At 37.4% G+C, this 288,358-nt stretch overlaps 2 protein-coding genes and 1 pseudogene across 2 annotated transcripts; 2 read left to right on the top strand and 1 right to left on the bottom strand.

Moving 5' to 3' along the window:
- The first annotated feature begins 54,975 nt into the window (after positions 1 to 54,975).
- On the top strand, positions 54,976 to 56,430 carry LOC106504154 (sex-determining region Y protein). Its single transcript, XM_013986578.3, has one exon. The coding sequence runs from the start codon at positions 54,989 to 54,991 to the stop codon at positions 55,697 to 55,699; it is 711 nt and encodes a 236-aa protein (XP_013842032.2). The 5' UTR covers positions 54,976 to 54,988; the 3' UTR covers positions 55,700 to 56,430.
- A 19,099-nt stretch (positions 56,431 to 75,529) lies between these two features.
- Positions 75,530 to 102,293, bottom strand: LOC100625900 (large ribosomal subunit protein eL15 pseudogene; annotated as a pseudogene).
- Positions 102,294 to 102,320: 27 nt separating this feature from the next.
- Positions 102,321 to 269,047, top strand: LOC102159347 (cullin-4B-like). Its single transcript, XM_085009118.1, has 21 exons — positions 102,321 to 102,362; positions 104,318 to 104,533; positions 108,071 to 108,186; positions 123,865 to 123,968; positions 124,382 to 124,451; positions 127,308 to 127,381; positions 128,276 to 128,438; positions 128,536 to 128,625; positions 143,129 to 143,211; positions 143,887 to 143,954; positions 152,749 to 152,867; positions 162,229 to 162,421; positions 163,383 to 163,487; positions 164,340 to 164,450; positions 193,714 to 193,799; positions 194,659 to 194,766; positions 202,120 to 202,233; positions 216,928 to 217,033; positions 217,109 to 217,281; positions 267,687 to 267,839; positions 268,814 to 269,047. The coding sequence occupies exons 2-21, from the start codon at positions 104,332 to 104,334 to the stop codon at positions 268,907 to 268,909; spliced, it is 2,334 nt and encodes a 777-aa protein (XP_084865244.1). The 5' UTR covers positions 102,321 to 102,362; positions 104,318 to 104,331; the 3' UTR covers positions 268,910 to 269,047.
- Positions 269,048 to 288,358: the final 19,311 nt, after the last annotated feature.

The raw sequence follows: 288,358 nt of genomic DNA, 5'->3' as shown, positions 1-288,358 counted from the left end.
TCCATTCTTTTCCAGATTGCTTCCCCACATGGGCTATCACAGACTACTGAACAGATTTCCCCAAGCTTTACAGTAGGTCCTTATAACCCATCAATTTTGTATACAGGAGTGTGTACACGCCAATCCATCTTCCCAATCCATTGCCCCCCATCATTTTCCCTTTGATAAATACAGGTTTGGTTTCGAAATCTTAAAATTGTTTCTGTTTTTTGAATAAGTTCTTTGGTATCATTTTAAAATTGGATTCCACATGTAAGTGATATCATATGAGATTTGTCTTTCTCTATTGGATTTACAATTATGATCATCTCCAGGTCCACCCACGTTGCCGCAATGGCAATATTTCATTCTCTTTTTGTGTGACAGAGTAATATTCCATTGTATATATATACCATGTCTTCTTTGTCCAGTCCTCCATTGAGGGACATTTAAGTTGTTTCCATGTCTTGGATATAAAAGATGATAGATAGATAGATAGATAGACAGACAGACAGACAGACAGACAGACAGACAGACTGCCTTCAGAACTTTGGAGAGCAAATATCCTAAAGTTCTTTTTATTTATTTGTTTGTTTTTTAAAGCTTGCCAGAGTCTTAAAATAAATATGGCCTGGACTTAAAGAATTAAAATGAAATTTTCTTTTAATGTGCTATATGGAAATTGATGCTCAATTATTTCATTGTTCCAAGACTTTCATCCAGTAAATCATGTAGCATATGATTCTCTTAAATGGGATCAATTTCATTGTGTTCTCCTTCCCAGGGGTCTCCTAATTAATCTGAGCAGAAGAAAAAGAAACTACGGCAAACAAAATAATTTTGCAAATATGCTCCTGCTATATTCAGTTTCCAACCATAAAATAATGCTTCTTGTTTTCTTTTCTAACCTCAGTTAAATGTATTCTTTTAATTTACCATTTTGATCATTCCAAAATATTGGAAATTGCCTACAACTTGATATAGCCCAAAGCATATTTCCACATCAGTTGTAAATGACGGTATTAAAAATTGCACCACCTCTGCTGTTATTGAACTTAGGATTCAGCTGCTCACAGCTCAAAAGTCAGTAATTCAATAAGCAAGTGTCAGGAGAAAGGAAAAGTGCCTTAGTCAGAAAAGCTATCAGTATGGGGAGATTGTGACTCATGTCCAGAAACCAAATCCAAAGTTTCTGCTCAGCCATCACAATTTTAATGGTGGTGGTGGGATGGTGTCCTAGTGAATCACTGTGGCAGAAGATTGGGGTCTGCATCAATCTCCATGTTGGGCAGACTGGCTGAGTCTCTCTTGCCTGGGTGATCTGCCTGCAAGTTTGCTTATCTTCCCCTAACTAATGTTAGAGAGCTAATCATCCTTTACCTATTTAAGTGTTTGTTCTTTTTTATTATTATTATTATTATTTCAGCAAAGAATCAACAGTTTAGGCAAGGCATGGTGTGCACTCAGAAGTGCATAAATCAGGAGTTAGGCTAAGTTGTCCAGTGATCTTCTTCCTATAATTAGGCTCTTTTAAGTTTAGAGGGGAAGATAAATGGATAAACAGGAAAGGGGCAAAAGAACTGCTTTCAGTGCTAGCCAAATCTAAAATATGTAAGCAGAAAAATGGGTTACAATGCAGTCCTCCTTTCTTTCTTGAAACATACAGGTGGTGTCACTCCTTTCACTTAACTTCTGAGCTACTCTTCTTAATTCCTCTTATCGGCTCAGATGTTATTTGTCTAAGCTGGTGCTTTTGTATAAAGTGAAGGTCACTTTGGATCTCCCCTCTGTTTCTATGCAAGGTCAATTATTATCTCAGTTCTCTAGTAAACTAAGCCACTGTTTGAACAAAAAACTGCCTTTTTAAGAAAAAAAAGTTAAAGATACTCCATGGAGTGCTCCATTGTAGTTTATATACATTTATTGTCACTTTTCTACATTAATATCAGAAACTGTTTTCACTCAGTTTCTAATTTTTTGAAGTAGTTTGTTTAGTATCCCAATACTTGGTCAACTCATAAATATTTTTTGTGGAGGTCTTCTTCTTCTTCTTCTTCTTCTTCTTCTTCTTCTTCTTCTTCTTCTTCTTCTTCTTCTTCTTCTTCTTCTTCTTCTTCTTCTTCTTCTTCTTCTTCTTCTTCTTCTTCTTCTTCTTCTTCTCCTTCTCCTTCTTCTCCTCCTCCTCCCCCTCCTCCTTCTCCTTCTCCTTCTCCTTCTTCTCCTTCTCCTTCTTCTCCTCCTCCTCCCCCTCCTCCTCCTTCTTCTTCTCCTCCTTCTTCTTCTTCTTCTCCTCCTTCTCCTTCTCCTTCTCCTTCTCCTCCTTCTCCTCTTTCTTCTTCTTCATCATTCATATATAAAAAACTCACCATCCTTTAGCTGAAACTCATTTCATGGGTCCTTTTACTATTTTTTGCCATATATTGGCATTTATCCCTTTTATCTTTGAACCTTCAAAACAGTAGCACAGTAATAATGGCTATGCTATTCATCCCTATTTTGGTCTTGTTTGAAAGACATTGGTTTTGATAGGGATGGAGTTGGAGGGATATATAGATAGTTGCAGAAGTCACAGAAGAGAGAGAAACCTAGGGAACTTTGGGAGACCACTCTAAGTCAATAATTTCTCAAGAAAGCCATCAGAAGGAAGCAGGCTTGCTTAACTACAAAACTGTAAATAAGAGCACACAATATGCCTCAGGTCATTGAGTAAAAGAAAAAATGAGGGCCTTCCTTCAAGTCCAGCAAGATAAAGATCCTTAAGACCAAGAGTGGGATTTTGAGGCATCTCCAAGGAGATAAAACCCAAAAAGCCTCCAGCGGAGATAAGCATTACCAGACCCTTATCACCCCACCTGTCTCACTGTAATTGCTACAATATTCCTAAGGACTTCCCCACCCCAGAAACTTGGCCTACTAGGAAATGTACATGGCCCACTCCTCACCTCCTCCCCTTGATCAACCTGGCCTACATCTTCCTGCCCCCCACTAGAAAAAGTATGTAGACCACTCCTTCCCCCACACCTATAGGGGCACCATATATGCCCCAAACAGCCACCAAGTGTATCCGAAGACCCCATCCTTCCCCAACCAATCAGCAAGTCAACAGGTGTACGGCAAGACCTCTCCTCACACTCCTTTGTCTTTTGGGCTATAAAAGCAGACACGACCATGCACCCAGAATCAGCTGTCCCTGATTATAAGGAAGTTGGCCCAGTGGGTTAACAGTGTCTCTTGCCTCAATAAATTTCTCTTTTCTGCACCTGGGTTTAAATATGGAAAATTTTTTTTCACAGAAACCACAACACTAAGGACAGGAATTTAAGGAAAAGATGGCATTCCAAAGGAGGAAACCCTCATTATATAGAAACCTGAGATAGTTCAACATATTTTAGCCTATGTTTCCATCCTTCTGCTGATTCAAATAAGCACCTGGTTTGACCTCGCAGGGTCAGATACTCTCTTACCCAATACAAAGGAGGAGCTAGCAATATTAGCCTCATGTCTACTCAGAGAACAAGGAAGAAAACAGTCCCTGCCCAACACTCCCCTTGGGTTATAAAAATGTAGCCCACTTAATCCTCGGAGCAGAGCCTCCTCACCTGCCCTCTTGCCTGCCTCACAATAATCCTATTTTAATAAGTCTATTTCTTGCCTATCACTTTGTCCTCACTGAATTCCTTCTGCACTGAGATGCAAAGAACCTGAGCCTCAGTAAGTGGGAGCACCAAGGGAGTGATTCTAATTAAAAAACTGTGGGTTCAAATCCCAGTCAGGGTTTAGGCTGGGTTCAAATCCAGACATATGGGTTCAAGTCCAAATCTGGATTTTGGATATATTTGAGTCCCAGCTTTTGGGTTCAAGTCCAAATCGGGTTCTGGCTGGGTTCTTCAGGGGTGTTTTCAGTTTTGGTTTCAGTATCTTACCAGCCGGACAATGTTGCTTGCTTTTGAAATAGTCTTTATGGTGAAGTTATAGCAGGTATCTGATAATGACACAGGGAAAAATATGAAGAATTGTGGCTGTTTGTACTTCTCTGCTATTTAGTAATTGGTTATATCTTGCTTGAAATTTGATTAGAAGTCAGCCCAAACAATTATCTGAGTCTGGTGATAAGCAAAACATGTCACACTTTCTACGTAAATTTGTGAATAATAATAAAAAAATAGGACATTGAATTATCTATGAATATTTTTTATTTGTGAGGTTGTTTTAGTTGTGTCTGGTTTTATTTCAACCAAACAAGTCTCTGCTTTTGAACTTTGGGGGAATAAGTGATATAGATACATAGATAGATGATAGATAGATAGATACATGATAGATAGATAGATAGACAGATAGATAGCTAGATAGATAGATAGATAGATGATAGAGAGATAGATGATAGATAGCTAGATAGATGATAGATAGCTAGATATTTAGTAGATAGATAGAGGATAGATAGATAGATAGATATGATAGATAATACATAGATAGATAGATAGATGATAGATAGGTAGATAGATAGATGATAGATGGACAAATAGATAGATGATAGATAGATAGAGGATAGATAGATAGATAGGTAGATATGATAGATAGATGATACATAGGTAGATATGATAGATAGATGATAGATAGATAGATAGATAGAGAGATGATAGAGAGATAGATAGATAGATATGATAGATAGCTAGATAGATAGCTAGATAGATAGATAGATGATAGATAGATAGATAGACAGATATATAGATAGATAGATAGATATGATAGATAGATGATAAATAGATAGATAGATAGATAGATAGATAGATAGATAGATAGATAGATAGATAGATAGATAGATAGACTGGTATATATGATAGATAGATAGATAGATAGACAGATAGATAGATAGATAGATGATAGAGAGATAGATAGATAGATGATAGATAGATAGATAGATGATAGATAGATAGATATTTAGTAGATAGATGAAAGATAGATAGATAGATAGATGATAGATAGATAGATAGATAGATAGATGATAGATAGATAGATAGATAAATAGATAGATGATAGATAGATGATAAATACATAGATACATAGATAGATAGTAGATAGATAGATAGATAGATAGATAGATAGATGATAGATAGATGCATAGATAGATAGTAGATAGATAGAGAGTAGATAGATAGATAGATAGTAGATAGATAGATAGATGATAGATAGATAGATACATAGATAGATAGATAGATAGATAGATAGATAGATAGATAGATAGATGATAGATAGATGATAGATGATCGATAGATATATGATAGATAGATGAAAGAGATAGGTGGTAGAGATAGATAATATAGATATAGATGATCATCTATATCTAGATGATGATATAGATGATATGGAAAAATACAGATATAGATTTAGATAGATAGATACATAAGTGCATATGTTTATAAGTAGGCAACTTATTTGTTTCCACTACTGACAGCCCATGCAAACCTCATTCTCTCTACTTCTCCCACCCTTCACTTTTCTCTTTTGATACTCTTGAGAAATAAACTCTTGCCTGCCATATCAGTGAATGAAATATGTCACAGTCAATAGCAATGGCAACCACCTCCAAGGGTGAACCAGTGAGCCCTGAGGGAACTCAGGAAGGAAACAAACAAAACTGGCATTCTAGCAGCTACCAGACAGCTTCCACTCCCTATGGTGCACCCTGAGGAAACTGAGGATATGAAAACACGCAATGCTGGTCCCAGATAGCCAAGGTACACATCAAAAGGAATGATTTCAGTGCACTTAGACCTTGCATCTTCCCACACATAGAAAAACACTAAATTCTTTATCTTGAGATATCTAGTTTTGTGTTACTAGCAGTAATATTTTGTTCCAACAACTGCCCTATGTTGCAAAACTCCTGTAGACCCTAGCTCCTCCCTCACCTCCTTGAAGTGGCTTTCTCAGGGTTAGCTGAGATGCTGGATCCCAGGCTTAAGGCCTCACTTTGCCCCAAATAAACCATAACTCTCAACTTTTAGGTCATACGTTTATTTATTTCAGTTAACATTTATGATGACGAGTGATGAAGAAGACCAGAGCAGACTTCTCTCCCTTGCCTGAACTCTGCAAGGAACTGGAGCCCTGGTATGAGCAGAGGCCCATTGTGATTCTCCATCTGCCTCTCAGGGAGTCCAGGCAAATCTGTGTGAGTCTCTCCTTGTGCTAGCAAGACCAAGCAGAGCTCTATGTATCTCCTGGGCACAAAAGACGTTCTGTGTCCTCCATTTCTTGTTTTTAGGAAAATGGGTCTCATTCAGCCTCCATGGCCTTCCCTGAGTGCAATGGGCAGGTTCAGACATTGCTGATCAGAGAAAAAAGGAGGACACAGAGACAAAGGAGGAAGAGTCAAGCAATAGTCTAGTACAGGCTTGGGGTGGTGTCCTGGTTCCTTCTCAAGGGATACATATCATGACATAGGCATCTAAGACACCTAAGAGAAAAGTGATATTCCTTACGGTTCTTTTAGAAATTAGTACTTTAAAATTGAACATCTCATGGCCCTTCCTGGTGTCTCTCCCTCATTTGATTGCACCCTAAACACAATCACCCTGAGCACAATTGCCTGTGAGTTGAAGATTGTTAGCAGATGGTATCTTTCAGGAACCTTCCTAGTTTGCTCTAATCTCTGGTCAATGTGCCCTTGTTGTGAGCAGTGTTATTTTAGGCAATAGAAAAAGGGTTATGTCAAGATCTCCTGATGCTGGCTGTGATGACCAAGATTCCCCCAAAGAAAGAAGCATGCATGTTTGCCCCAATCCTGAAAGAATAAGGATTCTGGTTTTCTCCTTTTGACTATAAAACTCCCTGTGGTTCTCCCTCAAATGGTGAACGTAGTCTTTAAGGCATTATTAGCCTAATGTGGCCTCCTTTGCCCGGCGAAGCAATAACAGTTATTTTTCCTTCTTCACTCCAAACTCTGTCTCTGCGTTCCTATTCAGCACCCGTGGACAGAGGCCAAGTTTTGGCAACAATAGGATCTCCTGTTACTGGTTGATGGTCCTAAACTTTATTCAGTGATGTTAACTTCTCCCTAGAAGAGTGTGTTATCCTTGGAACCTAGTCTGAAGTGGTAGCTGGGTTATCTTCAGTATAACAGCCACTGGGAAGATTTTTGCTCAGGTTGGGTACTTGGGTGGGTTATCCTTCTCAGGCACTGAGAAGATTTTGCTCGAGTAGGTTATCCTCAGGGTAGAAGACACTGAGAAGATTTTTTTTGAGTGGGCTATCCTCAGTGGAGGGACTGGGAGGATCTTACTTAGGATAAGTAAGTTTGGACAAAGTAATTAGGGGGCAGACTGCCCTGCTGTTTTTCATTAAATTGGCTTAATAAACTTTCAACCTATAAAAAAAATAAAAAAATCACAACCTGAACGTTGAGAGTTAGGTTTTATTTGGGGCAAAATCAGGGCTATGGCCCAGGAGGCAGCACTTCAGATATTTCTGAAGTGACACTCCAAAGAGGCAGATGGAAATATCAGTATATATGTAATTTTGGTGAAAGGATGGGAACATGCCATTTTATATAAGTTTGCTCCTGGTCTCATGAAGGTCACTACCTGTCATAAGGAGCCAGTGTCACCATGGAGGATTTTAGTACTTCTTTAGACACAAGGAGATGCAAGAATTGGAACCAGAAAAATCTTCTCCTAAAAAAAATCTAACTATCTGAAGACCTGTTCTGCCAGTCTTCCCAGAGTGCAGAGTGTCTCATCCCTGATCTCCACCCTGAGCTCCTTTCAGGGGGTGTTGAGGGCCAGCAGCTGTAGCAGCTCATGATTCAATCTGTGTAGAGGCAGATGGCAAGTGCCAAACTCCAGCTCACTCTGCTCCCGCATGGTCATAAGCCCAACCAAATCTTTGGGGCACATTTCCCCATGATCATGAATTCAACCATAGTTTTGAGACATATTTTATGATTATTTCATCCCATAGCACATTTTATGTTAGGAATTCTCATTCCAGGTCTGGTGAAAATTTCATCAGTGGGCCACTCAGTGTGCTATCTCTGGGCTAGGCCTGATTACCAGTAGCTAAACATCTCCAGACCACCTGTCTTAAAGTCTGTTATGATTTGGGAAAACATTCCCCCTTGTTGCATCTTCCCCTAACTAGAGTTACACTATTACAATCACTGATCTGGGAGAGAATACCTATTCAACCAATTTCTTCATGTCATTACTATTTTTCTTGGAGGTTCAGTTACACATTCGGTAACACAAGAAACATTAATCTTATAAAACAGGCAAAATGCAAACAATATACCTAATAACATTGTAAGTAAATACTTAAGGCAAGAACTTCCTACACCAAACCAGTTTTTGAAGGTGTCATCAAGACTGCAGAGTGGGTTCCTTAAGGCAGAAATCTAATTGTTCCATATGGTTCATTTAATGTTGTATATCAGAGGATTCATCAGGTTTACCAACACAGCATTTGGTTAGAATTATGGCACAGGTGCCACCCCGAGATGCTGTAAGAATGTCACGGCCAAGGGCCATGCAATTTTGTAACACCACTTTTCTCATCATAGAGACCTCAGAGTTCAGTAGGCTAATAGCCTGCTTACTATCATTTAAGGCTGATTGAGTGAATTTTGTTGTCTTTTTTTTTTTTTTTTTTTTTTTTTTAATTTGGCTGGTTATAGGCTCCAATCCTACTAAAGTTGCAAAAATAACTGTGAAGTGGTCATGTCAATGGAATACAGATCTCTTGACCCATTGGCCTTGATCCAATGGTAAATTTGTGGAGGTCATCTTTAAATTGTTACGTATATAACCTTGAGTCCAAGGGAATCTTAGGGTGCATGTTCCTATCCATCCTGGTGAGAGCCAAGGTCATAAATTAATACCACAAATCCATTGAGTTCCATTAGGTTCAACACAGTGACTCTCTAGTCACCTGACCCATTTGTTTCATACCAGCCGCAATCACTAAAAGTAATGATATGTGGACCCAACCTAATTTCTTAATGTCGCTAGGCAGATCATCCTCGGTATAATTTAATTGTTCTCAATATAGAGTAGGCTTTAACCACGTAAATCCGTCACAGCCTGGGTTAACCACATAAATCCATTCCACAATTGTGGGAGGTCTCCTTCTAAAAAATGAGAAGTTACAGTTTTTGATTGTGACTTATCTCATTGTTCTGTTTGGACTTGAGTTATTCTAAGTGAAAATTCATATTTATGGCCAGGGTCAGAGCAGGTGTTACTGATTAGCCAGGTGAGAGCCTCCCACCTAGTAATATCAACAGTAGCCTACATAGGACGGAACCCCCCTCCCAATCCTGAAAAAATAAATTTCCTAAGGCATATCCAATCAGAGACTTGGAGGTAACTGAGAAGTACTAGACACAGGTAGTTGGCCACAAACCCAATGATTGGATTGATTTTTAAATTTGCTTAGGATTGTGCCATGCCAGAAAAACATTTGATTCACTTGCGAAAATCCAAGGAGTCAAGAGAAGGCAATCATCATATGAGTCACCTATCCATCCTGGTGAGAGCCAAGGCCATAAATTAATACCACAAATCCCCTGAGTTCCATTAGGTGCAACACAGTGAATCTCCAGTCATCTGACCCAGGACTTGCAGCTGCAAGTAACTTGGGTAGCTGTTGCCTACTTCTGATGTCATCTTCTTCTCATCCTGGTGTAGTTTCTCCTTCATTTGTGCATTATTTTAAGATGACTTGAGGTCAGCAGTCCTCTCTCTAGTCCAGTTCTGGGAAGAGCCTTCTTTAAAGTGGGAAATATGAATCCAAGGGCCAGTTTCCTTTAGAATTGCTGAATATGGGCTGTATAAATTTATCTGGTGAGGGGTTTTCCATCTGGCTTGGAAAATAATTCATTAAATTATATCTCTTCCAGTATGCATAAGCTCATGGCTGCAAGTCCTGGGGCATCTGATCTTCATCCAAAGATAAATTACTGAGATCAGCTCTTAGAAACAAACCTGGAGTGCCCTTTAGAAGTTCAAGTAACTTTTGCAACAAAATAACAGAGTAGCAAACAACCATCTGGGAAGTGAGCTTTAGTGAATACAGACCTTGATGGAATTAGATTAACTGGAACATCCCTTTCTCTCCAAAATTACTTTCATTTTTATCAAATGTAGCCAAGCTAAGGCTAATTTATTTGCAAATGAAGTCTGGTTTCAACAAACTTGCCCTGATGATTTATATAAATATACAAGTATATTTATATAAACAAGCATATTTATGTAAACAAGTATATTTATATAAATGCACTTTGAAAAAAAATTAGCTTTGTAGGACTTTTAAAAAGAATCTCGGGCTGAGATTTTAAAGGCCTCTCAGGGATAGGAAAGCCATATTAAGGGCTTATCAGACATTTTGTCTTGCAAATTTAGGTGGACCTCTCCATTTTCCAGGTCCCCAAAATACTTGATATTCCCGCAGGCTACCTGTGAAGTGACTTTTCTAATTTATCTGATAAAGCTGCTGGAAGCCTAGGAGTCCCCAGTCTCTGGAGCTATCAGAGAGAGAGAAATGTTTCAATTCTGACTACAAAGGTATCATTTACCAAATTGTCCTAAGTCACAATGTAACCAAGCATGGCCCTGTGGGGGGTCCTGGGCACGAATGCCTTCTACACCCCTCATTTCTTGTTTTTAGGAAGTGGGCCTCATTCAGCCTCCATGGCCTTCCCTAAGTTTCAGGGGGCAGGTTCAGACAGCTGCTGACCAGGGAAGGGAGGGGATGCAGAGACCAGGGAGGAAGAGTCAAGCAACAATAGTACAGCCTTGGGGCAGCATCCTTGTTCCTTCTCAAGGGAAATCATTGTGTAATAATATAGGCAACTTACACAGCTAAGGGAAAAAGTATATTCCTTATGCTTCCTGTGGAAATGAATACTTTAAAATCAAGTAGCTTGGAGCACTTCCTTTTGGTTCCCTCTCATTCATAAGATAAAGATTAGGCACCTTGGGTGCGATTGCCTGTGGGTTGAAGATTATTAGCCCTTGATGTTTTTCAGGAGCTTTCCTAGTTTGTTCTAATCTCTGATCAACTCGCCCTTTTCACAAGAATGGTAATTCTAGGCAATAACTCAGAAGGTCACCGCCATGATCATGCCATGATATCAGCTTTGCTGACTAAGATTCCCCCAAGGGGTGGCGGGGGATGCATGTCTGCCTCAATCCTTGTTCTTATCTGAAACTCATTTTTCTCATTTTAGACTAAAAACCTCCTGAAATTCTTCCCCAAAGGGGGGCATACTCTTTACAGCATTAATCTGCTGTGGCATCCATTGCCTGGCAAAGCAATAAAAGATATTTTTTTCTCCTTCATTCAAAACTCTGTCTCCATGTTTCGATTTGGCACTGGTGGACAGAGGCCAAGTTTCTGCAACAATAACGCAGGTGAGGGGAAGGGTTTCTTTATACCTGGAAAACACATATTAAAAGCCAGCACCATTTCAGAGTGAAACTGAAAAAAATATACCCATATCCACTGGTTCACTCACTCCAATGCAACTAATCTTTTTTTGTTAAAGGTTAATGAAGCCATCAGATTTCCCTTCAGAAATCTTTAGTTTCTGACCCAGTTCAGCATTATGGTGTGAAAAATCAGAAGCTTGTATTTTTAATTGATTAATTAAATAGCTTTTTAGGGCCGCATCCATGCCTTATGGAAGTTTCCAGGCTAGGGGTAAAATCAGAATTATATCTACTAGCCTATGCCACAGCCACAGCAATATGAGATTTGAGCCAGCTCTGTGACCTACACCACAGCTCATGGCAGTGCCAGGTCCCTGGCCAATTGAGCAAGACCAGGGATTGAACCTACCTTCCTATGCATAATAGTTGGATTTTTTTCCACTCTGCCACAATGGGAACTCCAGGAACTTGTATTAAAAAAAAAAAAAAAAAAAAAAAAAAAAGTCATTTCTACAGATCTTCTTGAAGAAGCTTTTTTTTTTTTTTTTTGCAAAGGCATTAATTAAAACCATTATCTATCTGCAATTAACAAACTTGATTATTGCTGTGATGAAATGTTACAGCATCTGCCCAGCAGCCCTGCACCACAGCATATCGGCTCTGTTGACAGCCCTGTGGCTACAGTGTACCAGCTCCAGCAGCTCTGTGGCCGTAGTGTACCAGCTCTTTTACCCAGCGAGAAACCAAGCAAGCAGTCGGAGAGTTGGAGAACTCAGGTTTATTATGCCCATGGGCTCAGAGGAGATTGCTCTCTGGAGTCTGAGCCCCAAAGAGGGGTTTTGCAAGGCTTTTATGGGCTAGTTCTTCCAGGTCTGTGCTTGGCGGGCCAGAGTGAGAACTGGCAAAGTAATAGGTGCAGAAGCAAGCTTACAGAAGCGTATGTGTTTGGGTGGGGTGGTTAGGGGTAGTTGGCCAGGTTAGGGGGCATTGGCCAGATTTTGCTTAGTCATCATGGCCGGGGTCCCTCCTTTCTACTTTTTGTCAGGATGTTTTCCCCTACATGCCCCCCTCTTGATGCTTTTTCACATTTTTGGAGCAAGCATCAACCTTTCTGGTCTTCTTGGCCCAGGGGCTGATATAAAGGTAGCCCGGACGTCACCACCATTTGTAGCTTTATAGATTCTAGGCATGAGGAGATGAACTGGACAAGACAGTTCAGGATACAGGGGCCAAATGTGAGAGCCATGAAGACCATGAGGAGAGGCCCAGCCAAAGGCATGAGCCATGCCACCCAGCTCCTAGTAACCAGGAGTTATCTAATTCTTCCCTTCTCTTTGCTATGCATTCTTTTAGTTGTTGAGCCATGTTTCTGACTATTCCAGATCTGTTTGTGTAAAAACAACATTCTTCATTGAGGAACAGGCAAAGTCCCCCACTTTCTGCAGTGAGTAAGTCCAGTGCTCTCCTGTTTTGAAGAGCCACTTCTGCCAGAGAGTCTGCCTGATCCTGTAAGGCTACTAGGGAAGTGGCTACTTGTTCCATGTCATCTGTGTATTCTTGATGATAATAAGGAGCGGAGGATGCTATTCCTCCCACTCCTGCTCCTATCCCTGCTGAAATTCCCAAACCAACTAATAAGGGGATAATTTATATTGCTCTCTTGGTTCTGCCATGTGACTCTATGGGCAACATAAGAGACTGATTTCCAGGGACAATATCTTTTTGAGGAGTGACAAAGGCTAGCATGCAGGTCCCCGTCCAGTTAGCAGGGAGGCCCTGGAAAGCATAATTTCCTCATTCAAAGAAGAGGCCCATCTGGGGTCTACACCAAGCCCCATTGATCAAGGAGTAATCCAAGTTCTCAACATTAGTAACATTGTCACATTTTGTCAAGTTACCCACCTAAACCATTTTCCCAAGACTTTGAATACACCACGGGGCCTTGAGAGGCATGTGTACACCTACCAGTCTAGGTTCTTGTGTTGGATCAAACTGACTTTGGTTTCCCCTGGTGGTATTGATGACACTTATTGGTATGGCAATAAGTTGAGGCTTTTGGATGGGTAAACAGAGCCAGCAGTCCCTCATCAGTTTAGCATTTTTCATGTTTAAGATGTGCTGCATGACATTCAGCATTCGGCTCAGGTCAAGACCTTGACTTAGAGGCCTGAGTTTTAGCTTGGGTAGCTTTATTGGCGGGGTGGGGTGGGGGTGGTGGTGGTGCAGCAGAAGCGGTGGAAGCCCCTCATGCGACTCTTCAAACTCAAAATCTATTCCACCTAGCCCTGGATTGTAGCCAGCCAGGTAGTGGTTTCTGGGCAGCCTATCATCTGTTAATCCTGTCCCATACCATAGATCATCATTCCAATCTGTCACCCCTGGAGTGAGCAGCAGGGTGAGTGTTAACAGAACTATGATTCCCTTAATCTTTTTCACTGACCTATTATGAACAGGGATCCTAGTATACTGGCAGTCAGGAGATACATCACACAGATGAGCAGCCGGGCTCCCTGTCCCCATTCGGAAGGGGATGTTGCATGTAGCCCCACTCCAAATATGAGGGCTATGGCAATTTCAATTACCAATATTCCCCACCAGAGCATGAGTTCAGTTCAAGTTTGCATGGAGTTCCTCCGGCTTCCACTTGCAGGAACCAACCAACTTCCAGTATGTGGCTGGGGCAGGGCTGTAGATTCTTCAAGCTTCGGCCATGTGTGGACTGGCCAGCTTCTGGGTGTGACCAGAGCAGGGCCCAACATCCTCCAGTGCCAAATGTCTCTGGAACGTGATCCTGAGGGGGTTCTCAGGGTGCCAGACAACTTCCCGGGTGTCTCTGTCAGTGGCAGGAGCAGCCTTCTTTATTCTGGTGTGATGGATCCACGGGACAATACCTGCAACTTTGACAGGAGTTGGAGTAGCCAATACAACCATGTAGGGGCCCATCCAGACTGGCTGGATTGGCTCCTTCTTCCAGTCCTTAACCCATACCATGTCCCCAGGTTGATGAGGGTGGATCCAGTTGCCTAAGGGAACAGGGGCCCTCTCTAGGGTCTATCTGGAGATGCAGTGGAGGACTTTCCCTATGGTCTGGAGGTGTTGGGATATCTCCATGTCGGCCATCTGTCTGGGATCTCCCTTTACCTTCCCTATTACAGGAGGGGGCATTCCATACAGAGTTTCAAACAGGATGTAGCCCATGGATCTGGGTGTGCATCGGTTTTGGAGTAGGGCTAAGGGGAGGACATCTACCCAGGGTAATTGAGTCTCCTGGTGCAACTTGGCTAGAGTGATTTTAAGGGTCTGGCTCATGCGCTCAATTTTTCCTGAACTTTGTGGCCTATAAGCTGTATGAAGTTTCCATTTGATTTCCAGAGTCCTAGTCAAGGTCTGGGTTACTTCCAACACAAAAGCAGGCCTGTTATCAGATCCAATCATGAGGGGTAGCCCATATCTGGGGATTATTTCCCTCAGCAAAACCTTAGCCACTTCCCAGGCTCATTCCACTCATGTGGGGAAGGCCTCTACCTGCCGAGGTCCAGCCCCAGCAGCCAGGGAGTGCCAAAGGAGAGGATGGGCTACAAACGGCGCGGAAAGAATTGGAGCCAACTCCTCAGCTGCATGCTGCAGATGACCCAATTTATTAAATGAAAAGCATCAGTTTTTATACCCTATCACAATCAGGTTTTGTGTAAGATTTGACATTAGCATTTTATTTAAAGCCCTTTTGTTCCCTCCACCTGAGATACAAAAAAAAAGAAGGTTAGTTAAAACATGTTCCTTTCAACTTTAGATTTTCCTTCAAGATTACAAACTTAAAGTTTCACACCGTATTTTTCTTAAAAGGTCAACAACAGTAGCTATTCTATTGTATATTAAGAACAAAGCTTTAATAAGTAATAAACTATGATACCTAACATTCTTTAACTAAAGGTGTATGTAGTTAACAAAACACATGAAAGCCTTGGGCTCATGACATTTTTAAAACCATGATTTATTTGGCGCCAGCAAGCTAAACATTTAACCTATTGTGCTGATTTACGTAAGTTCCAAGCCATCAATTTCAATAGAAAGGACTATTATACCCAAAAATTAACAAATGCCCCCACAAGGGATGAAAGTTATAAGTGACACTGTTAAAAAATATATCTATTATAGAAAATAGCAATTTATAGGCCAAACAACATTTTCCCAGCCCCAAACTTCTTTTTAAGTAAAGGGACTGAAATCATAAGTTTCCCCTGTATACTCTCACAAAGTAGGTGCCATAAATTGTTACTCCAAAACAAAGGCTTTTTCCATTACATTGTTTAAATAACTTCACTCTGTTTTGGTTCAAGAGTTTTACATACCCAGGGCAAATCTTTAGCAGTAAGAAAGCTGTGAATAGGAGATAGAAAAAGAAGGATAAACACAGAAAAATAGATTAACATATTTTTTAGGGGATATCATTTTTATTTTCCTGGAGCTGATGTCTTTCAAGGGATTGCTCTGCAATCCTTCTTCTTTCTTCAGCTTGTCTGTAGCTCTGCTAACCAGACAAGCCTCACGCATCCGCAATCCTTCTTCTTTCTTCAGCTGGTCTGTAGCTCTGCTAACCAGACAAGCCTCATGCAGGTACCGACTGTGGCTTTGCTTTCTTTACTGGAGCAGCCTTATGGCTCCCGACATCTACCCATCCTGAATATGTGCATACAAGCACTAGCAGATATCGATGGCTCTGGCAGGGTCTGACTTCAGTGAAGTCAACTTCCAGGTCCTCAAAGGGCATTGTCCCTATTGCTTGTACCCCAGGACTGGGCCTAGGTTTTGACTGGCATTGTTCTGGGCACAAGCCACACATCAGAGGCTGATCTGGGTGCATAGGGTGGGGAGCTTGGCTATAAGGTAATAATGATTTAGTAGGCTTTCTAAGGCAGTTTTTCCCAGATGGTACTGTGTTACTAACTGGGCCATTGTTGTACTGGGGATGAAAAGTCTGATCCAGTAGCCTCCACCAGCCTTCCCTCTCCTTTTTCCCTCCTTCTGGTGGGGGCCCATTGATCCTCTTCTTTAGTATAATTGGGAGCAGGGGGCAGTTCTGGTGCCAACAGGATCTTAGGGATGGTTCCCATTCAGGGACCCACTGGCCGGCAGCCTCCTTAGCTGCCTGACCAGCCAGTTGATTTCCTTTGCTGATGGGGTCTTTCCCCTTCTGATGGCCTTTGCAGTGGATGACTGCTGCCTCCAAAAGCTGGAGGATTTCTTCTTTGTTCTTTATCTCTTTCCCTCCTGCTGTGCGCAGTCCTCTTTCCTTATAGATGGCCCCATGAATGTGTAACATGGCAAATGCATACTTGGAGTCTGTGTAGATATTGACTCTTTTCCCTTCAGCATACCTCAATGCCTGGACTAATGCCAACACTTCAGCCTGCTGTGCCAACCAGCCCTGTGGGAGAGCTTCAGCCTTTATTACCTTCTCTGTTGTAGTTAGAGAACACCTTGCTTTACATTGTCCTCCTTGGACAAAGCTGCTTCCATCCATATAAAAATCGAGTTCTGGGTCCAAGAAGGGAATGTCTGTTAGGTCTGGCCAACTCGAATAAACTTTGTCTATGGTCTCTTTGCAGTCATGGTCAAGCGGGCCCACCTCAGTAGGCAGGGAAGTGGCCAGATTCAGTGTCTGCACAGTCTCCAGATGTACTCGAGGGTTTTGGCAGAGCAGCCGCTGAGAGTCATGTCATCCGGGTGTGGGTCAGCCACTTATGACCTTGGCTGCTCATTAGGGGTTATAACTGCATGAGGAATTTTCATGGTTATATTTTGTCCCAGGGTAAGCTTGTCTGCTTCTCTGATTAGGGCTACTGTGGCTGCCAGGCCTCGGAAACATGGGGGCCATCCTGCCATCACCGGATCTAGATGCTTGGGCAAGTAGGCCACTGGCTGCTTCCATGGTCCAACACTCTGTGTGAGGATTCCCAGAGCTGTATGGTTCTTTTCATGAACAAAGAGGTTGAAGTCCCGTGTCACAGCTGGTAATCCTAGCACTGGGGCACCAATTAGCAGTCTCTTTATTTCCCAGAAGGCTCCCTCCTGTTCTGGCCCCCACTTTAAGGACTCCTTTCCAGACCCTGCAGTGGCCTCATACAGGGGACTTTTCTATGCCTGAGAATCCTGGTATCCAGATTCAGCAAAACCCTGCAGCTCCCAGGAACTCCCGAGGCTCTTTCTTTGTGTTGGGCCAAGGTATTGAACAAATTGTTTGTTTCCTCTCAGGCCCAAGAGCCTGTGCCCTTTGAGATGAGGAATATGAGGTACTTTACCTTCTGCTTGCATATTTGGGCCTTCTTCCAGGACACCTTACAGCCCACCTCAGAGAGCAGAGTCAGTAAGGCTTCTGTGCCCGCCCAGCAGCCTTCTCTAGTGGGGCTGGCTAAAGGTAAGTCATCCAGGTACTGGAGAAAGTTACAGTTCAGAATCTCTCTGGGAAAAGTGGCAAGATCAGTGGCCAGTACTTCCCCAAACAAGGTCGGTGAGTTTTTGAACACCTGCGGTAATCTGGTCGGTCCATGTTAATTGTGTCTTTCTCCCCGTGAGCAGGTCCTCCCACTCAAAAGCAAACAATGGCTGGCTGACCGGTGCCAGCTGGAGGCAGAAGAAGGCATACTTAAGGTCAAGGCAGGTGAACCAGCTGGCCTGAGTGGGCAGGAGATGGAGGAGAGTGTAGGGATTTGGCACTACAGGGTGTATTGTGACAACTGCATTGTCGATTGCCTGCAGATCCTGGACTGGCCGGTAATCTTTACCTTTGGACTTCCTGACTGGCAGTAGTGGTGTGTTCCACGATGATTGACAGTCTATCAATATTCCAGCATCTTGAAGTCATCAGATGTGATTCTGAATCCCCAGGGGTGCTTCCTGGGGGACGGGGTACTGTCTTTGTCTGACTGGGGTGCTCCCGAGTTTCAGGTCCACTGTGATAGGTGCCTGGTTCTTAGCCATCCCGGGGAAGGCCCTTTCTCTGCCCATTCCTTAGAGAACTCTTCTAGTAGGCTTTCCAGGTTCGTGTAGCTCTTCTCTGAGCAATAGAGTCACCATTCATCCTCTCTGGGTACTGTAACTGCCATTAGCAATGTTCCCTTATCCTTGAAGCTTAGGCTAGTTGGCCCCCCAGGGGTGAATGTTATTTGGGCTCCTATATTAGTCAGGAGATCTCTTCCAAATAAGGGGATGGGACATTCTGGCAAATACAGGGACTCATGTGTCACCAGATGGCCTCAAAGTTGACAGGTCCAAGGCCAGCAAAATGGATGGTTTGTTTGTGCTCCTGTGCCACAAGCAATAGTCACTTTTCATCTCGGGCGGGGGGGGGCATGGGTGTGGCCACCACTGAATGCTCTGCACACATGTCCACCATAAGTTTTATGGGCTGACCCCCCACCATCACCTTGACTGGGCTCCAGGGGCTCAGGAGCAGGGAGCCCGGTCTTCCCTAATCAGAGTCTGTTCTGGCTAGACTGACAAGGTCATGGGTGACTGGCTCGGGCCTGTACTTCCTCTTGTCAGATGGGGCCCTTTACCCCAGTTGGTCTCTTACCTCCTTTCGCTGTGGGCACTCATTCTTCCAGTGACCGATCTCCTTGCAGGATGCTCATTGATCTTGTTTTAGCGGTAGTCTTCTTCTCATGCCTCCTTTGCGTGGTGGTGCAGGCTGCCTGCTGGGGTCTGGCCCCCCGAGTGCTGCTGCTAGCAGGGATGCCTTCTGCTTCATCTGTTTATCAGCTTCTCAATGGTCCTCCTAGTCTCAATTCACAAAAACCTTGTTAGCCACCTCTAGTAGCTGGGTGGTGTTCATTCCAGCAAGCCCTTCTAGCTGCTGGAGCTTTTGTTGAATATCTGTGTACAATTGGGCCATGAAGGCAGCATTGACCATCTGTATATTTTCAGGGGCTTCTGGGTCAAAGGGAGTGTAGGTTCAGAAAGCCTCACACAGTCTCTCATAGAAGTCCCCTGGTGGCTCATCTGCCTTTTGAATCACCATGGTAGTTTTGGACATATTGATTGGCTTCTTGGCCCCAGCTCTGAGCCCCTGTAGGATGGCATCACAGTAATAGCGCAGCACACCCTGGTCTTCTAGTGTGTTAAAGTCCCACTCTGGCTTAGCTTCAGGGGCTGCAGTTTGTGCTCATCCTTCTATATAAACGGTGCCAGCAGGGGCCTATCCTTGGGGCCACTTCCTGGCCCCAGCCAAAATGTGCCTCCTCTCTCTGGTGTTGAAGAGGGTTAGGAGGAGGTGGTGGATATCATCCCAAGTTGGCTGATGGGTTTGGAAGACCGATTCCAAGAGGTTGATCATGGCCTGCGTCTTCTCAGAATATGCTGTGGTGTGGTGTCTCCAATTTAAGAGATTGGCTGTGCTGAACAGTTGGCAGAAGAGAATGGCCTGACCCAGCTGTACAGAACCATCTTCACTCACTTGTTGGGGGCCCTGAATTTCTCACAAGGGCACTTGGAGAGCTGCAGCTGGCTGGGTAGATTGCTGAGCAGATTGGAGCCATCTGCCTACCAGCTCCGGGCTCAGAGTCCATAGTGGTCGATGTGGTGGGGACACAGATGGAGGTGGGCTTTCTGGAAGGTGATTGGGTGGAGGCTGAGCTGAAGGTGGAGGAGGTGTTGATACATATGGCAGGGGCATCAGGGGTTCATCCCCTGAGTCTCCTTGGAGGATTGGCTTAGTAGTCTCACTTTTCTCCTTTCCAGATGTTCGGACCACAAAAATCCTACCCTGTCCCTTCCCATTAGTGCAGAACTGGACCCAAGGGGGCAAGATCCGAGAAATCTGGAGCCAAGAGTCAATATATGGGAATCGATCAGGATGTCCTGGTGTCCCAGTGACTACTTGGTACACTGCTTGGACCTTTGATAAATCAAGAGTGCCCTCTGAAGGCCAACCCACATTGAATGCTGGCCATTCGAGCTTGAGTTCGCACAAAGTGCAGAGCTTTCCTGGAGTCATTTCAGTCCCATTGTCTCCTGAGAAACTCTTTTTTAAAATTTTTGACCGTACAGTCTAGGATTGAGGGTTTTGATTTGGATGAGCCCATGGTGCTTTTCTGTGGATCTCACCTATGATCTGATTTTATGAGACCTCTTTCATCCTCATGAGTGGTATCCCCTGGAGCACTGCCTCTGCCACTCCTGAAAGCAAAACAGCTCCCACTCAGCTCACTCAATAGCCGGGGAGAACACCGGCTTTGTTGCAAGGGTCTCTGATCCATCTGGCCCTAGGCCTCAGGAAGGCACTCTCAGACAAGTTCTAATTTTTGGGCAAAGGACAGGTGACTTCATACCCCAACCTCCCTATACCATGAACTGATGTAGCAGGAGACGGGGATGACGGGCTTGTGGAAAAATAGATGTTCCAATAGAGGAACTTCCAACTGGGGCTGCACTCAACATTTGGGAAACTCTCCCCGACTCTGATTCTGGGCCTCCATGAGCTGCAAAAAAATGGGTGGTCCTGCAGCCCATTTAGAATCTGGGATGGGAGATCCTGGAGGCCCAGGGGCAGGGGCAAGTTAGATTATCTCCTTGGAGGAGCACAGGGGTCTCTGGCTCATGGGCTTCTAGGTTAGCTCCCACTCCATGTGGCCACCCTGTGCTGGTGTCACAGACAAAACAAGGGAGGGTACCCCTTCTCAGAAGGTGGCCATTCAGATGTCTGCCTGACCGCCCCCCTCTCGGGAGTTTAGGTGCCTCTTAGCGATTGGCTGGTTCATATAAGCCCTGGACTTGGATTGAACTCACAGGGAGGGAAGAGAAGCCTCAGAGTTTGCTCTAGCTGAAAGCCACACGAGGTCACCACGGAACTGCAGATTAGGACCCACTCAGACTCCATAGCCACTGAGGCTGTGGAGCCACAAACTTGAACCTGAAGCACAAATGAATCAGGTCACTCATTCACTCCCACATGCACTCAGAGGTTATCACAATGCCTCCCACTCCCTGGGAGTCCCTAACCAGTAGCTCCATCAAGCACAACTTTCAATCGGCTATTCCTCACAGTTGCTCCACCCAAGCAAGAGGTTCCTCTGCTTCCAATCTGGAGCACTAGGACTACTGCTCCAGTCAGGCACAGCTTCTGACCAGGAGAGTCTCTCTAAGGGGGTGATCAGTCCCCTCTTCCGCCTGCTGGGGCAGGACCTGACTGGGGTTGGCCCTGGGGCCTTTCCTTGTCTGGATGCCTTTCCAGTGAGTTGCTCCCCCTCTCCACGGAGTCTGGTTGGGGTTCAATCACCTGGGAGATAGGAATGCTGCTCTGAATGAGGACCCGGAATACCGTCTGGTGGCATGCTGCCTCATTTGGTTCAAGGCTCCCCGGGTCCCAGGTGGCCTTGCCTCTGCTCTGGTGGCACAAGGGGCCAGAACAGTTGGAATCTCACTGGGGCCTCCAGAAATGTTGTGGCGGCTGTCAGCATCCCAAGGCCAGAGTGTGTCAGCTCTGCTGGCAGCCTTATTGCTGCAGTGTACCAGCTCTGACAGCTCTGTGGCCTCAGTGTACCAGCTCCAACAGCTCTTTTACCCAGCAAGAAACCAAGCGAGCACACAGAGAGTTGGGGAACTCAGGTTTATTACACCAGTGGGTTCAGAGGAGCTCACTCTCTGGAGTCTGAGCCCCGAAGAGGGGTTTCACAAGGCTTTTATTGGCTAGTTCTTCCGGGTCCATGCTTGGCAGACCAGAGTGAGAACTGGCAAAGTAGTAGATGTGGGAACAAGTTTACAGAAGCAGATATGTGGGGGTGGGGTGGTTAGGGGTAGTTGGCCAGGTTAGGGGCTGTTGGCCAGATTTTGCTTAGTCATCATGGCTGGGGCCTCACCTTTCTACCTTTTTGTTGGGACATTTTCCCCTAAAGGGGCAGTTGGCTGGACTTTGCTTAGTCATCATGGCCACGGTCTCTCCTTTCTACCTTTTTATTGGGACATTTTCTCCTCCATTCCCCCCTCTTGATGCTTTTCCACTTTCTTGGAGCAAGCATCAATTTTTAGAGGTCAAGTTGTCTGTGTCTGATGTGTCCAGGGGGGCATACTGTGTCCTGACTAACATTTGCAACCTCAGAGACTCTGTTTGTGTAGATACAAAATGAGTAATTGCATTAAGAATTCAGGGCCCAAACAAGAGGACAATGATGAGTATAGTCAGTGTAGGAGCCATAAAGCCCAGTTCCAGATCTTATTCCAGTAGTTTGATGACTCTTCCAATTCTCGCCTCCTCTTGGTTATTCACTCTTTTAAGTGTTGTGCCATGCCACTGATTACACCTGACTTGCTGGCATAAAGACAGCATTCTTCCTTAAGGAATAAACAGAGTTCCCCTTTTCTGCTGTCAGTAATTCTAGTCCCCTCCTGTTTTGTAATACCACCTCCACCATGAGTCCAGTTGTTTGGGGGCTTTTATGGCTGCTACAGTGGCCTTCCAAGACTCTTGAACCATTATAGTCAGGCTAAGTACTGAGCTCTCTAACAGAGGTACTCCAGCAAACCAAAATGATCCTCTAAAGATAGAATGTCCTACCCCCTGGTTTTGAAAAGAGAGGCTGTTTTTCCACTAACACGCTAATTATCCCCATGGGCCAGCCTTGTTCCAAGTATCCCCATAGCTCTGTGTACTCCAGTTTCAGCTCTTTCAGCAGACTACTGGACTGATGGTGGTGCTGGTGCCAGAGAGCAGGATGATGGCAGTGTTACTTACCTCTGTGTGTAATGTGTAGGTGAACCCACCTAGTGTTCCCTCCAGCTTGATGAGGTCCTCTACAGCTGTGGGGCGAGCCTTGACCTCAATGTCTCATACCCCTGTAGGGTTGTTCTTGTGCAATCATGCCCAACAATCAGTCTTGTATACCACTATTGACATTTGAGACACTATTGAACTCCATGGGTGGGAGAACCTGGATCTGTTTGTTGGTCATAAAGGCTATTATTTCTGTGAAGAGGCCCCTCATTATGTTTGTTAGCTGGCAATGAAGAGGACTCCCAATGTACTTGGAGTCAGAAGATACACCACACAACAAACAACCTAGGGCCCTCTTCCCATTCCCAACTTCAAGTACAAGGGTTAGGGTGATTTCGGTGGCTAACGTCCCCCACCAGAACACTAGTTCAAGTTAAGTCTCATGTGGAACTCCTCAGGCTTCTACCATGCATAGACTGACCAGCTTCCACGGGTGGCCAGAGCAGGGCTTAGCGCTCTCTGATGATGGTGAAGGGAGTCTCTGGAACTTGACCTTGAGGGGATTCTCAAGGTGCTGTACAATCTCCCAGGTGTCCACATCGGTAGTGGATGCAGCCTTCTTGACTGTGGTATGATGGACCCTACAGGGTAATACCTGTAAACTTTATAGCAGTTGGGGTTGCTATGCGACCCTTAATTTACAAATGTTAATCAATAGCCACATCAAAGAATGTATCAAAGCCCATGTTCCTACACTGACTACCTGAAGTTAATATTCTGCCTCAATTCCCCCCCCCCCAAGTTGGAGACTAACTTCAGGGGAAAGGGGCAATGAGTGCTCTGACTTCCTCCTGCTGAAAAGGGGTGTTGTTAGGGAAAGCAGTTAGTTCCCCACTCATGTGACAGTCAAGTGGGCTTTGATACATTGCTTTGGGTACCCCTTCTATCAACATTTGAAGGTTGATAACTTTTAATCAGGATATAATGAAGAAAGAAATACAATTAATTATACAGGGTCTGAATAAAAGGATCAAGATCACAATGAATGTGGTGAAGAAACATGTTCACCAGGAGGAGGAGGAGGTCAGCTGGTTGCAGAGGGCAGCTCCAAAAGCTGGAGCAGGATAGGACATCTCATGAATCTACTGTTGAAAATCTAGCAGGGAATTAGACACATTCTGTAAACAATCAGGTTAAACAAACCTTTAGATTTTATAATAGCACAGGTAACTTGTATGACTTTTCTGATTTCTCTGGCTGGTTATGAAATATTTGTATGCCATTTTCCTTGGTCAGCAGGTAATTGTCCTTGTGAGGAGTATGATTTATGACACCACCTTACTTTTATAGTAAGTTAACTTACTCAAATATATTCTAAGCAGTCCCCACCATGCACAAAATTCTCTTCTCAGTGTCCACTTCCCACACACCTTGTATCACTTTCTGTATCCATATTAGCCTGTCCCTTATTTTCCAACCAGTGCAATCAGCTAAAGACAGACTATCTGTCTTTTGCCTTAATAAATTACAATTACATTCCTCATTCCTTCTATATTGAAAGCACACACATTCTACTTTTCTCAAGCAACCATGGACTGTCCTTTATAGTTTCTAAAAACACATGTTTTTCTTATAGAGACCATCCCAGGGTGGCACCGATCATACTGATTAATCATTCTAAATACGTTTAGTTTCTGTTTAGTGATTGAGTCTCCATGTCTCACTTGACTTACATTAAACCTAGCTATGATAAGATATTATACCTAATGTTGACAGCTGTAATGACATGTATGTATTAATTAGATCAGCAAACTTCAATTCTAATTTAAGATATTAATTTAACACTGAATATTTCCCAGTTTACTTGAACCTAAAGTTAATTCCAGCCAGTTAGTTACCTTCCGTCTTTTGAGGGTTTGTATATGCAAAGCCTTAGTCAAGGAAATGCAGGGGAAAAGGCATCTTTTAAATCTAGTGCAGTAACCCATGTTGCTGTTTCTGGAATTTGTGAAAGAAGAGTGTAGGGATTGGGCACCACTGGATGTAATGGGACCAGTGTCTCATTTAGTAGACCAAGGCCCTGTGCTAGGCACCAATCCCTGTTAAGTTTTTGCACTCCCAATATAGGAGTGATACAAGGGCTGTTACATTCAATTAATAATCTCTGTTCTCTTATGTTTTGTATAATTGGGCTAAGTCCCTGTCATGCCTTGGGTCTCAGAGGATACTGCTTTTGGCAAAGAAATAAATTGTGATCTTTAAGAGCATTCTTTGCTCTTCCTATCTTTCCTCCTATGGCCCAGACTTCTGGGTAAATATATACTTCTGTTGAAGGCAGGCATAAACATCAATTAGGCTCTGTTACCATGTGCCTTATTTTGGGGGGGGGGCACACCCATGGCATATGGAGATTCCCAGGCTAGGGGTTCAACCATAGCTGAAGCCACCATCCTATGCCACAGCCACAGCCACGTGGGATCCAAACCAGGTCTGCAATCTATACCACAGCTCACCTCAGCGCTGGATCCCCAACCCACTGAGCAAAGCCAGAGATCAAACCTGCAACCTCATGGTTCCTAGTCAGATTTGTTGCTGCTGCACCATGATGGGATATCCACCATTGCCCTGTGAATCAAGGCTTAACCTCTTGCAATATATCTCTTTCTAAAAGAGGAGTTGGACTCTCTGGAGAAATCAGAAAGGCATGAGAGAAGAAAAGGGATTCCCAGTCACAACTCAAAAGTTGTGTAAAAATTTTTGTAACCGGCTTTCCCAAAATATGAATGTGGCAGACTCATGGGGGAGGGGTTCAGGATTGGAGAGAGGGACTGAAAAATGTGGCCTGTATCCAGGAGGAAGTCAACAGGCTGTCTTCCTACATTTAGAGTCACTCAGGGCTCCTGAGTGGTGATAAGGACAGGAGCCATTATGGAAATATCCTGGCAGCCTTGATCCTGGGCCTGAGGGGTCAACCCTAGAGACCTTCGTCTTTGGGGGCAGCCCCTCTTCCAGTGATCTCCCCGATATATGGGAGATGGCCTAGGTGCTGTGGTCTGAGCCTTGGGGCATTCCCATTTAAAGGGTCCCTCTTTTCCACAGAGGAAACAGGCTCTGGGTATAGGTCTCTTCCCAAGTCCTCTCACCTTGGAAACTCCCAGGTTGACTCCCTGTAGTGCCATAACTAGAGCCTCAGCATTTTCTCTGTCTCTCCTCTTGTTCTCTTTCATTCTTCCTGGCCCCAATTATAACATACTTGAGTTGCTACTTTGAGGAGGAGCTCCAGGTCCTGATCAGGGCCAAAAGCCAATTTTTAGAGCTTTCTCCATATATCTGGCACCAACTGAGCTATGAATTTATCCTTAAGAATTATTCAGCCCTCCATTGTTTCTGGGTTCCTTGGTGTATGTTTTCTCTATGCCTTTCTGAGTCTTTCTAAGAAAGCTGATGGACGCTCTTGTTCTCCTAGTAAACCTCTGATAGCTGTTAATGGGCTTTACCCATGATGCTTTTAATCCCTCAACTATGCAAGTAATAAAATAATATCTATGCCAATTGTGGTTATCTCCCTCATCAGCAGACCAAATGGGATCACTCATAGGAACTGCCTGACACCCTGTGGGGAATCTTGTTCATTCCTCTTCTAATTTGCCTCTGGCATTTATAGCATCATTCCATTCATCTTCCTCAGCTTTGAGTGGCTTCAAAGATGTCGTGTATTTTTTTTTCACTTATAGTCAATGTCTGCTTTAGTAATAATATAACGTGCTTCCAGGCTAACTCAAAGGACTGCATGAGACCCTGAAAGACCTCAATATATCTGGGTTGTCAGCAAATTTTCCCAAATCTGTTTTTATTTGCCTTAAGTCCTGAAGTGAAATTGGCATATGGACCTATATTGGTCCCCATGCTCTGTTTGCCACTTCTTGTAAAGGGAGTAGAGAGGTATATAACTTTGGCACTGGAGGGGGAAGAGGAGGAGCCTTGGGTGGTATTGGAGAAGACTGATTAGCTTCTGGAGGGTCTGATCCAGTTGGGCTAGGATAGGGTGGGCACCTAGGTCCTAGAGAGTTGGCATAATGTACTGAGAAAGTCCACAAGCCTTCCTCAGTGTAGTGTCTGCCCTCATTATAAAGATGATCTGACATAAGTCACCTCTGACCATTTCCCTTCTCATCTGCCAAAATAGGCCTAATTGGAGAATAGTACTATAAGCTAGAGAATCTTCAGATGGCCATCACTCTCCATCTGACAGATTATATGGTGGCCAAAATTAAATGTTTCTTTTTCAGAGTCTCAGGGTCAAACTTTTTCCAGTTCTTCAAGGCACATGTCAGAGGAGTTGCTATTGAACCATGCACCAGGCTTGAGGATATGGCTCCCATCCAAAAAAGAGAAAAGGCCAGCCTCCAGTGCCTATTGTCCTTTCTTGGATATGTGAGGGCATCCCCTCTCCTACAGAGCGACTAGACAATAGTGGTCAAATGTCCCATCCAACCTCAGGCTGACTGGAATTAACCACTCTTTACCAGCATGGCCTCTCTTCCCATCATCCCTGCCCATTGCCTGTCTCTGGACAGAGGTGAAGAAAACCCAGGCATACAGGCCATGCCCCGGCTTTTTGAATCCTAAGATGCTCACTCTTACATGACCTCTATTAATATTAGGAAAGTTTCCAAGCCACAGTTAACAGTTAAATTGGATGAACCAGCCATCAATTTCTCCAACAAGGGTGAAAGTAAATAGCAAAAAGCAAAGCTGACTTGCCCAGGCTCTGAGGCTAAACACTTGGCTCAAGTTGGATAAATACTAGTTATGAACTCCTTTTCCCCCACAGGCATGGTAACAACTCAGGGTGGTCTTAACATCTAGAGGTCTATTTCCTTTGCCCCCCCCCCCCGCCCCCACAGCTCTATTTGAGGCAATAGCAAAGGAAATGATGAAAGATCAGGTTAGTTTTACATCATAATCTTCAGAAAATCCCTTTTTGAAATCAGTGATCACACAGTCTGGGACCATGGGTTTAGACTTGGGTGAACCCATGGTGTCTTTCTGCGGATCTCATCTATGGCCTGATATTATGAGAACTTCTATGACCTCATGGGTGGTACCTCCAATAGCATTGCTTCTGACAAACCTGAAAAGCAAGACAGCTCCCACTCAGCTCACTCTATGGCCAGAAAAAGCACCTGCTTTGTTGAAAGCATCTCTAATCTATCTGGGCCTCTGGTCTCAGGAAGGCACTCTCAGACAAATTCTAATGTTTTGGGCAAAGGACAGGGGACCTCATACCAAATTCTCCCTATAAGCTGAACTGAGATGGGGATGACATGCGTGTCTCCCTCATTCAGATCCTGGGCCTCCATGAACTGAAAAAGTGGGCAGTCCCATGGCTGGTTTAGAATTTCGGATGGGAGATCCTGGAGGCCCAGGGGCAGGGGCAAGTTAGATTATCTCCTTGGAGGAGCACAGGGGTCTCTGGCTCATGGGCTTCTAGGTTAGCTCCCACTCAATGTGGCCACCCTGTGCCGGTGTCACAGACAAAACAAGGGAGGGTACCCCTTCTCAGAAGGTGGCCATTCAGATGTCTCCCTGACCGCCCACCTCTTCTGCCTGCTGGGGCAGGACCTGACTGGGGTTGGCCCCGGGGCCTTACCTTGTCTGGACGCCGTCCTGGTGAGTTGGTCTGTCTCTCCACTGAGTCCAGTTGGGGTTCAATCACCCGGGAGATAGGAATGCTGCTCATGAAGGAGGACCTGGAATACTGTTGGGTGGCACACTGCACGATTTGGTTAAAGGCTCCCCAGCTCCCGGGGCCAACCCCAGTCAGGTCCTGCCCCAGCAGGCGGAAGAGGGGACTGATCACCCCCTTAGAGAGACTCTCCTGGTCAGAAGCTGTGCCTGACTGGAGCAGTAGTCCTAGTGCTCCAGATTGGAAGCAGAGGAACCTCTTGCTTGGGTGGAGCAACTGTGAGGAATAGCCGATTGAAAGTTGTGCTTGATGGAGCTACTGGTTAGGGACTCCCAGGGAGTGGGAGGCATTGTGATAACCTCTGAGTGCATGTGGGAGTGAATGAGTGACCTGATTCATTTGTGCTTCAGGTTCAAGTTTGTGGCTCCACAGCCTCAGTGGCTATGGAGTCTGAGTGGGTCCTAATCTGCAGTTCCGTGGTGACCTCGTGTGGCTTTCAGCTAGAGCAAACTCTGAGGCTTCTCTTCCCTCCCTGTGAGTTCAATCCAAGTCCGGGGCTTATATGAACCAGCCAATCGCTAAGAGGCACCTAAACTCCCGAGAGGGGGGCGGTCAGGCAGACATCTGAATGGCCACCTTCTGAGAAGGGGTACCCTCCCTTGTTTTGTCTGTGACACCAGCACAGGGTGGCCACATGGAGTGGGAGCTAACCTAGAAGCCCATGAGCCAGAGACCCCTGTGCTCCTCCAAGGAGATAATCTAACTTGCCCCTGCCCCTGGGCCTCCAGGATCTCCCATCCCAGATTCTAAATGGGCTGCAGGACCACCCATTTTTTTGCAGCTCATGGAGGCCCAGAATCAGAGTCGGGGAGAGTTTCCCAAATGTTGAGTGCAGCCCCAGTTGGAAGTTCCTCTATTGGAACATCTATTTTTCCACAAGCCCGTCATCCCCGTCTCCTGCTACATCAGTTCATGGTATAGGGAGGTTGGGGTATGAAGTCACCTGTCCTTTGCCCAAAAATTAGAACTTGTCTGAGAGTGCCTTCCTGAGGCCTAGGGCCAGATGGATCAGAGACCCTTGCAACAAAGCCGGTGTTCTCCCCGGCTATTGAGTGAGCTGAGTGGGAGCTGTTTTGCTTTCAGGAGTGGCAGAGGCAGTGCTCCAGGGGATACCACTCATGAGGATGAAAGAGGTCTCATAAAATCAGATCATAGGTGAGATCCACAGAAAAGCACCATGGGCTCATCCAAATCAAAACCCTCAATCCTAGACTGTACGGTCAAAAATTTTAAAAAAGAGTTTCTCAGGAGACAATGGGACTGAAATGACTCCAGGAAAGCTCTGCACTTTGTGCGAACTCAAGCTCGAATGGCCAGCATTCAATGTGGGTTGGCCTTCAGAGGGCACTCTTGATTTATCAAAGGTCCAAGCAGTGTACCAAGTAGTCACTGGGACACCAGGACATCCTGATCGATTCCCATATATTGACTCTTGGCTCCAGATTTCTCGGATCTTGCCCCCTTGGGTCCAGTTCTGCACTAATGGGAAGGGACAGGGTAGGATTTTTGTGGTCCGAACATCTGGAAAGGAGAAAAGTGAGACTACTAAGCCAATCCTCCAAGGAGACTCAGGGGATGAACCCCTGATGCCCCTGCCATATGTATCAACACCTCCTCCACCTTCAGCTCAGCCTCCACCCAATCACCTTCCAGAAAGCCCACCTCCATCTGTGTCCCCACCACATCGACCACTATGGACTCTGAGCCCGGAGCTGGTAGGCAGATGGCTCCAATCTGCTCAGCAATCTACCCAGCCAGCTGCAGCTCTCCAAGTGCCCTTGTGAGAAATTCAGGGCCCCCAACAAGTGAGTGAAGATGGTTCTGTACAGCTGGGTCAGGCCATTCTCTTCTGCCAACTGTTCAGCACAGCCAATCTCTTAAATTGGAGACACCACACCACAGCATATTCTGAGAAGACGCAGGCCATGATCAACCTCTTGGAATCGGTCTTCCAAACCCATCAGCCAACTTGGGATGATATCCACCACCTCCTCCTAACCCTCTTCAACACCAGAGAGAGGAGGCACATTTTGGCTGGGGCCAGGAAGTGGCCCCAAGGATAGGCCCCTGCTGGCACCGTTTATATAGAAGGATGAGCACAAACTGCAGCCCCTGAAGCTAAGCCAGAGTGGGACTTTAACACACTAGAAGACCAGGGTGTGCTGCGCTATTACTGTGATGCCATCCTACAGGGGCTCAGAGCTGGGGCCAAGAAGCCAATCAATATGTCCAAAACTACCATGGTGATTCAAAAGGCAGATGAGCCACCAGGGGACTTCTATGAGAGACTGTGTGAGGCTTTCTGAACCTACACTCCCTTTGACCCAGAAGCCCCTGAAAATATACAGATGGTCAATGCTGCCTTCATGGCCCAATTGTACACAGATATTCAACAAAAGCTCCAGCAGCTAGAAGGGCTTGCTGGAATGAACACCACCCAGCTACTAGAGGTGGCTAACAAGGTTTTTGTGAATTGAGACTAGGAGGACCATTGAGAAGCTGATAAACAGATGAAGCAGAAGGCATCCCTGCTAGCAGCAGCACTCGGGGGGCCAGACCCCAGCAGGCAGCCTGCACCACCACGCAAAGGAGGCATGAGAAGAAGACTACCGCTAAAACAAGATCAATGAGCATCCTGCAAGGAGATCGGTCACTGGAAGAATGAGTGCCCACAGCGAAAGGAGGTAAGAGACCAACTGGGGTAAAGGGCCCCATCTGACAAGAGGAAGTACAGGCCCGAGCCAGTCACCCATGACCTTGTCAGTCTAGCCAGAACAGACTCTGATTAGGGAAGACCGGGCTCCCTGCTCCTGAGCCCCTGGAGCCCAGTCAAGGTGATGGTGGGGGGTCAGCCCATAAAACTTATGGTGGACATGTGTGCAGAGCATTCAGTGGTGGCCACACCCATGCCCCCCCCCGCCCGAGATGAAAAGTGACTATTGCTTGTGGCACAGGAGCACAAACAAACCATCCATTTTGCTGGCCTTGGACCTGTCAACTTTGAGGCCATCTGGTGACACATGAGTCCCTGTATTTGCCAGAATGTCCCATCCCCTTATTTGGAAGAGATCTCCTGACTAATATAGGAGCCCAAATAACATTCACCCCTGGGGGGCCAACTAGCCTAAGCTTCAAGGATAAGGGAACATTGCTAATGGCAGTTACAGTACCCAGAGAGGATGAATGGTGACTCTATTGCTCAGAGAAGAGCTACACGAACCTGGAAAGCCTACTAGAAGAGTTCTCTAAGGAATGGGCAGAGAAAGGGCCTTCCCCGGGATGGCTAAGAACCAGGCACCTATCACAGTGGACCTGAAACTCGGGAGCACCCCAGTCAGACAAAGACAGTACCCCGTCCCCCAGGAAGCACCCCTGGGGATTCAGAATCACATCTGATGACTTCAAGATGCTGGAATATTGATAGACTGTCAATCATCGTGGAACACACCACTACTGCCAGTCAGGAAGTCCAAAGGTAAAGATTACCGGCCAGTCCAGGATCTGCAGGCAATCGACAATGCAGTTGTCACAATACACCCTGTAGTGCCAAATCCCTACACTCTCCTCCATCTCCTGCCCACTCAGGCCAGCTGGTTCACCTGCCTTGACCTTAAGTATGCCTTCTTCTGCCTCCAGCTGGCACCGGTCAGCCAGCCATTGTTTGCTTTTGAGTGGGAGGACCTGCTCACGGGGAGAAAGACACAATTAACATGGACCGACCAGATTACCGCAGGTGTTCAAAAACTCACCGACCTTGTTTGGGGAAGTACTGGCCACTGATCTTGCCACTTTTCCCAGAGAGATTCTGAACTGTAACTTTCTCCAGTACCTGGATGACTTACCTTTAGCCAGCCCCACTAGAGAAGGCTGCTGGGCGGGCACAGAAGCCTTACTGACTCTGCTCTCTGAGGTGGGCTGTAAGGTGTCCTGGAAGAAGGCCCAAATATGCAAGCAGAAGGTAAAGTACCTCATATTCCTCATCTCAAAGGGCACAGGCTCTTGGGCCTGAGAGGAAACAAACAATTTGTTCAATACCTTGGCCCAACACAAAGAAAGAGCCTCGGGAGTTCCTGGGAGCTGCAGGGTTTTGCTGAATCTGGATACCAGGATTCTCAGGCATAGAAAAGTCCCCTGTATGAGGCCACTGCAGGGTCTGGAAAGGAGTCCTTAAAGTGGGGGCCAGAACAGGAGGGAGCCTTCTGGGAAATAAAGAGACTGCTAATTGGTGCCCCAGTGCTAGGATTACCAGCTGTGACACGGGACTTCAACCTCTTTGTTCATGAAAAGAACCATACAGCTCTGGGAATCCTCACACAGAGTGTTGGACCATGGAAGCAGCCAGTGGCCTACTTGCCCAAGCATCTAGATCCGGTGATGGCAGGATGGCCCCCATGTTTCCGAGGCCTGGCAGCCACAGTAGCCCTAATCAGAGAAGCAGACAAGCTTACCCTGGGACAAAATATAACCATGAAAATTCCTCATGCAGTTATAACCCCTAATGAGCAGCCAAGGTCATAAGTGGCTGACCCACACCCGGATGACATGACTCTCAGCGGCTGCTCTGCCAAAACCCTCGAGTACATCTGGAGACTGTGCAGACACTGAATCTGGCCACTTCCCTGCCTACTGAGGTGGGCCCGCTTGACCATGACTGCAAAGAGACCATAGACAAAGTTTATTCGAGTTGGCCAGACCTAACAGACATTCCCTTCTTGGACCCAGAACTCGATTTTTATATGGATGGAAGCAGCTTTGTCCAAGGAGGACAATGTAAAGCAAGGTGTTCTCTAACTACAACAGAGAAGGTAATAAAGGCTGAAGCTCTCCCACAGGGCTGGTTGGCACAGCAGGCTGAAGTGTTGGCATTAGTCCAGGCATTGAGGTATGCTGAAGGGAAAAGAGTCAATATCTACACAGACTCCAAGTATGCATTTGCCATGTTACACATTCATGGGGCCATCTATAAGGAAAGAGGACTGCGCACAGCAGGAGGGAAAGAGATAAAGAACAAAGAAGAAATCCTCCAGCTTTTGGAGGCAGCAGTCATCCACTGCAAAGGCCATCAGAAGGGGAAAGACCCCATCAGCAAAGGAAATCAACTGGCTGGTCAGGCAGCTAAGGAGGCTGCCGGCCAGTGGGTCCCTGAATGGGAACCATCCCTAAGATCCTGTTGGCACCAGAACTGCCCCCTGCTCCCAATTATACTAAAGAAGAGGATCAATGGGCCCCCACCAGAAGGAGGGAAAAAGGAGAGGGAAGGCTGGTGGAGGCTACTGGATCAGACTTTTCATCCCCAGTACAACAATGGCCCAGTTAGTAACACAGTACCATCTGGGAAAAACTGCCTTAGAAAGCCTACTAAATCATTATTACCTTATAGCCAAGCTCCCCACCCTATGCACCCAGATCAGCCTCTGATGTGTGGCTTGTGCCCAGAACAATGCCAGTCAAAACCTAGGCCCAGTCCTGGGGTACAAGCAATAGGGACAATGCCCTTTGAGGACCTGGAAGTTGACTTCACTGAAGTCAGACCCTGCCAGAGCCATCGATATCTGCTAGTGCTTGTATGCACATATTCAGGATGGGTAGATGTCGGGAGCCATAAGGCTGCTCCAGTAAAGAAAGCAAAGCCACAGTCGGTACCTGCATGAGGCTTGTCTGGTTAGCAGAGCTACAGACCAGCTGAAGAAAGAAGAAGGATTGCGGATGCGTGAGGCTTGTCTGGTTAGCAGAGCTACAGACAAGCTGAAGAAAGAAGAAGGATTGCAGAGCAATCCCTTGAAAGACATCAGCTCCAGGAAAATAAAAATGATATCCCCTAAAAAATATGTTAATCTATTTTTCTGTGTTTATCCTTCTTTTTCTATCTCCTATTCACAGCTTTCTTACTGCTAAAGATTTGCCCTGGGTATGTAAAACTCTTGAACCAAAACAGAGTGAAGTTATTTAAACAATGTAATGGAAAAAGCCTTTGTTTTGGAGTAACAATTTATGGCACCTACTTTGTGAGAGTATACAGGGGAAACTTATGATTTCAGTCCCTTTACTTAAAAAGAAGTTTGGGGCTGGGAAAATGTTGTTTGGCCTATAAATTGCTATTTTCTATAATAGATATATTTTTTAACAGTGTCACTTATAACTTTCATCCCTTGTGGGGGCATTTGTTAATTTTTGGGTATAATAGTCCTTTCTATTGAAATTGATGGCTTGGAACTTATGTAAATCAGCACAATAGGTTAAATGTTTAGCTTGCTGGCGCCAAATAAATCATGGTTTTAAAAATGTCATGAGCCCAAGGCTTTCATGTGTTTTGTTAACTACATACACCTTTAGTTAAAGAATGTTAGGTATCATAGTTTATTACTTATTAAAGCTTTGTTCTTAATATACAATAGAATAGCTACTGTTGTTGACCTTTTAAGAAAAATACGGTGTGAAACTTTAAGTTTGTAATCTTGAAGGAAAATCTAAAGTTGAAAGGAACATGTTTTAACTAACCTTCTTTTTTTTTGTATCTCAGGTGGAGGGAACAAAAGGGCTTTAAATAAAATGCTAATGTCAAATCTTACACAAAACCTGATTGTGATAGGGTATAAAAACTGATGCTTTTCATTTAATAAATTGGGTCATCTGCAGCATGCAGCTGAGGAGTTGGCTCCAATTCTTTCCGCGCCGTTTGTAGCCCATCCTCTCCTTTGGCACTCCCTGGCTGCTGGGGCTGGACCTCGGCAGGTAGAGGCCTTCCCCACATGAGTGGAATGAGCCTGGGAAGTGGCTAAGGTTTTGCTGAGGGAAATAATCCCCAGATATGGGTTACCCCTCATGATTGGATCTGATAACAGGCCTGCTTTTGTGTTGGAAGTAACCCAGACCTTGACTAGGACTCTGGAAATCAAATGGAAACTTCATACAGCTTATAGGCCACAAAGTTCAGGAAAAGTTGAGCGCATGAGCCAGACCCTTAAAATCACTCTAGCCAAGTTGCACCAGGAGACTCAATTACCCTGGGTAGATGTCCTCCCCTTAGCCCTACTCCAAAACCGATGCACACCCAGATCCATGGGCTACATCCTGTTTGAAACTCTGTATGGAATGCCCCCTCCTGTAATAGGGAAGGTAAAGGGAGATCCCAGACAGATGGCCGACATGGAGATATCCCAACACCTCCAGACCATAGGGAAAGTCCTCCACTGCATCTCCAGATAGACCCTAGAGAGGGCCCCTGTTCCCTTAGGCAACTGGATCCACCCTCATCAACCTGGGGACATGGTATGGGTTAAGGACTGGAAGAAGGAGCCAATCCAGCCAGTCTGGATGGGCCCCTACATGGTTGTATTGGCTACTCCAACTCCTGTCAAAGTTGCAGGTATTGTCCCGTGGATCCATCACACCAGAATAAAGAAGGCTGCTCCTGCCACTGACAGAGACACCCGGGAAGTTGTCTGGCACCCTGAGAACCCCCTCAGGATCACGTTCCAGAGACATTTGGCACTGGAGGATGTTGGGCCCTGCTCTGGTCACACCCAGAAGCTGGCCAGTCTACACATGGCCGAAGCTTGAAGAATCTACAGCCCTGCCCCAGCCACATACTGGAAGTTGGCTGGTTCCTGCAAGTGGAAGCCGGAGGAACTCCATGCAAACTTGAACTGAACTCATGCTCTGGTGGGGAATATTGGTAATTGAAATTGCCATAGCCCTCATATTTGGAGTGGGGCTACATGCAACATCCCCTTCCGAATGGGGACAGGGAGCCCGGCTGCTCATCTGTGTGATGTATCTCCTGACTGCCAGTATACTAGGATCCCTGTTCATAATAGGTCAGTGAAAAAGATTAAGGGAATCATAGTTCTGTTAACACTCACCCTGCTGCTCACTCCAGGGGTGACAGATTGGAATGATGATCTATGGTATGGGACAGGATTAACAGATGATAGGCTGCCCAGAAACCACTACCTGGCTGGCTACAATCCAGGGCTAGGTGGAATAGATTTTGAGTTTGAAGAGTCGCATGAGGGGCTTCCACCGCTTCTGCTGCACCACCACCACCCCCACCCCACCCCGCCAATAAAGCTACCCAAGCTAAAACTCAGGCCTCTAAGTCAAGGTCTTGACCTGAGCCGAATGCTGAATGTCATGCAGCACATCTTAAACATGAAAAATGCTAAACTGATGAGGGACTGCTGGCTCTGTTTACCCATCCAAAAGCCTCAACTTATTGCCATACCAATAAGTGTCATCAATACCACCAGGGGAAACCAAAGTCAGTTTGATCCAACACAAGAACCTAGACTGGTAGGTGTACACATGCCTCTCAAGGCCCCGTGGTGTATTCAAAGTCTTGGGAAAATGGTTTAGGTGGGTAACTTGACAAAATGTGACAATGTTACTAATGTTGAGAACTTGGATTACTCCTTGATCAATGGGGCTTGGTGTAGACCCCAGATGGGCCTCTTCTTTGAATGAGGAAATTATGCTTTCCAGGGCCTCCCTGCTAACTGGACGGGGACCTGCATGCTAGCCTTTGTCACTCCTCAAAAAGATATTGTCCCTGGAAATCAGTCTCTTATGTTGCCCATAGAGTCACATGGCAGAACCAAGAGAGCAATATAAATTATCCCCTTATTAGTTGGTTTGGGAATTTCAGCAGGGATAGGAGCAGGAGTGGGAGGAATAGCATCCTCCGCTCCTTATTATCATCAAGAATACACAGATGACATGGAACAAGTAGCCACTTCCCTAGTAGCCTTACAGGATCAGGCAGACTCTCTGGCAGAAGTGGCTCTTCAAAACAGGAGAGCACTGGACTTACTCACTGCAGAAAGTGGGGGACTTTGCCTGTTCCTCAATGAAGAATGTTGTTTTTACACAAACAGATCTGGAATAGTCAGAAACATGGCTCAACAACTAAAAGAATGCATAGCAAAGAGAAGGGAAGAATTAGATAACTCCTGGTTACTAGGAGCTGGGTGGCATGGCTCATGCCTTTGGCTGGGCCTCTCCTCATGGTCTTCATGGCTCTCACATTTGGCCCCTGTATCCTGAACTGTCTTGTCCAGTTCATCTCCTCATGCCTAGAATCTATAAAGCTACAAATGGTGGTGACGTCCGGGCTACCTTTATATCAGCCCCTGGGCCAAGAAGACCAGAAAGGTTGATGCTTGCTCCAAAAATGTGAAAAAGCATCAAGAGGGGGGCATGTAGGGGAAAACATCCTGACAAAAAGTAGAAAGGAGGGACCCCGGCCATGATGACTAAGCAAAATCTGGCCAATGCCCCCTAACCTGGCCAACTACCCCTAACCACCCCACCCAAACACATACGCTTCTGTAAGCTTGCTTCTGCACCTATTACTTTGCCAGTTCTCACTCTGGCCCGCCAAGCACAGACCTGGAAGAACTAGCCCATAAAAGCCTTGCAAAACCCCTCTTTGGGGCTCAGACTCCAGAGAGCAATCTCCTCTGAGCCCATGGGCATAATAAACCTGAGTTCTCCAACTCTCCGACTGCTTGCTTGGTTTCTCGCTGGGTAAAAGAGCTGGTACACTACGGCCACAGAGCTGCTGGAGCTGGTACACTGTAGCCACAGGGCTGTCAACAGAGCCGATATGCTGTGGTGCAGGGCTGCTGGGCAGATGCTGTAACATTTCATCACAGCAATAATCAAGTTTGTTAATTGCAGATAGATAATGGTTTTAATTAATGCCTTTGCAAAAAAAAAAAAAAAAAGCTTCTTCAAGAAGATCTGTAGAAATGACTTTTTTTTTTTTTTTTTTTTTTTTTTTTAATACAAGTTCCTGGAGTTCCCATTGTGGCAGAGTGGAAAAAAATCCAACTATTATGCATAGGAAGGTAGGTTCAATCCCTGGTCTTGCTCAATTGGCCAGGGACCTGGCACTGCCATGAGCTGTGGTGTAGGTCACAGAGCTGGCTCAAATCTCATATTGCTGTGGCTGTGGCATAGGCTAGTAGATATAATTCTGATTTTACCCCTAGCCTGGAAACTTCCATAAGGCATGGATGCGGCCCTAAAAAGCTATTTAATTAATCAATTAAAAATACAAGCTTCTGATTTTTCACACCATAATGCTGAACTGGGTCAGAAACTAAAGATTTCTGAAGGGAAATCTGATGGCTTCATTAACCTTTAACAAAAAAAGATTAGTTGCATTGGAGTGAGTGAACCAGTGGATATGGGTATATTTTTTTCAGTTTCACTCTGAAATGGTGCTGGCTTTTAATATGTGTTTTCCAGGTATAAAGAAACCCTTCCCCTCACCTGCGTTATTGTTGCAGAAACTTGGCCTCTGTCCACCAGTGCCAAATCGAAACATGGAGACAGAGTTTTGAATGAAGGAGAAAAAAATATCTTTTATTGCTTTGCCAGGCAATGGATGCCACAGCAGATTAATGCTGTAAAGAGTATGCCCCCCTTTGGGGAAGAATTTCAGGAGGTTTTTAGTCTAAAATGAGAAAAATGAGTTTCAGATAAGAACAAGGATTGAGGCAGACATGCATCCCCCGCCACCCCTTGGGGGAATCTTAGTCAGCAAAGCTGATATCATGGCATGATCATGGCGGTGACCTTCTGAGTTATTGCCTAGAATTACCATTCTTGTGAAAAGGGCGAGTTGATCAGAGATTAGAACAAACTAGGAAAGCTCCTGAAAAACATCAAGGGCTAATAATCTTCAACCCACAGGCAATCGCACCCAAGGTGCCTAATCTTTATCTTATGAATGAGAGGGAACCAAAAGGAAGTGCTCCAAGCTACTTGATTTTAAAGTATTCATTTCCACAGGAAGCATAAGGAATATACTTTTTCCCTTAGCTGTGTAAGTTGCCTATATTATTACACAATGATTTCCCTTGAGAAGGAACAAGGATGCTGCCCCAAGGCTGTACTATTGTTGCTTGACTCTTCCTCCCTGGTCTCTGCATCCCCTCCCTTCCCTGGTCAGCAGCTGTCTGAACCTGCCCCCTGAAACTTAGGGAAGGCCATGGAGGCTGAATGAGGCCCACTTCCTAAAAACAAGAAATGAGGGGTGTAGAAGGCATTCGTGCCCAGGACCCCCCACAGGGCCATGCTTGGTTACATTGTGACTTAGGACAATTTGGTAAATGATACCTTTGTAGTCAGAATTGAAACATTTCTCTCTCTCTGATAGCTCCAGAGACTGGGGACTCCTAGGCTTCCAGCAGCTTTATCAGATAAATTAGAAAAGTCACTTCACAGGTAGCCTGCGGGAATATCAAGTATTTTGGGGACCTGGAAAATGGAGAGGTCCACCTAAATTTGCAAGACAAAATGTCTGATAAGCCCTTAATATGGCTTTCCTATCCCTGAGAGGCCTTTAAAATCTCAGCCCGAGATTCTTTTTAAAAGTCCTACAAAGCTAATTTTTTTTCAAAGTGCATTTATATAAATATACTTGTTTACATAAATATGCTTGTTTATATAAATATACTTGTATATTTATATAAATCATCAGGGCAAGTTTGTTGAAACCAGACTTCATTTGCAAATAAATTAGCCTTAGCTTGGCTACATTTGATAAAAATGAAAGTAATTTTGGAGAGAAAGGGATGTTCCAGTTAATCTAATTCCATCAAGGTCTGTATTCACTAAAGCTCACTTCCCAGATGGTTGTTTGCTACTCTGTTATTTTGTTGCAAAAGTTACTTGAACTTCTAAAGGGCACTCCAGGTTTGTTTCTAAGAGCTGATCTCAGTAATTTATCTTTGGATGAAGATCAGATGCCCCAGGACTTGCAGCCATGAGCTTATGCATACTGGAAGAGATATAATTTAATGAATTATTTTCCAAGCCAGATGGAAAACCCCTCACCAGATAAATTTATACAGCCCATATTCAGCAATTCTAAAGGAAACTGGCCCTTGGATTCATATTTCCCACTTTAAAGAAGGCTCTTCCCAGAACTGGACTAGAGAGAGGACTGCTGACCTCAAGTCATCTTAAAATAATGCACAAATGAAGGAGAAACTACACCAGGATGAGAAGAAGATGACATCAGAAGTAGGCAACAGCTACCCAAGTTACTTGCAGCTGCAAGTCCTGGGTCAGATGACTGGAGATTCACTGTGTTGCACCTAATGGAACTCAGGGGATTTGTGGTATTAATTTATGGCCTTGGCTCTCACCAGGATGGATAGGTGACTCATATGATGATTGCTTTCTCTTGACTCCTTGGATTTTCGCAAGTGAATCAAATGTTTTTCTGGCATGGCACAATCCTAAGCAAATTTAAAAATCAATCCAATCATTGGGTTTGTGGCCAACTACCTGTGTCTAGTACTTCTCAGTTACCTCCAAGTCTCTGATTGGATATGCCTTAGGAAATTTATTTTTTCAGGATTGGGAGGGGGGTTCCGTCCTATGTAGGCTACTGTTGATATTACTAGGTGGGAGGCTCTCACCTGGCTAATCAGTAACACCTGCTCTGACCCTGGCCATAAATATGAATTTTCACTTAGAATAACTCAAGTCCAAACAGAACAATGAGATAAGTCACAATCAAAAACTGTAACTTCTCATTTTTTAGAAGGAGACCTCCCACAATTGTGGAATGGATTTATGTGGTTAACCCAGGCTGTGACGGATTTACGTGGTTAAAGCCTACTCTATATTGAGAACAATTAAATTATACCGAGGATGATCTGCCTAGCGACATTAAGAAATTAGGTTGGGTCCACATATCATTACTTTTAGTGATTGCGGCTGGTATGAAACAAATGGGTCAGGTGACTAGAGAGTCACTGTGTTGAACCTAATGGAACTCAATGGATTTGTGGTATTAATTTATGACCTTGGCTCTCACCAGGATGGATAGGAACATGCACCCTAAGATTCCCTTGGACTCAAGGTTATATACGTAACAATTTAAAGATGACCTCCACAAATTTACCATTGGATCAAGGCCAATGGGTCAAGAGATCTGTATTCCATTGACATGACCACTTCACAGTTATTTTTGCAACTTTAGTAGGATTGGAGCCTATAACCAGCCAAATTAAAAAAAAAAAAAAAAAAAAAAAAAAAGACAACAAAATTCACTCAATCAGCCTTAAATGATAGTAAGCAGGCTATTAGCCTACTGAACTCTGAGGTCTCTATGATGAGAAAAGTGGTGTTACAAAATTGCATGGCCCTTGGCCGTGACATTCTTACAGCATCTCGGGGTGGCACCTGTGCCATAATTCTAACCAAATGCTGTGTTGGTAAACCTGATGAATCCTCTGATATACAACATTAAATGAACCATATGGAACAATTAGATTTCTGCCTTAAGGAACCCACTCTGCAGTCTTGATGACACCTTCAAAAACTGGTTTGGTGTAGGAAGTTCTTGCCTTAAGTATTTACTTACAATGTTATTAGGTATATTGTTTGCATTTTGCCTGTTTTATAAGATTAATGTTTCTTGTGTTACCGAATGTGTAACTGAACCTCCAAGAAAAATAGTAATGACATGAAGAAATTGGTTGAATAGGTATTCTCTCCCAGATCAGTGATTGTAATAGTGTAACTCTAGTTAGGGGAAGATGCAACAAGGGGGAATGTTTTCCCAAATCATAACAGACTTTAAGACAGGTGGTCTGGAGATGTTTAGCTACTGGTAATCAGGCCTAGCCCAGAGATAGCACACTGAGTGGCCCACTGATGAAATTTTCACCAGACCTGGAATGAGAATTCCTAACATAAAATGTGCTATGGGATGAAATAATCATAAAATATGTCTCAAAACTATGGTTGAATTCATGATCATGGGGAAATGTGCCCCAAAGATTTGGTTGGGCTTATGACCATGCGGGAGCAGAGTGAGCTGGAGTTTGGCACTTGCCATCTGCCTCTACACAGATTGAATCATGAGCTGCTACAGCTGCTGGCCCTCAACACCCCCTGAAAGGAGCTCAGGGTGGAGATCAGGGATGAGACACTCTGCACTCTGGGAAGACTGGCAGAACAGGTCTTCAGATAGTTAGATTTTTTTTAGGAGAAGATTTTTCTGGTTCCAATTCTTGCATCTCCTTGTGTCTAAAGAAGTACTAAAATCCTCCATGGTGACACTGGCTCCTTATGACAGGTAGTGACCTTCATGAGACCAGGAGCAAACTTATATAAAATGGCATGTTCCCATCCTTTCACCAAAATTACATATATACTGATATTTCCATCTGCCTCTTTGGAGTGTCACTTCAGAAATATCTGAAGTGCTGCCTCCTGGGCCATAGCCCTGATTTTGCCCCAAATAAAACCTAACTCTCAACGTTCAGGTTGTGATTTTTTTATTTTTTTTATAGGTTGAAAGTTTATTAAGCCAATTTAATGAAAAACAGCAGGGCAGTCTGCCCCCTAATTACTTTGTCCAAACTTACTTATCCTAAGTAAGATCCTCCCAGTCCCTCCACTGAGGATAGCCCACTCAAAAAAAATCTTCTCAGTGTCTTCTACCCTGAGGATAACCTACTCGAGCAAAATCTTCTCAGTGCCTGAGAAGGATAACCCACCCAAGTACCCAACCTGAGCAAAAATCTTCCCAGTGGCTGTTATACTGAAGATAACCCAGCTACCACTTCAGACTAGGTTCCAAGGATAACACACTCTTCTAGGGAGAAGTTAACATCACTGAATAAAGTTTAGGACCATCAACCAGTAACAGGAGATCCTATTGTTGCCAAAACTTGGCCTCTGTCCACGGGTGCTGAATAGGAACGCAGAGACAGAGTTTGGAGTGAAGAAGGAAAAATAACTGTTATTGCTTCGCCGGGCAAAGGAGGCCACATTAGGCTAATAATGCCTTAAAGACTACGTTCACCATTTGAGGGAGAACCACAGGGAGTTTTATAGTCAAAAGGAGAAAACCAGAATCCTTATTCTTTCAGGATTGGGGCAAACATGCATGCTTCTTTCTTTGGGGGAATCTTGGTCATCACAGCCAGCATCAGGAGATCTTGACATAACCCTTTTTCTATTGCCTAAAATAACACTGCTCACAACAAGGGCACATTGACCAGAGATTAGAGCAAACTAGGAAGGTTCCTGAAAGATACCATCTGCTAACAATCTTCAACTCACAGGCAATTGTGCTCAGGGTGATTGTGTTTAGGGTGCAATCAAATGAGGGAGAGACACCAGGAAGGGCCATGAGATGTTCAATTTTAAAGTACTAATTTCTAAAAGAACCGTAAGGAATATCACTTTTCTCTTAGGTGTCTTAGATGCCTATGTCATGATATGTATCCCTTGAGAAGGAACCAGGACACCACCCCAAGCCTGTACTAGACTATTGCTTGACTCTTCCTCCTTTGTCTCTGTGTCCTCCTTTTTTCTCTGATCAGCAATGTCTGAACCTGCCCATTGCACTCAGGGAAGGCCATGGAGGCTGAATGAGACCCATTTTCCTAAAAACAAGAAATGGAGGACACAGAACGTCTTTTGTGCCCAGGAGATACATAGAGCTCTGCTTGGTCTTGCTAGCACAAGGAGAGACTCACACAGATTTGCCTGGACTCCCTGAGAGGCAGATGGAGAATCACAATGGGCCTCTGCTCATACCAGGGCTCCAGTTCCTTGCAGAGTTCAGGCAAGGGAGAGAAGTCTGCTCTGGTCTTCTTCATCACTCGTCATCATAAATGTTAACTGAAATAAATAAACGTATGACCTAAAAGTTGAGAGTTATGGTTTATTTGGGGCAAAGTGAGGCCTTAAGCCTGGGATCCAGCATCTCAGCTAACCCTGAGAAAGCCACTTCAAGGAGGTGAGGGAGGAGCTAGGGTCTACAGGAGTTTTGCAACATAGGGCAGTTGTTGGAACAAAATATTACTGCTAGTAACACAAAACTAGATATCTCAAGATAAAGAATTTAGTGTTTTTCTATGTGTGGGAAGATGCAAGGTCTAAGTGCACTGAAATCATTCCTTTTGATGTGTACCTTGGCTATCTGGGACCAGCATTGCGTGTTTTCATATCCTCAGTTTCCTCAGGGTGCACCATAGGGAGTGGAAGCTGTCTGGTAGCTGCTAGAATGCCAGTTTTGTTTGTTTCCTTCCTGAGTTCCCTCAGGGCTCACTGGTTCACCCTTGGAGGTGGTTGCCATTGCTATTGACTGTGACATATTTCATTCACTGATATGGCAGGCAAGAGTTTATTTCTCAAGAGTATCAAAAGAGAAAAGTGAAGGGTGGGAGAAGTAGAGAGAATGAGGTTTGCATGGGCTGTCAGTAGTGGAAACAAATAAGTTGCCTACTTATAAACATATGCACTTATGTATCTATCTATCTAAATCTATATCTGTATTTTTCCATATCATCTATATCATCATCTAGATATAGATGATCATCTATATCTATATTATCTATCTCTACCACCTATCTCTTTCATCTATCTATCATATATCTATCGATCATCTATCATCTATCTATCATCTATCTATCTATCTATCTATCTATCTATCTATCTATCTATCTATGTATCTATCTATCTATCTTCTATCTATCTATCATCTATCTATCTATCTACTATCTATCTATCTATCTACTCTCTATCTATCTACTATCTATCTATGCATCTATCTATCATCTATCTATCTATCTATCTATCTATCTATCTACTATCTATCTATGTATCTATGTATCTATCATCTATCTATCATCTATCTATTTATCTATCTATCTATCTATCATCTATCTATCTATCTATCTATCTATCTTTCATCTATCTACTAAATATCTATCTATCTATCATCTATCTATCTATCTATCATCTATCTATCTATCTCTCTATCATCTATCTATCTATCTATCTGTCTATCTATCTATCTATCTATCATATATACCAGTCTATCTATCTATCTATCTATCTATCTATCTATCTATCTATCTATCTATCTATCTATTTATCATCTATCTATCATATCTATCTATCTATCTATATATCTGTCTATCTATCTATCTATCATCTATCTATCTATCTAGCTATCTATCTAGCTATCTATCATATCTATCTATCTATCTCTCTATCATCTCTCTATCTATCTATCTATCTATCATCTATCTATCATATCTACCTATGTATCATCTATCTATCATATCTACCTATCTATCTATCTATCCTCTATCTATCTATCATCTATCTATTTGTCCATCTATCATCTATCTATCTACCTATCTATCATCTATCTATCTATCTATGTATTATCTATCATATCTATCTATCTATCTATCCTCTATCTATCTACTAAATATCTAGCTATCTATCATCTATCTAGCTATCTATCATCTATCTCTCTATCATCTATCTATCTATCTATCTAGCTATCTATCTGTCTATCTATCTATCTATCATGTATCTATCTATCTATCATCTATCTATGTATCTATATCACTTATTCCCCCAAAGTTCAAAAGCAGAGACTTGTTTGGTTGAAATAAAACCAGACACAACTAAAACAACCTCACAAATAAAAAATATTCATAGATAATTCAATGTCCTATTTTTTTATTATTATTCACAAATTTACGTAGAAAGTGTGACATGTTTTGCTTATCACCAGACTCAGATAATTGTTTGGGCTGACTTCTAATCAAATTTCAAGCAAGATATAACCAATTACTAAATAGCAGAGAAGTACAAACAGCCACAATTCTTCATATTTTTCCCTGTGTCATTATCAGATACCTGCTATAACTTCACCATAAAGACTATTTCAAAAGCAAGCAACATTGTCCGGCTGGTAAGATACTGAAACCAAAACTGAAAACACCCCTGAAGAACCCAGCCAGAACCCGATTTGGACTTGAACCCAAAAGCTGGGACTCAAATATATCCAAAATCCAGATTTGGACTTGAACCCATATGTCTGGATTTGAACCCAGCCTAAACCCTGACTGGGATTTGAACCCACAGTTTTTTAATTAGAATCACTCCCTTGGTGCTCCCACTTACTGAGGCTCAGGTTCTTTGCATCTCAGTGCAGAAGGAATTCAGTGAGGACAAAGTGATAGGCAAGAAATAGACTTATTAAAATAGGATTATTGTGAGGCAGGCAAGAGGGCAGGTGAGGAGGCTCTGCTCCGAGGATTAAGTGGGCTACATTTTTATAACCCAAGGGGAGTGTTGGGCAGGGACTGTTTTCTTCCTTGTTCTCTGAGTAGACATGAGGCTAATATTGCTAGCTCCTCCTTTGTATTGGGTAAGAGAGTATCTGACCCTGCGAGGTCAAACCAGGTGCTTATTTGAATCAGCAGAAGGATGGAAACATAGGCTAAAATATGTTGAACTATCTCAGGTTTCTATATAATGAGGGTTTCCTCCTTTGGAATGCCATCTTTTCCTTAAATTCCTGTCCTTAGTGTTGTGGTTTCTGTGAAAAAAAATTTTCCATATTTAAACCCAGGTGCAGAAAAGAGAAATTTATTGAGGCAAGAGACACTGTTAACCCACTGGGCCAACTTCCTTATAATCAGGGACAGCTGATTCTGGGTGCATGGTCGTGTCTGCTTTTATAGCCCAAAAGACAAAGGAGTGTGAGGAGAGGTCTTGCTGTACACCTGTTGACTTGCTGATTGGTTGGGGAAGGATGGGGTCTTCGGATACACTTGGTGGCTGTTTGGGGCATATATGGTGCCCCTATAGGTGTGGGGGAAGGAGTGGTCTACATACTTTTTCTAGTGGGGGGCAGGAAGATGTAGGCCAGGTTGATCAAGGGGAGGAGGTGAGGAGTGGGCCATGTACATTTCCTAGTAGGCCAAGTTTCTGGGGTGGGGAAGTCCTTAGGAATATTGTAGCAATTACAGTGAGACAGGTGGGGTGATAAGGGTCTGGTAATGCTTATCTCCGCTGGAGGCTTTTTGGGTTTTATCTCCTTGGAGATGCCTCAAAATCCCACTCTTGGTCTTAAGGATCTTTATCTTGCTGGACTTGAAGGAAGGCCCTCATTTTTTCTTTTACTCAATGACCTGAGGCATATTGTGTGCTCTTATTTACAGTTTTGTAGTTAAGCAAGCCTGCTTCCTTCTGATGGCTTTCTTGAGAAATTATTGACTTAGAGTGGTCTCCCAAAGTTCCCTAGGTTTCTCTCTCTTCTGTGACTTCTGCAACTATCTATATATCCCTCCAACTCCATCCCTATCAAAACCAATGTCTTTCAAACAAGACCAAAATAGGGATGAATAGCATAGCCATTATTACTGTGCTACTGTTTTGAAGGTTCAAAGATAAAAGGGATAAATGCCAATATATGGCAAAAAATAGTAAAAGGACCCATGAAATGAGTTTCAGCTAAAGGATGGTGAGTTTTTTATATATGAATGATGAAGAAGAAGAAAGAGGAGAAGGAGGAGAAGGAGAAGGAGAAGGAGAAGGAGGAGAAGAAGAAGAAGAAGGAGGAGAAGAAGAAGGAGGAGGAGGGGGAGGAGGAGGAGAAGAAGGAGAAGGAGAAGAAGGAGAAGGAGAAGGAGAAGGAGGAGGGGGAGGAGGAGGAGAAGAAGGAGAAGGAGAAGAAGAAGAAGAAGAAGAAGAAGAAGAAGAAGAAGAAGAAGAAGAAGAAGAAGAAGAAGAAGAAGAAGAAGAAGAAGAAGAAGAAGAAGAAGAAGAAGAAGACCTCCACAAAAAATATTTATGAGTTGACCAAGTATTGGGATACTAAACAAACTACTTCAAAAAATTAGAAACTGAGTGAAAACAGTTTCTGATATTAATGTAGAAAAGTGACAATAAATGTATATAAACTACAATGGAGCACTCCATGGAGTATCTTTAACTTTTTTTTCTTAAAAAGGCAGTTTTTTGTTCAAACAGTGGCTTAGTTTACTAGAGAACTGAGATAATAATTGACCTTGCATAGAAACAGAGGGGAGATCCAAAGTGACCTTCACTTTATACAAAAGCACCAGCTTAGACAAATAACATCTGAGCCGATAAGAGGAATTAAGAAGAGTAGCTCAGAAGTTAAGTGAAAGGAGTGACACCACCTGTATGTTTCAAGAAAGAAAGGAGGACTGCATTGTAACCCATTTTTCTGCTTACATATTTTAGATTTGGCTAGCACTGAAAGCAGTTCTTTTGCCCCTTTCCTGTTTATCCATTTATCTTCCCCTCTAAACTTAAAAGAGCCTAATTATAGGAAGAAGATCACTGGACAACTTAGCCTAACTCCTGATTTATGCACTTCTGAGTGCACACCATGCCTTGCCTAAACTGTTGATTCTTTGCTGAAATAATAATAATAATAATAAAAAAGAACAAACACTTAAATAGGTAAAGGATGATTAGCTCTCTAACATTAGTTAGGGGAAGATAAGCAAACTTGCAGGCAGATCACCCAGGCAAGAGAGACTCAGCCAGTCTGCCCAACATGGAGATTGATGCAGACCCCAATCTTCTGCCACAGTGATTCACTAGGACACCATCCCACCACCACCATTAAAATTGTGATGGCTGAGCAGAAACTTTGGATTTGGTTTCTGGACATGAGTCACAATCTCCCCATACTGATAGCTTTTCTGACTAAGGCACTTTTCCTTTCTCCTGACACTTGCTTATTGAATTACTGACTTTTGAGCTGTGAGCAGCTGAATCCTAAGTTCAATAACAGCAGAGGTGGTGCAATTTTTAATACCGTCATTTACAACTGATGTGGAAATATGCTTTGGGCTATATCAAGTTGTAGGCAATTTCCAATATTTTGGAATGATCAAAATGGTAAATTAAAAGAATACATTTAACTGAGGTTAGAAAAGAAAACAAGAAGCATTATTTTATGGTTGGAAACTGAATATAGCAGGAGCATATTTGCAAAATTATTTTGTTTGCCGTAGTTTCTTTTTCTTCTGCTCAGATTAATTAGGAGACCCCTGGGAAGGAGAACACAATGAAATTGATCCCATTTAAGAGAATCATATGCTACATGATTTACTGGATGAAAGTCTTGGAACAATGAAATAATTGAGCATCAATTTCCATATAGCACATTAAAAGAAAATTTCATTTTAATTCTTTAAGTCCAGGCCATATTTATTTTAAGACTCTGGCAAGCTTTAAAAAACAAACAAATAAATAAAAAGAACTTTAGGATATTTGCTCTCCAAAGTTCTGAAGGCAGTCTGTCTGTCTGTCTGTCTGTCTGTCTGTCTGTCTATCTATCTATCTATCTATCTATCTATCTATCATCTTTTATATCCAAGACATGGAAACAACTTAAATGTCCCTCAATGGAGGACTGGACAAAGAAGACATGGTATATATATACAATGGAATATTACTCTGTCACACAAAAAGAGAATGAAATATTGCCATTGCGGCAACGTGGGTGGACCTGGAGATGATCATAATTGTAAATCCAATAGAGAAAGACAAATCTCATATGATATCACTTACATGTGGAATCCAATTTTAAAATGATACCAAAGAACTTATTCAAAAAACAGAAACAATTTTAAGATTTCGAAACCAAACCTGTATTTATCAAAGGGAAAATGATGGGGGGCAATGGATTGGGAAGATGGATTGGCGTGTACACACTCCTGTATACAAAATTGATGGGTTATAAGGACCTACTGTAAAGCTTGGGGAAATCTGTTCAGTAGTCTGTGATAGCCCATGTGGGGAAGCAATCTGGAAAAGAATGGATATACATGTACATGCATGGCCGATTCACTTTGCTGTACACCCAAAGCTAGCAGAACATCGAGAGTCTCCAATACTCCAGTAAAATTTAATTTGAAGAGAGTGAGAGAGAGAATTGCAGGAGATCTCTAGGTCCCTTCTCTCATGTAAGGCCTCAGCAACAAGGCACCTTCTGTACACCAGAGGGTGGGCCCTCACTAGATGCTGAATCTCCTGGTGCTCTGACCATGGACTTCCAGAATCCAGAACTCTGAGAAATGAATTTCTGCTGTTTGTTTAAAAAATAATAATTATAATTATGGTGATGAAATTTTTTTAATTCGCAAATTAATATTACTCTATTTAACCTTTTCATTTATTTGGTAGTGACCTTTGATGCACAAGCATTTTAGTACTTGCTACTATGCACTTTATCCACTTTTTCCTTTTGTGTGTTTGTCTTTGGTGTCCTTTATTTCATTAGGCATTAAAAGATGGTTCCTGGGAAAACTGTAAAGGAAATGGACATGTGAGTGCACTTAGGTTAGTAAACTACAAGTGGTGTAAGATTTGAGGGGGTTATTTTACAATCACATATATTCATATTTTGATGGGGATGTCCTGATAAAATTAAAGGAAATTAATGTGGTAATAGTCATGTCATTTTCATTGTATGCATTTCTTAATTAAAAAATGTTCTGAATTTTTTGTGTGTGTATGTGTGTGGAGGGGGAGTGATGAGGAGGAAAAAAATTAAAAAAAATTATTAATGTAAAATTGTTCAGACTTGATTAGGAAAACACTGTTGAGCTCTGCTTCCATTCACCATAGAAGTTAAAACAACATCAACATCAACAATGTGAATAGAGTGTGTAGCACAAATACACTTTATTTCATTGGAATAATCTAAATTATCATTTTCAGTTCTCGTTTATTTTTTATTCTAAGTTGAAAAGGAACCAGACCATACATGAAATTACTGGAATCTGATATCTCTTGAGCATTTTTCTACTGCAAAGCTGTAATCTTCCCCAAAGAAAAAAATGAGTTTGTTAGTTGGACAGCATTTATTCTCAGTAAATTCCATTTGGATTTAACATTGGTAGGACTTACTCCCACTTTGCTTTTGGGTCTGATTGAGGAAAAGATATTTAACAACTGTTGGGACATAGCCAAAAATGAAAAAGAAAACTGGTAGTCATTTAACACAATAGTGTCTTAAAATTTTCTTTACTGAACATAGGGGATGGAAATGGCATTCCAGTTACCCAGGAGTTCAGGCAAGCATATTTGCACTCTCCAGAATAAAGACTCAATGTTCTAAGAACGGTTAAATATTGCACCTGGGCACAGCAGCTGAGTATCAGCCATGCCTGTGAAATAAAAATGAGTTGAAACATTAAATATGTACTTATAAATTCCCTGGGTAAGCTCAGTGGGTTAAGGAGCTGGCATTGTCACTGCTGTGGCTTTGGTTACTGCTGTGGTGGGGGTTCAATTCCTGGCCAGGGAACTTAAAAAAAATAAATAAATAAAAGGCACTCAAAGAAACATTAGGTAAACTGTTGATATCATATTAACAAGGTGGACCATGCCTCCCTCTCCCCCTCCCCTTTCCTCCATTTTTGAATAAAAAGGTGTTACTTTTGAGACTCATTGGGGGTTTTGTTTGTTTGTTTTAAGTGGATTACCACTTTCTTTCTTTCTCCAGGCTTGGAGCTATTTTCACTCCTTTTGTGATTTGAAGCATTGAAGAAATATTGCAAGGACCTAATGTATGCCAGGCTCTATTTTAGGAGCTCGACATCTAAAAGTGATGAAATCTCTCTTTTTATTGTACATGTTCTTGCCACCCCCTCCCTCAACGAATTCTCCCCACCTTTTGTGTAATTATATTCATATCTGAGAGGCTCTATTTTTCATTTTCTTTTTCTGATATGATTAAACATACATAATAATAATATTCATTCCATTCATTTTAAAGATCTAAAGTGTACAATTTGGTAGCTCAAGAGCATTCACAATGTTGTGCACCCATCATCTGTGTCTAGTTCCAGAATGTTTCATCACCCCAGGAAGACACCCTGCACCTCTTGGCAATTACCCCCCCTGCCCTCCTCCCTCTTATTCAGTCCTGCGCAACCATCACAGATCTGGTCCCTGACTCTTATGTATTTGCTTCTTCTGTAAATGAAATCATTCAGTATATGGCCTCTGGTGTCTGCCCTTTTTTTTCACATAAGGTGATGTTTTCACATAAGGTGATGTTTTCACAGTGCTTCCATAGTCCAGAATGTGTCACTTCTTTGCCTTTTAATTTCAAATTTGAAATGATATATATTTACTTTTTTTCTCATATATTAATTTCTAGCTTTACAAAATCTGCTTTTATGTATGAGCGCAATTTAAACACTTGAGTCTGTACCAATACAGCTGCTTTAAATTAGATCAAGTAACAGTATTTCATATTTTATTTGAGTCTTGAACACTAAACTTCTTTGGGTGACTAAGATACAATTATGGAATTTATACATGCTTTTTGAATGAATAAAGTTAATTTTTGTTTGGACTTTTTAATATTATTGTACCATAACACTTATTGCTTGAATCACATTTGGTGATGCAGATTATTTGTATGTGATGCATTTAAATTTTATTTTCTCATGCATTGTGGCATCATTCTTATGCAGTCTTGGTGAGACTTATTTTTACTTTTCATAGGTTATGTTCTGTGCAATCTACAGTCATTACTCCCATTTCCCAAACATGGTTTTAAAACTGTACGGGGGACATTTCCTCCTATTTTAGCACATGTAAGTATTTTATGACAACTTCCAAGTCTGCCTTAACAATCTATTTGGAGGAAGTATTCACTTATTTCATTTGGTAAGCCATGACCTTTAAATTTTAAAAATGTTGTCCTAAGATTGAACTAGAATAAAAAAAATGATGAATCAGTGGCTGTAATTTAAAAAATTAGATTTGTAAAGCATTGTTCTTTTCATTTTGTTCTGTTTTGATCATTAGTGATGTAAAAGTGAAGAAGACAGAGGCCAGTGGTGAGCATACTCCTGACAGTCTCGAGAACAAAATGGTCCCTTTGAAGTGTTATGTTCACCTCGGGAAACTTTGAGTTCCAAGGTTATCTGTTTTTCTCTTAATGGAACCATTTTTAAGTCTCTTGCCAGAATTCAGCCTCTGTCTGCCAGTGCCGAATTGAAAGAATTGAAACGCAGAGATGGGGTTTGGGGTAAAGAAAAAAAAAATAGCTTTATTGCTTTGCCAGGCAAAGGAGGATCAGAGCAGGCTAATTAATGCCCTAAAGACTGTGAAGACTGTGCTCCCCCACGCCCCACCCCCCCCCCCCAAAGAATTGTGAGGAGTTTACAGTAAAAAAGGAGAAAAACAGGTTTGCCGATAGAACCGGATTGGGACACACATGCATTCTTCTTTCTTTGGGGGAATCTTTGTCCTCAAAACTGGAGTCAGGAGATGTTCATGATGGTGGTCTTCTGGGTTATTGCCTAGGATAACAGTGCTTGCAAAAAGGGCGTACTGATCAGAGATTAGAACAAACCAGGAAAGTTCCTGACAAACATCAGGTACTAGTCATCTTTAACCCACAGGCCATTATGCTCAGAGGGCCTGACCTTTAGCTTAGAGGTGGTCCTGTTTAGGGTGCAATTAAGTCAGGGAGAAGGACAAGGAAGGACTCTAAGCTGTTTAACTTCAAAGTAGTCATTTCTAAAAGACACATAAGGAATATAACTTTTCTCTCAGGAGTATGAGGCACCTGCATCATATCTAATGTTATTTGACTCTGAGACTGGCCATTAAATAGATGCTAGTATATATTAACATACTGATAATCATCAGCAGAGGTATTCACATTTAGAATTCCCAATTATTTGCCACAGGAAAACTTAACAGAATTTTCAATAGTTCTTTAAGTAGAAGTGAAGAAACAAGAATGACGACTAGCATTCAACTCTATAACATCCGCCGCCTGGCAGGCGCACGTGCCTGCATTCTTGCCTGTGGGCCTGAGTGCTCTAATGGCCGAAAGGAAAGGAATTGGGTTATCTTGAATCTCTGTGTTAAACATAGCATTTACATATGCTCATAACGATAAACCATTGTCAGATGCTGCTGCACCGTCATCCTTTTAATTGAGTGGATAAAATAAAATAACTTAATAATGACAAAGTTTCCGGTTTTTTAAGGTTAGCAGAGCCTTCAGCAACTCGGATTAGACCTAGAACAGAAAGCAAGCCTTATTATCATAATAAGTAAGCAGTTTTGCTTGAGAATGGGTAGGTTGGTTCGGCTTTGGCTGGCTGGCTGCCTGCCGACCCCAGCGGTTTCCAGGGGAGGTACTGGGGGCGGAGAAATTGGTATTTCACTACAAAGATTAGAGTTACTCAAATCTCTGGTGGAAATAACCTTTAAATAGTGAAGACAACTTTCCAAACGCTTACGCTTTTGATTTCGCTTCCTCCCCCTTTTCAAATGGTGCAGTCATATGCTTCTGCTATGTTCAGAGTATTGAAAGCGGACGATTACAGCCCAGCGGCACAGCAGCAAAATATTCTCGCCTTGGGGAAAGGCTCCTCACTATTTCCGACGGACAATCATAGCTCAAACGATGGACGTGAAACTAGAGGAAGTGGTAGAGAGAGTGGCCAGGATCGTGTCAAGCGACCCATGAACGCTTTCATTGTGTGGTCTCGTGATCAAAGGAGAAAAGTGGCTCTAGAGAACCCTCAAATGCAAAACTCAGAGATCAGCAAGTGGCTGGGATGCAAGTGGAAAATGCTTACAGAAGCCGAAAAGCGCCCATTCTTCGAGGAGGCACAGAGGCTACAGGCGGTGCACCGAGATAAATACCCGGGCTATAAATACCGACCTCGTCGCAAGGGAGAGAGGGCACAGAATTTGCTTCCGGCAGAGGCGGCAGTACTATGCAGCCAAGTGCGCGTAGAGGAGAGGATGTATCCCTTCACATACACAGTCGCCAAGGCCAAGTGCTCAGGAACAGAAAGCCAGTTAAGTCACTCACAGCCCATGAACATAACCAGCTCACTTCTGCAACAGGAGGATCGCTGCAACTGGACAGGCCTGTGCCACAGTAGGGTAACATCCACCGGGCAGATCCGCGCCGACTTGCCTTTTCACCGTGGTTTACAGCCGGGACTTTCTCACATTTATTTTCCATATTGATTTCCTTTACTGTCGCGAACAGAGGGCCTATTCATCTCAGTTTTACTGTTATTTCACCTGTGACTTAGTTTCAGATTAAGGCAGATTAACATGTTTGACCTATAAAGAATTAGGGCATGCCAATATGACTCAACCTGTCTTTACGACTGCTTAAAAGAGCACTACCTTAATAAGAAAGTATCTTAACACACAAACTGCTTGATTTCGAAAACCATCTGTTTTTCCTTCTAATAGAACAATTTTTTTATACCTAATTTTAGTTGTTCCCGTGATTAGCCATTAAGTACGTAACAGTATATATTAGTATTCTGATAATCCTTAGCATAGCTGATAGAATTCTCTTTATTCTCACTGTCAAAACTGTAGTGCTGGGGAGCATGCACAAATTTATGATACAGGAACTTCCATGGAAGTATTTGTACCTAATAAAGCAGTCCCTTGTAGAGTCTGTTCTTTTGTCTTTTCAGCTATTTTGCCTGTCTTTGTAAACTGCAGGTAAAGTAGTGAATATATATGTGTAGTCTATCTGTTTTGAGATTCTTTCTGATATATTGCCTCTCCCAGCTTCAGAAGAGAAAGAAGAGTTTTGCTGCCATTTGCAACTCAGTTCCTTCACTCCGCACAAATCTATGCACTTTGACCTTGAGTTTGAACCATCATGACATCCTTCTGCTAAGACGAAATCTTTTTCTTCTTCTTTTTAATGAAATCTTTAATTGGCTCCTGTGAGACTCACGGTTTCGCGTCTTTTCCGAAAGTTTTCTTTTAACCAGGACCAAATGTTTGTTTCCATTGTCCTCAACTTTGACGTTCTGGGGGGTGCGGGTGGGGAATAGGGATATAATGTTGAGAATATGAACTATTCAGATTGGTGGGGAGGGGCGGGGGGAAGGGGGCATGGGAGGTGGACGAGCCTGTCCGGTTAATCTGGTGAGAAGTCAGTGAAAATGTAAGTCAAAGGCATTATAAAATTTGCCTATGGCCTAAAGTAGAAACTCTGGCAGTTTTCAGAGAAAAGCATCAATTTTTGAAATAAAAATAAGCTGATGGTCTCTTGTCTCTGTATTTATATACCATATGCCAAAATTAACTTTCCAGTGCATATATTCCAAAGCTTTAAAAAAAAAAAAAATTGTCTCAGGTAGTAAAACTCAAAACAGGAAAATGTATGTGGTAGAGTAAAATGTCACGTTTTTGAAAGAAAATACAAGGTAAAACAGGAATTAATTTCACGGACTAATTCGCTCCAGAAACAGTGCTGTTTATTCGGAGATTTACTGCCCCATCTCCCTCTACCCCCGCCCCCGCCCCCGCCCCAGGTGGGAATTATATGTTGCAATAACCTTTTAAACAACTGTCTAAACTACTCTTAGGTGGAAACTGTGAACAACAAACCTGCCATAAAAGTATCATCATGAGCTATGGGTCTGCTCCGGCCTATACTTGTCACCGCTTTGGTACACTTACCGGACATATTTCTGTCTGTTTAAACTTTGGTCAGCTAAAAATTAAAACTCCCGCCTGGACCAGACCCTAACCACCATCCCATGACTACTGACTAGGAGACTCAACACAGGACCCCTGCCCTATAAAACTTAACTCTCCCTACACAGCAGGAGGGGTGGGGTGGGGAGGGGCTGAGTTCTTTCTCAGTGCTCCTGGCCATCTCTTTGGTCAATAAAATTTGTTTGGGACCTCAGTGTTCCAGTTGACTGTCTTTTCTTCTCTTCTGTGTGTTAACAACTGCTTCGTATTTTTTAATGTTTTATATACATTTTACACACATATATATGAAACTGACAGTATTAATGGCCTGAACCTAGCCAGAACTCAGATTGGGACTTGAACCCATGATTTTAAATTAGAATCACTCACCCTGTGTCTGGACTCACTGAGGTTCAGGTTCTTCATGTCTCCTCGCAGAAGGAATTCAGCAAGAGACAAAGGGATAGGCAAGAAATAGGTTTATTAGGATAGGACGCTTGTGAGAGATGCAAGCAGGCAGGCAAGTTCTGCCCCAAGGATCTGAGGATCCAGATAGATGGGTGGGCTACAGTTTTATCCTCCAAGGGGAGTGGAGGTGGGAAAAGCCGGCCTTGGTATCCGGTAAGGTGTGTATTCAAATCAGCAGAAGGGTGGTCCTCAAACTCTTGCCCTTGATCTGAATCTGAATGCAGGCCCCATCCCATCTGCACCCAATGACCTGAGGCAATTCTCACACTTCCACTAGTTAAGCAAGCCTGCCTTGTTCTGATGGCTGTTTTTGAGCAATTTATTTACTTACAGTGGTCTCCCAATATCCCCTAAGTTTTCCTCTTTATCTGTGGTCCTTTACTGGGACCCCTAAAACTTCCTGTGCCTACTCCATCCCTATACATATATATATGTATGTATATATGTATATGTATGTATTTGTGTTTTATGTTTAAAACCTCTCTTTCTGAAACTGACAGCATTTATGACTTGAACCCAGCTAGAGCCCAGACTGGAACTTAACCCACTTTTTTTTCTTTTTTCTTTTTTTTAAATTAGAATCACTCACCCGGTGTCCAGCCTTACTGAGGGTCAGGTTCTTTGTGCCTCAGCACAGAAGGAATTCAATGGGAGACAAAGTGATAGTCAAGAAACAGATTTATTAAGACAGGACGCATGAGAGATGTCAAGTGGGCAGGCAAGGAAGCTCTGCCCTGAGGCTTAGGTGGGCTACAGTTTTATCCTCAAGGGGAGTGGAGGTCAGAAAAGCCTGCCTCTTCCTCTTTCTTCCAGTATCTGTTAAGAGAGTGTTTGACCCTGTAAGGTCAAACTAGGACTGTCATGGTGCGTGTTCACATCAGCAGAAGGGTGGTCCTTAAACTCCTGCCCTTAGGTCTGAACCTGAATGCAAGCCTCACCACCCCCCCACCCCCTGGCACCCAGTGACCTGAGGCAATTCTCATGGCTCCACCACAGGAGAGCAAGCCTGCCTTATTCTGATGGCTTTCTTGAGCAGTTATTAACTTACAGTGATCTCCCAAAGTTCCCTAGGTTTCCCTCTCTATGGTCTTTTAGGACTTTTACAACTACCCGTGTAACTATCCTACTCCATCCCTATCATCTCCACATGTACAGAAATAACCTCTACTCAGACCTTCATCAAAAAAGATTGATTTTCCTTTTATCAAACTTCACATAAATCACAGCATAAAGTATTATGTCAAGTTTGTTGTGCTTAGTATAATTTCAGTGACATTTCAGCTTGTTTGTCTTAGAAATTACTATGTAATTCCATTCTATTTTTTTATAGACATGTGAATGGACACCTTCTGGTTTTAGCACAAGTACATTTGTATACATGTCCATGAGAGAACATTTACAGGCATTTCTACTGAGTATATACCTAGGAAAGAAATTTGTGTTTTTGACACATATTTAGCAGGTATTGATAACAAATATTTTTGTATTTTCTAAAGAATATTTGCCATATCTTCAAATGTCAACATCCAAAAAATATTTAAGGGTATGAACTAAGAGGATGGCCTCCAGAGTCAGTCAGTCTGGACCTGACTCCTTCCCTGCCATTTATTAGGCCAGACACTGAATGATTGCTTCATCTCTCTGGGCCTCAATTTTCTCACTTTTAAGTAAGAAGGAGAAGGAGGAGGAGGAAGAGGAGGAGGGGGGAGGAGGAAGGGGGAGAAGGAGAAAGAGAAGAAGAAGAAGAAGGATAATAATGATAATACTAACGAATGAAAATAAAACAATAAGAACAAAACCAACTTCATTGGGATATTGGGAAGACTAAAAAAGTTAAGGTGTATGATGATTCAATGTACATAAAATATAAAAAGTATATTTAAATAGTATTAAAGAATTTCCTGTCATGGTGCAGTGGCTATGAATTGACTAGGAACCATGAGGTTGTAGGTTCAATCCCTGGCCTCGTTCAGTGTGGTATAGGCTGGCAACTGCAGCTCTGATTCAGTGGGTTAAGGATCTGGAGTTGACATGAGCTGTGGTATGGGTCACTGAGGCGGCTTGGATCCGGCACTGCTGTGGCTGTGGCTGTGGCTGGCACCTGTAGCTCCAATTAGACCCCTAGCCTGGCCACCTCCATGTGCTGTGGCTGCAGCCCTAAAAAGCAAAAAAAAAAAAAAAAAAAAAGTATTAAAAACAAAAGTCAAGATTAATTAAAAAAAACTAACTAGTAAGGGTAATAATAATGAAAACAAAAATTAGCAACTACAACAAAATCTGCCCACTGGGATGCTGTGAAGATTAAATAAGTGAAAGTGTATATAGTATGCTCTGAGCACACATACTGTCAGGACAGAAGTAAGCATCAGTAAAGAACTAACAACTTTGATAACTAATGATAGTAATAATAATGCTATAACAACAATGTAAAAACCTACCCCTGTAGGGAAACAGAGAGGACTAAATTACTTAAAGGCGTATAAGAATTCAAGGAGTAACTGTGTTTAAACTACATGGAACTGACGTGGGCATTGGTATATAATTAAAGAGTAAGCATAATAACACAAAATAGAAAAGAAGAGCAACAAAACCCCAAACTCATTGGGTGCTGTGAGCACTTTAGTCTTCTTTGGAAACAAAAGTGCCTAAAGATTCAATGAACAGGCATGCCTGTTGTGTCTCAGTGGGTTAAGAACTTGACATAATGTCTGTGAGGATGCTGATTTGATCCCTGTGTCAGTCATTGGGTTAAGGATTGGGCATTTCCACAAGCTGCAGCACAGGTTGCAGATGCAGCTCAGAACCAGTGTTGCCGTGGCTGTGGTGTAGGCTGGCAGCTGCAGCTCTGACTCAGCTCCTTGCCTGGGGACTTCTAAAGGCCACAGGCACAGCTGTAAAAAGGAAATACAACAACAACAACAACAAGTAAATATATTTTCCATACTGAGAGATCAACATTATTAAAGCACTAGCTAGAAATACCAATGATCAGCATGATAATGATGATAATAATAACAATAACAAAACCACCCCACTGAGATGCTGTGAGACTACATAAGTTAAGAATATGAAATTCAAGGAGCGAATACACAAAGAACTTAGAACAGAGGAGAGGGTGGCATTGGTCAAGAAATAATTAGTAATTATTAATAACAAAACAATAACAACCAAACTGACTCAGGGGGATGCTGTGGAGATGAAATCCCATAAGATGTATAGGATTCAATGAGTAAATTTATATGAAGTTCTAAGAACAGAGGTCAAGATCAGCAAGAAAAACTAAGTAGTAATGATGATGATGGTGATGGTCATGATTATGATGGCAATGTTAAACAAACAAAAAACAGGTACCTCAGGGACGTTGTCAAGAGTAACCATGTAAAGGTGTATAGCATTCAATGAAAAAATGTGTTGTAGTACAAAAACACTAGCTAGCAACAACAAGAACAACAATAATAGCTTGAAAATATTTTTTAATTTTATTATTTTATAATGGTTTTTATTTTTTCCATTATAGCTGGTTCCCAGTGTTCTGTCAATTTTCTACTGTACATCAAGGTGACCCAGTCACACATACATGTATGCATTCCTTTTTCTCACATTATCATGGTCCACCATAAGTAAATAGATATAGTTCCCAGTGCTACACAGCAGGATCTCATTGCTTATCCATTCCAAAGGCCATAGTTTGCGTCTATTAATAGCTCAAAAATAATAAAAACAACAAAGATATATCACTGGGGAACTGTGAAAGACATAATAAATTAAGGTTTATAAGGATTGAGTGAGGACTGTATATAATGTATTTAGAAAAGAAGATAGCCTTAGTAAAAGGCAAATAGGTACAAATAATAGAAAAAAAAGCAAACTACATAAAACCTACCTCACTCATTGAACATGCTAAAAGGTACAGGACCAAATAAGTAAGTATCAAAGTACTTGGAAAGGAGATCAACATTAATAAACAGCAACAGCAATAATAATAGTATAAAATGGCAAAAAAGTAAGAAGCAAAACATACCTCTCCGGGATGCTGTGAATAATAAATTAGTTAAGGCAGATGAGATTCCAGCAGTAAATGTGTGTAAAGGGCTTGGAATAGAGGTAAGCATCAGTAAAGAAGTAAATAACAGCAACAAAAACAACAACAACAGCAACAATAATTACAGCAAAACCTACCTCAATAGTATGCATTAAAGATTACAGGATTCAAGTGGTAAATGTATCAAAGTATGTAGAAGTCAGCATTAATTAAAAACTAACCGCATAAATTAAAGTGTAGAGAAACTGAGTACATATAAAATACAAAATGGATGTCAATTTTGTAAAGAACTCATTAATATATATTAACAATAATAAAAAACAATAACAAAAATAGCAATATATAACAATAAAACCTAACCCCTTTGAGATCTGTGATGACTAAGTAAAGTGTGTAGGACTCAATGAGCAAATGTATACACAGAGGTCAGTGTTAGTAAAAGCCAACTAGTGATAATAATATTAACAAAACAAAAATAGTTAAACAACAAACCCTACTTCAGTGGGATGCTGTGAAGAGTAAATCCCTTAAGGTGTATAATGATTGAATGAGTACATCTATGTAAAATACTTAGAACAGAGGCTGGCGTTAGTAAAGAACTAACCAGCAGTAACAGTCATAGTTATTAACAGGAAAAAAAAAAAAAAAGAAAAAAAAAGAAAACAACAAAACCAACCTAAATGGACTCTGTGAAGATGAAATATGTTAAAATGTATAGGAGTCAATGACTAAGTGCATACCAAGTACTTAGAACAGTGATGAGCATTATTAAAAAATGACTAATAATAATAATAACAACAGTCATAGTGAATAAAAACAAAACAAAACAAAATGACCTCATTGAAGTAGTGTGAAGTCTAAATAAGTTGAGGTGGAAAATTCAATGATTAAATGCTTATAATGTGCCAAGTCAGAGTACAGCTTTACTAAAGGACTAACTGGTAATGAATTTAATGAAAATAATAGTAATGATGATGATGAAGCAAAATTACCCGCACTAGGATGCTCTGAGGACAAATAAGTTATAGCATATTAGGATTTAATGAGGAAGTGTATGTAAAGTACTTAGACGGAGGTTGGCATTACTAAAGAACTAATGATTATGAATAATAATAAATAGTAATAGCAGCAATTAACAATAGTACTAAAATAACAGCAAAACAAAAACAAAACCTACCTATCTGGGATAGTCTAAAGATTAAATAATTTGAGATGTCTAAGGCTTCAAAGCATTAAGTTATATAAAGCACTTAGAAAAAAGTTGGCATTTATAAAGAACCATATGTCGATATTAATAATTAATATACAAAACAGCAACAACAACCTACCACACTGGGTTGTTGGGAAGACTCAATAAGTTAAGGTGAAGAAAACACAGGCAAAACACTCTCCGACATCAACATCATGAATGTTTTCTCAGGTCAGTCTCCCAAAGCAATAGCCATAAGAGCAACAATAAACCCATGGGACCTCATCAAACTGAAAAGCTTTTGCACAGCAAAGGAAACCAAAAAGAAAACAAAAAGACAACTGACAGAATGGGAGAAAATGGTTTCAAATGATGCAACCGACAAGGGCTTAATCTCTAGAATATATATAAGCAACTTATACAACCCAACAGCAAAAAAGCCAATCAATCAATGGAAAAATGGGCAAAAGACCTGAATAGACTGTTCTCCAAGGAAGATATACAGATCACCAGCAAACACACGAGAAAATGCTCAACATCGCTGATCATAAGAGAAATGCAAATCAAAACAACTATGAGATACCACCTCACACCAGTCAGAATGGCCATCATTAATAAATCCACAAATAACAAGTGCTGGAGGGGCTGTGGAGAAAAGGGAACCCTCCTGCACTGCTGGTGGGAATGTAAACTGGTACAGCCACTATGGAGAACAGTTTGGAGCCACCTTAAAAATCTATACATAGAACTTCCATATGACCCTGCAATCCCACTCTTGGGCATCTATCCGGACAAAGCTCTACTTAAAAGAGACACATGCACCCGCATGTTCATCGCAGCACTAGTCACAATAGCCAGGACATGGAAACAACCCAAATGTCCATCGACAGAGGATTGGATTCGGAAGATGTGGTATATATACACAATGGAATACTACTCAGCCATAAAAAAGAACAACATAATGCCATTTGCAGCAACATGGATGGAACTAGGGACTCTCATACTGAGTGAAATGAGCCAGAAAGACAAAGACAAATACCATATGATTTCACTTATAACTGGAATCTAATATCCAGCACAAATGAACCTTTCCACAGAAAATAAAATCATGGACTTGGAGAAGAGACTTGTGGCAGCCTGATGGGAGAGGGAGGGAGTGGGAGGGATCAGGAGCTTGGGCTTATCACACACAACTTAGAATAGATTTACAAGGAGATCCTGCTGAGTAGCATTGAGAACTATGTCTAGATACTCATGTTGCAACAGAACAAAGGGTAGGGGAAAAAAAATGTAATGTATACATGTAAGGATAACTTGATCCCCTTGCTGTACAGTGGGAAAAAAAAAAAATAGCAAATGAACACGATAGAAGTATTTGTGAACTGAATAACTTGGTGTTATAATAATTTTACATACATTACAAAACACACAGAAATAAAAAGAAATAAAAATATTATAAACAAAAATATTAAAAAAATAAGTTAAGGTGTATAATAAGTCAACGATGAAATGACTAAAATGTACTTAGAAGAGATGTTGACATTAGTAAACAATCAGTAGCAGCAATGCATGGTATACTTTGTACATACAGTATGTATAACACATAGTGTACATAGTGCTATAATACATAGGAGTAGTATAACAACAACAATAATAACAATAATAGTTAAAAAAAATAACTCCACTGATAGGCTGTGAAGATGAAATCAGTTCAGGTGTATAAGGATGCAATGTGTAAGTAGGTATAAATTAGAACAGAGGTCAGCATTAGTAAAGAACTAACAAATGGTATAAATAATTATAAGATAACAAGAAAATCTCCCATACTGGGATGCTATTAAGACTAAATATGTTAGGAGTTCCCATCATGGCTCAGTGGTTAGCGAATCCGACTAGGAACCATGAGGTTGCAGGTTCGATCAGTGGGTTGAGGATCTGGTGTTACCGTGAGCTGTGGTGCAGATTGCAGATGTGGCTCGGATCCTGCGTTGCTGTGGCTGGGGCATAGGCCGGTGGCTACAGCTCCAATTCAACCTGGGAACCTCCATATGCCGTGGGAGTGGCCCTAGAAATGGCAAAAAGACAAAAAAATTTAAAAAAAAAAGACTAAATATGTTAAAATGTAGAGGGATTCAGCACCCAAGTATCTATAAAGTACTTGGAATATTGATTGATGTTACTCAAGAACTTACTGGTAGTAATAATAATAACTAGTACTTTACTGACAAGGCCTGCTCGTCAACCCAGGTCCTGAAGTCAGCGGTGCCACAGAAATAAGAAAGAGACACAGAAGTAGAGTGGGGATCAGGGGGGCTTCTGCCTTCAAGAGGCAGTAGCAACCCTCTGAGCCAACTCATGGTTTTTATTCACTATTTTCTACTTCCTTGTACATGTAGGGGATACATCGGTATTTTACTTCAAACTTATTTACGGAAGCAGGATATGCTAGGACACTCATTCCTAAGCACGTAAAGTAATCATAGATGTTTTAGCCCTCCCAGGCCATAATTTGTTGTCTGCATCAAGCCATCTATGGCCTCTCTCAAAAATCCCCCAAGCAAGGCTCCAGTCCTGAGAATGTCGGAGCTGATGGTTTTCCATCAGCAACATCAGTGCTTCAGCAGTCTTGTTTTCAAGATGCCATTCTTTGATGTTGTTCTCATTTGTTTTGCCTCAAGGGTCATGAGAGAGTCACAAGACTATGTAAAGTATAGACGGACCTCTACGGCCACTCTATGGTGCCAGTCTTTTCTTTCCATTCTTTTTCACATTGTGTATTTATACCTCCAACAATTTACAACAACAGAAACCAACCTGGGATGCTAAATGGATTGAATTCAAAGAATAAATATATGTAAAGTACTGAAAAGAGATGGCTGCATTAGTACAGAACTAGCTGTTAGTTGTCATTAACATAAAAATAATTGCTCCATGTACAAGACATTTTAGTGGAGGACTCTTGCAGGGTTGAGTGTTCAATAAGCACTCACAACTGAGTAACTACCACCCCTACTAGGGTTCTGGTGTTTCTTTGTGGTCAGTTTCCCCTATCAATGGCACATGTTCTATCATGAGGGATTAATTTTGCCTGAGCTTGAACTTCATATGAACAGAACCACGTGATTCATATTTCACTTGAATCTACAGCAGTTTAAGAAAACTGTTTTTGATGGATGTTTGTTGTTTGTGGTTGGAGGATTTTTCTTAACATGGCTGCCATAAAAAGTGGAGTTCAGTTCTCTGAGTAAACAGTTCACCCAGGCCAAAACCTAGGAATGAGATTTCTGGGTCATGAAGTAGTGGTATGGTTAACTTTGTGAAAACTTTCCCCAAATTTCCAGAGTGTGTGTACCATTTCATATTTCCATTAGCAATATACATGTGTATGGAAAAAGATTTCCACACACGCTCACCAAAATGTTCAGCAAAATTTGGAATTGTTCTTAAATTGTAACCATAAAAGGGAAGATGCGTAGTGATAATTAAAGTAGTTATTAATAAACCCTTCTAGGGCAAGTGTTCCCCCATTACTTTCCCCTCTTGGAATTTCTAGGTTAAATAGAGTTCTGTCTTTCTTTTGTTTTGTCTTAATCTTACCACTGTTCTTAAAAAGCTCCATACTGACTCAAAGGATCGGTAAATTCTGCTGGTTTTTTGGTTGAGTCCATGCAGAATTGGTAGGTTATCTTATGGAGAGTCACAAAACAGTAACATTAATGTTAGGCAAAAACAAAAGGAGTTCTAGGCTGCTATTTGGTAGCATTTGAAAGTAGTCTTCATGTTTGTTCAGAAACTTTTTGTGAGACTGCAGTAGGGAAGAAGAAACCTGACTCTGTATTAGATCACTTCCATTTCCTTTTAAACTTTGTCCTCTGTGCTTAGCCATGCTGGCTCTCCTCCTTTTGCATGAAGATGTTTCCTATAGCCTGAAGTATACAGGATAGCCTCTTTTTAAGGGTATTACATTTTTAGGTTAAAAATTGTAGAACAGAGAATAACATCTGTCTTGTTGGAGGTTTACAGGAACATCATGACCTGGCCTACATGAAAAAAGGATTCAGACACCAAGAGGTTTGAAAAAAACTATCCATGCCCCCTCCCCTCTCTTGAATAAAAAGAGCCTGGATTCTGACTGAGGGAAGAAGATTCCTTGAGACATCATTCTGCCATCTTCTCGCTCTGATGGGTTTCCAAACACATTCATAATTCCTTGATTAGCCTTCTCTGCAGTGAGCAGAAGGAGCTTGGACTTGGGAACAAGACTGCAGAAAAGTTAAATTGTTGCTTCCTTCCTTTGTTGCCAAAGGAGCAAGTGATTACTGCTCTTCCGGATTTTTCTTAGAGTATTTCCTTGAGGAAATTTGCATTTGTTTTTTTCTTTTCTGTTAACATGTAGGTAAATTTCTTTAAGAGCTAAATAAGCCCCTTGACAGCATGGTGATCCAGAGAAGTCTTTCTTGGAATTCCCTTGTGGGAAAGTGGGTTAAGGGCCCCAGGATTGTCACTGCTGTGGGGTGTGTTGGTTTGATCCCTGGGCCAGGGAACTTCCACATGCCAGGCAGACTGGCCAAAAATTAAAATAACAATAATTCTTTAAAGAACTGTCTTTAAAAAAGGAAAGAAAGAAAGAAAGAAAGAGAGAGAGAGAGAGAGAGAGAGAGAGAAAGAAAGAAAGAAAGAAAGAAAGAAAGAAAGAAAGAAAGAAAGAAAGAAAGAAAGAAAGAAAGAAAGGGAAAGAAAAAAAAATTGAAATGCTGAACCCAGGTTCAGCTAAAAAGCTGAAATTGGCCTTTCACACCCACATCCAGAGTTTATTTCTTTGGTGAAAGACAGACAGTAAGAATGAGAATATTTAGCTTATTATTTCATGTTTTGGGATTGGGCCTAACCTAAATTCTCCTAAGGTCAACTAAAATTCTTTTCAACTGTGTAAGGGTGCTTTACCTGTTGTGGCAAGATAAAACTACTTTTCATTAAAACACATAGACATTTTAAAAATACTTGAAATCTATTAATTTTTGGCATGTACTCATTATGGTAACAAATACATTTCTCCTTGTTTCCACAATGATAATACTCTAAAGAAGATTCAGAAAAGTTTCAAATTTTGCTAAGCACTAGGGTATTAATCAAATTATTTCTCCCCATAGGCCCTTTTATTGCATCACATCTACACACTGAAAAAGGAACCATTCAATTTGGTCTTAGTGGTGCCTGGAGGTGAACACCCACATCAAACTCTGATCGTAAATATGACTCATATATTTTCTTCAAATTTAAGGGACTTTAGAATCTACTTAATGTCTTGTTTGGATTTAGTTTCATCATTCCACACTAACTTGGCAGACAAGAAATGGAGGGGAGGCTGGGGGGGCTCAAATGAAGCAACCCCTGTTAATAATAGAGGGACTTTTCCACACAATTTTACCCCAACCTCTATAGATTCTTTAAAGGGAAAAGACAGTAGGCCTTTTTCTTATTATTTTTATTTCAATTATATTTTCTATAAAGTAACCAAAATGTCTCCAAGCATGAAAATATTTAACTTTAAGGCTATGGCTTTTATGAAATGCAATTCACCAATTCCATTTGTGTAGTGGAGAGTTTTAATCAACAGCAATTCACACACAAATTTTGTTGTGAGGCCTTCTGCTCTTTGTGTAGTTGCAAATGTGTGTGAAACCACTTCCCACTCATGTTTCTTTCTCAACCTAATGTGACGGTGACTTTGTGCAAGATGATAGTGGGTCTTGGTTCCTTCACCAGAGCATATGCTCTGCCCTTTTCAAAGTAAGTAACCCTAAGCCCAATCACTTTTTCTTTTTTCTTTTCTTTTTTTTCTTTCCTTTTTTTTTTTTTTTTGCCTTTGGAATAAATAAAATAATGGAAATAAAGCAGTAGGCTTTCACTAAGGTATTGACACTGGTAAGTACATTGCGAATGGTAGGTTATGTGTGTCATTGTTAATTACTGGGGTAAAAAGGAACATGGGAATTCAAATTAAAAAGCAAGCTGGAGATTTTATTAAAAGGTTAAATCACATTTCTGTCCACTTAGAAATTATGCACCCCCCCAAAAACTGAGGGTTAAGTTTTATTTTGGGCCAAACGAGGGTGTTAGCCCAGGAGGCAGCATTTCAGATAGTTCTGGGAAACCGCTTCAAAGAGGCAGGGCAGAGGGGGGAGGTGGGAAGGCCAGCATATATGCGATCTTGGTGAAGGGTGAGGGGGTACATGCAGCCAAGCACACATTTTTACAGACAGTGGCTGATAGTCTCATGAAGGTCACTGCTAAGTCACAAGGAGAAGACATCATCACCATGAAGGATGTTTACTGCTTTTCTGCATCAGGACATGTAAAAATTTGGCTCATAAAAAACCTTCCTGAAAGTACCTAACTAACTGAAGACATGTTTCATTTTTCCCAGGGCATAGAGTATCTTACCCTGAACACATTTCAGGAGCTATTGCAGGTCAGCAGCTGCAATCCCTGTAGAGGCAGATGGCCAGCACCAGTCTCCGGTTCACAAGGCTTCTCCATGGTGATAAAGTCAACCATAATTTTAGGAGGCATTTCATGACTGTTTTGGCCCACAGTGCTGAGAATGCTCATTCCCAGGTCTGGCAAAGATTTCACGGATAGGCCACTCAGTGTGCTATTACTGAACTAGGCCTTATTAAAAGTAGTCAAGTGTCTCTGTGTTACTATTCTCTTATAGTTTTCATATTCTCCCCGTATGCAGAGTTATACTATCACAATCGATGACCCAGTAAAGAAGTATGTATTTCATCAACTGATTCACATCACCTTAGTCATTATTTTTGTTGGAGGCTCGGCCACACATTTTATAATATGGGAAAGGATACATATATATATATATATTTTTAACTGCAGCATTTTTTATTATGGGGTTATAACTGTATTTTATAGCAATTGATTGCTTTATTTATTGTTTAATTCAATGAATGTTATTATATTTAGAGTTGTACAACCATCACCACAACCTAATTTTAGAACATTTCCATCCCAAACCCCTTGTCCATCCTCCCTCCCCCACCAACCAGTCTCCTTTGATAACCACACGTTTTTCAAAATCTGTGAGTCTGAACAAACAATAATCTTGTAAAACTAGCAAAAAACAAACAATAGAGCTAATAACATTAATAGCATTACAAGCAAATATTGAAGTCAGGAACTTCCTACACTAAACTAGTTCTTGAAGGTGTTGTCAAGACTAGGGAAGGGGTTACTTAAGGCAGAAACCTGATTGTTCATATGATTCATTAACTTTTTTGTATTAGAGGATTTTTCAAGTATGAAAATAGAACATTCAGTTTAAATTATGGCACAGGTGCCTCCCTGAGATGCTGTGAGGGTGTCAATGGCCATGAAGTTTTATGGCACTACTTTCTCATCATAAAAACTTCAGGATTCAGTAGGCTAATAACATTGTTACTATCACTTAAGGCCCACTGAGTGAATTTTTTTAAGGCTTTGGTATGGCTGATTACACTCTCCAGACTATAGAGGGAGGAAAAATAGCTGCTAAATGGCCATACCAGTGGAATACAGATCTTTTGACTCATCAGACTCATCATATCAGTGATAGATTGGCCAAGGCCATCCTTAAATTGTTATGGGCTTTGAGTCCCAGGAAATCATGGAGTACATCTTCCTATCCATCCTGGTGGAAGCCAAGGTCATAAGTTAGCACCACAAATCCACTGAGTTCCACTGACCCAATCTGTTCTATACCAGTCACTGTCCCTAAAGATCATAACATGTAGGCATGGTTCATAAGGCACACCACCTATTTTTCTAGTGTTACTAGGATGATCATCCTTAGGATGATTCAATTGTTCCCAACGTACAGGAGATTTTAAACTTAAATGACCGTAGCCTGCTGTTAACCACATAATTCCATCCTACAATTGCAGGAGGTTCCCTTCAAATAAACAGGAGATAAGAGTTTTTTGATTGAGACATGCTTGTTCTGACTGAGCTTGAGTGACCCTAAAAGAAATTGCATATTTATGGTCAAGGTCAGGGAAGGTGCTATTAATTGGCCAGGTGAGGAAAATCCACCTACCAATAAAATTAATTTCCCAAGGCTATCCAATCTGAGCATTGGAGGGGAGAAATGCGTCGAGGTAACCCAGAAGTACTAGACAGAGGTAACTGGCAACAAAACCAACAACTGGACTTGCTTCTTCTCTTTAAGGCCTCACCTGTAGCACATGGAAGATCCCAGGCTATGGGTCAAATCAGAGCTACAGCCAAGGCCTATGTCACAGCCAAGGCAACACTGGCTCCAAACCACACGTTACCCATGCCACAGGTTGCAGCAACCCAGGATCCTTAACCCACTGAGCAAAACCATGGATCAAACCCACATTCTCATGGAGAATACATCAATTCTTTAACCCACTCAGGCACAGTGGGAACTCCTGGATTGATTTTTAAAATTAGTCTAGGATTGTGCCCATTATTGAAAAGACGTTTGACTCATATGCAGAGGTCCAAGAAGTCAAGAAAACTTTACAAATCATCATATGAGTCAGGCCCAGCATCCTGGGCCACCTGTATATTTCTGATATCATCTTCTTTTCATCCTGGTATAGCTTCTCCTCCATGTAAGTATCGTTTTAAGCTGATATTCAGATAATCAATACTCTCTATACACCACACTGGTGCAGGGGCCCTTTTTAAAGAGGGAAGCATGAAACCAAGAGTCAATTCCCTTTAGTTTTTCTGCACAAGAGCTACTTAAGAATACTTGCCAAGAGGCTTTCCATCTGGCTTGAAATCATCCTTTAAATTATGTCTTTTCCAGTATGCATAACCCCCCCCCCCCCCCCGCTTGCAGGTCCTGGAGCATCTGATCTTCATCCAAAAGTAGATTATTGAGTTTGGCTTTAGGAACAAGCTTAGAATGTCCTTTTAGAAGCCCAGTGATACATTTACAATAATGTAACCTAGCCCACTTTAATAGTATAGGTTCATACAATTCGTATCTAGTATCATTTGCCTCCAAGTGATAATTTTCAAAAGAGACAACTGATGTTTTCCAAGTGGGGTAGATCTTAGGTGAGGAGGACTCTGGAAGGGCCTTTGACCAGGGCAAGGGATAAATATCTATGATTTTAGCCAACCTGGTTTTAAGTGTTCCATTTGATCTTTCTACCAGCACAGGGGACTGTGGGTGGCAACCACAATGGATGTGCTGCATCATTGGCCAGATTTTATAAATTTCATTGACAATTTGTCCATTAAAATGGGTTCTCCTTCACTATGTATTTCTGCAGGGACTCCCCAAATGGGATTCACCCTCCGTAAAGTTATTTTGCCTACTGACTGTGCAGTGGCTCTTCTGCATGGTGATGCCTCAACCCAATGTGAAAACCCGTACAAATAATGACAAGTACATACTGGTAACCTCGAGAGGGAGGCATTTGGATAAAAACAATCTGCCAAATTTCAAAAGAGTCTACAGGTAGCGCAAGATTCCTTGAGAACTCTGCGATGGCCTTTTGTGGGTTGTGTTTTGGACATGTGGTACATCTGGAATAAACCTTTCAGGCTGTAGTGAAGGAAGGTGTTTTCCCCACAAATACCTTTTTATCTGGATTCTGCTGAGTTAAGTCATGGATATACTGTAAAATGGGATATTGAGATTCAAACAGAATGAGAGGCTTTCCTTTTGGGCCTATCCCGCATTCTCTATTAGAGTCAAATTTTCTGCCGTTATGTTTCCAGGTATCCTTTTTCTACCTCTTTTGCCATTTCCTGAAAATTCAGTGGAGTGTTGGTAAGGTTACAGAGAGTAAGGTGAGAGAGAAGCAGTGGTTAGTTTCCTGCTCTCCTTTTGCAGAGCTGTTGTCATGCTGGCATGATCTGCTGAGGAGTTCCCTTTTCCTCCCCTGGTGTCAGCCTTTGAGTGACCTCCCACCTTAATGAGAGCCAATGTATTTGGTAGAAGAATTGTATCCAATAATGCTACAACTTCTCTCTCAGTTTTAATAGGCTCTCCAGAGGATGTTAAAAAAAAAAAAGCTCCCCTTTGTCCTCACATCAGGCCAAAATCTTGTGTTACCCCAAAAGTGGAAATCAGTGTAAATGTTAGCGGACTTCCCTTTTGGCCAATGGCAGGCTCTTGTTAGTGCCATTAATCCAGCCTGCTGGGCAGAAAAGACTTTATGTAAGGGATGATTCTCAAGGGCTCACACACTGGAGAAACAACAGCATTGCCAGCCTGGTATTTTCCACGAGGTTCTCACAGTCCTGAGCTGTCTGAATATCACAAAATCAGGATTCTCCATGGGGCTCTCTTGGAGATCAATCCTGGGGGATAAAAAATTGTCAGTTAAAGCTATACGATCATGTTTTCCATCACCAATGTCTGATTCCTCTGGTAGTAAGGTGGCTGGTTAATCCTGTTATATCTGTGAAGAGTTACATTTAGCAAGAGCGAGACAATTTCATGGGAGGTTAATCAACTTGCTGAATAATGTTGTGTGTGATGAGAGTTTAGTAAAGTCTCCCCAGAGTGAGAGACAAAAATAGTGAGATGGTGACTCATGACTACCCCTTCTCTGGTCTCACGCAGCAGAGCTGTCATTATGGCAACCCTGGGAGCAGGAGGTGTGGGGGCTGGCTACAGAATCTAGCTCTTGGATATAACATCCTATTGATCACCATGCTGTAGTCACCGTGTTGTAGATCACATGTGGTGGTCACCACGTTGCTGGGTTAGTCCTCCTTGTGCAGCCCCCTGTCATGAACAAAGAGGAGGATGCCCCATGGGCAGGCTGGGACCTTTGCCAGAAGGGTTTGTGTTTAAAATGTCTCCATGGCTTCAGAACGTCTTTCCGTGGTCCAGCAAAGAGGGTCAGGTTGGTCTTATTACACACTGGCTGAGATACTAAGAGAACAATTTGGAATCCAGTTCCTGTAGTCACCTGAAAGGTCTAAAAATCCCCTTAATTGCCTCTTTGTCTTTGGATAGGGAAGACTAAATGCCTGCCACACTGCAAGATCAATTAAAAGTCCTTTTTTAGATATCCTATCTCCTAAATATTTCACAGCAGTCTTACAATGTTGTACTTTCCCTTTAGACACTTGATGTCCATTTAAGGCTAACTTCTAAAGTAAATACAGGGTGTCCTACTGGGTGTTCATCAAAGAATTTGCACACAGCAGCAAATCATCTATATATTGTATCAAAACTGACCCGAGAGGAAAATCTTGATCATCCAGATCAGCTTTTTGTTTTGTTTTGATTTTTAGGGCTGCACCCACAGCATACGGAGGTTCCCAGGCTAGGGGGTCTGCAGCTACAGCTGCCAGCCTATGCCATGGTCGTAGCCAGATCCCAGCCATGTCTGAGACCTACACCATACCTCATGGCAATGCCAGATGCTTAACCCACTGAGCAAGGCCAGGGATGGAACCCACAACCTCATGCTTCCTAGTCAGATTCATTTCTGCTGTGCCATGGGAACTCCCTTTCTTTTTTTTCTTCTTTCCTCCTTTCTTCCTTCTTTTCCTCCTTCCTTCCTTCCTTCCTTCTTTCTTTCTTTCTTTTTTCTTTCTTTCTTTTTCTTTCTTTCTTTCTTTCTCCTTCTTTCTTTTTCTTTCTTTCTTTCTTTCTTTCTTTCTTTCTTTCTTTCTTTCTTTCTTTCTCTTTCTCTCTTTCTTTTTCTTTCTTTCTTTCTTTCTTTCTTTCTTTCTTTCTTTCTCTTTCTTTCTTTCTTTCTCTCTCTTTTTTTCTCTCTTTCTTTTTCTCTCTCTTTCTTTCCTTCTTTCTTTCCTTCTTTTTCTCTCTCTTTCTTTCTTTCTTTCTTTCTTTCTTTCTTTCTTTCTTTCTTTCTTTCTTTCTCTCTCTCTCTCTCTCTCTCTTTTTCTTTCTTTCTTTCTTTCGACCAGCTTTTAATATCTAGGAGAAGTGGGTGGAGTTTTCAGTGTAGCCCTGTGGCATTAGAGTCCATGTAAATTGCCATTCATTCCAAATGAAGGCAAAAAGATACTGATCATCAGGATGCACAGCATACTTAAAAATGCACTACAGAGATCTATCATCAAAAAGAAGTCACTAGTTTTAGGGATATAGGATAATAATGTATGGGGGGTTGGCACTATGGACTGACAAGGGATAATAATAGCATTGAGAGATCTCAAGTCCTGTACCATTCTCCAACCCTTGCAATTGGGTTTTTTTAATAGGCAGAATGGGAGTGTTGCAAAAGCTGGTTACAAGGCACCATAAGCCCTTTCTCAGCGTAAGGTGATATTAAAGGTTTCCTTTCTTCTGTGGCCTCCTGATGTAGTAGTTATTGATGGATATTGGGCAGGGGCTTATTCTTATCTACACTGATTTAATGGGTGATGCAGAATGTATCCTTCCAATGTCAGTAGTGCCTATAATTCATCAGGTGCTAAACCTAGTAATTTCTCTTTTTGTCATAATGGGTCACAAATATTATATGATGAAAGAAGTCTGATCCTTTAAGTCTAGGAATATTTATCCTTTAAGAGTGAAGGAAATGTGGGCTTCATAAGCTTCCAATAGGTCTCTACAAATCAGGAGAACAGGAGCACTTTTTTTTAATGTCCTAAATTGCTCATTAGGTGAGAATTTTACCATTACTTATATTAGCAGTAATGGGTGGAGCTGAAGAGTGTTGTGCCTTCTCCAAGTCCCACAGCAAGAACAACCAATAGTGTGAGGGAACCTGTGGCCCTTCCTAAGGCCATGGCTCTTTCTGCCTACAGCAGTAAGCCCTCACATCTCACTGTACTTGTGGACTGCTTTGGTGATCCTCTGAGTGTCAGAATTACTTCTGATAGCTTTATGGAATGGGTCAATGAGGATAACTTCAAATAATTTGTACTTAGCATCTTCACCAACACAGTAACAATTCAGGGCACTCAGAGCCACACAAGGGACATTCAACTCACTCCTCAGCAACAGATTGAAGGTTTTTAACAAACTTTAGATGGTTGACACCCTAGTGGACATGCTTGCCATAGATGTCACACTTAGGAAATGGGCATTTGCAACCCCACCACTCGCAAACAAATCTGATACATGACATAACCCTGCTTGGCCTTTTACCCAAGCCTGCATGCCTTATTGGGCTGGGGACGGGGAGAGGGCTGTGGAGAACAGAGAGCTGATGTTACTGCCAGAAGAACACCAGAGAAGAAAGCAAATGATGACAGACTGCTTCTTTCTCTGTTTTGTGGCCTCCTGTGGCTGCCAAAGCAATAAAGCTATTTTTTTTCTCTTTTGCCATTCCCTCAAAAGGACAAAACAAAATAAAACCCACTTTTCCTTCTTGGTTTCCCCTTCTTCACTTTCAGTTCTGTTTTGTTTTGTTTTGTTGTTTTTTTAATTTTACGGCTATGCATATGTAAGTCCCCAGGCTAGGGGTTGAAACAGAGCTGTGTCTGCAACCTATACCACAGCTCACAGCAATGCAGGATCCTGAAGCAACTGAGTGAGGCCAGTACAGAACCCACATCCTCATGGATACTAGGTGGTTTTGTAACTGGCTGGGCCACAACAGGAACTCCCTGCAGTTCATTTTCAATGCCCTGTTTTCTTACCATAAAAGCCACCTTTGCCTTTCTCTTCTGGTTGGACATAATTCAGGGTCGGTCAAACTTTGACTAGGCTTGGGTACTTAGTTGGCACAGCTGAAGGTTCATAATTTTTGTAGCTATCCTATTCCCTCTTTTTTTAATGGTTTGAACCATTAAAAAAAGAAAACTTGATCAGCCAATGTAAAAAGGGCCTTTGCATGAAAGGGGGACCAATCTGGACTGTGTCTTTTTACTAGAGTAGCCAAATCCTCATCTAAGCCTTTGCAAAAGGCAGATTGAGCAAAGAGTCAAGCTGATAGGTAGAGAATGATTTTGGTGTCAAGCTAGAATGCTGTTTAAAAGTTTTTTCAAACTTTCATATTAGCAGAGGATTGACTCATCCAGTCTTTGCTGGTCCTGTTGAGTCTTTGTCCAGTCCATGTTGTTCGTTTGTTTGTCTGTTTGTGTTTGTGTTTTGTTTTGTTTTGAAAAAGCTCTGGGATAAATGTGAGTAATTTCTGAGCTAACACCTTACATTCATTGCAAGCCTGTGGACTGTGTGAGTCAGAGCTCTTCAAGGGGCATTTCCACTCTTCCTTCTCTATCTATTTCCTTGCTTTGCCCTCAGAAACTAATAGCTGTGTGGATTGATATAGACCTGAAAACGCTGGTTCTTAGGTCCAGATGCTTAACTCAAATTCCTAAGCAGATCCGAAGTGGTCCTGTCCTGGATTGGGAAATTCCTTAGCCAAGACTCTAAGTTTTGCCTTAACTTAATTTAACATTAGCACAACTCTAAATTTTCCCATTACCAAGTACCTGGAGAGATTATTTTAAAGCAGATGTTCCTAAACCAGTTATTCCTGAAGAGTTCACCCAAAATTTCTTACCTCATTTACATTTAATTTACTTAGAAAAACTTTAGCATACCAAGTAGTTTTTCTTGTTGAAAAATTTACAGCATATATAACAAGAGCTTATTTAACTTCTACTAAGCTTAGGTACAATAGAAGTATTTTGCTTAATGTCAATGACCCTAAAGATATGTCTACATTAGTCACATTAATAAAATTTATTTCCAGATACTCATTTACTACTGAATATTTCCTGGTTCACAAGAACTTAAAATTATTTCTGGCCAGTTATCTTCTGTATTTTTGAGAAGTTATATAAACACTTATTTTCCATTAAGCCAATTAAGTAAAGCTCATTTACAAAACAATTTTGACAATACTGTCTAAAAGTTAAGACATATATAATGCACACACTAACATCTAGACAGACACAACCTGAGATCTCATAGACTCATTTTCTAAGTTTAGTCATGAGTCAGATATCACAATATAAAATTCACTACTTTGTAAATAGCAGTTGGTATATGTTTTGAAAATATTTCACTGCCCCCCCCCCCCCCGCCTTTTTTTCCTTTAGTCTCAGGAGTTAGAGATGATCTAAGGGTTCCTGAGAGCCCAGGGAGAGAAAGCAAATTCTCCTGGTAGGACTAGTTCCCCCAGGGTTAGAATTCTGAAAATGATTTTTTTTTTTCCTTCTAGCTAGCTTTCTCTAATAACTGCATGTGCAATAAAAGAGCCAATTTTGACTATTTGGGGGGATAATGTTGGGCAATTTTCTTTTCCTTTCATACTCAATTAGGTAGATACTTGCAAGTATAAATCCTGTGCATACGTAAATCTGGATGAGGTGCTAGTTGGAGGCCGACTTTCTGACACATCTTATTTCTCTGTTTGAGAGACTCTGTTTCCCATTTTAAAGCTGAAATAGATAGGAATAAAGTTTACTAATGACATTGTGTATTGGACCAAGGTGCGGCTTGAGAGCTTAACTCCTCTAGGTTTTACCCAGTGTTCCTTCAGCCCTCTATTATGTGTCATGGAATGGCCAGTCCTTTATTCACATCCCTGGTTGAGCAGGTTCTAATTAACAAGTGGGTTTCACTGTGGAAACTCACTGCAGGGCATGAGGACTCAGATTCCACCACTTTTGTAAATTTCTCAGTCACTTGAGGAAGCCATAACAGATTGGGAGTTTCTTTCTTTCTTTTTTTTGAGAAAAGTCTCTCTTGCAATACCTTCACCTTTATCCCAGCAAATCGTATTAAGGCAGCCAAATTGAGGAAAAGCTTCAGGTCAGCCTCTTAAAAGACCAATCAGCCCAGACCACTCAGTCCCTTTCAACTGAACAAAACTTGGCACATTTCATCCAAGCCCCCCTCAGTACCTGTCACTGAAGAATTATTCCCTGATATCATTCAACCAGTGCTCCTACCCACCCCCAGTACCTCTCAAGTGAGGGCTGGGTACCTATTACACACCACCAAATAAAACACAGGCTCATCACCAATCCTAGAGATCTGAAAACTGGGAGAGTTTCACCCAAACTCATCTGGACACCCCGAGGGGGCAGAAGGGCACAAGAGCCTTTGCTGGTATCAAGGCTCCAGATCTTGTAGAGTTCAGGTGAAGGAGAAAAGTCTGCCCTATGGTCCCTTTTACATGGTCACCATAATTGTTGACTTAAAAAACTATATATACATATATATATATATAACCTAAAAGCTGAGACTTAAGTTTTACTTGGGGCAAAATGAGGATTATAGACCAGGAGGCAGCATTTCAGATAGCTGTGAAATACCACCCCAAAGAGACAGGGGAAAATGTCAGCATGTTTGTGCAACTTTGATGAAAGGGAGAATCACAAGCACACATTCTTACAGAAGGTTGCTGCTAGACTCATGAAGGTTACTGCTAGTCACAAGGACAGACATTGCTGTGAAAGATTTCAGTGCTTTTCTAGATAAGAGGGGATGTAAGAATTGGGCTCATAAAATCTTCTTCTGAAAGTATCTGACTATCGGGAAGACCTGTTCTACAAGTCTTTCCAGAGCACAGAGTGCTTCACTCCTTATCTCCACCCAGAGCTCCTTTCAGGGATGTTGAGGGTCATCAGCTGCAGCAGACTCATGATTCAGTCCCTGTAGGGGCAGATGGCAAGTGCTAACCTCCAGTTCACAGTTTCTGCATAAGAGAATGAGGAAAAGAATGCTTACTGACATTTAGACTTTCATTCAAAATGCAACTAAACTTTGCTGTCTTTTTCTGGTCATTCTTTTCTTTAATAATTCAGGACATAATTTTTTTTTACAATTTAAAAGTTCAAGGCTTTGACGTTAGTTAAAAACTTTTACAAGTAAGTCAATCCAATTTTAATTTAAATTTTTTTGGTAAATGAATAATGGCGATTCAGAGAAAAAGTATCTTTGCCTCTTAGCCATTATGTGCATCAAAAGGAGATAATGCTTTTCTTAAATAAGTTTGTGTGGTGAGAGAAATATTCTCCACCTCTTTCTCTTTTGTTATTTTGGGTGTCATTTAAAATCACATAAGGAGGTTCAACAGGAGAAGATCAAAGTTATTTTGTACACATGGGGGATTCACAAAGGCATGAAGAATACCAAAGACAGTGAAGGCAAAGTGAAGTATCATGTCATTCTGGAGTAAGAAGGAGATAGGTGTGTGGGGCTCCATAGAAAAATAAGTTCAGTTCTCAAGAAGATGAAAAGAATTAATGTTTGGTTAACAAGTGTTTATCGCTATCCCAAGACAACAGGACATAGAGAAGACTTTGCTGAAAGGGGTCTTACTGCCCCCTCCTCCCCTCACCCCCCCATCTGCTATACCTAATTCACACTCCAGTGTTAGTTATCTATGAAGATAGCTCCTTCCTAGAATGGCCCTCCTTTCTTAATCCTTTCAGGCAGCAATGGAGTTCAAAGGTTCTTCCTGAGTCTTCTGGGCCTTGCTTGTTTGGGGCTTGGCATAAGCCACATACCAAGGTAGTGTATTTTTAGGCAGCATGTCCTGCACCCCATCTCTTGTATTATATGAAAAAGAGTACATCAACTTCTTTTATTTAGAAGCAATTTACTGGGCTATAAAATTGCCTTTCTTAATATAGAATTAAAACCACACAATTTATTTTGGGGCTTGAACCTAGACAAGACTCTGACTGGGATTTGCACCAATTCTTTCCTAATGAGCATCACACACCGGCTCTCAGGACTTACTGAAGTTCCAATTATTTATGTCTCAGTGCAGAAGGAACTTGAACAGAAGAAAAATGATAGGTATGAAGCGGTTTAACTGAGAGAGATAGACAAAGTGTGGGCCATCAGAGAAGCTGAGAGCCTGGGACATAAACTTTCCAAAGAAAGAATGTTGTCTATCTCAAAAAGTGAGATTGTGGCCCTGGGAGATACATGCTCCACAGACAGCGTGTGGTCCATCTCAGAAGGAGAGAGGCCCTGAAACACGGGGTGGTGGGTTTTTATGGGCTGGCTAACTTTGTAGGCTAATGAGTGGGAGGATTATTCCAACTATGTCATGGAAGGGCTTGGGATTTCCAGGAACTGGGCCATCATCCAGTTTTTACCCTCTCGTAGTTGGTCTTAGAACTGTCATGGTGCCTGTGGCATGTCATTTAGCATGCTGTTATGTTTACAATGAAGAAGGCTTACAGGAAGCAAGCCTCAAGGTTTACTGGAAGTCAAGTCAACAGCCATCACTGACCTAACTTGTTCTAACCAGTTTTTGTCCTATATGCCAAAGATGTGTCATGCTTTTAAAAGTCGTGCCCTGCCCTCCTTCCTCCTGTTTCAGAATTTATTAATTTTTTTTTCTTTTTATGGCCACACTTGTAGCATTTTGAAGCTCCCTCGCCAGTGCCCAAATCAGAACCACATCTGCAACCTAAGCCATAGCTTGTGGAAATGCCAGATCCTTAACCCACTGATTGAGGCCAGGGATCAAGCTCACACTCTCACTGAGACTATATTGGTTTTCTTAATGCACTGAGCCACAATGGGATCTCCAAAACTGATTACTTTTTATACCTGTGGTGCTTACAATACTTTTCCACTTAGAACAGATCTTCAGAAGCCTCATGACAGATGACTAGAGTACTTGGGGAGTGTGACATTAACCGAAATCAAACAATAAAGAATATTTTAAAGTATGGATTGTGTTTGTTTTAGATAGTGTAAACTTCTAGTTAAGTAAACCCCTGAATCATAAAGACATTTTTCACATTCCAAATATTACATCACATATATGTTTTTTAATTTTTAATTTTATTTTTTCATTCTTAAAGGGTTTTTTTTTGTTTGTTTTCTTTTTCACTTTTTACTTTTTATTTATTTATTTATTTATTTTGTCTTTTTGCATTTTCTAGAGCTGCTCCTGTGGCATATGGAGGTTCCCAGGCTAGGGGTCTAATCGGAGCTGTAGCTGCCAGCCTATGCCAGAGCCACAGCAATGTGGGATCTGAGCCGCATCTGCAACCTACACCACAGCTCACAGCAATGCCAGATCCTTAACCCACTGAGCAAGGCCAAGGATCGAACCCCCAACCTCATGGTTCCTAGTCAGATTCATTAACCACTGAGCCACAACAGGAACTCTGATTCTTAAAGATTTTTAAATGTGATTTTGATGTAACAAAATAAAAACAGGACCCCACTAAAAAAGAAAAAAAAAAGCGTCCCCTAGAGGTACCATTATGAAGAGTTTCTATGGACATTATCCAGTATGTGTGGCCATACTCTGCATATGGTCCTGTAAATTGCTTCTATCCAATTTTGATTTTTTACACACAAATACATACATATATACATACAAACATACACATTCATACTTATATATACATTCATACATGTCATCTTTGGTCAACTTTCCATGGACTTATCTTCATTAATTTATACTTTATTGCATTAGTTTTAAATTTTACCATATGAAACCACTTCAAACTTCCAGAAAAATTGTACCACTAGTGACAAAAAGTGATGAAACCCTTATCTGAAACTGAGCAAGACCCTACTGCAGGCCCTTCCCAGAGCAAGCCCTTTCCCCATATACACTGGCTTTAGCTCTTCTCTGAGGTAGCCAGATAATAGTATCTCATAAGTAATTTGGGAGCTTTTCAGATGCTAAAAGCACCACAAAAATGGAAGAAATTAACTACTTGAGGATAATGAGCTCCTAGACCTACTGGCAGCTAAGGATTAATGATGTTAACCCCCTCGATACTGTCCTCTATCGACATCAACAAGTCAGAGAACTGTGCATAGGCTGATTACATACCTTGTGATTTTCCCCATCCTCACCAGGGTTTTTTAAGTGTTTTGCTGAAATCTTTTGAGGGGTTTGGCACTTTAGAGGTATGAGCCACCTGTCTTATCTCCTTACTTGCCCTCACAATAAAACTTATTCTTCTCCAAACTCCAACATGTAGATATTGTTTGGCCTCATTGTGCATCTGGCACATGAACTTGTGGTCACCAACATAACTACTCTCAAAAACTGTAAACACCTTTTTGCCTTGTCACTAATGTTTTCTTTATATGAATACACATACTATGAATTTTTCCATGGAAAAATTTCCTAATAACCCACATATATCATGATTCCTTATTCCTCAATATTTTAGGATGCATTTTTAAAGACAAAGACCACAGTTCAGTAGTTAAATTCAGGAAACTTAGTCATGCTCTGCTACCAACTAATCTATACTAGAGTAGCTCTAACTGCTATCCGGATGGGATCAGTTAGGTAAAATTTACCTCTGTTAACAACTCTCTCCTGGGTAAAGTCCACAATTTAAACTCTCCCAGGTAGTTGTGTTAGCACAAGTCCATGTGCCCAATGCATAGTGAGGCCAAACATACTGGAACACTGGAGTTTGGAGTAGAAAAAGTTTTATTTCAGGGTCATGCAAGAAGATGAGTGGCTCATGCCTCCAAACATCCCAAACCCTCTGAATCAAAACTGCAAAGCATTTTTAAAGGCAAAGCAATGGAAGGGCATGATTGGTTGTTGCAAACTTATTGGTCCAGAGATCCTTTGTTCTTGAGGCAGTCCACAGTGGTCAGGTCATGATGTTTCTCTAAACCTCCAACAAGTTACATATTATACTTCAGGGAGGAGCTAAATCAGAGGATATGGGCCTGCCCCAAGATAGGGTCCTTCTGGGTTGCAATTCCCCCCGCCTCCCACCGTTGGTATGCTTCAATCTTGAGGAGAACAAATGTTGGGCAAGAAAGGGAATAGACATTCAGATAAAGAGGTTAATCATGAATTTGATAGAGCTACTTACAGAGTCCTGCTCAGTTTCATCAGCAGACACTGCTTTGAGAATGTGTGACCTCTGTGTCTGACATGGCCACTCCATTTTTAATTTCAAACTCATTTCTTTCCTCAGTGGCCAAGGCAGAAGTCACCACTAACAATTTTAATGCTTTCCTAGATATGAAAAAATGCAAAATTTGGGCTCATAAAATCTTCTGAAAATATCTATCTGAAGGCTTGTTATGTTGTTTTTTCCCAGAGCACAGAGGGCCTCATTCCTTATGTCCATACTGAGTTCCCTTTGGAGTGTGTTAAAGTCAGTGGCCACAGTGTCTATTGACCTACTCCTCATAGAAGTAGATGGAAATTGCCAATTTTTAGTTGGCAGCACCCCTTTGGTGTCATAAACTTGACCATGGTTTTGGGGGCATTTCATCCCATGGTGCTAAGATTGCTCATCCCCAGGTCTGATGAAGATTTCATTGGTAGGCCACTCAGTGTGCTATTACTGGGCTGGGCTTTATCAGCAGTCTTATCAAATGTCTCTGGACCACATTTCTTACTAGTCTCTTATGGTCCAGAAAAATATTCCCTCTAGTTGCTTCCTTCCTAATCCAGAGTTATATGATTACAATCATGGCTCTCTTATGGAACTATGCATTATCAGAGGCTCGGCCACACATTGGTTAGTGCAAGAAATGACAACTCTGTAGAACAGACAATTTCCATCATAAGTAAGTCATGGGTAAGTCAATGTAAGTCATAGGTTGTTGTAAATGTCTTCTGGTTTCAGTCAGGAGAATTTATTGCAACTATCTCCTGGTTTCAGAGATTATGTGTTACAATTTCTTCTTTCCTGCAGCCCTTCTTTCACAGGTGGGCTGGGCAAGGATATTCCCTATGAGCTGAAAGAAGTTATTTTATTTTAGTTTAACAACCAAGGATGGGGAGGGGGGGACTTCCCTGAGATGGGTCATTACGTATATTATAAGCTATTCCAATGTTAAACCAAAGAAACAGATTTAATAAGGGGTCAGAATTGCTATTCTCTACTACATTTCCCCACTGTTAATGTCCTTTCTACCATCCTGTGGAAAAGGGGGCAATGAGTTCTGTTAACTGGCTACTGTAACTGAGCTGGGCCCAGTGGGGCTCCTAGGCAAAAAAGGCTTCCTCTACCTCCTCTTTCTTATTCTTAGGAAATGGGCCTCATTCAGTCTCCATGGCCTTCCCTGAGTTCAGGCAGTTGCTGATCAGGGAAGGGAGAGGAGGCAAAAACAAGGACAGAAGAGTTAGGCAACAATAGTACAGCCTTCGGCAGAATCCTGGTTCCCTCTCAAGGGATACGCATAATGATATAGACATCTTATACACCTAAGAGAAAAGTGATGTTCTTTATGCTTCTTGTGGAAATGAATACTTCAAAATAAACAGATTAGAGTCCTTTCTTGTCCTTCTCCCTGACTTAATTTCACCCTACAGACAACTGCTCATAAATTAAAGATTAGGCACTCAGCACAACTGCCTATGGGCTAAATAGTATTAGCACATGATTTCCCCCCCCCCAGGAAACTTTGCTATTATGTTCTAACCTCTGATCAACATACCCTTTTCACAAGAAGAGTTGTGCTAGGCAATAAGCCAAAGATCAGGCTGAGGTCTTCTGACACCAGCTTCAATGACTAGGATTCCCGCCAAGGGGGGAAAAAAAATGCACTTTTGCCTCAATCCTGATTCCTATCCAATAGCCCATTTTTCTCCTTTTTACTCTAACACTCCCCACAATACTTCACAATGGAGGGCACAGTCTTTAAGGCATTAACCTGCCCTGGCCTCCTTTCCCTGGCAAATCAGTAAAGCTATTTTTTTCCCCTTCACCCAAAACTCTGCCTCCATATTTCCATTCAGCACTGGCAGACAGAGGCTGAGTTTTGGCAACAATACTTCCTGCTGAACTGGGGCTATGAAAATGACTGTGGGAGTTCCCGTCGTGGCGCAGGGGTTAACGAATCTGACAAGGAACCATGAGGTTGCGGGTTCGGTCCCTGCCCTTGCTCAGTGGGTTAATGATCCGGCGTTGCCATGAGCTGTGGCGTAGGTCGCAGACGCGGCTCGGATCCTGAGTTGCTGTGGCTCTGGCGTAGGCCGGTGGCTACAGCTCCGATTCGACCCCTAGCCTGGGGACCTCCATATGCTGCGGGAGCGGCCTAAGAAATAGCAAAAAGACAAAAAAAAAAAAAAAAAAAAAAAAGAAAAAAGAAAATGATTGTGGAACCGAATTGTTCAGCCTTGAGCAGGGAATATTTATTAGAATCTTCAGTAAATACCACAATTATCTTTCTTTTACCATCTGCAACTACATGAACCTGACGAAGCTCTGTTGTTGTCTAATGAGTAATTGGACTTAGGCTTTTGGGTTCCGGTTCCCATACCTACCTATCAGCTTTCTGGCTATGTCATAATGAAGCTGACAGCACCAAGAGCCTGAACCTAGCCAGAACATGACCTGGGACTTGATCCCATGGGCCAGGATTCAAACCCAGCCTAAACCCAGATTGGGACTTGAACACAAAGTTTTAAATTAGAATCACTCACCCTGTGGCTGGACTCACTGAGGTTTACGTAATTCATGTCCCCACAAAGATGGAACTCAGCAAGAGACAAAATGACAGACAAGAAACAGATTTGTTAAGATAGGACACTTGTGAGAGATGAAAGTGACCTGGCATGGAGGCCCTGCCCAAGGATCCAGTGGGCTAGAGTTTTATCATCCAAGGGGAATGGAGGGGTGGGAAAAGCTCACCTCTTCCTTTCTGGGAGTAGTGGCTCCTCCTTAGTATCTGGTAAGGTGAGTATTCAAATAGCAGAAGGGTGATCCTCAAACTTAGTCTGAATCTGAATGCAGACCTCATCCCATGCCCCACCCAATGGCCTGAGGCAATTCTCACACTTGCACTAGTCAAGGAAGCCTGCCGTGTGCTGATGGCTTTTTCGAACAATGTATTAACTTACAATGATCTCCCCAAATCCCCTAGATTTCCCTCTCTATCTATGATCCTATATTGGGACTTCTCAACCACCTTGCCTACTCCATCCCTATCAATAACTATACGAGATTCCCATGCCATTCTATTGAACAAGAGTAAACAAGTAGGTTGAATCACCCTGCTCCAGCTCTAGTGAAGGAACTACCTGGAAGGTGAATCTTAGTAAATGCAGACTTCAGTTAACAGAATCAGATTTGTTTGTTTGCTTTGCTTTGCTTTTTAGGACCATAACTGTGGCATATGTAAATTCCCAGGCTAGAGGTCAAATTGGAGCTGCAGCTGCTGGCCTACACCACAGCTCACAGTGATGCTGGATCCTTAACCCGCAGTCTGATTTCACCTGGCAGATTTGGAAGAATTCCTCCCTTTCTGAGGTCTCCAAAATACTTTGAGGTTCTTTTGGGACCCCACCCCCCAAACACCTGAAGAGTAAACTAGAAAGCTGGCCTTCCTAACTTATCTGGTAGCCAAAGCATTTGCAATCTCTGGAGGGGTTGTTAGATAATGAGAAAAGACAAACACTTCAACCCTGCCCACAAAGGTATAATCCTCCAAACAGCTGCAAGTCACAAGTATCCCAAGGGGTAAACTTTCCCCACATCTGGGGGAAAAAAACACAAATCAAAGCCAGGAACATCACAAGCAAACCCCAAAGTTATCACCACATTCATCAATTTACTCAATCTCACATACTCCATCTTACCAACAGTTCTGTGAAATCAAAGTTTCCATTAGACTTTCAAAATATCTTATGTAGTTTAGCAATATAAATAAAAAGTTATCAGAAACCTGTTTTCAGGAAATGTCCTGCTTCTTGAAGATATGGCATCAGCTTAACTACCTATGAAAGACTTAAAAAGAGTTAAAGAGGCAATCAGAATTTTTCATGACAAGGTCACAGCCAAACTATTTGTGACATACACCACTTTAAGATGACTACAATCATAACATGGCATATCCTAATATCAGAAACTTTACATAATTTCTAGAATGTCTATATTAATAACATTTATTCATACTATGTAGCAAGAGAAGGCTTTATCACTCACTTGAATAGAACTGTCTATGTAATTTAACATACCATGCCAAACTAGTTACGTATGTATTTTTTTTTTCCCAGCTGCCTCAGGGACCCTCTGAAGCCCCTAAATTAGCAGAAATCAAAAGACCTTAATCAGAATTTGATAGGAAGTCCATTAAAAAATACAAGCTTAAAAAACACTTCCTGAGATGGAATTATGATGGCAGAATAGAAGGATTGGAGCTCAATTTCTCTCATGAAAACAGCAAAATTACAACCAAATGCTGAGCAATCTTCAACCAAATGGACTGGAAACTTTCAAAAAGATATCCTCATCCAGAAGACAAAGAGCAGGCCACATCAAGATGGTAGGAGGGGTGATTATGTGATATAAACAATCCCATAGCTCCCAGGCGGGAAGCCCCACAGACTGGAAAGTAATTGTATCACAGAGTGTCACCTAAAGCAGTGAGAGATCTGAGCCCCATGTCAAATCTCCATGCCTGGCGATCTGGCACTGGGAGAAAGAGCACCCGGAGCATGTGACATCAAAGGCCAGTGGGGCTTGTGCGCAGGAGCTCCATGGGACTGGGGGAAACAGAGAGCCCATTCGTGAAAGATGTTCTCAGATTTCACATGCACTGGGTGCCAGGGGCAAAGCAAAGACTCCATAGGAATCTGGATCAGAACTGACTGCGGTTCTTGGAGGATCTCCTGGGAAAACAGGGGCTGACTGTGGCTTGTTTTGGTGGAAGGGCATTGGAGGCAAAGCTCTTCAGGCTATTCATCAGCATGCCTTTCTCTGGAGGTGGCCATCTTGGGAAAATCTGGTCCCACCCATCAGCACTGAGAAGCCCCAGGCCAAACAATAATCCAGGTGGGATCACAGCACCACCCATCAACAAACAGCTGCCTAAAGACACCCCCCCATCCAGGCACACAGCCATCTCTAATCTCACCCAGAGACAAAGCCCCAAACACCAGAGGGATAGGAATCAGCCTGACAAACCACTGGGCAGGCACCAGTCCCTCCCATCAGGAAGCATACAGCAAGCCCCTGTACCAACTTCAGCCATGAAGGGGGTCAGACGCCAGAAGTAATTGAGGCTACAACTCTATTGTCTGCCAAAAGGTCACCACACCAAAGACCTATAAAAAATGAAAAGACAGAGAACTATAACTCAGATGAGGGAGAAGGAAAAACCCCGGAGAAACAGTTAAGTGGTCAGGAGATTATCAGCCTCCAGGAAAAGGACTTTAGACTGCTGATGCTGAAAATGATGTAAGACATTGGAAATAAACTGGAGGCAAAGAAGGGTAATTTACAGGAAACACTGAAAAAAGAAATACAAGACATAAAACTTACGCAAGAAGAGATGCAAAATACAATAACTGAAATAAAAAATTCATTAGAAGCAGCCAACAGCAGAATACAGGAGGCAGAAGAATGAATTAAGCGAGGTGGGTGACAGACTAGTGGCAATAACTGATGCGGAACAGAAAAGAGAAAAAAGATTGAAAAGAAATGAAGAGAGTCTCAGAGAACTCTGGGACAACGTTAAATGCACCAACATCCATATTATAGGGGTGTCAGAAGGAGAAGAGAGAGAAAAAGGAACCGAAAAAAATATTTGAAGACGTAATAGCCAAAAATTTCCCTAACATGGGAAAGGAACCACTCACTCAAATCCTGGAAGCACAATGAGTACTATATAAAATAAACCCAAGGAGGAATACCCTAAGACACATACTTATCAAACTGACCAAAATTAAAGACAAAGAGAAAAATTTGAAAGCAGCTAGGGAAAAGAAACTAATAACATGCAAGAGAACCCTGATAAGGTTATTGGCAGAGTTTTCAGCAGAAACTCTGCAGGCCAGAAGGGGGTGGCACGATATACTTCATGTGATGAAAGGAAAAAACCTCCAACCAAGATTACTTTACCCAGCAAGGCTCTCATTCCCACTTGAAGGAGAAATCAAAAGCTTTACAGATAAGCAAACTCTAAGAGAATTCACCACCACTAAACCAGCTTTACACCAAACACTAAAGGAACTTCTCTAGGCAGAAAAGGAAAGTCCACAACCAGAAACAAAATTACCACAAATGACAAGGCTCACCAGAAAAGGCATACCTACAGTAAAGATGTGAAATCATCCACACAAAATTATGCTACCAAAATCAGAACTCATGAGAAGAAGACAGCACAAATGCAGGACACTGGAGATGCCCTGGCAATTAAGAGACCAATAACTTAACCTCGTGTATGTATATATGTAGACTCCTATATCAGAACTTCAGGGCGACTGCAAACCAAAAATCTACAACTGATACACACACAAATAAGAAAAACCAACTCAAAAACAACACTAAAGATAGGTATCAAATCACAAGAGGAGAGAACAAGAGAAGAAGGGAAGAAAAAAAGAGCAGCAAAAGCAAATCCAAAACACTTAATAAAATGGCAATAAGAACATATGCATCAATAATTACCTTAAATGTTAATGGACTAAATGCCCCAGCCAAAAAGACATGGAATGGCTGAATGGGTACAAAAACAAGACCCATATATGTGCTGTCTTCAAGAGACTTGCTTCACTTCTAGGGTCACATACAAATTGAAAGTGAGAGGATTGGAAGAAAATATTTCACGCAAACAGGAATCAAAAGAAAGATGGAGCAGCAATAGTCATATTAGAAAAAATAGACCCTTAAAATAAAGACTATCTTAAGAGACAAGGAAGGACACTATATAATGATCAAAGGATCAACCCAAGAAGAATATTACAATTTTAAATATCTGTGCACCCAACCTAAGACCACCGCAACATATACGGCCCCTGCTAACAACCTTAAAAGGACAAATCAACAATAACACAGTAATAGTGGGGGACTTTAACACTCCTCTAACAGCAATGAACAGATCATCCAAACAGAAAATCAGTAAGTAAACACAGGCCCTGAATGAAGCACTAGACCAGATGGACTTAGTAGATATTTATAGGACATCCCACCCAAAAGCAACAGAATACACATTCTTCTCAAGAGCACACCGAACATTCTCTAACATTGATCACATCCTGGGCTACAAACCAAGCCTCAGTAACTTTAAGAAAATAGAAATCATATCAAGCATCTTTTCCGTCCACAATGCTATATGACTGGGAAAAAACTGCAAAAGACACAAACACGTGGAGACTCAACAACATGCTACTAAACAACCAATGGATCACTGAAGAAATCAAAGAGGAAATTAAAAAATACCTAGCAGCAAATGACAGCAAAGATATGACACTCCAAAACCTATGGGATGCAGCAAAAGCAGTTCTAAGAGGAAAGTTTATAGCAATACCTGTCTACCTCAAGAAACAAGAAAAAGCTCAAATAAACAACCTAAGTTTACATCTAAAGCAGCTTGAGAGAGAAGAAGGTCGTCGGAGACCTAAAGATCGTAGAAGGAAATACATCATAAAGATCAGAGCAGAAATCAATGAAATAGAAGCAAAGAAAACCACAGAGAAGATCAATGAAATGAAAAGCTGGTTCTTTGAAAAGATCAACAAAATGGATAAACCCTTAGCCAGATTTATCAAGAAAAAAAGAGAGCAGACTCAAATAATAAAATTAGAAATGGAAAAGGAGAAGTAACAATGGACATCACGGAAATACAAAGGAGCATAAGAGACTGCTATATGCAACTATATGCCAATAAAATGGAAAACCTAGAAGAAATGGACAAATTCTTAGAAAAGTACCATCTTCCACCACTAAAGCAAGATGGAATAAATAAGATGAACAAACCAGTCACAAGTACTGGAAATTGAAACTGTGATTAATAAACTTCCAACAAACAAAAGTCCAGGACCAGATGGCATCACAGGTGAATTCTATCAAATATTTAGAGAATTGCTAACACCTATCCTTCTGCAATTATTTCCAAAAACTGCAGAGGAAAGGATACTCCCAAACTCATTTATTTGGCCACCATCACCCTGATACCAAAACCAGACAAAGACACCACACATTCACACAAAAAAGAAAAAATTACAGGCCAATTTCACTGATGAACACAGATGCAAAAATCCTCCACAAAATACTAGCAAACTGCACCCAAATATACATTAAAATGATTGTATATCATGATCAAGTGGGATTTATCCCAGGGATGCAAGTGTTCTTCAATATCCACAAATCAGTTTGATACACCACATTAACACACTGAGGAATAAAAACCATGTGATCCTCTCAATAGATGAATAAAAAGCCCTTGACAAAATCCAACACCCATTTCTAATGAAAACCCTTCAGAAAGTGGGCAGAGAGGGAAGCTACCTCAACATAATAAAGGTCATATGTGAAAAACCTAGAGCTAACATCATTCTCAATGGTAAAAAGCTGAAAGAATTTCTCCTGAGATCAGCAACAAGACAAGGATATCCACTCTTGCCACTACTCTTCAACATAGTTTTGCAAGTCCTAGCCACAGCAATCAGAGAAGTTAAAGAGATAAAAGTAATCCAAACTGGAAAGGAAGAAATAAAACAATCACTATTTGCAGATGACATGATACTATACCTAGAGAATTCTAAAAGTTCTACCAGAAAACTATTAGACCTCACCCATGAATTTGGCAAAGTCACAGGATTCAAAATTAACAGACAGAAATTGACTGCATTTCTATAAACTAACAGTGAAATGTCAGAAAGAGAATTTAGGGAAGCAATCCCATTTACCATCACATCCGAAAGAATAAAATACCTAGGAGTGAACCCACCTAAAGAGACAAAAGACCTGTACTCTGAAAACTATAAGCCACTGATGAAAGAAATCACAGATGACACAAATAGATGGAACGACATACCATGCTCTTGGATTGGAACAGTCAATATTAGCAAAAAGCAACTGTTAGGAAAATGGAGCTGGAGGAATCAGGCTCCCTGACTTCAGATGATACTACAAAGCTACAGTCATCAAAACCACATGGTCCTTGCACTAAGACAGACATGCAGATCAGTGGAACAGATTAGAAAGCTCAGAATTAGACTCACACACCTATAGTCAACTCATCTATGACAAAGGAAGCAAGAATATACAATTTAGAAAAGACAGCCTGATCAATAGGTGGTGCTGGGAAAACTGGACAGCCGCATGGAAAAGAATGAAAACACAACACTCCCTAACACTGCACACAAAAATAAACTCCAAATGGATTAAAGACCTAGATGTAAGACCAGATACTATAAAACACTTAGAGGAAAACAGAGGCCAAACATTCTCTGGTATAAACCACAGCAACATCTTCTGATATCCATCTCTTAGAGTAATGACAGTAAAAACAAAAATAAACAAATGGGACCTAATCAAACTTAAAAGTTTCTGCATAGCAAAGGAAATCCTCAACAAAAATAAATGACAACCCAGAGACAGGGAAAAAATATTTGCAAATGAATCAACTGACAAGGGATTAATCTCCAAAATTTATAAACACCCCCTACAACTCAAAACCAAAAACCGAACAACACCATAAGAAAATGGGCAGAAGGTATAAACAGACAGTTCTCCAAAGAAGACATACAGATACACATGAAAAGATATTCAACAGCATTCCTTATTAGGGAAATGCAAATCAAAACCACTATGAGGCACCACATTATTCCAGCCATAATGGCCATCATCAAAAAGTCTACAAACAATGAGGGCTGGAGAGGGTGTGGAGAAAAAGGAACCTTACTACACTGTTGGTGGGATTGTAAATGGGTGCAACCAGTATGGAGATTCCCCAGAAAACGAAAAATAGAACTACTATTTGATCCAGCAATCCCACTCCTAGGCATCTATCCAGAGAAACTATGACTCGCAAAAAGACACATGTACTCGGATCTTCATTGCAGCACTATTTGCAATAGCCAACCCATGGACACAACCTAAATGTCCATCAACAGAGGAGTGGCTGAAGAAGATGTAGTACATATACACAATGGAATATTACTCAGGCATTAAAAGGAAAGAAATAACTGCATTTGCAGCAACATGAATGGACCTAGTAATTATCATGCTAAGTAAAGTCAGTCAGACAATGAGACATAAGCATCCACTCACATGTGGAATCTAAAGAAAAGTTCAGAGTGAACTTTTTTGCAGAACAGATACCGACTCTCAGACTTTGAAAAACTTATGTTTTCCAATGAGACAGTTTGGTGCGTGGAGGGGATACACTGAGTGCTTGTGATGGAAATTTAGTTGTGGTGATTGTTGTACACATATAAATGTAATAAAATTCATTAATAATTATAAACAAAATAAATCAAAGTTGTGTATATCTCATTATATATTTCCCAGATGATTATTCATTTTGAGCATCTCTTTGTATCTGTTGGATTCATCAATATCTGTTTTGGAAAAATATCTCTTTACTGCTCTTCCCAGTTGTCATCTGGATTGTTGGGTTGTGTGTGTGTGTGTTTGTATGTCTGTGTGTGTTTGATTTGCTATTGAGTTCTTAATATATTATGGAATATTAACTTTTTACCCGGTATGTCATTTGCAATTTTTTGTCCCTTTCCTTATGCTGTCTTTTTATTTGTTGTTTCTTTGGCTGTGCAGAAACTTTTCAGTTTGATGTAGTACTACTATTTATTTTTTCCTTGGTTGTTTACATGTTGGTTTCATATCAAAGAACCATAGCTAAAAACTGTTTTAAGAACTTGGTCCCTATGTTTTCTCTTAGATGTGTAATGATTTCACATCTTATATTTAAATGTGTAATTTATTATAAGCTAATATCAGTGAGTGGTGTAAGATAGCAGTTCAATTTGACTATTCCTTTAAAATTGTTTTATAAGCACGTGTAGAAATTGTTTTAGAAACAAATCTCGAACATTCAGTGCTTCTCTTAAGACAAATGTACTTGTGAACACATGTACATGTGGTTATTCTGTTTTCCTAATACTGTATATTGAAGAGACTATCTTTTTCTCATTGAGAATTCTTGACTATGAGGTATTAGTTGGCTGCATGAGAACTATATCAAGGGTCTTTGATTCCATACAATTATTTTATGTGTTTATTTTTATGCCAGCACTATGTTGATTAAAATTTATAGCATTGTCTTATAGCTTGAATTTAGGAAATTTTCCATTCTTAGTTTTATTTCTAAGGAAAATTTTTGTTATTTTAAGTTTTTGTGATTCCATAGAGATATTACTATATTTTCTTCTATTCCCATGAAGATGATATTGGAATTCTGATAAGGATTGCATCAAATATAATTGCAGTTGGGAAGTAAGGCCATTTTAACAAAAGAATTCTTCCAATTCATAAATATGGAAATAAATTTATTTATTATTTATTTATTTATTTATTTATTTATTTACTTATTTTGCTTTTCAGGTCCACACCTGCAACATATGGAAAATTCCCAAGAGAGTGGTTGAATTGGAGCTGCAGCTGCTGGCCTATTCCATAATCACAGCATGCAGGATCTAAGGTGTGTTTGTGGGGGTGGTGGTGTGTTGTAGCCCTGTGAGGCTAGGGAATGAACACACAACTCCATGGATACTAGTTATTTTTGTAACCCACTTAGCCATAATGGAATTTCCAGCATGGGAAATCTCCGTTTTTCTTTTCTTCAACTGATTTACTTTTGCAGCATTCTGTAGTTTTCTTATGTCTCCGTTTTTATATGTATCAAGATATTTTTCTATTTTTGTCTTGATTTTTTTTTTACCCATTGGTTGTTTGGAGGTGTGTTGATTTCCATATATTAGTGTATTTGTCCATTTTTTATTACCTTCTAGTCTGATACAATTTTGATCAGAAAAGATGCTTAGAATTATTTAAACTTCTTAAATTTGGTATGTATTATTTTGTGACCTAACATATGTTTATCCCAAGGAATGTTCATATGCACTTGAGGAGGGATGTGTTTTTGTCTGTAGGTCCCTTGGCCTGTGGTGTTTTTTAAGGCCAATGTTTCTTGATCTTCTCTCTGGATGATGTAGCCGTTACTGAAATGAAGTATGGAAATCCCTTGGTATTTTATTATACATATATAATTTGTAATATTATATATATATTTATATTTATGTATATAATTATATTTGCATATTTTATATCATATTTAGGGCTATACCCATGGCATATGGAAGTTCCTAAGCTAAGGGTCAAATCAGAGCTGCAGCTGCCAGCCTATATCACAGACACAGCCATGTGGGATCTGAGCTGTATATTCCGCCTACACCAGAGCTCACATCAATGCCAGATCCTTAATGTACTGAGCAAGGCCAGGGCCTGAACTTGTGTCTTCATGAATACTAGTCAGGTTTGTTACCACTGAGCCACAAGGGAAATCCTATTTCCCGTCTGTTATCTACTGTTATCTATTTCTCCCTTTATTTTGTATTAATTTATTACATTTATGTAATAATGATGTATAGTTATAATTGTTACACCTTGAATGGCTGATGATGTATAATTGCTACACCATGAATGGTTGACTTCCTTATGATTATACAATTAACTCCTTTGTCATTTGTTACTGTTTTTAGCTTTTAGCTTAAATTCTACTTTTTTTTTTCAGAAGCGTAACTTTTGTCTTCTATTGTTTTTCATATGCACAGAATATTTTTGACTTTATATCTGTCCTTAAGGCTTAAGTGAATCACTTGTCAATAGTGTAAATTGGGGACATTTTTTAAAAAAAGAATATAGTTACTCTATGCACTTTTGACTAAAGAATTACTCAATTTTCATTTACAGTATTTATTACTAGATAATGACGTTGATTCCAATGTTGTTTTCTTTCTGTTTTTTCATTTTCTTTTTTCTTCTTCCACATATTTCCGCATCTTTTTGTGAATTAGAAATTTTCCTTAATGGCATCCTTTGATTCCTGCTCTTAATTGGGAGGTATCAGCTATCTCACTCAGGCTTTACTCACTGCCTTGAGGAGAGGGATATTTTCCATCAGCCCTGCTTGGTTTTATTAGGTTTTCTCAGGAATTCAATTGTTCTCTTAAACTTATAAAACTTTTCATGTAAAAAAATTTTTTTGAAGTATAGTTGATTTATGTTGTGTTGATTTTTGTTATATAGAAAAGTGATTCAAATTCATATATTCATATATGTATGTATATATGTATGTGCGTGTGTATATATGTGTATACATACACGCATATACACACACACGTATATATATATCTCTGTGACTGTGTATGTATACACAGATATCCATTCCCATATAGGGATAGTGAGCAGAATTCCCTGTCCTACACAGCAGGTCCCAACTGATCATCTATTCCATATACAAAAGTGTGTGTTTGCCATTTCCAAATCCCCAGTGGATCCCTCATGCCTATCCTGTCCTATTGGTAACAATGATTTTTTTTTTCAAAGTCTGTGAGTCTGTTTTATAGATAAATGTGTCATTTTTATAATGCATCACATATAAATGATATCATACATATTTGTCTTTGCCTGACTTACTTCACTATATAATAATATCTAAGTCCATAATGTTGTTGCAAATGACGTGATTTCATTCATTTCTGTGGCTGAGTAATATTCCACTGTCTACATGTATCACATCTTCTTAATCCATTCATCTGTCACTGGACATTTAGGTTGCTTCCATGTTTTGGATATTGTAAATAGTGATGCAATGAACATCAGGGTGCATGTGTGTTTTTGAATTATAGTTTTCTTCAAATATATGCTCAGGAGTGGGATTGATAGATGGTAGTTCTAATTTTAGTTTTTTGAGTGAACACTATACTGTTTTCCATAATGGTTCTATCAATTTACATTCCCAACAGAGTGTAGTACTCCCTTTTTGCTACACTGTCTCCAGCATTCATTGTTTGTTGGCATTTTGATGACGACCATTCTGGCCAATATGAGGTGATACTTCATTGTAGTTTTGACTTGCATTCCTTTAATAATTAGTGATGTTGGACATTTTTCATGTGATTTTTAGCTACCTGTATGTCTTTTATATATCAGTCATTTTTTTTTAGATTGGGTTATTAGTTCTTATATAAAGCTGAATGAGGTCTGTGTATATTTTGGAGAATAATCCTTTGTCAACTGCTTCATTTGCAAAGATTTTCTCCCATCATGTGTATTGTCTTTTCATTCTGTTTAAGATGTCCTTTGCTGTGTAAGAGGTTTTAAGCATAATTAGGTCCCATTTATGTGTGCATGCGTGTGTGCAAGTGTGTGTACATGTGTGAGTGTGTATTAATCCTAGGAAATGGATTCAAAAAACTCTTGATACAATTCACATCAAACTGTTTTCTGCCTATTTTTCTCTAAGAGTTGTATATTATCCAGTTTTATATTTAGGTCCTTAATCCATTTTGAGTTTATTTTTATGTATGATGTTAGAGAATGTCCTAATTTAATTATTTTACATATAGCTGTCCAGTTTTCCCAGCAACATTTATTGAAGGGACTGTCTTTCCTCCATTGCATATTCTTGCCTCCTTTATCATAGATTAGTTGACCATAGATGTGTGGGTTTTTCTCTGGGCTTCCTATCCTGTTCTACTGATCTATTACTGTTTTTGTATGACTACCATGTTGTTTTGATGCATGTAACTTTGCAATATAGTTTCAAGTCAGGGAACCTGATTCCTCTAGCTCAATTTTTCTTTCACAGGATTGCTTGGGGTATTTGGGGTCTTTTGTGTTTCCATGGGAACTAAAATCTTATTTTTTCTCATTCTGTGAAAAATGTCTGATAATTTCATAGGGATTGAAAAGAATCTATACATTACTTTGGCATAGCCATTTTGACAATATTGATTATTCCAATCCAAGAGCATTTTATACTTTCCATCTTTGTCATCTTTCATTTCTTTCATTGGCATATTATAATTTTCAAAGTACAGGTCTTTGGCTCCTCAGGAAAGTGCTTTTTTTTTTCCCCAATAATTTTTGATGTGATGGTAAGTGGGGTTATCTATTGTTTTTAATTAGAGTATTTTTTAATTTATTTTTTATTGTTATTTTCCCCAACACACTTTTTTTTTTCCCTACTGTATAACATGGGGACTCAGTTACCTACACGTATACATAATTTTTTCTCCCATTGTCATGCTGCGTTGTAAGTATCTAGACATAGTTTTCAGGGCTACACAACAGGATCTCATTGTAAATCCACTACATGAGCAATAGTTTGCATCCGTTGACCCCAAGCTCCCAATCCTTCCCACTCCCTCCCCTTCCCCCCAGGCAACCACAAGTCTATTCTTAAGTTTATGCCATGTCTCAAGAGCACAAATCTTGATAGAGTCTATGATACAGTTAGCAGAATCTGTGTCTTTTTAATGGCCTCATAATCCTATCTGCCACTCTCCTAGCTTCTTTTCCTCCTCTAGCCATGTAGCTCATGAATCTTGGGATGGGAAAGAAATGGCCTTCTTTGGCAGCATCCAATACAGCTGGGGAAGTTGGAGTTTCATCAGCATCTCATTTTTCTTTGCTGGAAAAATCATGGGCTGAGAAGATATAGTTTTCCTTTAGGCTGTAATACCTTGGGGCAGGATTTTATGTGAGTGTTAAATCTGTTATTTCAAACCTCTCCAGTGCATCTAAAGTCAATTTGTTTTCATTGCCCAATGATTGAACTTCTCATGTGAACTTTTGCAAAGGATCTCTTTTCTATATACTTCTCTCATTTTTCCAAGACTTCACAAAAGCCCTGTTGTCTGTGTGTGATTATCTAACCAAGTTTGCCGGGGATTCAAGTCTGTAATTGAATCAATTAATGGACCACTGTAGGGTCCAAAGCCATGATTAGATCTGCATATCTACTTCATTTGACAGGTATATTAGACTCCTTCTGGGTTCATTGGCATATGGTGCTTCCCACAAATCCAAAAAGGCACTTTGGTGAGCGGATGGATGCCAATTTATTGTCGATGAGGAGGGGTGATGTCTTATTCAACCACAGTTATGTCACTTTTAGCCATTTCCAAATACACAGTTTAGCACCATTAAATACATTCACAGTGTTGTGCAGCTATCACCACTATTTCCAGAGATTTAAAAAAAAAATCCTCTCAAACCAAAACTCTGCACACACTAAACAATAACTCATTAACTTGGAAAGAAGTCAAATTTTAGTTTCAAGGTAACCCTGGTAGAGATAACTTATAAGAGTAGACATTATAAGTCTTATAATGTCTACTTATAAGACTATATTTATATAGACTATGAATACAGTCTAGCCTACATTATCATTCTGTAGGTGGCTTGTAGTCCAAAAAGTCCTTCTTTCACATTGACCAAGCCAAAATGAGAAACAGTTTTAATAGTGTTAAATTAGAATCTTCTGTGATGTAACAGCCCAAGACCAGAGAATGGAGGAAATACTAATTAATGGGAATTTGTGAGGGTCTTCTAAAATGGCTATACTGAAATAAATTATTATTAAACTGATGAATAATTAAGTTTCAACTCACAGAACATGGAGGGAATTCACTTTAGTGATACTGGGCACATCAAGGAGGTTGTGTCATTTTCAGAATATATATTTAGATGAAATTATTACGCTACAGATTTTCAGAGGATTAAAAAAATCAGTTGGATTTATGGAGGGTATTTAAATATTTGAAAGGAAAAATTAAGTTTATGCCTAACTTAACACATTAATACCAGATACTCTATGTTTCATGTTCACTATCATGTTTCATTTTACTAAAATCTGTTAAACTGAGAAGAGATACAGACTTTGAATTTTCTTAGAATTTTTCTACTTGATGTTTCTCCCTTCTTCCAAATTATCTACCTCCCTGGAGAGAAGACAGTTTTATATCTATACAAATTAATGAGTAAGAAGAGAAAGGTAGTTCTATCTTGCTTTTGTTTAGATTATGAGAAACAATATGTTTTAAGTTATAGTTACAAGCTGGAATTTTGCTCATTTTTGACCTGGATATCAGAGGAGAAGTGAAGCTGATAGAAAACAGCAATAAACATCCCCAGTTAAAGTGAAGATATTTAAATAGTTTGAAATATAAGCATAATTATCTGAGAAGAGAAACATGGTTCCCATTAACCACAGGATAAATTGTCTACCAACCAATCTTGTTGGTAGACAATTTATTCTGTTTCAATTTACCCAATTCTGTGTGCTGGAGAATTCTAACTCAGAAAAACTTGCTATGATTCAAGGAATAAAGACATTCTATTGGTCCTTGTAAAGGACACTAACTATTGTTTAGACATTTAATAGCTAGACACAGTTGGAGTAGACTTGGATAAAAGATCAAAGATTTTTCAATATGACTGTTCTTGTCTACCCTTTGTGAAAATTAAGAATTTTTTTCATCATTTTTAAGGCTGAAGACCTCTGAGTCACTTCACTTAGCAAGTATTTGACAAGAATGATTCTAAGGGATGAGAATATAGATTGGAATAAAAGAGACAAAATCCTGGCCTTCATGAATCTCACACTCTGCTGTCACAATTTTTCAGCTCTATAGCTAAAAGAATACAGGGTTTCCTACACCACTGTGAAGACAGGTGAACTCTTTTTCTTTAGGCTCTAAACAAAATTAACATATTTAACTTACTTGAAGGTCACTTTTCTATCTATAGAATGGGAATGATTATTCCTTCTACATGTCATCAGATTGGTGGGAAGATTAAATGAAATAACTGTAATGAAGTGTTTAATACTGTAGTGGCACTGGGTTATTTCCTAAGACTATAATGTTACCATCTGCAACTGTAAGGAGGATGGGTCTGAAGACTTTAAATAATTTTTAGACTTGTTATGGTTGATTAAAAGGAGGAAGGAGTATTTCCCCAGTAATATGAAATTAGTCAAATGCTTTTTGATGAATACATGCAGATATACCCCCAGTTATATTTTTTTGAAAAATTAATTCACATTAATTTGAAGAATTTGGTAACAAACAATATAAAATGGATGGCAGCAATTTATGAAGTAAAAGACGTGCATGGTTAAATGTAACTCATTATTCATTGTAGTGAAATACAATTGGAAAGTGACATTAGTTTTAATGTTTACCAAAATAAGTATTTATTTCAACCACAGTATTTGTTTTTGTGTACACATTGTTTAAACATTATTCTAAATTAGGTACATGGTGAAGAATTACACCAGAAATACAAAAAACTAGTCAGAATAGTTGTTGCTTTTATGAGGAAGACGGTGAAGGGATTTACATATTTAATTGGGCTAGTCAGCATTTACTTTTCACTATATTATCATTTACAATTTTTAAAAATTTGTGATTTAAAAAAAAAAAAAACAAAAACATTGGATGAGGAAGCCTAACCCTTCTTTGCCCTCTAGGTTTCCATATACTGAATTGACAAATGAAAGGCTTCATCCTCAGGTAACGTACTTCCCTAACGGCATACATTTGAAACGTGAAACGATTAAGTCTAACCTCCTAAACTTTTTTTTTCCATAAAGCATTAACTATCTCTCACATCCACAAGCATACTACGTCACTTTGGACATGAGTGTAGTGGATCACCTCGTCTCCTTTCACCACGGCGCTGACAGTTGCAGTGGTCAAACGGCCGTCATAATAGGAATTTTGGAGCCAGTCATTTCCGGCAGAGACTGGTTGAGGTCTCATCTCGCGAGACAGTGATGCCATAGTGTAGTCAACGGTCTCTTCTGAAGTATTCTCTCAGCTTCTTCAGAGGTAAGAATCGCGTTCCCGGACTTCAGGCAAGAATCTGTAGGTTATGACTAATTTGAGGGTAAATGTTGCCACTTTTTGCTCTCAGCTGTTAGCAGTTTTCTAACATCGACTTTGTCATGGATGTGTGTGAACAGTTTTCTTTGTATCCCTCTAAATGTTGCCCCTTTAGTTTTTGACTTACCTGATCGTTTTCTCAGTCTTTTGTGTGTGTAAATATTTTTTATAAACTGTATTGCTGTGCTCTTCAGCTATTGTTGCTACTTTCACACCGATATGCCTCTTTGTATAATTTTTGCCATTTTTCATTGTGTCTTAATCCTCACTTGTAGTCTTACACTTTTCTTCTTGTTGGTCTGTCTTTATCAAAATTTCTTTTATATTTGTAATCACGTTATTTTCAGTATTTTTAAACTTAGTTTTAATTTCTATGACTTTTGCCCATCCTTTTTTGTTCCCTCTGCTTCTTTTCCTATATCTTTTGCTGTCTCCTCATTTTCTTTCTGTGTCAAACTATCCGTATTTGTTTTTTTTTTTTTTTCTCTTTAAATAATTTACTCTTAAAATTAAAAAAAAGAAAAAGTTTGTAAACCAGTGTTTCACAATCCCTGGTTTTTCACCCATTGTTCCCCAAGATTTTATATAGGAAAAGAGTTCTCCACCAAACTTTTTTTCCCTTGTATTTCAGTATTCAAACTGTATGTACTGGCTCTTTTTCTCTATTTCTTAATGGTAACCATTTCCCCTTTCCTTTTTTCTCCTTAGGCGCTTTGAACTCTTGCAATCCCTTTGTCTTTCTTTTTGCTTTTAGACTTCCTCTTTCTTGTGCTCTTTTTTTCTCTTTTTCCTCTCCTGCCTTTCTTTCCTTGCTGTCATTTCTTTCAATCTTTTGTCTTTTGATTATCTTTAATGCTGTTTCTTCATGGATGCTTTTAAAGTCTTTTTGAGTTTCGCTGTTCTATACATTTGTCTGTCTCTCTTCTTTACTGTTTACATATTCTTTTATGATAGTTTATGGCTATGTGAGTAGTGATATTTTGCCTTGTTATGTCTTTTGTTTTCTCTCTGGTTTTTCTCATTTTCTTTTTATTCCCCTTTCTCTTTCATTGCATGTACATTTTTTTTTCTTAAAATTTCCTTAAACTTTGTCCTTCCCCACAATATTGTGGGTCCTTTCCCAGTATACTGTGGGTTCCCGCCACCCGCCATTTTGTGTCTTGAGTTTGACGTTTGCCAGATTTTTCTGAATCTTTCAAAAATGAGGATTGGGAGTGTCATCTTTTGTTTATAGTTACTAACATCTATGAGGCTAAACATGGAATGGTTTGGTACACAATATAAGAATGTTCTGCCCTTTGTTTCTGCTTTCTTTACTTAGCTACTGTAGATACTTCAATTGCTCTAGGTTTGTATTTGTCTCTAATTTTCCGAGATTAGTATGGCTGTGGCAAATGGTAAACTGTAGTGCTGTGGGTGCCTTGTACTTTTTTTTTTTCCCCATTTCCTGTCTCTGACTTTTTCTGTTTCTCTTTTTCTTGCCTGTATCTTCCATTCTCTCTTGTTCTTTAATTTCTGCTACGTAGTGTTTCCCTCCTATATTTGCCTTCTTCAGTTTACTCCAGGATTAAAAACCATTTCAGTATAATTTGGCCTGATTATCATATGCAATGTGTTGTTGAAAGTCACTTATTATTTCACCTTTCTTGTTCTTTTTCCTTTGATCTTAGTTGTTTTTTTCTTTTTTGTTTTGGCATTTATTCATCTGTTTATTATGTTACATTTTCATGTTTTCAAGATTGCTCCCTTCCAGTTTTTGTTTTGTCTGTTACTGAAAGTTAAATTTACTTGCTCTTTTCCCTTCATCTCTTTAAGTTGGTAGTTTTCTTTCTTTTTATCTGAACTACCCAAATCTTGCAGTATAAACAAAATGGGAAACTAGATTTTCTTGGCTTTTGTAGGACCTAATGTGAAGATGGCAGAAGAATACGCATCACCTTCATCTACTGCCTCTCAGGAAGAAGAACAATTGAAAAACAGAAACTTGATAATTTACTCTATGGCTGAAGAATACCACACAGATGCCTTGACTAAACCCCCCATGACTTTGTCCAGTTTTGTCAATATCAAGCCCAGCACTGGCTCTGTCAAGAAATTGGTAATCAGAAACTTTAAAGGTAATGTGATGATCATTTTAAAAAAGATTTTGGTTTGGCTTCTCATATCCTATTGCTGCTTTTTAATTGTAAATTGGAAGATATACAAGTTAATGAGCACAATTTTTAGATGAATTTGAAACATCATTCATTTTGGACTCTGAAGACCTGGGCTCAGCCATGTTTTTACCACTGAAATTATTTCATTCTTCAAATTTGGCTTTCCTCTAAAAAATGACAGGCTCCAATAAATTTTGCAATACAGTTTTAGAATGGTGCACTTTTGCTTATTATTGAATGGATCTGAAATATTAATGTGAGATCGTTTCCCCTGGTGGTCAAAAGGCAACCATTTTAATTTTTTAACTTGTGGAACATATACACAAAAAAACAATGCACATGAAAAAAACACAATGAACCAAGATAAAGATTCATTATTAAGAATAAATGACTTTCAAAAATTTCTGGGGAAATACAAATGTCATTGAAAAGTTAGAAATTAAGCAGGGCTGCTTAATCCATTTTTCCTTGTAAAAAAAAAATTACATGGGTATTTTAACTTGTAAAAACCAACATCCTTGGTATCTTATCAGATATCTACTTATCTACTTCTTAATTTACATATCCCAACCTCAATTGTATCTTTGTCAGGAGAAAATTTAAGTTTTCCCATTTTAATTAATTATATTTATTTAAAAATTTTGTATTCAGTTCTTTTCTCATTGAATAATTCTATTCTTCATAGTAGTAAAAATATCACCTATTACAGAAATTTCTGAATAAAACACAAGACTTTTTCAAACATGAAATTGTTTTTCCCACTGTTCCTTATCCAGAACCTAATGCATGCTGAATTTTTGTGCTGAATCTTTAGTTTTCAAAGTGTGAGAAAAAAATCTAACTTTAGGAACTAGTTAATATTTTAAATAGTAGAAATTTCCACAATTTCTGTAATATTCATGCATTATTGCATATGATGTTTCTAGTGTTTTATGGTATATTTTATCATTTATAGAATACATTTCAGTATACAGAATGCCTTGGTCTCTATTTATTTTATTTTTTTTTTTTCGGTAAACATTAGCTGTTCATTTGATCTGTATTTTCATACTTAAGGTTTATTACATACATTAAATATCTCCTAAAGTTTTTTAAATACTTTTATATAATTTCATATTTATGAGTGATATAAATGAAAACTGTCATTTTGTTTTCGATTTTAAAAACTATGAAAAACTAGAAAATTTTCTCTTGGTAGAGTTGGAACATTGAGTAATTCTCTTGATTATCAGAACCAAATACCTGATTTTTAGTCTTTTTTGCTGACTTTTAAAATGTAAACTCATAGATTTTTAAACAGTAGTACTTATTTCATTTTCACGATATAATTAATAATAATGTTTTTCGTACTTTTAAAATAACTCATTCTTTCAGAGTAAAATTTGTTTTATTAGATGAATTCTGTGGAAAGGGGGAATATTTGCCACCTTGGAGAATGAAATTTCTAGAGTGTGAGAGAGAGTATATTTCTTTACAACACACAGAAAAAAAAAAATGGAATCTAATCTGGAACTTATTCTTGGCCTAAAAAACTTACCTTCTGAGGAGTTTCAAAATAAGTACCTTTTTTTTTTTAAAGAAGTATATTTCTGGTTTCTTGTTTGGCTTTCTGAAGTGGCTTAATTTATGTAAATATAAATATATATACACACACACACACACAATATATATTATTAAACATACGCATTGTAGTTATATATATATATATACACATAATATGACTCACAGTTATGTGGATATATAGTTTCCCTCTCCCAAAGAGAGAAAATCTTGAATTAGCTGTTTTCTGAATCAGTTAATTTTCTTTTTTTTTTGTCTTTTGTATTTTTAGGGCCCCACCAGTGGCATATGGAGGTTCCCTTGCTAGGGGTCTGATTGGAGCTGTTTTTGCTGGCCTATGCCAGAGCCACAGCAATGCCAGATCCAAGCCACGTCTGCAACCTACACCATGGCAATACCAGATCCTCAACCCACTGAGCGAGCCCAGGGATCGAACCCGCAACCTCTTGGTTCCTAGTTGGATTCATTTCCACTGCACCACTACAGGAACTCCCTGAATCAGTTAATTTGTGATTGAATTTGTATTTATTTTTTCCTCATTTTTTTATTCACTTTGTTATGCTTTGACAGCTTCTTAGGTATAACCTTATCATCTAATTGTTTTAAAATATTATTTTTCTTTAGTAATTTAAATGTGAAAATTAAAAATTTTTTCATGACAGTATTTTTAATAATACCGTACTTATATTTTTACTGAGGCAAAATCCACATAGCATAAAATTAGGTATTAACTATTTTAAAATATAAGTGTACACTTCATTGTTAGTAGATGACAATGTTGTATACCCACCACCTCAGTCTAATTCAGGACATTTTCATCACCTCAAAATGAGTCTCCATACCTATAAGCAATCCCCATTTCTCAGTTCCCTTTCTTTTCTCTTCCCTCCTGTCTTCTCACTAAGCAATCAGCAGTCTGCTTTCCTTCTCTATAGGTTTGCCTATTCAGAGTGTTTCATATAAATGAGATCATTGAATAAGTGACCTTTTATGTCTGGCTTCTTTTTCTTTGCATAGTACCTTGGAAATTCATCCACATTGTAACATATATGAGTCATTTCTATAGTTTAAATAAAATTTCATTGTATGGGAACATTTATATAAAAGTTTGCCCAGTACATTTATATTTCATTTGAATACCTGTTTTTAATTCTTTTGGGTATAAACCAGGAGTGGAATTGTGTGGTCACATGATAATTCAGTGTTTAATAACTTAAAGAACTTCCAAACTTACACACTGGCTATACCAGTTTATATTCCACCAGGAATTTATAATGATTGCAGTTTTTCACCTCCTCTCAATAACTTAAATATTTTCTAGGAGATCTGAGTGGTATGTCATGGCTTTGACTAGTATTTCCCTACTGATTAATTATGTTGAGCAACTTTTCATAAAATAGTTGTCCATGTGTATGTCATGGGAAATGTCTTTTCATATTCTTTGCTTAACTTTAATTAAATTTATTTTTTGTGTAGTTGAGTTTAAGGGTTCTTTATTCAGCAGATATTATCTTCTGTCCTGAGGACCTTTTGCTTTATTGAACATGTCCTTTGATGAACAAAGATTTTTAATTTTAATTTAATGATACTCAGTGAGTTTTTTTAATTATCATATGTGTAAACCTATTACTAATCCCAGGTCATGAAGAATTTGACTTCTTTTAAGAGTTTTATAAGTTTTGCCCTTATATTTATATATTTGATCCATTTTATGTTATTTTTTGAATATGATATGAAATGGTGGTACTTATTCATTCTTTTGTATGTGGCTATCATTGTACTGGCACATTTGTTGAAGGGACTATTTGTCTCCACTGAAAGAACCTTGTTTATGAACAGTTCACCATAGATGCATTTGGTGATGTTACATTTAAAAATCTTTTTTGACATTGTCTCCTAAAAGATTTGTTTTGTAATCTTTTTTTTTTAAATGTTTAGATAAACCACTGATGCTGGAAAACTATACTGAAGAAACATGGCAAAAATTAAAGGAAGCTGTACAAGCTATCCAGAACAATATCTCTGTTAAGTACAGCTTGGAAGAACTCTATCAGGTGTGTGTTACTTTAGATGCAATTATTCACTAGTCATAGCAGTGTTAGTTTTTAATTTGACTCTGTTTATATTGACTCAGTACTTACAGTGACTCTATATTAATTGTATTATATTTGTTTTGGATCTCTGAGATTTTTATAATGAAATTTTTTGTAATTATGAACTCACCAACAGATAATACTCATACAATCATGAAAAATTTTTTCTTTGTATATATATTTGATTTGTTTAGCTGCAATTTTGCTTTGTATACAATATATACTTGCATATATATTCTCATTTTTCAAGTTTAAAAAAAATTTAGTTTAGTAGGGTTTTATACACCTTTCTCCTCTATGAAGAGTGTGGAATGGTGTTAAAGTTGGAGTAAAACATTTAATCGCAAAGGGACATGGAAATCTAGGACTTTGTTATTAATTGCATAGTAGATATTTAAAAGATAATTAAATCATTGAATATCTACCTTTGTTTTTTAATCTCAGTATAAAATATTTATTTTTCTGTCTGTCTAGGTATATCATTACATCAAGGAGATATTTCTTAAGTTCTTATGGTAAAATCTGAGAGATGCTTTTTGGGACCAATATTTATTTGATTTGGTCATTCATAATCAATTCCTATTGCATTGACATCTTTTTGTAATTATCCTCTTTCACTCTCTGTATTACATGGATTGTAAATTATAAGCCATTAGTATTGCTTTTTTCATTATTATTTTTTTCTTTTTGGTTGTGCTTTTGGCATGGGGAAGGTCCCAGGCAAGGAAGTGAACCCATGCCATGGTAGTGATGACACTGGATCCTTAACCCACTACGCACCAAGGAACTCCTTTTTGTTAGTTTTCTTTTCAAATCTAATGCCTTATACATTCATGCTGTCTTCATTACTTTTTCTTTGTGTTGTCAGTGTACAATTTTCATGCTGATCCTCAGTTTTTTTGAATGAATAATTTCATTCTACTCCACACTCTTAGAAATCACTGCTCATATACTGATGTATATTGCTTATGAAGCCTCCCAGTTATCAGCTCTGTGATGAAATCACTTGGCAGGCCTGATGAACACATTTCACAGGTGATTCCACCTTTCTGAGTCTGTTTCTTATCTATAAAATACTAAGAATAAAAGTATAGTAAAGTTTAATTTTTTAAGGATGAAATTATGTATGATTTATATAAATCATTTGAAACACTTTGACTAATAGTAAGGCCTTAATATGTTGAAAAATCATTCTTTCTCTTTAAGATCATCCTTCTTCAAATAAGAGCTGTAGTTTCACAGCCATATACCTTATTTATAGATGTAGCCAGAAAATTATTTTCTTGGGAGTTCCCGTCATGGCTCAGTGGAAATGAATATGGCTGGCATCCATGAGGACACAGGTCCCATCCCTGGCCTTGCTTAGTGGGTTAAGGATCTGACTTTGCCTTGAGCTGTGGTGTAGGTTGCAGACATGACTCAGATCTGGTGTGGCTGTGGCTAGGTTGTGGCTACAGCTCCAGTTTGACTCCTGCCCTGGAAATCTCCATATATTGTGGCTGCAGCCCTAAAGAAGACAAAAGACCAAAAAAAAAAAAAAAAGTTATTTTCTTGGAAATATATGTGTGTATTCCATTGTAAATAGGAGGTGGCATTTTTTACCTTGTATATTTAAGCATTATAACATACTATTGAAAATTAAGTCTTTGAAGAGTTTTTCTTGTCAGATTTTTTTTTTTTGTAATGAAATACACATTACATAAAACATTACCATTTTAGGTTTACTTCAGTGGTACATTCCCAATGTTATGCAACCACTAGCACTGTGTAGCTCAAAGACTTTTTTCTTAACATCTAAACAAGACCCTTTACTTATTAAGGAGTTACTATCCATTCTCTTTACTTATTTTTTTTTGTCTTTTGCCTTTTTAGGGCCTCACCCATGGCATATGGAGGATTCCAGGCTAGGGGTCTAATTGGAGCTGTTGCTGCCGGCCTGTGCCAGAGCCACGGCAATGCCAGATCTGAGCTGTGTCTATGATCTACAACCACAGATCGTGGCAGTGTCAGATCCTTAACCCACTGAGTGAGGCCAGGTGTTGGACCTGCAGCCTCATGGTTCATAGTGGTATTTGTTTCCACTGAGTCACGACAGGAACTCCCTCCATTCTTTTTTGATTCTAGCCCCTGTTACTAATCTGCTCTCATCCATCGGTATAGATTTAACCTCATCTGATTTCATATAAATGGAATCATATCATATCTGACCCTTTCCATCTGGCTTTTTTCACTTTACATAATGTTTTGAAGATTTATTCTTGTGGCATATTTAGCACATCATTTATTATAAATTAATAATATTCCAGTGTATTAAGTTTCATGTTTCATTACACATCTTTTGTTGGGCGTTTGTGCTGTCTATTGTAAATAATGCTATTATAAACATTGTGTATAAGTGTTTGAATATTTATTTTCAGTTATTTTGGTTTATAATGAAGGAGGTAAATTTTGAGTCATATCTATATTTAGCTTTTTGAAGAACTAATTTGTTTCCATGGTAGCTTTTTACATTATTTTCCTGTACATTCCGTGAAAGCTGTATGTGAGGATCTACTTTTTCCACATCCTGGCCAACACTTGTTTTTTCCATGTTTTTGTTTATAGACATCCTAGCAGGTATAAGGTGCTTCTCAATGTGATTTTGATTTGTAGTCATTGAATGACCAATGATATGAAGTATCATTTCATGATCTTGTTAGTTTTTTATATATTCCTTTCAAAATATTTATTCAAATTCTTTGCCCATTTTTGTTATTTTATTAAATTATATCAGTTCTTTATATATCTTGAACAGGAGACTTTTAAAATATGTGAAATGTAAAAGTTCTATTCCATTCACTTATTTGTCCTTTCACATTTTCTATAAGTGTTTTTTGAGGTGAAATTTGTCACATAAAATTAACTGTTTCGCAATGACAAACTTAGTGGCACTCTAAATATACAGTGTGCAATTGCTATCTTTATCAAGTACCATTTTTATCACACAAAGGGAAATTCTTTATTCATTGAACAGGCACTATCCAATTACTGCTACCAGACCCTCTGGCCAGCACTGATTTGCTTTTCATTTTTATGGATATTCTTGTTCTGGATGTTTAATGTGAGAGGATTTTATCTGATTTGTTGTCTTATGTGTCAGTTTTTTTTTTGTTAGAATGCTATTTTTTTTTTTTAATTTTATTTTCCCACTGTACAGCAAGGGGGTCAGGTTATCCTTACATGTATACATTACAATTACAGTTTTTCCCCCACCATTTCTTCTGTTGCAACATGAGTATCTAGACATAGTTCTCAATGCTATTCATCTATCCGGACAAAGCTCTACTTAAAAGAGACACATGCACCCGCATGTTCATTGCAGCACTATTCACAATAGCCAGGACATGGAAAGAATGCTATTTTTGATATTTATCTATGTAATAGTATATATCTGTACCTCATGCTTTTCTTTGGCCAAGTAATATTTCATTATATTGATATATAACTATTTATTCATTCATCCCTTGATAGACATATAGTTATTTCTGTCTTTTGATTACAGTGAATAGTGCTGCTATGAACAAGATTGAACATGTAATTGTTTGAGTCCCAGTTTTCAGTTTTTGAGTATATACTTAGAAGGGAATTGAATAAATCTGCATTAATTCCATGTTTAACCTATACAGCACCTGCCGTATTATTTTTCTTAGTTGGTGCATACTCACTATATGGGGCTTCTATACTTACTACTTTTAGTTTTTTGATTATAATGATCATTGTTCATGTGAAGTGGTACCACATGGAGGTTTTGCTTTGCTGTTTTGAAGTGACTGCTGATTTTATGTTTACATGTGCTTCTTTGAACATTTGTATATTTGTTTAAGAATTGTTTATTTAAGTTCTTGTGTTCTTTTATTATTATTCACATAACAAAATCCACCATTTAAAAATATACAATTCCTTATTTATGCAACCAGCATCTCTGTCAAGTTCTAAACTTTTTTTTTTCTTTTTATGACCATACTTTCAGCATATGAAAGTTCCTGGGCTAGAGGATAAATTGCAACTGCAGCTGTGTCCTATGCACAGGCATGGCAACACCAGATCCAAACCACATCTGCGACCTATACCACAGCTTGTGGAAATGCTGGATCCTTAACTCACTGAGCAAGGCCAGGAATTGAACCTACATCCTCACAGAGACTGTCAGGTCCTGAGCCACAATAGGAACTACAAGTACCAGACATTTTTATCAATCACACTGTATCTCTTAAGCTTGTGATCCCCATTCCAGCATTCTCAGCCCTTGTCCAGGAGTCATTTGTCTTTTGTCTTTACGGATTTAGCCCTTCTGATTATTTCATATAAACATTCATGCAATAAGCTACCTTTTATGTCAGTTTCTTTCACTGAATATAATGTCTTCAGTATTCATACATGTGTAGAATGCATTAAAAAACTTCATTCATTTTAATGGCTAAATAATATTCCGCTGTGTTTAATATTGAAATTTGTTATCCATTTTTCTGAAAATGTACACTTGATTTTTTTCACTTACTGGCTATTGTGAATAATACTGCTGTGAACATTATTTTGTTTGTTTTTCTGTCTTTTTAGGGCTGCACCCATGGCATATGGAGTTTCCCAGGCTAGAGGTCAAATCAGAGCACTCCAGCTGCGGTCTACACCACAGCTATAGCAATACCAGATCTGAGTCACATCTGCAACCTACACCACAGCTCATGGAAACACTGGATCTTTAACCCACTGAGCAAGGCCATGGATCGAACCCGCAACCTCATGGTTTCTAGTTGGATTCATTTGCACTGCACCATGATAGGAACTCCAAAACATTATTGATAAGTATCCGAATCTCTGTTCTCTGTCATTTTGAAATCTTACGGTGGAATTGTGGGATATTAGTATGCGTTTTAAGTTTTTGAGGAAAACAGGTACATTCTAAAGATGCTGAACTGGAGTTCCCGTCGTGGCACAGTGGTTAACGAATCCGACTAGGAACCATGAGGTTGTGGGTTCCATCCCTGCCCTTGCTCAGTGGGTTAACAATCTGGCGTTGCTGTGAGCTGTGGTGTAGGTTGCAGACACGGCTCAGATCCCGCATTGCTGTGGCTCTGGCGTAGGCTGGTGGCTACAGCTCCAATTCGACCCCTAGCCTGGGAACCTCCATGTGCCATGGGAGCAGCCCAAAGAAATAGCAAAAAGACAAAAAAATAAAATAAAATAAAGATGCTGAACTGTTTTATATTCCCACAGGTAGTATATTAGGGTTCCGGTTTTTCCTCATTATTATGAACGTTTACTGTTGCTATTGTTCTTCAATTATGTCTACCCTAATGGATGTGAGGTATAATCTCATTGATTCTATTTATTGAGGAATAGTTGATTTAATATATTAATTTCAAGTTTATAGCATATTGATTATTTTTGCATATTATTCTCCATCATTGATTATTACAAGATAATTGCTGTAATTGCCTATTCTGTAGGGAATATCCGTGTGGCTTATCTCCTTATTCATAGTGCTGTGTACCTGTTAATTCCATAACTATAATTTGTATCTGTGAACAAATTTGTTTTCTATGTTGTTTCTGTTTTGCATATATATTAATTTTTATAATTTTTTTGATTTCACATATAAACAATGTCATACAGTATTTGTTTTTGTCTGACTTACTAACTGAAATAGTTTCTAGGTATATCCCATGGTTGCAGATGTCAAAATATCATTATTTTTCTGGTTTGTGTGTGTGTGTGTGTGTAATCTAGTCATATGTTAATAGACATTGGTTTGCTTCTGTATCTTGGTTATTACAAATAGTGCTGCTATGAAAATTAGGGTGCATATGTCTTTTTGAAGTAGTGTTTTCATTTTTTCCAGATATATACCTTGGGTGGAATTGAAAAAATTGTTTTATTTTGCTATTTTAGGAAACTTCATAGTGTTTCTATAATGGTTACATGAATTTACATTACTACCAGCAATGTGAGAGTGTTCCCATTTCTCCACATACATTGTCTCCAAAATTTGTTATTGGTAAATTTTTATGGTAGCCATTCTGGCATTGTGGTTTTGATTTGCATTTGTCTAATATTAGTAATGTTGAGCATGTTTTCATGTGCCTGTATACCATCTGTGTGAATTCTCTGAAAAAAAAATGTCTATTTAGGTCTTCTGCCAATTTTGGTTGGGTTGTTTTTGTTTCATTATTGAGTTGTATAAGATGTTTTGTGTGTTTTGGATATTAACCTTTCATTGGTCACATAATTTACAAATACTATCTCCTACTCCATAGCTTGTGAGTGGTTTTCTTTGCTGTGCAAAAGATTTTGTGCTTAATTTGGTCCCATTTGTTTACTTTTTATTTTGTTTATTTTGCCTTAGGAGACCAAACCAAGAAAATATTTCTTTGATTTATATCAAAGAGCATTCTGCCTGTGTTTTCATCTGGGAGTTTTATAGAGTCAGGTTTTACATTTGGTTCATTAAACCATTTTTTTTTTTGTCTTTTGAATTTTTAGGGCCACACCTGTGGCATATGGAGGTTCCTAGGCCTGGAGTCTAAGTGGAGCTGTAGCTGCTGGCCTATGCTACAGCCACAGCAATACCAGATCTGAGCCACATCTGCAACCTGTACCACAGCTCACGACAACTCTGGATACTTAACCCACTTTCATTGGTCACATAATTTGCAGATATTATCTCCTACTCCATAGCTTGAGCAAGGCCAAGGATCGCACCCACAACTTCATAATTCCTAGTGGAGTTCATTTCCACTGTGCCACAATGGGAACTCTCATTAAACCGTTTTGAGTTTAGGTTTGCATATGGTGTAAGTGACTGTTCTAATTTCATTCTTTTATGTGGGCTGTCAAGTTTTCCATGCACCACCATTGAAGACACACTTTTTCTCCAGTGTATATTCTTGACTCCTTTTTATATGATAATTAACCATAGATAGCATAAGTTTATTTCTGGCCTCTCCATTTTGTTCCAGTACCAGTCTGTTGTGATTACTGTAGCTTTGTAGTGTTGTCTGACGTCTGGGAGAGCTATACCTCCAACTTTGTTCTTTTGTGTCAAGATTGCTGTGGTAATTTAGGGCCTTTTGTGATATCATATGAATTTTAGGATTATTTGCTCTAATTCCCTGAAAAATGTCATGTATTTTGATAGGGATTATATCAAATGGGTAGATTGCTTTGGGTATTATGACCATGTTAACAATATTAACTCTTTCAATCCAAGAGCAAAGGATATCTTTTCATTTCTTTGTATCCTCTTCAATTTCCTCCATCAGTGTTTTGTAGTTTTTAGAGTGTAGCTCTTTGTATTTTTTTTTTTTTTTTTTTGGATTTTTAGGGCTGCATCTGTAGCATATGGAAGTTCCCAGCCTAGGGGTCAAATCAGAGCTACAGCTGCCAGCCTACACCACAGCCACAGCAGTGCTGGATACCCAGCCCACTGGGTGAGGGCCAGGGATTGAACCTGCATCCTCAGATTCTTTTCCAATGCACCACCTTGGGAACTCCTGCTTTCCTATTTTAATGAGAATTTTAAAAATTTTGTCAAATGCTTTTCCACATCTATTGAGGAAATCATGTGCTCTTTATCTTTTTAGTTAATGTGAAGTATCATATCTAATGATTTGTGTATGTTGAACTATGCATGTTACTTTGAAGTAAAACCATTTTATTATGGAGTATGTTTCTTTTTCTATATTGTTGGATTTGGTTTGCTAATATTTTGTTGACAATTTTTGTATCTGTATAGATATTGGCCTGTAGTTTCCTTTTCTTTAAAAAAAATTACTGTAGTTGATTTCCAGTGTTCTGTCAATTTCCAGCGAAATGATCCAATTATGCATATAAGTACATTCTTTTTTCACATTATCCCCTGTCATGTTCCATCACAAATGATCAGATATAGCAGAATCCCATTGTTAGCCATTCCAAAGGCTATAGTTTGCATCTGCTAACCCCAAACTCCCAGTCCCTTCCAGTCTCTCCACCTTCTTCTTGGAAACCGCAAGGCTGTTCTCCAAGTCCATGAGTTTGTTTCTTTTCTGTGAATAGGTTCAGTTGTGCCATATATAAGATTCCAGATATAAGTGGTATCTTATGGTATTTGTCTTTCTCCTTCTGACTTACTTCACCATGAGAGTCTCTAGTTCCATCCATGTTGCTGCAAATGACATTTTTCATGACCGAGTAGTATTCATTGTGCATACATATTGTATCTTAATCCATTCAACTGTCCATGGACATTTGGGTTGTTTCCATGTCTTTGCTATTGTGAATAGTGCTGCAGTGAACATGCGGGTACATGTGTCTTTTACACAGAAAGATTTGTCTGGGTATATGCCCAGGAGTAGGATTGCTGGGTAATATGATATTTCTGTGTTTCATTTTCCCCATACTATTTTCCCCAGTCTTGTACCAATTTACATTCCCACCAACAGTGTGGGAGAGTTCCCTTTTCTCAACACCCTCTCCAGCATTTGTTATTTGTTGACTTACTAATGATGGCCATTCTCATTGTTGTGAGGTGGTACCTCAATATAGTTTTGATTTGCATTTATCTAATAATCAGTAATATTGAGAGTTTTTTCATGTGTCTGTTGGCCATCCATATTTCCTTTCTAGAGAAAAGTCTGTTTAGATCTTCCGCCCATTTTTCAATTGGTTGGTTTTTTTTCTGTTGAGTTGTCTGTATATCTTGGAGGTTAAGCCCTTGTCATTTGCATCATTTGAAACTATTTTCTCCCATTCCATAGGTTGTCTTTTTAAATAGTTTCCTTTTCTGTGCAAAAGTTTGATTAGATCCCATTGTTTTATTTTTAATTTCACTTTTTTTTTTTTGCTTTTTTTTAGGGCCGCACCCATGGCATATGGAAGTTCCCAGGCTAGGGGTCTAATCAGAGCCACAACTGCCTGCCTATACCACAGCCACAGCAATGCCAGATCCGAGCTGTGTCTGTGAACTACACCACAGCTCACAGCAACAGATCTCCAACCCACTGAATGAGTCTAGGGATCGCACCCATATCCCCATGGTTCCTAGTCCAGTTCGTTTGCACTGCACCATGATGGGAACTCCCATTAATTTCCATTTTTTGTGGTATCTTTTCTTTTGGTATGGGGGTGATGGTAGCTTCATAGAATTTGAGAGTGATCCTTTCTTCTCAAAATATTTTAATAGTTTGAGAATGAAATGTATTAGTTCTCCTTTGTAATTTTGGTAGAATTCCCCTGTGATGCCATTTGATCCTAGACTTGTTTTACTGATAGTTTTTTTAAGTTATAATTTTTTAATTTTTTTTTATTTTTATTTTTTTGCTATTTCTTTGGGCCGCTTCTGCGGCATATGGAGGTTCCCAGGCTAGGGGTTGAATCGGAGCTGTAGCCGCCGGCCTACGCCAGAGCCACAGCAACGCAGGATCTGAGCCACGTCTGCAACCTACACCACAGCTCAGGGCAACGCCGGATCGTTAACCCACTGAGCAAGGGCAGGGACCGAACCCGCAACCTCATGGTTCCTAGTCAGATTCGTTAACCACTGCGCCACAACGGGAACTCCCTAAGTTATAAATTTGTATTAACTTCTAGTGATTCATTTGTTCAGATCATATTTTTTTTTCTTGATTCAATCTTGGCAGGTTGTATGTTTACAAAAACTTGTCAACTTTTTTCTAGGTTGTCAATTTATTGGTATGTTATTGTTCATAATATCCCCTTATGATTGTTTATTCTCTATCATTTCAGTTGTTGTTAACTGTTTAATTTCATATTTGGTTTATTTGGATTCTCTGTTTTCTTCTCGGTGAATCTAGGTAAAGCTTTATCAATATCATTTATATTTTCAAGAAGCCAACACTTTCTGATCTGTATTAAATTCACTTCTGATCTTTATTATGTCATTCCTTCTGCTGTCCTTGTTTTTTTGTTTGATCATCTTTTTCTCAGTATTTTATGTGACAGTTTAGGTTGTTTTTGGTGCTTTTTCTTATTTATTGATGAAGGACTTTATTGCTGTAAACTTTGCTTTTAGAACTGCTTTTGAAGCATCGCAAATAGTTTGTAAACTTGTGTTTCCATTTCCTTGTGTCTTGAGTTTTTTTTTTCTGATTTCCTCTTTGATTTCTCATTGTTCCAGTAGTTTTTTAGTGGGATATTTTTAGCATGTGTTTGTTCTTTTTCTGTTTTTCTTTCTGTAGTTGAATTCTAATTTCACATTGTTATGGTTTGGGACAAATGATGGATATAATCTATCCTAAGTTTGTTGTGGATTATCTTGTGGACTGTTATGTGATATATCCTGGAGAATGTTCCATATGCACTTGTAAAGAATGTGTATTCTGTTTTTCTTGTGGACTGTTATGTGATATATTCTGGAGAATGTTCCATATGCACTTGTAAAGAATGTGTATTCTGTTTTTCATGTCCTAAAGACAGCTCCTTAGTTTAATTGGTATCTTATGTTATTTAAGAACACTGTTGACTTAATGATTTTCGGTCTTGATGGTCTGCTTATTGATGTGAAAGGGGTGTGAAAAATTCCCTACTGTCATTTATAGTAGTCAGTTTCTCCCTTTATGTCTACTAGTGTTTGCTTTATTTATTTAGATACACCTGTATTGGTTACATGTATATTAATTAATGTAACATCCTCTTCTTTTATTGATGACTTTAGCACTATATAATGCTTTTCTTTGTTCTTTATTATAGCACTTACGTTAAAGTCTGTTTTATCTAAGTATTGCTACCCCTGCTTTTTTCAACATTTTGTTTACCCGAAATAACTTTTTCCATTCCCTCAATTCAATCTATGTGTTTTTAGCCCCACAGTGAGTCCTTGCAGATAGCATATTGAAAGGTTCTTGTTTTTGTATCCATTCAGCCGGTCTAAGTCTTTTGGCTTTTAAAAGAATTAATGATATCCATGTACTTACTGTCATTTTATTATCATATAATTTTTTGGTAGTTGTTTTATATTCATTTCTTCTGTTTGTTTCTAACTTTGCTATGATTTCTCCATTTATATAACTGTGTTTCCTTTTTGGTGTTTTGTGTTTATATTGTGTCCTTATTTTTCCTTCTTTTTTCTTTCTTTCTGTTTTTCTTTTTTTCCTTTTAATGACTCATGGCATATGAAAGTTCCCAGGCTAGGGGTAAAACCAGAGCTGTCATTGTTAGCCTATGCCAGAGCCACATGGGATCCAAACTGCATTGGTGACCGGTGTCACAGCTAGAAGCAGTGCTGGATCCTTAACCCATTGAGTGAGGCTGGGAATTGAATTCACATCCTTAGGAACACTGTATCAGGTTCTTAACCCATGGAGCCACAATGGGAACTCCTCTATTATAGGGTTTTTTTTTTGAGGTTACCATGGGGCTCATATATGCTGATCCTCAGTTATTTTATTTGATTAAAACTAATAGTTATGTAAGTTCAAACATTTATAAGATTACATTTTTATTCCTCTTTGCCACAATTTTGTATGTTTAATGTCATATTTTCATGCTTATCCCGTTATGTTAATTTTAGTTACCATTGTTTTTACATTTTTTTCTTTAATTTCTGTCTTGGCTTATTTAAGTTATTCTTAAAAATCTTACTATATATTTACCTTTTTTTAGTGGGGTTTTCTCTTTCCTATGGATTTTTACTTTTTTTTTCCGTTTCTCAGTGACCCTTCAACATTTCTATAAGAGGAGGTTTAGTATTATTGAAATGTTTTTGTTTTTTCTTGTATGGGAAGTTCTTTATGTTATATGTTACATAATATATAAAGGTGCATATATATGTATATATGATGTGTATGCATACACGCATACACACACGCATATACATATGTAAAATATACTATGAATGATCATCTTGGTAGAGTGTCCTACTTTACAATTGTTCCTTCTAGCATTTTCAATATATCATGCAGTCACTTCTGGCCAGCAAACTTTCTATGACAGCTTTATGGGATTCCCTTATTTTACTCTGTGTTTTTCTCTTGATGCCTTTTGAACTCTTTGACTTTCCCCATTTTAATTATATGTTTTGATGTAGGTCTCTTGCATTCATATTATTTGGGATCCTGTGTATCTCATTTACCTCGATGTCTGTTTACTTCTTTAGATTTGGGAAGTTTTCAGACATAATTTTTCAAATATATTTGATATACTTTTCTCTCTCTTCTTGTCTGGAACCTCTATAGTGGGAATGTTGACATATTTAATTTTATAGGGCAGATCTTGTATGTTGCTTTTTTTCACTTGTCTTTCTCTCTGATGTTATTATTGATTGATTTTCATTAGTATTCTGTCTCCTTTAGCCTGCTATTCATTACTTCTAAAGTATTTTTTATTTCAGATATTGATTATATCTACTTTTGATTAGGTTGTGTTATATTTTCTAATTCCTTGATAAAATGATCTGTTTACATCAGTTTTCTTCCCTAATTCTGTTATTTTTATTACCAGTTATTTGAATTCTTTGTATGGTAAGTTATTTATTTGTTCTTTTTTCCAGAGGTTTTTTCTCATCTTTCTATTAGACATAGTTCCTCTGCCTTTTTGTTTTAATTTTCCTTGTCTATGAATTTAGGAGGAACAGTTAGCTATAATGGTCTTAAAAAGCTGTTCTTATATTGGAGTTTCCCTCTCTTGACTCTGTGCTCAAGGCATTTGGTAGGTCAGCTGCATTTGATGAGGATACCAGTCAGATTCTTCCCCAGTGTGTGCTAGCAGGTACCACATTGTAGGGGTGTGGCTGCAGATGGAGAAGCTAGAACCTATTCAGGGTGTAAGTTAGGATTCCCACCCTTCTTTGTGGTGATCACTGCCCTTTCAGGAATGGGGTCTGATTCCAGTTTGTTAGAACAGAGGTCTGGAGGATAAGACTTGGGCTGGCTCTGTTCCCTTTAAATGTGTGTTTTTCTTCTTTCCGGATCTTTGTCCTAAAGAGGGGGTGCTAAAGTAATTGGGGGTCATAGCCTACAGATATCAGATGCTTTGCCTATGTAGGCATCTGTGGCTGTGCTCATATACAGCCTGTGGTTGCATTTTCCCTTGTCTTGGCTGCCTAATATCCAGTGCCATGCTTTGATATATAGTGAGTGAAGCTGAAGTGTTTACCCACCTCAGCCTGGGGCGTGTACCAAGGTACCCATGGGATAGTTGGCAGCTACTAGAGCAGATCTCCTTCCATCCTGCCTCTGGGGCAAGCAGCATGCACATGCATACTAGTTACTAGCTGAATTCAGGCTTCCCATTGTCCTCCTGTTAGTCCCAGTTGCTCTCTAGCCAGCCAAGGAGTCTTGTTTTCCCTATATAGGATTCCGTGACTGGCATACCTAATCTGTGGTTCTCATTGCTCTCTCTTCAGAGCAGTCGTTCATCCATTTGTTATCCTTTTTTTCCTGTGTCTTCTCCCAGGGGAACATGTCTTGCCCAGATTTATTTTTGTCCTTTCCTACCCAATAATATGTATCTTTCTTACATCCTCATCTGTGCAGGAGCCCTTTGTCAGTTTCTAGTTAGTTTTTTGTGATACTTATTCCATGCGTGGTTGTACTTTTTATGTATTACTGGGGAAAGGTGAGCTCCATGTCCCTTTATTTTACTGTCTTAATATCTTAATCTTCCTCCTCATTGAGGTCTAGATTTTCATTTCCTCTGTGGCTAATTTCACTAATGTTGTACAGTTTTCATGTGCTTATTAGTCATTTGTATGTCTTCTTAGAAAATGTCTTTAAATCCTTGAATCACTTTTAAATTGACTTCTTTGCCTTATTGTTAAAATATACAAGTTCCTTTTGTATTCTGGACATAAAAATCATATAAAATGTTTGATTTACACATATTTTCTCACTTTGTATTGTCTTTTCATCTTCTTCAAAGTACAGAAGTCGACGCACAGAGGTTTTTAGTTTTACCGAAGTCCAGTTATATATTCTCTTTTGTTGGCTTTTGTTATGGCTTCACGTGTAAGAAACTGTTGCCAAAACCAGAGTCATGCAGATTTTGCCTTATTTTTTCTAAAAGTTTTATAATTTTAGTTCTTACATAGAGCTTTTTGATTCATGTAAAGTTAATTTTACATGTGGTATAAGGACATTTCAACTTTTATGTGGACATCAATTTGTTTAAGAGATTGTTTTTTCCCCATTGAATGGTCTTGGTGTGCTGGTCAAATATCAGTGGAATCATAGATGTAAGATTGTATTTTTGGGCTTCCAGTTTTGTTGCCTTGGTCTGTATGTCTGTCCTTACTCTAAAAATCGTATTGTTTGATTGTTACAGCCTAGGTTTTATTCCTTTTCCTATACTTTTTTTTTCTTTTTTTCTCAATCTGGGTAATCTCAAATATGTATGGTAATTGAATATCCCCGTTTCATTAACTTAGTGGTCAGCTACTGAGGTTTACTTAAACACTAGCAAAACTAGACAAAAATTGACTTCTCCTGATTTTGAAGATTAGGTTTGTATAGGGCATTCCTTAATTGTTTAACCTGATATTTCCAAATCTTACTTTTCTTCACTCTGGTTGAGCATAGCCAAAAGGTAGGCCTGAGTTGGAATTAGCATCTCTCAAGGTCTTTGCTGAGAATGTGTCTAACACTGGACATGTGTGTGCACTTTTTGATTTTTTAGTATATGTAGGAGCTTTTCAAACCTCCTCAAATACACACACACACACACACACACACACACACACACACACACACACACACACACACATTTTTTTTCTCAGCTTCTATTCTTTTCCAAATAGTCTCCTACTATTTGGAGGAAACTCCAAGGCGGGAGGCAGTGGGATAAGCCATAGAATCAAAACCACAGTATCACATTTTTTAAGAAGTAGGTTCCTGTTGCCCCCTGTGTTACTGGTAAGGAGCCACTATTATTGGGCTTGCTGCCATTATAGTAGGTGGTTAAATAACTACCATAGGCTCTATTAGAAATGTAGCAGCCTCTTCATTAAATGTTTCTTTTATTGTGTTTTGTTAGATTCCAGAGTTCTGAAAAAGTTGATTGTGAACATTTTTTGCCAACTTAATTTTTCATTTAGTGAAGAAATGTAGTGTTCAAGGACCTCACTGCTCTTTGGGGATACCACTCCAGTGGTCAGTGGGCATATTTTAATGTAATCAAAATGGTTTGTTGTATTTTTTACTACAAGTAGTTTAAATCACATTTAATTAAATTGTGTATGCTATAGTTATTGTACATGTTGTCTTTAATTCTTTCTTGCAAAAATTTAAAACAATCTAAACTTTTTAAACACTTTGGAAGGCAATACATGGGTTTATGCATACTTTCAGGATCTTAGTTTTTTTAGTTTTTAATTAAAATTTTGATTACATGAATGTCAGTTTCTAAATTTGAAATTTTTTAGTAATTCTGAAAGTAGGTTTTTGTATGTTAATTTGGATGGAAAAATTTTAAATTCGTTTTTCTTAGGCTTTCAAATATTGCAAACTTTGAAATAGATTTTTACCATCCATTTTAAATTAATGTATAATATGCTAATAATATTTATATTGATTAATTAATCCATTTAATATAAGTTAATAGTATTCAGTATTATTAATGTGGAAAATATTTTGAACTGTACTTAATTTTATTTTTCCAACAATTTTTCAGAGTGTTGAAAACCTTTGCTCCTATGATTTATCTGCAAACTTGTATAAACAACTGAAGCAGCTTTGTGAAAACCACATCAAAGTACAAATTCATCAATTCAGAGAGTATCCTTTCTTGAAATAAACAATTTTATATTCTTTGCCTTTCCTTTAGTTCATCTTTAACTTTGATTATATGAAAGTTTCCATGTATGGTAGAGAAAAAGAGGAGAAAGTTTCTCCTTTTTATTTGGGGTATCTAAAGTTTCTTTATGGGATTAATGTAAATTAACCTCTCTCCTTCCTTTTAGCCATCTTTACTTTTTTGTCAAAATTCCCATTTCAGATTCTGTTGAGTGGAATAAGTCATTGGATTATGTATATTTGAGGAATTTTACTTTATAATCTAGTAAGACTTAGAGATGCTTAGATTTCTGGGTACAGTAAGCGCTTTTACTAATGTTTTTTAGAAGTGTTAGCTTCCACTTGAAGAATATGTGTTAGTTTTAGAATATAAATTTTTCTTAACATTACCTCATGGATTCTCTGGATAGTGACTCTTTTCTAAAGGAAATGGATAGATGCTGGCAGAATTATGGCAGACAAATGGTAGGGTGTAAAAATTGTTTTTAGTTGGAAGTATTAATATGGAATGTGTTAAATGGTTGTATTTAAGAGGAATCCAAAATGCAGTTAACTCATACTTAAAATAACATATTTACCTCTTTTTTTTTAGGACACTCCTGCACCATATGGAAGTTCCAGGGTAAGGGCTAAATCAGAGCTCTAGCTGCTAGCCTATGCCGCAGTCACAGCAACATCAGATCTGAGCCAAATCTGCTACCTTCACTGTAACTTGCAGCAATGACAGATCCTTTAACCTAATGAGCAAGGCCACAGATAGAACCCGCATCCTCACAGATACTAGTTGGGTTCTTAACTTGCTGAGCCACAACAGGAACTCCCTAAAATGACGTATTTAGAAGTGCCTTTATGGGAAAAGTTTATTCTCAGTTTTTTAAAATTCAAATTTTAATTTATTCATTCATTTGTAGTTTGACAACTTGATGTTTTTAAAAATATATGATTATATTTTAAAGATAGTTCTGTTTAATATTAATTTGAGCTTAATAAGAAGGCAGAAATATATATCAGATTTCCTTATAACTTTGCATTTATAACACTTAGTTTTATTAAATGGTATCTGAAATTAGTAATTTCTGATCTGAGGTTTAAATATATAAAGGAATGTGCTGTAAAGGAATTGGATATGTAACAAAGGAAACCAAAGTGTTTTAAATATCCCAACAGAATGTATGATTTTTGGGGACAAAATGATGTAAATTGTGCCCACTTTTCCATTTTCATGTAATAAAGCATAAAAAAAGATCCTTTAAAAGTATTAATATAATTCTTTAGGTTTTATTTAATGTGTAAAAACAAAGATGCCCTGAATTAAAAGTTTCACCATTAATAGAAAGTATTTTTCTTAATTTCTTACATAAAGACTAAAGCTAGAATGGAGGTTATAGTCTTCATATTCCATGCAATAGTGATATTGAGAAGTTTATGTTCTTAAAATATGAAAAGCAGGGCACCACATCATTTATAACAGGAAACTATTTATCTGATTATTTGTTTTAATGAATTGTCATTCATATTTGGTTGATTTAGTTCTTGGTGTTTGGAGTTGTTAAATTCTGTCCTCAATCATTTCCAGCGAAAACATCCTCTTTGGTAATAGGTAGCTACCATATCACCAATTCCTAGTTTTCAGATTGATTTATAAAAGTGTTAGTGAATCTTGCTTCAAAATCATGACTGTGAATGACACACATCTTTAATCTTCAACAACTGTGTTCACTTACAAAATTCCCTAGCATAATTAATTACTCCTTCTCATAACATTTCCAAATACTTGGTGTAGAGTTTTTAGAGGAATCAGCACAGAGGTACCATAAAAGTTTTACCTGAAAGGCAAAAAAAGTACATCTTATCTAAAGGCAGATTATTCATGAACATAGTGATTACCCCGTGTTAAGACTGCACTAACAAATATTCTAAGTTTAATAGAGATGCAAATTTGCTACAAAATTAAAAGTCTGTGAAGCTGTGTTTAGGTTATCTTTATGGGTATTTTTTTCAGTTTAAAGGAAGGTGTGTTGGAGGATATAAGCATACAATATATATGTTTTTTTTCCTCCATATGCTATTTAACCAGCCAGCCTGGAAAATACAGCTTGGAAGTTGGAAGATTATCACTTCTCTGTAGTTGTCTAGGCTCTCACCACCCCGCCATTCCACACTGGTTTCTTTTTGTCTCTCTTTTGGCTTCCCCAAGCTATTTGAGCATGTTTCTATTATAGCACTTAAAAGGTGTGTTTAATTATTTTTCTCAGTTTCTTTTTCTAATATTCTTGATTATTTAAAATTTATTTGATATGTAATTAAGAACTAACATTGTGGAAGTTTAAAGTGTACAGTGTTATGATATGATACATTGTGTATTGAAAAATTATTACCTATGGTAGAGCTAGCCACAACTGTTATGTGACATAATTACTACGTTTTATTGTGGTAACATTTAAGATTTACTCTCCTAGAAACTCAAGTATATAATCAATATTATTAATTATAATTCCCATGCTATACATTAGCTCTCCAAGTGTTCATTTTATGACTAAAAGATTGTATGTTTAGCCACTGTTAGCATTTATTTTAAAATTAAAATTATTAAACTATTTTATTAATAAATTAATATTAAGTGGAATAAAGTTTTTCTACTTAATTTTATAATACAGTAGACGTCTGTATTATAAACCACATGAAAGGTTTTTTTGTTTCATAAATCATTTTTTAAAGTACAGAGAAGGTGAGAAAAGAATAAAAATTGCTGTTCTAACATACAATCAGATTATGGTTAATTTAACAAAGAATTGTCCCTGTTGCTATTTGTGTCTTCAAATATAAGTCATGGGATCACACATATTTGTATGTAGCCTTGGCATTAATAGTGATTTATGTTACTTCTTCACATTTCTTATTTTACCATTCACAACTCTAGCCCTCTTATATTTTCAGTCTTCTAATGTTGTGCTTAAAGCTTTTTCAAAGATTTCTTTATTCATCAGATTATATTTAGCACTTTGTTGATATATCAGCAGTTTTTATTTAAGTAATAATCTTTATTTGACTAGACTTTCTTCGTATATTTCCAGTAACTTTTATCATTTAAGGAGGAATTTATTTAGAGCTAACAGAAGAAAATGAATAAAAATTTGAATGGCTATCTTTTTCCAAGACAAATAATATATTACTACACATATATGATTTCACACACACACACTCACACATATATAGTCAAAGAAAATGTGTTTTTATTAAAAACTAGATTTCACTAGGTGGATAATAATTTAACTGAAAAAATCTTTAATACATGATTTATCTTTGTTTTATTTTTGACAGATCATGATTAGGAACATTTTTCTGTTCCTAGATAGAACGTATGTTTTTCAGATTTCAATGTTGTCTTCCATTTGGTAAGGATACAGTAATTCATGTTGCATGTAATTTAAATGTATGTCTTTTATTTGTCCTAAGAAATTATATCAAGAGGAAAATGCTTTTCCTGGAGTTCCCATTGTGACTTAGTGGTAACAAACCCAGCTGGTATCCATTAGGATGTGTATTTGATCCCTGGCCTCACTCAGTGGTTTAAGGATCAGGCATTGCCATGAGCTGTGGTATAGGTCACAGACGTGACTGAGATCTGGCATTGCTGTGGCTGTGGTGTAGGCCAGCAGCCACAGCTCTGATTTGATCCCTACCCTGGGAACTTCCACATGCTGCAGATGTGGCCCTAAAAAGACCAAAAAGAAAAAAAGGAGAAAAGTAATTTTCAAAATCTCTAAGTCTCTGTATCTATCATAAAATTAAAATAGATATATGTATATTTTTTAATTGTGTTTGAGCACTTGGTAGTGCAATTCTAGGTGTTAATTAACTCTTATTCAGGGAATATACTAGTTCTAAGATACATTCTAGGATAATCACATACCACATGTTTTATTACAAAGGGAGAAAGTCAAATTGATGTTGGAATTGTGTTTATTAAGGCTAAAAGTCTGTGAAGCCAAAATTAGGCAAGTTTAGAACCTATAACTTTATTCTAAGTATTAATTTTTAAACATTACTACACTCTATTTTATGCTATCCAAAATACTTTAGTCTGAATCTTTGTTTTTATTGATTATAAACAAAATGAAAATTTTAAAAATTTAGCCAGCCGGATAGAAAGTTTAACCATCATATTTTGTTTTGACTGTCAGTTGTGCCTTATACACGTGTAGTAAGAGTATTACTGATGGCAAAATAGCTAAAATTTTTATGGTTTTAAAGTTAATTTGTTTAGACGGTGTTTTTATTTGTTTTAGGGACATGGGGCTTGAATTATTTAAATCATACATAATTTGTGATCAGAAGGTCCAGAATAGGACTATACATGGAATTCTTCTTTTGATTGAAAAAGAAAGAAATGGTGAAATGGTTGATCGAAGTTTGATTCAAAGGCTTTTAACGATGCTTTCTGATTTGCAGGTGAGCAATATTTTAACTTTTTATTAGTTGAAATTGATTTGTAATCTGCTTTTAAAGGTAAGTTTTAACTGAGTGTCTTTTGTATATTACATCTTAGATTTACCAAGAATCTTTTGAGAATAAGTTCTTAGAAGAAACAAGCAGGTTCTATGCATCAGAGGGAAGGAAGCTAGTGCAAAAAAGAGAGGTACTTGAAATTAAGATAGTTATAAATCTTTTCATGGTCCATAGAGCCAATCATTAATGCTCTTTTTATTTATATTTTATATATAGATATGAATATACTTTACATGCTGATATTTTTACTAAGTTTTTGTTGTTGTATATTCTTGGTCAATTTTGCTAAAGGCTTGTCAGTTTTATTGATCTGTTTAAAGAACCAAATTTTGGTATTCATTATTTTCTTTCATCTTTTTCATTTCTATTTCATTAAATTCTTAATTCCTTCACTTGCTTTAGGTTTAGTCTGATATTTTTCCAGTGTCTCAGGTAGAAGGTTAAGTTACTGTTTTAAAATGTTACTTTTTTCAATGTAAGTTTTTAGAAATGTAAATTTCCTGCTGTGTTCTAGGTTAGCAGTATTCCTTAAATTTTCATATATTGTGTTTTCATTTACACCCTTATGGAATTAGTTTTCAGTTTTCTTTATGATTTCTTCTTTGACACATAGGTATTGAGAAATGCATTGTTGTGTGAATATATTTATGAATCTGCAAATCTCCCACATTTCTTTTTTTTGCTACATTTTGTACAATATCAGTCCTTTAAAATTTATTTGACTTATTTTGTGGTCTAACATGGTCTTTACTGCAAATATTCATTGTTCACCTGAGATTTTGTTGGGGGAACATTCTGTGTATGTGTATCAGCTCATACTAATTTTGATATTGCTCCATTCTACTGATTTTGTGTGTGTGTATGTTCTATCCTTATGTGTAGTATAATTATATGTAACATATGTAATATAGCATCTCTGTATATTCTGTATGTATGTATATTTTGGTGTATATCCATAGGGTTTTAGAATCTATTTTTGTTGAATTACATAAATAGGGTTAGGGTTAGGGGTTGGGGTTCTTGTTTCTGTTTTCTATTAGTAATGATTTTTCATTTTTCCATTATATCTGGTTTACAGTGTTCTGTCTATATTCTACTGTACAGCAAAGTTACCCAGTTACACATACATGTGTACATTCTTTCCTCTCACATTATCATGCTCCATCATAAGTGACTAGACATTGTTCCCAGTGCTACACAGTAGGATCTCATTTCTTTTCCTTTCCAAAGGCAGTAGTTTGCATCAGTTTACCCAAAAATTCCCAGTCCATTCCACTCCATCCACCTCACCATGGCAACCACAAGATTGTTCTCCATGTCCATGATTTTCTTTTCTGTGAAAAGGTTCATTTGTGCTATATGTTAGATTCCAGATATAAGTGATATCATAGAGTATTTGTCTTTCTCTTTATAACTTACTTCACTTAGTATGAGAGTATCTAGTTCCATCCATGTTGCTGAAAAGGGCATTATTTTGTTCTTTTTTTTACTCAGTGCTGAGTAGTATTGCACTGTGTATATATACCCCATCTTCCTAATCCGTTGATCTGTCGATGGACATTCAAGTATTTCCATTTCTTGGCTATTGTGAATAGTGCTTCAATGAACATGTGGGTACATGTGTCTTTTACAAGGAAAGTTTTGTCTGGATATATGCCCAAGAGTGGGGTTGTGGGGTCATATGGTAGTTCTATGTATAGTTTTCTAATGTACCTCCATACTGTTTTCCATAGTGGTTGTACCAGCTTACATTCCCACTAACAGAGCAGGAAGGTTCCCTTTTCTCCATACTCTCTCCAGCATATGTTTTTTGACTTATTTTGGATGGCTGTTATGACTGGTGTGAGGTGGTGTCTCGTGGTAGTTTTCATTTGAACTTCTCTAATAATTGGTGATGTTGAGCATTTTTTCATGTGCTTGTTAGCCATGCATATACCTTCTTTGGAGAAATGTCTATTGCCCATTTTTCAATTGGGTTGTTGGCTTTTTAGCTGTTGAGTTGTATAATTTGTTTGTATATTTTAGAGATTAAGCCCTTGTCATTTGCATCATTTGAAGCTATTTTCTCCCATTCTGTAAATTGCCTCTTTGGATTTTTTATGGTTTTGTAAGGTTCCCTTTACTGTGTGAAAGTGTGTCAGTTTGATTAGGTCTCATTGGTTTATTTTTGCTTTTATTTCTGTTGCTTTGGGAAACTCATGGTGTCTTTTCTTAGTTTTAAGTCTTTAAGCCATTTCGAGTTTATTTTTGTGCATGACCTGAGGCTGTGTTCCAGTTTCATTGATTTACATGCAACTGTCTAGGTTTCCCAGTACCCCTTGCTTAAAGACTGTCTTTTTCCCATTTTATATTCTTGCCTCCTGTCTCGAAGATTAATTGGCCATAGGTGTCTGGGTTTATTTCTGCATTCTCTCTTCTGTTCCATTGATGTGTCTGTCTGTTTTGGTACCAGGACCACAGTGTCTTGATGACTGTGGCTTTGTAATATTGCCTGAAGTCTGGGAGAGTTATGCCTCCAGCTTGGTTTTTGTTCCTCAGGATTGATTTGGCAATTCTGGGTCTTTTGTGGTTCCCTATAAATTTTTGGATTGTTTGTCTAGTTCTGTGAAAAATGTCATGGGTAATTTGATAGGGGTTTCATTGAATATGTAGATTGCTTGGGTAGTATGGCCATTTTCAAAATATTAATATTTCGAACCCAGGAGAATGGAATATCTTTCCATTTCTTTGAATCCTTTTAATTTTCCTTTGTTAGTGTTTTATAATTCTCAGCATATAAATCTTTCACCTCCTTGATCAGGATTATTCCCAGGTATTTGACTTTTTGGTGTGCAATTTTAAAAGGTATTGTGTTTTTGTATCCCTTTTCTAATATTTCATTGTTAGTCTACAGAAATGCAACTGATTTCTGAATGTTAGTCTTATATCCTGCTACTTTGCTGAATTTGTATGTCAGTTTGAGTAATTTTGTAATTGAGTTTTTAGGGTTTTGTGTGTCTAGTATCATGTCATCTGCATAAAGTTACAGTTTTCCCTCTTCTGTTCCTATTTGGATTCCTTCTATTTCTTTTGTTTGTCTGATTGCTGAGGCTAGAACTTCCAAAACTATGTTGAATAACAGTGGTGAGAGTGGACATCCTTGTCTTGTTCCCCATTTTAGTGGGAAGGTTTTTCGGCTTTCCTGCATTGAGTATTACATTTGCTGTGGGTTTCTCATAAATGGCTTTTATTATCTTAAGGTATGTTCCCTCTATATCCACTTTGGTAAAGGTTTGATAATGAATGGATGTTAGGGTTTGTTAGATACTTTTTCTGCATCTGTTGAGATGATCATGTGGTTTTTGACTTTTCTTTTGTTTATGTGGTGTATGATGTTGATTGATTTACGTATGTTGAATCATCCTTGTGCATCTGGGATGAATCCCACCTGGTCTAGGTATATGATCTTTTTTATATGATGTCGGATTCAGTTTGCTAAAATGTTGCTGAAAAATTTTACATCTATATTCATCAAAGATATTGGCCTCTAGTTTTCTTTTTTGGTGTTGTCTGTCTGGTTTTGGAAATAGTGTGATGTGGCATCATAGAATGTTTTTGGAAGTATTCCTTCTTCTTCAACCTTTGGAAAGGTTTAAGGAGAATGGGTATAAGTTCCTCTTTGTATGTTTTGTAGAATTCCTCTGTGAAGCCATTTGGTCCTGGGTTTTATTTGTAGGTAGTGTTTTTATGACATACTCAATATCATTTCTAGTGATTGGGCTGTTCAGTTGATCTATTTCTTCTTTATTCATTTTTGGCAGGCTGCAAGTCTGTAGAAAGTTGTCCATTTCTTCTAGGTTGTCAAATTTGTTGTCATAGTTTTCTCTCAAGGTTTTTTGTACTTCTGTAGTATCCATTGTGATTTTTCCATTTTCATTCTTATTTTGTTTATTTGGGTTTTTTCTTTCCTCTTTTTGGTGAGTCTGGCCAGTGGTTTGTCAATATTGCTTACTTTTTCAAAGAACCAGCTCTTGAGAGAAGGCAAGGTGGCAGAAGAGTAAGAGGACACACTCACCCTCTCCCACAAACACATCAGAAAAACTCACCTACATGTAAAACGACCTGCACAGGACATCAATTGAATGCTGGCAGAAGAGCTTAAATCTAAAAAAGGGGAAGAAACTCTTGACATAACTGGGTAGAACAAAAAAAAAAAAAAAGAGAGAAAGGAAATCAAAATAAGACTAGCAGTCCGGTGAGGGAGTTGTGAAGATTAAAGGGAAACCACACCCTGGGAATCCACCTAACCAACAGAACGTTCAGTCACGTTGGAGGGATCTCCAAGAAGCTGGGAAAAGCACAGGCATAGGTTTGAGATCCAAAAGGCAGAGTGAGAGAGGCACAAATCATCTGAACCACTGGTACAGACACCACAGACCGAGACGCTCAGGTGGGGGCTGGGCACTGAGACTTAGGCTCCGGAGGTCATTCCCTGGGAGCAGGCTGGGGTTGGTGGTGTGGAGACAGCCTAAGGGAATAGGGAGCTGAAGTGCCATGGGTATAGAGAGGGATACAGTAAGGACTGGGGAGTGGAAAGCCACGACAAAGGGAACCTGGGAGAAGGTCCAGACCAACAGGGGAGACAAGGCACCATTGCTGGGACGGGGAGTGGAGAAGGGGGTGGGAGTCCATAGAAAACTCCTTGTGTCCCAGCTTGCATACTTGCCTGCCACCTTGCAGAGAGTGGAGCATTCCCAGTGCAACCCCCCCACCACCATGGTAGCCAGAAGCCACTTGCCATCCACTGCAGACTGGCCCACTTGCCTGAGGGAAGCTGCCCTCTTGGCTCACCATGCTCCTGGTGTCCATGACCTCCCATGTGGAGCCACCCTGCTGGCCCACCCTGGACTGTGCCAAAATAGTTAGGCTTCCCCAGATTCACAGAAAAAGAAAAACACAAGCATGATGAAGAAACTCAGAAACCATTCCCAGTTAAACCAACAGGTGAATTCACCTAAAGTCACCAATGAAACAGACATCTGCAGTCTGACAGAATTTGAGTTCAAAAGGGAGATATACTGAAGAAATTAAGAGAGGATATGAAAAGTAACATAGATTCTCTTAGGAATTAGAAAATATAAGGAGGAGCTAGGAAAAACTATAAAATTCATTTGCAGAGGTACAGACTGAGCTAAAGGCAATAAAGATCAGAATGAATAATGCAGAGAAATGAGTTATTGATAAGGAGAGAGAATATTGGAAATCACCCAAACAGGACAGCAGACTAAAACAAAATGAAAAAACATTAAAGCAATGTAAGAGACCTATGGAATGATACGAAGCAGGCAGATCTACACATAATAGGAATTCCAGAAGAAGAAGAAAAAGAAATGGGGATTGCAAATATATTTGAAGAAATTATAGCTGAAAACTTTCCAAATCTATAGGATACTGATATCAAGATACAGGAATCAGAGAGAGCCCCAAACAAGTGGAATCCAAACAGGATCCACACGAAGAATATTGCAATACAAATGGAAAAGTTAAAGAGAAGATCCTAAAGGCAGCAAGAGAAAAGCAAATGTTAATTATGAGGGAACCCGCATAAGGCTATCAGCTGATTTCTCTACAGAAACTCTACAGGCCAGAAAGGAGTGGCAAGATATATTTAAAGATCTAAAAGGAAAAAAAAAATCAGCATCCTGGAATACTCTATCCAGCAAGATTATCATTTAAAATAGGAGAAATAAAGAATTTCTCCAACAAACAAAAGCTGAAGGAAAACAGCAATATGAAACCCATTCTAAAAGAAATAATGTGAATTTAAAAAAAAGGAAGAAGTAGGATGGTGGAAAGCACAGTTGGAAAGCAGTGACTTAAATAAGCTAGCATACAGATCTAAACATGAGGATAAAAGATATCAAAATCATACAGTGTGGGCAAGGGAAGTAATAAAAAATAGATTCTTTTTTTATTTCAGCCTATATAATTTGAGCCTATATGATTATCAGGCTAAAGTTAGCAAACATAGGAAGGGGTTAACATATTTAAAAAACAGGGCAACCACAAATCAAAATTGAACGTTCTATTCACACAAACTGAAAAGAAAAGTACTCAAGCATAAAATAAATGGAAACCAACCAAAAAAAAAAAAAAAGGAAAATCGAATCAAGTGGAAAACAAGGTTTAAAATAGCAATAAATAAACATCTATCAATTATCACCTTAAATATCAATGGACTGAATCCTCCAATCAAAAGATATAGAGTGGCAGATTGTATAAAAAAGCAAAAATCTTCAGTTATGTTGCCTACAAGTAACTCACCTTAAGGTCAATGACACATATTGAAAGTAAGGAGATGGGAAAACATATTTCATACCAATGGACAAGGCAGGAAAGCAGGAGTTGCAATACTTGTAACAGACAAAAGAGACTTTAAAACGGAGGCCATTTGAAGGACAAAGAAGGACACTATTTAATGGTTAAAGGATGCATACAAGAAGAGGATATTACAATTGTTAGTATATATGCCCCAATTATAGGTGCATTCATATACTTTCAACAAATATTAACTGACATAATGGGAAAATGATGGGAATAAAATAATAGCTGGAGACTTTAACACCTCCCTCACAACAATAGACAGATCCTCTAGACATAAAATCAATAAGGCAACAGAGATCCTAAATGACACAAAAGTTAGACTTAAGTGACATTTTCAGGACATTACAACCAAAAAAATCAGAATACACATTCTTCTCAAGTGCACATGGGACATTCTCAAGAACTGATCACATATTGGAGCGCAAAGTTAACTTCAACAAATTTAAGAATTATTTCAAGTATCTTCTTGTACCACAATGGCATGAAACTAGAAATCAACCACAGGAAAAGATATGAGAAAAAAGCTACCACATGGAGACTAAACAACATGCTACCGAAAAACTAATGCGTCATGAGGAAATCGAGACAAATGATAACAAAGACACAACCGCTCAAAATCTATGGGACACCACGAAAGACATGCTCAGAGGGAAGTTCACAGCAAGATAGGCCTTCCTCAAAAAAGAAGAAAGATCTCAAATTGACAACTTAACCCACCACTTCAATGAATTAGAAAAAGAAGAAGAAGAAAAACAAAAACAAAAGCTAAAGTCAGCAAAAGGAAGGGAATCATAAAGATCAAAGAGGAAATCAATACAATAGATTCAAAAAACAATAGACAAAATCAATCAAACCAACAGTTGTTTCTATGAAAAGGTAAACAAAATAGACAAACCTTGGCTAGACTCACCAAGATAAGGAGAGAAAAAACCAAAATAAAGTAAGAAATGAAAAGGGAGAAGTCACAATGGATACTACAGAAATACAGAAAACCATAAGAGAATACAGTCAACAATTATACACCAACAACATGGAAACCGAGAAGAAATGGACAACTTTCTACTGACCTACAGCCTGCCAAAATGAATCAGGAAGAAATAGATCAACTGAACAGATGATCACCAAAAATGAATTGAATACATCATAAAAACACTACCTGCCAATAAAAGTCCAGGAGTGGACGGCTTCTCAGGAGAATTCTACAAAACATACAAAGAGGAATTTATACCTATCCTCCTTAAATGATTCCCAAAGGTTGAAGAAGAAGGAACACTCCCAAAAACATTTTGTGATGCCACCATCATCCTAATTCCAAAAACCAGACAAAGATACCACCAAAAAAGAAAACTAGAGGCCAATGTCTTTGATGAATACAGACGCAAAATTTCTCAACAACATTTTAGCAAACCGAATCCAACATCACATAAAAACGATCATATACCTAGACCAGGTGGGATTCATCCCAGATGCACAAGGATGATTCAACATACGCAAATCAATCAATGTCATACACCACATGAACAAAAGAAAAGTCAAAAACCACATGATCATCTCAACAGATGCAGAAAAAGTATCTAAGAAAGCCCAACATCCATTCATGATGAAAACTCTCACCAAAGTGGGTATAGAGGGAATATTCCTTAAGATAATCAAAGCCATTTATGACAAACCTACAGCAAACATAATATGCAATGGAGAAAAGCTGAAAGCCTCCCCACCAAAATCTGGAACAAGACAATGATGCCGACTCTCACCACTGTCACTCAACATAGTTTTGGAAGTTCTAGCCACAGCAGTCAGACAAACAAAAGAAATAAAAGACATCCAAACAGGAAGAAAAGAGGGAAAACTGTCACTGTATGCAGATGACATGATACTATACATAGAAAACCCTAAAGATATCAACCCAAAAGCTACTCAGACTGACATACAAATTCAGCAAAGTAGCAGGATATAAGATGAACAGTCAGAAATCAATGGCATTTCTGTATGCTAACAATGGAATTTTAGAAAAGGAATACAAAAATACAATACCCTTTAAAATTGCACCCCCAAAAATCAAATACCTGGGAATACACCTGACCAAGGATATGAAAGACTTATATGCTGTGAATTATAAACATTAATCACAGAAATGATAGAAGATGTAAAAAATAGAAAGATATTCCATGTTCCTGGGTTGGAAACATTGATATTGTAAAAATGGCCGTACTACCCAAAGTGAGCTCAGATTCAGTGCAATCCCTATCAAATTAACCATGACATTTTTCACAGAACTAGAGCAGACACTCCAAAAATTTATATGGAACCACAAAAGACAGAATTGCCAAAGCAATTCTAAAGAACATCAACCAAGCAGGAGGCATAACTCTCCCAGACTTCAGGCAATGTTACAAAGCCACAGTCATCAAGACAGTGTGGTAGATGAATGGAACAGAATAGAGAACCACAAAATAAATCCAGACTCCTATGGTCAGTTAATCTTTGACAAAGGAGGCAAGAACATAAAATGGGAAAAAGACAGTCTTTTCAGTGAGTATTGCTGGAAAACCTGGACAGCTGCCTGCAAATCCATAAAACTAGAACACACCCTCACACCATGCACCCAAATAAACTCAAAATGGCTTACAGACTTAAACATAAGACAAGACACCATCAAACTCCTGGAGCGAATATAGGCAAAACATTCTCTGACGTCAGCCTTACAAATATTTTCTCAGGTCAGTCTCCCAAAGCAACAGAACTAAAAGCAAAAATAAACCAATGGGACCAAATCAAACTGACAAGCTTTTGCACAGCAAAGGAAGCCAAAAAGAAACCAAAAACACAACTGGCAGAATGAGAGAAAATAGTTTCAACTGATGCTACTGACAAGGGCTTAATCTCTAAAATATGCAAGCAACTTATACAACTCAACAGCAAAAGAGCCAGCAACCCAACGAGAGATGGGCAAAACACCTGAAGAGATGTTTTTCCAAAGAAGATGTACAGATGGCCAACAATCACAAGAAAAAATGCTCAAAATCCCTGATTATGAGAGAAATACAAATCAAAGCTATAAGGAGATACCATCTCACACCAGTCAGACTGGCCATCATTAATAAGTCCACAAACAACAATTGTTGGAGGTGGGGTGGAGAAAAGGGAACCCTCCTGCACTGCTGGGGGGGATGTAAGCTGGTACAACCACTATGGAGAACAGTATGGAGGTACTAGAGCAATCTATACACAGAACTCCCTTATGACCCAGCAACCCCACTCTTGGGCATATATCTGGACAAAACTGTCCTTTAAAAAGACACGTGCACCTGCATGTTTACTGCAGCTCTATTTACAATAGACGAGACATGGAAACAACCCAAATGTCCATCGACAGATGACTGGATTAGGAAGACGTGGTATATATACACAGTGGAATACTACTCAGCCATAAAAAAGAATGACATAATGCCATTTGATGCAACATGATGGACCTAGAGACTCTCATCCTTAGTGAAGTAAGTCAGAAAGAGAAAGACAAATACCACATGATCTCACTTATATCTGGTATCTAATATATGGCAATATTGAACATTTCCACAGAAAAGAAAATCATGGACTTGGAGAATAGGCTTGTGGTTGCCTGGGGGGAGGTGGGGAGTCGGATGGATTGGGAGCTTGGGGATAATGGATGCAAACTATTGCTCTTGGAATGGATTTACAATGAGATCCTGCTGTGTAGCACTGAGAACTACGTCTAGTTACCTCTGACAGTGCATGATAATGTGAGAAAAAGAATGTGTATATGTATATGTAACTGGATCACTCTGCTGTACAGTAGAAAACAAAATTGCATTGTGAAATAACAATTGAAAAAAGAACCCCTTCTTGGTTTTATTGATTTTTTTCTGTTATTTTTTGAAGCTATTTTATTGATTTCCTCTCTGCTCTTTATGATTTCTTTCTGCTGTTCATTACTTTTTTGGTAACTCATTTAGGTGGTGGGACAAGTTGTTGATTTGGGATTTTTCTTCTTTTTTTGAGGAAAGCCTGTATTGCTGTGAATTTACCCTCAGCACAGCTTTTGTGGGATTTGATAGATTTCCATTGGTTGTTTCTTCACTTTCACTTGTCTTGAGGTGTTTTTTGTTTTCCTTTTTGATTTCCTCATTGACCCATTGGTGTTTTTGTAGCTTGTGTTTTAGTCTCCATGTAATTAGTTTTTTCTCTTTTCTTTTCCTGTGGTTGTTTCTAGTTTCATGCCATTGTGGTCCAAGAAGATACTTGAAATAGTTTCTATACTCCTGAATTTGCTGAGGTTAGCTTTGTGCCCCAAATCCTTGAGAATGTTCTATGTGAACTGGAGAAAAATATATATATTCTGATTTTTGGGGGGTGTAATGTTCTTAAAAGTGTCAATTAATTCTAACTTTTCTGTTGTGTCATTTCAGATCACTGTTTCTTTAGTGATTTTCTGTCTAGAGGATCTGTCCTTTGCTGTGAGTGGGTGTTAAAATCTCCTACTATGATTGTATTCCCATCAATTCTCCTTTTATGTCTGTTAATATTTGTTGTAGGTATCTGGTGCTCCTATATTAGGGACATATATATTGAGGATTGTAATAGCCTCTTCTTGAATGGATCCTTTTACCATTAAATAGTGTTCTTTGTCTTTCTTTATGGCCTTTGTTTTAAAGTCTCATGTCTGATATGAGTACTGCAATTCCTGGTCTCCTGTCTTGTCCATTGGTGTGAAATATCTCTTCACATCCTCTCAACTTTTAAACTATATGTGTCCTTTCCCCTAAGGTGAGTTTCGTGTACACAGCAGGTTGAAGGTTTTTGCTTTTTTATCCCATCTGCCACTCTATGTCTTTTGATTGGAGAATTTGGTCCATTGTTATTCTAGGTAATTATTGATGGATACGTATTTATTACCATTTTAAACCTTATTTTCCAGTTGATTCTGTTTCTCTTTTCTTCATTTCTTTTTTTTTTGTTTGGATGGTTTCAATTTATGTTTGAGGACTTTTCAGTTTTCAGTTTATTTTATGCTTGAGTACTTTTCTTTTTTGTTTTTGTGAATATTTCATTTTGGTTTGTGGTTGCTCTGTTTTTTGTATGTTAACCTCTTCCTGTATCTGCTTGTTTTAGCATGATAGTCATATAGGCTCAACATTTATTAAAGTAATAAATAAGAGAATCTGTATTTTGTTACAGATTCCTTCCCCACATTCTATGATTTTGAAGTCTCTTTTTTTTAACATCTTCATATTTGTCATTTTGCTGTTCCTTGTGTTTATCATCACTTTTTCATCAGTTTTTCTTTCTTTTTTCCTGTTTTAGATCTGTATCCTTGCTTATTTAAATGATTACTTTCCAATTTTGTTTTCTTTCATCCTATTTCTTCTTAGTGCTTATTTTAACTTAGAGAAGCCCTTTCAGTATTTCTTTTAGAATGGGTTCCATATTGCTGTACTCTTTTAGCTTTTGTTTGTTGGAGAAATTCTTCTCCTATTCTTCTTCTACTTTAAATGATATTCTTTATGGATAGAGAATTCAAGGCTAAAAAGTTTTTCCTCTCAGATCTTTAAATATATTTTGCCACTCCCTTCTGGCCTATAGTGTTTCTGTAGAGAAATCAAGTTATAGCCTTTGGAGTTCCTTTATAATTAACACTTTTCTCTTGCTGCCTTTAGAGTCCTCTCTTTATCTTTAACTTTTACCATTTTTATTGCAGTATGTCTTGGTGTGGTTCTATTTGGGTTCAGTTTGTTTGGGGCCCTCTGTGCTTCCTGTGTCTTGATATCAGTTTCCTTTAGATTTGGAAAGTTTTCAGCCATAATTTCTTCAAAAATATTTTCAATCCCCTTTTTTTGTTGTTGTTCTTTTGGAATTCCTGTAATTCAAAGATTGGCCTCTTTATGTTATCCCATGGTCTTATATTGCCTTCATGTTTTTTTCATTTGGTTTTCTGTCTGCTGTACTGAATGGGTGATTCCCATTATCCTACCTTCCAAGTCACTAATTCATTCCTTTGCCATACTCATTCTGCTCTTTAGTGCCTTCAGCTCAGTTTGTGTCTCTGCAAATGGATTTTCTAATTTTTCTGTGTTCCTCCTTATATTTTCTAGTTCCTTTTTAAGACAATCTGCATTATCTGCTCTTAATTCCATGATATTTAGCCTTGATTCCTTCAGTATTTTCACTATCCCCCTTTTGAACTCACTGTCAGTCTGACTACAGAGGTCTTTTTCACTGTTTGCTGCTTCATATGAATTCTGTTTCTTTAAATCCAAATGATTTCTGAGCATCTTCATCTTGCTTATGTTTTTCTTTTTCTGTGAGTTTAGGGAAGCCAAACTATAGTCTTGGAGCGATGCTTCTATACAAAAGTGCCACTTTGTATTTTGTGGGGGTTACTATTTATTTTTGGTGTGAGAGTTTGAATAGTTGCTGTCTCTTTCTTTGGTGTGAGTGGGCTGTTATCCCCAGGGTGCTGAGTGTTTTTCCAGGGAGAAAGAGCCAATGGTAGGACTAGTAGTCAGTGCCTGGTTGCTGGGTTCTTACCAGCAGCAAAGACCTGCAGGAAGGTGGCACAGGCTACTCCTAGTTTCAGGGCCCTGGGATGAGACACTGAGCCTTGGGCAGATTTACCAGAGCATTTGGCAGTGGCAGCAGCAGGGTGTGTGAGTTCCCATGGGGGTGACAGCAACAACAGCTAGTGTTCAATTGCAGTGCCCTCTTCTGTGGTTCCTTTGAGTTGATTGGAGCCACAATCACGGACCCCTACTGGTGGCAGGCCACACCTACCTCTGGCATCAGAGATATCTGTGGTGGTTTGCCTCCTCCACCTGCAGAGCATGCAATTAGCATCCCTTCCCACTTAGGCCATGCAGAAGGTGCTGCACCAGCTGCACTTTTGGAAGGGACAGTGATCGATTATCTGGGTGCTGCCCAGAGCATTTGGCAGTGGCAGCTGCAGGGCAGGTATGTTCTCAGGGCTGTAAGAGCAATTACATATGGTGGTTGCCTGCATTCCCATGTTTTTTCTGACTCCTGAGGTGATTGGGGCCACAGGTGAAGCCTACTTACAGGCCCCCAGTGGTGGAAAGCCACATCTCCCTCTGGCCTCTGAGGCAACTGCTGTGGTCTGTCCCTGTTGCCTATAGATCACACAAGAGGCACCACATCACATTTAGCCCCCTGCTGCCCCCACACAAGAGGTGCATGGCCACCCAGAGTCCTCACAAGAAGTGCCCAGTCAGTTGTAGCCTAAGCAAGTGTCTTCTCACCACCTGTAGCCTGCCCCAGAGTCATCCCACAATCTAAGAGCCTTAGCATGTATGCACAGGGAGAATCCCATGGCCATCCCCCCTCCTCTTCTCACCCTCTGTAACAGTGGCATCCTACTTCTCCTGCTGGCCCAGACCTTCTCCCAGGTTCGCTCTGCTGGGGCATTCTATTCCCCAGCCCATAGCTCCACTGCTTGTCATTGCACCCCTTAGCCCCTCAGGCTGTCCCCCACACATCCAACCCTAGTCCTCTACCAGGGACTGACCTCCAGAGCCTAAGTCTCACTGCCCACACCCACAAGGCTGTGGTGTCCAGGGGTGGTGGTGCAGATGATCTGCCCAGCTCCCACTCCACTCTGCTCTCCTCAGTCCAACTGCTGCACCTTTCTCAGCAACCTTGTAGTCCCTCCTTCTGGCCAATCTCCTGGTGGGTTAGGTGGCTTCCCAGGGTATGGGTTGCTTTTGTCCTTCACAGCTCCCTCTCTGGAAGGCTAGTCCTTTCCTGATTCCTCTTCTCTCTCTCTTTTTTCTTTTGTTCTACCCAGTTAATGTCAGGAGTTTCTTGCCCTTTTTGTAGATTTAAGTTCTTCTGTCAGTATTCAGTAGATGTTCTATGTGAGTCATTTTACATGTGTATGTGGTTTATTGATGTGTTTGTGGGAGAAGATGAGTGTGATCTCTTACTCCTATGCCGTCTTGTTCTGCCTCTCTCCATCCTTGTTTCTCATAGTCTTCACTTAGTGCATTTCACAGTTTGTCCTAGGTATATTTAAATTTCAAACCATAAAGGTTTTTACAGATTTTACTCAGTGTTATAATTTTTGGCACTCTGACTGAAGAGAAATGAACTTATCATTTAGATGTGTTTTTCAAGGGTGTGCAACTAAACTAATTAAAGAGTTGAATGTTTTACTTGCTTCCCTGTTTTCCTTTTAACATTTGCACTTGAAGTGCTCTGATTCTTAGGAAGCAAGAGGGTTGAAATTTTCTTTTCAGATTCCTGGATGTCTTTACTATATCAAGAAGCTCCTAGAAGAAGAAGTAGATAGAGTTAGAACTTACTTACGTCTGAACACACAGTAAGAATTACATTTTTATGTAACATTTTGAATTCTCTTGTTATTTAAATAGGACAATACTTGTTCATATTATAAGATGGAATGGTAAGTTTCTTTTCCTTATTTTTTCCTCCCTCTCTCCTTTCTTCATTTTTATTAAAGATATGTCTACAAAATAGAGATTTCTTCCCTAGTTTATTTTTCAAAATTTTCTCATGAGTCAAAGTAGAATATTAAGTTTAGATAATCAATTGTTGATCTGTGTTTAAAGATAAAAGAATATTTTTGATATAAAGCAGATGTCTATTATATCATCTTCCATTGAATGATAATTATAGGAATTCTCTTGTGGCTCACTGGGTTAAGGGTATGAGATTATTGCTGTTTGCAGCTTGGTTCCCTGCTATGGTGCAGGTTTGATCCCTGACCCTGGAACTTCCACAGACTGAAGCCATGGCCAAATAAATTAATAAGAGGGGAAAATTTAAATGAAAATTTATAATCTGTCACTGAAACTAGAAAAATTCTTGCACTAAATTAGATGTTTCTGAAGATCAAAATAGTGATATTACAGCAGTTATGCACTAGGAACAATGTAAAACAAGAGGATAAGCTTGATGACAAAAACTTTGGAAACCAGTTTTAACTCTCTAGCATCAGGATTTTTTGTAATTTAAAACTTTCTTTTTAAAACAGGAAGCTACTAATTGCAATTGTAGAAAAGCAGCTTCTTGGTGAACATTTATCAGCAGTTCTTCAGAAAGGTAAATTTAAATGTGTTTTTAAATATTATCATGGAAAAATTCATACTAAAATGCTATATACTGTGTCATAGTTTTTTTAAATGGATACATAATATATATGTATCCACATATATGTTTATATTTCTTCTGTTCAAAAATAGTTTCTAAGACTGTTAATAACATACAGTTTCTCAAAATTAAGTATACCAAATGAAGTTTATATGCATATCCATGTATATAAACATGGAGAAGGGTGTTTTGGACTGGATTTTTACAAAGTAGTATTAGTTCATTACTCTGGTGCTTTAATATTTTAAGTAATCTCAGCTTTTGACCAAAGATTTTGCTTTTTATCCCCTTATTGACATTTCTTCACATAAGTCAGCATTTGTTCAACCAATAAGTTTTTCTTTTTGGTGCAAACAATAAACAGATTTAGTACTTAGACAAAGGTGAATGTTGCTTTAGAAAACCTTATGGAGGGTAGAATATAAACAAAAACCTAAAGTTGAAGAGAGGCAAATCATTGAAAGGAGAGTCTAATTTCCTCCTCCAACAACAACAACAACAACTGTCATACCTAAAGAAGACAAAAGAGCTGATGTTGATGAAATACATGGAAAAATATTTTTGAGTATGATGAATACTTTAAACTGAGAGAGCAGATGAAGTTGATCACATTGCCCTTTTGAAGAACTGGATTATTTTTATGTATAGTTGAAATCTGATTAAGCAGGAAAAGGTTGAAGGAAAAAAATATTATGTAGGAGAACATTATAGTATTTTTATGAGAGAACTCTAACCTAGGCTTTTGGGGAAGTCTACCAAATGAAGGTAATTTTGCTGTTGCCAAGGGTATTTATTCATCTGTTAATTCAAAATATTCTTTTAATTTTATGTTTTAATCCTATCTACATGTTTACCTCTATATACATATATTCACTTTTTATTTTTCCTGCCTTATTTAATAATCAAATGACCTATAATATAAAAACATAAACTAACATGTCACTGTTTTCTGACAAGAGTTATAAAATAGAGTAGGGAAACACAAATATTGAGTTTTTCTAGGTTAAAAGGACATTAATTCATATCTGTCATCTGAAAGAGATTTCACAACTGGAATGAAGTAGAGTCAGAAGAGAACATTGTTTTACATTTCCTATCAAATTTAATCCTTTTTTTTCTGAAGTGCGATTGTAATTTGGGAGAGCCCCAAAATCACCCTTGAGTTCCATGAGAAGTCAAATAATTCAGAAAAGTTTTTATACTCAGGTTTATGATATATTATGATGAAAACTGTAGAAGAAAGTCAGCCAAGGGAAGAGGAACAAAGGACAGAGTCCAGGAGAATGAGGCATGAGCCAGTCGTCTACTCCCTATGGAGTTGTGCGATAGAGCTTAACTCTGCAAGGAATGATGAGTGGCAACATGCACATACACTATTGCCAATCGGAGATGCTTACTAAGTCGTACTGTGCAATGCGTTTATTGAGAAATTTGTTACATACATGTGGATAAACTCCCAGGGACTGATCTTAATGTCCAGACCCTCCAGAGATCAAGCTGGTGTTTTATGGCCCAAACTCCCCACCATAAATTTTTTAGTGTAAGTTTGTTAGCATGAACTATCAATATGATCCATGGATGGCCATCTGGTGAACAAAATCTTATCCTACATGATATTCTAAGGGCTCACAAGATACCCAGTGCAAGGGCCAAACTTTCTTTAGGCATGATCAATCCTTTACTGCAGGGTAAGTATTACATATAATTAAAATAACTTACTTATTCTATGTAATTTGATAAAATGAAAATAATTTTAATTAGAGACAATTAAAATTATTTTTCTAACCGTGATGGTGCTGTGCCTCATTTTTGGCTTTGAACATTTTCCCTTTTCATGGAACTGTCTTTGAGATGGCATCGGTAGATGTAAGATGGATTTGTCTTTGAAAACCAGCTCTCCAACGCAAGTGGGTTTTTTTTTTTTTTAAGACTATTAACATAAATAAACTGTTGGGCTATTGTTTAAGTTGTAGCATCCTTCACATGTATTAAAATAAGTTCCGCTGTTTGCTCCTTGAGGATATGTACACTAAAACAGGTTGGACTGACTGAAAATTGGTAAGGTTCAATTTGCTATAAACTGAGAATTCAGACATATTGTTGGATTCTGAAAAAAATCCCTTTAGTTTATCTAAAGAGAGATCATAATAATGGCAACAATCAAAAGATAAAGCAAAAGGTAAAAGTATTAAAATTGTTTTACAAACCAGTAGTTTATAAGATACAGAACAGTTTTTAGAATTAAAACTATCATTAGGGCATGTCGGAACTGTCTAATATAACTGTTTTAAGTGTAGAGTTCAGTGGCATTAATTATAGGTCATGCTGTGTATGTATCTCCAGAACCTTTTACTATCCTAAATAGAAAACCAACTAAACCATACTAAATATTTTGATAACTCTTTGTAGTGTAAAGGTAAGGATACTTTCAACATAAATATACTTTCGCTGCCATAATGTAAAGCAGATGGCTCTGACAATGAATTATTTAGTTATTTTGGCATCTTAAAAATAGAGTCATTTTTTCTTTTTTTAATTTAAATATTTGATTTTAGTTTAAATTATACCCAATTTGACATTCATTGAGGGCAATGTGATTTTGCCCATGAAAAGGAAAATTTTAAATACAATTTAATCATTTGATTTATCAGATTACTATTAGTTTATGGAGTAGATTGTACATATGCATATTTCCTTTGCAGAAAGAATAAACACTACTTCTCATGATGTAGATTGAAAGAAGAGATTCAAAACAAATTGAAGCTTCAAATATAGAATCCTTAGGTTTTTTCACTTAAAAACCTATTCATAAATTTAAAATTATTTCAATTCATGTCTTCCTTTTTTAAAAAAAACGATAAATAATTTACAAGCTATAAAACTATCATCTTAAAACAATTGAGCAACTTTTAGTATATTCACTAGGTTGTGCCATCAGCACACTAAATTAGAACAAGTAACTTCAATGATTAATTTTGTGGAGGGCATTACTGCTGATTTTGATGATTAGAAATATTAATAAAATCTATAATATGTATCTGTTTTATCTTTTTTCCTCTTCATTTCTTATAATACATACAAATATAAAACAAAAATTAGACTTCCCACAGGTCATATTAAAATACTAATCTGGTAGTGTGGATTGAATAAAAATGTATGACTTAGCAACAGTACAGTTACGAAGTGAGAGATGAATTAAAATATATATTTTGGTTTTCTGAGTTGAGAAATGCTGATTAAATTCTAAAATATTGTGTTATTCTTGCTTAGTTCCAGGAAATAGACTTGGCAAAAATTATTTTGAATAGGAGGGGATAAAAAAAGGCATGTCGATACTTAAGGTAGAGTTTATGGGATTTCTTAAATGTTGTTTAGTAGCTCCAAGCATTAAGTTAATTATAATATGTTGTATTACCCATTGGAATAAAATTTATTTTTGGATTTCAGTTAAAACCCACTACTCAATGCTGATAAATCTGTTACAACACATAGAACTTAAAATCTAATCACTAATAGTTTTCAAAATGTGTATATGATTTGGAAAAAGTGGTTATCATCATTGGCTTTTTAGTCAGATTACTACATTTTAAATAATGGTTTTGTCATTTCATAGACTTTGTACAGGTTAGGGAAGGTACTTCTTTTGCTCTGTGCTTTTTTTTTAACCTATGTAGATAGTCCCTACCTCATGGAGATGGGAAGATTATACAGATTTAGTATGTAAACCTTTATCTATGTCTACATTGTCAATATCTATTACTCTTCCTATGACCTAGTTGTGGTACAGATTCAAAACAAATATAGTAGATATACTTTTGCAGTATAAGTGTAATACCTTGAAGCAGTTCTATTAATAATCATACTTATTTACAATTAAAATGAGTAAATATTAAACTTTCAAGGATACGTACAGCTGTCATTAACTTTAATGCAAATTTTAAGCTTTACACTGAAATTTTAACAATATCATAGCTGTTGTAAGTCATTTTTGAACTTATTTATATTCTCTTTTATTTGTTTATTTTTTTATTTCCCCAATACATTATTCCTTTTCTACTGTATAGCATGGTGACCCAGTTACACATACATGTGTACATTCTTTTTCCTCATTGTCATGCTCCATTGTAAGTGACTAGACGTTCCCAGTGCTACTCAGCAGGATCTCATTGCTAATCCATTGAGAGGCAATAATCTGCATTATTGCAACTCCTAATCCATTCCACTGCCAATCATACCATTATTCCAAACTCCTAATCCATATCACTGCCTCCCCCTCACTTGGCAACCACCATGATTTTCTTTTCTGTAGAAAGGTTCATTTGTGCCATATATTAGATTTCAGATATAAGTAAGTGATATCAACAAGCATATGAAAAAAATGCTCAACATTCCTGATTATTAGAGAAATGAAAATTGAAGCTACCATGAGATACCACCTCACACCAGTCAAATTGGCCATCATTCATAAATCCACAAATAGCAAATGCTGGAGGGGGTGTAGAGAAAAGGTAACTCTCCTGGACTGTTGGTGGGAATGTAAGCTGGTACAACCATTGTGAAGAACAGCACGGAGGTACCTTAGAAAACTATACATAGAACTCCCATATGATTCAGCAGTCCCACTCTTGGGCATATATCCAGACAAAACTTTCCTTAAAAAAGACACATGCACGCACATGTTCATTGCAGCACTTATTCTCTTTATTTTTGATTCATTAAAGCTTATTTTGATAAGATTTAGTTGATACTGTAATATTACTTATGAATACTTTTTCCATGCATGTAATTTAGTTTTTAGCTTCATGTCATAAGAACGAAAATTCTTAATAGATTTTTTTTGTGTGCGCATGCTTCTTTCACAAGATTCTAGTGTAATGGGCAGAGTAAGATGTTCAGATCCTCATCCCTGAAGTCTGTGAATATGTTCCTTTTCATTAAAAAAAAGGGATTCTATGGAAGTGAATACATATCTTGAAGTGTAAGGATTATCCCTTGTCATCTGGGTGATCCCAGAGCAGTCACAAGGGTCCAAATAGGAGGGAGGCAGCCCATTTAGCGTCACAGAAGTAGATGGAGTAATGGAGGAAAAAGAAAGAGTAAACATACCTGTACAAATTTGAATATGATACACTTCTAACTTAAAGATGGAGGAAGGAAGTCAAGAACCAAAGAATCTCCTAGAACTGGATAAAGCAAGGAAACTAAAAACCTCCAGAAGGAATACAGCTCTGCAAATTCTCTGATTTTTAATACATGGCTTGAAGAACTTTAAAATAATAAATTTGGATTGTTTTTGACCAAAAATTTATGTTAATTTGTTACTTAAGCAATGGAAAATAAGTACAGATTTTGGTTCCTGAAAATGCAGTGCTATTATAACAATTACAAATATAGAAGTGATGCTGGAATGGCTGTGGGGAGAGTTTCAAAGAATTTTGAGGAGTGGCTAGCAAAAACTTACATTGTTTGGAGAATCTCTAGTGGTGAGTAAAAATGTGTCCAGTAAAAGTAATGTTGGTTTAGGAGATGAGGAAATTAGGAACATATTTTTGTAAATTAGTAGAAGGGGTATTCCTTGTTACATAGTCATAGGAAACTTAATCGATCATATTTTGTTGCTACATGGAAAACAGCAGCAAGTTAAGTTGGCAGTAAACTTGCATGTTTAGCTAAGGAGATTTCCAAAGAGATCTTTCTGAAGATGCAAATGGTTTTATTCTTGCTATTAATAGTAAAATATGGGAGGAAGAAGAAATATTGAGGACAAAAACAAAAAGCAAAATGGAAACATTTATAATGACTTGAGGAATTCTCAACTTATTCAGATTGCAAATGGAAGCTAAAATTAGAGATTCACTCTTAGGAAAACATTCTTTGTAAAGAAAATAGATGATATGGCTGGGCCTTTCTTGGGCCTTGGATGGATCAAAATTTTATTAGACTATTCAATCAAATAGAGGATTCTTTTAAGAGATAATATATTATTTATGGCCATCCTCAGCCTCCTTATTGGTAGCTAGGAATAAATATGGGTTGATTTAGGAAAGACCTGCAGTTTTCTAATGTAGTGAATTCCCAAGACATGCACAATACACTGCAAGATTCTTCAGGATGTAATATCAGCATAAACTTTGACAGTTTTGACTGAAAATAATGGAAAGTGTCTCTGACTCCCAGAGATCCATTCAATTACAAGCAAGTGCTACCCTCCCAGAAAAAGCATTATACAGAGAGCAAAGCTGTGGGTAAAGAGGCTGTAGCCACATGTGCAGAAGGCAGAGTCTTGAACCATGGAATAATTTTCCCAGTAAAAACCTGTTGCACTGCTGGATCTTGACATTTCTTAAGACCAGTGAACTTTTTTTCTCTTTGATTTTTTTCTTTTAGAATAGAAATCTCTATAGCTGATATACAGTGCCTGTTACATCACTGTGATTGATTGATAACAGGTAACTTATTTTTTAGTTTCACAGGTCCCTGTAGATACAGAAGTTTGTTCCAAGATGTGTTGTAGTCTCATTAAATCATTAGGTGATTTGATTATGACTTTTAGAACTTTTTGAGATTAGATTTTTTAAATTAGAGTTGATGCTGTAATGGGTTGAGACTTCTCTGGAGATTGGGATGGTGTGAATTTATTTTGCCTGTAAGATAATGTAAATCATTGGGGGCCAGACACAGTACTGTAGTTTACAGAACAATATCCCTCAGTGTGCAGGTCTTGGTCTGTGAAACCTTTGAATATGTTTGCTTATGTGGCAAAACAGATGTTGCATATATGATTACATGAAGATGAAAGAATTATTCTAAATATCTGGATGGACTTTATAGAATAACCAGGGTTCTTATAATAAGAGGAAGAAAGTAAGGTCAGAGTCGGAGGAGGTGTGATAATAGAAACAGAAGTGAAGGATAAATTGAAATATGAAGCGACTATGCTTCTAGCTTTAAAAATGGAGAAGGATGATGTAAGTCCTTAGAACACAAATAACTTCTTGAAGCTGGCAGAGGCAAGAAAATAAATTGATTCCTAGAGATTTCAGAGGAATGTAGCTCTACTGACACCTTGATTTTAGGACGTCTGTCTAGAGGACTGTACAATAATAAATCCCTAGATTTGTGGTAATTTGCTACAACAGCAATAGAAAATGCATACAAAACATCTTTAACAAATTGAAACATAATAAAATGGTATCATACAGAACTTATGTTTTTATATGTGGGTTTTTATATACCTGAAAATTTAATTTTTATACTCTGTTTATTTTTTAATTTTGTTAAAGAATATTTAATTTACAGTATTGTGCCAGTTTCTGCTATACCACATAATAAACCATACATACATATATATTGTTTTTCTCATATTATCATTCATCATATTTTAAATGCTGCTTTTTCTGTTAGTATCACCATTTCTTTTTATAAAAACAATTTATAATTTTGAACATTTTAAAAGAATTATTGATTATTATTTTCTAAAATATTGTCATTGGATTGAGTATTTAAAAGGTAGAGCTATTATTATTTGGATTGAAAATTCTGTTTTCATCATAATCTTCTACACAGCAGGAATAATTTCTTGATCCTGCCAGTAACACTGTTCTTAACAGAGTTAAGTAGTGGTGTTTATATTTACATTAAGTATATTAAAAGGACCTAGAAATGGTACATTAGTGAACATTAGTGAAAGCTTTTTTAATGACTTGTGATTTTTTTCTTCCTTCACTGTTTAAATTTTCCCCTTTAGACAGGAGACATATGGGAAGTAGGAATGAAAGGTTTTTTTTTTTTTTTTTACTTTTGGTAACTATTAAAAAGAAGTCTTTTCATTTAGTTTCTTTATATATATGTATCAGAGCTATAAAACTAGAATTTTTGCAAACTTTAATCTAAAACATTTTTAGACTTCCCCTTTTTGGGGTGGGAGGGATTCTGCAGCAAATGGAGATACCCAGGCTAGGGGTTGAATCAGAGCTGCAGCTGCCAGCCTACACCACAGTCACAACAGCACAGTATCCAAGCCATGTCTGTAACCTACACCACAGCTCACGGTAATGCCAGATACTTAACCCACTGTGGGAGGCCAGGGATCAAACCAGAATCGTCAAGGATGCTAGTTGGGTTCAAAGAGTCAAAATGGGAACTCCATTTTCTTCTTTTTTTCAATGAGAATTAGAAGCAGAACATTTTTCCCAGTTAATCTGATGCCAAATGATGAATAAATGGCTTGGAAATTTCTTTATATCCTTTTGCTGATTTTTTAATGTTAACTTAATGATTAGATTTTCACATTTATTTGGATATATTAAGTAGTTTCCTTTTTGAGCTTGATTATCTTTCTCATTTTGCTTGTATAAAAATAAATATCTGATACTCATATTTCTAACTCAAACTTTTTTCCTTCATACTAAAATCTATACAACAAACTTGTTTACTGTATTGTGTATTATTATTATGTTATATATATGTTTTTGAAGTAATAACTTGAAATATTCAATAGTATACAAAGATAGCAGTTATGGATTGAAAATACAGATAATGCAGAACTATACCTTTTAAAAATGTCTCAATTTAATAATTTCTTTAAAAACTTGATATTACTCTCATTTATAAACTTTAGGGCTTTACTACTTTTAATCCAGAGTAAATTTCTTAATTAATAATTTCAGATTAGTTGGTTATTTAGTATGTATCTTGAGTTAGGTATTTGTATTGCTAATTCTGCCTTCATATTTCTAATATTCAGGCTTAAGTTGTCTTCTTGATGAAAACAGAATTGAAGATTTGTCTTTACTCTATCAACTGTTTAGTAGGGTAGAATGTGGAGTTCAAGTTCTTCTCCAACATTGGATTGAGTATATAAAGGTATTAATTTAGAGAAGTCATTAAAAATCAATTTAGTTTATTTATGGTTTATATTCCCCTTTAAAAATATATAACACATTTCTATTTAAAAATTTTTTGACTGTTTTCTGTTTATTAAAATGAAATCCATGAAGTATCTATAGTTCAAATCTTTTTTCAACTTTTTTGTCATTTCTATGTCTACAGGGTTTTTTTCCTCAATGTAATACCTACTTTATTGGGTGGGAAGGATGAGGACATTATTTGTGTAACATTTTATTTTTTCTGTCTCATATTTTAATTATATGATTAGCAATAATAATTTGTTAAAGAAAAATTGTCCCAAAAGAAAGAGTGGAGGTCTGACTTTCTCATACTGAAGAAGAAAAGCAGGAGTCCTTAGCTATCCCTCAGCTGTGTTTTTCAGTCAGCAATTAACCAATTAATTTCTAAGTGATAAATACAGATAGCATAAAATTTATCATTTAAACTATTTCAAGTGTGCAGTTTAGCTGTGTTTATTACATATTAAACAGGCAGACAGGCATAGAAACAGAAAATAGATTAGTGGATGCTAGGGCCTGATTGGGGGTATGTAAAATGAATGACTGCGTAATGAGTATTGGGTTGCACAGTTGTCATCATGATTTAGCTCTGAGTATATTCATCACTCCCCCCCTTAAAAAACCAGCACCCATCAGGCAGTTATTCCCTTTATTTTCTTCTTGGAGAAAACCATTTTTTTATGTATGGGTTTGTCTCTTGTGGGAATTTTCTATAATTGAACTCATGTGGCCTTTTCTTTTGAATTCCTTCACTTAGCATGATCTTTCATCAATGTGGTTATCTTTTGTTCCTTTTAGTGACTAAATAATGCTCAGTCCTGTGTCTCTCCCACTTTCTTTTTACCTGTTTTTCAGTAGATACATGCTTGGATTGTTCCCATCTTTAGGTTCCTACCATTTTGGGGGTATTGTGAATAGTTCTGCTATGAACAACTTTTCTGTTTGAATGTCTGTTTTAAGTTCTTTTGAGTAACACTGAGAGATTAAATTATTATGTCATATATTAAGAAATGGAACTACTGGGTCATATTGTAATTGGGCATTCATCAAACTGTTTTCCACAGAACTGTATTATATTTTATTACCATCAGCACTGTGTTCCTTTTTCTTCTATTTGTTGAAGGAATTTGAGGAGCATTTGTATTACCTTTCTTTAATCTTCAGTAGATTTTTGCTGGTTGAGCCATTTGGTTATGTATTTTTCTTTGCTGGGAGGTTTATCAGAACTGATTCCGTCTTTGTTATTTTGATTTTTTTCACTTTGATATAGTGCTTCTTGAAATGAATTCTTTTTATCTAGATTATCTAATGCTAGTCTATTTTCTCATTGTTTTGGCTAGAATCTTCTCATTACCCCCAATGGAACACCCACTCTAATCTATTTCTATGAGTTCAGCTATTTTTAGATTCTGTGTATAAGTGTATAAGTGATACCAAAACTATTTGAGTATCTCGTTTATTTCGTTTGTCATAACATCCTTCAGGTTTATCTGTTGTCAATAACGCAGGATTTACTTTTTTTTAAGGAAGGAAATATCCTTTTTAATATCCCATTTTCTCTGTATATAACACATTTCAAAAAATCCATCCATCAGTAGACTGGTTGTTTAACATATATTGGATATTATGAATAATGTTGTAATTAACATATGAGTTCGTATATCTCTTTGTGAGTTCATTTTCTTTGGATGTGAATACACAGTAGTGGGATAGGTGGATTACATAATAATTATATTTTTATTTATTTATTTTTATTATTTTATTTTGTTTTAATATTTTTTGGTATTTTAAGGGTCACACCCATGGCATATGGAGGTTCCCATGATGGTTATATTTTTAATGTTTGAGGTATCTGCATACTGTTTCCATTTGTGTAACTGTACCTAGTCACATTCCTCTGAAAGTACACAAGGATTCTCTGTTTGCTGCATCCTCAGCAACACGTCTCTTGTCGTTTTGATGATAGCCATTCTAAGAGGTGGAGGAGACACTTCATTGTAATTTTGATTTACATTTCCATGAGGATGAAGTTGAACATCTTTTTTCTATATCTTTTGGTCATGTATGTGGCTCTGGAAAAATGTTTCTTCAAATCCTGTGTCTGTTTTTTTTTTCACCATTGTGTTATAGAAATTTATTACTTATTTTTGAATATTAATCCCTTTTCTAATATGTGATTTTCAAATATTTTCCATGATTCTTTAAGTTGCCTTTTCACTTGTTGATTTTTTTATGTTGTGCTTAGTTTAATAGTCTCACTTTTGTATTTTTGCTTATTGCTGAATTAGATGTCATATCCCCTGAATTACTGAAACTCTTCAGTTTTCATATGATCACTTATTGAAAAGACTATCTTTTCTGCATTATATGTTATTATCTCCTTTGTCAAATATTAGTTGATTGTACGGGTATGGTTTTATTTATGGGCTTTTCATTATGCTCCTTGATTTACCCTGTGTCTGATTTTATGCCAGTACTATACTGTTTTGGTTATTGCACCTTCGTAATATAATTTCAAATCAGGAAGTATATTACCTTTATTTTCATTCTTTGTCAGGATTGCATAATCTCTGAGGGTCTTTTGTGATTCCTTAGGAATGTTAACATTGTTTTTTCTGTTTCTGTGTAAAATTCCCTTGGAATTACAATAAGGATTCATTTTAATCTCTGTATGCCTGGGTAATATGAACATTTTAGTAATATTAATTCTTCCAAAATTTGAACAAAAGTTGTCTTTGCAGTTTTATTTCAGTTTCTTTCGTCAGTGTCCTATAATTGTCAGTGTATAGATTTTCAATCTCTAGTTGAATTTATTTGTAAGTATTTTATTGTTTTTGACACTGTTGTAAATAGGATTGTTTTCCTTATATCTTTTTTCAAATAATTCATTGTTAGTGTATAAAAATGCCACTGATTTTTATTCATTGATTTTATGTCATAGAACTTTTTTTTCTTTTTACTATCTGACAAATGACCTGTCTTGAGTTCAGGGACTCTGTCTTATACTTGAAGCTGTAATGAATTTTTGATAACTTTGTAATGAATTTTTTGCATCAGTTATATTTTTCAGCTTCAGAAAATCTACTGGATTTTATTTTCTCAGTGGTTCATATCTATGTTGAGTATCTTATTTTGTCAGGTAGCTTTTTGTATTTTTGTTTACTGATTTTTCTGTTTTCTTCCTGTTCACTGAACACTTTGGGAGGATTATTCTGAATTATTTTTCAGTCAGTAGTTATTGGAGCTTTTAAAATTTTCTTTGGTGGGATTGTGTGCCCTTGATTTCTCCTGATCTTTTTATCCTTGAGTAATGGGTGCATATTTGTAGAACTGGTTATCTCTTCAAGAGTTTACAAGTTTGCTTTGGCAGAGGAAGACCATCACCAGTCAGCTCAGGCAGGGTTTCTGGGTAGGCTAGTTAGTAGTGTCCATGGGTATTCATGGCTTGCTGTTTGGGGTCTCTGATTGGACAGGGTCACCGCTTACACTCCGAAGTCAGTGTGGGTGTGAAGAAGAGTTGTTTAGCTGGCTCTGTGTTTCATCTGGCCTGATAGATAGGCTTCCCAGGTGGGAAGACCATGGTCCTTTGTTACAAAGTTCCACTGGGTAGATTTTGTTGTTAGCTAGGAATTTATGAGTAGACAGAGCTCTGTGAGTAGGAAGGCTACTAGGTGGGATCTACAATCAGGAAGGGCTGTACCCTTGGCTTACAATTATTTTTGGTTGCATAGGTCCTTAAAATTATGTTATCTCATTGGATGATTTCCTACACTTGTGTGGAATCACACTCTTGGCTGCTGTCTGTGCTTCATTGAACAGAGTTTCTGGTCTGCTTCCCAAATCACAGTCAGGCTGGGGTTACTGGCTAGGGTGTGTCATTGAGTAAGGACAACTGCTTTATGTAGTTAAGCTTCCTGGTTACATATGGCTGTTAGCAAAATTTTGCTCATTTAGGCTGTAGGCTAGGCCCCCTAGTCAGGTTTGGTAACACGGGTTGGCAACCTCTTCTGAGTAGAACTGCTGATCCTGCTTCCTGATCAAGTAGAGTCAGTGGCTGAATTCTGAGATTAGTTGGAAGTGCTAGCTCCATTTCTAACGGGGAAGGTTTCTGGAATGGATGCAGTGCAACTGGCATCTCTTTGTTGATCAGTGTGAACCCCCTCCCTTCTTTGTGTCTAGCTTACCACAGATGGCCCAGTTCTCTCAGTTGCCCCAGTGTTTCCTGTGACATGACAGAGAGATGTCCTCCTGGAGAAACCTTGGAACATTGGGAAAGCTAGATGTGTGTCTTTAGGTTGTCTTTTTTCCCATGGTAGAAGATACAGTCCCAGGTAACCCTCTCAGTTGATGCCTTGGGATCCTGGAGTAGAGGTGATAGATTCAGTGTGAAGTTGATTGTCTTGATTTAATGGAGCTTTTCTCAGCTTTTCCACATCAAGGGGTTGTTTAACCCCAGGAGTTCTGGGGTTTTCACAAAGACATTCTTATCTATGGATGGTAGCTAACCCATATTTTTGAGTGTGAGTACGAGAGCCCTGAACCACCTATTTCACAGTTTTCTTGATGTTGCTGTTATCTGTTAATTTTGTTGATCTGTGATACAGTTGGTTTCATTGATTCTTTCCTCTTTTTGCTGTATTTTCCCCTCCAATTTTACTGTTTCCTTTATGTGCAAACTTTAGTTTATTGTATTCTATCCCTTGAGTTGTGAAGTTAGACTTTTATTTTTATTTTTATTTTATTTTTGTTTTTTAGGGCCACACCAATGGCATATGGATGTTCCCAGACCAGGGGCAAATCAGAGCTATAGATGCTGGCCTATGCTACAGCCACAGCAACACAGGATCTGAGCCACATCTGTGACCTACACCATAGCTCACGATAGTACCAGATCCTTAACCCACTGAGTGAGGCCAGGGATTGAACTCACAACCTCATGATTCCTAGTTGCATTCATTTCCACTGTGTCATGATGGGAACACTAAAGTTAGATTTTTGATTTGATATTTTCTTTCAAGCAATTAAAAATTCCGCTTTGAGCCTACGTTATGTCAAAGAGGGTTCTGCCTGTGTTTTTCTCTAGGAGTTTTATAGTATCTGGGCTTAAGTTTATGTATTTAATCCATTTTCCATTTATTTTATTTTATTTTACTTTATTTCATTTTATTTTGTATGGTATTAGTATTCTAATTTCATTCCTTTATGTGTAATTGTCTGGTTTTTCCAGCACCAATTATTGACGAAAATATCTTTCTTCCACTGTATGTTCTTGCCTACTTGTGTCAAGGATTTGTTGACTGTAGGTGCTTGGGTTTATTTCTGCACTTTCAGCCCTGTTCCACTAATCTGTATTTCTATTTTTGTGCCAACACCATACTGTTTTGATGACTGTATCTTTGTAATATAGTATGAAGTCAGGAAGCCTGATTCCTTCAGTTCCGCTTTTTCTTTTAAATGTTGCTTTGGCTATTCAGGGTCTTTTGTGTTTCCATACAAATTTTAAAATATTTTTCTCTAATTCTGTGAAAAATTGGTAATTTGATAGGGATTGCATTTAATATATGGATTGGCTTGGATAGCATAGTCTTTTTTTTTTTTTTTTTTTTTTTTTGTCTTTTTGCTATTTCTTTGGGCCACTTCCGCAGCATATGGAGATTCCCAGACTAGGGGTCAAATCGGAGCTGTAGCTGCTGGCCTATGCCAGAGCCACAGCAACGTGGGATCTGAGCCACGTCTGCGACCTACACCACAGCTCACGGCAATGCCAGATCGTTAACCCACTGAGCAAGGGCAGGGACCGAACCCACAACCTCATGGTTCCTAGTCAGGTTTGTTAACCACTGCGCCACGACGGGAACTCCGAGCATAGTCATTTTGACAGTACTGATGCTTCGAATCCTACAGCACAATGTATCTTTCCATTTGTTTGTGTTGTCAATCAATCTTTGATTTCTTTCATCAGCTCATAGTTTTTCAGAGTGCACAGTTTTTTTGTCTCTTTAGATTGGTTTGTCACTAGTTATTTTATTCTTTTGATGGTATGGTATATGGGATGCTTTCCGTAATTTCTCTTTCTGATCTTTAATTGTTAGTATGTACAAATGGAAAAACTTCTGTGTGTCAATTTTGTATTCTGCAACTTTACCAAATTCATTGATGAGTGCTTAACAGTTTTCTGGGGGTCTTTAGGATTTTCTATGTGTACTGTCATAGTAAATAAATATATTTACTTCTTTTCTAATTTAGATTCATTTTCTTTCTTTTTCATCTCTGATTGTGTTGGCTAGGACTTCCAAAAATATATGAATAACAGTGGTGAAAGTGGATATCCTTCTCTGTTCCTGATCTTAGCAGAAATGCTTTCAGTTTTTCACCATTGCAAATGAGGTTAGCTGTAGGTTTGTTATATATGGCTTTTATTATTTCATAGGTTTCTTCTATGCCCACATTCTGGCTATTTTTTTTATCAGAAGTGTGTGTTGAATTTTGTCAAAAGCTTTTTCTGCATCTTTTGAGATAATCATGTGGTTTTTATTACTCAATTTATTGATGTGGTGTATCACAGTGATTGATTTGCAGATATTGAAAAATCCTTGCATCCCTGTGATAAAGCATACTTGATAATGATGTATGATCCTTCTAATATGTAGTTTGATTCAGTTTACTGATATTTCATTTGAGGATTTTTGCCTTTATGTCTATCTGAAACATTGACCTGTAATTTTCTTTTTTGTGTATTGTATCTTTAACTGGTTTTGGTATCAGGATGATGGTGGCCTCACAGAATGAACTTGAGAGTATTTCTTCCTCTGAAAATTTTTGGGAGAGTTTCAGAAAAATAGGCATTACCCTTCTCTGAATATTTGATAGAATTCTCCTGTGAAGCCATCTGGACTTTTGGTTTTTTAGAAGTTTTTTCTTTCTTTTTAGGGCTGCACCTGCAGCATATTGAAGTTCCTAGGTTAGGGTTCAAATCAGAGTTGCAGGTGCAATCCTAGGTCAATCCACGGCAACATAAGATCTGTGGCCTACAATACAGCTTGAAGTAGCACTGCATCCTTTACCACTGAACGAGGCCAGGGATCAAACCTACATCCTCACTGACGCTATTTCAAGTTCTTAACCTGCTGAACCACAATAGGAACTCTGTTGTTTCATGGAAGTTTTTATATCACAGTTTCAATCTCAGTACTTGTGATTGGTCTATTCATATTTTATGGTTCTTTTTTGTTTTGGTCTTGGTAGGTTGACCTTTGAAAGAATCTGTCCATTTCTAAATGTAATTACATTTCTTGTTTCCAATTGTGGCATTTTCTTTTCTACTTAGACAAGTTCCTTTAGTAGTTGTTTTAAAACTCATTTGGAGCTTCTGAATTCTCTTAGCCTTTGCCTGTCTGAAAAGCCTTTAATTTCTCCATTAAATCTGAATGAGAGCCTTGCTGGGTAGAGTTTTTGGTTCTAGGATCCTCCCCTTTATCACCTTAAATATATCTTGCCACTCCCTTCTAGCTTCCAGATTTTCTCTTGAAGAATCAGCTTTTATTTTTATGACAACCTTCTTTTTTTTGGTTCCACCCAGTTTCATGATTTTCTTGCACCATCAGAATTCTGAGTTCTATTGCCAGCATTCAGCAAATTTTCTGTGCACATCAAACCACATGTAAATGCATTCTTGATGTATCCTGTGGAAGTGGGTGGGTTTCAATTCCTACTAGTCTGCCATCTTCTCTCCTCTAAAATTATTTTCTTAGTAGTTAGCTTTGAGATTGCAGTTGATGTCTCACTTTACAACATATAGTGTGATTTAATAAGTTAGGTTCTACTTCAATTCTATTTTCTTCTTTTATATTTTTGTTGATATTAAATCCTTGTACATATTAGTCCATTAGTGTAGATTTCTATTTCCTGCTTATTATTGCATTGTCTCTTAAATCATATATGATAAAGTTATAAACTGTAAATAAAGTAAACCTATGTAAAAACATTTACCAGTGATTTGTCTTTTTCCATCTGTAGTTACAAATTATCTATTGTCTCTGTCCTTTCATTTAAATCCCCACAACTCCTTTAGTTATTCTTGTAGGGAAGATCTACTAGCAAAAATTTGTTTACCAGTTAATTTTCCTTCACTTTTAAGGATAGTTTTGCTGGTTATAGAATTTTGGTGACATTTTCAATTTCATAGTTTTGAATTCCATAGTTTCTAATGTTTTGTAATGTTAGTAAGTATCCATCATATATGAATTGCTTTTCCCTTACTGCTTTTAATACTATTTGCTTCTTTGACAGGGAGATAGTTATCAAGAAAGTTATAATGTCAGTATGCTCTCCTGATTTAGGTTCAGTTTCTTTTGCCATTAAACTGGTTTTTGTAAGTTTCTGGTCGAACTCCAGAAAATTTTCTTACCAGTTAAATTGTTACTGACAGGTTTCAGCAACCAAAAAATTGCTTTAATGCAACTGAATGGAGTTTCAGGGTTCTTTTACCGTTTTTGGTAAGCCTGTCATATTACAGTTTTTCAGATGTTTCCTTCAGGTATTTATTTTTTATGATTGTAATATACTTACACTTCCTTTTTGATTTATTGTTTAGGCATAACAGGCTTCCATTTGTTTTCTTTTTTTTTCTTTTTTACCTACTTTTTAGGGCCACACCCAAGGCTTATGGAGGTTCCCAGGCTAGGGATCCACTTGGAGCTACAGCTTCTGGCCTATGCCACAGCGATGCCAGATCAGGGCTGTGTCTGTGACCTATACCGCAGCTCATTGCAGCACCGGATCCTTAACCCACTGAGTGAGGCCAGGGATCAAACCTATAACCTCATGGATACTAATTGTATTAATTTCTGCTGCACCATGATGGGAAATCCTAGGCTTCCACTTCTGAATCTCTAGTCTTCCTTTTGCTTTAATTTTTTACCTTAATTCTTGAATGAAATAGTATTATTTTGTTATGTGTATGAAATACTTATTGTGCCACCATGTTATAGGATAATTATTTTTTCCTTTTGAATCTTTACCCTAGTTAACAATGAACTCATTTTTGTACTTGCAGGTTTCTTTATCCCCAAGTTTCATACCAGTTGTTATGGTCTTTTTGTTTGTAAATAATTCTCCAGTCAGATAATCAGATTATTTCTGCTGTCTTTAATTCCAGAATACTTTAACTTTATCTAGTAATAATTTTAGTTTTGAGACTTAGTATATAATTGCTATTCTGGGATTTTGTTGTAATTGAAGTTAAATTTTCTATTAACTTTATGATGATTTTACTTGCTATATAGTAATAATAACCTCAGATGATTTTATTTTTTTAGAAATTTGGAAGCAACATAGTTACTAATCCTTCAAAGGATAAGACAATGGTGCAAGAACTTCTGGATTTTAAAGATAAGATTGATTTTATTATTGAAACCTCTTTTCTGAAGAATGAGAAGTTTATTATTGCTATGAAAGAAGCTTTTGAGACATTTATTAACAAAAGGCCTAATAAGCCTGCTGAACTTCTAGGTATGGTTTACAGTTTTATGGGATACATACAATGTAAACAATTTTTCCTGATTCATCTTTAAGTTATATGACAAGATTCATCTTCCTAATTTGTTATAATATTGCATGATTGATAATCAGTGAATGTAAGGAAGTATGTTTCACAATATTTTTTTGTAAGACATTATCATGTTGTTTAATTAATGCAAGACTTTGGAACCCTTTGTACCTTTAGATTATTATAAAGTTAGTAGTTTCCTTAATCAGTAGACAAGTCGAAGAAATTTATAGTCTCACTTTTCTTAATTCTTATTTTTTAAAATAAGTGAGAGCTTTCCTTATTCCTACAAAACATAAAAAATTTAGATTTTAAAGTATTTCTTTTATTGACATACTTTTAGAAACTTTAAACAAAATTTCTATCAACTCTTATTTTTAAATATAAAATGAATGTAACCAGTATGTCATTTAATAAATCCCAAGTTTTGCGTGATATCTTTGTAGTTTTGTCTTTTTTTTTTTTTCCGAAATAGATTGACATAATTGGGAGTGAGGAAATGATTCTGTTGTAACATTTGGACAATGAAATGGTGGAAATATTTAAGCCACTAAAAAAGTATTTTGAATTTTGGAGTTCCTATAGTGGCACAGCGAAAACCAATCTGACTAGGAACCATGAGGTTGTGGGTTCGATCCCTGGCCTTGCTCAGTGGGTTAAGGATCTGGCATTGCCGTGGACTGTGATGTAGACCGCAGACACAGCTTGGATCTGATGTTGCTGTGGCTGCAGCTCTGATTAGACCCCTAGACTGGGAACCTCCATATTCTGCAGGTGCAGCCCTAAAAAGAGCAAGAAAAAAGTATTTTGTATTTTATTTATCTCTTCATTCATATGTCAGTCACAACTGGGGTAAAAGGATTTTGCTTGTGCTGTGTATTTGAAAATATAGCCTTACTGAGGAAATTATTTTTTACCTTTTAGCAAAGTATGTGGATTCAAAACTTCGTGCAGGTAACAAAGAATCTACAGATGAAGAACTTGAAGAATTGTTAGATAAAATCATAATTTTATTTAGGTTCATTTATGGTGAGTAATTTTCTTTAATATTTGCTTTGATATCTCTTTGAAAGTTAAAAAACAAAGTATGTGGAAGAAATCTAAAGAACTGTAAAGCATATCAACATAAATTGAATTCAGATTTTTTTTTAGTGTGGTAAAATGCTGATAACTTAAAATCTGCTATTTTAAAGTTTATAATTCAGTGACATTAATTTGCATTATTGGGCAACCATCATAATTATCTAGTTCCAGAAATTTTTCACTACCCAAAATATAAATTTCATACACATTAACCAGTCATTCGCATTCTTTTCTTGCGTTCAGCCAATAATCTCACTTTTCTCCATCTGTGCTTGCCTCTTCTGTATATTTTATTTTATTTTGTTTATTATTTTTTTTCTTTTCTGGTTGCCCCATTCCATGGGGAGTTTCTGGGCCAGATATCAGGCCATGGGTCAGATCCTAGCTATACTTGTGACCCTGGATCCTTAACCCACTCCACTGGGACACGGATTTAACCTGTATCCCAGAACTCCAGAGGTGTTTCCAATCCTATTGTACCACAGTGGGAACTCCTTTTCTGGATAACTTATACATTCAGAGAATATGTGACCTTTTGTGTTTTCCTTGTTTCACTTAACAAAATATTTTCAGAGGTTGTCCTAGTAGAACTTTATTTCATTTTAAGACTGAACAGTATTACATTTTGGATATCCATTCATTTATCAGTGGGTATTTTGATTGTTTTCTCTTGTAAATGGTGCTGCTATTTACATGATTTTCAAATATTACTGGATGCATATCTCATTTAGTTGGCATACGGTAATAGTGGTTTTTGTTTATTTAAATCTCTCATTAATTTTTAAAAAAATATTACAGGGAAAGATGTTTTTGAAGCCTTCTACAAAAAAGATTTAGCAAAACGTCTCTTACTTGGTAAGAGTGCTTCAATTGATGCTGAAAAGTCTATGCTGTCAAAACTCAAACAAGGTGTGTCTTGCCTTACCTGTATATTATTTGATTCAGTCATTTTGTGTTATCTTTTCTTTATGAATCTTGGTGAGCAGTGACTTTGTAACTTCATTCTCTTATTTACTCATTTCCTTATTTTATGTAACAGTTTACTTAATTCTTTGAGACATAGTTATTTAACATGATCATCCAAAAATATATGCAGTTGTGCAGCAGTGTCATCACCTTTTTATGTGCCCACAAGCTAGTTATTTTAATTTTTACGTTTATAAATTTAGAATATTGGCAAAATTCATCAGAAGATAAAAGGTTACAATATAATAATAATGCCAAAAACATAAAATTGCCTCTGCAATTAGTTCTGTGAAGAAGCCTGAAGGCTTACAAAAAGTTAATTAAACATAGTCAAGAAATCAAGAAAGATTTCTCCAAGAAAGCATAATTTAAATAACATATGAAGATACATAGAAATTCTGGTGATGATCACAGAAGTGCATTCCACACAAGAAGGAGTCTGGCAGTTAGAAATGTTGACAGGTCTGAAAAAGAAGAAAGAAACATGCATGGACTGTACTAAATGGATGAGTTAAGAAGTAGATAGGAATTGGATTTTGCTTGACTTGGGATAACTTTTCTGTAATACTAATTTATTAAACTATGCATAGAACTACCATATCATACTGCAATCCCACTCTTGGGCAGATATCCAGAAAAACATTCCTTGAAAAAGACACATGCCACCCATGTGTTCATTGCAGCCCTATTCACAATAGCCAAGACATGGAAACAACCCAAATGGCCATCGACAGATTATTGGATTAGGAAGATGAGGTACATTTACACAATGGAATACTACTCAGCCATAAAAAAAGAATGACATAATGCCATTTGCAGCAACATGGATGGAACTAGAGACTCTCATAGTGAAATAAGTCAGAAATGAAAGATACAAGATATGTTATCCCTTGTATCTAGAATCTAATATACTGCACAAATGAACCTTTCCACAGAAAAGAAAATTATGGACTTGGAGAACAGACTTGTGGTTGCCAAGGGGGAGGGAGAGGGAGTGGGATGGTTTGGGAGTCTGGGGTTAATAGATGCAAAATGTTGCCTTGGTAATGGATAGGCAATGAGATCTTGCTGTATAGCACTAGAAACTATGTCTAATCACTCAATGATACAATGATACATGTATGTGTAAATGGGTCACCACACTGTACAGTAGAAAATTGACAGAACACTGTAATACAGCTATAATGGAAAAAATAAAAGTCATTTTAAAAAAGAAATAAAAGCAATGGGAGGAGTTTCTGCTGTGGTACAGTGGGTTAAGAATCTGACTGCAAAAGTTTAGGTTGCTGTGGAGGCACAAGTTCTATCCCTGGCCCACTACAGTGTGTTAAAAGATCTGGCTTGTCACAACAGTGGCTCAGATTTAATTCCTGGCCTAGGAACTTTGAATATGCCATGAATGCAGCCACTAAATAACTACATAAATACATAAATAAATAAAAGCAATCACATTATGTAAAGAGTTTTAAACAAGATAAGAGGTTCTCACCCGTGTTCTAAGTGATCACTTTGACCCCGGAATGAATAGTATTTTGCACCCAGTGAGCCTTCCTGTGTGGTAATAAACATAGTGCTAATGAAAGGCGGTATTAGGTCAGGGGAATGACAGTGATTTAGATGTTTATAAGGCCAGATATAATTATTGAAATTATGAAAGTATAATTCAGTAGTATAGAAAAGGAGACAAAGTATGAAAGATGCTTGGAGAAAGAGGGGAAGTATGAAAGATGCTTGTCAGCTTGCATTAGATAGTGTTTTAGTTACTAACGTGTAAAGATTAAAAATAAAAAAGGGTACATAGAGTGAACTTTTAAGAATATCTGTGTCTCAAAGCTTTTGACATATCCAGTGGTATTTCACATCTTGATTCAGTGGCATGGTTGCCTATACTTTTCAGTGAATTAGTGGATGCAGAGCACTAATGATTTTTTTTGATATGTTTTTTGATACTTTTTTTGATATATTTTTATATGTTTTTGATATGTTGAGAAAATTGACAGTATGGCTATTCAGGTTAAGGATTTGTTATTGTTGCAGTTTGGATTCAATCCCTAGGTCAAGAACTTCCATATGGTGTGAGTGCATGCAAAAATATTAAAGACGGGCAGACAATATTGAGGTGAGATGAAGGAGTTGCGTTACCTTCTCAAATGAGGATAAAACATTCTATACAAAGTTGATGTACCCTTACTCATATGTTTGTTGGGAGGATGAATACTCAATATTTAAGTGACTTCTTGTACATATTAAGTCTTTTACAGTTCTAAGGTGAAACCAGGATGTTAGCCAGAAATTCATATGGGGCTAGGTGCAAAAGGTAATTCTAGAAATCTTGAATTTTTTAGGTTTTAAGGGCTATGTTTCTCAGAGAATATATTTTAAAGAATGTTTTAATAATATTAAGAATTTTACAGTAGAATATGAATCTTTACCTCAAAATAAATATTTGTAGTTCCAAAAAGTTTTGTTTTAAACCAATTTTGCATAAAAAGATATTCCATAGAAATGTATTAATGTTTTGTTTTGTTTTGTTTTGTTTTGTTTTGTTTTGTTTCCCACTGTACAGCAAGGGGATCAGGTTATCCTTACATGTATACATTGCAATTACAGTTTTTCCCCAACTCATTCTTCTGTTGCAACATGAGTATCTAGACATAGTTCTCAATGCTATTCAGCAGGATCTCCTTGTAAATCTATTCTAAGTTGTGTCTGATACGCCCAAGCTCCCGATCCCTCCCACTCCCTCCCCCTCCCATCAGGCAGCCACAAGTCTCTTCTCCAAGTCCATGATTTTCTTTTCTGAGGAGATGTTCATTTGTGCTGGATATTAGATTCCAGTTATAAGTGATATCATATGGTATTTGTCTTTGTCTTTCTGGCTCATTTCACTCAGGATGAAATTCTCTAGTTCCATCCATGTTGCTGCAAATGGCATGATGTCATCCTTTTTTATGGCTGAGTAGTATTCCATTGTGTATATATACCACCTCTTCCGAATCCAATCCTCTGTCGATGGACATTTGGGTTGTTTCCATGTCCTGGCTATTGTGACTAGTGCTGCAATGAACATGCGAGTGCATGTGTCTCTTTTAAGTAGAGTTTTGTCCGGATAGATGCCCAAGAGTGGGATTGCGGGGTCATATGGAAGTTCTGTGTATAGATTTCTAAGGTATCTCCAAACTGTTCTCCATAGTGGCTGTACCAGTTTACATTCCCACCAGCAGTGCAGGAGGGTTCCCTTTTCTCCACAGCCCCTCCAGCACTTGTTATTTGTGGACTTATTAATGATGGCCATTCTGACTGGTGTGAGGTGGTATCTCATGGTAGTTTTGATTTGCATTTCTCTTATAATCAGCGATGTTGAGCATTTTTTCATGTGTTTGCTGGCCATCTGTGTATCTTCTTTGGAGAAATGTCTATTCAGGTCTTTTGCCCATTTTTCCATTGATTGATTGGCGTTTTTGCTGTTGAGTTGTATAAGTTGCTTATATATTCTAGAGATTAAGCCCTTGTCGGTTGCATCATTTGAAACTATTTTCTCCCATTCTGTAAGTTGTCTTCTTGTTTTCTTTTGGGTTTCCTTTGCTGTGCAAAAGCTTTTCAGTTTGATGAGGTCCCATGGGTTTATTTTTGCTCTAATGTCTATTGCTTTGGGAGACTGACCTGAGAAAATATTCATGTGATTGATGTCAGAGAGTGTTTTGGCTATGTTTTCTTCTAGGAGTTTGATGGTGTCCTGTCGTATATTTAAGTCTTTCAGCCATTTGGAGTTTATTTTTGTGCATGGTGTGAGGGTGTGTTCTAGTTTCATTGCTTTGCATGCAGCTGTCCAGGTTTCCCAGCAATGCTTGCTGAATAGACTTTCCTTTTCCCATTTTATGTTCTTGCCTCCCTTGTCCAAGATTAATTGACCATAGGTGTCAGGGTTTCTTTCCGGATTCTCTATTCTGTTCCATTGGTCTGTCTGTCTGTTTTGGTACCAGTACCACACTGTTTTGATGACTGTGGCTTTGTAGTATTTCTTGAAGTCTGGGAGCGTTATGCCTCCTGCTTGGTTTTTGTTTCTCAGGATTGCTTTGGCGATTCTGGGTCTTTTGTTGTTCCATATATATGTTTGGATTGTTTGTTCTAGTTCTGTGAAAAATGTCCTGGGGAATTTGATAGGGATTGCATTGAATCTGTAGATTGCTTTGGGTAGTATGGCCATTTTTACAATATTGATTTTCCCAATCCAGGAACATGGACTATCTTTCCATTTCTTTACATCTTCTTTGATTTCTTTGATGAAAGTTTTATAGTTCTCGGCATATAGGTCCTTTACCTCCTTGGTCAGGTGTATTCCGAGGTATTTGATTTTGTGAGGTACAATTTTAAAAGGTATCGTATTTTTGTATTCCTTTTCTAATGTTTCATTGCTGGTATACAGAAATGTGACTGACTTCTGAATGTTAATCTTATATCTTGCCACTTTGCTGAATTTATTAATCAGTTCAAGGAGTTTTGGGGTTGAGTCCTTAGGGTTTTCTAGGTAGAGTATCATGTCATCTGCATACAGTGACAGTTTGATCTCTTCTCTTCCTATATGGATGCCTTTGATTTCTTTTGTTTGTCTAATTGCTGTGGCTAGGACTTCCAAAACGATGTTGAAGAGCAGTGGTGAGAGTGGGCATCCCTGTCTTGTTCCAGATTGGAGTGAGAAGGCTTTCAGGTTTTCCCCATTGAGGATTATATTTGCTGTGGGTTTATCATAAATGGCTTTGATTATATTCAGGAATGTTCCCTCTATACCCACTTTGGTGAGGGTCTTGATCATGAATGGATGTTGAACTTTGTCAAATGCTTTTTCTGCGTTTATTGAGATGATCATATGATTTTTTACTTTTTCTTCGTTAATGTGGTGTATGATGCTGATTGATTTGCGTATGTTGAACCATCCTTGTGAAGCTGGGATGAACCCAACCTGGTCATGGTGTATAATTTTTTTGATATGTTGTTGGATTCGGTTGGCTAAGATTTTGTTGAGAATTTTTGCATCTATATTCATCGGTGATATTGGGCGATAGTTTTCTTTTTTGGTGGTATCTCTGTCTGGTTTTGGAATGAGGGTGATGGTGGCCTCATAGAATGTCTTTGGGAGTATTCCTTCTTCTTCAACCTTTTGAGAGAGTTTAAGGAGGATGGGCACCAATTCCTCTTTATATGTTTGATAAAATTCCCCTGTGAAGCCATCTGGTCCTGGACTTTTATTTGTAGGGAGTGATTTTATGACCTCTTCAATTTCATTTCTAGTGATTGGTCTGTTCAGTTGGTCTGTTTCTTCTTGATTCAGTTTTGGCAGGCTGTGAGATTCTAGGAAATGGTCCATTTCTTCCAGGTTGTCAAACTTGTTGCCATACAGTTGTTCATAGTATTCTCTTATGGTTTTTTGTATTTCTGCTGTATCCGTGTGATTTCTCCTTTTTCATTTATAATTTTGGTTATTTGGGTTCTTTGTCTCCTCTTCTTAGTGAGTCTGGCCAGGGGTTTGTCAATTTTGTTCACCTTTTCAAAGAACCAGCTCTTGGTTTTATTAATTTTCTCTATTGTTTTTTGCGTCTCTATTTTATTAATTTCTTCCTTGATCTTTATAATTTCCTTCCTTCTGCTGACTTTAGGACTTTTTTGTTCTTCTTTTTCTCATTCGTTTAGGTGGAGGGTTAAGTTGTCAATTTGGGATCTTTCTTATTTTTTGAGAAAGGCCTGTATTGGTAGACATTTCCCTCTGAGCACTGCTTTTGCAGCATCCCATAGATTTTGAGAGGTTGTGTCTCCATTATCATTTGTTTCAAGGTAATTTTTAATTTCCTTCTTGATTTCCTCATTGACCCATTGGTTTTTTAGTAGCATGTTGTTGAGTCTCCATGGAGTAGGTTTTTTCTCATTGCTTTTCCCATGGTTGATTTCTAATTTCATGGCATTGTGGTCAGAGAAGATACTTGAGATAATTTCTACGCTCCTAAATTTATTGAGATTCGCTTTGTGTCCCAAGATGTGGTCGATTCTTGAGAATGTTCCATGAGCATTTGAGAAGAATGTGTATTCTGCTTTTTTTGGATGTAGTGTCCTGAAGATATCAATTAAGTCTACCTTTTCTATTGTTTCCTTTAGGATCTCTGTTGCTCTATTGGTTTTCTGTCTAGAGGATCTGTCCATTGATGTGAGGGGGGTATTTAGGTCTCCTCCTATGATTGTATTCTCATCAATATCTCCCTTTATGTCTGTTAATATTTGTTGTATGTATCTGGGTGCTCCTGTATTAGGGGCATATATGTTGACGATAGTAACATCCTCTCCTTGGATGGATCCCTTAATCATCAAGAAGTGTCCTTCTTTGTCTTTCTTTATGTCTTTTGTTTTAAAGTCTATTTTGTCTGATATGAGCGTTGCGACTCCTGCTTTTCTGTCATGTCTATTGGTGTGAAATACTTTTCCCCACCCTTTCACTTTCAATCTATATGTATCTTTTGTCCTAAGGTGAGTTTCTTGTAGGCAGCATATTGAAGGTTTTTGCCTTTTTATACACTCAGCCACTCTGTGTCTTTTGATTGGGGCATTCAGTCCATTGACATTTAAGGTGATAATTGAGAGATGATTATTTATTGCCATTTGAACCTCGGGTTCCAGTTGATTCTATGGTTCTCCATTCTTCCTTTTTTTTTTTTTTTTGGTTGGATGGTCTCCTGTTATTATCTGCTTGAGTGTATTTTATTTTTCATTTTTTGCAAATGCAATATTTGGTTTTGGCTTGTGGTTGCCCTGTTTTTTAAGTATGCTAACCCCTTCCCATAATTGTGTGTTTTAGCCTGATGGTCCTCTAAGTTCAAACACTTCATTAGTATATTAAAATTAAAAAGAGAGACATACATACAAACAAAAAGGGTTATTTACCTCCTAACATCCCTTGCCCACATTTTATGGTTTTGATGACTCTTTTTTATTTTTTTCTTTTTAATTTTATTTTGTTTGAAGCATGTTCATGATTAAATCTGTATGCTGGCTTATTTGAGTGACTGCTCTCTGATTGCGGTTTCCTCAGTCCTAGTTCTTCCTCTTCTTCTTCTTCTTTTTTTTTTCTTTTCTTTTTTCTTCCCTTTCCTTCCTTTCTTTTTGGTTTAGAGAAGCCCTTTCAATATTTCCTTTAACCTGGGTTTTGTGTTGCTGTATTCTTTAAGTTTTTGTTTGTTGGGAAAAATTTTTATTTCCCGTTCTATTTTAAATGATATTCTTGCTGAATAGAGTATTCTAGGTTGCATATTTTTTCCTTTTAGCACTTTAAATATCTCTTGCCATTCCCTCCTGGCCTGTAGCGTTTCTGTAGAGAAATCAGCTGATATTCTTATGGGGGTTCCCTTGTAGGCAACATTCTGGTTTTCTCTTGCTGCCTTTAGGATCCTCTCTTTATCACTAACTTTTGCCATTTTTATTATGATGTGTCTTGGTGTGGGTCTGTTTGGGTTCAGTTTGTTTGGGGCCCTCTGTCCTTCTTGTATCTTGAATCCAGTATCCTTTAGACTTGGGAAGTTTCCGGGGATAATTTCTTCAAATATATTTTCCATTCCCTTATCTTTTTCTACTCCTTCTGGAATTCCTAGTATGCGTAGATTGGCCCGCTTTATATTATCCCATAGGTCTCTTATATTGTTTTCCAGTTTTTTGATTCGGTTTTCTGTCTGTTGACCGGATGGAGTGATTTCCATTATTCTATCTTCCATATCACTGATTCGTTCTTCTGCATTATTCATTCTGGTTTTTACTGCCCCTAGTTCAGTTTGCATCTCTGCAAATGAATGTTCTAGTTTTTCTTGGCTCCTCCTTATATTTTCTAGTTCCTTTCTGAGGGTATCTGCATTACTGTTCCTATCTTCTCTTAATTCCTTCAGTATTTTCACTATTTCTCTTTTGAACTCCAGGTCTGTCTGACTGCAGAGATCTGTTTCATTGTTGACTGTTTTAGGTGAGTTCTCTTGTTGGTTTGACTGGGGGTGGTTTCTCAGCTTCTTCATCTTGCTTGTTGTTTTCTTTCTCCTGAGGGAGTTGTACTCTCCGTTATCGGGCAGTGTTTGCCTTGTCAGTGCCGTGGAATATTTCCTGAGGCCTGGCGTTGTTGGTCAATCTTTTTTGAGGCAGTGTGGCTTTTCTGGAGTGTTGATGGGGTAACAGTGTTTCTTTGAAGCAAAGGAGGACTTCCTGAGGGCGGACAGGACTGGGAGGTCCACACCACGATGGTAGCAGATTTCACTTGGTCATGCAGAGCTTGCTCTGGTGTTTTGAGGCTGTGGGGTTCTTGCAGGGGGTTGGCGGTGTTAGGCAGCTGCTCCTCAGGAGTGCAGCACCCCCTGAGGGCTGGAGCAGCTATCTGGGTCACTGAGAACCTAAGAGGCTCTTGCCTAGGGCAGCCCAACTCAGAAGGACAGCCTGAGAATGTAGGCGGATCTTTTCACAGTCTGGCCCAGCTTGTTGCAGCTTTTCTGGGCTGCAGGGGCTCTTCCAGGGGGCTGGTGGTGCTGAGCAGTTATTTCACGGGAGTGGGGCACCCCCTGGGGGCTTGGATGGGTAGCAGGGCCGTTGGAGACCCAAGAGGCTCCTCCCCAGGGCAGCCCAACTCAGAAAAACCGTCTGAGATCTTTTCCTGACTCGGCCATGCTTGTTGCAGCTTTTCTGGGCTGCAGGGGGTCCTACCTGGAGCTGGCAGTCCGATGCAGCTGGTGCACTAGAGTATCCCCTGGGGGCTTGGGCGGGTAGCAGGGCCATTGGAAACCTAAGAGGCTCCTCCCTGGGGCAACCCGACTCAGAAAAACTGTCCGAGAATTAGGCGGATCTATTCACAGCCTGGCTAGGCTTGTTCTAGCTTTTCTGGGCTGCAGGCCTTTTCTCGGGGGCTGGTGGTGTTTGGTGCTGCTCTGGGGAAGTGTAGCCCCTCCAAAGGGCAAGCAGGCCTGTGCAGGGACAGCCCCTGCGGTGGTAGGCTTTAGGCAATTGTTGAGGCCAGCCCTCCTGGATGGCAGGCAGCCCCAGGTTCGGCTAAAGCGTAGGGGGTGGCGGGGGTGGGGGGAGGGAATGTACTGGGAAGCACAGCTTTCTGCTATCTAGCGGGCCTGTAAGCTTGCTGTGGCATGGGGGGTATTCTATGGGGACCCACCCCTTCTTCTCTCCCCTCCCCAGCACGGGCGCAGACCAGGCTCTTCTCCCAGGTTCCCTCTGAGGCGGCTTTCCACTTCCCCACCCCTAGAGTATTGTTCCCTTCCTCTGCGACAGCTTTGTTTTCTAGTCTCCCAGGCAGTCTCTGCCCCGTCAACTGGTTTCTAGACCTCCCAAGCAGTTTCCGCTCTGCCCCCCCCCCCCCCAGCCCGGGGACTAATCTCTGGAGCCGAGGTCTTGGTGCCCAGCCCCCACCCAGGCGTCTCAATTTTTGGTGACTGTGCCCATAGTTCAGATGGTCCGTTGGGTTCTTGATCGGCTTTTCCGTACTCCAACTTACTGCTACACTCTTCTCTGCGTCTGGAGATTCCTCCGGTTTGTTTGATCTTTCGCCCGGTAGGTGACTTTCCAGGGTGCGGGATCCCTTTCTCCTCCGCAGTTCCCTTTCGGGAGCGCCCGTCCCGCTGGGATTCACCTTCTCTCACTCTCCTCTTTTCTCCTGTTCTGCCCAATAATGTCACGAACTTCTTCTGTTATTGGAGTTTAGGTTCCTCTGCCAGCAATTGGTTGCTGTTCTGTGCGAGTCATTTATTCTGTAGATGTGCTTTTTTTGTTGTGTTTGTGGGAGAGGGCGAGCATGTCTCCCTACTCCTCCGCCATCTTGTCCTCCAGCTCTGTATTAATGTTTTTTGATGGAAAGTTTACATAATACTAATCACTCTTTTAAACTACAAGATTAAATGGCATAAAGTACATTTATGATATTGTGGAACTACCACCGCTGTTTGGTTCCAAAGTATCTTCATCCACTGGAAGGGAAACTTTCCATTCATTTTATATGCTTTTTCCCAGAAGCACCCGTAGATTGGATTGATCATACTCTCTCCCATCCCCCAGGTTGTAGAGATAGTGATCCTTCATTCTACCCTTAACTATGACAGAGATTAGGTTGTCCAGTAAAATTAATGATGCTTTTTATTCAGAGGTGAGTTTCTGAGGGAGAGAAAATACTACAGATTGAATCCTCTGCCTCATTCATAAGGATAATCAAAAGAGGGGTAATGATCAGTCTTTTTACCTTTAAGAAGTTACTCTCATGTCGCTTTCATTCAACATGGTATTTGAAGTCCTAATCAGAGAACTTAGGCAAGAGAAAGAAATAAAACGAAAGAGTGCCGCTGGATCAGATTGTAATTTCTGTTTTTAGATATTTGAGAAATTTAGTTTTCCACAGTGGCTGCATCAGTGTACTTGCCTACTAATAGTGTAGGAGGTTTCCATTTTCTCCACATTTTTCTTGCCAACTCTTGTTATTTGTAGTTTTTGACAGTCATTCTGACAGATATTAAGATGATATTTCAACAGAGTTTTGATTTACCTTTCCCTAATGATTAGTGGTGCTGAGAATCTTTTAATATACTTGTTAGCCATCTGTATGTCTTCTTTGGAAAAATGTCATTTCAAGTCTTCTGTCCATTTTCTTTTTAAATGAGTTTTATTACATTTATAGTTGTACAACAGTTGTCACAATCCAATTTTATAGCATTTCCATCCCAAACCCCCAGCCCATCCCTCCACCCTCCTGTCCATTTTCAAATTGAGCTTTTTGGCTTTTTTGTAAAAAAAATATTGAGTTGAATGAGCTGTTTATAAATTTTAGATTATTAATCTGTTACTGGTCATATCAAATATTTTCTCCCAGTAATATGTTGTCTTTTTGTTTTGTCAGTTTCCTTTGATGTGCTAGAGCTTTAGATTTAATTAGGGGACATTTGTTTATTTCATGACTAAAGTTGAAGAGTATAGTTGCCTGTGTATTCTCCTAGGAGTTTAATGGTTTCCAGTCTTATGTTTAGGTCTTTACTACATTTCGAGTTTAGGTTACATATGGTATGACAGAAATGTAGGTTTTGTGCAGTTTTTTGTTTCAGTATTTTCAAGGTATTATTGCTTTATTTTTTTCATTGTTATTAAAGTATAGTTGTGAAAATTTCTGTTGTACAAAAAAGTGGCTCAGTCATATATATAACCATATCCATTTCTCTCAGATCCTTTTCCAACATATGCCAGATTACAGAATATTGGGTGGAGTTCTCTGCTAGTCAGAAGGTCCCCATCTGTCAGTCATTCCATACATCTCAGTGTACATATGCCACTTCCATACTCCTAGTCTTTTCCTTCCACCCTCCCCACACCTGTCCCCATTGGTAACCATACGTTTTTCAAAGTCCATGAGTCTGTTTCTGTTCTGTAAGTAAAAGATTGTGATATTATTTGATATTTGTCATTCACTATCTTAACTTCACTTATTATGATAGTTTCTAGGACTGTGCATCCATGTTGCTGCACATGGCATTATTTTATGCCTAATATTGCCTTGTATATATGTACCACATCTTCATTATCCATTCTTCTGTTGAGGGACATTTAGATTACTTCCATGTATTGGGTATGGAAAATAGTGCCACAGTGAACATAGGTTGCATGTGCCCTTTCGAATTATGTTTTTCTCTATATAGTTGCCCAGGAGTAGGGTTGCTGGATAATAGGGTAGTCCTGTTCTTAGCTTTTTGAGAAATCTTCCTGCTGTTTTCCATAGTGGCTGTAACAATGTACATACCCACCCGAACTGTGAGAAGATTCCCTTTTCTTCACACCTCTCCAGAATCTATTATTTGTAGACTTTTTAACGATGGCCATTCTAGTTGGTATAAGGTAGCACCTCATAGTAGTTTTGATTTGTGTTTCTCTAATAATTAGTGAGGTTAAGCATCTTTCATGTATTTTTTTGCCCATCCATATGTCTTCTTTGGAAAAATGTCTATTTATATCTTTTGTCCATTTTTTAATTGGGTTGTTTGGTTTTTTTCAGTCAAGCTGCAGAATGTACTTACGTATTTTGGAGATTAATCCCTTGTCAGTTGCTTAATTTACAATATTTTCTCCCATTTTGTGGGTTGTCTTTTATTTTATTTATGGTTTACTTTGCTATACAAAATCTTTTAAGTTTAATTAGGTCCCAATTTTTATTTTTCTTTTCATTAATTTTGGAGATAGATCTGAGAAGATATTGCTGCATGTTATGTCAGCATTTAGTCTTTGTTTTCTTCTGAGTGTTTTATTAGTTTTTTATTGTTATTTCCCCCAACACACTTTTTTTTACCCACTGTACAGCATGGGGACCCAGTTACACATACATGTATACATAATTTTTAATCCCATTGTCATGCTCCGTTGCAAGTATCTAGGCTTAGTTCTCAGTGCTACACAGCAGGATCTCATTGTTAATATATTCCAAAAGCAATAGTTTGCATCCAAGCTCCCAATCCCTCCCACTCCCTCCCACTCCCCCTGCGGCAACCACAAGTCTGTTCTCAGCATTTTATAGTACCTAGTCTTGCATTTAGGTCTTTATCCATTTTTAGTTTATTTTTGTGTATGGTATTAGAGAATGCCCTGATTTCATTTTATTTATTTATTTTTTTTTTGTAATTGTCCAGTTTGCCAGGAACCACTTATTGAAGAGACTGTATTTTCTCCATTTTATATTTTTGCCTCATTTGTTATTGATTAATTGACCATCGGTGTTGGGTATATTTATGGGCTTTCTCTTCTGTTCCATTGATTTATATTTCTTTTGTGTGTGTGTGCCAGGACCACACTGTTTTGATGACTGTAGCTTTGTAGCATAGTCTGAAATCAGAGAGCTTGATTCTTCCAGTTCTGCTTTTGTTTCACAGGATTGATTTGGCTATTTAGGGTCTTTGGTGTTTCCATACAAATTTACTTTTTTTAATTTAGTTCCGTGAAAAATGCCCTTTGTAATGTGATTAATATGTAGATTGCCTTGGATAGTATACTCATTTTGACACTATTGTTGGCTCCAGTCCAAATGCATGGTATATCTTTCGATTTCTTTGTGTCATCTTTGATTTCTTTCATCAGCATCTTACAGTTTTCAAAGTACAGGTCTTTTGTCTCTTTAGGTAGGTTTATTCCTGTGTATTTTATACCTCTTGATGCAGTGATAAACAGGATGGTATTCCCTAATTTCTTCTTATGAATGTTCATTGAAAGTATATAGAAATGCAACCTATTTCTCTTTATTAATTTGTACTCTACAACTTTACCAAATTTATTGATAAGGTCTAGCAGTTTTATTGTAGCAACTTCAGGATATTCTATGTATAGTATCATGTCATCTACAAACACTGATATTTTTACTTTTTATTTTCCAATATGAATGCCTATTACTTCTTTTTCTTCTCTGATTCTTGTGGCTAGGACTTCCAAAAATATGGTGAATAAAAATGGTGAAATGGACATCCTTGCCTTTTTTCTGATCTCAGTGGGAATTCTTTCAACTTTTCACATTGAGAATGACATTAACTGTGGGTTTGTCACATATGGCCTTTATTGTGTTGAAGTAGGTTCCGTCTCTGAAAACTTTCTGGAGATTTAATTAGAAATAAATGTAGGATTTTGTCAAAGCTTTTTCTGTATCTATTGAGAGATCATATTATTTTTATTCTTCAGTTTGTTAATATGGTATATCATACTGATTTGCAGATATTTAAGATTTTTTTCTTTTTTTATATCATGATTTTTAATGTTTTCATTAGAGCTGATTTACAGTGTTCTGTCAGTTTTCTACTGTACAGCATGGTAACCCAGTTACACATATATGTATACATTCTTTTTTCTCACATTATCATGCCCCATCATAGTGACTAGATATATTTTCCAGTGCTACACAGCAGGATCTCATTGCTTATCCATTCCAAAGGCAATAGCCTGCATCTACTTACCCCAAGCTCTCAGTCCCTCCCTCCCCTCCCCCTTGGCAACCACAAGTCTATTCTCCAAGTACATGATTTTCTTTTCTGTGGAACGGTTCATTTGTACCATATATTAGATCTCAGATATGAGTGAGATCATATGATATTTGTCTTTCTCTTTCTGATTTACTTTACGTATGAGAGTCTCTAGTTCCATCCATGTTGCTGCAAATGGCATTATGTCATTCTTTTTTATGGCTGAGTAGTATTCCATTGTGTATATATACCACTTCTTCCTAATCCAGTCATCTGTCGATGGACATCTGGGTTGTTTCCATGTCTTGGTTATTGTGAATAGTGTCACAATGGACATGTGGGTGCATGTGTCTTTTTGAAGTTAAAGAGTTTTGTCCAGATATATACTCAAGATTGGGGTTGCTCAGTCATAATGTGGTTTTATGTATAGTTTTCTAAAGTACCTCCATACTGTTCTCCAAAATGGTTGGACCAACTTATATTCCCACCAAGAGTTCAGGAGGGTTCCCTTTTGTCCACATCCTATCCAGCATTTGTTATTTGTGGACTTATTAATGATGGCCATTCTGACTGGTGTGAGATGGTATCTCATGATAAATCTGCATCTCTCTCATAATCAGGGATTTTGAGCATTTTTTCATGTGCTTGTTGGGCATCTGTATATCTTCATTGGAGAAATGTCTATTCATGTCCTTTGCCCATCTTTCTGTTGGGTTGTTGGCTTTTTTACTGTTGAGTTGTATAAGTTGCTTGTATGTTCTAGAGATTAGGCCCTTGTCAGTTGTCTCATTTGAAACTATTTTCTCTCATTCTGTCTGTTGTCCTTTTGTTTTCTTTTTGGTTTCCTTTGCTGTGCAAACGATTGTAAATTTGATTAGGTTCCATTGGTTTACTTTTGCTTTTATTTTTGTTGCTTTGGGATACTGACTGGAGAAAATATTTGTAAGGCTGACGTCAGAGAATGTTTTGCCCATGTCCTCTTCCAGGAGTTTGATAGTGTCTTTATCTTAAGTCTGTAAGCCATTTTGAGTTTATTTTGGTGCATGGTGTGAGGGTGTGTTCTAGTTTCATTGATTTGCGTGCTGCTGTCCAGGTTTCCCAGCAGTTCTTGCTGAAAAGACTGTCTTTTTCCCATTTTATGTTCTTGCCTCCTTTGTCAAAGACTAATTGACCATAGGCATCAGGGTTTATTTCTGTGTTCTCTCTTCTGTTCCATTGGTCTGTCTGTCTGTTTTGGTATCAGTACCACACTGTTTTGATGACTGTGGCTTTATAACATTGCCTGAAGTCTGGGAGAGTTATTCCTCCTGCTTGATTTATGTTCCTCAGGATTACTTTGGAAATTCTGGGTCTTTTTTGGTTCCATATAAATTTTTGGACTGTTTGTTCTAGTTCTGTGAAAAATGTCACGGGTAATTTGATAGGGATTGCATTGAACCTGTAGATTGCTTTAGGTAGTGTGGCCATTTTTGCAATACTAATTTTTTCCAGCCCAGGAGCATGGAATTTCTTTCTTTTTTTTTTACATCTTCTATCATTTCTGTGACTAATCTTTTATAGTTCTCAGCATATAAGTCTTTCACCTCCTTGGACAGGTTTTTTCCCAGGTATTTTTTTTTTTGCATGTAGTTTTTAAAGGCATTGTGTTTTCATATTCCTTTTCTAATATTTCATCTTAAGTAACAGAAATATGACTGATTCCTGAATGTTAGTCTTGTATCCTGCTACTTTGCTGAATTTGTTGATCAGTTCAAGTAGTTTTTGGGTTGAGTCTTTAGGGTTTTCTATATATAGTATCATGTCATCTGAATACAGTGACAGTTTTACCTCCTCTCTTCCTATTTGAATGCCTTTTATTTCTTGTGTTTGTCTGATTGCTGTAGTGAAGACTTCCAATACTATGTTGAATAACAGTGGTGAGAGTGGGCATCCCTGTCTTGTTTCAGATTTTAGTGGTAAGACTTTCAGCTTTTCTCCACTGAATATTATATTTGCTGTGGGTTTGTCGCAAATGGCTTTTATTATCTTAAGGTATGTTCCATCTATACCCACTTTAGTAAGCATTTTGATCATGAATGGATTTGGGGCTTTGTTAGGTAATTTTTCTGCATCTGAGATGATCATGTGGTTTTATACTTTTCTTTTGTTAATGAGGTGTACGACATTGATTGATTGGCCTGTGTTGAACTGTCATGTGCACCTGGGATGAATCTCGCCTGGTTGTGGTGTATGATCTTTTTGATATGTTGTTGGATTTGTTTGGCTTAAGTTTTGTTGAGAGTTTTTAAACCTATATTCATCAAAGATATTAGGATATAGCTTTCATTTTTGGTATTAAATTTTTCTGGTTTTGGAATTAGGGTAATGGTGGCATCAGAGAATGTCTTTGGGAGTGTTCCTTCTTCAACCTTTTGAAAAAGTTTAAGGAGAATGTGTAGAAGTTCTTTGTATGCTTGGTACTTTGCCTTTGAAGCCATTTGGTCCTGGACTTATTTGTAGGGAGCATTTTTATGACATATTCAATTTCATTTCTTGTGATTGGTCTGTTCAATTGGTCTGTTTCTTCTTGATTCAGTTTTGGTATGATATAAGTCTCAAGAATGTTGTCCATTTCTTCTAGATTTTCAAGTTTGTTGGCATACAATTGTTGATAGTATTCTGTCATGGTTTTTTGTATTTCTTTAGTGTCCATTGTGACTTCTCCTTTTTCATTTCTTATTTTGTTATTTGGGTTTTTTCTCTCCTCCTCTTAGTGATTTTGGCCAGAAGTTTGTCAACAATGTTTATCTTTTCAAAGAACCATCTCATGGTTTGATTGATTTTGTCTATTGTTTTTTTGAATCTCTATTTTATTGATTTCCCCTATGGTCTTTATGATTTCCTTCCTTCCGCTGTTTGTTTGTTCTTTTTGTATTTCATTTAGGTGGTTTTTAGGTTGTTTATTTGAGATTTTTCTTCTTTTCTGAGGAAAGCCTGTATTGCTTTGAATTTCCTTCTGAGCACTGCTTTTGTGGCATCCCATAGATTTTGTGTGGTTGTGTTTTCCTTATCATTTGTCTTGAGGTATTTTTAAATTTCATTCTTGATTTTCACATTGACTTCTTGGTTTTTTAGTAGCATGTTGTTTAGTCTCCATGTAGTAATCTCTTTCTCATTTCTTATCCTATGGTTGATTTCTAGTTTCATGACATTATAGTCCAAGAAGATACTTGAAATAATTTTTATACACCTAAATTTGTTGAGGTTAGCTTTGTGCCCCAGTATGTGCTTGATCCTTGAGAATGTTCTATGTGCACTTGAAAAGAATGTGTATTCTGATTTTTTTGTATGTAATGTCCTGAAAATGTCAATTCAGTCCAACTTTTCTATTGTGTCATTTAGGATCTCTGTTCCCTTATTTATTTTCTGTCTCTTGGATCTGTCCATGGATGTGCGTGGGGTGTTAAAATCTCCTACTATGATTGTATTCCCATCAATTTCTCCTTCTATGTTTGTTAGTATTTGTTGTAGGTATCTGGTGCTCCTATATGAGGGGCATATATGTTTACAGTTGCACTAGTCTTTTCTTGAATGGATCCTTTTACTACTAAATAGTGTCCTTCTTTGTCTTTATGGCCTTTGTTTTAAAGTCTGTTTTGTCTGATAGGAGTATTGCAACTCCTGCTTTGCTGTCTTTTCCTTTGGCATGAAATATCTTTTCCCATCCCCCCACTTTCAGTATGTATCTGTCCTTTTCCCTAATGTGAGTCTCTTGTTGATAGCATATTGTATGTTTTTGCTTTTTTTTATCCAATCTGCCACTGTCTGTCTTCTGATGGGAGCAGTTAGTCTATTGACTTTTAAGGTGATGATTGATAGATATATGTATTTATTTCCACTTTAAACCTTGTTTTCTAGTTGATTCTATGTTTCTCTTTCCTCCTTTGTTTTTTTTTTGCTTGGATAGTTTCCATTTATTTTATGCTTGAGTACTTTTCAGTTTTTGTGAATGTACTTTTAGGTTTTGATTTTTAGTTGCCCTGTTTTTTAAGTATGTTAACCCCTTGCAGTATCTGCTTCCTTTAGCCTGATAGTCATATATGCTCAAACACGTTAAAATAAAAAAAGCATATATTTTGTTACTTTCCTTCCACATATTCTATGATTTTAAAGTCTTTTTTTTTTAACATCTTCATGTTCAGTTCTGTATGCTGGCTTGTTTAAGTGATTGCTTTCCAGTTGTAGTTTCCTCCATCCTATTTCATCCCTCTTCTTTTTTTTTTTAATTTAGAGAAGTCCTTTCATTATTCCTTTTAGAACATGTTTACTATTGCTGTATTCTTTCAGTTTTTGTTTGTTCTAGAAATTCTTTATATCTCTTATTTTAAATGATATTCCTGCTGGGTAAGGTATTCTACACTGCAAATTTTTTCCCTTTTAGGACTTAGTATATGTTGGTATTCTCTTCTGGCCTGTAGTGTTTCTGTAGAGAAATCAGCTGTTAGCCTTATGGGGGTTCCCTTATAATTAACACTTTGCTTTTCTCTTCTTGCCTTTAGAATCTTCTCTTTAATTTTTGCCATTTTTATTATAATATGTATAATATAATAAATCCCACTCGATCATGATGTATGATCCTTTTAATGAGTTGCTGGATTCATTTTGCTAATATTTTGTTTGAAGATTTTTGCATCTATATTCATCAGTGATACACTCTGTAATTTTCATTTTGTGGTATCTTTTTTTGATTCTCTTACTAGGATGATCAGGATGATTGATGGTGGCCTCATGGAATGAGTTTGGAAATGTTCCTTCCTCTACAGATTTTTGGAATTGTTTCAGGATAGATGTTACCTAGAATCTCTAAATTTTTGATAGAATTCACCTCTGAAGCCATCTGGTCCTGGAATTTTGTGTGTTGCAGATTTTGTTATGGTTTCAATTTCAGTACTTATGATTAGTCCATTCTTCTTTTCTCATTCTTCCAGATTTAAGCTTGAACAATTGTACCATTCTAATATTTTTCCTTTTCTTCTTGATTTCCCGTGTTATCGGGTGCTTGTTGTAGTCTCTCATGATCCTTTGTATTTCCATGATGTCCATTGTAACTTCTCCTTTTCCATTTCTAACTTTATTGAGTCATCTCTCTTTTTTTTTTTCTTGATGAGTGTGGCTAAGGTTTGATCAATTTTGTTGATCTTTTCAAAGAACCAGATTTTAGTTTCATTGACATTTTGTCTTGTTTTCTTCATTTCTATGTCATATATTTCTCCTCTGATCTTTATAATTTCTTTCCTTTTAATAACTTTGGGTTTTGTTTGCTATTCTTTCTTTCCCTAGTTTTTTCTAGGTGTAAAGATAGGTTTTTTATTTGATATTATATCTTGAGATATATACATACATATATATATATATACACATATACATACATATATATATAGTTCTTGAGATAGGCTAGAATTGCTATACACTTCCCTCTTAGCACTGTTTTTACTGCATCCCCTAGGTTTTGGATCAGTGTGTCTTCATTGTAATTTGTCTCTAGTTATTTATTAATTCCCTCTGATTTCTTCAGTCAGCCTCATTGGTTTTTTAGCAGTATGTTTTTTCAGTCCCCATGTGTTTGTGTTTTTGCTGTTTTTTTCTTGTTGGTTTCTAGTCTTAAGAGTGTTGTGGTTGGAAATAGATGATTGATATGATTTCAGTTTTCTCAAATTACTGATACTTGATTTGTGGCCCAGAATATGATCTGCCCTAGAAAATACCCCATGTGTACTTGAGAAGAATGTGTATTCTGCTGCTTTTGGATAAAATAGTCTACAAATATCTATTAAGTTCATCTGGTATTATGATTCATTTAAGGTCTGTGTTTCTTTGTTGATTTTCTGTCTGGATGTTTCTGCTGTAAGTGGGATATTAAAGTAACTGTGTTAAAGTAACTGTAATGGTGTTATTGTCAGTTTCTCATTTTAAGGCTGTTTGCAGTCCCCTTATATACTGAAATGCTCCTGTGTTTACAGTTGTTGTATCTTCTTCTTGGATTTATCCTTTAATAATTGTGTAGTGTCCTTATTTTTTCTTGTAACATTGTTTTGAAGTCTGTATTGTCTGATTGGAGTATTGCTACTCTCACTTTCTTTTGATTTCAATTTGAAAACAATATTTTCTTACATTCTTTCACTTTCAGCTTATATGTGTCCTTAGAACTGAAGTGGGCCTCTTGTAGACAGCATACATATGGTCTTGTTTTTGTATCTGTTTAGCCAGTCTGTGTCTTTTGGCTGGTGCTTTTAGTGTATTTACAATTAAGGTTATAATTAATATTTAATTTCTCCTTGCCATTTTGTTAATAGTTTTAGATTTGGTTTTGTTGGTCCCTTCTTTTCTTTTTCTCTTGTGGTTTTATGATTGTCATTAGAGTTGTGTTTGAATTGCTTTTTCTTGTTTGTGTGTATAACTACTGAAGGTTTTTGGTTTGTTGTTACCATGCAGTTTTGATATAGGAGTCTGTATATATACAAGATTATTTTAATTTGCTGGTCTAATTACAAATTCATCTCAACTATCATGCATTTTTACTCTCCCCTTCTCACAATTGCTAGTTTTGATAGCGTATTTGTGTGTGGATGATTTCCTACCTTTAATATATGTTTGCCTTTAATAGTGAGCCATCTCATTTTAATTTTCTTGTTTCTGATTGTGGCCTTTTTTTTCAGCTGTTATTTAGCATTTGTTGTAAAGCTGGTTTAATGGTGCTGAATTCTCTTAGTTTTTGCTTATCTGAAAGCTTGAGATTTTTCCTTCAAATCTGAATGCAGAAGCCTTGCTCAGTAGAATAATCTTGTTTGGAAGTTTTTTCCTTTCATTACTTTTAAGTATATCATGCCATTCCCTTCTGGCCTGTGGGGTTTTTGCTGAAAAATCAGCTGATAACCTTATTGGGGTTCCCTTGTATGTTATTAGTTGCTTTTCCATAACTCTTTCAATATATTCTATTTGTCTTTAATTTTGGCCAGTTTGATTATTACATGTCTCCAAGTGTTCCTGCTTGGGTTGATTTTATATGGTGTCCATTACACTTCCTAAATTTGAGAGACTGATTTCTTTCCTGTGTTATGAAAGTTTTCCTATTATCTCTTCTAATGTATTTATCTTGTCCTTTCTCTCTGTCTTCTGTCTTCTTCTTCTGGTATTCTTGTTACATTGCACTTGCAGTTTTCCCCAAAGTCCTCTTAGACTGTCCTTATTTCTTCATTCTTTTTCCTTTATTCTTTTTTGCTTCAGTGATTTCCATCAGTCTGTTCACCTTGCTTGCTTGTTCTGCCTTCTGTAATTTGCTATTGGTTCCTTATAATGAATTTTTTATTTCAGTTATTGGATTTTGAACTTCTGCTTGTTTAATCTTTAAAACTTCTATTTCTTTGTTCACTTTCTTTTTTAATTATAGTATATTTGATTTATAATATTTCTTCCATTTCTGTTCTACAGCAAAGTGACCCAGTCACACCCACTTCCCTGTGATGTACAGTAGGACCCCTTTGCACATCCATTCCAACTGTAACAGTTTGCATCAACCAACCCCAAAATGCCCATCCATTCCACTCCCTTTCCTCCCCCCACTGGGGACCACAAGTCTGCTCTACATGGCCATGATCTGTTTCTATTTTGTAGATAGGATCATCTTTCAATGAAAGTTCTGTTTGGATATATGCCCAGGCCATATTTTAGATGCCAAAAATAAGTGGTTTTTTTTTTTCTGACTTATCGCCTAGTTCCATCCATGTTGCTGCAAATGGCATTAGTTTATCTTTTTTATGGGTGAGTAGTATTGCATTGTACATATGTACCACATGTTCTTAATTTATTCATCTGTCTATGGATGTTTAGGTTGTTTTCACATCTTGGCTATTGTGAATAGCATTGCAATGAACATACTGTTGCATTATCTTTTTTTCAATGTAAGTTCTGTCTGGATATATGCCCAGGTATGGGATTGCTGTGTCATATGGTAGTTCTATGTTTAGTTTCCTGAGAAACCGTCATACTGTTTTCCATAGTGGTTGCCCCCATTACATTGCCCACAAACAGTGTAGTACTCTTTTCTCCACATCTGCTCCAGCATTTGTTGTTTGACTACTAATGATGGCCATTCTGACTGTTGAGAGGTGGTATCTCATTTAGTTTTGATTTACATTTCTCTAATAATTACTGATGTTGAACATTTTTTCATGTGCCTGTTGGCCATCTGTATGTCTTCTTTGGAGTATTGTCTTTTTTTTTTTTTTTTTTGTCTTTTTGCTATTTCTTGGGCCACTCCCACGACATATGGAGGTTCCCAGGCTAGGAGTCCAATGAGAGCTGTAGCTGCCTATGCCAGAGCCACAGCAATGCGGGATCCAAGCCACGTCTGCAACCTACACCACAGCTCAGGGCAACGCCGGATCCTTAACCCACTGAGCAAGGGCAGGGACTGAACCTGCAACCTCATGGTTCCTAGTTGGATTCGTTAACCACTGTGCCTTGATGGGAACTCTTTTTTTTTTTTTGGAGTATTGTCTTTTTAGGTTGATTTTTCAATATATTTATTTGTTTTTGTTGAGTTGTGTGAGTCATTTGAATAATTTGGCACTTAGGCCCTAGACTGTTGCCTCATTTGCAAAGATGCACTTCTGTTCTATGGGTTGTATTTTTGGGAGTTTTTTTTTTAGTGGCTTCCTTGGCTGTGCAAAAACTTTTGAGTTTAATTACATACTATTGGTTTATTTGTATCTTTATGATTTTAGGAGGTGGATCAAACAAGATGTTGCTGTGATTTATGTCAAAGAGAGTTCTGCCTATGTTTTCCTCCAGAATTTTTATAGTATCTGGCCTTATGTTTAGGTCTTTAATCCATTTTGAGTGTGCTTTTATATATAGTGTTATGTGTTCTAATTTCATTCTCTTACATGTAGCTTTCTCATTTTCCTAGCACTATTTATTTATTCACTTATTTATTTATTTTTGTCTTTTTTTTTCAGTGCCCCTCCTGGGACATATGGAAGGTCACACAAGCTAGGGGTCAGATTGGATCTATAGTTACTGCCCTGACTACAGCCATAGCACCACAGGATCTAGGACCTCTCTGTGACGTACAGTAAGCTCACAGTAATGCTGGATCCTTAATCCATTGAGCAAGGCCAGGGATCAAACCTGCATCATCACTGATATTATTCAGGTTCATTACACTGAGCCACAACAGGAACTACTTGCAATCAGCATTTATTAAAAAGACTCTCTTTCTTCCATTGTATGTTCTTGTCATCTTCAAAGAGTGATAGTTTTACTCCTTTCCAATTTAGATTCTTTATATTTCCTTTTCTTCTTTGATTACTGTGGCTAGGACTTCCAAAATTATAGTGATGAATGATACTGGTAAAAGTGTATGGAAATGTAGTTGATTCCTAGGTGTTTTATTGTTGTTGAAACAGTGATAAATGGGATGGTTTATCTGATTTCTCTTTCTGATATTTCATTATTATTAGTGTATAGAAATGTAATTGATTTCTGTGTTTTAATTTTGTAGCTTGCAACTTTTTCAGATTCACTGCTGAGTTCTGATTATTTTCTGGTGCTGTTTTTTTGGGTTTTCTAGGTTATACTATCATGTCATCTTCAAAGAGTGATAGCTTTACTTCTTTTCCAATTTGGATTCCTTATATTTCCTTTTCTTCTTTGATTACTGTAGCTAGGACTTCCAAAATTATAGTGGTGAATGATATTGATGAAAGTGGACATCCTTGTCTTATTTCTGGCCTTAGTGGATGTGTTTTCAGTTTTTCACCATTGAGAATGATGTTAGCTGTGGGTTTTTCTTATATTTTCTTTTATTATTTTCAGGGAGGTTCCCTCTGTGCCCACTATGTTTTTTCCTGTTTTAATCCTATATGGGACCCTCTGTGCTTACTTAACTTGATTGTTTCTTTTCCCATAGTAGGGAAGTTTTTGGCTATACTCTCTTCAGATATTTTTCTCTGATCCTTTCTCTCTTCTTCTGGGACTCCTATTGTGTGGATGTGGGTACATTTAATGTTGTCCCAGAGATCTCTTTTTCATGGCAGTGTTTTCACCACTCTGTAGTCCACCTCACTTGTTCATTCTTCTGCCTCAAATATCTCTCTATTGATTCCTTGTAGTGCATTTTCACTTCAGGTACTGTGTTTTTCATCTTGGTTTGCTTGTTCTTTAAATATTCTTGTTTTTAACAAAAACAAGATTTTCCTATTGATTTTCCTATTGATTCTTCCTCTTTTTTTTTTTTTTTTTTTTTTGTCGTCTGTCCTTTTAGGGCTGCACCTGCTGCATGTGGAGGTTCCCAGGCTAGGGGTCCAACTGGAGCTGTTGCTGCAAGCCTACACCACAGCCACAGCCACGCCAGATCCAAACCACATCTGTGCCCTACACCACAGCTCACAGCAATGCCAGATCTTCAATCCACTGAGTGAGGCCAGAAATCGAACCTGCAACCTCGTGGTTCCTAGTCAAATTCGTTTCCACTGTGCCATGATGGGAACTCACCCTGTTGCTTCTTGATTCGTGTCTCTGTTCTTTTCTGAGATTCTGTATCATCCTTGGTATTGTTGCTCTAAATTCTGTGTCAGGTATCCTCTTCAGTTAGTTGTTTTTATGGGTTTTTATCTTTCACCTGAAGCCTATTTTTCTGTCGTCTCAGTTTGTCTTTCTGTGTTTGTGGTCTCCATTCCACAGAATGCAGGATTTGCTTCTGGTGTCTGATTCCTGGGGGATGGAGCTGATCCAGGGCTTTATATAGTTTTCCCGTGGAGGGAGGCTGGTGCCTGTCAAGTGGTGGGTGGTAATCAGTTCTGTCTCTCTGATGGTCATTGCCATGTCAAGGAGTGTGTTTAGAGGTGGCTGTGAGGTCAGGACAGCTTTAGGCTGTATATCTGGGTGTAATTATTGTTGATACAAGGGCTGTGTTGAATATGGATGCCTGCTACATGTTTACCTGGTGTATGGGCCATTATCTCCTTAATAAAATGTACGACTGATAATTGCGGTGACCAGAGCCTGCACTGAATATTGGAAGGGGGTGCCTTGTTTGCCCTGTGCATGTCCGTTTGTCATTCTTTGCCCTGTGCCTTGTAAGAGGCAGGGTCTTCTCCCTTGTTGTTGCAGTTATGATGCACTAGATTTGCTTTTGAGCAGTTTCTGCCTGGTGGTGTGAGGTAGGCAGAACTGGAGTGGTCCCTCTAGGAGAGGAGCCCCTGAGTTTTCCTCCATTAGAGATGTTCACCTATGAGTGTGATCTGTTCTGGCATCTTTCACTTGTGCAGGTTCACTGAGTACACTATCATTGGCATCACTATGCTGGCAATTGGCCCGGGTGTCTCTCAGATGTTGTTTTTTCTGAAGAAGTCTGGTCCCAGGACTGGTAGTTGTGACCCTGTGCCTCTGTGGAAGCTATGGAGACAGCTTAGTCTCTAGCCTGTGCCCATGTGCATGTGCTCACAATGCCCACTGATGTTAAAGCCAGAACTCTCTCAACCTCAGGAGCACTTGCTGCCTATTGGGATGTTCCACAAGGTCTAGATTTATAAAGTTGGAGGTGAAAGTACAAATCTGTGGTTCTTGTAGCTGAAAGGAGAGATTTCATCTCTTCTCTCCTAGTTTCAAGGCCCTGGGGCTCAGGTATCTTTACATCCCTGATTGTGACAATCCCACTGGGGCCTGCTCCCATTAGCAGGAGCACAGGAGCTTTATGCAGGAATTAGGCAGGTGGGACAACAGTTGTCACATGAGGCTTATTCTGCACATGAGGTGTGGTGCCCACTTGCAGGTTTCATGGGGTATTTGGAGTTCTCCACACTCCAAGGATATTGGGGACAGCTAATCACTTCTGCAGGATATATTTCTTATAGTGTATAGCAATGTAGTCTCCTTTGCATTATATCAGTGTGTACACAGTGAAAGAGAAATTTTGTTAAACTCATGGAACAGAAAAAGGAAAAAATGAAAAAAGAAATGAGGAAAAGGATGGGAAAGAGAGGGAAAGGCATAAAATAAGAGTTTAAAAAGAAAAAAAACTTTTCTTGACCTTTTAAATTTGGTCTGTATTTTATTAATCCTTTTATTCTTTGGCTGTGTATAGCACTGCCTTAACCGTCATTTTTGCTTTCATTGAGCCTAAATATTTCATTTCATTTTATTCATTTTATTTATTTATTTTTGAAATTTTATTTTTTTTTACAGAACAAAATATATATATTTAAACGCAATTACATTCGCACAGATTGTTATATCATGGATCTTAAGAAACAGATTAAGTGACTCCCTCTGGAGAAGTGGAATGGAAAATGTGCTGAGACAAATAGGAAATTTATTCTATACTTTATCCCATTTTGTATGCCTTTCACTTCTATTATTTAGTATTATCTATTACATTTCAATTTTTCTTTAAATATTAGGATTATATTAAAATTGTGTATATTATGGAACTAAAATTTATAAAGAAGAAAGCCTTATATACCATTAAATATTTTATATAGCATAATATAAAGAATAACTTAACTGGTAAAAATAGAAAAAATAATACATCCTCTGAAAATAAGTAAAATATAAAATGCATAAATTGGTTAAAAAACAGTGTAACTATATAAATATGTCTTCACAATTTGTTACGTCTTATTGATTCTTCAATATAAGCATTACACCATTCTAGGTGATGTGATAAACGAGACATTATAGACCTTACATTGTACCATGGAGAGAAATGGTTATTAATAATACAATTGTAGAACTATATTATTTAATTGTACAGTTGCATTATTTAATTATAATTATCATAAATTCTTTGATGGAGAGGAAATCAGAATCAGATCTAAGAAGACTTCAACATTCCAAGAATGATGTCAAATGACCCCCTTCATGGTGGATTATGCACTTATTTACTATGAGATATATTTCTTCTTCAGAGATTCTTTGTGTATAAATTGTAGATTTTTGGTTTGCAGTTATTCTGAAGTTTTGATATAAGAGTCTATATGTATATGAGATTGTTTTAAGTTGTTGGTCTCTTCATTGCAAGTACATCTCCAGTGTCCTGCATTTGTACCCACCTCTTCTCGTGATTTCTGATTTTGGTGGCATAATTGTGCATGGATGATTTCATATCTTTACTGTGTATATACCTTTACTGGTGAGCCTTGTCATTTGTGGAGTTTTTTTTTTTTTTTTCGTGTTGCTGTCTTTTCTTTTCTGCCTACTGAAGTTCCTTTAGTATTTGTTGTAAGGCTGGTTTAGTGTTGCTGAATTCTTTCAGCTTTTGCTTATCTGTGAAGGTTTTGATTTCTCCTTCAAATGTGAATGAGAGCCTTGCTGGGTAGAGTAATCTTGGAGGTTTTTTCCTTTCATCACGTGAAGTATATCATGCCACTCCCTTCTGGACTGCAGAGATTCTGCTGAAAAATCTGCCAATAACCTGGTCGGGGTTCCCTTGTTATGTTACTTGTTTTTTTTTTTTCCCTAGCTGCTTTCAAATTTTTCTCTTTGTGTTTAATTTTGGTCAGTTTGATTAATATGTGTCTCGGTGTATTCCTCCTTGGGATTATTTTATATGATACTCCTTGTGCTTTCTGGATTTGAGTGAGTGATTCCTTCCCCATGTCAGGGAAGTTCTCGGCTATTATCTCTTGGAATATTTTTTCTGTCCCCTGTTCTCTCTCTTCTCCTCTGGCACCCCTATAATACGGATGTTGGTGTGTTTAACCTTGCCCCAGAGTTCTCTGAGACTCTCTTCATTTCTTTTCAATCTTTTTTCTCTTTTCTGTTCCGCATCCGTTATTGCCACTAGTCTGTCCTCCACCTCGCTTATTCGTTCTTCTGTCTCCTGTATTCTGTTTTTTGCTGCTTCTAATGAATTTTTTATTTCAGTTATTGTATTTTGCATCTCTTCTTGTTTAAGTTTTATATCTTGTATGTCTTTGCTCAGTGTTTCCTGTAAGTTGTCCATCTTTGCCTCCAGTTTATTTCCAATGTCTTGCATCATCTTCAGCATCAACAATCTAAAGTCTTTTTCCTGGAGGCTGAGAATCTCCTCATGACCTAACAAACAGTTAGGAAAAACATTCTGGGTTTTTTCCTTTCTCCCTTTCTCCCTCATCTGAGTTATAGTTCTCTGTCTTTTCATGTTCATAGGTTTTTGGTGTGGTGACCTTTTTAAAGATAATAGAGTTGTCACCTCTCTTACTTATGTTATCTGCCCCCCTTGTGGCTGAAGACAGTGTGGGGGCTTGCTGTAGGCTTCTTGATGGGAGGGGCTGATGCCTGCCCCCTGGTATGTGGAGCTGATTCTAATCCCTCTGGTGGGTGGGACCTAGTCTCTGGATGGGATTAGAGGCAGCTGTGTGCCTGAGGGGTCTTTAGGGAGCCTGTTTAGTGAGGGGAGGGGCTGTGATTCTGCCTGGATTGTTGTTTGTCCTGGGGCTTCTCAGCCCTGACTGACAGGTGGGGCCAGATTTTCCCAAAATGGCCCCCTCCAGAGAAAGGCAGCTGCTGAATATTCCCAAGAGCTTTGCTTTCAATGTCTTTCCCTCACAACAAGCCACGTTCACCCCTGTTTTCCCAGGATGTCCTCCAAGAACTGCAGTCAGGTTTGACCCAGATTCCTATGGAGACCCCACTCTGCCCTGTGATCCAGTGCACGTGAAAGTCTGTGTGCGCTTTTTCAGAATGGGGTCTCCATTTCCCACAGTTCTGTGGAGCTCCTGCACACAAGCCCCACTGGCCTTCAATGCCAGATGCTCCAGGGCTCATTCTCCCTGTGCAAGATCAAGATCCCCACACATGAGGGTTTGATGTGGGGCTCAGAACTCTCACTCCTGTAGGTGAGTCTCTGTGAAGCAGTTAGTTTTCAGTCTGTGGGGCTTCCCACCCTACATTGATAGAGTTCTAGGTTAGAGGAAACAAAGAAATACTCCTTGCATCATTTATTCTAGGAAACCTCAGTTGAGCTCAGACAAACATTATTTCTTGGGCACTAAGTCCTTCTCATACTGGGAACACAAGCATTCACTTAGTTGATAAGAATGTTTTGTTACTTTATAGAATTCTTATATGGTAGATTCTGACAGTTTTTGCAAGGTTTCTCATGGTCTCTTTCCATGAGATGTCCTTAAAGAATATCTTGCTCTGTTGTTTTCTCTGATGTCAACTATAACTAGTCATTTTAAAATATTTTACAGAATGTGGAACAGCTTTCACTAATAAACTTCAAGGAATGTTTAAAGACATGGAGCTTTCCAAAGATATCATGATTCAGTTAAAACAGGTATTAAAATATTTTTGTTTTTAAATGTGAATAAATCATAAGCGGTTTGATTTTTGCAAGCATAATATACCAACTCAAGATTTATACTTATCATAGAGACATCATATTAAATTGTTTAAATTATGACTACTCCCTGGTGCTTTTTGAAAAAAAAACCTACTGAAACTTAGATGGTCCTTCTAATCCAAATTTGAAGAAGTTGGAGTTCCTGATGTGGCTCCACAGTTTAAGAGGATGCAGATTTGATCCCTAGCCTTGCTCAGAGGGTTTAGGATCCAGCATTGTCAGAAGCTACAGCATACGTTGCAGATTCAGCTCAGATCTGGTGTTGCTGTGGTGTAAGCCTGCAGCTGCAACATTTATTCGATCCCTATCTTGGGAATATCTGTGTGCCCCAAGTGTCACCCTAAAAGCAAAAAACAAAACAAAACAAAAACTGTATGAATATATCTGGAACAGATGTGTTCATTTTTAACATCCCAACATTCAAAGCCTTTCCATTGCTTTACTAGATGTATTCTGGTTTTAGTTTTCAATTTTTTTTTATTTATTTGTTTTTGGTATATATTTTTTCATAAGTTACCTCAGATCCTTTTTGAAGTAGGATGGACTTTTAAAAATGCAATATAAAATTAGTTTTGATTTCATTATGTAAGGCAGCTCAGCCTTCATTTTCTTTTTTACCTCCCCCAACATTTTGTTCAAGTGAAAATGTTTTATTTTTCAAACAGGTAATATTTGCAGTGAGTAATTTATCATTCAGATTAGTTATTTTTATAAATGAATTTCTGTCACAAAGTTGTATCCCTGTAAGAGTTTTTCAGTTATTATATTTCAATGTATATTTGTCCCTTTGCAGTATATGCAGAACCAGGATATACCAGGAAACATTGACTTAACTGTGAATATTCTGACAACAAGTTTTTGGCCAGCATATGTCCCTAAAGAGATCCAGTTGCCTCCAGAGGTAAAAACGAAAAATTCCTGTTTAAGACTAGCGCACTTGATATAGCAGATTGGTCTTAAGCTGATTTTTTAATCGTTAATAACTCTTTATATCATGCTTTAGCGTAAACTGAATGCTTGCCCTTTTGAACTGTGGTTATTTAGGTTTTAGAATGGAGGACAGCAAGATTAAATTGTTCAGTGTTAGAATAATTTCTGTAGTTGACATTTGAATAATCTCTTTTTATTATGTGGTAGAACATATATTTTGAGTTTACCTGTCTGGCTTACTTTTGGTTTTACACTTTGCAGTTTTTGGTACTAGTACATATTTTCATTATAATTTTCATTATAAAGTATTTTATTCCTGTGTCACATAAATACATGATAAAAATTAATTAACATGGTAAAAATTTCATAATGTTGGATATTGCTAGTAATTGCTAGTGAAACACGATTTTTTTTTCTGAAAAGTGGAATATTTATTCCTTTTTTTTAATTTCCCTAATACATTATTTTTTTTTCCACTGTACCATGGGGACCAAGTTACACATACATGTGTACATACTTTTTCCTCCCATTGCTGTGTTGCAGTGTAAGTATCTAGACATAGTTCTCAATGCTACACAGAAGGATCTCATTGTAAATCCATTCCAAGAGCAATAGTTTGCATCCGTTAACCCAAAGCTCCCAACCCTCCCACTCCCTCCAACTCCCCCTGTGCAGCGATAAGTCTATTCTCCAAGTCCATGATTTTCTTTTCTATGGAAATACTCATTTGTGCTGTATGTTAGATTTCCAGAGATAAGTGATATTATCTGGTTATTTGTCTTTTTCTTTCTGACTTATTTCACCCAGTATGAGATCTCTAGTTCCATCCATGTTGCTGCAAAGGGCATTATGTCATTCTTTTTTATGGCTGAGTAGTATTCCACTGTGTATATATACATCTTCCTAATCCAATCATCTGTTGATGGACATTTGGGTTGTTTCCATGTCTTGGCTATCGTGAATAATGCTGCAATGAACATGCGGGTGCATGTGTCTTTTTAAAGGAAAGTTTTGTCTAGATATATGCCCAACAGTGGGACTGATGGATCATATGGTAGTTCTATGTATAGATTTCTAAGGTATCTCCAAACTGTTCTCCATAGTGGTTGTACCAGCTTACATTCCCACCAAGAGTGAAGGAGGGTTCCCTTTTCTCCACAACCCCTCCAGCATTTGTTATTTGTGGACTTCTTAATGATGGCCATTTTGACTGGTATGAGGTGGTATCTCATGGTAGTTTTGATTTGCATTTCTGTAATAATCAGGGACATTGAGCATTTTTTCATGTTCTTTTTGGCCATCTGTATATCTTCCTTGGAGAAATGTCTACTCAGGTCTTTTGTCATTTTTCCATGGTTGGCTGTTTTGCTGTTGCATTGTATAAGTTGCTTGTATATCCTAGAGATTAAGCCCTTGTCTGTTGTATCATTTGAAACTATTTTCTCCCATTCTGTAAGTTATCTTTTTGTTTTCTTTTTGGTTTCCTTTGCTGTGCAAAAAGCTTGTTAAGTTTGATTAGGTCTCATTGGTTTATTTTTGCTCTTGTTTCTGTTGCCTTGGGAGAATGACCTGAGAAAATATTAATGAGGTTGATATCAGAGAATGTTTTGCCTATATTCTCTTCCAGGAGTTTGATGGTGTCTTATCTTACATTTAAGTCTGTTAGTCATTTTGAGTTTATTTTTGTGCATGGTGTGAGGGTGTGTTCTAGTTTCATTGCTTTGCATGCAGCTGTCCAGGTTTCCCAGCAATGCTTGCTGAATAGACTTTCCTTTTCCCATTTTATGTTCTTGCCTCCCTTGTCAAAGATTAATTGACCATAGGTGTCAGGGTTTCTTTCCAGATTCTCTATTCTGTTCCATTGGTCTGTCTGTCTGTTTTGATACCAGTACCACACTTTTTTGATGACTGTGGCTTTGTAATATTGCTTGAAGTCTGGAAGAGTTATGTCTCCTGCTTGTTTTTTTGTTTGTTTGTTTGTTTGTTTTTCAGGATTGCTTTGGCAATTCTGGGTCTTTTGTGGTTCCCTATAAATTTTTGGATTGTTTGTTCTATTTCTGTGAAAAATGTCATAGGTAATTTGATAGGGATTGCATTGAATCTGTAGATTGCTTTGGGTAGTATGTCCATTGTTGCAATATTAATTTTTCCAACCCAGGAAGGTGGAATAGCTTTCCATTTCTTTACATCTTCTTTAATTTTGTTGATTAATGTTTTATAGTTCTCGGCATATAAATCCTTTACCTCCTTGGTCAGGTGTATTCCGAGGTATTTGATTCTTTGGGGTGCAATTTGAAAAGGTATTGTATTTTTATATTCATCTTCTAATATTTCTTTGTTGGCATACAGAAATGTGACAGATTTCTGAATGTGAATCTTATATCCTTCTACTTTGCTGAATCAGTTCAAGTAGTTTTTGGGTTGAGTCCTTAGGATTTTCTATGTATAGTATCATGTTATCTGCATACAGTGACCGTTTTATCTCTTCTCTTCCTATTTGGACACCTTTTATTTCTTTTGTTTGCCTAATTGCTGTGGTAGGCCTTCCAATACTATGTTGAAGAGCAGTGGTGAGAGTGGGCATCCCTGTCTTGTTCCAGATTTGAGTAAGAAGGCTTTCAATTTTACTCCATTTCATTGAGTATAGTGTTTGCTGTGGGCTTGTCATAAATAGCTTTGATTATGTTAAGGAATGTTTTATCTATACCCAGTTTGGGAAGAGTTTTTAATCATGAATGGATGCTGGACTATGTCAAATGCTTTTTCTGCGTCTGTTGAGATGATCATGTGGCTCTGACTTTTCTTTTGTTAATGTGTTTTATGACATTTATTGATTTGCATATGTTGAACCATCCTTGTGAACCTGGGATGAATCCCATCTGGTGATGGTATATGATCTTTTTGATATGTTGTTGGATTCAGTTGGCTAAAATTTTGTTGAAAATTTTTGCATCTACATTCATCAAAAATATTGGGTGATAGTTTTGTTTTTTGGTGGTATCTTTGTCTGGTTTTGGGATTAGGGTGAGGGTGGCATCATAGAATGTCTTTGGAAGTATTGCTTCTTCTTCAACCTTTTGAAAAAGTTTAAGAAGGATGGGCACCAGTTCCTCTTTGTATGTTTTGTAGAACTTGCCCGTGAAGTCATCTAGTCCTCGACTTTTATTTGTAGGGAGTGTTTTTCTGACAATTTCAATTTAATTTCTAGTGGTCGGTCTGTTCAGTTGGTCTGTTTCTTCTTGATTCAGTTTTGGCAGGCTGTAAGATTCTAGAAAATGGTCCATTTCTTCCAGATTGTCAAATTTGTTGGCATAGAGTTGTTCATAGTATTCACTTATGGTTTTTTGTATTTCTGCTGTATCCGTTGTGATTTCTCCTTTTTCATTTATAATTTTGGTTATTTGAGTTCCTTCTATCCTCTTCTTAGTGAGTCTAGCCAGGGGTTTGTCAATTTTGTTTACCTTTTCAATGAACCAGCTGTTGGTTTTATTAATTTTCTCTATTATTTTTTGAATCTCTATTTTATTGATTTCCTCTTTGATCTTTATAATTTCTTTCCTTCTGCTGACTTTAGGTCTCTTTCGTTCTTCTTTTTCTAGTTCATTTAGATGGTGGGTTAAGTTGTCGATTTCAGATCTTTCTTCTTTGAGGAAGACCTGTATTACTATGAATTTCCCTCTGAGCACTGCTTTTGCAGCGTCCCATAGATTTTGAGAGGTTGTGCCTTCATTATCCTTTGTTTTGAAGAATTTTTTAATTTCCTTCTTTGATTTCCTCCTTTGATTTCCTCATTTTTTAGTAGCATGTTGTTTTGTCTTCATGTAGTAGGTTTTTCTCATGTCTTTTCCTGTAGTTGATTTCTAGTTTCATTCCATTGTGGTCTGAGAAGATACTTGAAATAATTCTATGCTTCTAAATTTATTGAGGTTAGCGTTGTGTCCCACAATGTGGTCGATTCTTGAGAGTGTTCCATGCGCACTTGAGAAGAATGTGTATTCTAGTTTTTTTGAATGTAGTGTCTTGAAGATGTCAATTAGGTCTAAGTTTTCTCTGTCTTCTTTAGGATCTCTGTTGCTTAATTGATTATCTGTCTAGAGGATCTGTCCATTGGTGTGAGTGGGGTATTAAAGTCTCCAACTATGATTGTTTTCCCATCAATTTCTCCCTTTATGTCTGTTAATATTTGTTGTATGTATCTGCATACTCCTATATTTGGGGCATATATGTTGATGATAGTAATATCCTCTTCTTAAATGGATCCTTTAATCGTTAAATAGTGTCTTTTGTTGTTTTTCTTTATGGCCTTTGTTTTAAAGTCTATTTTGTATGCTCTTGAGTATTGCAACTCCTGCTTTCCTGTCATGTCCATTGACATGAAATATTTTTTCCCATCCCTTCACTTTCATTCTATATTTGTCCTTTGTCCTAAGGTGAGTTTGTTGTAGGCAGCAGATTGAAGGTTTTTGCCCTTTTATCCAATCAGCCACTCCGAGCCTTTTGACTGAAGCATTCAGTCCATTGACATTTAAGGTGATAATTGATAGATGATTATTTATTGCCATTTTAAACTTTGTTTTCCATTCTTTCCATTCCAAAGATGCTCCATTCTTCCTTTCTTTTTTTGGTTGGATGCTCTCAAATTATTTTCTGCTTGAGTATTTTTCTTTTCATTTTTTGTGTAGGTAATGTTTGGTTTTGATTTGTGGTTGCCCTTTTTTTTAAGTATGTTAACCCCTTTCTATAATTGTATGTTTTAGCCTTGTAGGTTCAAACACTTAATTACCATACTAAAATTTTAAAAAAAGTAAATTAAAGATAATCTATTTATTTCCTTAGTTCCCTTGCCCACATTTTCTGATTTTGATGTCTATTTTTTCTTTTTAATTTTATTTTGTTTTAAACATGTTTATCATTAGATCTGTATGCTGGCTTATTTGAGTGACCGCTCTATGATTGACATTTCCTCCATCCTAGTCCTTTCTCTCTTTTTTTTTTTTTTTTTTGCTTTAAAGAACCCCTTTCAATATTTCTTTTAGAGTGGGTTTTTTATTACTGTATTATTTTAGCTTTTGTTTGTTGAAAAAAATGTTATTTCCCCTTCTACTTTAAGTGATATTCATGCTAGAGAGTATTCTAGCTTGCAGATTTCTTACTTTCATTGCTTTAAATACCTCTTGCCATTCCCTCCTGGACTGTAGTGTTTCTGTAGAGAAATCAGCTGATAATCTTAAGGGGGTTCCCTTGTAGGTAACATTCTGCTTTTCTCTTGCTGCCTTTAGGATCCTCTCTCTATCACTAACTTTTGCCATTTTGTTATAATGTGTCTTGGTGTGGGTCTGTTTGGGTTCAACTTGTTTGGGGCCCCCTGTGCTTCCTGTATCTTTAAATCCATATCCTTCATATTTAGGAAGTTTCCAGTGATAATTTCTTCAAATATATTTTCCATCCCCTTATCTTTTTCTACTCCTCTGGAATTCCTATTATGCATAGATTGACCCATTTTATATTATCCCATAGGTCTCTTATGTTGCTTTCATGTTTTTTAATTTGGTTTTCTGTCTGCTGTCCTGTTTGGGTGATTTCCATTATTATATCTTCCACATTGCTATTTTGTTTGTCTTCATTATTCTTTCTGATTTTTACTGCCCTTAGTTCAGTTTGTATCTCTGCAAATAAATTTTCTACTTTTTCTTGGCTCCTCCCTATATTTTCTAGTTCCTTTCTGAGGGTGTCTGCATTACTGTTGATATCTTCTCTTAATTCTTTATTATTTTCACCATCTCCCTTTTGCACTCCAGCTCTGTCAGACTATAGAGTTCTTTTCCATTGTTGACTGCTTTAGAAGAGTTATCCTGTTGATTTAACTGGGAGTGGTTTCTGAGCTGCTTCATCTTGCTTGTTTTTTTCTTTTTCTTGGTGGAGTTGTACTCCCCATGGCTGGGCAGGGTTTGCCTTGGCCCTGCTGTGGAGTGTTTCTCGAGGGCTGGTGGTTTTGGCCGGTCTTCTTTGAGGCAGTTGGGAGTTTCCTGAGGGTAGGTGGGGCTAGCAGGGTCACTCTGAAGCAAAGGAGGACTTCCTGAGAGCAGGCGGGACTGGCAGGTCTGCACCACGATGGAGGCAGACTTCCTGTGGCTGGGCAGAGCTTGCTCTTCTGTTTCTTGGTTGTGGAGCTCTTCCATGGGGCAGGCGGTGCTAGGCAATTGCTCCGTGGGAGTGCAGCGTCTCCCCCCGGCTATCTCCACTCTGGTAACCCAAGCCCACTCCCAAGGACTATCTTTCAAAGCCAAGGTCTTGGTGCTCAGCCCTCCAGGAGCATCTCGGTTTTTGGTGATTGTGCCAGTGGTTCAGATGATCTGTTCAGCTCTCACTCTATTTTTCAGATCTCAAACCTGCTGTGCTCTTCTTGGCATCTGGTGGTCCCTTTGATTTGGTTGATCTTTCCATCAGTTAGGTGACTTTCCAGGATGTGGGTTCCCTTTCTCCTTCACAGTTCCCTTTTGGGAGTGCCCATCCAGTCCTGATTCCCCTTCCCTCACTCTCCTCTTTTCTCTTGTTTTACCCAGTTGTGTCACAAGATTCTTGCCGTTATTGGCAGTTTAAGTTCTTCTGTCCACATTTAGTTGCTGTTCTGTGCAAGTTGTTTAACATGTAGATGTATTTTTTTGTTGTCGTATTTGTGGGAGAGGGCGACCTCATCCCTCTACTCTTCCGCCAACTTGCCTCCCTCTCTCTATTTCCCCAATATGTTATTTTTAATAGGGGCTCTGGGTATGTTTACTGACTAGAAGAATGAATAAATGAGTTAAGATTTTTTTAAAAATGAATTAACATACATTCATTCAATCTCTAGTCATTCTCTGATTGTCATCATGGAGCCTCCTCTTCAAATGCTAACTGTTCTTAGCATTGTTATCTCATTTCTTTAGCTTTAGTTTTCTCCTAGCTGGTAAATCAAACATCCATCATCTACTGGTTGTCTGTCTCTCAAGTATCTGCTGGCAGCTCAGTAGATATTGCCCTCACTGCCACTCTCTGAGATTTAATTTTCATAGTTGCATTAGCATTTTGGTGGAATTTCGGAAAGACCTTATGTAATTTATTGAATATACCATGTTGAACCAAAAGAATTGAGAGTAGGATGTTTTCTTGTTTCAGAATTTCATTTCCCCTCTCCTGATCCTTTTCTACAGAGCTCCTTTACATAGCCTTGGGTAAACCATGCTTGGTTATGGTATATGTTTTTAAATATACTAACTTAGGCCTGTAAGAGTGACTTTTATAAACAATTTATCAGTAATACATTACTTTCATTTCTTTATTTCAGATGGAGAGACTTAAGGAAAATTTCAAAAATTTCTACTTAAGCAAGCACAGTGGTCGGAAACTTCAGTGGCAATCTACTCTTGGACACTGTGTTCTTAGAGCTGAATTTAAAAAGGCAAGCAGTAATTTTTAAGCTGGTATTTTGCTTTTAATTTTTAATTATTTTATAATATTTTCAAACTTTGAAGAATGCTTATTTTTCAAATAACTCTGAATTGTGGGAATATTAACTTGGCTGATGATGAATCTTTTTTTTTTAACATAAATCAGTGTTTAAAATATATTGCTTGTATGGTTTCCTGTATTTAGACACCCCAGCTCCATTATCATAGTTTGCCTTTGCTTTCATATATCTCAGAATCACTATCAGTCATCATTAGAGCCCTAGGCATTAATCATCCTGATCTCAGAAGGCTGGTGGATGCATGTACTGAGATTACTCATCATTTTTGAATTTGAGTCAGACATGGTGGCATTGTTTTATTGACACTCTGAAGATTAAAAAAAAAAAAAAAGATGCCAGCACAAAACTTTCATGAATTGTGTGGAACAGAGTAAAATGTTAATATCCTAAGATAATGGTTTGAATGAAAGAGAAAATATATAAAGTGACCTTCCAGAGATCATTTTTTGAATCTCAGAAATTAGTGAGCTGCTTATGACATGACTGGCAGTGAACTTCCTGTATGTTTGGTGGCATTCACTGCGTGAACTTTGGAAATAATATCACAAGAATTGGGTTGGTCTCTCTTTTCTTCAGCACCTTTGTCACTTATGTTTTGTGGTAGGTTGAAAAATAGGCCGTGAAGGCAAATTTACTTCCTGATCTCTGGTACTTTTTGTATTTCTTTATTTGGAAATGGGTATTTGTAGAAGTGATGAGAGAGCTTGAGGTAAGATTACTATGGATTATCTACATGGGTGCTAAATGTCATTACAACTTTCCTTATGAAAGAAAGGCTCAGGAAAGGAAGCTTTCTCTCTCTCTCTCTCTCTCTCTCTCTCACACACACACACACACACACACACACACATACACACAAAAGGTGATACGAAGATGGAATCTGAAGTTGGAGTGGAAAACCACAAGTCTAGGATGGTAGCAACCACTAGAGGTTGGAAGACAACATGAAGTAGATTCTTCCCGGAATCTCTGGAGGGGATACAGATCTGCCAAAACTTTGATTTTTGTCCAGTAATATTGATGTGAGTGTCTGACTGCTAGAACTGTGAGAGGATGTATATTTATTTTGTTTTAAGACAACAAATGTGTGGTGATTTGTTAAGCCAAGGAAGTGATATATGCTCCTAAGCATTTTACTCTACACCACTCTGTCTTTTCACAGAGACCTGGACACTGACAGTCCATAAATAAATATGTCTGTCATATTTCTTTCTGTCTGTGAAAAAGAGACTTGACATCTACTCCATAAGTCTAGCAACTCAGTAGGGTGTTTGAGTGACCAAAGCCTTAAGGGGTGAGGGTAGAGTTTTTAATTTTCTGTCTCAGTAGGTTTGGGAAAAGTTCCACTGAAAGGTAATAACTAATGTTTGATTTGAGAAGAGGAGAAACCTACTTTTATATTCCCGAGTGATAATCAGATGCGTACACTTCTTTGGGATTAAATGAGAAACAAATTCCATTCTCTATTTTATTCCTCCCTAAATTTCTAAATATGTTTCATTTTTACAGAGCCAAATATTAGGAAATAGTAAACATTGTTTATAATACAACTGAAAAGGGCACATGAAAGACTATTATATAAACCCTAATATGTTATATGCTGATAATATAAGATTGGGTTGGACATGAACTGTTTCCTTGTTGATTGGAATTTTATACTTTTGCTTCTGAACATTGAGAATGAATTATATTTTCAAAAGAAGCTCTTTTTCTATTGAAAAGTCTAATTTTAATAACATATACATATTCTTTGATCTAACAGTTTTAGATTCGTAGCAAAATTGAGCAGAAAGTCCAGAAATTTCTCATATCTTCTGTCCCCTTATGCACCAAATTGATACACTCGTTAGAGTTGATGAATCTCCATTGACACATTCCTATCTCCCAAGAGTCACAGTTTCTGTTAGGGTTGACTCTTGGTGTTAATACATTTTCAGTGTCTGTACAGAGTATAACAACATGTATCCACAATTACAGTACCATACAGAGTCCATCACTGACCTAAGATCATCTGTGTTCTCATATATCTATTTTTACTTTTGAACTTTGTGAAAGCATTATTTTTTCAAAATGTACTTTCTATCACTGATTCAAATAACATACATTTTCTTTGTTATAGCAGATTACACACATAAAAGGGACTTTACTAGGTAAACATCTTTCATTATAGGAGAGCATTTTATATCATTTTCCAATGATGGGAAAATATTAACTGTCAATTTGAAAGTTTATGTAATCTTGAAATACTTTGGCAGGAACGCCAAAAACTTTAAACTTTCCTAAGTTAATCAGAAAGAAATACTATGAGTGATAAAATTCTAAAAGGAATATTTTTAGTATTAATAATAGAAGTAATAGGGCCTACTTTCATCACTGAAATTTAGTGCCCCTCTGAATGTAGTGAAGAATATTCTTTTTCTAATTTCTTGGTAGCTTCAACAGCTTTATTTTTCTGTATTTTCTGTAAAAATTTTCATTTCAGTGTAGTCAGTTTCCAGGAGGTTTTTTTTTTCATTTTCTTATAATGTCCTTAGTGCATTTTGATTTTGCCTTATAAAGTGGAATCAAGTTATGAATATCATTGAATATCTTTTTTTTTTTTTGTCTCTTTGCCTTTTCTAGGGCTGTTCCCTTGGCATATGGAGGTTCCCAGGCTAGGGGTCTAATCAGAGCTGTAGTTGCTGGCCACAGCCACAGCCACAGCAGTGCGGGATCTGAGCTGCATCTGCAGCCTACACCACAGCTCATTGCAGTGCCAGATCCTTAACCCACTGAGCAAGGCCAGGAATCAAACCTGCAACCTCATAGTTCCTAGTCAGATTCATTAACCACTGAGCCATGACGGGAACTCCGATATCTTTTTTAATGAGAAAAAGGATGATAAATTATAAGTTCCATGTGGCCAACTTTGATAAGAATAGAGACAATGATGGATTTGAAATAGTATAAAAATATTTTAGGAAAATAACAGAAAATTGAATGTGAATTTATACATTGAGAAAGTCTCTGGTAAACTGGCTTAAAAAGATGAAATAGACTCCATTAAAAGTATATCATCATGAAATTTTATTTTTATGTTATTTTTATTAAAGTTTAGTTGAATCACTATGTTGTGTTGATTTCTTCTGTGCAGCATAGTGACCCAGTCATATATATATATATGTACTTTTTTCATGTCTTATCTTTCATCATGTTCTCTCTATTCCAAGAGAAATTTTAAATTATGGAAGAGAATGAGGAAGTTTTTAAAAACATACCATAGAAATGGATATCACTCCTGCAGGATTCTTTTATTGAAAGGAAAGGTTGTGCACAAGGGAGAAGGCAGAAGTGGGCTAACTTCTGGCTGGCTTTCAGGGCAGGAGTTTAAAGGCAGTATGAGGGAGGAGGCTGCAGGGTACATGATCAGCTTTGCCCAGTTCTCAGATTGGTTGGCATCAAAGTGAAGTTTGGATTATCAGCCTTCCAGTTTCAACTCATATAGTAGCCTAGTACTTAAAGTGAGCAGTTTTCATCTGGTGAGGGTCTGCTTCCTGCAAAAACAACTTAGGAATATGTCAGGCCTTTATCTGTATCCTTCAGGGAATTGGGAGTGTGGTGATTCTGTGATGAATTTATATTTCCACTCTTGTCCTTTGAAAACTATGTAATACACCAGTGAAACAGAGGTAGAGTTAACTTTTTACTCCTGAAGGTGTCTACTTACTGTCTCATTAGCCCAAGGCTTTGGGCATTTTGTTTTATCAGGCTTGTCAAAACCACTTGCTTAAGGCTGTTCCCTCAGTGCTTTTCCAAAATTTCTTTGCTCTTGTCCCCCTGCCTTAGGAAAAGGCCAGGAAATGTCTGAGTTGTCAATATCAAGACTACATACTTGAAGATTATGAAAGTGTCTGAGGGACTGATTTCCAGCCACAGTTGCTGTGCTTAAGCAAACAATATTTCACATATAAACATACAACATATCATTAATAAAAGTCCATATAAATGTTATTCTCATTTATTCTTTCTCTAGGAGCTTTACAAAATATACCTATCAAAATAAGTGAATAAGCCATATGAGAAATGTTATAATAGAGGAATTGAGATCTAATTTGAGAAAGAGTTAAAGTAATTCCCAGAAGGCAGATGCTTCTAGGGTGTTAGAAGTGTCATTTTTCTAAAAGATAAGATTGTTATGACACTGTAGAGAAAATATAGACATGCTTCTGCATGTTTAGAACTTTTCAAACAAATTTTATTGGGAACTGGTCAAAGAACAAGCCCTGAAACCTAAAGATGTCTGAAAAAATAGTAATGGTAAAATCATTACCTTCTTAGTGGTTTGTTTTTACATTTCAGAAGCAGGAATTTAGCCTGAGAATACAGAGGCATTCCAGAGTTTAAGATTTCAAATTCTTATTGTTCTCCTAGAGATATTTGGCTTGGTAAAATGATTTTCACTGTAAGGTAAATGTTTTTCTCCCTGTCTTAGTAGAGTAGGAGGATGGAATGTATCAAAGTTATTGGGTTAGTATATTCCAGGTTTCATATTCATAAACAGAGTCCAGTTACACATAGGGTGATGTCTTTCAAAACTCTTTGTTCCACAATGAACAAGGATTGGGCAAAAGGAAATCGGCATGGTTGTAGTTGGAAGTAATAATATGTTCCTGTGCTTGGAAACTTCTTATCTGAATTCAGGATAATATGAATAACTATAGATGTTAAAAGTTATCACCTTTATTCTGATTATTAGAATACATTAAAAGATAACATATTTTTTGAAAGCCTTATGGTATGGATATGTGCCTGGAGTAAACCAGTAAAAAACAAATTAAACACACATGAACAGAATTCAATAGATGTTAATGCAAATTACTAGAGTTGTAATTATGGTAATGCTGTGATTTATGTATTTGACCTACAAATATAATTAATTTTCCCACTCAGTATTTGTTTACCTGTGAAATATGTATTTATAATTTCATTTTTGTTAATTTTTCATGTTTCATTTTTGTTAATTCTTCTTTAAGTGTTTTTTCTCCTGTGAAACCACCAAATCCTGGTTTCTTTATTTGGAGTTTTCGAGTTACTAATTAGTCTGTTCATATTTTCTGTTTTTTTATATTTCAGTGATGACAGTTTGTATATTTCTAATTATTCATCCATTTCTTTTAGATTGTCCAATTAGTTTATAAATGATCATAGTAATCTCTTATAATCTTTTGTGACAGCTTTTGTAATGAAACCTCTTTCATTTGCAGTTTTTTGTCTTTTTTCTTTCTTAGTCTAAAGTTTTGTCAACGTTGTTTATCTTTTCAAACAATCAACTCAGTTTTGTTAATCTCTTCTATTGGTTCCTTGTTTACTAATTCATTTATTTCTGCACTAATATTTAATATAATTTTATAACAGGCTTAATTTAGCCTTTTTTATCTGTTTTTTGTTAATGATAACTTTTTCTTTTTCTTTTTTTTTTTTTTTTGGCCACTCTTAATATATGGAGTTCCAGGCCAGCGATCAGATCTGAGCCACAGTTGCAAACTAAGCCATGGCTGTGGAAATGCTTTAACCCACTGTGCTGAGCAGGGGATCAAAGCTGCATCCACACACTGCAGAGATGCTGCTGATCCTGTAGCACTGTGGTGGGGATGTAAATGTTACTTTTTTTCCCATGCTTTATTTCATTACTTTTCACTCTAATATCAGTTATCACCACCTTCTGCTAACTTGGACTTTGTTTTTATTTTTCTAGTTCTTGATGTTGTATAATTGTCTATTTCAATGTTTTTTCTTTTTTTTTAATTTTTATTTCCCCAATTCAATTTTTGCCTACTGTGCAGCATGGTGACCCAGGTACATACATGTATACATTTTATTTCACCCATTATCAAGCTCCATCATAGGTAACTAGACGTAGTTCTCAGTGCTACACAGCAGGATCTCATTGTAAATCCATTCCAAGAGCAATAGTTTGCATCCATTATCCCCAAGCTCCCAATCCATCCGACTCCCCACCTCCCCCCAGGCAACCACAAGCCTATTCTCCAAGTCCATGATTTTCTTTTCTGTGGAAATGTTCAATATTGCCATATATTAGATACCAGATATAAGTGAGATCATGTGGTATTTGTCTTTCTCTTTCTGACTTACTTCACTAAGGATGAGAGTCTCTAGGTCCATCATGTTGCATCAAATGGCATTATGTCATTCTTTTTTATGGCTGAGTAGTATTCCACTGTGTATATATACCACGTCTTCCTAATCCAGTCATCTGTCGATGGACATTTGGGTTGTTTCCATGTCTCGTCTATTGTAAATAGAGCTGCAGTAAACATGCAGGTGCACGTGTCTTTTTAAAGGACAGTTTTGTCCAGATATATGCCCAAGAGTGGGGTTGCTGGGTCATAAGGGAGTTCTGTGTATAGATTGCTCTAGTACCTCCATACTGTTCTCCATAGTGGTTGTACCAGCTTACATCCCCCCCAGCAGTGCAGGAGGGTTCCCTTTTCTCCACCCCACCTCCAACAATTGTTGTTTGTGGACTTATTAATGATGGCCAGTCTGACTGGTGTGAGATGGTATCTCCTTATAGCTTTGATTTGTATTTCTCTCATAATCAGGGATTTTGAGCATTTTTTCTTGTGATTGTTGGCCATCTGTACATCTTCTTTGGAAAAACATCTCTTCAGGTGTTTTGCCCATCTCTCGTTGGGTTGCTGGCTCTTTTGCTGTTGAGTTGTATAAGTTGCTTGCATATTTTAGAGATTAAGCCCTTGTCAGTAGCATCAGTTGAAACTATTTTCTCTCATTCTGCCAGTTGTGTTTTTGGTTTCTTTTTGGCTTCCTTTGCTGTGCAAAAGCTTGTCAGTTTGATTTGGTCCCATTGGTTTATTTTTGCTTTTAGTTCTGTTGCTTTGGGAGACTGACCTGAGAAAATATTTGTAAGGCTGACGTCAGAGAATGTTTTGCCTATATTCGCTCCAGGAGTTTGATGGTGTCTTGTCTTATGTTTAAGTCTGTAAGCCATTTTGAGTTTATTTGGGTGCATGGTGTGAGGGTGTGTTCTAGTTTCATGGATTTGCAGGCAGCTGTCCAGGTTTTCCAGCAATACTCACTGAAAAGACTGTCTTTTTCCCATTTTATGTTCTTGCCTCCTTTGTCAAAGATTAACTGACCATAGGAGTCTGGATTTATTTTGTGGTTCTCTATTCTGTTCCATTCATCTACCACACTGTCTTGATGACTGTGGCTTTGTAACATTGCCTGAAGTCTGGGAGAGTTATGCCTCCTGCTTGGTTGATGTTCTTTAGAATTGCTTTGGCAATTCTGTCTTTTGTGGTTCCATATAAATTTTTGGAGTGTCTGCTCTAGTTCTGTGAAAAATGTCATGGTTAATTTGATAGGGATTGCACTGAATCTGAGCTCACTTTGGGTAGTACGGCCATTTTTACAATATCAATGTTTCCAACCCAGGAACATGGAATATCTTTCTATTTTTTACATCTTCTATCATTTCTGTGATTAATGTTTATAATTCACAGCATATAAGTCTTTCATATCCTTGGTCAGGTGTATTCCCAGGTATTTGATTTTTGGGGGTGCAATTTTAAAGGGTATTGTATTTTTGTATTCCTTTTCTAAAATTCCATTGTTAGCATACAGAAATGCCATTGATTTCTGACTGTTCATCTTATATCCTGCTACTTTGCTGAATTTGTATGTCAGTCTGAGTAGCTTTTGGGTTGATATCTTTAGGGTTTTCTATGTATAGTATCATGTCATCTGCATACAGTGACAGTTTTCCCTCTTTTCTTCCTGTTTGGATGTCTTTTATTTCTTTTGTTTGTCTGACTGCTGTGGCTAGAACTTCCAAAACTATGTTGAGTGACAGTGGTGAGAGTCGGCATCATTGTCTTGTTCCAGATTTTGGTGGGGAGGCTTTCAGCTTTTCTCCATTGCATATTATGTTTGCTGTAGGTTTGTCATAAATGGCTTTGATTATCTTAAGGAATATTCCCTCTATACCCACTTTGGTGAGAGTTTTCATCATGAATGGATGTTGGGCTTTCTTAGATACTTTTTCTGCATCTGTTGAGATGATCATGTGGTTTTTGACTTTTCTTTTGTTCATGTGGTGTATGACATTGATTGATTTGCGTATGTTGAATCATCCTTGTGCATCTGGGATGAATCCCACCTGGTCTAGGTATATGATCGTTTTTATGTGATGTTGGATTCGGTTTGCTAAAATGTTGTTGAGAAATTTTGCGTCTGTATTCATCAAAGACATTGGCCTCTAGTTTTCTTTTTTGGTGGTATCTTTGTCTGGTTTTTGGAATTAGGATGATGGTGGCATCACAAAATGTTTTTGGGAGTGTTCCTTCTTCTTCAACCTTTGGGAATCATTTAAGGAGGATAGGTATAAATTCCTCTTTGTATGTTTTGTAGAATTCTCCTGAGAAGCCGTCCACTCCTGGACTTTTATTGGCAGGTAGTGTTTTTATGATGTATTCAATTCATTTTTGGTGATCATCTGTTCAGTTGATCTATTTCTTCCTGATTCATTTTGGCAGGCTGTAGGTCAGTAGAAAGTTGTCCATTTCTTCTCGGTTTCCATGTTGTTGGTGTATAATTGTTGACTGTATTCTCTTATGGTTTTCTGTATTTCTGTAGTATCCATTGTGACTTCTCCCTTTTCATTTCTTACTTTATTTTGGTTTTTTCTCTCCTTATCTTGGTGAGTCTAGCCAAGGTTTGTCTATTTTGTTTACCTTTTCATAGAAACAACTGTTGGTTTGATTGATTTTGTCTATTGTTTTTTGAATCTATTGTATTGATTTCCTCTTTGATCTTTATGATTCCCTTCCTTTTGCTGACTTTAGCTTTTGTTTTTGTTTTTCTTCTTCTTCTTTTTCTAATTCATTGAAGTGGTGGGTTAAGTTGTCAATTTGAGATCTTTCTTCTTTTTTGAGGAAGGCCTATCTTGCTGTGAACTTCCCTCTGAGCATGTCTTTCGTGGTGTCCCATAGATTTTGAGCGGTTGTGTCTTTGTTATCATTTGTCTCGATTTCCTCATGACGCATTAGTTTTTCGGTAGCATGTTGTTTAGTCTCCATGTGGTAGCTTTTTTCTCATATCTTTTCCTGTGGTTGATTTCTAGTTTCATGCCATTGTGGTACAAGAAGATACTTGAAATAATTCTTAAATTTGTTGAAGTTAACTTTGCGCTCCAATATGTGATCAGTTCTTGAGAATGTCCCATGTGCACTTGAGAAGAATGTGTATTCTGATTTTTTTGGTTGTAATGTCCTGAAAATGTCACTTAAGTCTAACTTTTGTGTCATTTAGGATCTCTGTTGCCTTATTGATTTTATGTCTAGAGGATCTGTCTATTGTTGTGAGGGAGGTGTTAAAGTCTCCAGCTATTATTTTATTCCCATCATTTTCCCATTATGTCAGTTAATATTTGTTGAAAGTATATGAATGCACCTATAATTGGGGCATATATACTAACAATTGTAATATCCTCTTCTTGTATGCATTCTTTAACCATTAAATAGTGTCCTTCTTTGTCCTTCATATGGCCTCCATTTTAAAGTCTCTTTTGTCTGATATGAGTATTGCAAATCCTGCTTTTTTGTATTGTCCATTAGCATGAAATATCTTTTCCCATCCCCTCGCTTTCAGTCTATATGTGTTCTTTGCCCTAAGGTGAGTCTCTTATAGGCAGCAGATTGAAGGTTTTTGCTTTTTTAATCCAACCTGCCACTCTCTGGCTTTTGATTGGAGCATTCAGTCCATTGATATTTAAGGTGATTATTGATAGATGTTTGTTTATTGCCATTTTAATCTTTTTTTAAGTTGATTTTATGTTTCTCCATTCTTCCTTTCATATTTTTGTTCAATGGGTTCCATTTATTTTTTGCTTGGGTACTTTTCATTTTTTGAGAATGTAATGTTTGGTTTTGATTTGTGGTTGCCCTGTTTTTTAAGTATATTATGCCATTCCTGTAACTCTTGCTTTAGCCTGATAGTCATGTAGGCTCAAAATCATCATTAAAATAAAAGAATCTATTTATTTCCTTTCTTCCCTTGCCACTTTGTATGATTTTGTCATCTTTTTTTTTATGTTCATGATTAGATCTGTATGCTGGCTTATTTAAGTGATAGCTTTCAATTGTGGTCGCCTCCATCCTACTTCTTCCTCTTTTTTTAATTTAAAGGAGCCTCTTCAGTATTTCTTTTATAAGGGTTTCCTGTTGCTGTATTCTTTTAGCTTTTGTTTGTTGGAGAAAATCTTTATTTCCCCTTGTATTTTAAGTGATATTCTTACTGATAGAGTATTCTAGGTTGCAGATATTTTCCTTTTAGCGCTTTAAATATATCTTGCCATTCCCTTCTGGCCTGCAGTGTTTCTGTAGAGAAATCACCTGATAGCCTCATGGGGGTTGCCTTATAATTAACGCTTTGCTTTTCTCTCATTGTCTTTTAAATCCTCTCATTAACTGTTACCATTTTTATTATAATATGTCTTAGTGTGGGCCTGTTTGGGTTCAACTTGCTTGGGGCCCTTTGTCTTGATTTCTGTGTCCTTTAGATTTGGAAAGCTTTCAGCCATAATTTCTTCAAATATATTTTCAATCCCCTTTTCTTCTCCTTCTGAAATTCCTATTATGCATAGATTGGCCTGTTTTATATGATCCAATAGGTCTCTTATGTTTATTTAATGTTTTTTATTTGATTTTCTGTCTGCTGTTCTTTTTGCGTGACTTCCATTATTCTATCTTCCAGTTCACTAGTTTGTTCCTCTTCCTTCTTTATTCTGTTCTTTATTATAGCCTTTAGTTCAGTTTGTATCTCTGCAAATGAATGTTCTAGTGTTTCATGGTTCCTTCTTATATTTTATAGTTCCTTTCTGAGGGAATCTGCATTACTGTTCATAACTTCTCTTAATTCCTTCAGTATTTTCACTGACTCCCTTTTGAACTCAAAGTCTGTCAGACTGCAGAAGTCTGTTTCATTGTTGACTGCTTTAGGTGAATTCTCCTGTTGCTTTACCTGGGAATGGTTTCTGAGCTTCTTCATCTTGCTTGTGTTTTTGTTTTTCTGTGAATTTGGGGAAGCCAAACTGTAGTTTGGCACAGTCCAGTGTGGGTCGGAATAACACTTCCCGTGGGTGAAATCTTTTTCTCTAAATGAATGCCACTAACTTTCCTCTAACTGCTGCTTTTCTGAAACCCACTGTTTCATTGAGTTTATTTCAACTAATGTTTTTCTCAAATAATTAACATAATATCCTTTTGCTATTCTTTGTTTCATTAATTCTTCAGGAATGTGTCATTCACTGTCCATGTAGTTGTGAGTTTTCCAGCTTTTCTTCAGTTATTGATTTCTAGTTTAAAGCTATTATGTCCGTAAAAGAGACTTGATATATATTGTCTCATTAAATTTTTAAATTCTTTTTTGTGACGTAATATATGATCTGTTTTAGAAAGATTCTGTGTAGGCATAAATGGAATGAGTATTCTGCTGCTGCTAAATGTAATAATCTATATATGTCTGTAAGGCTATTTTATCTATAGTATTTTACAGATCCACTGTGTTTTTACTGATTTTCTGTCTCTCCATTTTTGAGAGTAGTGTGTAAAAGTTCCATTAGTATATTACTGTTGATTTCTCCTTTTAATTCCGTTGGTATTTGCTGTATTATATACTTAGGTACTTTGAAACTGGGTGCATATATACTTAGAATTGTTATATTCTTGGTGGATTGACTCTGTTAATACTATATAACCACCTTGCCTTATATACCACTTTAGCATATAGTTTATTTTGTCTGAATATAAGCATAGCTCTCCATGCTTTCTTTTGGTTACCATTTGTTAGAAATATAGTTTTCATCTTTTTACTTGCATTACAAATGTACTTTTAAAGATAAAATGACTCTTTTAAGCAGTATATTTTGGATCTCATTATTCCCAGCTCTTTTGATTGGAGAATTTAATCCCTTTAGATTTAAATGATAAAGACTTTTTACTGCCATTTTGTTGTTTCTGACACATTTGTAGATCCTTTTGATCCTTACTTCTCTTCTTGTCATTGTCCTTGGTGGTTTCATGCATTCTTCAGGTCCATTATCATACTTTTTTTACATTTGCTACAGCTTTTTCTGTGGTTATTATCTTGAGGTGTGGCCATGTCCAGCACTGCAGGACAATGGGAGATCCTGAAAGAGGGATGGTGTGGTATAAAAAATCACACAAGACTATTACATTTAGAACGTGGTTGCACTCTGTTCTGCAGAACAAAGGCACTAGGCTTTGGCCCACATGACTTATTAAGAAAGGTGATGAAATTAGTTGGATTAAGAAAGGTGATGAGATTAGTTTGCAAGACAAAGCTCTCTCTTAGAGATAGCAAAGGGGCATACCCTTAGGACATGGTGCAGCTCTTTATGGAATAGCATGGTTAATGCCTAAATCCCTTATCTTGTCTTTGAAGGAGACCCTGTACTTGAGAACTCTGTCAGCTAACATGCTTTTCTGGCACTACCACACACCAAGTTTACTTTCTGCAGAGTTCAGCAACTCAGTGATCTCCAACAAGGTGTACGTAAATATTGTATATTTACAACATCCTAATTTTAACCTGATACACCTTAACTTCAGTAGCATAACAGAAATTTTATGCTTTTAGTTCTTTGCCTTAACTTTCAGATTACTGATACAGTTTACTGTTTTAAAAGTATGTGTCCAATAACATGATGTACTTAACAGTTACTTTTAATACATATATTTCAGTGTCATACAAAAGAATATGTCAATTAGCATTCTCTATTTTGCCTTGAAGAACACCCCATGGCACTTCTCCTGAGGAAGATCTATTTTTGATGAAATTCATCTGCTTTTTTTGTTTGGCAAAGTCTTTACAGTGCCTTTGTTTCTGAAGAATAACTGTAACATCACATGATGTTTGTCTTTCACTGTTTGACTAACTTCACTAAGTATGATTATCTCTAGGTCCATTCATGTGGCTGTAAATTGCATTATTTCATCATTTTTTATGTATATATGTACCACAGCTCCTTTTTCCACTCCTCTGTCAGTGGGCACTAGAGCATGATGGAATATGTGAAAAAATAATATGTATATAGATGCATATGTGTGTGTATGCATATTTATATGTGTGTATCTATATGAATGGATCACTTTACTGTGTGGCAGATATTAAGGAACATTATAAATCAGCTGTATTTTAATAAGAAATTTTTAAAAATGAGACGACAACCCACAGTATTGAAGAAGATATTTGCCAGTAATATGACTGACAAGGGATTGATCTCCAAATTATACAAACAGATCATTCAGCTCAATAAATATAAAAAAAATCAACTGTTATATTTATGGAAACTCATTTGTATGTTATGAATACCTTCCCACTGATATTTTCAAAACATTTTTGTCTTTGATTTTTGATAATTTATTATGTGTCTTAAGTAGTCCTTTTTAAATTCAGTATTTCAGAGTCAACCATAAATCTGGATGTCTGTTTCTCTTCCCTATTTTTGGTAGTTTTCAACCTTTATTTATTTATATACCTTCTGCCTGGTTCTCTCTTTTCTTTATAGGTCTCCCTAGTGGATTTTTTTGTCCCTTGATTATATCCCATAACTCCCATATGCTTCTTTCTTCACTGCTTTTCTTTTTTTTTCTTTTTGCTCTTGAACTGGATAATATCATATGGCCTATCTTATAGTTCATGATTTTTTTTTCTGTTTGAATGAGATGGCTATTAAAACTCACTATTGAAATTTTTCAGTTCAGTTGTATTCTTCAGATCAAGAATTCCTCTTTACGTATTGAATTTCCTGAGCTCATTTTCTTCATGCTATAATACTAAGTTCCTTTTTTCCTGCATTTCACTGTACTTTTTTTCAGATGATATTGTGAATTATCTGTTAGCTAGCTTATAGGTCTTTGCTTCCTTGGGGGAGTTTCCTTGTGTTTTGGGGTGGCATAATGTTATCTGACTCTTCATGAGCCTCATTCCTTGTGTTACCTACACATTTGACTTACCAGTTTCCTCTTTCAGTCTTTTGCTTTTGCATAGAAAGACCATCATCAGTCATCTCAGCTTAGGGAACAAATTATATCTACTGTTAGCATCTGAGGGCAGGCCAAAAACTACCAAAATTAATAGATCCATTGGTTGCCTTTTGTTTTCTGACTTATGCTTGTGACTTAGAGTAATGTCTTCAAGGTATGCGTCAAATAGTGGTACAATTTTGGATTTTTTTTTCATAGTTACTCTCTGTTAATTGTGGCAGGAAAAAGCATTTGAGACAGTTGTTTGCTGAGAGCTATTATTGGGAATACTTTGGCATTAGTAGGTAATTACACGAAAGCTCAATAAGTTTTATTTGCTCTTATATCTAATGTTATGTGAGTCTTAAAATGGCAGGTGTGTCTTAATAATGATAAAAGTAAATTCTGTTCTGTTCTGTTGATAACAAGACACTTTTATGTCATTTTGACACTCTGTGAACTTGTTTCAAATTGTATTAATATCTTAATATAGTATTTATGTAGCTATGACCACAGTTGAGACATCTATAAATTATTTTGAAATTGCTGTTTTTAACAGGGCAAAAAAGAACTTCAGGTATCCCTTTTCCAGACATTGGTGCTGTTGATGTTTAATGAGGGGGATCAGTTCAGTTTAGAAGAAATTAAGATGACCACTGGAGTAGGTAAGTATTGTTTATAATTGTTCAAATCTGTGATCAAAAATGAAAATGCTACAAACATTTTTTTTTCTCTTTCAGAGGATAGAGAATTAAGAAGAACCTTACAGTCATTAGCTTGTGGGAGAGCTAGAGTCCTCATCAAAAATCCAAAGGGCAAAGATGTGGAGAGTGGCGATAGATTTTTTTGTAATGAGGAATTTAGACACAAACTCTTCAAGATAAAGATCAATCAAATCCAGATGAAAGAAACGGTATTTGTTTTTTCTTCATCCTAATAGATGTTTTATACTTTTCTGACTTTCATAACAAGTTAATTTGGCAATGATTGGAATGATTTTTTTTTCTTTTTGTAGTAGAAAGACATCACCAGTAGGATAAATATCCACATTGTAGTGCAACAAATGTTCACAACCTTTTCTCTCTCCTTTTTTTTTTGGGGGGGGGAGCTTTTTTGTTCTTTTTTCATGGCTGTGCCCATGGCATATGGAGGTTCCCAGGTTAGGGGTCGAATCAGAGCTGTAGCTGCCAGCCTACACCAGAGCCACAGCAACGCAGGATCCGAGCCGTGTCTGCAACCTACACCATAGCTCACGGCAACGCCGGATCCTTAACCCACTGAGCAAGGGCAGGGATTGAACCTGCAATCTCATGGTTCCTAGTTGGATTCGTTAACAACTGCGCCACGATGGGAACTCCTCTTTTCACCTTTTGATTGTTGAATGTGCAAGGCATTGATTTAAATTCATTAGGCTATATGCCCAGAATAGGTGTGATGGATCATACTTTTTTTTTCTTGTTAAAGAACAATTGTACTGTTTTCCATAGCAGTTGTCCTACCTTACAGTTCCATAATTATTTCACATGTGTCCTCATTTATCTATACTCTTAGCAAAACTTGTTTTTTTATGCTTTATTTTTTGATAGTAGCCATACTACTGATATAAATTGTTATCTCACTGGCATTTTGATTGCATTTCTATGATATTTTGTGATGTTGAGCATCTCTAAAATGCTTAATGGATATCTGCACATTATCTTTGAAAAAAATTTGTTCACTGTGTCACCAGTTCAAAATTTGGGTTATTAGACTTTTTGGTTATTGAATTTTAGTAATTTTTATAACTTCTGGGACATAACTTCTTATATTTATATGATTTGCAAATATTTTCTCCCTTTCCAGAAATTTAACTTTATTAGTCATATCCTTTGGTGAACAAAGGTGTTAAGTTTAACATAGTCCCAGTTGTCTACTTTGTTTTTACACATGCTGTTGCTGTCATTTCCAAGAAATTGTTCTCACTTGCTGTTATGAAGCTTTTCCCTCTTGTTTTCTTCTGGAAGTTTTGTAGTTTTTGGTTTTTATTTTAAATCCATCTTTAGTTAATTTCTTTTTGTGGGTTAAGATGAAGTCCATCTTTATTATTTTGCACATGAATGCCTTGTTTTCCAAACCATTCTTAATTTATTGTACTTTTGGACTGAATGGTACTAGAACCCTATTGAAAATCATGTACACAGGAGTATTTTTCTATGACCTCTGTTTCTTTCTCACTGGTCTAAATTTCTCTGCTTTTTACCAGTACCACAATATTTTGTTTACTATGGCTTTGTAATATGTTTTGAATACATAATGTGTAATATGTTTTAAAATCGGACTTTATTCTTTCTTAATATTAATTTGATTTTTCAGGGTCTTTTGAGATCCATTGAATTTTACAGCTGTTTTGCATTTCTTCAGATAATTGGTCATCAGATTTTTTTTCTCTTTTGGGCCACACCCACTGCATATGGAAGTTCACAGCCTAGGATTCCAACTGGAGCTGTAGCTGGCAGCCTACACCACAGCCACAGCAACATGGGATCTGAGCCACATTTGTGACCCATGCCATACCTCACAACAATGCTGGATCCTTAACCCACTGAGTGAGGCCAGGGATTGGATCTGTATCCTCATGGATTTGTTTCTGCTGAGCCACAGATGGGAACTCTCTATCATCAGATTTAGATAGGAGTTTACTGGTGTACATTGACTGCTTTGGGTGTTACTAGTATCTTAACATCATTATGTCTTTCACTCCATGATCATGGATGGCTTTCCATTTACTCTGTCTTTTAAAATATCTTTTAGTAATTGTTTTTTTAGTTTTAACTGAGTCTTTCAGCTATTTCATTAGTTTAATTTCTAATTATTAAAATATTTTAAATATACATAAAACATTCATTATTTTTCTTTTTTCTCCATTTTTGCCAAGGATAATTGACTATTTAAATTGTGTAATTTAGGGGTAAAACATGTCTTATTATAAATTTTGTATCATGAAATAATTTTCATAATAAAGCTAGTTAGTATATCCACTTTCTTACATAATTAGCTTTTTTGCAGGTGTTGGTGAAAATACTTAAGATTAAAGTCTTGATGTTCCTGTCATGGTTCATTGGTTAACGAATCCAACTAGGAACCATGAGATTGTGGGTTTGATCCCTGGCCTTGCTCAGTGGGTTAAGGATCTGGCATTGCTCTGAGCTGTGGTATAGGTCACAGATGCAGCTCAGATCCCACGTGGCTGTGGCTCTGACGTAGGCTGATGGCTACAGCTCCAATTAGACCCCTAGCCTGGGTACCTCGATATGCTACAGGTGCAGCACTAGAAAGGCAAAAACAAACAAACTCTTAGTTAATTTCAGGCATACAGTATGCTATTGTTCTATATTCTATATCTAGAACTTACGTATCTTGCATAACTGAAACTGAATTTTTTGACGAACACCTCCCAGTTTCTGTTCCTTTTGGCCCTATCCTTTTCTCAGGTTATGTATGTTTAATTGCAAATTTAAGGGAGATTTTCACTCTTTGTCTTCCTGTATCTGGATTATTTTACTTAGCATACTGCCCTCCAGTTCCATCCATGTTTTTACATGTAGCAGGACCACATTTTATCAATCACCAATGGACATTTATGTTATTCTGTATCTAGATTTTTATCAATAGTACTGCAGTAAACATGGGAGTGCAGACATCTCTTTGATTCAGATTTCAGTGTTCCATAAGAGGCTATACCAATTTACTTTCCAAACAACAGGCACAAGTGTTTTTTTCTCTTCGTGTCCTCACCAATACTTGCCCTTTGTGTGTTTTTTTTTTATAATACACATTCTAGCAAATATGCTTTTGTTTGCATTTTCCTTTGGTAGGATGAGCACCTTCACAGATATATTGATCAATCGTATGTCTTTTTTTGAAAAATGTTTGCATAGGTTCTTTGCTTATGTTTGAATAGTATTAAAAGTATCTTTTAAAAATTATTATTGTTAATTTACAGTGTTCTGTCAATTTCTGCTATATTGCAAAAATGACCCAGTTATACATACATACATATATATATACATTCTTTTTCTCATATTATCTATAAATATTTCTTAAATTCAGTTGTGCAAGTTTGTTTTATATTTACAATTTTAATCCTTTATAAGATATATTATCTGAAAGTATATTTCTTTTTTTATTACTCAAATGAATTTATCACATTCGTAGTTGTATAATGATCATAACATTCCAGTTTCACAGGATTTCCATCCCATAACCCAGGCACATCCCCGCATCCCCCAAACTGTATCCTCTTGAGACCGTAAGTTTTTCACTGTCTGTGAGTTCTGCAAAGAAGTTCAGTCTGTCCTTTTTTCAAATTCCACATGTCAGTGAAAGCATTTGATGTTGGTGTCTCATTGTATGGCTGACTTCACTTAGCATGATAGTTTCCAGATCCATCCATGTTGCTAAAAACGCTGGTATTTCGTTCCTTTTAATGGCTGAGTAATATTCCAGTGTGTGTATGTACCACCTCTTCTGGATCCACTCCTCTGTCGATGGACATTTAGGTTGTTTCCATGTCTTGGCTATTGAAAATTGTGCTGCAATGAACATCAGAGTACTTGTGTCTTTGCGAGTCATGGTTTTCTCTGGATAGGTGCCCAGGAGTGGGATTGCTGAATCAAATGGAAGTTGTATTTTGAGTTTTCTGAGGAATCTCCATATTGTTTTCCACAGTGGTTGCACCAATTTACAATCCCACCAACAGTGTACTAAGGTTCTTTTTTCTCCATACCCTCTCCAGCACTTACTGTTTGTAGACTTTTGGATGATGGCCATTCTGGCTGGTGTAAGGTGGTACCTCAGAGTGGTTTTGATTTGCATTTCTCTAATAATGAGAGACATTGAACATCTTTTCATGTGTTTTTTGGCCATCTGTGTGTCTTCTTTGGAGAACTGTCTGTTTAGATCTTCTGCCCATTTTTGTATGGGGTTGTTTGTTTCATTGGTATGGATCTGCAGAAGGTGTTTATAAATTTTAGAGATGAATCCCTTGTCAGTCGCTTCACTTGCAAAGATTTTCTCCCCTTCTCTGGGTTGTCTTTTTGTTTTGTTTAGGGTTTCCTTTTCTGTGCAGAAACTTTGAAATTTGATTGGGTCCCATTTGTTTATTTTTGTTTTTATTGTCAATACTCTAAGAGGTGGATCTGAGAAGATGTTGCTGTCATTTATGTCAGAGGGTGTTTGGCCTATGTTTTCCTCTAGGAGTTTGATAGTGTCTGGTCTTATATCTAGGTCTTCAATCCAGTTTGCATTTTTTTATGGTGTTAGGGAGTGTTCTAATTTCATTCTTTTTCATGTGGCTGTCCAGTTTTTCCCAGAACCACTTATTGAACAGGCTGTCCTTTCTCCATTGTGTATTCTTGTCTCCTTTGTTATAGATGAGTTGGCTGTGGGTTTAATTCTGGGCTTTCTGTCCTGTTCCACTGATCTATATTTCTGTCTTTGTGCCAGTACCATATGGTTTTGATGACTGTTGCTTTGTAGCATATTTCATAGATTGCTCTTTGTCTTATTCTTTTCTTTGCAGAAGTTTTTGTTTTGTTTTGTGTAATCCTTACACTCTGTCTGTATTTAATGTAATCCTTACACTGTGCTTATGGTTTCATATCCAAAGAAACATTGTATATCCACATGTCTAGAAGATTTTGTTCCCATATATTTCATTTAAGTATTTTTAGTTTCAGGTTTTAAATTTCGATTTTAATTTATTTTACATTGGTTTGTGTCTCTGGTATGAGATAAGGGATGAATTACATTTCTTTTTGCATGTGGATATTCAGTTTGCTCAATAAAATTTATTGAAGAAATTATCACTTTGCCAGTAGTAAAGCATTGGCATCTTTTCATAAATTAGTTTACCATATGTGTGTTGGTTTATTTCTGCGTTCTTAGTTTTGTTATACTGGATTATATGTCTCTTTTTACTCCATTCTTATACAGTATTGTTGGTTTTTGTTTGTTTGTTTGTTTGTTTGTTTTGTTTTTTGCTTGATTTTGCTTGTTTTTTCTTTTTAGGGCTGCATATGCACATGAACAGCATCAGTGTTCCCAGGCTAGGGGAAAAATCAGAGCTGCAGCTGCCAGCCTATACCACAGCCATGGCAATGCAGGGTTTGAGCCCCTTCTGGAATATGCATCACATTTATAGCAACACTGGATCCTTAACCCACTAAGTGAGGCCAGGGATTAAATCCACATTCTCACGGACATTAGTTCAGTTTGTTACTGCTGAAATACAGCAGAAACTCCCCAGTCTTATACTGTTTTGATTGCTGTTGTTTTGTAACATATTTTGAAGTCATGGAGTTTCATACTTTTTTGTTATTTTTGACTTCATATTTTTGTCTTTCCTGATTTCAAAAAAAATTTAGGATATTTTTTAACATTTCTATAAATAATTCCACTTTTGTTGTGCAAGGGGTTGCAAACATATGAATCTGAAGATCACTTTGGACAATACAGACATTTTAACTATCATGTCTTGCACTCCATGAATATAGGATATGCTTCCAACTGTGTTTTTTATTTTTTCAATTTTTAATTTTATTTATTTATTTATTTTTTAGGGCAAGTGTGGCACGTGAAAGTTTTCAGGCTAGGGGTCAGATTGGAGCTACAGACATCACTGTGGTGACTCCAGATCTGAGCCACGCTTCTGAACCAAACCACATCTCACTGCAACACTGGATCCTTAACACATTGAGCAAGGTCAGGGATTGAATTTACATCTTCACAGATACTAGTCAGGTTTGTTTCTACTGAGCCACAATGGAAACTCCCACTTGTGTTTTTTAAAACTTTTTCTGTCAATATTTTGTATTTTTCAGTACACAAGTCTTTCATATGCTATTGTTCAGTCTTAAGTATTGTATTTTCTTAATTGCCATTATAAATAGAATTGGTTTTTTAATTTCCTTTTTGCTTGGGTTATTGTTGTAGGTTTATGTGATTGTTAGAATGGACAGAAATGCATCTTCATTTTGAAGATTGGTTTTGTGCTGTAACTTAATTAAATTTGTGTTAATAGCTTTTATATGTGGAATTTTTAGGATGATCTACATGTAAGATACCATCTCCAAACAGACATAATTTGACTTCCTACTTGATTTGAGTGCCTTTATCCCCCTAATTATTCAGACTGCTAGTATTGCTGAATAGGAGTGGTGAAAATGGGCAGAATTGCCTTGATCCAGAATATTAGAGGAAAAACTTTCAACTTTTCACCTTTTGATATTACGTTGGAATTTTATTGTATGGGGTTTGTTCTATACTTTTTAAAGAGTTTTTTTATTTGTTTGTTTTTACCACAAAAAGTATTGAATTTTTTCAAGTTCTTTCTGTTCATTCCCTGGAATGATCATGCTTTTTATCCTTTGTTTTACTATTTCCTGTCCTATTGATTGAATTATGCTGAACTATCCTTGCAACACATGGACAAATTTCTACCTGGTTATGACATGCAATCTTTTAAAGTGCTATTATTTTTGCCTTTCTAGTATTTTTTTAAGTATGGGATTATTTCCTTAATTTCTTCCTTAATTGATCACTGTTAGTGTATAGCTGTATATCTGAGTTTTGTGTCTTGTATCTGGATACAACATTTTTGCTTAATTCATTTTTTTTTGTCTTTTTGGGGCCATACCCACTGCATGTGGAGGTTCGCAGGCTAGGATTTGAGTTGAAGTTATACCACTGGCCTATATCACAGCCTCAGAAATGTCAGATCCAATCCATGTCTGAGACCTACACCATATCTCACAGCAATCCCGGATCCTTAACCCACTGAGTGAGGCCAGGGATCAAACCTGTGTCCTCATGGATGCTAGTCAGATTAATTTCCTCTGAGCCACAACAGGAACTCCCATTTTATTAATTTATTATTAATAAATTTAATTTATTAATAATAAGTTAAGATCCGATTTATTAAGTTAAATGAAGATTTTTTTGTGCAAAATTTTCAGAACTTTCTACATTAAATATATTAATTCACATTATGAACAGAGATGTTTTTTCTTATTCCTTCCTTATTAGGTGCCTAATTACTCTGGATAGGATATCCAGTACTGTGTTAATAGAAGTGGTGTGAGGGTGCAGTTATATCTTTTTTTTGTAATCTTGCAGCAAAATTTTTTCTTTCACTATGTTGTTAATGTGCTTTTCAAATGAGACCTTTATTGTACTGAAATAGTTTGCTCCTATCCTTGCTTTGTATTGTTGTTTTCAATCATGAAAGAGTGGTGAATGATATCTGTGCATTATCCCTACTCCTCAGATCCTGTTAACCACCATTCTAGTCTCTCTCTATTAATTTGATGATTTGTTTCCACACTGGCATTTAACTTTTATTTTCTGACTTAAATGCTTGTGACTTAGAGTAATGTCCTCAAGGTACATGTCCTATACAGCCAGGTGTCCTTTTTTTCACTGAATACAATTCCATTTTATTTATGTACTTCACATTTTTAAAATTTATTTTTCTTGTCAGTTGACAATTAGCTTGTCCAATATTTCATTACTGAGGATAATGCTACAGCAAATATGGAATGTGGTTTTCTCCTTAAGTTATTGATTTTATCTACTTCGGATACCTAGGGATAGAACTGCTTGATCATATGGAAGCTCTATTTTTAATTTGAGGAATAAACTCTATGGCATTTTCCATAGTTGTTGAACAAGTTGGTATTTTTATAAGGAGTTCACAGGCTCTCTTTTCTTCTTGTCTTCACTACCACTTATTACCTTGTCATTTTGATTATAGCCATTCTATAATCAAACTGTGATATAATCAAACTCATTGTGGTCTTGATTTGCATTTCTGATGATTGGTGAGGTAAAGATCTTTTCATGTACCTGTGGGTCATTGGATGTCATCTTTGGCCTAATACTTATTTAGTTTTCCTGGTCATTATTAAATTGAATTGTTTGCAGGGGTGGTCACTGATTTGTAGTTCTTTATATATTTTAGATATAAACCCCTTATCCAATATATAATGAACAAAACATTTCTCCTGTTCTGAACTGCCTTTTGTGGTTTTGTTTGTTGTACCTTTTTAGTTTGGTACAGTCCCATTTGTTCATTTTTACTATACTTTTGGTGTCACATTCAGAAAATCATTGTCAAGACCAATGTTCAGGAGCTTCATCTCTCATTTATTTTTAGAAGGATTAAAACTGTATAGTCTTATATTTAAGTCTTTGAAAATTTCCTTTTTTTGTTTGTTTTGTTTGTTTTTTGTCTTTTGAGGGCCACACCCAGCATCTGGGGGTTGCCAGGCTTGGGATCAAATTGGAGCTGTAGCCTCTAGCCTATTGCCAGAGCCACAGCAACACCAAATCCCAGCTGCTTCTCTGACCTACACCACAGCTCACGGCAATGGTAGAGCCTTAACCCTCTGAGCGAGGCCAGGGATCGAACCCGCAATCTCATGGCTCCTAGTTGGATTTGCTTACACTGCGCCATCATGGGAACTCCTCTGATACATTTCTGATTACTGTAAGATACCCCATTTACATTCTCCTGCATGTTTTAATCCAGTTATTTCAACATCCTTCAGTGATGAGACTGTTTTCTTCATATTGGATCCTCTTGCCTCCCTTGTCATACTATTTGACTATAGGAGTAGGGGTTTAATTCTGGGATTTTATTGTATTTCATTGGTATGTGGCTATTTTGGTGGCAGTACCATATTGCCTTTGTTACTGCAATTTTTTTCATGTAGCTTGAATCAGAACATGTAATACTTATAACTAGATTCTAGGTGAGATTTCCAGTACCATATTGCGTAAGAGTGATGAACACATATACCTTTATTTTGTTCCAGATCTTGAAGAAAAGCTTTCAGTTTTCTCCATTGTGGATAATATTAGCTGTTGGTTTGTTTTATACTAACCTAGTTATGTTGAGGTATATCCCTTCTACCCACATTATGTTGAGGGATTTTGTAAAGAATAACTGTTGTATTTTGTCAGTTTTTTTGAATCTATTGAGATAGTCATGTGATTTTTATTTTTGTTTTCTTCTAAAATAAAAGCAAAGTTTAAGTTGATTTAATTTCCCTTTCATTGAGGTAGATACAATATTATGTTCGTTTCAGCAATAGAGGTAGAGATGTTTTAGTGCAATTTTGCAGTATACTCTATGGTAAGTAATTGTAATAGGTATAGTTCCCTGTGCTGCATTACTTACATATTTATAAATAATATTTTGTATCTATTAATACCATATAAAAATTCATTATCCCCCCATAGTTTTCCCTTTGTAAACCACAAGTTAGTTTTATGTATCTGTAAGTCTGTTTTTTTTGTTTGTTTGTTTATGTGTCTGTGAGTCTGTTTTTGTTTTTCTGTGTCCTAGTATGTGATTTATCCTGTAGAACATTATATGTATACTAGAAAATAGTGTTTATTCTATGTTTGTGGGTGTAGTGTTTGGTAGCTATCTGGTAGTTTTAAGTGATGGTGTATTTTTTCCTTTGTGATGACTGTTGCCTTCCTGACTTTCTGTCTGGATGAATTCTCCATTGATTTAAATGTACAGGTGTTAAAGTCTCCTACTATTATTATATTACGGTCATTTTCTCTCTTTTTAAAAATTTTATTGGAGTATATTATTTACAAAGTTGTTTTGGTTTCATGTATACAGAAAAGTAAGCAAATGCTTATATGCATATATAAATATATATTCATGTATATAAATCATATGCATATATCCAGGCCTTTTATTTGTGTGTGTCTTTTTGCCATTTCTTGGGCCGCTCCCGCGGCATATGGAGGTTCCCAAGCTAGGGGTCTAATCGGAGCTGTAGCCGCCAGCCTATGCCACAGCCACAGCAATGTGGGATCAGAGCCACGTCTGTGACCTGCACCACAGCTCACGGCAATGCCAGATCGTTAACCCACTGAACAAGGGCAGGGATCGAACCCACAACCTCATGGTTTCTAGTCGGATTTGTTAACCACTGCACCACGACAGGAACTCCAATCCAGGCCTTTTAATGTTCTTTTCCCAGTGAGGTTATTCCACGGCACTGAGTAGATTTCCGTTTCTATTAGTTTTTTCTTTGTATATTTAGGTAATCCTGTTACGGTGCATATATGTTTTTAAGTATAGGATGCTCTTCCTGTATTGATTCCTTTATCATTATGTAATGCAGTTCTTTGTATCTGTTATAGACTTAGTTTTAAAGTCTGTTTTTCTTGTGAATATTTCTACCCCCATTTTGTCATTTCCATTTTCATTAATTACCTTTTTATATCCCCTTAATTTCACTATATGTGTGTCTTTTACCCTGAAGTGAATCTCTTGTAAGCAGTTTATTGACGGCCCTTTTTTTAATCAAATTATTCACCCCATGTCTTTGTTAGAGTACTAAGTCCATTGACTAAATGTTATTGTGAGAAATATGTATATTGACATTATATGACATGGTTTCCAGATGTTTTTAAAGTTCTCTGTTCTTACTACTTTCATTGTGAATTTATGATTTTATACAGTAGTATACTTAAGTTCTTCACTTTTTGTTTTTTGTCTGACTATTGTACATTTTTGGTTTGTGGTTTCCATGGGGTTCATATGTGTTTACCCATGATTATGTATTTGTTTATTTTATGCTATAGTTACTTAAATTCAAACACATTCTAAATAACCAGCAATTTTTACTTTTTTCTCCCCTCTTTTATTTTTGATGTAATATTTTCCATGTTCATGCTTATCACCTGTCCATTATATTTGTAGTTGCTTTGACAATACTTTATTATTTTAATTGACATACAGATTTATTTAAGTAATTTTTAATCCTTACTCTATGTCTGCTTTTGCTAGTGTGGTTTTTCTTTTCCTCTGTATTTTCACTTATTTTCATTTAGATCAGATCCTTCAGCATTTCAGAAATGCTATTAGTTTTTAGTTTTAGTATTTAGTTTTTATTTTAGCATTTATTTATTACTTAAATTTTTGATGTCTTAGAGGTAATCCCTCCTATAGTGAATGATAATCTTGCTGGGTAGTGAGTTCATTTCCCTTCTTAATTTTCTTAACTTTCTATGTTTCTATGAATTTAGGAGAAACAGTTACATAATGTGTTCTTGAAGGGGTATTCTTATGTTGGTGTGTAGATTGTTGACTGCTTGTGCTCAAGGTATATGGTGGGTCAGATGGATTTTAGGTAGATGCCAGTCACATCTTTATCAACCTATACTAGCAGATACTATCTTGGAGGAGGATGGCTGCAAATGGAGGAGCTAGAGTCTTTTCAGGATGTAAGAATTTCTTTTTTTCTTTATGCCGTTATTGCCCTTTCAGGAATAGGGTCTGGTTCTTTTTATGTTTTGTTAAGTTTTTTATCATATTTACTAGATTTCCTATATTAGTCATCTCATAGAATATTTGTTTTTCTCTGTCTCACTTGCTTAATTTTTGCTAATCCCTAGGTCCATCTATGTTGGTGCAAATGACATTTAGTTCTTTTTTAAACTACCTGAGTAGTATTTCATTGAATATATTTACATCATCTTTATCCAATCCTCTATCAATGAAAATTTTAGGTTGCTTCCATCTCTTTGCTATTGTAAATCATACCATTACTGTGATTGAGGTCCATGTATCTTTTCCAATTGTGGTTTCATCCATTAATTGGTAATTTAGTTTCTTTTTAGAGCCTCACCTGCTACAAATGGAAGTTCCCAGGCTAAGGATCAAATCAGAGCTGCAGCTGCCTGCATACACTGCAGCCACAGCAATGACAGATTTGAGCTGCATCTGCAGCCTGCACTACAGCTTGCAGCAGAACCATATCTTTAATCCACTGAGGCAAGGCCAGAGATTGAACCCACATCCTCACAGACACTCTGTCAAATTATTAACCCACTGAGCCACATAACTCTCTCAGGTTGCAGTTTGATTTGCATTTCTCTGCTAATTGGTGATGTCATGAACATTTTCACATGCTTTTTGGCCATCAGTTTACCTTTTTTGGTAACAAAAAAATGGATCTGGAGGAATCATCAGTCTCCCTGACTTCAGACTAAACTACTAAGCTACAATAATGAAAACAGTATGGTACTGACACAGAAAACAGAACTATATATCTATGGAACAGCAGAAAGCCTAGAAATGAATCAGGTAATCAATCTTTGACAAAGAGAGCAAGAATATACATGGAGAAAACACAGTTTCTTCACTAAGAGGTGTTTAGAAATCTAGACAACTACATCTAAAAGGAAGAATAGGACACTTGCTAACGCTATAAACAAAAATAAATTCAAAATGGATTTAAGACCAAATGTAAGACTGGATACTATAAAACTCTTACAGGAGAACAAAGCCAGAATTCCTTGGCATAAATTGCAGCAATATCTTTATTGATCCATCTCCCATAAAAATTAAAAATATATATAAATGGAGTTCCAGACCTGGGGCAGCGGAAATGATTCCAACTAGGAAACTTGCTGTTGTAGGTTCGATCCCTGGCCTCACTCAGTAGGTTAGGGATCTGGCGTTGCCATGAGTTGTGGTGTAGGTTGCAGACACAGCTTAAATCTGGCATTTCTGTGACTGTGGCATAGGCCAGAAACAACAGCTCTGATTGGATTCCTAGTCTGGGAACCTCAATATTCTGTGGGTGTGACCCCCCAAAAACAGGAATATATATATATATATATATATATACATACACACACACACACACATACATACACAATAACTAATAACTAATAAGTGGTACTGAGTTGCATGTAAAAGATGACAAAAAAAAAAATTGGAGTTCCCATGGTGGTGCAGTGGAAATAAATCTGACTAGGAACCATGAGGTTGTGGGTTCAGTCCCTGGTGTCACTCAGTGGATTAAGGATCTGGCATTGCCATGAGCTGTGGTGTAGGTTGCAGACACAGCTTGGATCTGGCATTGCTGTGGTTGTGTTGTAGGCCAGCAGCTACAGCTCTGATTAGACCCCTAGTCTGGGGAACCTCTGTATGTCACAGGTGCAGCCCTAAAAAGACAAAAGACCAAAAAAAAAAAAAACCACGTAGAATTTCTTTAAAAAATATAAAAATTTTTTGGAGTTCCTATCATGGCACAGTGGTTAATGAATCCAACTAAGAACCATGAGGTTGTGGGTTCGATCCCTTGCCTTGCTCAATGGGTTAAGGATCCGGCATTGCCCTGAGCTGTGGTGTAGGTTGCAGACACAGCTCGGATCCCGTGTTGGTGTGGCTCTGGCGTAGGTCGTTGGCTACAGCTCCAATTAGACCCCTAGCCTGGGAACCTCCATATGCTGCAGGAGCGGCCCAAGAAATGGCAAAAAGACCAAAAATAAAATAAGTTTTTGCACAGCAAAAATAAACAAACATGAAAAGACAATGCACAGAACGGGAGATAATATTGCAAATGAAGCAACACAGAAATAATTAATCATCAAAAGTACAAACATTTCAACAATTTTATATATTAAAAAATCCAATAAAAATGGGCAGAAGATCATAATAGACATTTCTCCAAAAAAGCTTTATAGACAAGCAAAAGCTAGAGAATTAAGCACCACTAAATCATCTTTAGAACATGTTTTTAAAAGAGCTTCTTGGTTGAGAAAAAAAGGCCATGACTAGAAAGAAGTGACTCATGAATGAGGTCATGTGTTATTTTTCTTTCTCTCTCTGACTTACTTCACTTAGGATAATGCCCTCAATGTCCCTGTTGTTGCAAGTGGTAAAATTTCCTTCTTGTTTTTATCCCTTTGTATATAGTACCACATCTTTCTTATGTATTACTCAATGACAGATATGTAAGATTATTTCCATGCCTTGGCTGTTGTAGATAGTTTTGAAATGAATATGGAGTGTATGTATCATTTAAAGATAATATTTAAAATTTTCTATGTCAGAACCTGAATGAGGAATTGCTGGATCATTGGGTGGTTCTATTTTAATATTTTGACTTTCATATTGTTTTCCTAGGTTGCATTCCAACTAGAAGTGCAGAATGGGTCCCTTTTCTCCACGCTCTAGCCAACACTTGTTACATCTTGTCTTTTTGATAGTACTATTCTAATAGGTATGAGAGTATATCTCAAAATTTTGACTTACATTTTCCTGATGATTTATGATGTTGGTCATCTTTTCATCAGCCTATTGACCATCCATATATCCTCTTTGGAAAAGAGATCTATCCTGATCATGTACCCATTTTTAATAAGATTTTTTAAATTTAATTGAGTTATTTATATTTTGTATATTAATCTCATTAGATATATGATTTGTACATATTTTCTGTCATTTGGTAAGTTTTTGCCTTTTAGTTTTGGTGATGCTTTCCTTTGCAGTGCAGAGTTTTGGGTTTAGTATACAGTTATTTTTCTTTTCTTGCCTTTACGTTTAGTGTGAAATGAAAAAAATCATTGCCAGTATCTGTGTCTTGATGTTGATCACCTGCATATTCTAGGAGTGTTATGTTATCAAACCGTAGGTTGAGTGTTTTATCCACCCTGACTTATTTATATAATGGGAGTTAGTGGTTAAGATTGATTTTTGCCAGTTGGTATTCTAATTTTCCATTCACAATTTATTTAAGACTGTTCTTAGCCCATTATATATTTTCACTCATTTGTCATAAATTATTTAAACATATATGCATTTTTTATGGTTGTGGTATTCTGTTCCATTCATCTATGTGCCTGCCATAGTCCAATACCATACTGTTTGAATTATTATTACTTTTAATTAAGTTTTAAATTGGGAAGGACAAGGTATCTCACTTTGTTCCTTCTTAATACTTCTTGGCTCTTTGGGATCTTTTGTGGTTCCATACACATTTTAGGATTGCTTTCTGTTTTTTGACCAATTCTGCTGGAGTACATAATATATACTGATGCCTTGAGGCTACAAGTTGTTTTGGATAGTAGGAATGTTTTAAAAATTTCTTGTAATCCATAAGCACAGATTATTCTTCCATTTGTTTTGTGTATTCCATTTCTTTCACTAATGTTTGTTTCCAGTTAAAGCCTTGTACCTCCTTAGGTGTTTTACTCTTATGGATGCAGTTGTAAATGACATTATTTTATTAATGTCTTTTTCTGATTATTTGTAATTAGGGTAGAGAAATGCAACAGAGTTTTTGTCCTTTGATTTTTGTATCCTTCAGAGTTCTCAATGAATGAATGAATGAATGAATGAATGAATGATTGCTTGATTGATTTTTAGTTATTATGGCTGCATCCGCAGCATATGGAAGTTCCCAGGCCAGGGACTGAATCTCTGCCTTAGCTCCAGCCTGTGCCACAGCTGCAGCAACACTAGATCTATTAACCCACTGCACCAGCCAGGGATCAAACCTACACTTCTTATGCAGCCTGAGCTACTGCAGTCAGATGCTAAACTCACTGTCCCACCAGCAGAGCTCACTGGATTTGTTTTCAGGTGCTAATAACAGTTTTTTAAATGGAGTCTAGGATTTATGTACATGTTTTGTCAGCTGCAAAAAATTAATTTTATTTCTTCCTTTTCGATTTGAATATTGTTTATTTCCATTACATGTCTAATTGCTCTGTGTAGGAATTACAGTACACTATTGAAAATAAGTGCTGCAAGTGGAGATCCTTGCCATGCTTTTGATTTTAGAAGAAAAGCTTTGAGCTTTTCATAGTTGAGTATGGTGTTAGATCTTGTCTATTTATATATTGCCTTTGTTATGTTGAGATAATTTTCCTCACTTTACCGAGAATTTTTAATCATGCATGGATTTTGAATTTCATGCAGTGTTTTTTTCCTGTATCTATGAAATTATCATAGTTTTTAACCATATTTTTTGTTAACATAGTGTATCGAGTGATCTATAGCTTGTTGTGTCAGTCTTGTCTCCCCACCCCCTGGAATAAATCTCACTTGACCATACTGTGTAATCTTTTTAATGTATTACTGAATTTAGTTTAGTAATCTTCAAGATTTTGCATCTGTTTTTCATTAGGGCTGTTGACCTATAGATTTCCTTTTTAGTGATGTCATCTTGATTTGGTATGGCTAGTACTGTGTTCCTAAAATGAGATGGATATGCTCCTTCCTTTTATATTACTTTGGATGGGTTTGAGAAGGACTGGTATTAATTCCTGTTTTAGTTTGAATATTTCTTCAATTTCCTGGTTGTAATTTTTCTGTTTAGATTTTTTCTTTCTTGATTTTTGTGTATAATTTTAGGAGTTATCTGTTTCTTTCAGGTTGTCAGATTTGTTGCTATTTTATTACTACAGTAGTCTCTTGTGAAACTTTGTGTCTTCGAGTCATCAGACGTAATGAATGATTTCTCTTTCATCTGCTTTTATTTTGGCCCTCTTTCTTTTGGTGAGTTTAGTTTAAAAACCTTCTGATTTGTTTTTTTTCAAAGGCTTGGATTTTGTCTTCATTAATCTCTGTGTTGTCTTCTTAGTCCTCATTTCACTTAATTCAGTTCTGTTTTTTGTGTATAAACTTTTGGCTTCGTATGTTTTACTATATGTAATTCCTTTGGTGTTGTTAAGACTATTTTGGATTTTTTTTGTGTGTATTGCTGTAACATTTATTTTCATCTTTTACTGCATTCTGTAAGTTTTGGTGGTTGTGTTTCTATTTTTACATGTTACAATTATTCTTTGACCTATTGACTGTTCAATACCATGTTTTTAAATATCCATATATTTATATTCCTGCTTTTCTATTTGCAAATTATTTTTGCATTCATGAAATTTTTCTCAGAAAAAATGCTTGATTTCAGACGCTTAAATTTGTTAAGAATTTTTTTTTGTGGTATAATGTATGATGTATCTTGTAGACTGTTCCGTAGGCAACTTAACAAGGAAGTGTGTTCTGTTGCTTCTGTATATGTCTGTTAATGTCATTTGGCTTAGTTTATTATATAAGGCTGATATTTTCTTATTGATTTTGTGTCAAGATATCATTGATGAAAGTGGAGTATTAAAGATCTCAACTACTAGTGTATTTCTATTTTTATTTTAGTTCTGTTAATATTGCTTTATATATTTAGGTACTGTTGTAGGATATGAACCTTAACTTTCCATCCTGCCCTGACTCTTGATTTTTTTCTCATACCTTTGAGTTATCCCAGCAATGTATTTTAATTTTTAATGCCTTCCAATAATTGAAAGACCATGAAGACCTCTCATTGTCCAAATACAATCATCTTGATCAGTACCTTGATTCAAGCAGATTGAAAATCAGACTTTCAGGCAGCAGTTTGCAATACATGTGTAATAGTCCTTTAAGACTGCAAATGTATGCTCCACTAGCTAATTGACTCCAGTGATCTCAAGATATTACCTGGGGCATTTGATATTTTCTCAAGTTGTTATAGCCTGGTGAGTCTTGTGGGAACACTATTGGTTGTCAAAACTAGAATTTGGAGGGGCTGATCGCAGGTGAAGGTCTTAAAAGTTCAGATGCCTAATGTGGGCTTACTTCCAAGGGAGAAGCCCTGAGTTTTTCATTTTGTCACAATATGGGTCACTATCATGGCAGTGGGGTTTGTGGGTGTGTCACAGCCTCTCCACCTACTTTGATTTGGATTCTTTCCTTATTCTTAAAACATGAGTGATAACTTTATCTGGTAGAGTGTTCTTGGTTGTAGCTTTTTTCCCCTTCGTCATTTTGAATATTACTCCCATCTGGCCTCAAAGTTTCTTCTAAAAAAATAACTGACCATCTATAAGAGTTGCTTTGTATGTAAGTAGTTTGTCTTCCGGTGCTGCTTTTAATATCATCTTTTTTATCTTTAGTTTTTGCCATTTTAATTGTAATGTTTCTTATTGTTGATCCTTTAGGATCCATCTTGATTTGGAGACTGAGATAAGCTGAGGATGGTTCTGGCCCACTTATGTGCAGTCCAGGGCCCAGTTCAGAGTCTAGAGAGAGGACTCCAAAATGGTGTTTGCCAGAGCAGTGTACTCATAGAATTTGCTCCTCAGAATGGTTGCCACCATTGTCTCTGTACTTTCAAGGTGTCCCAGTTCCCTCCTACATCTCCAGGAATTTCTCCAAAATCAGCAAGTGGTCTCACCCAGGCATAGTTCAAATTACTGTCTCTATTTCAGAACATGTATGAATTTCTACATGCCCCTTAAGAGCTGATACTCTGTTTATCACAGTCCTCTGCAAATCCTTGGCAAGTCCTGCTGGTTTTCAAGGCCAGCCAGTCCAAAGGGTTTACCATCCTGATGCAGGACACCTGAATTGGATAGTCCTGTGTGTGGCTTAGATTCTTTGTTATTACCCTCATGTTTGTAGCTTGCCTACTGGTGGGTATGGGTTTTGACTATATTGTAAATCCTCCCTTTCTATCCCTCTTACTATGGTTTGTTCTTTACCTCTTTGGGTGTAGGACATGCTTTCTGCTAGTCTTCAGGTCATTTTCAGAGATTGCTTTATAATTTGTAATTTTGATGTTCCTGTGGCAGAAGTTGAGCTCAGGGTTCTTTTGACCATACTTCCTGTTGTGTGTTCTTTTGATTTCATATTAAAAACACTTATCACAAAGACCAATGACAAAGAGTCTTTTCACTATATTTCATTTAGGTCTTTTAGGTCTTATGTTTAGGTCTTATTTAAGTCTTTAACCCATTTCAGATTCATTTTTGTGAGTGTTATATATAAGTTAGGAGTCTAATTTCATTCACCTTACACGGTTATCCCATTTTCCCTACATTACTTATGAAAGGCTGTTCTTTCCCATCATGTGTTCTTGGATTCCATGTCAAATATTGGTTGACAATACATGTGAATGTTTATGTAGTTTCTTAATTCTTTTCCCTTTTTCTCTTTTTAGGTCATTACCATAATAACTTAATTACCATGTTTATAGTATTCTTTGGGATTAGAATGTGTGATGTTGGTAGCTTTGTTCTTCATTCTCCCTGAATTACTTTGGTTATTTAGGATCTTTTAATTGCTCTATACAAACTTGTGTGTTGTGTTTCCTATTTCTCTATATTGTGGCACTAGAAATTTGGTAGAGCTTACACTAAATATGTAGATGACTTGGGTACTATAGACATTTTCACAACATAATTTTTCTGATTCATGAACATGGTCTTTCAAAACATTTGTGTCTTCAATTTATTTCACTGATTTTATACATTTTTCACTTACTTGATTAAATTCATAAATTTTTCATTATCTTTGATGTTATTATTGAATGAGATTGTTGCCTTTACTTCCCTTTTCATCTTTTCAAGTTTTATTGAAGTATAGTTGATTCATAAAGTTAGAATAATTTCTGCTACACAACATAGTGATTCATTTATACATGTACACACATCCATTCTCCTTCAGATTCTTTTCCCATATAGGTTATACCAGAATATTAGGTAGAGTTCTCTGTGCTGCACATCAAGGCCTCATTTGGCCAATAATTCCATATACCTCACTGTACATATGACAATCCCAAATCCCATTCCTAGCCCTCCACCCTCAACTGTACCTGTGGTAATAATAATTTTTTATTTGATTCATTTCTGTTCCTCAGGTAAGTTTTTTGTATCCTTTTTTAGATTACACATGTAAATGATATATAATTTTGTCTTCCCTGACTTCACTTAGTATGATATTTTCTAGGTCCACCCATGTTGCTGCAAATAGCTTTATTCTTTTTTATAGCTGAGTAATATTGCATTGTATATATGTACCACAGTTGGTGTAGAATGATATAAATTTCATTCTGTATACAGGCATAGCTCAGAGATACTTTGGCTTTAATTCCAGACCACCATAATAAAGTGAATAAATAAATCAAGCAAGTCACATTCTTTTTTTTTTTTTGGTTTCCCAATGCATATGAAGAAGTTTACACTATACTGTAGTTTGCAAGAACTTTATGTCAAATAAATCAGTGTACATACATTTATTTAAAAATACTTTAAGCGCTAACCCTCTACATTTAGTATGGATAAGCAATGAGATCCTACTGTGCAACTCAAGGAACTATATCTAATCTCTTGGGGGGCAGAACATGATGGAAGATAGTATCAGATAATGAGTATTATATGTATGACTGAGCCAGTATGCTGTATAGAAGAAAATGGCACAGCACTGTAAATCAACTTTAATTTAAACTAAAAATAAAGTGGACAATTTTTTAAATGCTAGTAAGCACCACCTGAAGCTTCAGCAAGTACTAATACTTTCTGAAATGCAATATCAGAGATTACTGATAACAGATCACTACAACAAATATAATAATAATTATGAGAGAGTTTGAAATATTCTTTGAATTACCAAAATATGACAAAGAAACATGTAGTGAGGAGATGAAGTTAAGAAAAAAATGGCACCAGTAGACATGCTTGATGCACAAACTTCTAGTTTGTAAAAAACACAAGTTCTCTGAAGTGCAATAAAGTGAAACCCAGTAGCATGAAGTATGCATGCACTGATTTTATATCCTGCAATTTTGCTTAACTTGTTGATTTTTCTAGAAGTTTTTGGGTTGAATCTTTAGGACTTCTGTATACTTGTATCATCTGCAAATAAAGACAATTTAACTTCTTTCTTTAGAATTTGGATATCTTTTATTTGTCTGATTGCTCTAGATAGGACTCCAGTCCTATGTTAAATAAGGGTAGTTACAATGGGCACCCTTGTTTTTTTGCTTATCATAGAGAAAAGCTTTCAGATTTACACTATTGTGTATAATGCAAGCTGTGTTATGTATGGCATTTTAGATTAAAATATGTTCCCTTCATAACTAATTTTTAGAGAGCTTTTATCATGAATGGATGATATTTAATTTTGTCAGAATCTTTTCCAGTATCTCATTGAGGTGATCTTATGATTTTTATCTCATTTTATTAACTATCATTTTTATTTTTATGTAAGTTATGATAAAAAATTTTACAACAAAATTTACATTGCAGCCCTATTAGGAAGACAAGGTGTTTTCAATAGATGTTTGCTGGCACAATAGGTTTTCTATACATTATATTCCATAAATGTAAAGAGATCCTGTGTCACATCATAGACAAATTCCAAATTGCAGCATAAACTCAAATAGTAAAGAAGAAACCAAAAATCGTTGTAAGTCATTATAAGAAAAATGTTTAAAAGTGACATCAAATTTTAGTGTAAATGTAAAACTTTTTTTCAGTTGAACATTATTTTATTGGAATATAATTGACTTACAATGTTGTATTAGTTTCAGATGTACAGCAAATGAATTATTCTTACACATTACCTATTCTTTTTTTCCCATATATGTTATTACAAACTACTGAGTAGATTTACCAGTGCTATAGAGTAGGTTCTCATTAATCATCTATTTTGTATAGTAGTGTGTATGTGTTATTCCCACCCTCCCAATTCTACCTCCCCACAGTGGTTTCACATATGAGTACCATAAGATTGGTTTTGGAACCTGAAATTTTGTTTCTGTTTTATAAATGTTATTTTGTATTTTTTTCAATTAGATTCCATATTTATTGTTTATGTATTGAACTGCCTTGGATCCCAGGCATGCGTACCACTTCATTGTAGTGAATGATCTTTCCTAGCATGCCATTGCATTTGGTTTGCTGGTATTTTATTTTAAAATTTTGCTCAGAACTTATCAAAAAATATTATCTTCCAGTTTTCTCTTCTTGTTATATTATTATCACAGTAATGTAGCCTCAGAGAATGAGTTTGGGCATGTTCTGTCTGTGCTTTTTGGCAGAGTGTAAGAAGGACGGTGTCCCTTTTAAATATTTAGTAAAATTTTCCAGTAAAACGCTATGTCTTAGGCTTTAAGGATTTTAATTTCTGATTCAGTCGTATTACTTATTTTCTGTTCAGAGTTTTATTCTCTGATGATTTAATTTATAGGTTGGATGTTTCTAGAAATGCATCTAGTTTTTCTAGGTTTTTCAAGTTGGTACATAATCTTTCATAGTCATATCCTTTGATCCTATGTTTCTCTGGTATCCTTCTAATTTCATGTCTTTGTTTCTGATTTTATATGTTTTATTCTTTTCTTCTTGGTTTAGCTAAGGATTTGTCAACTTTTTACATTTTCACAAACCAGCTCTTAATTTTCCTATTTTATTTTTTTTAATTTGGTTTCAGTTTCAGTTATTTTTGCCATGGATATTTATTATTTTCTTCCTTCTGCTAACTTTCAGCCTAGTTCACTATTTTATAGTTCCTTGAGTTTAAAATTACTTAACATTCAGGATCTTTCCTTTTTGTCATATAAATATATGTGTTTACCACCAATAACATTATCTAAGGAACAAATTTTGCAGCAAAAATTTTGACAAATTGTGTTTTCATATTCAATTGTTTGGGAGTATTTTAAAAAATTACTTCTTTGACTGCTTCCTTGACCCATTGATTTTCTAGGCACATTTAGTTAATTTCCACATATGTCTAAGATATTTTAGCTTTTTTTTTTCCTTGGGACTTGTTTTATGTCATTGTGGTCAGAAAGATTCTTGACTTTTCAGTCTTGTTAACTTTGCTTAGATTTGTTTTGTGGCCTATAATATTATTCTATACAATATTTTCTGCATATACTTGAAAACAATGTGTAATATACTGCTGTGGTTGAAATATTTATGTGTGTATATATATTTTTCCGTAAACTATAGAACATATTATTTAAATTAGACAGCTTATATTTAATATAATATATATTATGCACCTATACATACATAAAACATTGGGTGTGTGCTGGACAGTTTGGTCTCGTATGATTCAAGCCCAATGTTTGTTAATTTTCTGTCCACATGATTTATCCATGTTTTGAGGTGTTATTGAATACCTTATTAAATCATTGCATTGTTATCTCTTTCTTCCTTTGATTTCTTAGTCTCTTAGCATACATAAATAATCTGATCTACTCTTGTGTGGATAATCAATATAACCATTGTTATTTTCTTGATAAAGTTGACTCATTTATCATTTTTCACTTATTCTAATTGTCTGATAAAAATATAGCTACCTCCTCTTTCTTTTGGTTTCTGGGACATGGAGTATCTGTCCATTCCTTCAGTTTGCACCTATTTCCTAAAATTGAATTTAATTTCTAATAGTTGCTCTTATTTTTATCATGTGGTTTTTAAATCTATTTCATCACTCACTTTTGATTGACAAACTCATTCTATCTACATACAGTATGTATTGCTGTATAATAACTTACTAAGGACAACTTATTAATTGCTTCTGATTGTTTTGCAGTTCCATTGTTCATTTATTTTCTCCTCTTAGCACCTACATTCATGGGTTTGTGGTTTTCTATGTTGATGTGTCCTGATACTCTTCTCTTTTTTGTTTGTGATTATAGTATGGGTTTTAGCTTTGTGGTTACTATGAGACCCATGTAAAGCATCTAATTGATTTAACAGTGCATTTTACATTGATAGTAACTAAAGTTTGCATATGAATTGTGGATTTACAGCCTACAATTTTATTGTTTGTCACAAATTGCCTATTTTATATATCCATTATAAAATGATAGTATCTGTGATTATTTTAATCATTTTCCTTTAATGCTTATGTAAAAATTGAGATTTTCAGATTTTCTTTGGATATATGCCCAAGAGTGGGATTCCTGGGTCATATGGTAGTTCTACATTTAGGTATTTTCCGAGGTATTTCCCTACTGTTCCCCATAGTGGTTGTACCGATTTACATTCCCACCAGCAGTGTAGGAGGGTTCCCTTTTCTCCACATCCTCTTCAGCATTTATTTGTTGACTTGTTAATACGGCCACTCTAACTGGTATGAGGTAGTACATCATTGTAGTGTTGAATTTCTCTGCTAACTGGTGATATTGAGCATTTTTTCATGTGCCTGCCAGCCATCTGTATCTTATTTGCCAGAATGTCTATTGAGGTCTTTTGCCCATTTTTCAATTGTTTATTGTTGTTGTGGTGGTGGTCGTGGTGGTTTTGTTGAGTCGTATTGAGTTTTTTGGATATTTTGAAGAATAAACCTTTGTCAGCTGAGTCATTTGCAATTTTTTTCCCATTCTGTGTGTTGTATTTCATTTTTTAATGGTTTCCTTTGCTGTGCTGAAGGTTTTGAGTTTAAATTAGGTTCCATTGGTTTATTTGTGTCTTTATTGTCTTTATTCTAGGTGGTGGATCAAACAAGATGTTGCTGTGATTTAAGTCAAAGAGCTTTCTGCCTGTTTTCCCCACGGAGTTTTGTAATGTCTGGCTTGTGTTTCCATACAGATTTTAAAATATTTTGTTCACATTCTGTGACAAAAGTCTTTGGTAATTTGATAGGGGTTGCATTGAGTCTGTAAATTTCCTTAGGCTGTATTGTCATTTTGACTATATTGATTCTTCCAATCCGAGTGTGGTATATTTTTCCATATGTTTGTGTCTTTGATTTCTTTTCAGTGTCTTATAGTTTTCAGAGTACAGCTATTATGTATCTTTAGGTAGGTTTATACTTTTTCTGTGATGGTAAGTGAGATTGTTTCCCTAATTTCCCTTTCTGATATTTCATTGTTAGTATATAGAAATGCAGTTGACTTCTATTTATTAATTTGGTATTATCCTGTGACTTTACCAAATTCATTGATGAACTCTAATAACTTTCTGGTAGTGTCTTTAGGATTTTCTAGGGATAGAATCATGTCATCTGCAAACAGTCATAGTTTTATTTCTTCCTTTCCAATTTGGATTCCTTTTATTTCTTTTACTTCTCTGATTCCTATGGCTAGGACTTCCAAGACTATGTTAAATAACATTGGTGAAAGAGGACATCCTTGTCTTGTTCCTGATCTTAGTGGAAATAATTTCAGTTTTTCACCATTGAGAAAGATGTTAGCTGTGGTTTTTCATAAATGGCTTTTATTATATTGAGTTAGTTCCCCGCTATGCTTCACTCTTCTGTGAGTATTTATCAGGAATGGGTGTTGAATTTTGCCAAAATCTTTTTCTGCCTCTATTGAGATGATCATATAATTTTTATTTTTCAGTTTGTCGATGTGGTGTATCATATTGATAGTTTTGCATATATTGAAGAATCCTTGCGTGCCTGGGATGAATCCTATTTGATCATGGTGTATAATTTTTTAACGTATATTTGTATGTGGTTTACTAATATTTTGTTGAGGATTTTTGCATCTATGTTCATCAGTGATATTGTCCTGTAATTTTATTTGTGGTATCTTTAGTTTTATAAGGGTAATGGTGGCTTCATAGAAGTAGCTTGGGAGTCTTCCTTCCTCTACAGCTTTCTTGAAAAGTTTCGGAAGAAGAGGTTGTTAACTCTTCTCTGAATATTTGGTAGGACTCAGATGTGAAGCCATCAGGTCCTGGATTTTTTTTTTGGAATTTTTTAATGGCATATTCAATTTCAGTACTTATGATTGGTGTATTCATAGTATCTACTTCTTCCTGGTTTAGTTTTGGTAGGATGTAGCTTTGTAAGTGTTTGTCTGTTTCTTCTAGGTTGTCCCTTTTATTGGTGTATGTTTTCTCATAGTAGTCTCTCATGATCCATTTTGTTTCTTCAATGTCAGTTTTAACTTCTTTTTAATTTCTAATTTTATTGAATTGAACACTCTCCCTTTTTTTCATGGTAAGTCCGGCTAAAGGTTTATCAATTTTGTTGTTTGTTTCAAAGAACCAACTTTTGGTTTCATTGATTTTCTCAATTGTTTTCCTTGTCTCTATGTTATTAATTTCTGCTCTAATCTTTATGATTTCTTTCCATCTACTAATTTTGGGCTTTGTCTGTTCTTCCTTATCTAGATGTTTAAGGTGAAAGTTTAGGTTTTTTATTTGTAATTTTTCTTCTTTCCTGAGATATGATTGTATTTCTATAAAGTTCCCTTTTAGAACTGCTTTTTATTTGTCCATAGTTTTTGGATTGTTGTATCTTCATTGTCATTTGTCTCTATGTAGCTTTTAATTTCTTCTTTGATTTCTTCACTGAAACATTAATTGTTTAGTAGCATGTTGTTTATCTTCCAAGAGTTAGTTTTTTTTGCTTTTTTTTCTTGTAGTATATTTCTAGTTTCATTGCATTGTGTTCAGAAAATGCTTGATGATTTCAATATTTTAAAATTTATCAAGGCTTTTTCTGTGGCCCATGATGTGTTCTATCCTGGATATTATCCCTTGTGCACTTGAAAAGAAAGTATATTCTGCTCTTTTGGGGTGAACGGTTCTTAGATATCAGTGAAGTCTATTTGGTATAGTGTATCATTTAAGGCCTGTGTTTCCTTGCCGATTTTCTTTCTTGATGATCTGTTCATTTCTGTAAGTGGGGTGTTATTAAAGACCACAATATTATTGTGTTACAGTCAATTTCCCCTTTTTTAAGCTGTTAGTAGTTGCCTTATATGTTTTGTTGCTCCTGTGTTGGGTACATATATATTTAAGTTTGTTATTTCTTCTTCTTGTATTGATCTTTTGATCATTATGTAATGTGCTCCTTTGTCTCTTATGACCTTCTTTAATTTAAAATATGTTTTGTCTGATATGAATGTTGCTACTTCTGCTTTTCTATAATTACCATTTGCATTTAATATTTTATTCCATCCCCTTTCATTAAGTCTGTATTTTTCCGTAGATCTGAACTGGATTTCCTGTAGACAGCATATATATTGGTCTTGCATTTGAATGCATTTGGCTAGACTGTCTTTCAGTTGGAGCATTTAATACATCTACATTGAGAGTAATTATATTTAGGTATGTATTTATTGTCATTTATTAGAAAAATTTGGATGATTATTTTGGATCTTTTTTCTTCTGTTCCTCTTTCTTTTCCCCTTGTGATTCAATGACAATATTTATTGTATGTTCGGCTTGGGTTTTCCTTTTTACATGTGAAACCATTATAGTTATTTGAGTAGTGGTTCCCCTTAAATTTTGATATATCCATCCACATATGTGCAGAATTATTTCATCTTACTGGTCTCCTTAACTTCAAATGCATTTTCAATGTTCTGCATTTATCCTCTCCTCTTTTCATGCTTTCTAGATTAGATATCATATTTGTCAGTGGGTGATTTCCTGCTATTAAGTTACCTTTGCCTTTACCAGTGAGCTTATTCCATTTTTAACAGTCTTGCTTCTAATTGTGGCTTCTCTTTTTCTGCTTAGAGAAGTTCATTTAGTAGTTGATGTAGCACTTGTTTTGAGATGCTGAATTCTCTTAGCTTTTGCTTTTTTGTAAAGCTTTTAGTCTCTCCATCAAATCTGAATGAGAGCTTTGCTGGGTAGAGTATTCTTGGTTCTAGGTTCCTCCTCTTCTTCACCTCAAATATATTTTGCCATTCCCTTCTGGCTTGTAGAGTTTCTGCTGAGAGATCAGCTGTTATCCTTATGGGTTCCCTTATATGTGATTTGTTGCTTCTCCCTTTTTACTCTTAAAGTTTTTTCTTTGAATGTATTTTTCATCAACTTTATTAGTATGCATCTTGCTTTATTTCTTATTGGGTTTATTTTGCATGTAATTATCTGTACTTCTTCTACTTGAGTGAGACTTTCCCATATTTTGGAAATTTCTGGTTATCATCTCTTCACATATTTTCTCTGGCCCTTTCTATCTCTCTTCTTCTTCTGGAACCCCTATGATGCCAATGTTGGTACATTTAATGTTGTCCCAGATGTCTCTTAGACTCTCCTCCTTTTTTTAGAATTATTTTCTGTAGCAGTGATTTTTACCACTCTGTCTTACACCTCAGTTATTGTTTCTCCTACCTCTGTTAACCTTCTATTGGTTCCATCTAGATATTTCAGTTATTTCCCTCTTTATTTTGCTCTTCAAATCCTCTAGCTCTTTTTTTAAACATTTCTTTTAAGTTTTCAATCTGTATCTCCATTCTTTTTCCAAGATCTTGGATCATTTTTGCTATCGTAATTCTGAATTCTTTTTCAGGTAAATTTCCTGTCACCTCCTCATTTACTGGTTATTATGTGGTTTAGTCTTGTTCCATGTTCTGAAGGTGCTTTTTTGTCCTCTCATAGTGTGTACCTTTCTGTTTATAGTACCCTGGGCATTTGGTAGGTATGAATGGACGCAGGTGCCCAGTCCTGGAGTTCTCAGGGGTGCAAGTTGTTCATGTGTACCTCTTTGCTGAGTAGGTTCTAAGGACTTCTCTCTGTAGATTTAGCAGCATGTACTCCTGTTCTGCTCGCACACTCCTTGCTTGGACACTCTAGGGATCTCTCTTTAATGCTTTCTCCCTAATGGCTGCTCACTGGCTCTCTCTGTAGCTATAAGATGTGTATTTCTGGCAGTCCCTCCCCTGTCTTGGTGCTGCTAGGAGTGCTCTCTGTAGCTCTGCAGATTGGAATATGAGTTAATGGGGCTCCCATGGATCACTTGGTGTGAAACAAGTGCCATTCACTTGAGCCTTCACAGGGGTACTGGCAGGGGTCCTGTATCTTGTGCTTTTCCCAGGTTGTAGAGCCCACAGCTCCGTCAGAGAGTAGGCATTTGCAGCCCTCACAAGGGATTGGACCCTGCCACCAGACACTTTTCTGGTGCTGCCTTGCTGTCTTGAGCTTCTGCAAATTCTCTGGGTGGAGCCAAGGTGAGTGTATTTTCCCTGATCAACAGTGAGAGGGCACTAGCAGCCCTTGCACAGGATTGGGTACTACCATGCTGGCATAAGTATCTGTAGATTCTCTGGGAAGATCTGAGATGCCTGTTTTTGCTGGTACTTTCATGCTCAAGCAGGGCACTGCTTTTAAAGGAAGTAGGTGCTTCACCAGCAGCTTTCCTGGCCCTGCCCTGATTGTCAGGCTCCCTGCAGATTCTCTGGCTAGAGCCAAGGTGCCTCTGTTTTCCCTGATTGGCAGGGAGTGGGCACCAGTGGCCCTCTGATGGGAATGGACATGGCCTCTTTGGGTGGAGCTGAGACACCTGTGTTTCCCCAGCTCAGGCAGGTCACTGCTTTTGAAGGAAGTGGGTGCTTGCCACCAGCAGATTTTCTGGTGCTATCCTCCTGGCCAGAGCCTCTGAAGATTTTCTGGTGGAGACAAAGCACTTGTGCTTTCCCTGATCTCTCAGTGGAGGAGCACCACCACCACCACCACCAGCATTTCTGTCACAAGTTGTGTTCTGCCAGTGCAGGGTCATGCTGGCAGGAAATGGGAACTTGTGTTATTCCCCCAAGTGGTTACTCCACCTGCTCCAAGAAGGCTGTATCCCTAAGGTGGGACTGCTTCTCAGCTTTGCTAGTTAGCTGCTGTGGCTAAGTGGTTCCCAAGCTGAGGCAGGCATTGTCTTGCATCTCGAGAAGGCGGGTATAGGGAATAAGGCTATAGTGGAGGATCCTGCTGCTTCCTTTCAACACCTCCAAACAACATAATCTAGTCTCTAAGCCTGACTGGGTTAGATGATCTCCTTTGCAATTGCGCAGTTGGTACTCTAGTCACTCCAGGCTGCTTCCACATAGCCAATCCCATTTTTTCCCCCATATAGCCAGTCCCAGCTCTCTCTTTGGGTCTGATCTATAAGGCCCAATTTTTAGTTTCCAACACCTGCTGGCACCCGCCTGCAGTTGCCCATCCTTAGCACTGTCAAGTTGTGGAAGACTGTCTCCTTCTTAACTGCTGCAGATCTTTGTCTAGAGTTACTCCTCCATTTTTGGCTGGTCTCCTCACTGGTGGGGAAATTTCCCAGGGTGAAGGGGCTATTCTTTTTGCCAGCTCCCTCCTGGGAGAGCATGTCCCATTTCATTTCCTTTTGGTTTTTCATCTTCATCTTCTCCTTTCTCCTTTCTTCTTTCTTACATCCTGTCTGGTTTTGTAATGTTTTCTTGTTCTATCATAATCTTGATGTCTTTTGTCAGTTTTTTGCAAATATTCTGTGCAAATAATTCCACATATAGTTGTATTTTCAATATATTTGTGGGAGTAAATGAGCCTTATATCCTGTTACTCCACCATTTTTAGACCTTCCAAGTTGTTTTTGATGTCTGTGTGTCTGTTCGCTTTATACGTTTGTATAATTTTTACTTAGCTTCCACATATTAATGATCTCATTTGACATTTGTCTCTCTCATTAACTTCACTTAGTATGATAATCTCTATGTCCATTTCTGTTTCTGCAAATGGCATTTGTTCATTCTTTTTAAGACTAATATTCATATGTATATATATATATACATATATACACTACTTCTTTTTCCATTCCTCCTTTGATGGAAAATTAGGTTGCTTCCATATTTTAACTGTTATAAATAGTGCTGCTATGAACATAATGGTTGCATATGTCTTTTCAAATTCTTTTTTTTTTTTTTTGCAGATGTATGCCCAGAAGTGGGATAGCAGGTGAAATGGCAGTTATACTACTTTTTGTTTGAGGAATATCCATACTGTTTTCCATAGTGGTTGTACCAGGTTACATTTCCACTGACAGTGTAGGAGCATTGTTTTTTCTCCACACTCTTTCAACCATTTATTGTTTGTAGATGTTTTGGTAATGGCCATTCTGACTGATGTGAGATGACACCTCATTGTGGTTTTGATTTGCATGACCCTAATAATTAGTGAAGTTGTCCATATTTTCCTGCATTCTTTTTGATATTAATATGTCTTCTATGGAGAAATGTCTATTTAGATTTTTCTACCCATGTTTTGACTTGTTTTCTTTCTGCTATAACCACATGAGCTGTTTGCATTTGGGGATTAATCCCTTGCCTGTCACATTGTTTGGAAATATTTTCTCCAATTCTTTGGGTTGTCTTTTCATTTTTTTTTATGGTTTCCTTTGCTGTGAAAAAGCTCTTATGTTTAATTAGGTCCCATTTGCTTATTATTTTATATTTTCATTACTCTGGGAAGTGGATCAAAAAAGACATAGGTGCAATTTATGTCAGGATTTTCTGCCTGTGTTTTTTTTCTAAGACTTTATGGATCCAGTATTAACATTAGTGAATTTATTTTTCTTTATGGGATTAGAGATTGTCTAATTTCATACTTTTACAGGAAGCTGTCCAGTTTACCCAGCACCGCTTTATTCTACCACCCCTTTAATCCACTGTATATTCTCAACTCCTTTATCATAAGATTAATTGACCATAGGTATATGTATTTTTTTCTGGGATTTCTATCCAGTTACAATGTATCCAAAAACATTGATGTGTATTTCTGTTTTGTGACAGTACCTACTGGATTTTCATATGACTTTATTTTTTCCATTATGATTGGATGTACGGAGTTCTGTCCATTTCTACTGCACAGCAAGGTGACCCAGTCATATATATGTATGTATTCCTTTCCTCACATTATCCTATGTCATGTTCCATCACAGAGACTAGATATAGTTCACAGTGATATACAGCAGGATCTCTTTTCTTATTGACTCCAAATGCAATAGTTTGCATCTATTAACCCCAAACTCCCAGTCCATCCTGCTCCCTCTCCCACCCCTTGGTATTTTCTTTCTATGGAAAGGTTCATTTGTGCCACATGTTAGATTCCAGATATAAATTATATCATATGGTATTTGTTTTTCTCTTTCTGACATGCTTCACTTGGAACTAGAGTCTCTAGTTCCATACATGTTGCTGCAAATGGCATTATTTTGTTCTTTTTTATGGCTGAGTAGTATTCTGTTCTGTATATGTACCACATCTTCTTAATCCATTTATCTGTCTGTGGACATTTAGGCTGTTTCCATGTCTTGGCTATTGGGAATAGTGCTGCACTGAACATACGGGGACATGTATTTTTTCAAGGAAAGATTTGTCCAGATATATACCCAAGAGTGGGATTGCTGTGTCATATAGTAGATTCTGTGTATATTTTTCTGAGGTACCTGCATACTATTTTCCATAGTGGTCATACCAGCTTACATTCCCACCAACAGTGCAGGAGGGTACCCTGTTCCCCACACCCTTTCCAGTATTTGTTATTTGTGGATTTATTAATGATGGCCATTCTGACTGGTGCGAGGTGGTATCTCATGGTAGTTTTGATTTGCATTTCTCTTATAATCAGCAATGTTGAGCATTTTTTCATGTATTTGCTAGCCATCTGTATATCTTCTTTGAGTAATGTCTATTCAGGTCCTTTGCCCATCTTTCAATTGTGTTGTTGGTTTCTTTGCTGCTTAGATGTATAATTTGTTCACATATTTTAGAGATTAAGCCCTTGACAGTTGCATTATTTGAAAATATTTTCTCCTATTCCATAGGTTGTCTTTTTCTTTTTTTAATGGTTTCCTTTGCTGTGCAAAAGCTTTTTTGATTAGGTCCCACTGGTTTATTTTTGCTTTCTTTTTTTTTTTTTTGTCTTGTGAGACTGACCTAGGAAAACATTTGTATGGTTGATGTCAAAATATCTTGTCTGTGTTCTCTTTTAGGAGTTTGATAGTATCTTTCTTACATTTAAGTCTTTAAGTCATTTTGAGTTTATTTTTCTGTATGTTGTGAAGGTGTGTACCACATTCATTGGTTAACATGTGGCTGTCCACTGCTCCCAGTACCACTTTCTTTTTTTTTTTTTTTTTTTTTTTTTTTTTTGTCTTTTTGCCTTTTCTTGGGCTGCACCCGCAGCATATGGAGGTTCCCAGGCTAGGGGTCCAATCGGAGCTACAGCTGCTGGCCTACAGCCACAGCAACGCGGGATCCGGGCCACGTCTGCAACCTACATCACAGCTCACGGCAATGCCAGATCCTTAACCCATTGAGCAAGGGCAGGGATCGAACCCACAACCTCATGGTTCCTAGTTGGATTTGTTAACCACTGCACCATGATGGGAACTCCCAATAGGGGTTTAATTTAATCTGTAGATTGCTTTGGGTAGTGGGACCATTTTTATGATGTTAATTTTTCCACCCTAGGAGCATGGAATATCTTTCCATTTCTTGTAATCCTGTTTAATTTCCTTGATTAATGTTTTATAGTTCTCAGCATATAAGTCTTTCACCTCTTTGGTCAGATTTTTCCTAGGTATCTAATTTTTGGGGGTGCAATTTAAAAGGTATTGTATTTTTTATTAGTTTTCTAATATTTCATTGTTAGTATATATAAATGCAATGGATTTATGAATGTTAAAACTTATATACTGCTACTTTGCTGAATTCGTTGATCAGGTCAAGTAGTTTTTGTGTGGAGTCCTTAGGGTTTTCTATATATAGTATCATGTGATCTGCATAGAGTGACAATTTTGTCTTTCTCTTCCAATTGGGATACCTTTTATTTATTTTGTGTGTCTTTGTGGCTAGGACTTCTAATAGTATGTTGAATAAAAGTGATGAGATTGGGCATCATTGTCTTGTTCCAGATTTATTTTATTTTATTTTATTTTATTTTTTATTTTTCTTTATGCATTAATTATTTAATTTTCTTCATTTTATTATATTTATTTTATTTATATATTTTATTATTTATTTTTTAGGGACACACCTGCCATATATGGAGGTTCCTAGGCTAGGGTGGAATCCAGGCTGTAACCACCAGCCTGTGCCACAGCCACAGCAACACAGAATCCAAGCAGTGCCTGTGACCTATATCACAGTTCTCACCAGTGCTGGATCCTTAATACACTGAGAAAGGCCAGGGATCAAACTTGCCTGCTCATGGTTACTAGTCAGATTCATTTCCAATGAGCCATGACGGGAACTCTGATTGTTCCAGATTTTAGTGGGAAGGCTTTCAGCCTTTCTCCATTGAGTATTATTTTTTCTGTGGGTTTGTAATAAATGGATTTTATTATGTTAAGGTAAGTTCCTTCTAAACCCACAGTGCTAAGAGTTTTTATCATGAATGGATTTTGGGCTTTGTTAAATGCTTTTTATGCCTTTATTGAGATGATCATGTGGTTTTTGACTTTTCATTAATGTGGTGTGACGTTGTTTGATTTGCGTATGCTGAACCATACTTATGAACTTGGGATGAGAATTCCATTTGGTCATGCTGTATGATCTTTGTTGTATGTTGTTGGATTCAGTTGGGTAAAATTTTGTTGAGAATTTTTGTGTCTATATTCATCAAAGTTATTGGCTTATAATTTTATTTTTTGGTAGTAACTTTGGTTTTGGTATTAGGGTGATGGTGGCTTCATATAATGTCTTTGGGAATGTTCCTTCTTTTTCAACATTTTGTAAAAGTTTAAGGAGGATGGGTATAAGTTCCTCTTTGTATGTTTGGTAGAATTCTCCTGTGAAGCCGTCTGGTCCTGGACTTTTGTTTGTAGGGAGAGTTTTTATTACATATTCAATTTCACTTCTAGTGATTGTCTGTTCAGTTGACCTATTTTGTTTTGATTAAGTTTTGGCAGCCTTTAAGTCTCTAGAAAGTTGTCCATTTATTTTAGGTTGTCAAATTCATTGGCATAAAATTGTTCATGTTATTCTTTTACAGGTTTTTGTATTTCTGTTTTTTGTATCTGTTGAGATTTTTCCTTTCCCATTTCTTATTCTGTTTATTTGGTTTTTTTCTTATTCTATTCTTTGTGAGTCTGGCCAGAGGTTTGGCAATTTTGTTTACCTTTCAAAGAACCACCTATTTTTTAAATTTTTTGTATTGTTTTCTAAATCTCTTTTTTATTGATTTACTCTCTAATCTTTATGAATTCCTTCCTTCCGCTGACTTTAGGTTTGGTTTGTTCCTCTTTTCTAATTCTTTGAGGTGGTGGCTTAAGTTGTCAATTTGAGATTATTCCTTTTTGAAGAAAGTATGTATTCCTATGAACTTCCCTCTAAGCACTGCTTTTGTGGCATGCTGTAGATTTTGAATGGTTGTGTTTTCATCATCATTTGTCTTGAGATATTTTTTAATTGCCTTTTTGATTTCCTCATTGACCCAGTGCTTTTTTACTAGCATGTTATTAAGTCTTCATGTAGTCAGTTTTTTCTTATTACTTTCCTGTGATTGATTTCTAGTTTCACACCATTGTGGTCAGAGAAAATACTTGAAATAATTTCTGTATTGTTAAATTTCTTGGCATTACTTTATGTTCCCAGTATGATTTCATTCCTTGAGAATGTTTCATATGCATTTGAAAAAAATGTATTTTCTGGGGTTTTTTGGGGGGTTTAATATATATCCTGAAAAAGTCAATTCAGTCCGACTTTTCTGTTGTGTCATTTAGGATCTCTGTTGCTCTACTGATTTTCTTTTTTTTTTTTTGTCTTGTTAGGGCTACACCTGTGGCATATGGAGGTTCCTAGGGTAGGGGTCTAATCAGAGCTGCTGGTCTACACCATAGCCACAGCAACACCAGATCTGAGTCGCATCTGCTACCTACCCGACAGCCCATGGCAACACCAGATCCTTAACCCACTGAGCAAGGCCAGGGATCAAACCTGCAACCTAGTGGTTCCTAGTCAGATTCATTTCTGCTGTGCCACATGGGAACTCCTGATTTTCTATCTAGAGGATCTGTCCATTGATGTAAATGAGGTGTTAAAGTCTCCTACTATTATTTTATTCACATCAGTTTCTCTTATGTCTGTTAGTATCTGGGTGCTCCTATATTAGGGTTATATATATTGACAATTGTAGTATCCTCTTCTTGAATGGATCCTCTTACCATAAATAGTTTCCTTCTTTGTATTTCTATATGGACTTCATTTTAAATCTGTTTTGTCTAATATGAGTGGTGCAACTCCTGCTTTTCTGTCTTGTCCATTGGCATGAAATATCTTTTATCATCCCCTCACGTTCAGTCTGTATGTATCCTTTGCCCTAGGTGAGTCTCTTGTAGACAGAAAATTGTAGGTTTTTACTTTTTTTCTTATCTGCCACTCTGTGTCTTCTGATTGGAGCATTCAGTTCATTGACATTTAAGGTGATTAGTGATAAATATGTATTTGTTGCCATTTTAAGCCATGTTTTCCAGTTGAGTCTGTGTTTCTCATTTGTTACTTTCTGGTTTTTTTTTGTTTGTTTGTTTGTTTGTTTGTTTTTTGGTGGAGGATTTCCTTTTATTTTATGCTGGTGTCATTTTCTTTTAAGTTTTTGTGAGTATAATGTTAGTTTGGATTTGTGGTCTCCCTGTTTTTCAATTATTTCAACACCTTCCTATATATCCTTGCTTTAATCTGATAGTCATCGAGGCTCAAACACATTCTAAAAAAAAAAAAAAAAAGAATCTATATTTTATTACTTTTCTTCACCACATTGTATGATTTTGAAGTTCTTTTTTAACATCTTCATGTTTGTCCTTTTGCTGTTCTTTGTGTTTATCATCACTTTTAAAGTAGTTTTTTTATGCCTTCTAAATCTGTATACTGACTTATTTAAGTGATTGTTTTACCATTGTGATTTCCTCTATCCTATTTATTCTTTTTCATTTAGAGAAGCCCTCTCAATATTTCTTTTAGAATGTATTGCTGTACTCTCAGTTTTTTGTTGAATAAATTATTTTTTGCCTTCTATTTTAAATTATATTCTTGTCTGGGTAAAGTATTTTAGGCTGCCAATTTTTCCCTTTACAACTTATGGACCACTTTCCTCTGGTCCATAGTGTTTCTGTAGAGAAATTGCTTGATTGCCTTATTGGGGGGTGCCATTATAATTAATGCTTTGTGTTTTTGTTGCTGCCTTTAGAATCCTCTCTTTATATTAATTTTTGCCATTTTTATTTTGTCTTGCTGTGGGTCTATTTGGGTTTAACTTTTGGGGGGGCCCTCTGTGCTTCCTGTATCTTGATATCAGTTTTCCTTAGATTTGGAAAGTTTTCAGACATAATGTCTTCAAATATATTTCAATCCCCTTTACTTTTTCTTCTCCTGGAATCCCTATCATGCGTAGATTTTCCCACTTTATATTATTCCGTAGATCTTTTATAGTTCTTACATGTTCTTTCATTTCATTTTCTGTCTGCTGTCCTGATCAGAGGATTTCCATTATCTGTCTTCCAAGTTACTAATTCATTCTTCTACATTATTTATTCTTCTCTTTAGTGCCTTTTGCTCAGTTTGTGTCTCTGCAAATGAATTTTCTAGTTTGTCTTGGTTCTTCCTTATTTTTCTACTTCTTTTCTAATGTTAGCTTCATTCTATTTATATCTGATCTTAATTCCTTCATATTCAGTCTTAATTCCTTGAGTATTTTCACTATTTTCTCATTGTCCATTAGACTACAGAGATATGTTTGTTTTCTGCTTTAAGAGAATTCTCCTGTTCTTTTAACTGAGACTGGTTCCTGAGCTTCTTCATTTTGCTTATATTTTTCTTTTTCTCTGAGTTTAAGGAAACCAACTTCTGTAGTCTTGGAGGGCTATTTCTATTCAAGAGCACACTTTTATGTTTTGTGGGTGGTTGTTATTTATTTTTGGCATGAGAGTTTGTATATTTGCTATCTGTTTCTTCAGTGTGAGCAGGCTGTTATCCCCTTGATAGAGTGCTGAGTGTGTTTTCAGGGAGAAGAAGGCAATAGGCAGGGCTAATAGTCATTTCTTGATTGCTGGGCTCTTGATGGTAGCAAGAACCTGAAGGAACCCCTGGTTGCAGGGCCCTGGGAAGTGGTAATGAGCCTTTGGCACATTTATGAGGTACCCAGAGCATTTGGCAGTGGCAGCAACAGGGAATATGAGTTCCTAGGGTAGTGAGAGCAACAACGGTAGTGTTCAGTTGCAGTGCCTTCCTCTGAGGTGCCCGCTGAGGTGACTGGGTTCACCAGTCGTGCCTGTTCATGGATCCCTAGTGGTGGCGGGCCACACCCACATCTGAAGTCAGAGATAACTGTGATGCAGTCCCCCATCATCTCTAGACCATGCAAGAAGCACTCATATCACTTAGCCCATGCAGGAGGTGCTGCACAGGCTGCTCCTATTTGCAGGATCCTAGGAAGTGGTAATGATCAGGTGTGTAAGGGTACTGCCCAGAGAGTTTGGCAGTGGCAGCAATAAGGCAGATATATTCCCAGGGGAGTGAGAGCAACAATGGTTGGTGCTCAGTTGCAGTGCCTTCTTTTTTGCCAACTCCTAGTGGTAGTGGTGAGTCATGCCTCCCTCTGGTTTCTGAAATGACTGCAGAGGCTTATCCCCGCTGCCTGTAGATCATGGAAGAGGTGCTACATCACACTTAGCCCCCTACCACCCTTAGCTCACAGAAGAGGTATCCAGCCACCCATAGCTTGTGCCAGAGGCAGCCTGCCCTCTGAGAGCCTGCACATGTGCAGGGAAAGAGATTCCTATGGTCCACCAAAGTTCCTCTCATTGTCCCCAACCATGCCTCCTTGCTTCTCCTGCAGGCATAGACCTCCTCCCAGTTTCTCTCAGCTGTGGTGTTCTGCTCCCCAGCATGTGTCACACTGCTCCCTAGCCTCTCAGGCTGTCTTCACATAGTTAAACTTACTCCTTTCCCTGGAATTAACCTCAAGAGCCTGAGTCTTAGCACCCAACCCCTGCCTGAGCATCTCAGGCTATGACGTCTGTGGAGGTGATAAAGATGATCTGTATAGCTCTCTCTATGTTTTGACCTCCTTGGTGCAGCTGCTGTGCTTTTCCTGCTGACTTTGAAGACCCCCATCTCAGCTGATCTGCAGTTAGGTGGCTTCCCAGTGTGTGGGTTCCCTTTCTCTTTCTCAGCTCCCTCTCAGGAGTGCTAGTACCATCCTGATTCCTTTTCTCTCTCTCCTATTTTTATTTTGTTCTATCCAGTTATGTGGAGAGTTTCTTGCCCTTTTTGGAGGTTTAAGTTCTTCTATCAGTATTCAGTTCTCTGTGAATTGTTCTACATGTAGATATGTGGGAGAAGGTGAGTATGATATCTTACTCTTCCACCATCTTGATCCTTCACTTCTCCCCTTACTATTTTGATGACTAGTTTTGTAGTATAGTCTGAAAGCAGGGAGCCTGATTCTTCTGGCTCTGTTCTTCTTTCTCAGGATTGTTTTGGCCATTCAGGGTCTTTTGTTTTTCCATACAAATTTTATGGTCTAGTTTTGTGAAAAGTGCTATTGGTAATTTGATAGGGAGTGCATTGAAACTGTAGATTGCTTTTAATAGATAGACTTTTTTGGCAATATTAAGTCATCCAAACCAAGAGAATAGTGTATCTTTGCATCTGTTTGTGCCATCTTCAGTTTTTTTATAAGTGTGTTATAGATTTCAGAGTATATGTGTTTTTGTCTCCATAGGTAGATTTATTCTTAGATAATTCTAATTTGTGATGATAAATGGTATTCCTTCCTTAACTTCGCTTTCTGTTCTTTTCTTGTGAGTGTATAGGAATGTAAGAGATTTGTCAGTATTAATTTTGTTTCCTTAGTTCCTGCAAGTTCCATACTCCAAACTTTACAACTGTTTAAAATGCTTAGGTTAAATCTTAACACACAGAGATTTCTCACATCCTTTTTTTTTCAGAGTGGTAAAAGTGAGCAAGTACTTGGGTCTCATTTGTCTTTAGATTTAAGTTGTCTTACAAATTTAGCTTGGTTCAATAAAAATTATGCTTTTAAATTAATACACTTGTTTTTTGATGTTTTAAAAGGAGGAAAGTTTGTTCCCCAGATTTTTATACTTAGGTGAAAATTAGGCATATGGACTGGATGTTGGAGACTAGCTTTGGGAAATCAGACCTTGAATATATAACTAGCTTTTACTGAGTGTTTGGATTATTTTAAATTTTAATAATATGAAATTTCAAAAATTGTCTGCATTTTCTAATTTTAGTGTTTTGACATTGTTTTACTTATCAATATCAAGATTGTTCACCTTTTCAAAGAACCAGATCTTTGTTTTGCTAATTATTTTCTCTATTTTATTTTCCTTTCTGTTATTTTTATTATTTCTTTCTCTCTTCTGAATTTAGTTTTATTTTATTTTTCTAATTCCCTAAGTATTGATTTGAGATTTCTTTTTTAAATTATTATTTACAGATTTAGATTTCCCTTGAGCACTGCTGTATAGAATTCCATAAATTTTACTTTTGCCTGTCTCTTCCTTGACATTAATCTCTTAATCTTTATGCTTTCCCTGTTGATTTCTTTTTAATATATTTAAGTATATATTAAATAAAATTAAATAAAATTAATTAAATATATTAAATAAAATATATTTAATGTATTTAAGTATATTGTTTATTAACAGCTATTTTTGATTTTTTTTCTATATCTTTCTTTGCTTTCTAATTTAATATGTTGTGATTAGAGACAGTACATTTCAATATTTTGATCTCTTAAAATTTGAGACTTGTTTTATGAATTGATGTTGGTCTTTCCTTGAGAATATTCCAATTGATAAAACTCTGTATATTATCTTTGGCTGGGTTTTTCAAATATGTGTATTAAGAATACTTTGTGGTGTTTGTTTAATTTTCTTTTTCCATATTGATCCTTTTATAAATATTTTATACATTATTGAAAGTGTGGATTCAAAGTCTTCAAGAATTGTATTAAATTTGTTTCTCCCTTTATGTGTCAGGTCGATTTGCTTCATATATTTGGTGGCTCTTTTGTTTGTAGATATATATTTACAATTGATGTAGATATATATTTACAATTGATGTATTTCCTTGATGAATTGACCATTTTGTTAATGTCCTTCATTGTTTCCCATAAGAAATTTTGATTTAACACTCATAAAGGTGCAGTTGACGTTTGAACAATGCAGGTCTGAACTATGAAGTTCCACTTACACATGAATTTTTTTTTAGTAAAATTGTCCTACATTACTACTTTATGCATAGTTGGTTAAGTTAATGGATACAGAGTGTCAACTGTAAAGTTTTATACAGATTTTCAACTCTGCATGGGATCAGTACCTTTAATGCCACTGTTGTTCAAGGGTCAGCTGTATGTATTTTAGAAATATATATATATAAAATATATGCATATATATTACTGTTTAGAAACCCTTACAATTCAAGAAATAAAAGTTAAACTACTTTAAAAGGAATAAAGGACTTGAATAGACATTTCTTCAGAGAAGATATTTAAATGGTCAACAAGCACTTAAAAAGATGCTCAGATGGGAGTTCCCATCACAGTGCAGTGGTTAACGAATCCGACTAGGAACCATGAGGTTGCGGGTTCATTCCCTGGCCTAGCTCCGTGGGTTAAGGATCTAGCATTGCCCTAAGCTGTGGCATGGGTTGCAGACGTGGCTCAGATTCAGAGTTGCTGTGGCTCTGGTGTAGACAGGTGGATACAGCTCCAATTAGACTCCTAGCCTGGAAACCTCCAAATGCCACAGGAGCAGCTCTAGAAAAGGCCAAAAAACAAACAAACAAACAAACAAACAAAAAAAGATGCTCAGATGGTCAGCATTGTTGGTCATGAAAGAAATTCAAAGTTATAATGAGATATGACTTTAATGTGGGCGGCTTTAATCTGTAAATCAGGTATTAACAAGCTTTGTGAGGATGTAAAAAATGGAAGTGCTTGTTTATGTCTGGTATAACTAAATTATCATGCAGCCTCTGTGTAAAATAACACTGTGCTTTAGAAAAGTAAACAAATAATCTATATTTAGAGATATGACACAGCAATTATTTTTATATAAGCAAAAGGAAAGAATGTTAGTACTTGAAGCTTTCTAAAATTGCTTACTGAAATGTTATTTATGAGATTCAGAGTGGAAATAGCTAAGATACCATCACAGTAGGTAAATGGATAAATAAATTTTGGTATGTACATACAATGGAATATTACTCAATTATAAGGAATGACAAAGTAGTTATACATGCTTCAGTGCAACTGAATCTTGAAAATATGCATGTGAAATATTATGCAAACTGAGACAAATAAGACATAAAAGGTCACATATTGTTTAATTTCTTTCACTTTTGTGAGGAGTAGGCAAATCCATAGATCAAGAAAGCAAAGTAGTGTGTGTCCAAGTCATGGAAAATGGGAAATAAGTGATTACTTAGTGTGTACAGGATGTTTCTGGAGTGATAAATACGTTTTGAAACTAGAGATTGATTCTAGTTGCACGACATTGTGTGTATGCTGAATTCCATCAACTTGTACATTTTAAAATTGTTAATTCTGTTTTGTGAATTTCACCTCAAGGAAAAAATGTTTGAATGGTAAGACAAATTATGGTTTTTTTTTTAAAGATAGTATGTTTAAAGCTTTACTGGAAAAATTATTGGAATAAATATTAAGGACAAGTGATACTGACTAATGCTCATACAGATCATGAAGTACTGAGATATATAGGAAATATTAAGAAGTCAAAACTAAGACCCTATTGGTTTGAGAATGTTGGACCTTTATGTGGAATTTGGAACCCAGAAGGGAATGAAGAAAATAGATTACTAAATGGAGATCAGATGATTTGGAAGATTTATTGTTGAAGTTTTGGGATAGAAGAAACAATGAAAAATGTTTAAAGTTAGAGTGGTTTTTAAAATATAAGCATAAAGTTTTTAAAGAATTCATTACACATATTCTCTTTTTGATTTATTTCCAGCAACTTCTCTCATTTCAACCTGATTGCCAAAAGTTGAAATGAGAGAAGTTGCTGGAAATAAACAATTTTGGGTAAAATAAAAAATAATGAGCTTAGACTGAAAAAATAGAGTGTTAGTAATGGAATAATTTTAGTGTAGTACAAAATACTTGGAGTACAAAATAAGTACTTTGTACCTTAGACATCATATTTATTTATTTATTTATTTTTATTTTCCCACTGTACAGCAAGGGGGTCAGGTTATCCTTACATGTATATATTGCAATTACAGATTTTCCCCCACCCTTTCTTCTGTTGCAACATGAGTATCTAGACATAGTTCTCAATGCTATTCAGCAGGATCTCCTTGTAAATCTATTCTAGGTTGTGTCTGATAAGCCCAAGCTCCCGATCCCTCCCACTCCCTCCCCCTCCCATCAGGCAGCCACAAGTCTCTTCTCCAAGTCCATGATTTTCTTTTCTGAGGAGATGTTCATTTGTGCTGGATATTAGATTCCAGTTATAAGTGATATCATATGGTATTTGTCTTTGTCTTTCTGGCTCATGTCACTCAGGATGAGAGTCTCTAGTTCCATCCATGTTGCTGCAAATGGCATGATGTCATCCTTTTTATGGCTGAGTAGTATTCCATTGTGTATATATACCACCTCTTCTGAATCCAATCCTCTGTCGATGGACATTTGGGTTGTTTCCATGTCCTGGCTATTGTGACTAGTGCTGCAATGAACATGCGGGTGCACGTGTCTCTTTTAAGTAGAGCTTTGTCCGGACAGATGCCCAAGAGTGGGATTGCAGGGTCATATGGAAGTTCTATGTATAGATTTCTAAGGTATCTCCAAACTGTTCTCCAGAGTGGCTGTACCAGTTTACATTCCCACCAGCAGTGCAGGAGGGTTCCCTTTTCTCCACAGCCCCTCCAGCACTTGTTATTTGTGGACTTATTAATGATGGCCATTCTGACTGGTGTGAGGTGGTATCTCATGGTAGTTTTGAATTGCATTTCTCTTATAATCAGCGATGTTGAGCATTTTTTCATGTGTTTGTTGGCCATCTGTATATCTTCTTTGGAGAAATGTCTATTCAGGTCTTTTGCCCATTTTTCCATTGATTGATTGGTTTTTTTGCTGTTGAGTTGTATAAGTTGCTTATATATTCTAGAGATTAAGCCCTTGTCAGTTGCATCATTTGAAGCTATTTTCTCCCATTCTGTAAGTTGTCTTTTTGTTTTCCTTTTGGTTTCCTTTGCTGTGCAAAAGCTTTTCAGTTTGATGAGGTCCCATGGGTTTATTTTTGCTCTAATGTCTGTTGCTTTGGGAGACTGACCTGAGAAAATATTCATGTGATTGATGTCAGAGAGTGTTTTGGCTATGTTTTCTTCTAGGAGTTTGATGGTGTCCTGTCGTATATTTAAGTCTTTCAGCCATTTGGAGTTTATTTTTGTGCATGGTGTGAGGGTGTGTTCTAGTTTCATTGCTTTGCATGCAGCTGTCCAGGTTTCCCAGCAATGCTTGCTGAATAGACTTTCCTTTTCCCATTTTATGTTCTTGCCTCCCTTGTCCAAGATTAATTGACCATAGGTGTCAGGGTTTCTTTCCAGATTCTCTATTCTGTTCCATTGGTCTGTCTGTCTGTTTTGGTACCAGTACCACACTGTTTTGATGACTGTGGCTTTGTAGTATTTCTTGAAGTCTGGGAGCGTTATGCCTCCTGCTTGGTTTTTGTTTCTCAGGATTGCTTTGGCGATTCTGGGTCTTTTGTTGTTCCATATATATGTTTGGATTGTTTGTTCTAGTTCTGTGAAAAATGTCCTGGGGAATTTGATAGGGATTGCATTGAATCTGTAGATTGCTTTGGGTAGTATGGCCATTTTTACAATATTGATTTTCCCAATCCAGGAACATGGACTATCTTTCCATTTCTTTACATCTTCTTTGATTTCTTTGATGAAAGTTTTATAGTTCTCGGCATATAGGTCCTTTACCTCCTTGGTCAGGTGTATTCCGAGGTATTTGATTTTGTGAGGTACAATTTTAAAAGGTATCGTATTTTTGTATTCCTTTTCTAATGTTTCATTGCTGGTATACAGAAATGTGACTGACTTCTGAATGTTAATCTTATATCTTGCCACTTTGCTGAATTTATTAATCAGTTCAAGGAGTTTTGGGGTTGAGTCCTTAGGGTTTTCTAGGTAGAGTATCATGTCATCTGCATACAGTGACAGTTTGATCTCTTCTCTTCCTATATGGATGCCTTTGATTTCTTTTGTTTGTCTAATTGCTGTGGCTAGGACTTCCAAAACGATGTTGAAGAGCAGTGGTGAGAGTGGGCATCCCTGTCTTGTTCCAGATTGGAGTGAGAAGGCTTTCAGGTTTTCCCCATTGAGGATTATATTTGCTGTGGATTTATCATAAATGGCTTTGATTATATTCAGGAATGTTCCCTCTATACCCACTTTGGTGAGGGTCTTGATCATGAATGGATGTTGAACTTTGTCAAATGCTTTTTCTGCGTCTATTGAGATGATCATATGATTTTTGACTCTTTTTTTTGTTAATGTGGTGTATGATGCTGATTGATTTGCGTATGTTGAACCATCCTTGTGAAGCTGGGATGAACCCAACCTGGTCATGGTGTATAATTTTTTTGGTATGTTGTTGGATTCGGTTGGCTAAGATTTTGTTGAGAATTTTTGCATCTATATTCATCAGTGATATTGGGCGATAGTTTTCTTTTTTGGTGGTATCTCTGTCTGGTTTTGGAATGAGGGTGATGGTGGCCTCATAGAATGTCTTTGGGAGTATTCCTTCTTCTTCAACCTTTTGAGAGAGTTTAAGGAGGATGGGCACCAATTCCTCTTTATATGTTTGATAAAATTCCCCTGTGAAGCCATCTGGTCCTGGACTTTTATTTGTAGGGAGTGATTTTATGACCTCTTCAATTTCATTTCTAGTGATGGGTCTGTTCAGTTGGTCTGTTTCTTCTTGATTCAGTTTTGGCAGGCTGTAAGATTCTAGAAAATGGTCCATTTCTTCCAGGTTGTCAAACTTGTTGCCATACAGTTGTTCATAGTATTCTCTTATGGTTTTTGTATTTCTGCTGTATCCGTGTGATTTCTCCTTTTTCATTTATAATTTTGGTTATTTGGGTTCTTTGTCTCCTCTTCTTAGTGAGTCTGGCCAGGGGTTTGTCAATTTTGTTCACCTTTTCAAAGAACCAGCTGTTGGTTTTATTAATTTTCTCTATTGTTTTTTGAATCTCTATTTTATTAATTTCTTCTTTGATCTTTATAATTTCCTTCCTTCTGCTGACTTTAGGACTTTTTTGTTCTTCTTTTTCTCATTCGTTTAGGTGGAGGGTTAAGTTGTCAATTTGGGATCTTTCTTCTTTTTTGAGAAAGGCCTGTATTGCTAGACATTTCCCTCTGAGCACTGCTTTTGCAGCATCCCATAGATTTTGAGAGGTTGTGTCTTCATTATCATTTGTTTCAAGGTAATTTTTAATTTCCTTCTTGATTTCCTCATTGACCCATTGGTTTTTTAGTAGCATGTTGTTGAGTCTCCATGGAGTAGGTTTTTTCTCATTGCTTTTCCCATGGTTGATTTCTGATTTCATGGCATTGTGGTCAGAGAAGATACTTGAGATAATTTCTACGCTCCTAAATTTATTGAGATTCGCTTTGTGTCCCAAGATGTGGTCGATTCTTGAGAATGTTCCATGAGCATTTGAGAAGAATGTGTATTCTGCTTTTTTTGGATGTAGTGTCCTGAAGATATCAATTAAGTCTACCTTTTCTATTGTTTCCTTTAGGATCTCTGTTGCTCTATTGGTTTTCTGTCTAGAGGATCTGTCCATTGATGTGAGGGGGGTATTTAGGTCTCCTCCTATGATTGTATTCTCATCAATATCTCCCTTTATGTCTGTTAATATTTGTTGTATGTATCTGGGTGCTCCTATGTTTGGGGCATATATGTTGATGATAGTAACATCCTCTCCTTGGATGGATCCCTTAATCATTAAATAGTGTCCTTCTTTGTCTTTCTTTATGTCTTTTGTTTTAAAGTCTATTTTGTCTGATATGAGCGTTGCGACTCCTGCTTTTCTGTCATGTCTATTGGCGTGAAATACTTTTCCCCACCCTTTCACTTTCAATCTATCTGTATCTTTTGTCCTAAGGTGAGTTTCTTGTAGGCAGCATATTGAAGGGTTTTTCCTTTTTATCCACTCAGCCACCCTGTGTCTTTTGATTGGGGCATTCAGCCCATTGACATTTAAGGTGATAATTGAGAGATGATTATTTATTGCCATTTGAACCTCGGGTTCCAGTTGATTCTATGGTTCTCCATTCTTCCTTTCTTTTTTTTTTTTTTTGTTTTTTTTTTTTTTTTGGTTGGATGGTCTCCTGTTATTTTCTGCTTGAGTGTATTTTTTTTTCATATTTTGCTAATGCAATATTTGGTTTTGGCTTGTGGTTGCCCTGTTTTTTAAGTATGCTAACCCCTTCCCATAATTGTGTGTTTTAGCCTGATGGTCCTCTAAGTTCAAACACTTCATTAGTATATTAAAATTAAAAAGAGAGACATACATACAAACAAAAAGGGTTATTTACCTCCTAACATCCCTTGCCCACATTTTATGGTTTTGATGACTCTTTTTTATTTTTTTCTTTTTAATTTTATTTTGTTTGAAGCATGTTCATGATTAAATCTGTATGCTGGCTTATTTGAGTGACTGCTCTCTGATTGCGGTTTCCTCAGTCCTAGTTCTTCCTCTTCTTCTTCTTCTTTTTTTTTTCTTTTCTTTTTTCTTCCCTTTCCTTCCTTTCTTTTTGGTTTAGAGAAGCCCTTTCAATATTTCCTTTAACCTGGGTTTTGTGTTGCTGTATTCTTTAAGTTTTTGTTTGTTGGGAAAAATTTTTATTTCCCGTTCTATTTTAAATGATATTCTTGCTGAATAGAGTATTCTAGGTTGCATATTTTTTCCTTTTAGCACTTTAAATATCTCTTGCCATTCCCTCCTGGCCTGTAGCGTTTCTGTAGAGAAATCAGCTGATATTCTTATGGGGGTTCCCTTGTAGGTAACATTCTGGTTTTCTCTTGCTGCCTTTAGGATCCTCTCTTTATCACTAACTTTTGCCATTTTTATTATGATGTGTCTTGGTGTGGGTCTGTTTGGGTTCAGTTTGTTTGGGGCCCTCTGTCCTTCTTGTATCTTGAATCCAGTATCCTTTAGACTTGGGAAGTTTCCGGGGATAATTTCTTCAAATATATTTTCCATTCCCTTATCTTTTTCTACTCCTTCTGGAATTCCTAGTATGCGTAGATTGGCCCGCTTTATATTATCCCATAGGTCTCTTATATTGTTTTCCAGTTTTTTGATTCGGTTTTCTGTCTGTTGACCGGATGGAGTGATTTCCATTATTCTATCTTCCATATCACTGATTCGTTCTTCTGCATTATTCATTCTGGTTTTTACTGCCCCTAGTTCAGTTTGCATCTCTGCAAATGAATGTTCTAGTTTTTCTTGGCTCCTCCTTATATTTTCTAGTTCCTTTCTGAGGGTATCTGCATTACTGTTCCTATCTTCTCTTAATTCCTTCAGTATTTTCACTATTTCTCTTTTGAACTCCAGGTCTGTCTGACTGCAGAGATCTGTTTCATTGTTGACTGTTTTAGGTGAGTTCTCTTGTTGGTTTGACTGGGGGTGGTTTCTCAGCTTCTTCATCTTGCTTGTTGTTTTCTTTCTCCTGAGGGAGTTGTACTCTCCGTTATCGGGCAGTGTTTGCCTTGTCAGTGCCGTGGAATATTTCCTGAGGCCTGGCGTTGTTGGTCAATCTTTTTTGAGGCAGTGTGGCTTTTCTGGAGTGTTGATGGGGTAACAGTGTTTCTTTGAAGCAAAGGAGGACTTCCTGAGGGCGGACAGGACTGGGAGGTCCACACCACGATGGCAGCAGATTTCACTTGGTCATGCAGAGCTTGCTCTGGTGTTTTTAGGCTGTGGGGTTCTTGAAGGGGGTTGGTGATGTTGGGCAGCTGCTCTTCAGGGGTGCATCACCCCCTGGGGGCTGGAGCAGCTATCTGGGTCACTGAGAACCTAAGAGGCTCTTCCCTAGGGCAGCCCGACTCAGAAGGACAGCCTGAGAATGTAGGCGGATCTTTTCACAGTCTGGCCGAGCTTGTTGCAGCTTTTCTGGGCTGCAGGGGCTCTTCCAGGGGGCTGGTGGTGCTGAGCAGTTATTTCACGGGAGTGGGGCACCCCCTGGGGGCTTGGATGGGTAGCAGGGCCGTTGGAGACCCAAGAGGCTCCTCCCCAGGGCAGCCCAACTCAGAAAAACCGTCTGAGATCTTTTCCCGACTCGGCCAGGCTTGTTGCAGCTTTTCTGGGCTGCAGGGGGTCCTGCCTGGAGCTGGCCGTCCGATGCAGCTGGTGCACTAGAGTATCCCCTGGGGACTTGGGTGGGTAGCAGGGCCATTGGAAACCTAAGAGGCTCCTCCCCGGGGCAACCCGACTCAGAAAAACCATCTGAGAATTAGGCCGATCTATTCACAGCCTGGCTAAGCTTGTTCTAGCTTTTCTGGGCTGCAGGCCTTTTCTCGGGGGCTGGTGGTGTTTGGTGCTATTCTCTGGAAGTGTAGCCCCTCCAAAGGGCAAGCAGGCCTGTGCAGGGACAGCCCCTATGGTGGTAGGCTTCAGGCAATTGTTGAGGCCAGCCCTCCTGGATGGCAGGCAGCCCCAGGTTCGGCTAGAGCGTAGCGGGTTGCGGGGGTGTGGGGAGGGAATGCACTGGGAAGCACAGCTTTCTGCTATCTAGCGGGCCTGTAAGCTTGCTGTGGCATGGGGGGTATTCTATGGGGACCCACCCCTTCTTCTCTCCCCTCCCCAGCACGGGCGCAGACCAGGCTCTTCTCCCAGGTTCCCTCTGAGGCGGCTTTCCACTTCCCCACCCCTAGAGTATTGTTCCCTTCCTCTGCGACACCTTTGTTTTCTAGTCTCCCAGGCAGTCTCTGCCCCGTCAAATGGTTTCTAGACCTCCCAAGCAGTTTCCGCTGTGCCCCCACCCCCCCTAGCCCGGGGACTAATCTCTGGAGCGAGGTCTTGGTGCCCAGCCCCGCCCCCAGGCGTCCCCCGGCCCCCTCTCGGGGACTAACCTTCAGAGGCGAGGTCTCGGTGCCCAGCCCCCAGCCAGGCTTCCCCTGGCCCTTTCCCAGGGACTAACATCTGGAGCCAAGGATTCGGTGCCCAGCCCCCCCGAGGCATCTCAATTTTTGGTGACTGTGCCCGTAGTTCAGATGGTCCGTTGGGTTCTTGATCGGCTTTTCCGTACTCCAACTTACTGCTACATTCTTCTCTGCATCTGGGGATTCCTCCGGTTCGTTTGATCTTTCGCCCGGTAGGTGACTTTCCAGGGTGCGGGAACCCTTTCTCCTCCGCAGTTCCCTTTCGGGAGCCCCCGTCCCGCTCGGATCCACCTTCTCTCACTCTCCTCTTTTCTCCCGTTCTGCCCAATAATGTCACGAACTTCTTGCCGTTATTGGAGTTTAGGTTCCTCTGCCAGCGATTGGTTGCTGTTCTGTGCGAGTCATTTATTCTGTAGATGTGCTTTTTTTGTTGTGTTTGTGGGAGAGGGCAAGCGTGTCCCCCTACTCCTCCGCCATCTTGTCCTCTAGACATCATATTTAAAGATAGTTTCTTAAAGTAATTTAGACTCATGAGACTATTCAGGGCTAAAAAACTGCAAAACTCAAATCAAGGCTGCATGTTTACCTCTTATTTCCGCTGATTTAAAAGAAACTGATTAAAAATTGAGGATGATTTAATACAAGCTGTTAAATACAAAAATGGAAAATACATAAAATATTTAATTAATAAAACAAGTGGATTTGATATTTTTGTTGCATTTTTCTACACAAGTTTGAACCTTTAAATCTTCTAACTTGCATACAGTTGATATGTTTTTGAAATTTTATGTATTTTACCTTAATTATTTTCATTAGGTAGAAGAACAAACCGTTACCACAGAGAGAGTTTTTCAAGACCGGCAATATCAAATTGATGCTGCAATTGTTCGAATTATGAAGATAAGGAAAACACTTAGCCACAATGTACTTCTGGCAGAGTTGTATAACCAGCTAAAATTTACACTAAAGGTAAACAAATCCACCAAAAATCTAGTAGAATCAAGTATGTTTAAATAAATTAACATTTATAAATTATTATTATATTGAGCAGAAATTCTATGGCAAAGTATATATCACAGTGATGAAATACAAGATTTCTATACCTTTTTGTGTTAATTTATTTTAAAGATTAAAATGTGTCAATACTGGGAGTTCCTGTAGTGGCTCAGTGGTTAACGAATCCGACTAGGAACTATGAGGTTGCGGGTTCGGTCCCTGCCCTTGCTCAGTGGGTTAACGATCTGGCATTGCCCTGAGCTGTGGTGTAGGTTGCAGACGCGGCTCGGATCCCGCGTTGCTGTGGCTCTGGTGTAGGCCGGTGGCTACAGCTCCGATTCAACCCCTAGCCTGGGAACCTCCATATGCCGTGGGAGCAGCCCAAGAAATAGCAAAAAGACAAAAAATAAAATAAAATAAAATGTGTCAATATTATGAGCAGAAACCATCAGCAGTGTAACATTTTAATGAGTAACAGAGAGAAATTTGCCTCATGATCCAACCATAAATATTTTGATGTATCTCTATGAGTTTTGTGCATCTTTATGATGTCCCTTATTCCTAGTAGAAAATCAAGTGTTTCCCTTAATTGAACTATTTATTATCTTCCTTCTGCTTTTCATCTTTATTATATGACAAGCTTGGTAAATAACTATATTTTCTTTTTAAATTATTAAAGAAATTGATAGTGCTATTTTTTTCTAAAATACAGCCCAGGTGTATTTTCATTCAGTGTATAATGTTTTAATTATATTTTATTCCTTTATAGCAATTTTTTTGTGTACTTCAGATTTTAATATAGTTATCTATTGTATTTAATAAATTTCTTATTTCCTGAAAGTTATCTAGATAACATGTGATTAATTTCTTTTGTGCATTTGAGAGGAGAATGGTAAATCAATATTATAATTTTATTTTTAATAACCATAATTTTTTTATTTTTTTAGCCTAGTGATCTGAAGAAGAGAATAGAATCCTTAATTGATAGAGACTACATGGAAAGAGATAAAGCAAATCCAAACCAGTACAAGTATATTGCATAACTCTGGCATTAATCTGAATATTTGTTACTCTTCCCACTTTCAGTGGGTTACTCGTGGTCCTGTTAATTGGTGTTTGAATGAAACAATGTTTTAAAGATATTCATGAAGAATTAAAATTTCCATCTACACTCACTTAAAGCATCCAGTTTTCTGAATGAAACATTATTAAATGTCATTTCCTGTACTGTATTTCATGGTCTAAATCTGCCTGGCATATTTTATACTTTTTACTGTATAATTTTCATTCTGATATTGTTCATGTTGATTACATGAAATACACATTAGTTTCATAAAGAACAAATTTCATAAAGGGCAATAATGTACCCAAATATGTAAGGAGAAGGGAGTGAGATGGATGGGGAATTTTGGGTTGGTGGATCCAAACTGTTACATTTGGAATGAATGGGCCTTGGTGTCCATATTGAACAGCACAGGGAACTGTGTGTGATTGGATCACTTTGCTGTACAACAGAGCTTGCAATGAAATTAAAGTACAGATATAATTATGAGTTAGAGTTTGTTTCCTTCACAAATATACTCTGAAGTGTAAATGATGAAACTATAGCAATTGTATTTTGAAATTTTGTGGACCCTACAAATTATTTTTCAGAGAAGCTACAAAATTTACCTCCCCAGCTGTTCATAATGATTGACTTTCTCCACACCCTCACCTATATTTGTTATTTTTATCTTTTTGATTTTAGACCCTATAACCAGTATGAGGTGATGTCTCATTGAGATATTGAGTGGAATTTTCCTGGTAATTGGTGATTTTGAGTGTCTTTTTGTGTACCTGTTGACCATCTATAGGTGTAATTTTTGTGTTGTTTTGTTTTGTCTTTTTTATGTAAAAAATTTATTGAGAGTTTCAAGTGCTCACAATTATTTTCTACATCGTATGTATATTGAAGACAATTTAGTTTTGTCGATACAAGAAATTTCTTTAAGTCAAATAATGACTTTTTAATAAAGTATAGCTGATTTACAATAGTATATTAGTTTCAGCTGTACAGCATAAAGATTATTTTGTAGATTAAATTCCATTATAAATTATTAAGATAATGGCTATAATTTTCTGTACTATACATATGTACTTATATATTTTATGCATAGTAGTTTTTATCTGTTTCCTACTCTTAACATGCCTTTCCTTTCTTTTTTCTCCCCTGTAGTAACCAATACTGTTTTTCTACATCTGTGAATCTGTTCATATTTGCTATATACATTTCTATTTATTATAATTTTATATTCCACCTTTTTTAGGACCACACCCACAGCACATAAAAGTTACCGGGCTAGGGGTTAAGTCAGAACTGCAGCTGGAGCCTACATCACAACCACACCACCAGATCTGAGCCACATCTGTGACCTACATCACAGCTTGTGGCAACGCCAGTTCCTTAACCCACTGAGCTAGGCCAGGAATTGAACCTGTATCCTCATGGATACAAGTCAAGCTCTTAATCCACTGAGCCACAGTGGTAATATCATACAATATTTGTTTTTCTCTGACTTATTTCATTCAATGTAATATTCCTTAGGTCCATACGCATGGATGCAAAAGGCAGAATTTCATTTTTTCAATACTGCTGGGAATATTCTGTTATATAAATATATGTGTGTATATATATGTATATGCTCAGGTATACCATATGTTTATATACACATATATTTATATAAAAAATTTAAATATCATAAATAACATCTTTGTTCATTTTAAGTTGCTTCTATATCTTGACTATTGTAAATATTGCTGCTATGAACATTTATCTTTCTTTTTCAAATTACTGTTTTCTTCCTTACCAGATATACACCTAGAATTGCAATTCCTAGATTATATTGTAGTTGTATTTTTAATATTTTTGAGGAATTTCCATAATGTCTTTTTATAATGGTTGCATTAACTTATACTCCCATCAATAGTGCACAAGGATTTCATCATCTCCAACATTTCGTATTTGTAGACGAAATAGCCACCTGACAGATATGAAGTGATATATCATTTTTTTAGATTTGTGCTTCTCTAGTACTTACTGATGTTCAACATCTTCCATGTGCCTGTTAGCCATATTTATATCTTATTGGAAAAACAAACATGTTAAGATCTCCCCATTTTATAAATTGGGGGGTTGATACGGAATTATATGAGCTGTCTGTGTATTTTTTATGTAACCCCTTGTTGCTCATATCACTGGAAAATATTTTCTCTCACTTAGTAGTTTAATTTTATGAGTGTTGTCCACTGCTGTGAAGAAGCTTTTAAGTTTAATTAGATCTCATTTATTTATTTTAGCTTTTATTTATTTGATCATGTTAAATAGTTTTGAAAAAACATTGATTCAATTTGTCAAAGTATGTTCTGCCTATGGTTTCAGTTATTACTCTTAGGCCTTTAGTTCATGGTGAGTTTCTTTTTTATATGGTGGGAGGAAATGTTCTAATCTTTTCATTATGCACATATCTGTCCAGTTTTCCACCATCACTTGTTGAAGAGTCTGTATTTTCTTCATTGTTTATTCTTTCCTCCTTTGTCTTAGATTATTTTAACCATAAGGTTGAATGGGTTTATTTCTGAGCTCTCTATTCTCTTCCTTTGATCTATGTGTGTATATAGCCTGCTATCTGTGATGGTGGTACCTCAAGTTTTGTTCCCTTTTCTGGGATTTCTGTAATAATTTGAGGTCTTTTGTGATTCCATATGAATTTTAAGATTATTTGTTCTAGTTCTGTGGAAACTGTCACATATTTAGAAAATATGCATTAAATTTGTAGATTGCTTTGGGTAGTATGACCATGTTAAAAATATTATTGTTTCCAGTTTAAGAGCACAGGATATATTTTCATTTTTCTTTTGTCATATTCTATTTCTTTCATCAATATATTATGCTTTAAGAGTATAAATCTTTAGCCTCCTTGGTTAAGTGTTTTCCTAAGTTTTTAATTTTTTTAACGTGATCTAGATGAGGGTTTTTTTAACTTTCTCTGATAGATAATTATTAGTATATAGAAAAAACACTTATTTCAGTGTATTAATCTTGTTCCCTGCAACCATGCTGAATTCATTTATTTTAATATTTGTGGGCTGGAGACCTTAAGGTTCTCTGTATAAAGGATTGTAATCTGCAAATAGTGACAGTTTTACCATTTTCCTTCCAATTTGGTTACTTTAAATTTTTTTTATGTGAATTCTATGGCTAAGACTTTGCAAATTATTTTTTTTTGTCTTTTTTTGTCTTTTGTTGTTGTTGTTGTTGTTGTCGTTGTTGCTATTTCTTGGGCCGCTCCCGCGGCATATGGCATATGGAGATTCCCAGGCTAGGGGTTGAATCGGAGCTGTAGCCACCGGCCTACGCCAGAGCCACAGCAACGCGGGATCCGAGCCGCGTCTGCAACCTACACCACAGCTCATGGCAACACCGGATCGTTAACCCACTGAGCAAGGGCAGGGACCGAACCCGCAACCTCATGGTTCCTAGTAGGATTCGTTAACCACTGCGCCACGACAGGAACTCCTGCAAATTATTTTAAAGAGAAATATTGAGTGTAGGCATCCATGTCTTGTTCCTGAATATAATGTTAAGTTTTTGAGTTTTTCATCACGAATTATTATGCTGTGTGTTTGTTATAAATAGGCTTACTGTGTTGAGATGTGTTCCATCTATACTCACTTGACTGAGAGTTTGTAGTTATGAATAGGGCCTGAGTTTTGTCAAATGTATTTTATGGATCTGTTAAGAAGATCCTGTGATTTTTATATGAGCTTTTTAAATGTGGTGTGTCACATTGATTGATTTGAAAATATTGACCATCCTTGAATTTGTGGAATACCCAACTTAGTCATGGTGTGTGATCTTTTAAAATACTTGGATTCTATTAACTGCTATTCTGTTGAGGATTTTTGCAGCTGTATTCATGAAAGTATTGGCCTTTAATTTTTTGCCAAGTGCTTTTAGTTTTAGTATAAGGGTAATGGTGACCTTGTAGAATGAATTTGGGAATGCTCTCTCTTCTTTGTGGAATAGCCTGAGAATGATAGGTATTTGTTCTTTATATGCTTAGTAGAATTTTCTTATGAAGCGTAATTTTGTTTGCTGGGAGTTTGTAATCACAAAATCAGTTTCACAGCTAATTATCAGTTCAAATCATTTTTCTTGATTCAGTCTTCGCAGTTTGTAGGTTTCTATAAATTTGTTTATTTTTCTGGGTGATCCAATTTTTTGGCGCATTGCTGTTCATTTTCCCACATGTCATTTTTTTTTCTTTTTGAGGCCACATCTGTGGCACTTGGAAGTTACCAGGCTAGGGGTTGAATCAGAGCTGCAGCTATTGGCCTATGCCACAGCCACAGCAATGCAGGATCCAAGCCACATGTGTGGCTTACACCACAGCTTGCAGCAAAACCAGATCCTTAACCCACTGAATCATGGATCAAACCTTCATCCTCATGGATGCAATTTGGGTTTTCAGCCCTTTTAGGAACTCCGTATTTTGTATCTATTGTTTCAACAGTTATTTCTTTTTCATTTCTTATTTTGTTTATTTGTGTCGTCTCTTCTTGGTGAGCATGGAAAAGCTTTTATCAATTTTGTTTATCTTTTCAAAAATTGGTTCTGAGTTTCATTGATTTTTTTCTACTTTTTCTATTGACTTTTGCATTTCTCTTTTATTCATTTCCTCTCTGATCTTATTTCCTTCATTCTTCTGATTGGAGGCTTTGTTTTTCTTTTTCTAATCACTTTAGGTGACAGGTTAGGTCATTTTTTTATTGTATGAGAAAGTACTGTGTTGCTATAAATCTTCCTCTTAAAAGTGCTTTTGCTGCATCCCTTAGATTTTGAAGTGTTGTGTTTCCATTGTTATTTGTCTCAAGGTGTTTATTTATTTCCTGTTTGGCTTGTTCATTGACTCATTAAGTTTTTCATAGTATGTTGTTTAGTCTCCACATGTTTGTTCTCTTTTCATTTTCTTTATGCAATTAGTGTCTGATTTTACACCAATTTGTTAGAAAAAAAGTTTAATAATACTGCTGTATTTAAATTTTTCATGACACTTGTTTTGTGGCCTAGCATGTGATTATTTGTGAGGGTATTTATTATCTATTATGAGACTTTTCAGTGAATGGAGTATTTTGTGTATATACTTTTGTCCTAAAATGTAGATTAAAAACCTATTATTGATTTACTGCCTAGATGATGTGTATGTTGAGTAGGGCATTAAGTCCCTTGGAATTACTGCATTGTTTTTTACTTCTCCTGTGGCTTCTGTTAGTAGTTGCTTTATAGGTCTAAGTTTTTCTGAGTATTTACAATTGTTACATCATTTTCATGAATTGACCCCTTAGTCATATATAATAACCTTGTTTATCTCTCTTGATTTCTTTTACTTGATTCATCTTGTTCAATGTAATTGTAGGCACTTCTTTTATTTGATTAGCATCTGCTTTTAGTAACTTTTTTCATCCCTTCACTTTCACCATCCTGAAGTGAGTCCTGAATGAGTAATAGTGCATAGTGGCTTTTGTTTTGGTTTTGCTTTCAGTCACTGTGTATATTTTTATTGATAAATTTAACCATTTACATTTAATTATTGATAGTTGGAACTTAGTGTTGCCATTTTATTGTGTTCTGATTGTTTGGTAGCCTCCTGTTTTTATTTACTTTTTTCTATGTTTCTTTGTGATTTGATGATTTTTGTGGTGATGTGTTTGATTTTTTTTCTCTGTATTTCAGGTATGTATCCCAGCGGTTTATTTATTGTACCACAAAGCTTACATAAAACATGTTCACATACAGAGTCTGTTTTAATCTCATAGAAGGTTTATTTCAGTCACAAACAAAAACAGTTGTAAAAGTTATGTGTCCACTAACAAATTATTGTCCCTATAATTATTTAAAGTACTTATGTCTTTTAACTTTTATAAGGGAGTTGAACATGATTTATATACCACAATTATAATAATGGAAATTTTGACTTTGATTATTGGTACACAGTTTGTAGACAGCATTTCTTTGAAGTTCAGTAATGGATTCTTTTTTGGTCTTTTTGCCATTTCTTGGGCCACTCTCACAGCATATGGAGGTTCCCAGGCTAGCGGTCCAATTGGAGCTGTAGCTGCCAGCCTACGCCAGAGCCACAGCAACACAGGATCTGTGTTGTAACCTACACCACAGCTCACAGCAATGCCAGATCCTTAACCCACTGAGTAAAGCCAGGGATCAAACCTGCAAGCTCATAGTTCCTAGTCAGATTCGTTAACCACTGAACCTCTATGGGAACCCCTCAGTAATGGATTATTAATAGTGTCCTTTGATTATGTTATGTTTTCCTGGTTCTTTCTTCTTTATAAATTTGTACTTGTGTATGTACATTTGAAGGAAGGAACACATCTTCCTATTACATATTTTGTGGGGCAGATAAAGGTCTTCTCTTACCAGAATCTAAATTAAGGGGCTATCTCGGATTAGAGTTGAGGGGAACTCACACTAGATCCTCTCATGGGCCTTCACTGTTTTATTATATTACTACTCCTGTAACTTCTTCCCCTAGGCATCCAGGGGTGTGCAGTACTCCTATTGCTCCCATTCAATAGACTGTACCCACTGTCTTCCCATTTGAAAGCTTTGCTGACTTTTCACTTGAGCTCCATGTGAGGAAAATATGAACAATGTTCCTCTAGCAGTGGACAGACAAGTTTGAACATTGGAAATGAGTCCTCCTTGTGGCCTGAGAGGAGGGCATTGGGAACTTCATTTCTCCTGACCATTCTTGGGAGGAATTTGTGCAAGGTTGAGTAGTAACACCCATGAAACTTCTTAGGTTTATAGGTTTCTTCACTGCTTTAATATATGTCTTCCCGTGCCTCTGGCATCCATCTTTACTGAGGAGAAATCAGCAGTTAATCTTCTTGAGGATTTTTTGCCTTTCTGTTGTTAAGATTGTCTCTCTGGCTTTGGCCTTTGATGCTTTTTTTTTTTTTTGCCATTTCTTGGGCCGCTCTCGCGGCATATGGAGGTTTCCAGGCTAGGGGTCGAATCCGAGCTATAGCCACCGGCCTATGCCAGAGCCACAGCAACGAGGGATCCGAGCCACGTCTGCAACCTCCACCACAGCTCACGGCAACGCAGGATCGTTAACCCACTGAGCAAGGGCAGGGATCGAACCCGCAACCTCATGGTTCCTAGTCGGATTCGTTAACCACTGCGCCACCACGGGAACTCCCTGATGCTTTTGATGTAAAATCTCAGTATAGAGTTCTTTGACTTTTCCCTAGATTTATGTCTTTGCCAAATTTTGGAAATTTTCAGCCCATATTTATTCAAATGTTCTTTATGTTTATCTCTTTTTTTCTTATATATTCAGGAGTTTCCAGTATGTGTATATTTGTATGCTTTAGTGTATAGTGGGTTTTATAAGCTTTATTGTTCTCACTCATTTATTTATGCTTCTCATTTTGAATAATTTTAATTTAAATTAAGCACTCTGTCTTTCTCTACCTTCTCAAGTCTCCTGTTGAAAATCTGGAGGGATGTTTGATTTCTAGTATTCTTTAAAGTGTCAGATTTCTGTTCAGTTCCTTTTGACTACTTCTATCTTTGTATTGAGATTTCCCAATAGCTGAGACATTCTTTGGGTTTTCTTCACACTTGGGGCATTACTAAGGTGAATGATTAATATTTGTGTAGTAATGCCAATGTCTGGACTTCCATGGGTATAATTTCTGTTAACTTCTTTTTTTCCAGTGTTTGGGTCATATTTTCTTCGCATATTTTATAACTTTTTGTGGAAACTGTTTTGTGTATTTTATTAGCACAGCTTGTTAACTCTGAAAATGGATTTCTCCAATACCAAAGATTTATTACTGCTTTGTATGAAATGTAATTATTTTTATAATGATTTTTTTTTTGTCTTTTTGCCATTTCTTGGACCACTCTCACGGCATATGGAGGTTCCCAGGCTAGGGGTCGAATCCGAGCTGTAGCCGCCAGCATACGCCAGAGCCACAGCAACGCAGGATCCGAGCCACGTCTGCAACCTACACCACAGCTCACAGGCAACGCAAGATCGTTAACCCACTGAGCGAGGCCAGGGGTCGAACCCGCAAGCTCATGGTTCCTAGTCAGATTTGTTAACCACTGCGCCACGACGGGAACTCCTCTAGTGATTTTTAAAACTATTTTTATGAAGACCATATTCTTTCTGTGTTTCTTGTCTTGTATGGCCATTCTAGTGGCTGTCTTTTTAGCTTGGTGATCAGCTAGTAGTCTATAAACATAACTCTAAATGACTAGGACCGAAAAGAGAGAATAAACAATAACACTAAAAACCTCTTTTGGTTCTCTCAAATTGAATCTCTTTAGACATTCCTTCATTGACCTGTAGTTAGTATGTTTACAGCTTAGCTTGTACTTCTCCTGAAATACAATGGCCAGCCAGGGGTGAAAGCTTATGATGTAGGCTGTTCTGAGCACTTTTCTAGCCCTTTATAAAGGTTATTTCTACCTCTTGTATGTTGTTTTTGTAGGCTATTCTAGATATCTGATGTGTTCCCTGTTTCTTAACTCTGTTCAGACAAATGTGGCTAATCTGTTTTCCTTTACATTTCCAATAAACTTCTGGATATCATTTTAGGCAATTGGAAAATTCTGAGGTGGGCAGACAGAAGCTGGTCCCTGAGCCAGTCTCCAAGAGAACAACCACAGTTAATTGATAATTACCAATGTCACCAATAAGCCATACCAGAAACATGCACCATTTTTGTAGCCACTGAGGGGCCATGAAATGGGAATTAGTGGATGGTTTAAGTTAAAACACCACAATGCCCTCACCAAATTTTAATATTATTTTATGTGTAAAGTTTTTTAAATTACAGTCTAGAGTTTGAAAACTTTATTCTGAGAATGTTTGCCAGTTCATTCATAAATGGAAGGTCTAAGTTATGAACTACTATATTCTAAGTCTTTCAGTGATATCACTCTATGGATAACATTACTTATTTATGTAATCAGTATCTGTGGATTTTTTGTTTTTTACCAGCTTTACTAGGTGTACATTTGCAAATAAAATTTTTAATGTAATATGTACAATGTAGTGGTTTGATATACATATATACATTGTGAAATGATTACAGCCATAGTGGAGATGATTACATCCATATTAGAGCTGTTTACCACATTCATCACTTTTTTACATATTTCAATTATTTATTTGTGTGTGTGAAAGAGAGGGAGATGAAGAGAGAGAAAGGTATACTCTCCTAGCACATCTTTGGCATATGATACAGTATTATTACCCAGTACATAATGCTGTATATTAGATTTCCCAGAAACTATTCATCCTCCATCACTGAATATTTGAATCAATGAAAAGTCATATTCTACTTACAAGAATAAAATTGATTTTTTGCAGACTAGCTTTTAGTTTTTCTATAAAGATTTTCCTTTTGTGCATAATCACATTTCCATTTCTAAATACATATAACTCTTGCTAAATGGTGTCAAGACATGTGTAGAACAATATGCGTAGAAATGTATCAAAACTAGAAAAAGCTGAAATAGTCACTGACAGGTAAGTGTTTAACCAAACTTGTAGTCACAAGCTGTGATAGTATCTGTGTCAGTCAAAATAAATACCTATCAGAGGAAGAAGCAAGAATGAGCCTTAGGAGAATCTAAATGTGTTCAGTAAACACATCAGTATGTGATAATGTTTTTAAGAAGAGGATATTGTAGAATTCAAATGAAACTGATAGAAATGTACAGATATATTAATAGGAAAATAGGAGAAAAGACTCCTAAATATAAGTACTTCAATCTTCGTCATATTTTCTGATATTTTTGTGTAGTCACAAAATTTTTTTCAGAAGTATTTTTAAAAAGAATTTTATAAATTAAGAATAACATAGTAACATACATACTGATACTTGTTATTTAATGAATAACTCAATCAAATCTAAACAACTCAGACCTAACCTAACATAGGAAAAAACTACTGTGAGGCTAATCTGTTTTAAGGTATTCATGTAAAATCAGAATACATTTAACTTTCAGAGAATACATATTTTAATTACAAAGTTGAAAATTGCATATAAATTTGTTTACATTTCAAAATATTTAGTATAAGCGCAAAGCATCTAGGCTGAGATCTGAGACAGCAAGGTGGTTCAAAGTTAAGAGATAAGGATGATGTATTAGGTAACAACTGAGTGAAAACACTACAGGAAACACACAAATGTCTGGATGTATTATGGACAAGCACAGGATGTTGACAAAATAAGTTGATTGAGGTGATGATATTCAGGATTGTTAATGATCGAGAATGTATTAAAATATGAAAAAGGAGATGGATAGGAAAAAGCCCTATGTTGGGTAACATTGGTGTAAATTGTGATTTTCAGTATATATGGAAAAGTAAATATAGTTTACACATTATAATACTGAACATGCTTAAAACTCAGGGCTTGTAAAAGGTACCAGATGATTTTGAAGAAGTGGTTGATTCCAGGACTACTGCAATATAAGTACAGGATGAACCTGCATTGTACTATAGCACCAGAAAGTTAGGAAATGGCTAAAGAAATAATGCGGGCATGTTGAAAGTGTTGATAACCAACTTGAAATTTACTCATTTAAAACTGGATTTATTGGCTTGTTATATTTTGAAAATGTGTTTTTTTAATATAAATTCTTTATTGTGAAATGAAAATATTTTCTCTTAAGTGAGTGGCTTATTTTTCTCATTCTTTTCACAGGTTATTTCATAAAGCAGATGCTTTTAATGTTGATTTCAATTTCTTATCTTTTTGCTTTCCCCAGGGATATATTTTTTGGTCATAATATCTAAAAACTTGTTTGCATGTAATAAGACATTAAGATTCAAAATATATGAGGAGCCCATACAATTCAATTGCAAAAAATAAAAATAAAAAAATAGAAATAACTCTATTTTTAAAAGAGGCACAGGAACTGAAGTGACATTTTCCACAGAAGACATGCAGATATATGAAACTGTGCTCAACAAAATAGTCATCAGAAGAATGCAAATCTATAAACCACAGTGTGGTATCACCTCATACCAATTAGAATGGCTATTATAAAAAGACAAGGGATAAGTTGTTGGTAATAATGATATAAATGAGAACACTTGTGAAAGTGGGAAAGTAAATTGGTGTAGCCACTGTGGAAAACAATGCAGAGTTTTCTTGGAAATTAAAAATTGAACTACCATATTAACCCAGAAATCCTATATCTGGGTATATATCTTTTAAAAAATGAAATCACTACCTCAAATATCTGTACCCACATGTTCATTGCTGTAATATCCATACCAATCAAGGCAGGGAGCCAATCTTAAGTGCTGATAGATGCCTGGATAAAGGAAGTGTGTATGTGCTGATTGCAACTGTATAATGTACATATATATATATAGAGAGAGAGAGAGAAATATAATACTACTAATTATATTTCTACTAATTTAGTAGAAAAAAGACTTCTGCAAAAAAAAAAAAAAAAAGACACATACAAATGAAATTTGAGGATATTGTGCTAAGTGAAAAAGAGAAAGATGATACTGTATGACCTAACATGGACTCCTAAGAAAGTTGAATTCATAGAAGGAGTGAATAGACTGATGTCACCAGGACTGGGAGTGGAGGTGAGGAAAATAAAATATTTGTTAAATGATTATGTGGACCTAATGTAAGTTATGGTGTATCACACTGATTGATTTACGGATATTGAACAGCACTTGCATCCTGGGGTAAATCCCACTTGACAATGATGTAAAATCCTTTTAATGTATTGTTGGATGACACACTGAAGAATGAAAACCTTATGATCCTCTCAATAGATGCAGAAAAAACCTTTTACAAAATCCAACACCAATTTCTGATAAAAACCCTTAAGAAAGTGGGCATAGAGGGAACTTATCTCAACATAATAAAGGCCATATATGACAAACCCACAGCTAACATCATTCTCAATGGTGAAAAGCTAAAAGAATTCTTGCTGAGATTAGGAATAAGACAAGGATGTCCTCTTTCACCACTACTCTTCAACATAGTTTTTGAGGTCCTAGGCACAGCAATAAGAGAAGTAAAGGGATAAAAGAAATCCAAATTGGAAAGGAGAAAGTAAAACTATCACTATTTGCAGATGATGTGATACTATATCTAGAGAATCATAAAACTCTACCAGAAACCTGTTAGAGCTCACCCATGAATCTGGCAAAGTTGCAGAATACAAAATTAACACAGAAATTGACGGAATTGCTATATACTAATAATGAAAGATCAGAAAGAGAAATTAGGGAAGCAATCCTGTTTACCATAACATCCAAAAGAATAAAATACCTAGGAGTAAACCTACCTAAAGAGACAAAAGACCTGTACTCCTTCATCATAAGACACTGATGAAAGAAATCAAAGATGACACAAATAGATGGAAAGACATACCATGTTCTTGGATTAGAAGAGTCAATATCAAAATGGCTGTACTACCAAAGGCAATCTACAGATTCAATGCAATCCTTATCAAATTACCAAGGACATTTTTCACAGAACTCAAACAAAATATTTTAAAGTGTGTGGAAGCACAAAAGACCCAGAATAGCCAAAGACATCCTGAAAAAGAAAAACGGAGCTGGAGCAATCAGGCTCCTGGACTTCAGAGTATACTACAAAGCAACACTCATCAAAACTGCATGGTACTGGCACAAAGACAGAAATATAGATTAGTGGACCAGGATAGAAGACCCAGAGGTAAACCCACACACCTACAGCCAACTCATCTATGAAAAAGGAGGCAAGAATATACAATGGAGAAAGGACAACCTGTTCAATAAGTGGTGCTGGGAAAACTGGACAGCCACATGTAAAAGAATGAAATTACAACACTCCCTAACACCATACACAAAAATAAACTCCAAATGGATTAGAGACCTAGATATAACACAGGCACTATAAAACTCTTAGAAGAAAAGAGAGGTCAAACACTCTCTGACATAAACAACAGCAACATCTTCTCAGATCCACTTATTAGAGTAATGACAGTAAAAGCAAAAATAAACAAATGGGACCTGATTAAACTTAAATGTTTCTGCACAGCAAAGGAAACCCTAAACAAAACAAAAAAACAACCCAGAGAAGGGGAGAAAATCTTTGCAAATGAATCAACTGACAAGAAATTAATCTCCAAAATTTATAAGCACCTTCTGCAGCTCCATACCAAAAAAACAAACAACCCCATCAAAAAATGGGCAGAAGGAGTTCCCGTCGTGGCACAGTGGTTAAGGAATCCGACTAGGAACCATGAGGTTGCGGGTTCAATCCCTGCCCTTGCTCAGTGGGTTAACGATCCGGCGTTGCCCTGAGCTGTGGTGTAGGTTGCAGACGTGGCTCGGATCCTGCATTGCTGTGGCTCTGGCATAGGTCGGTGGCTACAGCTCCGATTAGACCCCTAGTCTTGGAACCTCCATATGCCGCGGGAGCAGCCCAAGAAATGGCAAAAAAAAAAAAAAAAATGGGCAGAAAATATAAACAGACAATTCTCCAAAAAAGCCATATGGATGGCCAAAAACACATGAAAATATGTTCAACATCACTCATTATTAGAGAAATGCAAATCAAAACCACTCTGAGGTACCACCTTACACCAGTCAGAATGACCATCATCAAAAAGTCTACAAACAGTAAGTGCTGAAGAGGGTGTGGAGAATAAGGAACCCTAGTACACTGTGGTGAGATTGTAAATTGGTGCAACCCCTATGGAAAACAATATGGAGTTTGCTCAGAGAACTAAAAATAGAAGTATAATTTGAGAATGTAAAGAAAGACAATCCCACTCCTGGGCATCTATCCAGAGAAAACCATAACTCGAAAAATACTTGTACTCTGATGTTCATTGCAGCACTATTTTTAATAGCCAAGACATGGAAACAACCTCAATGTCCATTGACAGATGAGTGGGTAAAGAAGATGTGGTATGTATACACAATGGAATATTACTTAGCCATTAAGAGGAATGAAATACCAGCATTTTTAGCAACATGGATAGACCTAGAAATGATCATGCTAAGTGAAGTCAGCCATACCGAGACACCAACATCAAATGTTTTCACTGACATGTGGAGTCTGAAAAAAAGGATAGAATGAACTTCTTGTCAGAACAGATACTGACTCACAGACTTTGAAAAACTTATGGTTTCCAAAGGAGACAGTTCAAGGGGTGGGGATATGCTGGAGTTGTGGGTTGGAAATCCTATAAAATTGGAGTTTGACGATGCTTGTACAATTATAAATGCAATGTGTTCATTGAGTAATAAAAAATAATGTAAATTATGGTGATTATCGTTAACAACACTGTAATTTATCCCTGAAAGTTACTAAGACAGTAAATTTTAAATGTCCTCCCCATGACTTCCACAACAAAATACAGTACTTATGTTAGGTAATGAATGTATAACTAACCATATCCTGGTAATAAGATATATAATACATAATGGTATTATTATAATAAATGTGTATTACATAATCACATTTTACACCTTAAATTTTCACATTATTATACATCAGTTATATCTCAGATCATGTTATACAAAGCCCAGCATACCTGCAGAGAAATTTGAAGAGGTATTGGGGAACTCATAATGGTGTACTATATTTTTCTTGGGAAATAAGAGAAAGTTTTCATGAAGTAGAACTAAAATATGTTATTGAAGATTTCACCATGGGTGAATAAGAATGACCTCATTTGAAATGAGAATGTAAAGACAATGTATTGAAACACTCAACTTAAATTTAGATGATCCTATTGTATTTATATAGAGATGAACACATCTTAGTTTACATTTTTTTAGGTCTTCACCACATTTGCCATGGAAATGTAGGGTAGGACACCAGATGTGTAAAGAAATTCAACTGCAGCAGGATGTATGACAGGAGTCTTACATAATTAAACTGGCAACATATCATAGTGTATACCAGTTTTAGCAAGATAAAAAAAAGACCATTAACTTGGGTGGAGATGATTTTTACCAAATGTTTCTTAGGATTAGGAAACACACTGAAGAAATAGAATAACTCAAGATGAGTGCTAGAGACCTCATTATGGAAGTAGAGACAGCCATCACATTAAGTATGAGTGAGTAGAAGAGATCATATCTTATGATTTAAAGCAGAATGCAAGGAGTTCCCATTATGGCTCAGTGGAAACAAATCCAGCTAGTATCCGTGAGCACTTGATCCCTGGACTTGCTCAGGGGGTTAAGGATCTAGGAATGGTGTGAGCTGCAGTGTAGGTGGAAGACATGGTCCAGATCTGGCATTGCTGGCATGGTGTAAGCCAGCAGCTATTGCCTGGAAATTTAAGGCAAGTGCAGCCTTAAAAAGTAATAATAATAATAATAATAATGCCAAATAAGTTTAGAATAACCCATTGAGCTTAATACTTTGTATAAGTGTCCACTTTATAATACTTACTACAGGTGTGGAGAAAAACCTATGGTATAGAGAACCACATCAGTAGCGTTACATAGGGAATTTTAAGTACAAGATAGTTCATATGGATAAGTGAGTGTATAATGAGTATAAATAAATTTACTGTGGGTAGACTGTAATCAATTATATGAAATTAGTACAATAGAACTTCAGGCAAAATTACTGTCACTGTATACAAATTTACCCCATGAATATAGGAGTTTATGGGCACTGAGGATCTCAGCATGTGTATAGAGAATGAAGATGCACAAATTGTACAGAATTTCAATATGGAAGAAAAGAAAACTATTTGGATTTCATATAAATGTTTCAGGATATAGGGGAGCACTGCACATGTTTAATAAAAATATATTTTGTGCATTAATGTAGTGAAAATCCATATGTATAGCTGAACTACTATGTTGGCAGTGGGTGTATAATCAAGGGTAACAGGATTAGTATACCAAATTTAACCAAGAAAATATAACAGTGGATATTAAAAGAATCTATTGTGTCTAAATTTGAGATACAAAAGGACATACCATAAGTATCAAAAATTCTACTTGTAATAGGAACTTCACACTATGTGCAGAGTAACCCACATACTCATAATAGTAGTGAAAATACCTCCAAGATTATAAAATATCTCACTAGGGTCATGTTGTCATCAGATTGTCTTTAAAATCAAATCTCATGTAAAAAAAAAGTACTAATTTTGAGCTGATATGAACACAATGAAAGTATACACTCAATTAACAATGCAAACGTGGTAATGATCTGAGTGTTAAAGTGCTAGTCTGTGTGGGAAAATGCTGTGCATAGGAATTAAACAGTAATTTTAAGAGCTCACCATGAAGGTAGAAAATCCTACAACCATGTTTCCAATTGCAATGCATGTTATATCATGTTGGTAGTGGAAATGCTGAGAATCACACATATTTAGAGCAACCCAATGTGAACGTAAGAAAACTGTAACCTAGTTTGGGTGAGCAAACACTTGATTTAACAGTTTGCTAAATTTATAGTTGGTGCAATACAGTGGAGCACACAAAAATAATGCAGTGTATATAAAGTAATGAAGTGAAGCACACAAAAGCAAATAATTAATATTAGGCTTAGATGATCTCACTTTGTGTTTTATGGAAACATGATTGTTTATAGCGGAAAGTTAGTTAAGCATACCCTGTAAGTAAAATCTTTGAGAACATAAAATAGCATAATATCATATAGTAATAGGAGTGGATCAGAAGTGTAATGAAACAAAGTTTTGCCTGTGGTGTTAGAGCTTAGGATTTGCAGACAATATTATCTTATTTGTAATGAAATGTAGAGGATTGACTTTTTTTTCTTTCTTTTTTTTTTGCCACACCCACTGCATATAGAGGGTCCCAGGCTAGGGGATCTAATTGGAGCTGTAGCCACTGGCCTACCACAGCCACAGCAACATGGGATCTGAGCAGGTCTGAGACCTACACTGCAGATCACAGCAGCACCTGATCCTTAACTCACTAAGCGAGGCAAGGGTTCAAACCTGCATCCTCATGAATCCTAGTCAGGTCTGTTGACCACTGAGCCATGAAGGGAACTCCAAGGATTGACCTTAAATGTAGAACTCAATTGATGTTTAGAATCCCTCCATGTTAGCTATCAGAATATATACCAGAGAATATCAGATGAACAGTTAAACTTTCAAGGGTGGATAAATATATATCAAATATACTATGAATTAGTATGGGTATAAAATAGTCCACCATGTTGGCAATTAATAGAGTTACACTGGAGACACTCTTTGGAAAATCAGGTTATTCAAAAGCTGCATGTAAGAAAAAAAGATATCTGGAAATCACATACATGCCCAGAGCAATGATATTTGTTTAAAAAATATAGTGGATGGAGAATTGGATAAAAGTATTCAAAATGTACAAAATTACAGCTATAAATACTAGGGATATAGAACAAATTACTGCTCTTTGTTACATATGAAAGTTGTTAAGAGAGTCAATCATTAGACTTCTCATCGCAAGGAAAAATATGGTGGATCTTAAATTCTAGATTGGTAAAAATAATGATAGTTGTAACTACAAAAAAAATATAGACCTAAGAGGATAATTAAAATAATACACTAACTGGAATTAGTGGTTAACAAACCCAACTAGGATCCATGAGGATGAAGGTTCAATCCCTGGCTGTCCTTAGTGGATTAAGGATTCAGCATTGCTGTGAGCTGTGGCGTAGTTTGCAGACTTGGCTTTGATCTGGCATTGCTGTGGCTGTGGCATAGGCCAGCAGCTGAAGCTCTGATTTGACCTCCAGCCTGGGAACTTCCATATGCCACAAGTGCACTCTTAAAAAGCAAAATAAATAAATTAATAATAATAATGATACACTAACAAAAATCAACACAGAAAGAAATGATGGTCAAAACAGGAAACAAAGAGCAAATGGAAAGTATAAATTATTCCTTACCAGTAATTTCAAGAAATTAAACTCTTTGAAGAGTAGATATTGGTGAAATGGATTTTAAAAAACAATTACATATTGTAAACCATAAATATTTTGTTGCAAATAAATAGGTTAAAAGGGGCCAAGTTGGAAATGTATCTTCAATGCAAATAATAGCCAGAAGGAATTTCTTTCCTTGTTGTTTATATTGGACTAAATATACTTAAAGTAAAAAACTTAACAGAGCAAAGAAAAACATTATATACTTAGCAATTTATTAACAATATATATTTGTTGTAAACATGTATGCATCAAAAATAGAATACAAAAATCTATAAAGCAGATATGGATTTCTTTTTGTTGTAAACAGAAGTGTATGCAGAAACAAAAATGTTCAGAAAGAATAAGTGGAGGCATTCCCATCACGGTTCAGTGGTAACAAAACCAACCATTTGGAGATGGGTTTTATCCCTGGCCTTGCTCCTTGTGTTAAGGATCCAGCATTGCCATGACTGGTGGTGTGAATCACAGACATGGCTTGGATTCTGCATTGCTGTGGCTATACTGTAGGCCGGCAGCTACAGGTGTGATTCAGTCCCTAGCCTGGGAACTTCCATATGCTGAAGTTTTGGCCCAAAAAAGACAAAAACAAAAAGGTAAAATAAAATAAAAATTTGAAAAATTAATACTCCACTGTACCCTTAAAATCCCCACTATAATGGATAATTAATAGGCCAATAATATTAAAGAATACAGATGACATGATTTACAGTATAAAACAACTAGAACTAACAGATATATAAAAACACTCCAATGTAAAACAATAGAATACATATTCTTCTCAAGTGTACATGGAATATTCACCAGGGCAAACCACATCTGAGGCCACAAAACTAGACTCAGTGACTTTTAGAAAGATTGAAGTCATAGAGAGAAACTTCTCCAACCACAATAAAATCAACCTAGTAGTAAATAACAAAAAGAAAGCTGTAAAACTCACAAATTTGTCAAAATTATATAACATGATGGACCTAAAAATAAGTCACAAGAAATTTAGAAAAGCTTTAGAGATGAATGAGAGTAAACATAAGGTACTCAATTTTAGAATTAAAAAATGTTTCTCGGAATAATGTAGACAGCTTTACATGTCTACATTAAAACATTCCAAAACAAACTATTGGTTGATTTTATATTTGCTTGAATAAATAGAAAATAGAGAAAACCAAACACAGTCAGTGAAAAGAAGAAAATTAAAAATTAGAGTAAATGTCAACATAATTTTTAAAAATTAAATCAAACCCCAAAATTAGTGGTTCACAAACAAAAAATATTGACATCTTTTAAAAAATAATAATGAGAATTTTAATAATTAATACTAAAAATTACATAAGTCCTCCAAAAACAAAAATAGATGAAAATTACTTAGTAACTCATTTTATGAGGCTCATATTTCCAAGAAAATATTCCAGCAAAAAAATCTAAGAAAGGAAAATAGGGAAAAGTATTTCTTGGAAATTAAAAAAAAACTTTTAAGCAAA

Source organism: Sus scrofa, chromosome Y (genome assembly GCF_054392235.1).
Source record: "Sus scrofa isolate SSC_HxYL_T2T_F1_AM1 chromosome Y, Sscrofa_HxYL_maternal_Yorkshire_Landrace_v2.0, whole genome shotgun sequence".
NCBI classification, from domain to species: Eukaryota; Metazoa; Chordata; class Mammalia; order Artiodactyla; family Suidae; genus Sus; species Sus scrofa.
This window is presented reverse-complemented; position numbering and strand designations above follow the sequence as displayed.

Bases quoted from the DNA above. Each gene is read 5' to 3' on its own strand.
- LOC102159347 (XM_085009118.1), top strand. From the start codon at position 104,332: ATGGCAGAAGAATACGCATCACCTTCATCTACTGCCTCTCAGGAAGAA. The intron at 193,800-194,658 runs GTATTAAAATAT...GTCCCTTTGCAG, and splicing joins TCATGATTCAGTTAAAACAG to TATATGCAGAACCAGGATAT. The intron at 267,840-268,813 runs GTAAACAAATCC...TTATTTTTTTAG, and splicing joins AGCTAAAATTTACACTAAAG to CCTAGTGATCTGAAGAAGAG.
- LOC106504154 (XM_013986578.3), top strand. From the start codon at position 54,989: ATGGTGCAGTCATATGCTTCTGCTATGTTCAGAGTATTGAAAGCGGAC.